Source organism: Perca fluviatilis, chromosome 1 (assembly GCF_010015445.1).
Source record: "Perca fluviatilis chromosome 1, GENO_Pfluv_1.0, whole genome shotgun sequence".
Lineage (NCBI taxonomy): Eukaryota > Metazoa > Chordata > Actinopteri > Perciformes > Percidae > Perca > Perca fluviatilis.
The window spans coordinates 40,348,980-40,637,337 of record NC_053112.1 but is presented as its reverse complement, the minus strand read 5'-3'; the positions used below and the strand labels follow the sequence as shown (position 1 = coordinate 40,637,337).

Below are 288,358 nucleotides of genomic sequence, written 5' to 3'. Positions count from 1 at the left end.
TAATCCTCCTTTCTTGTACACCCCTCTTAATCCACTAACCTTGCACTTGCGTGTTTACATGATGTACATACAAGTATCTTGTTTCCTGGTGAATTAATAAGTTGTTTTCAATGTCCACTGTTAAAGTTAAAGGAACCTCGACTCTCCAAAGCACACACACTATTGCTACTATAATGCAGGTCCTGAGGTAGCCTATTATCTCACTGTTCTTTCAGCAGAGCACGGAGTATTTATCAGTCTCAGTTTCACTTCACACCCACACACTTTCACACTGGCTCACTTGTCTTTTTTTTCTGGTTATGCTGTGTGTAGATGTGTGCCTGTGTCTATTCATACCTACATAGCGACAATATTGTTTTATTACCAGGAGGGCGAGGAGCCTAATTTCCCTTGAACAAGGTCATATCCTGTCTAGCGAGAAACGGGAAACAAAGGCTATGCTCGTCAGGAGGAGACCTGGATCCCACTGCTGCAAATCAAGGATGTCATGCCTCCTAAGTAGAGCTGGTCCCCTTCCTCTCTTTAGCACTCACGAGTGTACACATGCTTAAATGCATAACGCAAGCCAGGTCGAGGTTTCTAACTCACAGCCATGCTGTTTTGCCTCGCAGTGACAGATAAATCCGAGCTGTGGTTTTTGTGCGTCTTGTGTGCACGCACCGCCCACAGCACCTGTCAATCACCCCTGTCGTTTTTGAATGAGCTTCACTGGGAGATGAGGGCCTATTTGATTTGATCGCTGAGGGGAAGCATACGGCCTGTATCACTGTATCACACACACACACACACACAGAGGGAAGAGACAGTTGCTATTCCTGCAATATGTCAGATCCTCTTGAATGCACACACACCGGCAGCATGCATAAAGAGCAACAAAGGCCCAGGCAGACACAAAGACACAGACACATGCACACACGTGCAGGAACTTGGCACAGTTCCTGGATCTATTCTATCACAGCGATGCTCCAGTCCGTAAAAATGAACACCTTCTATCCTCATCATTTAGGCAGAGAGAAAGAGACAGATCAACCAGAAGAAGAGAAACCTATGATAGCTACCAGCTGAAAGCCTGAGAATGGCTGAGCATGTGAGCAGGGTAGAGCGAGAAAGGGGAAGGACAGTGTGAGAAATAGAGAGAGATTGACAGACGGAGAGATTGTGTGTGGTCAGAGGGCTGGGGGCTTGTATCCTGCTGTAGAGAAAGTGCAGACAGAGTGTGGGGTAGCTTGGCCTGCTAACCTTGGAGTGCTAGTAATTGGCACTTAGCATTAAGCAGCCCCTCTCCCTCTGGGATAAGAGGGAGGCTCATGGAGGAAAGAAAGCTGTAAGCTTTGAGAGACTAAAAAGAGTTCATCACGCATGCAAATATTAGCTCCAGAGAACTGTATCGCAAAAAACACAAATAGTCAGTATGTTAATATGTTTGACATGATTTAATGAACACATAACTCATTTAGATTTAAACAATCACAAACCAGCAAAATGTGTTCAAAACAGAGTTAAAGGTTAGCACACTGTTGGATGTCTTACTGCCCGGCCTTTGCCTCTATTGAAAGGTTTGGAAAATCTAATTTTCTACATTTTGAGCCTCACAAAGCTTGGTTACACTTATGATTTCAGTGTGTATTGCAAAGCGAAACTGCATGCACTTGGCTGTGGAAAGAGTAGAGCCACCTTCAAAAAGGGCTGTTAATCATGTCAGTCCCACTTGGGTGCAGATTTAGCCCGCTTTGATACACCGCACTGGGCAGTAATATTTACTGTTCTTTCGGGCAGGGCCGGGTACTCGTGTTATACCAGTATTTGGAACAGATAATATCCAATACTGTCTGTGGACCAGTATCTGTCATGGGAAAACCACACTGCATGTGCAACAGACACATACAGGCACAACTAATGCTATTAAAATGGGAACGCTGTAGACCGAATTACTGTGACGTCGCGCTGACACAAAAATCACTTCCAGATAGACAACTGGCCGTTGATTTGAATTGCGGAGATATGTGAAATTAGCAAACTTGTTTATTTCTGTTGTCATATTCAGCTGCAACTGTAACGTTTAAAGATATATTGTTAAAGACGGAGGTCCCACCTATCTGGCATCTCTGCTGTGCTTACTTTTTGTACTGTGTTGCCTTGCTAGCATCTTTGAAAAATAAAATCTAACGTTACGAACTGCAGCATCTCACCACCAGTCGGACTGACGGGTAGTTTGAGTGGAGTCATTTTCTTTAGTCTGTGGCCCAACAGGTAAAGGTCTCCAATCAAACATTAATAACACTGCAATCAAACATTAATAACACTGTTCTGACATTTGAAAGCATCAAACACCCATTGTAGATGAATGAGATGAGAGTATATCCAGTTGTTAATCGCCCCTGTTTGCTAAGTGCCGTTAAACTGTGTGTATGGGTTGCGGGAGTTTCCTACCCAGAAGTTATTGTTAACTAACATTGTGATTGGGGGAGCTGTAAAAACAGGATTGTCGAATTATCACCTTATAAAGTTGTTACTTGATCAATGTAAACTACATACAATATTCACTGTCCTTTTAGCTCTATTTTGGTTGTCCTATTTCCGTCAGAAGACCGTCTCCTGAGGGGAATGTCTGGATGTTTAGCAACTAGAAGCTCCAGTGTGTTCAGATGCCTGTTGCTAACTTTGCCTGTCAGCTAATTGGTGCTACGCAGGTGGCGTACAGTGGGTTTATCAGAGTGTTTTCTTTATTGAAAACAGCCGACTGCTGCAGAAGTGATGAGCATTCTATTTGGATTTGTCACTACAGGCGACATCTTTTGAATTTCAAATAGTCATTTGATCAAAATATCAACATAAGTGCAGCTTTAACACAGATGAATTATGTTGTTAGAGTTCAAACACCACAGCTCTCATGAGGTTTAGACACTGTCTGTTAAAACACTCTTGATTTAATACATTATAGTATATGTTAAGATATAATAAATACTGTTTACCTTACCTCAATGTATATGAATCCCTGGGAGACTGACTACTGTTGCTTTTCTCTTCGATCAGGTAATTGATAAGATATCAAATAACATAGGCACTTTTTATACCAGAAAGATATGTTGGACAAACAGAGGGAGAGAGAGAGAGAGATCATATAATTAATTCAATCATTCATTCATTCAATCAGACTTATTTTTAAATGGAACTAGGAGCACTTGTGTTGAAGAGGAGGCTGAGTGGGAAGTTGTACCTGTACCAGTTGATTTATGCTCCAACACACACTTATGCCTCATTTCCACTGCATGGTTTGGCTCAGTTTGACTCTACTCGACTCACTTTTGGTACCAGGTGATATTCTCAATTTCAGATAGTACCTCTTCAATGTAGGGAGGATTCTTAGCTGATTGTTATACAGTGGGGCTCGAAAGTTTGGGCACCCCAGGTAAAAATTTGTATTAATGTGCATAAAGAAGCCAAGAAAAGATAGAAAAATCTCCAAAAGGCATCAAATGACAGATTAGACATTCTTATAATATGTCAAAAAAGTTAGATTTTATTTCCATCATTTACACTTTCAAAATAAAAGAAAACAAAAAAATGGCGTCTACAAAAGTTTGGGCACCCTGCAGAGTTAATAGCATGCACCGCCCCCTTTGGAAAGCTGAGACCTGACAGTGTCATGGATTGTTCTCAATCATCGTCTGGAAAGACCAGGTGATGTCAATCTCAAAGGTTTTAAACGCCCAGGCCCATCTGACCTTGCCCCAACAATCAGCACCATGGGTTCTTCTAAGCAGTTGTCTAGAAAACTGAAACTGAAAATAGTTGACGCTCACAAAGCAGGAGAAGGCTATAAGAAGATATCAAAGCATTTTCAGATGCCAATATCCTCTGTTCGGAACGTAATTAAGAAATGGCAGTCATCAGGAACAGTGGAAGTTAAAGCAAGATCTGGAAGACCAAGAAAAATATCAGACAGAACAGCTCGCAGGATTGTGAGAAAAGCAAGTCAAAACTCACGTTTGACTGCACGATCCACCCAGAAAGATCTGGCAGACACTGGAGTTGTGGTACACCATTCCACTATAAAGAGATACTTGTACAAATATGGTCTTCATGGAAGAGTCATCAGAAGAAAACCTCTTCTACGTCCTCACCACAAAAATCAGCGTTTGAAGTTTGCAAATGAACATATAGACAAGCCTGATGCATTGTGGACCGATGAGGTAAAAATATAACTTTTTGGCTGGAATGAGCAAAAGTACATTTGGAGAAGAAAGGGCACAGAATTTAATGAAAAGAACCTCTATCCAACTGTTAAGCATGGGGGTGGATCAATCATGCTTTGGGGTTGTATTGCAGCCAGAGGCACAGGGAACATTTCACGAGTAGAATGAAAAATTCAATAAAATTTCAGCAAATTTTGGACGCTACCTTGATGTCATCTGTAAAAAAGCTGAAGTTAAAGAGAGGATGGCTTCTACAAATGGATAAGGATCCTAAACACACCTCAAAATCCACGGTGGATTACATCAAGAGGCGTAAACTGAAGGTTTTGCCATGGCCTTCACAATCTCCTGACCTCAACATAATTGAAAATCTATGGATAGACCTTAAAAGAGCAGTGCGTGACAGACAGCCCAGAAATCTCAAAGAACTGGAACACTTTTGTAAGGAAGAATGGGCGAAGATACCTCAAACAAGAATTGAAAGACTCTTGGCTGGCTACAAAAGGTGTTTACAAGCTGTGATACTTGCCACAGGGGGCAGTACAAGGCAGGGCTGGACTGGGACAAAAACTCGGCCCTGGCTTTTTTGGCCCAGGTGGCCCACACCCACCGTGATTGGTCAGACACATTCCCTGCAGACAGTCCTCTTAAAATATGCGTGCATTCTATGATATGAGTGGCCTAGTGTTCAGCGTTCATGTGATCGTTTTGGATCCTTCAAGAGGGGTCTCAAGACTAATCTGTTGATCTTACACTTAAATAATTAATTCATTCTTAGAGTTATGATTTGTATATTTATGGTATTTTTATAATTTTTTATTATTGATATTTGATATTGTATTGGCATTATTGTTATTATTACTATTTTGCTTAATATTGGCTTAGAAACTTTAAAAACAGTTTAGTGTTAATTTTAACTATTGTAAGATTCATATTTTGTCGCTTTGGACATACGTGTCTGCTAAATACTATAACCATAACTATAACCCTTCCCAAAAGCTACAGTAAAGCTGAGAGTAGTATATGCCCTGGAAAAGAGCACCAATACAAGATAAGCTAATTAAGCCATTCAAGGAACACTGATGCTTGTATCATCGCAGATTTTATAGATCACACAGACTCTTCAGCTACCCAACAGGCTAACCGCTAGCATTTTCAATGTAAGCTTAAACAGTTAGGTTACCTGACAGCCACTAACTTTAATGTTACAGCCAAACTGCTTGTTGTCGTTATGACGTGACACGCACGCGCGCACACACACGCACGAATGAACACACACACACACACACAGTCTCCCTCCCTTCTTGAGAGTCCCAGTTAATTTGCCTACTCCTTACCACATCGTCAACTACTCTCTCTTCCATCTTTTCCTCACTCGCTCCCATGGCCCTGTCATGGTCGCTCTCCTCCTCCTCGGCTTCTTCCCTGTCATGATGCTGTTTCTGCAGCCACCTCTCCTCCTCCTCTACTTCAGGTAATGCTGATGTTGAAGCAGCTACTACAGCCCCAAACATGTCCGAAAGATTTTGAGAAATCCGCCTGTAGATTCTTAATATTTTTCTCCTGTAATTATCTCTTCACCTCCCTTGCGCTTTGGTGGTCGTTTGTCCATTTTAACGTGGATGCTAAACTTCCAGCATAACTATTACAGCTCGTGTCTCAGGGCCGGGAGGCGTGGCCATAGTGGGATTCGTAAATTTGCGGCCCGGAGTAGGGAAGGAGGTTCCTGGATTTGATTGGGTCAGGCCAGTGCCAATAAAGAAAATTAACCAATGGGCCGCAGTACGTTCTTTATGGGCCGGCCCGGCCAAAAAATTTAAAAAAGGCGTATTTATATCGGCGATTCGGCCCAAAAGCCCGTCGGCCCACCGGGAAAATGCAGATGGCCAGTCCATCCCTGTCCCCATCCCTGTCATTTGATGCCTTTTGGAGATTTTTCCATCTTTTCTTGGCTTCTTTATGCACATTAATACAATTTTTTTCCTGGGGTGCCCAAACTTTCGAGCCCCACTGTAGTGACTCAACTTAACTCAATCTTCTAATATTGACTCAGCTCCCTTGGAACCTCGACCGAGGTGGTAACCAAAAAAAGTACCAGTGTCGTACATACAGTGGAAATTATTTTCATGACGTTCAGACATGTTTGTCCAGAACTTTGATTAAAACATCTGTAAGTTATTTCTTTCTCTGATCCTGATTTTGTGAAAAAAAATCAAATAATTGAATTTAGTTTTCATTCTCCTTTTTCCACCAGTTATTTTTTCCTTTAAAAACAAACAAAAAAAACTTACTAATTATAAAAATTACCTAATGACTGGTCCAGCCTCCAGAATGGCATACTATTATTATTATTTTCTCACTGAAATATATATATATATATATATATATATATATATATATATATATATATATACACACACACAGAGATTTGGGTGGGGTTTTGATTGATATAGCTCCAAGAGAACAAGTAATTCGTTCAATTATAAAGATAATCTCATAATTTTGCATTTATATTGCAGGTAATAATTTTTTTTTTTCAATTTTGCCTGAACTTAATATGTAAAAACTGTCTTTGGTATTCTGAATGGCTAATATACATTAAACAATATTTTTTTATGTAGAAATCCTAAATAGATTCAGTATTTTGGTCTATAGAGCGGTAGTTACGATAAGACACATGAGAAAAACATCCAACTGTAATTTATTAATACATTTATTTATGTCTGTAGATTTTATCTCAACTATAAGACCACATTTCCCATCAACACCGCTCCTTCCTGTTTAGCGTTTGTTTTCTTCCTGTCAACCGGCCAGCATGGAGTTAGTTCAGACGATGAGCGGAGTAGTTGGAGAGCCTCGCTAGCTTCAATGAGTTTCTGTTGATAAAGACTATAATGACTTCACCAGAACTGCTGATGGACTTCTCGCAATTTTCATTGCGCTAACGTTATGGAAATTACATTTACGATAGTAATGCAGAGACTTTGCTGCTGAAGTAGGAATCCTTTCTGGAAGTTACTTTACCTCATCAAGACATGGATTATTAAGTTTTAATTTGCTTTACGGAAAGGAAAATCGTGTAAAGATGAGGTAAGATGACAACAATAGATGTTAATATATGATGACTGACAGCAGGATTCAACATGGCTAATGTTTGGGGAGCTAACGTTAGGTGGTGTGCCGTTAGTGCGACTGGTCGGTTAGGGCTCCGTGTTGCTGGATGTGGCTAATGATGATTTGTGTAACGTAACTTTACTCTATGTGTAACGTTACATTTTAACGTACCGTTAGCTTGCTGGATATGTCTTGAGATATTATAAAATGAGATTGAGGAGTAAAGAAGAGTACTTGTCGTTAACTTTAATTTAACTGAAAACTTAACACAGATTTAGTTAAATCAGCCGCATAGCAGTCAATTAACGACGTGTTAAAACAACTGTTATAACGTTAACGTTACTAAATGTCTTATTTGAGGTCAAAAATCAATCAACTAAAACACTGTTTGCTGTTCATAAATGCTGTTAAGAGCTAGCTAGCAATCACCACTAACTGACATTTCAGCCGGTCTGTTAACAGTTGCTAGGTAACGTAACTAGCTAGCTAGCTAGTTCACCAACTTTTCTATATTTATAGTTGAAAAAAAGAAGAGAAAAATACTCCATCTACTCCTACTGACATGTGGAAAGTGATGGCAGCCTCCTGGGTCTCTTTCGTCCTCCTGGTAAAGCAGTTAGGTGCTGCACAGCTGATAACCATACTTGCTGCCATAGGGGACAATTGTAAACAGTACCCTAGTAAGATGGCCGACAGTTATGCCATAAGTTATGACGTCATGTTATATCTATTGTTCTATATCTATGTGTTTAACCCATATCTCTCTCTCTCTCTTGGAATTATGCAGTGATGTACAGTATATAGACTATACTACACTCTATTTTTACTTGTACTATTGTATTGTATTGCGTTACTGCCATACTACTTAAACATCACATTGCACAAACTGTTTACTGACTCTATATTTTACCTATATTTTTTAGTAGACTCTTTACTGCATTTTGTGTGTTTATATTTGGCGTATTTAATGTGTAACTTTATGTTGTCTCGCACGTTTATGCTTTGTCTTGGCCAGGTCATTGTTGCAAATGAGAATTTGTTCTCAATCGGCTTACCTGGTTAAATAAAAAAAATAAAGCTAAAGTTACACTGCAGCAAGTCACACGTTCGTCTATTTTTCATGGTAACTTCATGCGTTGTGTACGACTTTGTACGAATTTGCAGCATGTTTTAGTATGCCTGTATACATTGTCAAATTTGTGAATGTGATTCTCCATTTACTTGTGTTTTCTCCGGTTGCATTCATAGTCTTGTTGAGCTCTCGCAGCCGATGTATTAGTCATTAACTGGGATGTATTTCAACCCCTGACTATTTGAGTCTGCGAAGAAAGCTGTGCCACCACATCACACCAATACATTATTTCTTCAAGAGTATGGCTGTGATCAATTCAAAAATAAATAAATAAATAAACCTATCTCAGCTTGGGCTTTAGACTTAATTTCTTTTAACAGAAAGCCTGCATTACAAACTGGACATGTGGTGTTTGAAAGAGATAAAAAATCACAAGTCTGCATTTCCTCGGTCTGTTCTGCTGCATTTTACATCAAAGTAGACTTTGTTCCATCATTATGAAACCCTAATAATGCTATTGTGGCAAAATGTGATGGTTTAATTGGACTGTGCGGGAGATGGGTTGAACACTTTATGCTCTGGCTGTGGCTGATTGGTTAAGCACATTTGGGGAGGACCAAACTTCAACAGGTAGGCAATGCTATGTTTTTTCACAATAAACCTCCACCTCATTCATTGCTGCATGTTTACGTTCTGTTTTCTTGTCTCCTTTCGTTTCTTGACTGATATCACAGTATTGTTATTCTTGCCTGCACAAAACATCCTCTCAAGTGATATTATAGTACACTAGTTGCGGTAATCATTTCTGTGCTATTTCTGTGGTACAATAGGAAGCAGTACATGCAAAGTGGTTTAATCCTCAGGGGAAGATCTTTTACCTTTGCACTGGTGAAATAGTAACTGACACATCAGCACATATGCACACACAAGACCCAAGAGTGTTTTTGCGTTTGTCTCCTTTTTTTCTCTCTCACAGAGATCTAATTATTCTCCTGTGGAAACAGGTGCTATTCTTAGTTTTTATGAATATTGCTGAAAAGCTGAAAATCCAACCTCTACACATACAATTAACACATTGACATAACACACAGTTACGTTGTGAATTCAAAAGGCAAGCTCAAAAAGCTAAATTATATAATTTCAAACCTTCTAATAATTTAATGCCACTCGAAATAAAGATTTCAATTATTTTTCTATAAAATTAAATATTCACTTTCTTAAAGTCCTGGTCAAGCAAATACAAATATGTGTTCTGAGTCTGTCATAACACATGGAACTGTTATTAACCACCCAGCCAATTCTGGACTATTTAAACAAAGTGAAAACTCTGCAGTCTTGTGGCCTCCTCTAACAAAGGGAAGGCCTAAATGCGGAGACACAGCCAGGGCAGCCAAAAGGCGCAAAAAACTCCAGACGTTGCACACCTACAGAATGCAAATAGTAAAAAATAAAATAAAATTGGGCACCATTAACACTATCAAAAACAGAAAATGTCATGAAAATATTGTATTATAAATTAGATTATCATGCCTGAGCAAAAAATGCCATTATGTTCGTGGCATTTTTGTATCAGTCTATTGCCACAATTTCTTCTTTAATTTTTTTTTAATTCAAGGACTCTACTGGGAAAAGTCAAAAATGGTAATATTTTCTCTACTCCTTTTTTTTCAAAATGTCATCTGTTTGGCCAAATTCGTAGCTTATGGCATCCACAACAATCGGTCTGTCACATCACAAAGGCACATTGTCAGTAAAATCCTGTTTTCTCTGTGACTGGACCCCTTCTGCGTAATCAAGCCCACAGATCATTACCATGTGCGCCATATTACACTCCTGCCAAAGCCCAATTAAGGTAGGATTACCTATGCATGGCCAATTTTATCCTCATTTTGGAAGTGGGGTCCATTTCCATAAGCAGCTCACAGTTAATTTGGGCTTGAATCTAACATGTACCTGTATTTGTTTTTGCCATCGGTGCTGGCACTGGTAGCGCAGTCTGCATATTTAGAGTTTAAAATCCCATGCTCTATTTATGACCAGTTGAATCTTTCTCTTACTGAGACAGCTATTAGCTCAAAAAACTTCCCTCCCATTGCAGTCTCAGTGCAGGCACATAATTGATTCCCATTAATTGCAGGTGCTGCTGCAACTGCATAAATACTGTCCTCATCAGGAAATGTATATCTGTATGATAGACAGTGAGGGCTAAATTAGGATTTTAAGAAGATGAAGACCTCTGTGCAAAACTCAGTAAAATAGTTAACAACTGGCATTGCTTTGTGAAACGTGCTTACAGTATGCACGCACACACACACACACACACACACACACACACACACACACACACACACACACACACACACACACACACACACACACACACACACACACACACACACACACACACACGCACAAATGCATTCACACAGCACCACTCCAGGGACTTAATTATTGCCACATATAAGCAGAGGGAAGCTCCCTTATATCATTAACATAGTTTCATTTTCCTTTTAATATTCAAGAAAATCTTATTAAAAGGGAAAAAAACCCTCTTTTTCTGAAAACAGAGAGGAGATCTTGATTAAATAAAAAATATCTTTGCTCCTTGCCTGTCAGAGTGGAAGAGTGAGAGAGATGTGTTGTAATGATGAGGCCGACAGGTTCGGCCTTTGGAGAAAAGAGATTGATCAATATTAACAACACTCGCCTCACCATCCACCCTGACCTCCTATTCTTCTACGACACCCTTGTTTTATTCCCACTTTTAAATTCATGCAACTGGACATTGATATAAAGTGTTCTTATGCTCTCACAACTAATGCAGCCAGAGATCTGAAGAGATCCTTTAAACTTCCTTTGCCTCACGACTGAACCACATTGACAGGCTTCACCACAGGAAGATGCTTTTTCTTATGTATCCAAAGACAGCTGAATACGTAATGAAATCACGTCCTTCTGTTATACATTAATCTTGTGATGTGCACGTTTGATGTCTCAATTTTCAGCAACATGAAACGGCTACACCAACTAGAGCACAAAACTCTGCAGGAAACAGTGTGTTATGCATTGCTTATTATGAGTTGTTTATGAAATCACATCTCTTGTTGTATAAGGCGTGTTATTTACATCAAATAGCATGCTAAATGACAGTGACCATTTTAAACCCCACAACTAATTCTTAAATATTTTTTAAAATGTTAAATATACAGTAGTATACAGTATATCATTTATATGATATACTGATATGATATCATATATTGCACACGCACGCACGCACGCACGCACGCACGCACGCACACACACGCACGTTGTCATTTAAAAAAGAAAAGTAGTTAATGAGAAGTTGAAAAAAGCTGTATTGTGTACTGTAATTTTGCATTGCATGTTCACAGAGATAACCTGCTAACCAACAGACAAACAAACACATTTTTGTTATCTTTTAATAATCTTTGTTAGTATGAATGATTGGCTTATTTAACTATTACATTGTGTAGGTACTATCCTAGTTGTGAGGCAACAGAAGTAGTTCAGGCCAGTGATTTCAACCTACTGGAGGGGTCCAATGACAACATGACAACATCATGTCAAAAAATGTTGACTTTCATAACTATGGGGGCTGTTAAACTCTTTGTAATAAAAAAAAATCTGAATGAGAAATCAATTTGTGATGAGGGGTGATAAGAAAACATTGCTTCATTTTAAGGGGTCACATGCCTGTTGCAGATATTGATATCCCGCTACACACATTCACACACCGATGGACACTTCAACATGGGACCGCAGGGCCAGGTATCAAACCACCGAACTACTGATTGGTAGACGACTGCTCTGGGCCACCTGAGCCACAGCCTCCCCTGTTTAGAGCTAATTAGCAAATGTTAGCATGCAAACACACTAAACTAAGATGGTGAACATTGTACCTGCTTAACATAGGCATGTTAGCATTGACATTGTTACATAATAGTGTTAGCACTGTGCCTATTTACAGCCTCACAGAGCTGCGTTACAATTTACTTTTAGTCTGTAGTCTTTTAGTATATGTGTCCATAAACATGCTGGTAAATGCATATAGTGAAATAGGGAAGGATTTATGTTGTTTAGTGCATGGCACTGCAGACTGCCATTGTGGGCTGCCAGGTTGTCATAAATTGCTTTCACTCATTCATGAAAGCCTGTTGGACGGTTGGTGCTTGTCCAAAAGCATGCTTATTGGTGCTTACTGGCCACCAGTAGGGTGCCAGTAAGTGCCTCTTCTATAATGTGGTTCCATGCAAGTTGAAATGAAGTTCAGTCAACCTAGGATGGTAGGGCCATACTTTTACATGCAAATGAAAAAAATGGGAACGCACATACAATGCAAAATATGTCACAAATAAACACACCAATGCGGCTTTGGTGGCAGGGTAAAGTGGCTGGTAAAACAAAAGCTGCACAGCCATAACCACTGCAGGCCTGTAACCAAAACATGAACAACCCAAATGGAAAGTTTATTTGCTGAAGTGTCGGGTCACGTACACAGAGTGGTGGCACTACCTGCTTTCAATTTTCTAACAATTTGTGCTGACTACAAGAGCATAGATTGCAGAGAGCAGCCAATTCTGATGTTGGGTAGTTACAGTATGAGACGGTGTCCGTTCAAAAAGGGACTGTTCGGGACGGGCTGATTGTCTGGCCTCTAGTATTGCTGCTTGCAGCTTTGTCGAGAACCAAAACTGCACACTCGACACTGTGCTTCCTTGGGTCCTGAGCAATACACCTGCCATGACATGACAAGTCACAGCTACTGACGGTCAGAAACACTGGTGAAATAGCCTACACTCTGTTTCACGGGAAAAAACACCAAGAGCAGACTGTACCATTAGGCAAGACAGGCAACTGCCTGGGGAGTGAGGTAAAAGGGCCCCAAACAGATATAGATTTATTATGATGTTGAGATGTTAACAATATTGAATATGTTACTATTCTAACTCATTGTACCCCAGAACTAACTTCAAAAAATCCAAACTATCCCTTTAAAATCTAAAGAAACATTTCAGACGTATCTCCTGTTATGTGTTGTTTCCTGATGATACCATTTTTTTTTGCTCTGGTGATGATCTGAAGCAGCTTTCGGATACAGTGGAGAGCTGACAATCTTAAAACGATGGTTTTATATTAATAAGTTCTCTTTAAATTGAAATAAAACTAAGTTCATGATATTTGGAAATGAAAAGAAAACAATTATGTAAAGTAAGTAAATATCATGATAGAACATGTGGAAATAGAAAGACTGTATAAAAGCAAATTCTTAGGAGTTATTATAGACCACAAATTATGTTGCAAACCACATATCAAACAAGTGAAAACTAAAATATCAATGTCCATTGCGATATTACATAAAACATTACATGTGCTCAATTCAAATTCATTACATATATTGTACTGTTACTTAATATTGCCATACATTACGTATTGTGTGTAAATATGGGGAAACACGTACAAAACAATTACTAACCCTATTTTTATATTACAAAAGAGAGCCATAAGCAGAATACCATGAACCAACAAATGGATTATTTATAAACTCACACATACGTAAATTTAGAGTCTTCGAGACAATGCAAATAATGTATAAAGTCAAAACTAGAATGGTTCCAGAGTCTATCCAGAAGCAGTTTCAGATTAGAGAGAGCAAGTATGAACTAAGGGGAATGTGCATGTTCACAAAGATAAAGATCAGTGGAATCTTTTAGATGAGGAAATGAAAACGCTACAAAGATTAAAAAAATATATACTATATATACTATAAAAGGGAGGCATGTATGGCAGTGTTTATATTTGGTTATTTTTTGTTTAAAATAGAATGTAAAAAGGGTAGGTGTAATAAGCAAATGCTTCAACCTACACCTTTTCGCTCAGTATAGATAAGAAACGAGTTCAGATGATACTGTATGAATTAAGGTGACACTTTGTTTTTTTACCATTTATCATTGATGTGATGTGTATCTATGTGGTCGAAATAAAGTAAACTAAAAGACTTTTTTCCTACTTTCATAGATTGATAAATACTAACAATACATTTAAAAAAAAACACAAAAAAGTGCCATTTTAGTTCAATCAGTTCTCCCCACCTAGTGATATTTCTATTATGAGTTGAGTTGTTGTAGCCTCCTGTTGAGTTGAGTAGTTCCAAGATTTTGAATCTGATGTGTATCTGAAGGATTTATTGGCTGAGCCCTTCCTATCACATAGAGAAATCTGACGCAAATAATAAGGTTGTGAATTATTTTTTTCTTCCTTTCTTTCTGCTTCCAAATGGGAGTTCCACTGCAGTGTTGTACAAACCTTTTATAAGAAATAAATACTGAACTTTTTACGAGTTTTTATGACTTGAATAGCTCTATTTGGGAATAATAAATCATTCTCGAATTACTGGGATGAACAATGGTCGGGAGACATTGTGATACTGTTGTGTTAATCAGGTGCTTTATTTCTTCTTTGCAGCAAAAAGAAAAGAAAAACAAACTACTGTAGCGTCACTATATATGGAGAAGCATGCACAGTGTCTGTGCCATCTGCGGCTTACGGTACTTCTCTACACACACATGGGAGAGCCTCACTTCCCATAAAAAACCCCGCCAGACTACGTCACATACACACGTTGCCCACGTGGACGCCTGTCTTAAAGGGGAAGGGTTGGCCAGTAACATTAGTAATGGAAAATGAGAGCTGTGCAAGATTTCCTTTTGTATCAAGCAGCAAAAAAGTTGTAGCGTTTACATCGCACGTCCTGCAATGTGAATGTGGCACATGCGCGCATCGCGATGCCGATGCTGAAACGATATATCGTGCAGCCGGTGCTTTGTCGAAGAATATATTGACTTCTATGTTATTTTGCTGTGTTGAGAATAGGAATAGGTACATCAGTGTGTCCAAATGTCCCTGAAGTGGACAGCTAGAAAGATGTCCTAAAGCTTTTCTCATTAGCTCCCACATTTCCTCCTATCTGATAGGTGTGTGTGTGTGTGTGTGTGTGTGTGTGTGTGTGTGTGTGTGTGTGTGTGTGTGTGTGTGTTGAGAGTGAGAGAGATTCCTTCTCCCTCACTGGTGGCTATTGATTGAGTCTTTGGGGCTGAGAAACAAGATATCACACAGCAACCAATCTCAGTTTGGATTATGTCATATCTATCTCTCTTTCTGGCTTTTCCCTCCACTACACCTCTACTCTGGATTCCCTTCACTCAAGTGGACAGATCTTCAAGGTGGAAAGAAACTCACCAGACATCCCTAGATATCGAACTCCCCCGTGAATCTCCACAAATCATTTTTAGAGGTTGCCAATTATACAGCTAAAACTTCCAAGGACTTTTTACAAGTCTAAGGTAAATTTAAATTCAGCTATAGCGAACATAGCTCTGCAACATCTATCCAACAAAGGAAAGAATCTCTGTCTGTTGGTCCGTCTTACGGTCTGTCTATCTGACCATGCGCAAAAGAACAAAAGAATGTCACACACAACACACCATAAGTCGACATGGAGTCCACTGTGTGCTTCAACATACTTTTGTTTTAATAAAAAGCAGTTCAGGTTTGTTCCTTTTTTCAAGCAACCTTTATTGAAATCAGATTTTTGAACAGGGTTCGTCGGCACATTCAGGTTAGTCTATATCCACGACGTTCCACATACGGGATTGCTCTGGTGCCGCAGGAAATTCCGCCGGATGCATGTATTTTCGCCGATGTCCGTTTCCTTCTGCTTTCTTTGTGTTGGCGTTCTAAACTCCGGTGGATTTGTAAGGACTATGGTTAACTGCTCCTCAGATCTCTCCAGGGTAAATCCAGACATCAAGCTAAACTATCTGTCCTGTCTGAGTTTTCTGTTGCACAACTCTTTTACAGCAGCTCCGTGCGGAGCTTAGCACCGCCCCAGACGATTGTGATTGGTTTAAAGAAATGCCAATAAACCAGAGCACGTTTTTCGCCCATCACAGAATGCTGTGTGGACTAGCCAGACCCTCCTCCGCTCCGCAGCATGTGGTTGGTCTGGCAAAGCGAGACTACATTCAGGGTGACAAAGACGTTCACGTAAAGTAAACAAGCCACGTTAGCCCTCCAAGCTAATGCATTCTAACTACTGTAGCCGAGGGTAATACAATAGAAACACGAAGGCTCTGTATTCTGAACCAGCATGAACAAAGACGACCAAAAAACTTGTAAACTCCCATATTGAAGACTAGCTTTACTTCTTCTGTTTCTACCCTTCACAATAAAAGCCAAACTTGAATTCACTCTGGCTAAAAGGCAAATCAATAAAATAGCTTACACAATGCTAACAACATTTTTGCAGACACTAGATATCAAACAAAAGCCAGAGGCTGTATCGTAGTTGCTGTAAGCTGTAAATTCATCGCTGCAAAGCAGAAGGCAAAAGAAAATGTTATGTCGGAATCCACTTTTTACAGTTAGCTGCTGCCATCTCACTCTGACTCAACCTGGGCCCGGATCTGCAGCCTGTTTAATGAATGTATAGTAAGAGCTGCCTATACCCCATCACTGACGTTTTAACTCTCAACATACTTTTCGCATGTGAGTATAATATTACAACAGACATGAAAAATTCAAACCAATTTGTTAAGGAATCTATGTGGTTCTTCATTTTAAAACACTGCTTGACATCTGGCTCATATTAGTGTGCGAGAGAAAATGAATAACCCATGGAGATGGCAGGGTTCTAATTTGAACATGGGATCTATATCTGTATATGCATGTGCGTGCATGACTGGTTTCATCCTGATTTGGCATTGTGGTAGTACATATGTACCAGGCTCGGGGCCCTGAGTCCGTCTCCCATTTCACTCTTGAATTTTTAATTTTAAGTTTAAGTTTTAAGTTTTTTTTTTAATTTAAGTTTGGGAAAATGAGCCCTGTAATGACACTTTGACCCACACTGCTGCCTCTGCATCTTCAAGGAAACTTGCAGTTAATGCAGCTACTCTTAATTGCATGAAAAATACTAGCTTTGGTTGAATGCCAATTAGTAGCATCTGTCAGCTTCAAAAATAAAAAGAGGTCTGGCAATCAGTGGTTTCACATATTCACAACACACGAGACAGAACTGGGCAGGTTTTCTGAGAGCTGCCACTTAAAGCGAAAGGAAACAGGACTTTTTAATTAAACAGGTTTATTGTGTCCATTGTATATCAAGAATACTCTTAAATTACTGTTTTATATTCATCATGGTACAAAAAACTATATTTTTCATTCTGATGTTCATTGACAACATTTACAAGTTGGCTCAGCCTCAAACCCACAGAGCACTTGTGGGATGCAGTCAGGGGAGTTGTGGCTGTGGCAGTGGGGTGTGGTGCATCTGTCTGGGCTGGCATGCAGCTGTATAGCTGGCATGCTGCTGCAGTCGCAGCTGCAGGTAATTGGGTCGTCAGTACTAATGTCTATTTATCTCTCCTGCAGTGAAACTGGCGTGGCTCCCTGCTGCTGTCTTCATGCACTGGCAGAACATTCTCTGGACCATACAACTTCATGGCACACCATTCACAGTTAGCCTCAGTATATGCAGGACAGCAACAATCTCCAGGTGTAAATTCTGGACTGCATACATGTGCCTTCTAATGACCATCTGTCTGTCTTTTGACTAGCCTGCCTACTTGCCTCACCCCACTGATAATTCGCTTGCCTGGTCTGCCAGCCATTGCTGACTACCCAGACCACGTACAGACCACTTTTGATTGTACCTCCTGAGTCAGCTTTTTGGTACCAGATCTGTGGGCTCCAGAGTTACGGACAAGAGACTGTGATGAGAGAGAGAATAGCGTATTATGTTCAAAAGGTTTAGTCCAACTGAAATTAAACTGCATGTTTTTCTGCTACAGCATACAGATCTGCTTCATGATCAACACGTCCTGTCCTTTTTTGTTTTGGTTTTGGTGTTCTCTATCACATCGTCCATATAGCAGTTAGTTTCGTGGTCTTGCATTGCAAGCTCTATCTCCACAGCGCTGTGGAGTAAGGTCTGGCTCCTCAACACATACATTGCAGGATAGGAGAAAAAAAACGTTCTGGGTTGTTTGCATTTCCTTAAACCAATCTAAATCGTCCTGGGCGCAGCTAAGCTCTGAACGCGGCGAAGGTGGTTCTGTAAAATGGTCTCGGGAAGGAACTTGTTTTGGTGAAACATTTGCACCCCCGATAAAGTTAAATGCCACGTAAACTATTAAATAAATTAACTGTTCACACAATACAGTAACGTGAACTATTTAGATTAGCTGGATACATGGTTAAAGGTAGATTGCCCTTACCAGTGTATCGCCATGTGTACTTCGTCCATAGCAAATGACCAATCAGTCCCAAAATATCCCAGTTTGATTGTTAATGCCGTAACGTTAAACATATTCTTTGTAAATCTTTACAATCATTCCCCAAAAGAACCAAGCAAGCCTGCCTTTGTTGCACGAGCCACATTTTCTTAAAAACTTGCCATTTTCAGCGTGTAGCTTGCTAGCTCGAAGTTTGTTGTTTCCCGAAACAGAGTTTTGCGAGGCGAGGGACATCCGGGAGGGACTATATAGCAGTCAACTGCAGTTGCATTAAGTAAATTGTCATCATTTTATTAATGGCTTTCATTGTCTCTGACAACACAATACATAAAGAGCAGACTTTAAATCACAATGCCTTGAAGCTTATGTCTCCTTTGCATTTACTAGCATGGACATGTCTTTTGGCACCTCAGCTTTCTCAATTGGCTGCTAACCTATGGTCTATGGGGAAAATGCTCTTGGGGCCATAGAGGATCTTTTATGTTGCGTCGGCTGGAAAAACTGGCCAAGCAGAGCCACCACACTGGGAAAGAAGATGCATTTTGCTGGAGGACGTGTGGAAAAAATGTGAGTCGAAGCTAAAAAACGGTCTCATGGTAAGATTGTTAGTAACATGAGGGAGGCGTACAGTAATTTATACATGTAGAGAAGCGACAGTAACACTAATAATTAGAATAGACAAATGCAATGTTTGGCTGTACATAACTGTTTACCATGGATGTGTTCACTGTTGCCAGGCAGCCTGCTTCCCTTTACTTCCAATCTCTACATATTCTCTACTATTCCTTGCTTATTCAAATTATTTTGTTCGTACGACCCCCAACGTTTCAGAAAATACTGCAACGATCAATGCGATGAGCAACATCTACGGAGGCCCTAATGCACTATTGCGTGAGTATGAACAGAGCTTAAGTCAGTCAGTCAGTTCATCGGTTAAATACTAAACCAAACACAGAGAGGAAGTAGAGGAGGCACAGCCTGGCCTTCAGGTCCTCTTAAGGATGAATAGAGTTGGAGCTTTTGTCTCCATTGGTACAACCGCATTCACACATCTACACACTTGAATCTATACATAGCAGAGCAAGAGTACACACAAAGTGTCAGTGGCAATACAAAATTACAAAAAGACACTGAATAATGTGAAATGTGTAAAAAAAAGAAAGAAAAGGGACTTAGCGCCACCTGTGACGATTGTGATTGGTTTAAAGAAATGCCAATGAACCAGAGAGCACGTTTTTCTCCCATACCGGAATGCTGTGTGGACTAGTCAGACCCTCCTCTGCAGGGCTGTGGAGGAAGGTCTGGCAGACTACTCTTACATACTACGTCATCTTACAGCGAGCTGCTGCTATTCCCGGTGCGTTCCATACAGACGGTAAAGGGTGTGGGGTGAGTTGGGAAAGAAAACGGGTTGCCTTTAGAAATGCTTACCCTGTCTCCATGGATGCATTAACCAACAACAGGAGCTAAATGAATACTGTAGCTCAGGTTAAAAAAAATGTCATGCTCTAGCACGTCCATCTCCCGTTTTTCAAAGACAGGCTGTGGTGGTATAGTGCAATGACTGCCGGTCTCCTTCACCCTCGTATTTTCTCCTTTGGCCTGTCAAATTATACTCTCACTACCCTTTAACCACTCTTTTTCTCTCTGAATTCCCCCTCAGTTCTGTCACTTGGGCAAACTCCTGCCACATTTAGTCAATTTTCCAAATTTAAAAACTCTATCTCATTATCACGGTTGACAACTTAATAAAACACCCCGGTGTGCCTTTGCCTTTCCATAACAATCAACATGATTTAGCCTCCTGTTGTTTAATGAAGAAAACACATTAAATTGACTTTTAAGTCAGACTGTCTGATCATGTGTAAGAGTGGTGTGATGAGAGTGGTTCTTTTAAGGCGCTTTAATGGCTACAACAATATAAGCTCATAGAAATCCAAATGTTTTCCTCTCACCTATTCTTCCAGAATTTACAGGAACCTTAAGTGCTGCTATATGTAACTTTAATGTTTCTGAAACTGTCTAATGTTCCATCTGATGATCATAAATGGTCCGTGTACTTTTTTGTTCATTCGATTTTCATTTCATGCAGGTATTAAAAAACAAAAGACGAATATGTAATCCTAATTAAAATAGCTCAGATTAATGTCAATTTGAATAAATAACAACAAAATATGTGCAGACAAATTTCATAATATTAGGTATAAAGTTCATGATTCAACCAGGTTAAATAAGATTAAAATGAATATCCAAGTTTTAGTAGTAATGCATCCTATTAGTTTGTCATGTTAAAAGGTGTCCTGGTACTTCAAGATACTGCCGTTGTATCAGCCAATCAGAATGTCTGTAGCTCTTCCTGTTGCAGGAAGAACTGCAGTGCATGAGATGAACGCTAGGAGAAAGACGTTACTGAGCCAGTGAGCGAAACAAGAGTAGCAAACAGTGTTTTAACCTCTCATATTTTATTTTCTGAAGTGTTTTACGTTACATTCTGTCTACACAGGTAGACTGTGGTTTATTTTGCTGTTATTTAGCAAGTTGACCAAAAGTTAGAAGTGTGAATGTTCGAATGCTTGAAGCCACGTTATACGCTGCAAGCAGACGGTAAAGATGGCGAGCCTCCCGTGAGAAGATCTTCGACCGACGATCACATTGAATCTGTGTGGTTCACCTGCATGCTGTACAAGGACAGGCTTAATTAGCCTTCCATCAAGTCATTTAGGAATGGCATGAATGTAAAGGATGCTCATTAATATAAAATAGTTGCGCACGATATTTAACAATCAGTCTTTGCTCATTGTTCTACTGTTATGTTGCTTTTTAAAAGGTCAAACAGCCCTTACCTTTAGAATGTGTCTGACAGATGGCGGTGGCAGCATTTATGCATTCATGAAACGCCTGATTACCATTATCCATAAGGTGAAATTATTCTTTTGACATATTTTTGACGTGCGCATGTCTTCTGTTCTGAGTGCTTTGACAGAGTGTAGCCTATTGCATTGGGCAGGTGATTCTGACCCAGCTGACATTTCACTGTAATATATAAAAGTCTTGATATGACATCAAATTCTTTAACAATGAGAACATCTTTGCTCATCAAAGCATCCAACCTTCTTTGTCATTTTGTACATTTCATAAATCTTCTATGGCAGTTACAGGGACAATGAGCAAAGGCAAAGTCATTTTACCTTGACTGTGATGTGTCCTAGCAAAAATGCGAATATTGTATGTGTAGCATGAGGAGACAATGTTCAGCAGTGCAACAAATGTAGTATTATTACTGAAAATCAAACAGAATTCTTTACACAGCAGTGCTTTATTCGACTGTGTTACTGGGCAACCTGATCTCACAGATTTCCGTGAAATGAACACCCCTTAACTCAAAATCTGTGGCAGTTTTACGGAATTGCCGAAAATTCCGTGATGGCCCCATGGAAGAATTCCGTGAAATGAACACGGCCCCTTAAGTTAAGGAAAAGGTTGTGGCGGGACAACGGGATGGTTGGATTTAGGGAAACAACAACGGACGGTTGAGTTTAGGAAAACAATAACGGGACACGGGACAACAATGGGACGGTTGACTTTAGGAAAAGAAGAATAGGACAGTTGAGTTTAGTTAAAGAAGAACGGGACGGTTGCATTTAGTAAAAAAATTGGTTTAGGAAATGTAACACGTGAGACACAAGCTCCGGTCTCCTGGGTGAAAGTCCTGTGTTTTCCACCCCAACCAACCTCCCTACACTGATTTTCGGCCTTTCATACTTCTCGCTACCGTAGTCGCTCTTAATGCTACGTCATCTTCTCACTGACTTTACTTTGGCATTGTTGAATTTTCACACATTCCGTGCCACCACCACCACGTAATTCGCTGTTAACAGTTCGTGATCATTTCACTGAATTCTGTGAGACCAGGCTGTACTGGGGTGAGTATTGTGATTACAGTAACTTGTAATGTGTTATCTCCAAAAGTCAGTAGTAGTAGTTGTATTTATTATGATTTTGTAAAATGTTTTCAATGACAAAAATAAGGATTATCAACCAGATGACAAAACAATAAGTTTTATACTTTCAGCAACTAAAAGAAATATCCACCATCAATGCAGTTCCAGACAATTGCATGTATTTGAGAAAATTAACTGATCACCAAACAATTTGTCTATTGGTAATTTTTCACCAAAGGCTGCTTATTAAATAATTAATTCATTTTGCTGGGAGCCTATAATAGGCCTAAAATAGGCAATTCCTGAAGCTCTGTGAGCTTACATATTTGTATGTATGTGCTTAATTGCATGTTTATACGTCTCTCAGGAGGAAACAGGGGGAAGCAAAGGAGGAAGAATATATAAAGGACAACATCTGGTGCATCACATCTGCCCTAGGCCTGCTCACCATAGGGAATCATTAGAGAACTCACATAGACACAAACACGTCATTGACAGAGTCCTTCATCCAACTAATAAAGGAAGGAATCTCTGTCTGTGAGTGAGTGAGTGAGTGAGTGAGTGAGTGAGTGAGTGAGTCCATCCGGCAGTCTGTCGTTTTGCAAATGTGGTGACCAATGCATGCATGATAGACATCACAGCAGGTGTGCGCGAAAAACGTCACATAGCACGCTGTTGTAGGGCCACTGAAGTCAGCAGTAAGCCGCCTGCAACGGGCTACCAGTATATGTCTGAGAATTAATACCTCCTCTGTGCAGATGTTGGATATAACAACGTTACAAACAAACTCGCACAAGCGTATATCCTACAGGTTGCGACTCAAATTGTGTAAGTTTGTCGTACTAACTTAAAACACTAATAACTTTACCTTTCCTAATTCAATCGATGTTTTAAACATGCCAACCTTATGTAACTATTTTACCTTAAAATAACTTTATAACCAGCAGTGGTCAAAGCAAGCGACTAATACGCCTGTTTGGAAATTAATAATACTGTAACAAGACTCACCACCGCCGGGATTTCTCTCTGCACACACTTCCAACATAAATACATAGCCTCACCGTGTCGCCCGGCCTTTCTGGTGCACGTAGCCCATGTCTCCAAAGATCCCGACACAGTTTGACAAACAGTTCAATAGTCAATCAAGTACAACAGTCAGTGTGTCTGTCTGTCTCTGGTGTGTGCCAGACATCCCAGGTTCCAGCTCACTACTGCATTTGAAGGGAGAGTATAATTAGTCAATGCACCAGCTGTCTCAATCAACTCACCTGGCACTGCTCTCATGGGCCATCCCCCAAACCTCTCTCCCCTGCCGCTGATGCAAACCATGCCCACATCCACAAATAGGCTACCTCCGCTGAGGACTCGGAATAACTGCAAAGCTGCATTCATAATCATTCAGCCAGGGGTTAAAGGAACAAGCCGACTTATTGGGACTTTAGCTTATTCACCGTATCCCCCAGAGTTAGATAAGTCCATACATACCCTTCTCATCTCTGTGCGTGTCGTAACTCTGTCTGACGCACCTACCGTATAACCTAGCTTACCCCAGATCCCGGAGGTAGCCGGATCCATCTAGCCTACTGCTCCCAATAAGTGACAAAATAACACCAAAATGTTCCTATTTACATGTTGTGATATGTATAGTCACAGCGTGTACAAATAACAAGGTCACATGAGACACAGCCATCTTCTAACCGTATACATACTGGGAACTATATTCTCAGAAGGCGAAGCACTGCTACTTGGGCGGAGTGATTTGCTCCGCCCAAGTGGTGAGGAGCAGAGAGTAACAACGGTGCTTTTCAGGTGTTGCGCTAATCACTCCCCCCAAGTAGCAGTGCTTCGTGAATACAGTTCCCAGTTTGTATACAGTTAGAAGATGGCTGTGTCTCATGTGACCTTGTTATTTGTACACGCTGATATATATATATATATATATATATATATATATATATATATATATATATATATATATATATATATTTTAAATAGGAAAATGTTGGTGTTATTTTGTCACTTATTGGGAGCAGTAGGCTGGATGGAGCTGGTTACCTCCAGGATCTGAGCTAAGCTAGGCTAGCGATGGCTGCGTCAGACAGAGTTACAACACGCACGGAAATGAAAAGGGTATGAATGGACTTATCTAGCTCTGGGGGATACAGTGAAAAAGCTAAAGTCCCAATAAGTCGGTGTGTTCCTTTAAAGCGGACCGGAAAGAGCCGGAACCTTTGATTAATAAGGAAATTAATCTAATCATACATCAGTGTTTCATTTGCGCACTGCCATTTGTCCTTGAATAAGGCAAATGTCTATGCTTAGGTCACATGTCTGTTATTACAGTAGGATAGTTAGGTGTCTGTGCTTAGGTCATATGTCTGTTATTACAGTAGGAAAGTTGAGTGTCTTTGCTTAGGTAATATGTCTGTTATTACATTGGGACAGTTGAGTGTCTATGCTTAGGTCATATGTCTGTTATTACAGTAGGACAGTTGAGTGTCTTTGCTTAGGTAATATGTCTGTTATTACATTGGGACAGTTGAGTGTCTATGCTTAGGTCATATGTCTGTTATTACAGTAGGACAGTTGAGTGTCTTTGCTTAGGTCATATGTCTGTTATTACAGTAGGATAGTCGAGTGTCCATGCTTAGGTCACATGTCTGTTATTACAGTAGGACAGTTGAATGTCTATGCTTAGGTCACGTCTGTTATTACAGTAGGATAGTCGAGTGTCCGTGCTTAGGTCACATGTCTGTTATTACAATAGGATAGTCAAGTGTCCATGCTTAGGTCACATGTCTGTTATTACAATAGGATAGTCGAGTGTCCATGCTTAGGTCACATGTCTGTTATTACAGTACCGTAATCACCTGTGTTTTTCATCAGATAATAAAATCATATGTGAAATTAGTTTAAAAAATTATTGGTTTTGGTAAGGCTAGATTAACTGAAATGCTCAATATAACCTGACAAGACATTTCAATCAGGAGAGACTTGTTTGCAGATATGCAAAAGGTTTAATGTACAACAGCATTTAGTGTACAATGTTTTGGAGATTGAACTCCATCGTTATTAATACATTTAATATATTAATAAATTTAATGTAGGGGTAAGGAACCAAGATGTAACCCCCCGATGGAATCCAGACACCGGTGGTGGCGGAGAAAGCCGGAAACTAGACCGAGAAGGCATCGGGGCGACAGCCAGAGAAACCCCTAGGACGGGAGGCGGAAGGGGAGGAGGAGGGACGACGTCTTCCTGAAATGACAGCTGATAGCACAGGGAGAGAAGAAGCTTTTAAAACAGTGATGTAACTCTGTGATTGGCCTATGGAATCCTTGGCCGATCCTGATTGGATTATCAGAAGGTGAACGCCTCCAGCCCTGATTCGCTTAGGAGGGACTGATTACTTGTTAGGTCTTCCTGAAAGAATTTGCGCTGAGCTACATTTCAATCAGGAGAGACTTGTTTGCAGATATGCAAAAGGTTTAATGTACAACAGCATGTAGTGTACAATGTTTTGGAGATTGAACTCCATCGTTATTAATACATTTAATATATTAATAAATTTAATGTAGGGGTAGGGAACCAAGATGTAACCCCCAAAACATGACTGAAATTGGAACATGAAGGAAATGAAACACGAAAATTAAAAAGATTCTTTAATTTATAAATTATGTTGCTTACCTCCGGGTGGCACGGATCTGAAACAGAAAGCAAATGCAGTGATCCGTACCCGAAACAGCATGCGAAATACTGCCCGTATTTCGTCATCGGCGACTCAGCCAGCATAGGCCTACTCGGCATTCCTGCCGGTGCGGCGACTCAGGCCGGCAAACACAGCATCTCCGCCAGTACGGCAACTTGGCTGGAACATAGAATGAAACGTAGCTTTCGTATTGTTTTTACTTAAATCTATTTATGAACAAAATGTTTCCGTCGAAGTGACGGCTAAACTAAAGAATTACACCACCACCGGTTATATGCTGTTACGGCGACTTGGCCGGTTAACATGAAGAAACGAGGCATTTCCGCCGTTTGTGGCAATGTAGCCATGAACATTACCCATCTTCTTGTATTACGTATAGTTCTATATGAACGGGATTGCCCCGTGAATGCGAGACACGCCACCCGTGGCCCAAATGAAAACACCGCCACAGGTTATACATTTTACCGGATTACGGCTTTAAGGATTGTTGATTGGTGAGGACAATGTTGACGTCGGGACGAATGTAAGAAGAGTAAGCCTAAGAAGTCCACCGACCCAGCCTTTGCAGCGAGGTCCGAGCCATCTTTTGTTTGGCCACTGTGGTAGCGCCCCAATCGTGAATGAATGCCCCTAATAATGCTGCGGTGAAATGCCAGATTTGAGGAGACTCCAGATGTTGCCTAAACCTTTAGACAAGGGACTAAAGGTTTAGGAATAATGAACAGAGGCGCGAGGGAGTTAAGAGGCCTTACTGTAGATAATTCAACCTGAAATTAAAGTGTACATAAGCCTACTAAAATGTCTTTGGAGCTTAGACTCCATTATTATAAAATAATTTTGAAAGGGTGAGGAAGCCAAGACAATCCCCCAAACACGTTACAAGAATTAGTGACAGAAGAAAGAAAATATATATACTTACCTAGCTGCAATAATGATCTGTAATTAGAAAAGCAAAAGAAATCAGCCAGTGACATACTACCCGTATTTCGGTTATCGGCAACTCAGGCCAGCATCGGCAGCTCGAGCCGGGATCGGCAACTCAGGCCGGCATCGGCAACTCAGGCCGGGATACACGGCATCTCCGCCGGTACGGCAACTCAGGCCGGGATAACACGGCATCTCCATCTGAAAATAGAAAACAAATGCAGTAATCCGTCCCCACAACAGCATGAGAAATACTTCCAGCAACTAAATCTTGGTCTCTCCACCATACGCTGCTCAGGCCAGCAAACGCAACCAAAATAAAATCCCAACCATTGATCAGCCTCTGCACGTCGCACTGCATCCTGCCCAGTATAATGAACATAGAAAATGCCATAAGAACGAAATACTCCATAGTGTAGTGATAAACCCCCAAAAACGAGAGCGAACCAATTCCCAGCGAACACAAGCTAAAGAAAATCCCAGCCATTTTAACATCCTCTGCACGTCGTCCGGCGCAGGCGATCTGCCCAGCATAATCTTCAAATGAATGGAGAACATAAAATAGAAAATGCCATATGAACGAAATGCTCCGTATTGTAGGGATGAAATCCCCGGAAAAACAAGAGTGAACTAAGTCCCGTAGGTAGACCGGTGCGCACAGCCGGCAAGCAAAGGCAAATAAAACACGGCAACTCAGGCCGGAGGCATTTAAAGCCAAAATAGAGAGACGAGTCAAACCTCGACATCTCAGGCCGGTTGCATAATAGGAAGCAAGTAATGACATCATAGCACACGTCACAATCGTCAGGACGGACCTGAGATACCCAGATAAGCTGCAAGAAGAGCAGCCTCCATCTGAACATATGACCCGATAGCTAAGAGGAAACGTGAGCTTTGATGAGACTACTTAAATGATAGCTACCCAATTTAGACCGGGAACCCTCGGGAGTATAAGGTGAGAGGAAGCTAGCATGCCTGAGCGATCAGTAGTTATCTAAGATAAGAAACAGAGTGCGTCTGTGGGCAACCAACATAGGCCTGAGGAGTCAGCTGCATTCAATGTCAGAGAGACATCACCCAACGCTCCGTGCTGTGATGACAACATGGAAAATGCGTTCTAGAGGACGTCGATATGATGAGGTCCGGAAGCGCAGCAATTACGAGAAACCCCATACCGGGCCTCGGCAAACCATGCTGAGGTCGCGTGCCCATGATTGAGACAACGCACGTGATAGCTGCATGACCAACCACAGAGTTCAGCCATGACTGAAACAAAATACCAGACATAGTGCAGAGAACGCTGGCATTGATAACACTCCATAAATTGCGATGAATAGGTGCACTCGCCACATGCCAGCTGCTGGCGTCAGCAAATCCCACCAGGCAAACATGTCACCACCTCATCACTGGGTGCCAGATAGACAGGTAGCATCACAACTGCACTAAGTGCAACCACGCCAAAGGTGAATCCACACAGTCAACAAGCAGTTGGACGTACGAAAACCCAACCTGTATATGCGTGAATGACTTGCAATTCTTGCATGCTATCCTATTATTATGGCATGCATTCATACGCATGAATATTGCATCCTGAAATTCATTTGACACATACCTACGTCCCTCTAATGTATCATACTTCATAAGATAATACCATGACGGTTCAATAGAACGCGAGGCGATTTACACCCATTAGCTATATCCATCATTACGGCTAGCTACATGAGCTCGCAGCTCGCGGCGTGCGCAGTCCCGTTATGCATTATGCATGTTCATCATGCCAAATTAATTAATTCTGGATGTGATTCTTGTAAATGTTAAAAATGTGACGTCGTAGACAAGGACCTTTTCAGTGGTCGGGCTGGTAAGTTGAAACACCTCGAAACAAATTATCCGCTGAAATAGAGACATTACTGTCGCCATGCAATGTCTATGTGAAAAGTCTGTCTGGGCCATGGGGTGCAGTACCAGCGTTAGCCGCCACGCCCATGGTGCTGATAAACCGCAAATGCGCACGGGAATTAAAACAACAGCTGAATGCATGAGCATAAAATAGCAAACGTAGAAAAAATAGAAGCAGCCACCCTACTAGCACTTGAAGAGCTATAACGTGCTGCCCTATGAGCACGCCTACACCTGGTGCAGGTAGTAAAAGGAAAACGAAGCCCCCGGCTGACTTATTACAGCAGTTATGTTAGGGAACCCCCCCGACACGGCGCAAACCGCGGCTCAATCCGGTGATTAGACTGCACCCGGAACTCTAGCCGCAGCGACCCGGACCGCGTTCCTGGTGGCGGCACCATGAATAAACATCAACTCAGCCCGTTGAGACAACTTAGCTTTGAAGGGTTGAATGTTACAGCTGATGCGAACCCGCCGGTCCCCCTGCTGCGATGGAACCGACTTAAGTCGCGTTCAACACTGATAGCTGAGCGTCGGGCGGCATTAGGCCAGCTGCGCGGTCCTAGCAGTGCCGGGCGGCGAGGCATCGCTTGGGAGAAGGTATGCTGCCAGGTTGCTCCCGGTTGATCCGGCATGAATTCCCTAGTGCAGCGGAAAAGCCGCTAGACAGGAGCAAGACGAAAGAGAGAGATGTCCTCCAGGATAGACATCAGCAGCTATCAACCGAGACGCGCCGTGAAAGGTGAAGCAAAATGACGTCTTCCTGAAATGACAGCTGATAGCACAGGGAGAGAAGCAGCTTTTAAAACAGTGATGTAACGCTGTGATTGGCCTATGGGATCCTTGGCCGATCCTGATTGGATTATCAGAAGGTGAACGCCTCCAGCCCTGATTCGCTTAGGAGGGACTGATTACTTGTTAGGTCTTCCTGAAAGAATTTGCGCTGAGCTACATTTGACCCTGTCATGGTTTTGGGTTTGAGTTTCTGTTGGTTTTGAGGTTCTGTTCTTGTTTCCTGTTATTGTTGTGTATTTGTTCTGTTTTCTGTTGTAGCCAGTTTTTCCTCCCTTGTCTCATCTAGCTGTAGTTCCTGTCTTGTTTTCCCGTGTGGCTGTATGTTCTGTTTCCTGTTTTATTTTGACGGTCTGGGTTTCTGTCTTGTCTTGTCTGATGTACTTCCTGTGTTTTCCCTCCCTTGTGATTTCCCTAATATGTTTCACCTGTTTCCCTGCCTTGTGGCCACCTGTCCCTTGTTAGTCCTAGTTATCCTGTGTATTTAGTTTCTGTTTTCTTGGTGTTTTGTGGGATTATTATGTTACGTTTCTGTTGCTGGTTGGTGTGGCTTTGTTCCTGTCGGTCCGCCCTGTGTCAGTTTGTGTCTAGCTCTGTGCTTCCTAGATTTCCCTGTTCTTTTTGTTCTACCTTGTTTGGTTTGGATTCCTTTTGCCATTTCTACACTGGATTAGTTTTTGCCTGCTCATCTCAGGACTCCGTTTGTTGTTAAGTATTTTTGTTTTGTTGGTCTAATAAATCCACTACTCGAACTTACTCCTGCCTGCCTGCATGCTCTCTGCATTTGGGTCCAACATCCAGTGCCGTTCCCTGACAGACCCAGGAAAAAGACTAAATAATAAAATAATCTACATAGTCATCAATTAAAATATTTTGAGTTGTCGGTGTTAGTATTTGCATTTGTAGAAGAAGTACTCCAAAAAATGTTTTTCTCAAGTAAAATGATTAACTATTAATAGTAGGCTACAACTATTAATATCACATATTACAAGTCCTCTATTCAAATGTTTACTTCAAGGGAAGAGTGAAAGAGAGGTATTATCAGCATAAGGTACCTACATTTACTTAACGTCTGTTCAAGGTGAAGCTATTTCAATTGTGATGTTTTGTGAGTAAAATCTGAATCTGCAATGTAACCAGTAACATTTCTCTGTCAGGTATGTGTAGTAGCACACTTTTTCCCTCTGAAGTAGAAGTACACAGTACGCCAGTAGTGTTTGTAGTAGTTGGGTTATTAAGTGCTTTGGGGGCTTTCTCTAAGTTATTTCGGGGTACCGTGCTTCTGGAGATACTGCAAACAGCAATACCACAGGCCAACCAATCAGCCTGCTCTAAACAGGCACTTTTGAACGGGCTCTGCACTAGTAAGATATAAGATGGTAAACTGGATAGATGGATGGATGGACTGCTGAATGACAAATTCCAAACACTCACACACAAAGACTAATATCATGCAGGCCTGCTGAGAGTGATGTGTTGCGTTGCACATTTCAATGCAGCCACGAGCTACGATCACTATCAACCAAGCTGGCTTTGATGTACAAGCTCTCATTCCCAGAGACTCTGTCTCTGCTTTGTCTCACAGTAATCTAGATGACTACCATTCCATGAGACTGATGGGACATGGTTGTGTGTTTGTGTGTATGCTGAGCATTTTCTGTTACTGCACGATCCTCTCTGTGTGCAGTTACGTGTGTTTGCGTGAATGTGTTTGTACGTTGAGCGGAGATAGTGGCTCATTTAGTGGTGTTATTGCCCGGCTGCACAATGAGGCTGGAGTTTTGGCAACATCAAAGGCTCGAGACTAGAGGCTGGAAAAGTCTTTTCATCACCGCTTATCATTGTTTTACATAATTGCTTCATCACGGTGGGGGGGGGGACTGAAGCAACATATACGTATCCCTGATAAATGGCATTGTGCGTCCCTGCTATTCTTTATCAGACAAACATATGTATTAACCTGCTGCACAATTGTAGACACGCAGTCCTTTAGCAAGCGTCAACACAACTAGTGGCCATTTCAAAGCAGCCAGCCTCACCACATAATTACAGATGAATCAGATAAAGTCAATCTCGTCCTGCACCAAATTCACACACAGCAATTATGCAAAAGGCACACAGACAAAACAGTCTGATAGCAAAGCCCACAACAATAACGCAAAAACATATTACGCAAGTCTAGGTCTAATAACGTATGCTATACCTCATTATTGTCTAGGTCATTTAAGTGTACACACATATACAAAGGAAGTGCATTGAAATACTAAGACAATAATAGTTTAGCAGTACGGTATGACATGAGCAATATCAATATAATAAATATAACAATATAAAGCCGCTCAACTAACATACCATAAACAGACAAAAAATGAATAAGAAAAGTTTATGCAGTTGAAACAGACTGCAGCGGTCAGGTGTCTGTAATGTCTCGTCAGACTTGCACCAAAAGACCAAAACTGACTATACGATACCTGCCAACCACCAAATGGCAGACAGATAAAGGTAGCCACTAGCTAGTGAACATAGGAAAGCATACATAGGATAGCATATTGCAGCTACAGTAAAGAGTTGCATATTTCCCTTTGACGTTGGTGGAGAATAAAAAAGATCTAAAAGGAAACAAATTGACTTACAGTACATATGCTGGGTGGACACAAACACAATTCCAATGTCAATGTTGCTCAGTATCTGCTAGATGTTTAGACAGGCAACTGTTTGCTAATAATTTTGCCATATTAACTTAAAAAAGTGATAATATGTCAGTGTTTGGTTTACATTGCACCCAGGTGGCTGGGTATATTGGGTCTTATTTCTGTAGTTTTGGCCAGCCATTCTATCAGTAATCCCAGCCTGTAGAATTATCTGACAGCCTATTCTTTTGCAATGCCACCTTGATACCATGCCTTGGCAATTAATTTAATAATGTCATAACAATAGGAATTGTGGCAGATAGCTACAAAAACCTTTGCAAACTTGTACTACTATTGCTTTCATGGGTCTCTGGTCTCTTTTTGGAAGGCTTTAGCTGAGTGTCTCCACTTATTTCAAAACACTAAACACTGACTCCCACAGTAGAGACACACAAGTCCAATAATGTATACACTGATGTCAAATATTGAGCTCGGAGATATTCACGACCTAATGTATGCTTTGACGTGGGGAAGTTGAGCGTTAAGAAAAAGTTTTTCACAAGGTTATAGCAAGGAAATAATTTCTTCTTGGCATATTTTATTCTTTTTCATGTACAGTGACCCCCTGCAGTTCCTCCTTGATTCCAAAAATGCCTCTGACTATTCCAGTCTGCTTCTCTTGTACATAACATTCCATTGCACCATGGAAAAATGCCACGCTGGGGAAAAAAACAACCAAAAGGTGTTAATAAGCTGAACACATTTCCAGGTTCATTATGCTTTCTATTAAAGGTCCAATGTGTAGGAATTTCTCCCATCTAGCGTTGAGATCATATATCATAATTAACTCTCTCGCACCACACAGTTCAAAGTAGGTATTACAGCTACGGTAGCCTTCACGCTTCAAAAAGCTGGTCTCTTGCTCTTTTCAATATCCTTTTTCTGGGTGAAGAAGAAGACTCTTGTTCCTGAAATTTGGATTTTGAATACGTGTGGTCCTCCATGTTTCCTTCTTCAGACTTCCCGGGGCCGGGAAGCTACGATACCCATAGCAGCACCTGGGAGTTTATCATGTGACGAAAAGGTGGAGCAGTATGTCCTGTATGTTCCTTACCGGCTAATGTACTTCAAGATAGCGCATGAATACGGAACGTCTACCCTAGTTCATGCGAATACAAATGTAAAATTTCAAGCCGATAGGAATACTTGGAATTGATGGTGGAGGTAAATATTCATGAAAAAGGACAAGTTTGTGAACGGGAAACACAGATTTTGATAAAGAACAACTAAACACATTACACACTGGGCCTTTTAAGAGACTTCACATTTATAATTTTGAACTGAGAAACGCAAGGCAGCCTTTCTTCTAGAACACAATTGCAGAAACAATAATAATAATGTCTTATTTGCTATTAGCATGACACAATTTGATCCTATAAACCTAACCCTGGAGGAAATAGGGCCACATCTGAAATCTTCCTCCTGCTGCCTCCATATCGTGCCTACAGGCTTTTCTAAAATGTTTTTAACTGCATGGCATCAGCCAATGCCATTGCAAATAGTCAACAGTTCTCTACTCTCAGGCTATTTCCCACAGGCCCTGAAAACTGCACTTAATAAAGCTGGGCTAGGCAGTTTATTTTTGCCGTCGCAAACTAGACTTCTTTATCTCGTCTTGCCTCTGTTTTCAGCCTTTAGAAAACCTGTGACGGGAGACTTTGGTCAATCACAGGTCATTTCAGCTGAGAGAGAGCGTTCCTATTGGCTGTTCTGTGCATGCTGCAGGAAGAGGTCTCACTCTACTTCAAATTATGAAATTTTTTTTTTTGCTTCATACCCACTGCAGCTTTAAGACACGCTTAAAAAAAGAACAATCTAGACAACTCACTAATACAGGCCCACATCAAACCTTCCATTCTCCTCCCCCAAGACCAAGAAAAAAAAATCACTCACCATTTGCTATAATATACATTTTTCTTTACTTCATTCACTTCTTTGTCCTGATTGAAATTATTACAAGTCAGTACTTTCAATCGCTAACATTGAAGACCACCAACCAGTCCAGAGATCTTGGTGTAATCATGGACTCAGACCTACATTTTAACATCCACATTAAAACAATTATAAACTCCGCCTACCATTACCTTGAGAATAAATCAAGACTTGAAGGACTAATGTCTCAGTAGGATTTAGAAAAACTTCTCCACGTCTATATCTTCAGTAGGCTCGACTATTCTAATTCTGTCTTTCAATCAGACAGCTGCGGCTAATTCAGAGCACTGCTGTTGGAGCCCTCACTGAGACCAGGAAAGTGGATCACGTCACTCCAGTTCGTAGATCTTTACACTGGCTTCCTCCATGTAAAAAAAATTTAAAATCTTTTGTTTATAAAGCACTGAATGTTAGGGGGCCATAATACATTTCCGATAAGTTGCTTCATTATGAACCAGACAGGTCTGTTTACTGTTCCCAGCAGCCCGCCCTGTGTCTTTTTTTCGTGCCCAAGTTAAAATCATGTCCAAAGGCCCTTTTGGGCCCTCCCTTGACCCAGGGCCCGGGACAATTGACCCTGGTGTACCCCAGGTGTCATGGTCCCCAGGGTCAAAACTAAAGATCGAAAAGCAGCATCGAAATGTATTCATATCTTGCACTGCACTGTAACTGCACTTTGTTGTTTAATTTGATTAAGTTGTTATTTCATATTTTATTGTATTTTAGCTTTTTTTGTGCTATTTAATATATTTTTAAATTTTTTTAAATCCAATGCATGTCTTTTTGAATTGACTTATTTCTTGTCTTAATGCCTTTGTCTCTTGTAAAGCACTTTCAATTGCCTTGTTGTTGAAAGCTGTTACACAAAATAAAATTTGCCTTGCCTTGATACGCACCGCAGGTCTCTGTGCCGCCACAACCTAATCTGGGGGATCTGTTAATAACATTCAGTTTTAATCATTTGGTATTAATGATGAACTGTTAATGTCCCAGTGCTATTTTTTTCTAATTGAATTATGTTAGTCAAATCTGTTTTGGTTGCGCTGTAAAAAACTACAATGTAATTGCTCCCTTCCTTGTGGTGGTCCAGCCTCCTCTGTGGTTGACAGATGCCTTTCATGGATGTCTCAGCAGTGACTGCTGCTACGCTGTCATCTTTAGATGACACTGCAGTGGAACTCTGCCCCCCTCCTTTGGCACTGATGTCTCTTTTGTGTGCTGCAATCCTTTTTTTGTTATCACTTTCAGGCCGAGCTATTTTTCCTTCACCTTCTCCACGGTTGATATTATGTATGCCAGCGGTTGGTTTGGCAGTACCTCAACCTCAGTAAGGTTATCTGTAATTTATCTCTCACTTGTTCAATTTTTTCCCCATAACAAGTCTATGCCTATCTTTAAAGACATATATAGTGAGTGAGAGATTTTGTCTGCCCAGTAATACTTGAACACTTCACTCTTTGTGTGGCTTTTGGTGGATTTTTATTTCACATCTGAGGCTTAATGCTAGACTGGATGATCTGGAGGAACAGGCGAAGGCATGAGGGTAAAAATATCAGGGTAAGCCCATCAGTAGTCTTGCATTGCCTAGGGTGACCAGATGTCCCGGTTTGACCGGGACAGTCACGATTTTCAGTTGCGTGTCCCGAGTGCCGATAAAAGCCTGTTTACACCAACCACTATGAAATTGTCCCGGTTGTCAGCGATTACATAGCCATAACCCATGTAGAAAGACTAATATAGCGTCCAGCGTATGATTTTAACAATGTGTGTGTGTGTGTGTCAGTCAATCGTAGCGGTCTGTGTCTGCATAATCTGTGCAGCCACACCTGTGTGTGTGTTGTTGGTTATAATAACACTGGTAACACTTTACGGTAAGGGTACATGAATTATCATGGATTCATGCATGAAATTGACGTATGTATTATTATGCATTGTGTAATTAATTATTTATATTATAGATATGTGGGCACGTCATTATGATTTATTAAGCATGATCATGATTATTTATTTTTCTGCAAAAAAATGTGGTCATCATTGCGCAAATTCATGTACCCTTACCGTAAAGTGTTACCATAACTTTAGTTCAAGCCTGTGGCAGCAGTTCCAAATAATTCGTTTAGTGCCATGCAATGAAAAATATTTCAGTTCAGTGGGTGCATTTTCCAAAAGAATGCTTTAATTCTGAAAAATAAAGTTGGTCCCACACGAAACTCACTCAATGTCTTTTAATATTATTTTTTAGACATGTAGGCTACATACCAAAAAAATTCATGAATATTAACTGAGATACCCCATAATGTTGTGAGCAGTAGGCCTACGTTTTTTTTTGCTGTTGGCAAAATTATGTCTAATCTGTCTGTGTCTATGTCTGATCTGGGCTGGCACACGTTCAGGTTAAAAAGCGTGTATGTGCACGAGCACCAAGTGTCCCGGTTTTAGTTCCGGGAAATCTGGTCACCCTAGCATTTGTTGTTTGCATTCCTTTAACAGAGTGTCTATTTGCACCCCCGGTACGAATAGCCTAGGCCATTCAGCTGAGCTAGTCACACCCTGTGACGTAACAACAAAAACACGTTCTCGTGCACCGAAATCATGGCCGACGTTCATCTTCCTTGACAGCAGAAACTGGCGTATTAGGAATGTTTTGTCTCTGAAGTTTATAACAATTGAATTTCTAGCGGAAAACGGATAGTACAGTTGCGTTTTCTGTCTTCAGTGAAAGCATACAACCGTCCGTTTGTTAGTTAGTACCTATTTTTTGTATACAGTATGGTTACCTAGCAACTGAGGCTTAAAGACACCAAGTGGTCAATGGTTGTACTACATTCCATAAGGACTGCTAGATGAGTGGTTAGAACAGTGAGCTATGGCACAGGAGCCTGGGGTTTGATTCCCTGGTGAAGAGATCCTTTTTCTTTCAATTTGGATTGGATCATTTGCATGCCATTGCGCAAGTCAGGGCCCGCCCCCCCAGGGTCGAGAACCACGCGAGCGTATGTATCAACGTCTCTTTCGATGTCGCACAATGTCGCACGGATCGCTACAGGAAATCCTACCTATCACAGGCAATTCAACTTTTTAACACTTCATCACTGAGTGTGAGATAAGACTCAAATACATCACAACTGCAGTGAATGCACCTTGCACAACCTTGCACAATAGGTTTATCTACATCCTATCATTACTAGTGAAACAATTGTACATTTTTGCTCCCCAACTTGCACATTAAGTCTATCTATATCTATTGAAACAGTTGTACATTTTATTTCCAAATTATATATATTTTAGATATTGCTCGTGTAGTATTCAATTATTATTTCATGTATATTGTTTCCTATTATTTAATGTATACTCTGTATGTGTGCTGTGTGTCTGATATTTTGCTGCTGCAACACCGTTATTTCCCATAATTTGGGATCTATAAAAATCTATCTATCTATCTATCTATCTATCTATCTATCTATCTATCTATCTATCTATCTATCTATCTATCTATCTATCTAGCTCTCTGAAGTGTGCGAAATATTGGACACTGCAACGATTTTATTTAGGCCACAGAGCAATATTCCAAAAAGGTGTAATACATGAGTAGTATGGATAACTGTGTTTAAATATAGGGTAGCCTACGCCAGGGTACAAATATCATCCACTTTTAATTTATACAATGGTACGAATAGCATACATTGATAATCTTACCCTGTAACAACAAAGGCGTTGCGCATGCCCAGAAAATTGGCGGACCGACGCTTTCATCCAAAGTGACATACAGATAAAAACACCAATTTACGTAAAATTATTATTACTTAAGTAAAGAATAGATGTGAATACAAATAAATATGTTAATACGAAATAAACCCTCTGTTGCTGCGGCAAGTGAGACTGTGACAAACAGCAATCATGAAAAAAAGATTGATCTTATGATATTTCTGTAGGTATGAAACTGTCTGCATCAGTCATTAAAAGAACATTGAGGATTCTGGAAGGTGTTGCTCCTAATAGAACCTGTGAACACCCAGACCAATATGAAAGGAGCTAGGTAAGGGGTTAGCTCAGTGGACTGATGTGTTGAAGAACCACCGGGTACGTCTCTGTCAGAGGCATTCTGGCTTCGGTTTTGGAGAGGCTATTTCAAATTCTTTGCATCCCGAAGTGCGCACGATTTCCACATTTTCCCAGTAGTTTTTTTTGTTTGTTTTTTTAAATTACATTGTGTGATCAATATGCTAGGGTAAATGCACAGGGGTGCAAATAGCATACATTGATATTTGTACCAGACGGGGTATTAAAAGAACACACTGCTGTGTGCACCGGGGTACGAATAGCATTCACTTCTAATTGTACCAGGGGTGCAAATAGCCTCACCCTTTCTTTAAACCAATCACAATCGTCTTGGGCGGTGCTACGCTCTGGACGCAGCGACGGAAGGAACATGTTTTGGTGGAACATTTGCAAAAGACAATCCCACATACAATATTATATGAAGTCAACTGTACACACAATACAGTAACGTGAGCTATTTCAACCCGTTCTCACTCCCAACTCAAAAAACACTGACGCTTGGTCAGTGGTTCTCAGCGTCAGATACCGACACAAAAATCATCCTTTAGCGTCTGCATTGAATGCAGCGGGCATAGCAACAGCTTGACCGCGGCGCTGTAAGATGACATAATGGGAAACCCGTCTATTTTTCTTCTTTTAAAGGCAGTCACTTTAATTCGTCAGTAAAAAACACAGTTGCAATTTACAATGTAATGATTCATTTAAGCCATAAAGTAGCAGTGAGCCAGCATGTACAATACCAGGGCCATAACTCTGAAGTGCAGCCATAATAGTATTAGGTACACCTGGTCTGCATATACAGTATATATTTAAATAATACCAACTGAGTATGAACAATTCTTGCACACCGATTTAAAAATTGTTTGCAAAGACTTGTCTCAGAAATCTTTTTTTTTTTTTAATTGAATGAAATTCAGGAATCTGTTTCTTTAACAATCCAAGGACGCAGTTGGCAATGTTACTATTATGTCAAGTAGGTGATGAGTAGGAGCTATGATAACTAATATCATTAGATATAAAAAAAAAAAATGGCCTAGATAATTTGTTTTATTGCACCACTCTGTAAGAGCCTGTGCCTCTTTGTTCAGATGGTGAATATTTCATTTTGGAATAAAAACTGTACAACATGATGCCCACCATGTGTGACAGCCCCCTGCCTCCCAGTGGGAACACCATGAGGTCGTTTAAGAATCTGTTTTCAGAACACACTATTGCAATATTAGTTTGATCAGTAAAACAATTGGTGTTATTGGCGTACCTGTGAAAATCCAGTTTATTGTTGTTATAATGTATCATGTCCAATTTAGTTCCACTAATAGCATCCTTGAAAAAGATAAGGGGTCCTGCACGGTGCAATTATGATGAGAGCAGAGCGTATTGCATTTGATGTTTATTTCACAGAAAAGCATAAAAGCATTCTATTTGACTATTCTCCAATGTAAACTAAAACCCTGCAGAAAGATAAACAGAGCTTGCACTTCAAAAAGATAGCGGTGGCAGAAAATGTCTGTGTATTCTCATATTCCTTTAGAAACAATAAACACCGTCTTTTAACTTTCAAACTCTCCACGGTGGCTAGGCACCGACACACTCAGCTTGGGTGAGGCAAGGATCTTTGAAGGAGAGCGAGAGGAAGCGAAAGAGACAGTCTCTGAAAATAAACATTTCTCCTGAGATGCAGTGTTTTTGTGTATGTATCATTTTGATGACATCAATTCTTTTTGACTCTATATGTGTGTGTGCTTGTGTGTGTGTGTGTGTGTGTGTGTTTCCTACAGTGCACTATTCACCGGCTATTAAATTAAAATTTAAACCTTCTTGAAGTGCACGCCTGTATTTGTTTATATTTATTTACTTCAGTTTATCTATGTAATATTAGACTTTTATGTTTCACACAATAGAAAGAAAAAAAACAAAACATACTCAGTTTACTTCAGCTTAACAGTGTGAATAGTTATATCGCTTCAAGGACAGACTGGGAGTAAAAGAAAATGGCCCCAGGCTCTTGAACTCATACGGTTCCACCTGTTCAAAGATGCACCATCACTCAATCATGCCATGAAACGCTAAACATAAACAACTCCTTGAAGTATTGCAAGGGGATTGCATGAAAGAAAGTTAGAACCAAACATTCGCCATTATACATTTTAAGGGTACAACATTCTGAAGATTTTTTTTTTTAAAGAGATATGTGCTCAATAGCAGTAACATGTAGTTCAGCAGTTTGAATTATTGAAGCCCTCATCGACTATTTTCTCTAACTTCAAATAGATCATAATGCATTTAAAAACAGGGACTACGCAAAGACAACTATTCGTAGCCAATAGTGGACTGGCCATCCGGATAATTCCCAGTCGACTGCTTCACAATTGGGATGACCTAATTAAAAAAGCTACTTCTGTACATTGTTGTAGCAGTGGAAATGGAGCATGTAGTAATGTAGTAATAATGAATCTTTCAACAATACACATTGGATTCTAAATGATTGTGATTGATTTTGTGACTGATGTTACTGCTCCACTCTGCACCTATTTTCAACTGTTATAAAATATGCTTATTCGCTTTCTTGCCTAGAGTATGGTAAAAACAATTGATGTTAAGTATGGAGCTAGAGCCAGGAGGTGATTAGCTTAGCATAGCATGACGACGTGAAGCAGGGAGATACAGACAGCCTTAAAAATCTGCCTATATGTGCCTATATATACCTCTAAACACCTCCACAAATGTTAATTTGTGGGCTTTAAAAGTACATTTGTTTAATCAATATACTAACAAAAATCTAAAAATGCCCACTTGTGGTTTTAGAGGCATTGATTATGTAACTATTTCTTGAGGAAAAACACTTTATCCATCTGCCCAACTTCTGGGCAGCATCTATTCTGTTTTCATGGCAACTTCCTGGGGACAACAAGACCTCCAGGAAGTCACCGCTACCAGCTGGTTCGTCAAACAATAGTTAAAGCATGTAGCTCCTTGTGAGCATTAGATGCATCTGTAGGCATATTTTTGAACATTGGAAAGAGCCATTTTTCCAATCTTTTTTTTTTTTTAATATTATTTCAGGCCAATGAACATTTGATGAACATGTACAGCAGTACACGTAAAAATGCCAGATTGTAGCCCAGGGGCTAATTTCCATCTGTAGTCCATTAGGCAGGTTGAAGTTACAATAAAAAGCACAAAAGATATACAGTAGTAATATTTGCTATATAAAATAGGGAGAAACAGGAAGAAAGAAAAAGAAAAACAGGACAATTCATTATTAAGTGTTAAAACTGAGACACAATTCATTAGTATGCTCTACTGGGCTAATACAGTACAGCATACAGTTTGAGGTAGTTGCACGTTTGGTTAGTTCTAAGCCACACCTTTACTTGGCTCTTAAAGGTGGCCAGAGTGGGACATTCCCTTATATTTGGGGGTAGTGTGTTCCACAATGCACTGCCTTTAATAGATAGTGCATTATGGCTGAAGGAGGTTTTTCTAAAAGGAACCTCACAGTCCCTGTTTACAACAGCTCTGGTGATCCGAGTCTGTCTGTATTTAATAAACTCAGTGTGGGTTGCGCCAAGCCATGTAGTACTTTATAAATTGAGCATATTGAGGAAAATTTACAAAAATTATCAAAACTCAGTAAGTTATGTTTCTCTAAGATCTTGCAATCATGATAAGAGAAAGGTTTTGAGTGCCTTTTTGTACAGAAGCTCAATTGGTTTTAGGATAGGAGAACCCGACATAAACCAGCTGGTGATGCAGCAGTAAAGATGTGACAATATCACTGAGTGCAGAAACGTCAGAGTTAGACAGCACACACGGGGCACCTGCCGAACCACGCGTGTGCTCGGCTGCCATCTTTCTCCACTTACCAATTTATTTAAGGTAAAGGTACTTTATTGTCAAATACTGCCATTTACAGCGCCCAGGGACCAACTCCAGATCTGAACCAGTGCATTGATCAAGGGCACTGACTGGAGTACCTAGTACATGTTTTTTGATGATGGGGGGGAACCGAAGTATCCAGGGACATGGGGAAAACCTACAATCTGCACACAGAAAGGTCCTGGACAACCTGGATTCGAACCCAGAACCTTCTTGCTGTGAGGCCACAGTGCTAAACATTGGTCCACCATGCTGCCTACCTTCATCCTAAACTAAGCTAATTGCCTCCTGGCTCAAGCTCCATACTTGGTTACATAACGTTAAAGCATTTATGTGGTATCAATCCTCTCAAGCCAGAAAATGTATTGTGCAAATGTAAATGTAAAGTATTTCCCAAAATGTTTGACAATGCAAAAATGCAGAAAACCAAACAATGGAGTTGTAAACCAACATCACCAGACATCAAACCAACAACTGGCTGACTGTGATATGAATGGTTATTCATAATAAATAATAAGAAGAGCTAGATAGATAGATCTGATAAAGTCAAAAGGGAGTTGGGTGCGAAGCTGGGAAAAGTATGAATCGGGGCCAAGAGGCATAAGAGATATGTATGATATGAATGAGAGAGAACCTGTATTCATGATTCAGTTATATTAAAGGTCCAGTGTGTAATGTGTTTAGTTAGTTTAAAATCTGTTTTGCCCGTTCACAAACTGGTCCTTTTTCATGAATATTTACCACCACCATCAATTCCAAGTATTCCTTTTGGCTTGAAATTTTACATTTGCATTCGCATAAACTGGGGTAGACGCTCCATATTCATGCGCCATCTTGAAATCCGTTAGCCGGTAAGGGACATACAGGACATACTGCTCCACCTTTCATGTTTTCTCTGTCACATGATAAACTCACAGGTGCTGCTAATGCTGCTAATGGGTATCATAGCTTCCCGGCCCCGGCAAGTCTGAAGAAGGAAACATGGAGGACCACACGTATTCAAAATCCAAATTTCAGGAACAAGAGTCTTCTTCTTCTTCAGCCAGAAAAAGAAAAAGGATATTGAAAAGAGCAAGAGACCAGCTTTTTGATGCGTGAAGGCTACCGTAGCTGTAATACATACTTTGAACTGCGTGGTGCAAGAGAGTTGATTGCGATATATGATCTCAACGCTAGATGGGAGAAATTCCCACACATTGGACCTTCAAAGACTTGCCCATTGCACCAGGCAACACAGTAAACCTTGTTCCCTGGCAGAGAGTAAAGGTGGGAAAGTACACAACCTATTTTTACTGTGTTTCCAGGCACCTGACATATCTCTAGTGTCTGCCACTTTTTCAACTCTGAGGGCTTTGATGTACAAGGTCCGCCGAAAGTTTTGAGGTCTGCATGACACGCCATCAAAGCATGTTTTGTTGCTAAGCACTGGCTGCCACCGCCTGTGCCGTTCTTTGCCTGTCCTTGACAGCATGCAGGTGTAAAAACAGAGGGAGAGACACACTTAAAGATACGCATGAACATCACACAGCTTGGAAAGGGAAAATGTTGGCCCAACTGTAAGAAAGAGTGAGGGGCATGGACAGAGAGAGATACATGCTGTGTCCGGAATGAGTCACTATGCACTGTAAGGCCTCCTGCACACTGGCTGCGTGGCGTGAGCGTGTCAGGTTCGTGGCGTGTCCGTTTTTATTTCAGCTCCCATGTTGACAGGTTAGAGCTTGCACACTGCCTGCGTGACAGCCACGTCTCAGGCGCGGAAAATGCGTGCATGCTAGAAATAGGACTGACGTGCAAGCGTGTTGGAAGCGTTTCCAGGCAAAATCGAATACAAAAAGATGTTTATATGTCATTTTGACACAAATACATATTAATAAATTACATTTTGTTGTTTGAAAGTCTGTAGGTTTTGACATAAATGCAGATATAAATGTAATTTAAAAAAATTATAATAAATAATAATCGATTTTCAAATATTGCACCTGTTAATACAGAACAAAATATTCTGTAGCCTACTTTGCCGTCAATACTGCCGATGTTGTCGATGCTGTAATCAAATCAGTATATATTTATGTTTAACATTTCATTTTATCAATGGGAAACATATATGTGTACAGACAAGGCTAGCAGCAGCAGCGCCGCGTCAGACACGTTTCTGGTGTGCAAAGACAGAAAAACGCCACGCAGCCGCCACTCAGCTGACACGCAACAGAAACGCTCACGCCACGCAGGAGGCCTAATTCAAATTTGTGGAATACATTTTAGGGCACTTATTGTTTTAATATGTAGTGAATATTAATGCTCACTACAATATTAAAACCATACCACAATGCATTGCGAATTTCTGTCACCTAGCAAACAACAATTAACGTAAATCCATGAATATTAATACAGCTCGGGAAATTAATCGATTTGTAGGTAAAGGGATGTCAAATAGCTAAATATGTGTTAGCTGGCTCTTGCTGGATTGTTGTTTTGGAAGAATAAGGTAACGCTGCCATAGAAACAATAGTGTAGGTTTAATTTTGTAACATAACTATTGGTGCAGAGAAAATGACAATGTGTGGGAGAGTATTTTTTCATTCTGCCGATGATGATCACTATATAGTCCTCTACGTAGAAGTCCCCGATATAGTGAGTAGGTAATAGTGAGCGAGTGAATAATTCCGGACACAGGCCCTGCATTTCACTTCCCTTAAATTGCGTCCCCGGCTCCTTCACTTGCCTCCCTTCCGTCTCAGTCCGTCCCGCTGAGGAAGCATGGGGGAGACGCGATGAAATCACGCGAGGAGAGAGGAAACGAGGAAATGTGTTTTTAGAGGGATGAGACGTCCTGTCCTCTGAAGCTTCATGTGAATATGTCGGCTGTACGGGCGGAGTTGGCGACGGCTTTCGGCTGCACGACTTCCAGGAAGGCCGCTCTCGTGTGTCCTCGCTCGTAGCTCCTCGGAGATCCTTCCTCGCCCCTCCATCCTCGCTCCTCGGAGCAGGAATAAGACCTTTAGGACGGCCTTCACGAAGGAGGGCCAGAACAGCTTCCGGTTCAGCCGAGGACCTATCAAATAAGAGAAGTGAGATGCAGCCAGGGTCAGTCAAGATGAGGAGAGGATCAAGTGCAGTGGACATCACTAACCTTAGCAATGGGACGTCTCAAGCGTCTCCTCTGTCACAAGCTGAAGGACAGAAGGCGTGAGAGACCGGCGATGATGAAAAGAGAGATGCATTTTGAGTAAACGGGCATGATAGAACAACAAAACAAGTTACCGAGGGCGAACATGAGCCTTTCAACGCGAGTGTCTCTTTAATGTCACGTAAAGCATGTTGTACTTACTCAGGTGGGCTAAGCTGCCCCTCAGTGGCACCTTACATCACCTTTCCCCACAACCACCTACACCTTAAATCTGCTTTTCATCATCTCCTCAAGCAGCGATGTGTCCCTGGCATGAAACAAAAAAAAAGAGAACGCATGCTGGTCGAGAGGACATTTATTACTCAGTACACTCCCTATCTGATAGTCAGTCTTTGTAACCATAGCAACAGGTGGCTGACTAAGAACCGTGCTTTTGTAAAAGCTTGCACTGGCTTGGCAAGAGGATGGCAGGATGATTTGATTTCCATAGAGGTAGTGCGATGTTAAGACTACACTCTCTAGTACAAAGTCCTCCTTTAATGTTGGAGAGATGTCATATTACCTCAAATGTAAAAAAAAAACTGGATTTGCAACAGTAGAAAAAATCTTGAAAGTGAGGTTTAATTTACATTGATTCAACGTGGATATCAATATCAGTCCTTCTGTTTATTTTTCCCCCACTCCACGCACACTTCATCTGTCCAATTAATTAGATTTCCATGAACAAAACCCACTGTAAGAGCAGGTCCTTTTTTAAATTTTTTTAAAAGCACATTACAAAACTGTCATGAATATTGGGCTGCTGAGCTATGACCCCCCAATCTATATCAACGGCATTTCATTTCCGGGATTGTTCAGGTGCTGCTGGAAATTCCGCCAGATGTCTCTAATTTTCGGTGGGATGTACTAAACTCCGGTGGATTTGTGAGGACTATGGTTAACTGCTCCTCAGATCTCTGCAGGGTAAATCCACTAGCTGTCCAATCAGAGTTTTCTGTTGCATGACTAAAACAACTTTTGAACAAGCACATGTTCCACCAAAACAAGTTCCTTCCCAAGGCTATTTTGCAGAGGCACTAAGTGCTCCCTCCAGCGCTTAGCGCTGTCCATAATAATAATCACAAAACCCTGCGCGCCAGATTTGGTCTAAACGCAGCCTAAGACTGAGATTAAAACATTGTGAAATCAGGCTTTCAGCTCAATTTTCTTCAACTCTAAAAACAAGCCTGTTTTTGTTTTAGAATTTATTTTCAATTCTGGCTCCTGATCACTTGTCCTAAAAATTGTAATATCATGAAGGAATTCAAGGCATTGATACAGGTCATGTAAACAGCATATTCCGGTTGGATATTCCGAATAAGGCCTTTTTTCCGAACATAGCATTTTCCGATTAAGATATGTGGGATATTCAGGTTCAGGTTCAGGTTCAGGTTCATTTATTTGTACCCGTAGGTAAATTAAGTTCCAGAGAGCAAGTTCAGGCTATTTCTCAAACATATAAACAACAAACACCATACACACAGAACAAAACACTAAAATCACACTAAGACAATTTCCCCTTTATTGTTTTATTGCTATTCATAAAATTAATCACTACTGGGACAAAGCTATTTTTATATTGTTTTGTTGTACACCGCAGTACTCTAAGCCGTCGATTGGACGGCAGATACTGGAACTCATAATACAGCGGATGAAGCTGGTCACTCAAGATTGAAATACCCATACGCTGTACCTGCATAGCATACAGCGAAGCTGGGTTCAGTAGTGGTTCCCCAATCAACCTACTGGACCATTTCACAATCTGGTTAATAGAGTTCCGGCTCTTTAAAGTTAAGTTCCCGTACCAAGACACCAGAGAAAAAGAGAGTATGGATTCAATAAAAGCATGATAAAACATACTCAACAATGTTTTCTCAATTTGAAATTTGCACAGTTTCCTTAAAAAGAACAGACGTTGATTGCCCCTTTTTACACACCGTTTCACAGTTGGCTTCAAAACTCAGCTTTCCGGTATTATTCGGGTTTTAGTGGCATTCTTTGGACAAGTACACAGCACATTCGGAATATGCGTCTCAATCAGGGTTTTTACCGTAGTTTCCACCCAGTTTACGGCCTCTTGCCTGTCTACGGCTTACAGAGAGCTCTGTGCATTTCTATGGTTGCTGTACACAAACCAACCAGCCAACAGTTTGCAAGGCTGCAGACCCGATAAGAAGGAGAAACACAGCTACTTTTAGACGTGATCAAAGACTTGGATATCAACAGGTTTTTGGATATGCGCACACATCGCTACGCTGACCTTTTCAAGAAGCTGGTTGAAGGAATGAAAGAGAGGCGCTGTGTTCGCACGGTCCAACAAGTCCGCCGCCGCTGGAAAACTTTGAAAAATTGTATTTTGCACGGCTACATGTAAACGGGAATATTAGTGTAATATTCGCTTTCATTAGCCATGTAAACACCTCAGTCGGAGTCAGTGTTGATCAGACAAGAAAAAAGTTAAGATGAGACGGTTTGTTCTGATCACTATAAAGTGGACTACGCTGGGGTCCACAGCAGGATCCATAAACACTATCTGGCAAATGCTCAGCAGGTAGATATTCACCATCACACACACACATACACACACACACACACTGAGATGTGTCCTGAGCACATGAATAGGGGTCCTTTCTGCTGAGTAACAGGGGAGGTGGTGGCCACCCCACTGCCTCATTGATTTATCCAACAGCCTGCTCCTGTTTAAAGCCCAGCTGTCTCTGTCAACACAGACACACACACACACACACACACACACACACACACACACACACAGACACACACAGACACACTAATGTTCTCCCATACACATGCTGCCATTCGCTGATATTCTGCCAACTGCTGCTTCTGTCACTCTACCCCATCGCTGCTGAGTTTGGCCTTGCACCAGAGGTGCAGCGAGCGTCTGTGTGAGTGTGTGTGTGTGTGTGTGTGTGCATGTGTGTGTGTGTGTGTGTGTGTGTGTGTGTTTGTGGGGATAAGAATATCTGCCGGGCATCATCTCTACTTCACGCTGACTCTGTTTATTATGGTCACACAAACACACACAGGCTCTACTGACCCATCATCTCTGCTGATGGTTGTGTCGATGGCTCCAATCTGGGGTGAACCTGACCGTTCAAATCTGTGCGCTGCCAACATTTCACTGCTGGGACATTTTTCTCTCACGTTGTCAGTCGTGGATAAAGGTCTTCTTTAGTTGCTAAGTGTTTTTTTTTTTCATGTAGATGTGGCCTCAGTTTGGTTTTCAGAGATGTGTAAAAAGACCTAAGCAGCTGCAGAATCACCAGGCTTGCATTCACTAAGAAATCAACAAATATTATGAAATATTATCATGTTAAATAAGGAGGCCTTTGGTAACAGTAACCCACAGGAACATATCCCTCTTCCATATTTAGATGCCAGGTTAGTCCTAATCGCGTTATGAGGATGTGAGATCGCCAAGGTTGCTCAGTTCTACATTCTCCCTTGCCTTTCATTCGTTCTGCCACCTTTTTTTCTTTCTTTCTTTCTTTCTTTCTTTCTTTCTGCACCTCTACCCCGTCACACAGATTATGCTGTTCTCCCTCTATCCTCAGCGGAGATGCAGGAATCACACACTAAGCTTTGAACATGAAAGGCAAGGCAGAAAAACAACAACAAGGACAACAGATCACTGCATGTGTCTAAGTGTGTTTGTGTGTTTCTGCGTGCAAAGGAATCTTGCCTCTAACATGTGCATGAATGCATATTTAAGATGTCATTTGGATGTGTAAGTGTGTTTGTGAGGGCTTTCATGTTTGCTTTTGCATTTACCTGCGTGTTCCTGCATGTCTACGCTCCTGTAGATATGAAAGCTTTGATGTGTAGGCAACCTTTTTAACATGTTCACAGACAGCCATTTACCAGTATATCTGCAGTCTTGTACGACAGTAAAGTCTTGTTGTCAGGTCATTAAAACTTTTGGTTCTGCTCGGCATGAGTCTCAGTCCAAATCGCAAACAAACTTATTTTGTATAAAATGTGCCCCAGTCATGTCCCTTAATATTTCACAACCAGAAGTTTGAATTAAGTCCAAAGAGTTTGATTTGTTCTCAGTGTATAGTGAAAACATTAAGCTCAGAACTTTAATGTATTCTGCTCAGGGCCCTTGCCTACTCAAGCAGACCTAACCGAAGATAAAGCGCTGTGTGAATATGATTTAAGGGTATGCTGGAAGTACAATGCTCACCATATAATTTAGACAGTTCTGGCGCACAAAAGAGCAACCCAGCAAGACGTTTGACAGAATAAAGCTTGCCATCAAATGACACTCAGTGGGCTGTCAGTTAAAATGAGCCGCTGGATGAAAGAGAAAGGCAGATAAAGAATGCTGTGCACACAGCAAGTGCAGGTAAAACAGTATTTCTTCTGCATACTTACGCAATCAGATTTGAGAAAGCCATAAGCCATCAGTGTGAGACCAAACTTGTGTGTTTGGTCACAGATAGACGTGCTTAAGACCGAACGTCCTGAGCTGGCATACAATAAACTCAGTTTGAACTCAAATACCTGCATCCACTCTCCATTTGACCACACAATAGCTTGCCAGTTGACAGTGGAACAGCATTATCTCTTGGGTAGCTGTGTTTGCGTTGCAGTTGCCAAAATGTAACATCAGCACCGTATTTGTGTCTGCCCTTCTATTGACCCCCATTTAAAAGGAACAAAACTATGTTGTTTATTGTATCCTTTTCAGCGTGGACATATTTTTTTTACTGACAGTTGAAGTGAAAAATCGATCAACCCCTGGTTTCAGTGAGCCCTGGTTAATGATATATATCGTCAGCTCTGTCTCTTTCATTCTGAGCCTCCCTTTCTCCCTATAGAAAGATTTTCTCTCTCATTTTCCCCTCTCTCTTTTTCTCTCTCTCTCAGAAATTGCTTTTTTCTTCTGTAAAGCAGAATAAAACCTGCTCTTGTGTGACTTGGCAATGATGCCTCGGCGGGAAGAAAAGAGAGTAAGGGGAAATATGGATTTATTGGTATTGGGGCGCGTCCTGCTGTCATCTCAGGACACGTTGTTGTCATCAAGTGTAATGTATTACAGTGTTCAGGCGAGGCCAGTTTTAGTTTTACATGTAGCATCAATCACGGGGACTGTCGTTCAGCTTTTAACACATTCACACACAAGAGGCACACAGGCACACCCACACAATCTCACACACACGCTTTTACACACAAATGCTGCTTTTAGGCAAAAAAATGACCGCTGCAAACAACCATCCATCAGGACTGCAAAATAAAAACAGAGGCGACACTGAGCTGATATGTATAAAAACCTGCAATATCTGCAATCCCCCTGAGTACACAGACAATCAGCAATCACAGGAAACAATGCTCATGCTCTGTCTGCAGCTGAGCTTTACAGGAAGTCTGTCCCGCTTGTTTTACTGAGCTTTTAGGTCCCACACTGGATGTTTTAGGGCAGGCATACTCGTGCTGGTTTATTATACAACTTTGATTGGCTAAGAGACACAGGGCTAGATTTATCAAGCCGTTTGCGCCTGTTTCCAGGCGCTAATTGGTCGCAAAGACGGACGTAACCGATACGGCATATTTACAAACAGGGCGCACTTGGGTAAAATCGCAGATTGTCTGCCACATGAGCGAGAAGAGACAAGTTGCGCTTTCAATATGCGTTCGTGGGAGGGTTGTGGGGAAAGTGGGAGTTCCACCCAAAAAGGTGGGAGGATAAGCGCAAAGTGGACCTAATTATATATTCCGTGGTATTTACAAAGACTGTCAGTAAGAGCGCGCCTCTATTCTGCGGGGGAAATTCTCCGCCTCTTTAAAGCAGGTCTAAACCAGCTGCAATCGAGTTTCCTCGTAGACCTTTCTGCCGCTGGTGAAATGGCAACAGTAATTTGAGCAAGACGAAGACATAGGCGAGGCTGAAAATATTTTTAAACACAAGAATCACACTTTGTCAGTGAACACAACATCATTTAGCGTTACAGATCAAGCAGCCGTGCAATATTAGAGTTACTGGAAGAAATCAAAGATGAAATTGAATCTCCCACTCAGCGTTCACATCCCATTCCACCAGTTGTTAAACTCCTCGCTAAATTACAAATATTGGCATCAGGATCATTTCAAACAGTCATAGCATCAGCAGTGGGAATATCGCAGTCTGCACTCAGCCATATCATAGCACCAGTACCGCTTTGCTACAGCGCAATTTACGATATAGTGGGCGGAGAAAGACGCTGATTGCCTGATGGGTGTCAGGTCTGATAAATACTACGCAAAATGTGGAAGCATAGCGTGCGCTATTACCGAACTCGCATAAACAGACGCAGCGCAAACTGCGCTAGTGTTAGTAAATCAGGACCACACTGTGCTGTTGATAGTACTTCTCTTTTAGTTTTGGCGTAACCATCTTCAGCACGTTTACCCTGTTTGTGCAACCAACCACACAATCTGCTTAGGATTGACATTTTCTTCATTGTTTGTTCATGGATGCATACACAAAATAAATTGACATTAAAGTGGTTAACCTATTTCAACAGCAACAATTTTTCATATTTGCACAAACTGTCTATATACTATATACCGACTACTACATCCCTAAACCCGTTCCTCTGCCTCCTACTGGTGTTCCTAATGGCATAAGGAAAAGTCTCTAATGCAGTCTCTAACGTCATGTCAATGACTGCTAAACCCTTTTTTTCACTTAGTATCCATCTCATGTGCTACTGTGAATCCTCACAGCCCGGTCTCATGAAAGTTCGTGTAAATGTGACGTTATTTGAATCTATTGATACGTGTTCACGGAGACGTTTCTGTCGTTTTTTACGTGGTGGACAACACGAAAATGTGAACTAATGTATTTCAATGGGAAGCATATTTCATGGCCACAGCACGAAATTGTAGGGAGTAATATAAAAAGCCGAAAATCCGCGTAGGGAGGTTGGTCGGGGTGGTGGATGGGTCAAACAACACAGGACTTTCACCCGGGCAAGCGGGGATCGCGTCCCGTTTGCGGTGCTTTGTTTCCCGGGGATGGCGTCCCTGCGTGTGGCGTTTTGTCCCGCGTGTTACTGTGGCGCGTCTCCCGGTGTTTAAGGCGCCCTTTCTCCGGCGTTATAGCGCCCTTCTCCGGCGTTTAAGGCTCCTTTCCCCGGCGCTTGCCCCGCGTTAAGGCGCCCTTTCCCCGTAAGTTTTTCCTAAAACCCAACCTCCGCCATCCCGTTATTGTGGGGCGTCCCCAGCGGGCCGCCTCGCGGGCCGTCTCGCGGGCGCCTCCCGGCTTATGGAGCGTCCTTTTCAGCCGTCTTAAATAACGTGACAGTTACACGTAAAAAATAACGTGACAGTTACACGTAAAAAACGAGAAAAACGTCTCCGTGAACACGTATCAATAGATTAAGAATAACGTGGACATTTACACGAACTGCCGTGAGACCGGGTTGGGATATAGCAGTTTCAACAAATATGACAAAAAGTTCTTTTTACCTTTACACACAAAAACAGACTCACATAAGAGACTATGCAAGCAACTCTAAGTGTGCAGTTTTAATGTATAAATGGAATTTGAATTCTAACAATTATAATGATATTGCAGCTAATGTGCATATTTTTCATAAGGGGCTAAACATTTTTGGACATATTTGTAGGATATGGGTCTGTGAGTACTTAGGTTCTCTCGATACTCAACAGCTCTCTGCAATCTGGTTGTGTCCCTTCGTATTTTAAACATGCAGTTGTTCAGCCACTACTGAACCAAACTGGATCCATCAATTCCTGCAAATTATAAGCCCATTTCCAAGATGCCTTTTATTTCCAAAATGTTAGGAAAAGTTATTGCCAAACAGCTGACTGATGTCTTGAATACACATAACATTTTAGACAAATTTCAATCTGGCTTCCGTCAGAAAAACTCAACAGAAACCACTTTTCTTAGAGTGTCCAACGATTTATTAATGTCCTCTGACATGGGTGAATGCTCGGTTTTGGTGCTGCTGGGCCTTAGCGCAGCTTTTGATACAGTGAATCAGAACATCTTGCTTGAAAGACTTAAGCACTGGGTTGGTATCTCAGGGAGTGCCCTGGATTGGATCACCTCTTATCGTTCAGGTTTTTCTGTCTCACTTGGTCCCTATTGTTCATAAACTGCTGCCCTTTCCTGTGGGGTGCCTCAGGGTTCTGTGTTAGGTCAGATTTCATTTGCATTGTATATGCTTCCCCTGGGACATATAATTAGCCGATTTGGTGATATCTTTTATCACTTTTATGCAGATGACATCCAGCTGTATGTCTCTTTTAACTTGGAAGAGACTGACAAAGTGTTGGAAATGCTTAAATGTTTAACTTCCATCAAGGACTGGCTGGCAAACAACTTCCTACAGCTTAATGGAGATAAGACCGAAGTCCTTATTGTTGCTCCGGACACTACAGATTCCAAGGTTGTTCAGCTTTTGGAGTCCCTTTCTTCTTCTGTACAGTCCAAACTGAGAAATCTTGGTGTTATATTTGATCATAACATGTACAGTATTTTGATCAACATATCAAATCACTGACCCGCACATGTTTCTTTCAAATAAGAAACATTGCCAAACTTAGAGCTGTTGTTTCGCATTCTGAGCTTGAGATGATCATTCATGCTTTTATATCATCCTTACTGCAACTCCATTTTCATCTGTCTCAGCAAGTTGTCCCAGGAGCGGATGTAAACATACACACCATGTGGCATCGCCACGTGGTGTGTATGTTTACATCTGCTGTATACAGCTTAGACATACGCGTGGATAGCTCAAAATGCGTACAGATAACACGCCATTTGGCTTTAGGAAAGTGGCGTGTACGCAAAGTCATGATGCCATGTTGTATGTTTTTAAAAATACCTGTGTACATGTGGACTAGGCCTGAGAGGCATTACTAGGAGATCGGCTGTCAATTTCTGTGGTGTGCTACTGACTGGAGCACGTCATAGCCCTGTTTAGCCTACAAACATTTATCAAAGACATTGTTTCTCCAGTGCTGGTACCATTAGCAATTTAAGTCACTTTACAACATTCAACACTTGGGAGGACCCATAATGCTGTTAAGTTTGTATTTTACGAGGAAAGTGGACGCTAGTTAGCTTAGCTTTCTAACATTAGCAATGATTCCCAGTATACCTTTTTGTTTAGAGTTGTCTGCATCTCCAGCATGGGTCTAGCTAGCATTAGCTGATGTCATAAACCAACAGCAACAGCTAGTCCTGTATTCTCCGTACATTACTGGGTGATTGGAATCACAACACGCTCAAATCACAGATGGTACAAAGCAAACAGCTGAAATGGTGGCATCCCAGCTGGTTACCTGCTTGTGTGGCTTCTTCTTCTTCTTTAGGGTTTTAGGGCAGTTGGTATACGGGACGGGAGACCCGAGGTAGCGTTTGATTCGCGTGCATTTTATTAGAAGTCCATTTGAGTTTGGCTGATTGTGATAAATAGATTGTGATACATTTTAAATATAAAGTGCACTAACTAGGTTAAAGCGTTTGATTCGCGTGCAGTATTAGAGGATCGATTTGAACTCTACCGGGTGTAGAACCAGTGAATACATTTTAAATAGAAAGACCGGGAGACAGCAGCAGAGAATTAGTCTCTGTGAAGGCACGGAGGAAACATTAAGACTTTTTTAAAGCCAGTGTTAACAGCTGTGAAGGATAGGACTTGGTAATGCTGATCTCGCGGCGACGGCGGAGATAAAGCGCCATTTGAAGATTCTTCAGTTTTCTTCTCGTGACCCATAGTATGGAAATAGGAAAATCAATTTAATAATAGGCATAGTCGAATTGTGTGAAAACACTTAGGAATTGTAAAGAGAGGCCTACTGTAAATACATTTTAAATAAGAATTGTGGTGTTGGAATTTGAGTCTGCGGCAGCGACTCGCGCAGTGTGTTTTGAAACTGTAAATAAGATGTGTTTAAATTGTGTGGTGATAACTTAATTGTAAATAAGATTGGTTTGTGGACGTGTTGAGGTTACAGACGCAGTATGGTTGTGGATTAATGGTGGATAAAGAAGCCTGCTAAAACGTTGAATATTTAAAATGCTTGGTTTTGTTTGACACGAACAAAAAATGTAATTTTGTTCATGTTTAGTGTTGTTCTATAGGGACAGAAATGGAGAATACCTTACAGTTTTAGTCTTGTTTAACTTTAAATCAATTTTTTCTGTCCAAATACATTACGTTTCAATTATCTTCCAACAAACTTTTACTGTCTCCTGTGTTAATGAAGGACTTTCTAGGAGAAAATGGGGGTTTTCACACCTCATTTTAACACAAGCAGACAGATTGCATGTAAATTTACTCAGAGTCTGTGAATTAATTTTTGTTGCTCAATGTTTCAGGTAGTTGAGATGAGTGCATTTATTTTTGAAGATAAGTGCATTTTATTTTGAATCATCTCATCTGTTATTTTTCATTTTATTTTTGGTTTTTATTCCCTAGGTTGTAAATATTTTGTTAAAAAAAGAGGGGGATTTGTAGAAGTTTCTGTGCTGGCCACACAGAATACTACACAGATCTTCTTCTCAGGGTATTTAAATGTGGCACAAAAGAATGACACGTGACTGACATTTATTTGCTCAAAAAATAGCAATTAAAAGATCAATTCTTTTAATCAATTCCCCATTCCCCCCATTCCCTCCATTGAGAAAGAAAATTGTGGAGTTTTTATTTTTTGTGTTTTTGTAATTGATGATCTATATGTATGTTTACAATGGAGTCAAGACTTTTTGGGATCATTTATTGTGTTATGGACTAAAGCTTTATGCCCATTGTCTTAAGGACTTTGGAAAACACAGATGACAAAGGAAGCATTTCTCCTCCATGAGAAATGAATGGACAAATCAAGGACAAACTGTCGCATTTTAAATATTTAAGTTTTCACACCTAGACATTGCCCAACAATGAAAACAATAATATGACTTTTCGCAAGGCAGTGTGTTGGCATGTCACAGCCATTTTATTCACAGGTGAAAGCAGCCTCCAGATTCCTACTGATGAAGTCATTCAGCCTGATGACTACATCTGATCAAAGAGATCAAGGAATCCAGGACAGATTCATACAAGGTGCTGCTGGACACCAGTGGGAAAGACACATCACAAGGATCCATGTTCACACTTCAACTTCAGTCCAGCAGAGTGTCAAGGGGAGCCCGGGTTCAGACGCCGACGGAGAGAACCAGCGATGCTGACTTCTGCTGACTTCCTGCGGTGGTTTCCTGACAGAGCAAGGAGACTGGATCCCATTCCCTGACCCTGGGCCTGCTGACACACCAAAAAAGCTAAGGATGGCTTTTTCCTACAGGCTGGAGCAGGCAGCACACACAGCCGGTCCACCTTCATGTTTCAGAAACAGGAGGGATAAGGAGGGAGAGACCAGTGATGACATCCACAGGTGTCAGACATGGTTTACCAACTCCAACAAGGGGAGCGAGGAGAATTGGGTCAGCGGTAAATCCACAAGGAGACCCTGGGCTCCCCTCTGATCTGTCACTTCCCATTCAACTGTTAAAGGACCAGAATTTCAGCCAATTCTTCGGACAGAAAGGATGAGGGCATTTTTTACAGCAGCTGCAGCCAAGCTGGCGCGCAAATGTGACGTCATGGGAGCACCAAAGCCTGCTAGGGTTTTTGGTGACGTTGCCGCCTGGCGCTGGGTGCATGAGAATGAACCAGCAGCGATCTGAGATTTTGTGCAAATTTTCAGATTGGACAATATTGAACAAGGAACTTTCAAAATCTGGATTTCAGACTTTTATCACAAGTCTGCATCTTTCACTACAGAAAGGACATTGATGAAGACTGTTTCTTTGTGCTCACTCCATCTGAACTGACAGTATATATTGAAGTGTGTATCAGTTTTTAACTCTTTTGTGATTAAGATCACAAAGATCAAACCTTATGCATTTTTTCTTGAGCCAGATAAAAGATCTTTTCACATAGATAACACCATTTTCCCAGATTTACTATTGAATACATTTTAACCCATCTGATTGCATTACAGATTTGAGACCAGTTATTACTTGTGCAGTATTTGAAGTGCAGTGTGGAAAGTTGAATTTGGTTTTGTTTTCTTTGATTTCTAAGATGTTTTCCCTTCCATTATTTTTACCTGGTCAACAACTTTTAATATCTTCTGATTTAATTACATGTTAGAGAAATAACCTTTTTGATACAAGATGAGGAGTCAGATGATGAGGTCAGAGAAGGACATGAATTTCTTTTATAAATTATGATTTAGTTCTTACAACTTTGCTAATGTCTACATTTTTGTTCAGTAACTTTTATAGTGATATTCACACCTTTTTAAGGTGTGAAAGGGTGGACTGTTGAAGATAAAAAAGTTAAAACCATGCTTATGTTTTATTACAATATACTTTTAGGTAAAAAATATAACTTAAAAATGTAAACTGTTGTGTGACTGAGTGAAGGAATGTTTCAATACTGATTAAGCCTAATCAGCGTTTGTCTGGCTCACACCTTCTCAAGCTTCTAAAGAATTAATTAGGTCATGGCTGTTATTTAGCATGAATGTAGATGCTCTAGAAGACTTATTGTTTAAACAACTTTTGGGGAGCCACTCCCTGCGGGGCCAGACTTGATTAGAACAAAGGAAATGCAAACTCTGTAAACTTGAACAGAATCGGCACTACCATGTTAAACGACCTTTGTCTGTGACCTGGAGTAAACCTGAAATCAGAGTTGTGTCTTTAACCTGGGACAGTTTCCATTCAAGGAAACACCCACAATTCCAAAGGAATATAATTCAGAACCTGAGAATGTCTCAGGACTGATTGATGCAATTCTTGAAGAGGAGGCATGTCATTTCAGACCGCTGTTTTACAGTGTATTTGTTTTGTCATGTTTCAGGACTGATTGATGTAATTCCTGAAGAGGAGGCATGTCATTTCAGACCGCTGTTTTACAGTGTATCATTTGTTTTTGTCATGTCGTTTTCATCGTGTTGTTTTATTAAACCTTTTGCTTAACTTTCAATTCGACCCCAGCCTCTCCTTCCTCCTCAGAAATCAAACGATCACGTCTTTTTAGAGATTTCTTAACACTGCCTCCTACTGGTATTAACCGTCAGCTATTCTATCCCATTAATTTCTGTAACCCCTACAAACATGGCCCTTCTTTCTTCTATATAATTCCTGCATAAAATCAGGACATGCTCCACTGTCTCCTTTTCTGCCTGTGTGGTTGCTGAAACTGAGGTGAAATGACAAACAATTGTTAACACCCGCCCAGACACATTGCACCAATCAAATTACAGTACCGGCAACTTCAGTCTTTTACAAAGATTCATAACACAGAGTGCACTTATGTAAGGGTTGCTGCCACTGCATAAGAATAAATACAACTTAAACTTCCTCTATATGGTATTAAAATATTGGCCTAGTCTACCTCGACGAGGATTCATTTAGGGGATAGTTCTGGTTTCGCCAGAAGATCGGCTGGATGTCCATCACCTTCCACTTTCTTTATGTTGGCATTCTAAACTCCGGTCAATTTATGAGGACTATGGTTAACTGCTCCTCAGCTCTCTGCAGGGTTAATCCAGAGCTAAACTATCTCACAAATCTGAGTTTTCTCTTGCATGACGAAAACAACTTTTCAATGAGCATGTTTCACCAAAACAAGTTCCTTCCCGAGGCTATTTTGCAGAGACACCGTTATTTCCAAGACGATTGTGATTGATTTAAAGAATGCCAATAAACCAGAGCATGTTTTTCTCCCATCCCAGAATGTTGTCTGGACTAGCTAGACCTTCCTCCGCAGCGCTGTGGAGGAAGATCTGTCAATGTGAGACTAATATTGGCCTAATGAGGATGAAAGACAAAATTAAGTTTAATTCAGTTATTCATTTTGTCGGTAATATGTATTTGATTACCAGTCTGTTCCTCAGGTAGGCTATACAAGTTGTGGGGATCAAGTGAGACAATGTTAAGTTAATTTTAAAGAACATAAATATTAAAGGATATACACTTTACAATATAATTTGTTTTTATACAAGTAAAAGGATTGTCATGCAATTTAAGTTGGGGTGAAACTCATACTGTATCTTGACATAAGCCAAATATGTGACCAAAGCGTTTTTCTCAGGTACAGAAGGGATTGACAGGTGTACCCCAACTGTAGCCAATTATTTTACAGCACTGTGGTACATGAACCGCTTTGTCATCACCTCTGGGAGTTCAGAAAACAAGACAGGTTTGACTCCACGCAGTGATTAGTTCAGTGTTATTTGGTCCGAATAAAAATCTGCAGTTTTTGGAATGTTTAATGATTGCCTAAAACTGACAAACTCACAAAGAGGTATCAGTTCTTTTTCATGGCATACTTAATTAATGAACACCCTTCAACCACTAATTCCACATTAGTGATTCCTCAAGATGAAATGAAACAGAAAGAACATCACCTCTTCATCATTCTGAATGTAGATAATCTGAGTCTGTAAAGGAGTTTTGAGAATGTGCCAGTTTTTCAAATGCTAGACTCACTTTGGAATAAATGTCACGATACAATAGAATGTAATGAATTCGATAAAGTCAGAGAAGTGAAATATCTTACTACTTATCAAGCACCACCAGCATCACAACAAGCAATTATTTTCACAGTTTCATTAAAATGTCTCCCACTTCCACACCAACAGTGTCTTTATAAAAATGTGCCTTTTCTTTTTAACATATGGTTTCAGTAACACATTGACATTTATACAAAGGCTTTGCGACTTTGCGTCATGTAGTCTACTTTGAACCATGCTATGAAGCAAGGCAACAGATAGAGAAGTAGCAGGTTAAAAACTACAAAGAACATGTTCCATTAAGAAGACACCACTCATTCAGTGCAAATAATTCTGGCTTTATATTTTTAAAACTATTCCCTCTCTACTGGACTTTTCTTGTCTTTTGAGAAAAAAGACTTTTATCTTGTTCGCTCAAAAGAAATCCATGAATGTTTCAAATACATCAACAAAAAAGTCCAGGCTACCGGTGCAGTTTGCTTTTGTAACAAATTTTGATTAATGCACTCTAGTCACGTTATGAATGAATGGGATATATTGATGCAAGGTGATAGTTATATAAAAGTTATTGACAACCAAACTGAATGTAAAGTAGGCTCCTGCCATTAACACTGAATTGTCATCTAATTCTAGATTGTATATTGAACTATCAACAATTCATGCACATTCACAATTCATGCACATTCATTTATTGCATCTTCTATACTGAGGCTGACACAGAAGAAGGGAGTTACGTTAGCTTGATGACAATACAGCTTCAAATTTCAAACTGACAGAGACAGGCAATATCATGTAATACATTTTGAGTATATCATCTGTTTGCATCCCAGTGTCTAGACATGCTAGTCTGGCTATCACCAGACCAAGCTCAACATTAGTCTGGGGAGTCTGCTCTGTATTTTCTACTGCACAAGAGGCGTGATCAACGGGCATAGTTCAAATGTCTCTCTACGCAATTGGATAGTCCTTCAACCAATCAGACCAACGATCTGGGTGACGTAGCAGCGACAGCGGCATCAACGGATTGCTGCGCTTCGGTGCCCGCCATGTTGAATGTAAACAAAAAGCTGCTTGTTCGCTTCTCTAAAGAGTCTAAGGACTGAATGTTTTCAGATTTTTCATCTTGCACTCCTGTAGCCACATAACATACTGTAAAAGTGAAGTTCTGAGGGGTTAACATCCTTCCTACCACTATAGTAAACACCCAAAAATGACCAGTATACAGTTAGTGTGCACACTATTAGTAACATAAAGCAAGATAAAACTGTTTCTTGTAACAATTCCTCCAACTCATACGATCACTTAAGTTGCTTGTTCCTACCCTCTAAAACGACCCAAATGAGCATTTTACTACAACACCGGTGGCAGGACATCAACACTTTTAAACATGTGGTTAACGTTGTGAAATGGTCGCAGTTTGGTTGGGTTTAGGGGTCTAGGGTTAGGCAACTAAACTACTTGGTAAGGTGTAAGAAAAGATCATGGTTTGGCTTACATCATTTTCTTTGTTATGTAACTTCAGTTACATACTATGTTAAAAGTTAAACAAAGTCAATGTTGACTTGTGGTTACACATGGGACACGACAGCGGTCTCCTGGGTGAAAGTCCTGTGTTTATTTGACTTTGTCGCTCTTTAAACTACACCACCTGACTTACTCCTTTGCTCCGTCAAAATTACTACAGCCACTAGAGGTCGCTGCCACAATAAACGTAAATATGGGTCGTAATAAGCTGCTTGTAAAAACAACCTCTGGGGTTGTTTATTTGGGGAGGAGGGTCTTGTTTATTGTTAACTCGGTGCAGGCATTTGGCGTATTTTAGCAATTGACTGTCAAAGTCAAGCTACTATTGTGGCAATGAAGATAGAATCACCAGTAGAAAAAACTGTAACAAAAAAGTGCTAGACACAAAAGGCAAAACGTAAAAAAAAGAAGTAAAATTACAAGAGCAGCTGATGACCTCTTTAAAATGTAAGTGATCATTGGTATTCCATTTTATTTCTTTGATTTACAGAATGTTTAAAGCCTATGAGTGGGAGGAAGGCTGGCCATTAGCCATTGCAGCAACAAATACAGACATTGCATTACTTTAAGTGACCGCTCAGATGCAATTCTATACTGAGATAAGCACGACCCCATTTACAGTGGTTGAACTTTAGAGAGTCAAAACCTTTTATGTAAAACACAAACGCCCATTGCAACTGCAGACATATAGTATGCACGGATAATGATCAAGCATCAAGCAAGTCTCAATTTCACTGGGCAAACGTGATGAATCCAAGCTTTTATTTAAGATACAACCCTGTCTAGTTGTTACTGATACCAGCAGAGAAAAACTATTTAGGCCAGTATCTTGATAAGTCACCAAAATTGCAGACCTTTAGCTATGTTACACTGGTTGACTAATGGAGTTGATTAATTAACAGTCACGTAATGTGAAATAAATGACCTGCTTCCTTGCACACGTTTGAGTCTTGGTGTTGAGTTGATTTCATGTCACACATGCTGTGGAAATGTTTGTTTCTCTCTGCATTTTGTAGGCACTAATAGGGCTGAGTTGTGTGATTGACAGGTGGTAGACATGCATTCTCAGAGTTATCCAGATGCCTTGCAGTGTGTGTCTGCCTGCACCACACACATTGGATTGATTGTTAATATATTAAGAGTACCTTAATTTTGTGTCTTCTTTCTGCATGGAAAACACATTATTTTACCGTGAATAGATATGCATACCATACATAAATAGCGAAATTACGTTCTAGTGTATTTCAGTGTTATTCAAGTGCAATAAGGGCAAAGTAATAATTTATTTATTTATTTCACTTATTATTTCAGAATGTGTTGTTGGCTGTGGTTTGTTTTGCTCAGGCTGTTTTATTTTGTTGAGTTTCCCTGTCTTTAAACCCACTGTAACCACAGACATGTGAAAATAATGGACGAAGTTTCCAGGCCTGAAAAGTGAAGCCAATGCGGAGTTGCCTTAAACCAATATTCTATCTAATTTCCAGCAGGGGGCGACTCTGCTGGTTGTAAAAAAACATCTTTTCTATAAAGGTCTATGGGGAAATGACCCTATTTCTAGATGTATTACCTCAGTAAACATTTGTATAATGAGTTTATAGCCCCAATCACTACTTTTAAGTCTTCTTCAATACAGCATGATGTTCATTTTGTAAATTATGGTCCCATTTATTTTAAAATAGACAAAAAAGCAGGGGATGCTTTAGGGGTGTGGCTAGACGCTGACTTGCCAGTCATGATAGAGGCTTAGCAATGCTAACCATGGCACTGTGTACATTTAAATCGCTATGAACTTGTTTTGGGGTGTTTTCATCTTTGACCCTCTCACTCTGTGTTTTTTACTTCATCAAAGTTAATTGGAATATTTTGGTCACCTAAAAATGTCTTGTTCAGCATTATGCTAACCAAGCTAGCTAGCTACTGCTAGCTTTAGCTGCTAACTTAAGGGAAAGTTATCAGATTTTCTGTACTGGTGTACATACATATGAATGGGGGCAGTAGCCGCAGGTCCACATTTACCCTCTGTTAAATGGATACTGGATGACTCGCTTCAGAAGGCTTCAAAATCAGCAGCTTTCCCTCTTTAATGTTTAGCTTAGCACAATGTCTTTGCAACCATAAACAACACTGGCTTGGCTGCGTCATCTTCCCAGGCTCCACACTACCATCAAATATTGGCCCGTATCGCCAACGCTTCAAAACGACAGTCTCCCAACGGAGTCAGCCCTATGTTCCCACAGCCCAATGGTCCCACAGCCCTATGTTCCCACATTCCAAAGAATATTTTTCCACTGAAAATTAGGCCCTATGTTCCCACATTTCTAAGATTGTTTTCCAAATTAGGCCCTATATTAGGGTTACATTCCTTCTGTAGTCCATTGATACTGGATAATAGGTTTGGTGTAATTGGCTACCAAATTGGGAGAAAGGGAGATCAAATCTGATACAAATTCATGAAAAAGGAAATGTGGGAACATAGGGCCTAATTTTGGAAAAAAAACAACGGGTAACGTCACTGATGCCATGTCCCGTCTATGACTGTAACATATGTTATGTTAGTCCCTGTGATTGTATCCCTCAGGTTGCTGTGGGCGAAAGGGGTGTAGTGGTGTTCAACTGGATGCTCTGAGTGTGTTTATTATTTTACAATAAAACCTAGTTAGGCGAACCTATGAACAGCAGGTTACAGCACTGATCAGGAGCAGCACTCTTTAATCCTGGTAGCCGCTGTCTACGTTTGGAACCGCACGCTCTCACCCACAGCAATGGTAAAACATCCAGCTCCTGCGGGATTTGTGTTGGGTCTTACAGGACCAGCGGGATCCCAATTCCAATGCAGTGTTCTAGTATGGTGCTGGTCCTTCCTCACAGAGCACCATTGTTTTCACTATTAATTAAACTGGACCACAAATTGGAGTTGTTTAACATCCTCATTACACCTTATTTTAAAATCAAATGTACAGAAACAGCACTGCACACTAAGAACTCAGCATTTCTGTCTCGCATGTTGCAGGTATGTGTACTATGTGCCTACCAGCAACACTAACAATGGCTTTCTTTCTGACTTTTGTTGATGTTGATATACAATTCATATTCAGGCTGAACTAGCTGTCAACACTTTGAGAGGATGTTCATGACATGAATGCAGGGTTTGATCATCTGGGAACTTTTAGGAAGATTTCACATTCAAGGTACTGCAGTCTGGGTTTTCAAACACATTTCCTCGAGCTGTTTTCCCTTTCAACAGTCAACTACTTTAGTGTCCTCATTGTCTCCTATTAAGTTCCCCAAAGGAACCTTTGTATCATTTTGCTTTCTTTAACTATATCAAATGAAAAGCAGAACGCACCACCAGTGGTTTTAATTTCTGGTAAATAATAAAATAATTCTCATTTAAGCAGAATTCACCACCTTTTCAATAGTCTGCCCTTGTACATCAGTTTGTCAGCACTAATCTTAGAAAAGATGATGGTCAATTATTCTGGCCAATTTTAGAGTCTCTATTATGCTATAATACAAAAAGGTTGAAGATAGGGCAGAACTTTAAAGGAGGAACACTACCTTCAGTCTCTAGATTTCCCATCTGTTCTTTTACTACTGTGTCTTACGCATAATTTCCTCCAATTTCTGATTTTGTGTTGTCTGGTCTCCCAAACCAGGCAATCTGGCGATGTCATCTTAATTAAATGACAACTGGGCCAATCTTCAGCAGAGCCTTCATTTTTTTAAATGTTTCTCAACAGTATCAGAAAAACTAGTAGGCACAGAACATGAAAGGACATGTTCTTTTTTTCTTTCTTGAAAACCTGTATGCAATTATGCAACAGCTTTTACAAAATTATTCACAATCATCACATTCCTGATGATAATAATGGAGTCAGGGACATCACGAAAAAACTAAGATAGTCTCTACCCACATGAAAATGGCTTCATATTGGGATACAATGTAAGTAACACTTTATTTATTTAGCACTTTTCAAAATAAGGTTTGCTTGACAGTTACATAAAAACGATAAAAAGTCAAAGATGGAAAAAATTGTGTAAGAATAAAAAGAAATCAAGGCAAGGAAGCAAAATGCTTTTGAGAATAAATAGGTCTTGAGATGAGATTTAAAACACTCAACCCAGCTTGCTGACCTGACCACAATTGGGACACTGTTTAAACATTTCAGGACAGCAAAAGCTTAGTCACCACAAATCTTTGAGAAAGAGAGAGGCTTCGTGGCCCGTTAAGGGATCAGCAACTAATATGGTGGAGCCAAACTTTGGAACGCCTGAAAAGTAGGTTGAAGGATTCTAAATTGAATCCTAAATTTAATAGGAAGCCAATGTGTTGAAGCCAGGACTGATGTAATATAGAACACTGTGGTGTTATAAGCCATTTTCTCATATGAACTCCAGACAATATCCGTCAAATCAGGTCTGAAAATTCCAGAGTTTCCCTTTATCACATGTAGCACACAACGGGAGATTGTCCGTGTCAGACGCCTTCTCACTTACTGGAAGTGTTGGTTTAGGCGATGCATGGCGCCGACTGGAGTGTGCAGGAGGCAGGACATGACCCAAATTACATTAGCCGGTTTGTAATTTGGTCATAAAAAACTGAAACTCTTGCTTTTCCGTGAATTTGTCTGATGATTTCGGCATTGGCCCTTATCATCAGAAGTTCCCAAATCTCGTCACCTCTCCATTTAGACATTTTCATTGGCATCTTCGTGTAAATGACCCTTTAGAGCTGAAGATCTTTGCCCAAACCCGACAGGACTTTGTTGTAAATAGTGAGGGGTTTGAAGAGCTGGTGCAATAACTAATTAATGTTGGGGCTGCGTATGGGATGGTTTCCGTAAACTCTGTTATTCCCTGCCATGTGACAATTGTGAAGAGGTGCACTGACATGGTAGAAGAGGGAAGTTTAGTGCAGAAACTTAAGACAGACAACGCAATGACTACAGACATGTGGACAGAGGATTATCGGAAAATTAGTTATTTGACAATTACATGCCATTTCATAAGTGAGGATATGGAACTGGTGAATAAAATCCTGACAACTACAATGTTCCCTTTGGAAGAGGCAAAGACAGGAGAAAATATCAGACGGGAGATACTGAAACTACTGGTGACAAAGTTTGGCCTTGACGCTTCCTCTCTCAGCAAAATTGTATGGGTGATCGATGAGGGGGCAAACATTACCAGAGATTGGACTGCATTAGGGCTTTGACTTTTGTCCAAAAATCATATTCAAAGTTTGTTTGTTTATTCATTTTAATATGTGAATATATTTGAATATTTATTAATAATATTTTGACCATTAAATGCCTTCCGTAAGACCTATAATGGTAAGTTGTAGATGTTCTGACCACCAGAGGGCAGTGTATCTGTTAATGTCAATAGGCAGGCAATGATGTTTTCAGAAGAAAAACACACTGCCACGACTGTTTTTTTAATTAAAAGTCAGAGCCTGGATTAAACACAAACAGTATGCTATTTCGACACAAAGTTCGGAGCTCTCACCATAGCCTACGTAAGTGGTCTGATGTTTATACTTGTGCGCTGGTGTGTGCATCGAGCCGGCGCGTGTGTGTGTGTGTGTGGGGAGTGTGTGTAGAGTGAGAGAGTGACAGTGATTACCGGTAGCTTCAGAGTGAGTAGCGACTCTAGAGTCATAGTGAGAAGAACAAAGTGTCTCCCCTGTTCTTTCGGACCACGGTGGGAAATCTGGAGCAGGAAAAGTTAACCCTCTTCTTGATTTCACGTTGTTTATGGAGAAGGAGAACCAGGAAATGAGTCGAGGGAAATGCAAGCCACGGCCGAGCGACATGCGTCGCCGCGACTTGTAGTTACATTTTGAAATGCGTGAAAAAGCCTCGGAATCTGAATTGAAAACAAAGTAATAATAATATACAAACACATATAATGATATACAAAAAATAATGCCCATAATAGATTTGAATATCAAAATTCTTTTAAATATTCGAATTAGATTCGAATAAAGAAGTTGAAAGCCGAGTTATCCAAAGCCGACGGTGCTCTGGACATAGAAGATACCATTTGTGCTGCTAAATCATTAGTGAGGTGCGTTAAACAGTCAGAGTTGGCTGCGCAACTGTCAACAACATTGCTGCAAATGGGAGACACTCGGTTCAGTGCGGTGTACCTCACACAGAATTCTATAGAGGCCATTTATCACGAGCTCCATGAAAAGCTGGAGGCATGAGGGGAGAGCGCGCGCATTGAAAAAGTAGCACCGGACACACTTTTTGATAGACTTTCTGAAGCCGTTCTATGAAGCACAGCGGGAACTTGAGGGAGACAAGTATCCAAAACTTAATAGTGTGTGTCTCTGGTGTGAGAAACTGAAACGCCACTGTCAGCCCAATGCCCTGGACTCCCCTCAGCAAGCTGACGTGCGTAAATGGCACGGAGACTGGCTCACGCGTAAAGTGATAATACAGGACCTCCTCAAGATCGCAACATTCCTCTAGCCAAAATTTAACCAGCTGAGAATGTTCTCACACTCAGACAGGAATGCTGTAGATGCTCATGCCCTCTTCTCTTCTAACGCTCTTCTGCAAGCCATGGCTGCAGGTGCACCAGATGTAGAGATTCGAGACCCAGATCTCTCTGGAGTCAAACCCACTCCTCCGGCAAAAAGGGCGAATTTTGCGGAGTGGGAAAATGTAAGGCAAGCTGACGGGGAAGAGGACGAGGTCACTCGCTACATTGAAACGGCTGTCATGGAAAATGAAATGGATGTTCTTGGCTGGTGGAAGACCAAGAAACCATCCTACCCAAAACTTGCAAAATTAGCCAGATCAGCATCCCGGCCAGTAGCAGCAGCAGCAGTGAAAGGGCGTGCAGTGCTGCTGGATGCACCATCAGTGAGCTGAAGCCATCTACAGTGGATTCAATGCTTTTCCTCCACAAAAACATGTAGCCTAATCTTGGTGAGTAAAGGCTTTTCAAATATATAATAATATATATATAATATATATAACTAAATATTAATTGAGTCTTAAATGCATAATGTAGACAGAGTATATAGGCTAACAGGTTTGGGCTTTTAAAAAGCTGTCAATCAAAATTTACTTGTCAGGTTCGGGCCGAATTCTGTCGGGCTTGGGCCTTGTCGGGCCTAACTTTTAAGGCCCGATTAAAGCTCTATGACCCTTCTTCTTTACCCTCAGATGTTTGTATTATTTCAGTTTCACTTCAGCCGCATGATAGAAACCTCACCAACACGCCCACTCAATCGCTGGGAGTTCTCCGGACAATGAACTGCTCTATTCACACATGGGCTCAATCACACATTACGCAGACTTTGTACTAGGGAGCTGGTCCAACTGATTCGGACATTTACGTTGAGCTGTTGCAATGAGCTAATGTTTGTGCTCAAAGATTCATCAAAAAAAAAATTACCCCATGCTAGAAGCAATGAGCAACAAGAACTACATTTTTTTTTAAATTATAGAGAACTATGACACATCCACACACTGATCTTTTATTAGATAATGATATAACATATCCAAATTGGGTCCCCTCGGTATCACAAATACATAAAGCTGGACACCATTGGCATTACGGCTGTGTATTGGCAAGAATCTGGCGATACGATACGAATCACGATACATGGGTCACGATTCAATATATTGCAATATATTGCGATACTGTGATATATTGGGATTTTTTTTAAGTATAATAAAAAAAAAAATTATATTTAAAGAAAGACATGATGTTCATGAAAGTCAAAGAAGTTTACTTTAGGTAAACAATTCAGTTACACAGAAAATCAAACTGCCAGTTTGGGATTGTGGTTCACAGTTTTCTTAGTGAGCAAATGTTTATATGCTAAAGTAGGTCAAAGTTCAGCGATAGCTACATTGTTAGCTACTAGCAAAAAGTCAGGCACTGTTAGGCACTGTTGGGCACTGCTAGGCACTGTTATGCACTGTCAGGCACTGCTAGGCACTGTTAGGCAAGGACACTAGTGGTGTGTCTCAGCATAGCCATCTAGCAGTAAGGGGGTTTAAACACAACATAAACTTGAACAACTGTCTTACATGAATATTTGTGAATGTTTTTTAAAAATTGATATTGCCTTTTTGAAAATCGATACAGTATTATCAATCTATTAATTGCTAAATCCTGAATAACAAAATCCAGTGGTGAATATACTGTAAATAAAACCCGAGATATTCTTCGTTGTGTGGAGAATGGAATTTAAGTAAAAAAACTTGTTGTTTGCTGCCATTGCTGGGATATTTCTCTGTGTTCTTCTGTGTTAACAGTAGAACAAGAAATAAGGTCAGTCCCCTCTGCCTTTTAAGACTGTGACAAACTGCAGCAGCAATAAGAAACTGGAAACACGTTGAAGCTCACTGCCTGGGATGACCGTATGTGTGGGTGACCATTAGTCTTAAACGCTGTCCTTGTCAGGGGTGTTTGACGATAAATTTAAGTGGTTTGATTTGTATTTTAAATGCTCTAATCGATAATTTGTTAAGGATGTTTTTTCATCTGACTTTGCCCTTTAGCTCACCTGAAAACGGTGTGAAGTGCCATGGAGGTGAGCTGTTTATTGGCAATTGTCTTCTCTGGCATTAGTCCTGGAACTAATTGGACTAAATAAATACACTGTGGACTAATTTGATTCAATTGTGTTCGGTGTCCGTCAATATGTCCGCTCTTCAATTACTTCCCTGACTAAATTCCTCTTGTTGGCTTGGTGTCTCTCCCCTTAGGTCAACTGACTGATGGAGACGGGCGGAAAAGGTTGTCTTTAAAATGAAGCAAAATGAGGTGGAATCAGGCAGTCCTTGCACGAAGCGGCCAAAATGGAAACACACTCAATCTCTCTTACAGACAGACAAACACCCAGACACTTACACACAAACACACACACACACACACACACACACACACACACACACACACACACACACACACACACACACACACACACACACACACACACACACACACACACACACACACACACACACACACACACACACAAATACATGTGCACAAACACTCAGTCATGCAGAAATTGACTCCAATTAGCTGGCCGCTAGTTTCTCTCCTTCCCTCATCAGTGCAGGAGTGAGAGCCTCATCATTAAGAGAGCATGCTTAATGACGGACAGCCTAACCCTTTCTGATGCAGGCACTCTTTGATATTCCAGAGGTAATCCTGCACACCTTCCCTGTGCCTGCCCCATCACACAGTATTTGCCTTTTCTCCTTGTTCTTTCATTCCTCATTATTCTGAATACGTGTTGGCTTTATATATGGACATGCAACTCAGACGAAATAAAAAGTATTCCTGCTCCTATTTGATAACGCGGCACATATTTTTTATGAAATATTTTATTTTCTCAGAGTAGGCAGCTTTATTTTGCTGGGCTTTATTGTCAGGAAATACAATGACAAGATAAGCAAAATAAATTGGAACATGAACTTTATATACTGGAGCTTACCACCAACCTGTGAACACGCCACATTCCTAGACTTTTGAAATCAATTGTAATAAATGGGTAAAAATAATCTCTGCAATTTTGTATCTTTTCTTTTCATGAAGTAAAATAATAATAAAAACTTCCTGTCTTGTATGTATGTATATATATATATATATATATATATATATATATATATATAATATATATATATATATAAATATATATATAGTTTATATAATATCCAGCCCTGTCTCCTAAAAAGTAAGTTCCCATGCAACTAAACTGTATTCTCAATGATGTTTTGAGGGAAACGTATTTTGTCCCAGATTACATTTGTTTTTGATGTATCACAAATGTGTTTCTAATCAAAGTCAGCATAGGGAGGAGGTAGGGGTGGATGGATGGGTCAAACAAACACAGGACTTTCACCCAGGAGGCCGTTAACATTGACTTATTTTAACCAAGTGTGTAAGTTAACTTATGGAACGTACTTAATTCACATCCTGTAGCCTACACAGCGTACTTAACATCGTACATAAATTAAGTTACGTAACAAACGTTGCGGCTACTTATTTAAACCCAAACCACCATCTTTTTTCCTAAACCTAACCAAGCAGTTTTGTTTCAGTTCACAAAGTTAACCACATGTTTAAAACTGCGACCGTTTCACAATGTGTCACTGGTGAGAGAATGTCTTGAAACAAAAGTAATCCGATCCAATGAAATATTTCAACCCAAGTTCCCTCGAGTGATGGGTGAAGTTTGTGCGTAAGTAACGCAGCACAAAGCAAATTTATATGACGGGTGTGAAAACAAAGCTAAGCTCATTCACAACTATTCAATTTATTCAAATGTTATTTTCATCTTTTTCTTCTTCCTTTCAGGAGCGACACATGATTGGGCCCTGCTAAGCTTTAATAGTGACAGAGAGCTTTACTTTTCAAAAGCCTGAGGTAGCCTGAGGTATGCGCAGAGATGGCGCAATCCCACATCCAAATACACACACAAATGTGAGTACACAGAAACACACACCAACCCATGGAGCACTGGTTCCACTTGACCTGTTATTGTGCCATTTTCCAGCCTGTGTGACGACTGTTCAATGGAATACTCCTCTGCAATTTCCTCCTCTTTTTATACATCATATAATTAGGGTCCAATTATTGTTAATACCTTTGGGCAGAAAGCCTTTGTTACCAAGGTCAGCATGGTCTGACAAAGCTGCCCTGCCCTCATCTTACTCACAGCACCATCCAGTTAATTATGTTCAACATGCACACATGCACACCCCTTTCTTTCTCCCATTGTCTCTCTGTTTCTCTCCCTACCTCTCTGTCTCTCTTATGCACACACATAAACACACACACCGAAATCCGTGGACATTTTAAAGGTTGTTTCCTACACACTCTCAAGGTTGATCATTTTGACAAAAGAGAGTTTGTGGTACGTATAGCATGGCCATGGATTATTAACTGAAAAGTGCCGTCTCAGTGGGCTTTAAGGAGGTCAAGTTAAGTGTGAGAAGCAGCTACACATGAGGATGCCGCCGTCTTACGGCTATTTACTGCTAATAAATTGATTCTGCCGATGTCCGCCTGCTGATGAATGTGCTGTGAAAGTGACTTTCTCTCATGTTTCGCTCAATCAGGTTGCACTTCAAACAAAAAGAAAGGATGTTATCTGCAGAGACAATCATTGAAACAGATCGTCGTGGTGGTGGCTTTCTATGGCTTTATCATAGACCTAAATAATAAACAATGAATGATAAGAAATCAAGGAATCTTCCTTTGCTTTGGAAGACGGTGATTAAACCAAGGAGGATCAAAAAAGGTGTCATGCAAAGCACTGCCTTACTCTGACTATGAAATATTAATAAAAGAAGTTTGTCAAAGTTTGCACAAGTGGAGGAACTGGTCCTCATTCTTAATTGCATGTTGAAAAGAAAGACTTTTCCCACTGAAGTTCTGCCGGTCTACCTCTTTCTGGAAAAGGGATCTACAGTAAGTAAAAGTAAATGAACGAATTGCAATCTAACCTGTCTTAGCTCTGCCTTATCCTCTCACCCTTAATGTTGCTGTACAGGCAGCCCTGCCGGTAAACGTTAATGCTCTTGTAGCTCGAATATCAATTTTAACCTATAAACTAATTTTCAGTAGGATTAGCAAAGTAATGACCTACCCCTCTGAACTCAGAGTGCCCCATTTCAGTCTACGGCCACTGATTCACTGAGCTGCTTAATGTGGCTGCAACACCATTTTCTGTTTCTATTTGAATTGCGGATTGCAGCTTTCAACAGAGGCCACTAAGACCTAGAGAGTGAGTGGCAGCGAGAATGATTAACACAGCTATGGAGATGATGATGGAGACTTACACATGGATACACACAGGCTCCCTGCTATGGATCAAGACTTGATATGCTCAGAAGTTCTTAAGGGATTTACATCCCATAATTGTAACTGCAGAAATGAGTTAGCATCGTAGGTGACAGCAGTGTTGGTAGATTCACAGAAAACAAAGTAAAGAGATGTACCTTTTGTCAGTGGGACTGTAGCAGTTTTCCAAAAAAAAACTCATGCAGCCATAGTGACCTTGTATTCTCACAGCAGACATTGTTCTTAATGTGTTAATAATTCCAGGGTATAAGGCTGCAGTTAAAGTAACATTTTATCATTATTAAGTCCCAAAACCAACAGTAAATTTATCTCACTAACAGGTTTTGTCTGTCGCCACAGCCTGATGCAGTAGCTTATGCCTCTGTGCTATAGAACGCTGTTAAGAACACATTAAAGAGTCATACTGTTGCATTCTAGTGACCCGTTCCTTCATTACAATGAAGACTGCAAGTGTAGTTCATATTTAAAAATAACACTGTAAGGACTTAACTACACTTCCTGTGTCCATTCTAATGAATGATACTGCTCTTTATGTCTATGCAACACTTTATGGATGATAGTGGAGGTCCATGGTGCACAGACGCTATATAAGGCTTTGGCTACATAGATAATACTTGTTAGTAAATTCATTGTTGGTTTTGCTAATATATACACACAATAACAACAGCCTTAAAGGGATATTATTTTTTGACGTTGGGTTGTATCAGGTAAGTGTATTACCTACAGTAGATGGTGGTCCCAGTTTGGAGAAGCAGGCAGGAGTACTGACACGTAAGCATATGTAACAGGTACAAATAGTTGCTGGCCCTTTAAGAGTGGAGCTGAGGTGAACGTGCAGGAGGGGGGTGCTCGAGCAGAGTCAGTGTGTGTGTGTGACGGACGAGCGGCTAGGGCAGAAGAGTAACGGTGTGGAGCTACACTGCGGCGCCTAAAGTCGTACTAAAAAAGTCGTACTTAAAAGGTCACAGTGGTTATATAACGTGTCCTAAAGTCCGTAAAGCGGCTACGTTTTGGCTTCCCGTTTACTTCGACCGTGTGAGCGACGAAACCAGGCTTTAGTGAACAAAAGTGAGTGTTAGCTTTAGCTTCTAACGGAGCTGCAGAGCGGTGTACAGACACAGACTAGCTACACGGAGGAAGACGGCTGGAAGAGCATTCAAGTGTGAGTCTAGTGCTGGCGTTCATATCGTTTAGGTGGCTAGAAGTGCTAAAGTTAGTTTTACAAGAGTTTTGTTTAGTAAGAACTAGTTTGAACTTCGTGGGGATCGAGGAGTGCCGGACTGGAACGTTAACACCACCCCTCCCCGCTCTGTGTGTGAACTGCGTGGGAAGACGCGATTTCAAGTTTGTAGCTGTGGGCCATCCTGCATGCAGAGGGAAACGGCGGCTTTTCCTCCGCTGGTGCGACTAATTCCTTGGGACGTTTACCCTGCCAGCCATCAAACAACCTTCGGGTGCGATCTCTGCTGTTCGTGGGTAATATCTGCACCACACTTTGCTATACACACTCACAACACAAGATACTGTGCGCAGTCGGAGCCGAACTGTGAACTGGACTAACTGACGCCGCGCTTTGTGCACTCACCCATACCCACACCAGCGCTCAGTGAACTAAACTGAACTAGACTGTACAGTGGCGCTTGGTAGTTAACACGGGTGCATATACGACATATACACAGCCCTTATATTGCTGAAGATTAAGGGAAAAGACAGAAACTGTCGGCTCATTCATACTGTCAACACCCACACTGGAAAGGAACGTTTTTTGTGTTTAACCACTGTTGAATTTAACAATGACCATGGTTTCATGTTATATGCCTGTCCTGAGGTAATCATATTTTTGAGGAGAGTTTTGGCCTGTGTAAAAGGTTAACTTTGTGGCCTTAAGTAGCCTGAACATAGTCACTGAATGCAACAGCATGCTTGTTTCATATTATGTATGTTATCTTTACATGAAAAGGGTTGTGTTCATTAATGGTTGTTAACTGTGAACCCAGACAGTAAACAAAGGTGTTTATTTCTAAGGGAATACGAGGTACTTTATTTCATGTTTCATCACCCTATATATATATATATATTTATATATATATAACTTAGCTGGGGGTAGGGGCGTACCGCGTTTAAAGCTAAGTTGTTGTAGGGGGTTTTGCCAGCTTTTCCCATATACACTGCATACACTTCAGAGGGCCACCATATAAGAAGCCCTTACTATGGCTGTGCCACTCTAACGTGGCAACCTCTTTATTTGGCCTCCATAGTATTTGTGGGTTTCTCGCTCGCCCCCAGCTAAATGTGTTACCCCTACGGCGGCAATCACTCCCCCGTTGGCGCACGAACAGGATAGAATAAGCAAAACTTTCTTTATGCCAGAAGCCATGACAGAATTAGAGCAACTTAGGAAACAGTTTGAGGAGATGCAGAAAGGTTCAATGACCAAGCCCAGGCACTGATGCAAGCCAGAAGCGAGCAAAGAGAAGCTCTGGCCTTAGCTAAATCGGTCATAGACCAGCAGAAAGAAAAGCCCCCTGCTGCTACGGTGTATATCCCCAGAGATATCGAAAATTTCAGATTTCACTGGTAAGCCAGGTGATGTGGATGTTGAGGAATGGATCTCATCGGTGAAGTCGACCCTTCAAGTCAAGAAGATCCCCGTAGAAGATCAAGCAGAGTTCATCAAGCAGCATCTTAAAGAGGAAGCTAAACTCACAGTCAAGTATGTGGCAGAAGACAGAGGTAAGGATGCAGCGGGCATATTTGAAGCACTGCGTAAGACTTATGGTGACCAAGCCCCTATAGGCACCCGGCTCAAAGAATTCTATGACCGCAAGCAGATGCCTGGAGAGACCATACGTTCCTACGCTTATGACATCCAAGAGAGACTAATGCGGATTCAGCGAGAGATGCTAAGCGGCCCCAGATGCAGATGGAATGCTGAAAGAACAGCTTGCTCTTGGGCTCAAAGATGACATTTTGAGGAGAGAAATCAAGAGAAGATTAAAGCAAAGGAGGAGAGCCTTACCTCGCTGAGCTAATGCAAGATGCCATTTCATGGTCTGAGGAGGAAGAGGTCCAGGCTTCTGATGTGGCGAAGGTACCCGCGCAAAGGCACTGTTAATGCTACCAGGGCGACCCGATGAAGCTACCTCACAGTTGACAATGGAGGCGCCAGCTGAAGCAATAAAAGAGAGCCATCCGCCAAGATGAACTGTTCCAGATGATGGGTCGCAGGCAGTAGCAGGATACAAGGGCAGGACGGGAAGGAAAGAAGCCCGCCATTGAAGAACCAAGAGGGGAGTTTATCTGCTACACGTGTAATGAGCCTGGGCACACGAAAGACGCTGTCCTCTGAACAGGGGAGCTATAGGCATGACCCGCCCGTTCAGAGGTGGTGAGCTGTCTGCGCCTGTGGAAACAACAACCCAGTACGGGCGGAGCCACCCAAGTCCAGATGCCCCTGTAGTTAAGAGTCACCTGGCAATGCAGTTCAATAACACTCCGGAGCCCTGAATGAAAGTGCCTTTGGAAACTGCTTGGCGCGCTGAAGTGAAGATAGCAGGCATTAAGACGGACTGCTTTTGGACACTGGGTCGGAGGTGACCACAATCCGGGGAGTTTACTTTCGAGAACATTTTGGAGAGGTCACTTTGTCCTCAGCCAACTCGGGTTCAGCTTCACCGCTGCAAACGGTCTCGAAATTCCCCTCCTTGGATGCCTGGAGGCTGAAGTGGAGTGCGATGGGGAGAAGACCGTTGGCAGGAAAATTGTATCTTTGTCCTCAAAGAGGACAACCCAGACGTGGAAGAGATGAAAAGGGCCTCCCTGGTATCCTGGGGATGAATGTGCTGGGTGAACTGAAAGACCTTTTGTGCGGCCAGACGCGGAGTGAAGAAGATGAATAAGTATCGGGGAACTGAGGCCAAAGTTCAGAGAGTGCTGGCGAACATCAGAAAGGGGAAGCAAGGATTCTCGGACAGAGTGACCGAATGGCTATGTGAAAGTGGCTGGAAGCGAGATAGTCACCATTCCCCCTTCAGTGAACGTATCCTCGAAGGTCGCTTGGAGTGCCCTCGAAAACAAGCTGTCAAAGTGTTAGTGGAGGCCACTTCGGGGTGAGCTTGCCAAAGAGCCTCCTAGTTGCTAACGTGGCTTGCTAAAACCACTAGTGGTCGGGTGCCCATCCGGTGCTGAATTCCAGTGAGAAGCCAGTGAGACTGAAACCAAGGTCACGGGTTGCGGTGGGGCGTATAAGCCACAGCAGGTTCTGCCAAAGGAACTCATAGAGTTTGAAGAGAAAGGGAGAGCTGCATGTGACGGCTATTGAAACGGCTTACCCAGGCTGAAGGGGTGAAACAGAGCAGCTACCTGTCCCAGTTCAAGTTAGCCTTGAAGGGCTCTCTCCCATCCAGTGCCATAAGCTGAGAGATTTATTGGCCAAGTATCGGGATGTATTCTCAAAAAGCGACTCAGATTTTGGGTACACCACTTCTGCTACCCACAGTATACCAACAGGAGATGCCCCCCCCATTAAGCAGAGGCACCGCGGGTTCCACCTCAGGTTTTCCAGCAGTTTAAGAAACACATCCAAGATCTGGTCTCTCAAGGAGTTCTTAAAGAGAGTTGTAGCCCCTGGGCCTCACCTGCCGTGATTGTACTGAGAAGAAGATGGCAGTGTGAGATTTTGTTGTGACTATCGGAGGCTAAACCAGGTGACATGCAAAGACGCCTTCCCACTGCCCCGTGTTGACGAATCGCCGACGCATTAGGGAGGGCACAGCTGTTTCAACCCTGGACTTAACCTCTGGCTATTTCCAAGTGGCCATGGACGATGCAGACCGGGCTAAAACAGCAGTCACCACCATTTGGTCTGTTTGAGTGGTCGAGAATGCCATTTGGGCTATGCAACGCCTCCGCCACGTTCCCAACGAATAATGGGCGTGGTGCTCGGGATCTCACGTTTGAAGTGCTACTCATCTACTTGGACGATGTCATAGTCTTTTCCAGTGACTTCGCTACCCATTGTGAGAGACTTGAACTCGTGTTCCAGAGGCTGAGGCAGCACGGCCTAAAACTTAAGCCCAGCAAGTGCCACCTCCTGAGGGAGGTGAAGTTTCGGCCACATAATATCCGCCCAAGGCATCCGGGTGGATCAGGAGAAGGTGCGAGCTTTGGAGACGTGGACACCCCCTAAGTCAGTGAGAGAAGTGAGGCAGGTTCTGGGGTTCATGAGTTACTACAGAAGGTTTGTTCCCAGGTTTGCCCACCTAGCTCGCCCTCTCCATGCTCTGGTCGGCAAGGGGGTAAAGCTGGTCCTGCAGAGCCGTTCAGATGGAGTGATGATTGTCAACATGCTTTTGAAGAGCTGAAGCGTAGCCTGATGAACCCACCGGTTCTTGCTTACCCTGACTTTAGCTTACCCTTCATCCTTACCACTGATGGAAGTCTCCAGGGCCTGGGAGCTGTTTTAAGCCAAAAGCAGGGAGGAGTCGAGTATGTCATTGCCTTCGCCAGTCGGGGTCTGCGTGGGGCTGAAAAGAACGACAAGAACTACAGCGCGTTCAAGTTAGAGCTGCTTGCTCTTAAATGGGCAATGACCGAAAAATTTAAGGAATATTTAATGTATTCCAAGTTCACAGTCGTATCCGATCACAACCCGCTGCGGTACCTGGGTTCTGCCAACCTAGGAGCAGTAGAGCAACGCTGGGTAGCCCAGCTTGCAGAGTACAACTTTGAAGTCTGTTACAGGCCTGGGCGTCAAAATACGAACGCTGATATCTTGTCAAGAATCCCGGCGACCACAGAGCCAGATGAGGAAGATTCAGGGAAAGACTTCATATGCATGGGATCGGATGAGGTGCGTGCCTGTCTCTGCCGGGGCCCAAGAGAAGACCGGTTATTCAAGATGGAAAAGGCTACACAGAATGTCATAAAGGGAACTGTGAGTGGCTACAGCTGGCCAGAGATAGAACTGGAGCAGAAGCGGGATCCCGACATCCAGCCTGTCTACTCAGCTGTGTGTAACCACAGAAAGCCCACTCTGTCGGAAATGAGGAACATGGGCCCAAAAATGAGCCGACTCGCCAAACAGTTTGAGCGAATGAGCATTCAGAAGGGAGTCCTTTTTCGGTCGGTCAATAATCCAAGAGACGGGGAAGAAATTCGGCAGTTAATTGTCCCAGAGAGTCTGCAGCGTCGAGTGTTTGAAAGTCAGCATGAACACAGTGGTCATTTCGCAGAACAGAGTACCCTTGAACTCATGAGGCGGAGTTATTACTGGCCGACTATGACCAAAGATGTACAGGCTTGGATTAAAGAATGCAAACGCTGTACTCTGGCGAAAGACGTATTTCCCAAGATCAAGGCCCCCATGACCTGTACCAACATTATGGCGCCCCTCAAGTTGTGGCAATGGACTACACCCTGCTTGAGCGATCCAATGGGGGATGCGAACGGGCCTTGTCCTTACCGATATGTTCACTCGGTTTACAGTTGCTGTGCCGACCAAGAATCAAACTGGCGTACACCACCGCCCAAGACCCCTCATAAAACACTGGTTTGTCCATTATGGATGCCCAGCACGTCTGCATTCCGATCAAGGGCGCTGCTTTGAGGCTAATGTGATAAAAGAGCTGTGCAAGATCTACAGAATAGGAAAGAGCCGCACCAGCCCTACCATCCTCAGGGCAACGCCCAGTGTAAAGGTTCAATAGAACCATGCATGAAATGCTGAGGACTTTGCCTGCTGAAAAGAAAAGAGGTGGAACGAACACCTTCCTGAACTCGCCATGGCTTACAACAGCCGCATCCACTTCTACGGGTTACTCCCCTTTCTATCTGATGTTCGCCAGGGATCCCAGGCTGCCGATGGACATCTTAGGGGAAAGGACCTAGAAGACGAAGAAGTGGATAATCTTGATGACTGGGTAAAGACTCACCCGCGAAGTTCAAAACAGCAGTGGAGATTGCTAATGCTGCGGTGCAGGATGTGTCCAGAAGAAGGAAAAGGGCCTACGACCGCGAAGCTGCTGGGGCCCTAATGAGAGCTGGAGATCGTGTTCTCTTACGCAATCACCTCCATCGGGGCAGAAATAAGATTGGAGACAAAGGGGGAGCCATTTCCCTACATTGTTGTCAAACAGAACCACGAGGACATCCCTGTTTACACCATCCGCCCTCGAGAAAGGAGGCCCCTCAAAAGTTGTTCACAGAAACCAACTCAGGCTCTGTACCTTCCTGTCACCACCACGTCCCTTAGGCAGGCACCAGTCCAGGAAAGACACTGACCCGGACACTGACACAGACTGTCCCAACATCATTTGCATCCCTGCCACTACACCCACGCCCAACACAAACGGAGACATGGGGAATAGAGAGGTAGTGGAGGAGCACTTAAGTGATGAGGGTCGGGTTGATGGGGGGTCCATAGGGGAAACTTTTAGGCTCATGCATGAAGAGCAGGGAACTACAGGCGGGTCAGATGCAGAGAGTGAAAGTGAAAGTGTGTTTGAACCTAGACGGTCTCAAAGACAGACCAGGGGTACACTTCCCTGTAGATTCAGGAGTGATTATGTTTTGAAGTAAGGTGTGCAACTGCGAATGTTTCATGCTTACATTGATGCATGTTGATGTATTAGAGTATTAAGCAGTGATGTGTTATAATGCAGAGTTTCTATTATTGTCCACTTTTCTGTGGCATCTTCCTGTATGTGTTAAGACCTTACATGTGGGTACTGTTATATGGACTAACATGTTGTACTTTCCTTTGTCCTGTTTCAGAGATCGCACACATCGTTTGGTGGTTGGATGGCATGGCAGGGTTTCGCAGGGGGGAATGTAACAGGTACAAATAGTTGCTGGCCCTTTAAGAGTGGAGCTGAGGTGAACGTGCAGGAGGGGGGTGCTCGAGCAGAGTCAGTGTGTGTGTGTGACGGACGAGCGGCTAGGGCAGAAGAGTAACGGTGTGGAGCTACACTGGCGGGCTAAAGTCGTTACTAAAAAGTCGTACTTAAAAGGTCACAGTGGTTAAATAACGTGTCCTAAAGTCCGTAAAGCGGCTACGTTTTGGCTTCCCGTTTACTCGCCCGTGTGCGGCAAAAACCAGGCTTTAGTGAACAAAAGTGAGTGTTAGCTTTAGCCTCAACGGAGCTGCAGAGCGGTGTACAGACACAGACTAGCTACACGGAGGGACGGCTGGAAGAGCATTCAAGTGTGAGTCTAGTGCTGGCGTTCATATCGTTTAGGTGGCTAGAAGTGCTAAAGTTAGTTTTACAAGAGTTTTGTTTAGTAAGAACTAGTTTGAACCTGCGGGGATCGAGTGTCCGGACTGAACGTTAACACCACCCCCCCCCCGCTCTCTGTGTGTGAACTCTGTGTGGGAAGACGCGGATTTCAAGTTTGTAGCTGTGGGGCATCCTGCATGCAGAGGGAAACGGGCGTTTTTCCTGCGCGCGACTAATTCCTTGGGACGTTTACCCTGCCAGCCATCAAACAACCTTCGGTGCGATCTCTGCTGTTCGGTGGTAATATCTGCACCACACTTTGCTATACACACTCACAACACAAGATACCGTACGAATCGGATCGGAACTGTGAGAATGGACTAACTGACGCTGGCGCTTTGTGCACTCACCCATACACCACACCAGCCTAGTGAACTAAACTGAACTAGACTGTACAGTGGCGCGCTGGTAGTAACACGGGTGCATATACACGACATATACACACGCCTTTATATTGCTGAAGATTAAGGAAAAGACAGAAACTGTCGGCTCATTCATACTGTCAACACCCACACTGGAAAGGAACGTTTTTTGTGTTTAACCACTGTTGAATTTAACAATGACCATGGTTTCATGTTATATGCCTGTCCTGAGGTAATCATATTTTTGAGGAGAGTTTTGGCCTGTGTAAAAGGTTAACTTTGTGGCCTTAAGTAGCCTGAACATAGTCACTGAATGCAACAGCATGCTTGTTTCATATTATGTATGTTATCTTTACATGAAAAGGGTTGTGTTCATTAATGGTTGTTAACTGTGAACCCAGACAGTAAACAAAGGTGTTTATTTCTAAGGGAATACGAGGTACTTTATTTCATGTTTCATCACCCTATATATAATATATATTTATATATATATAACTTAGCTGGGGGTAGGGCGCGCGCCCCGTTTAGCTAGGTTTTACGTAAAGTCGGAGTGTTGGGCTCACCCAGCTTTTCCTATATACACTGCATACACTTCAGAGGGCCACCATATAATCTGAAGCCCACTTTACTCTACCTAAGAAGCTGATGCTAGTCCAGGCTGCTAAACGGTGGACAACCTGCTCATTTATTTGGACACTGAGGCCATAGGTATTGGGTGTGGGGGACCTAGATCCTGTCTCGCCCCAGTCCTTCCCAGACTAAGTACTGTGTTACCCCCTAGCAGGCGGGTAATCACTCCGAACCGTCACACATAGACAGTTAAATAAATGGACAATGTGACGCCGTAGAGTTCCACGGAGACCAGTGAAATCTATTAGAAGCACTTTTCCGGTGAGTGCTGAGCGTTACTGTGCAGCCTCTAACTGAGAGAGACGACGTAGATGTGACGTGAGCAACCTGTCTGAAAGTTGTAAGTCTGCTGGTAGCTGTGCCAAGAGAAATCTCAATCATTCCCAATCTTGCAGAGACGGAAAGCGTAGGTATATGTTAGGAGAAAACATGGGCACAGGCTAATTATTGCTAACTAAAATGCTAGTTAACATTAGTAATTAAACTTAAACAGCTAATGTAAGACAAAACGGCCTGCGAGCTTCTCCTGTACTGAATCAGAATCAGAATCAGAAAAGCTTTGTTGCCAAGTATGTTTACACACACAAGGGATGTGTCTTGGTATCGTATGTGCAAGTCACATTAAAAGCAACATGCACAAACACACCGAAGTTGCCATAGCGGCGCCATCTCAACTCTCTCCTAACTCTAAAAAGATACAGCATGACATGAGGAGAGGAGAGGAAACAAAAAAGCGGCTCTCAGACTATCCTCATAAAGATAAGAACATGTGTGGGAACAGGAAAAACACCTCAGCACATAAGCACACAACAGTACATTTGCACTGCTGCACATAACATAACATAACACAATACAACATAACATAAATGTACAGTTGCACATTTAGCGGCGACGGGCGTGGGACTGGGGGTACTGTACAGTAATTCCTCTACTATGCAACAGTAAGTCGCATGGTTATGACACAATCGTTAGCCTATTTTTACAAAAACGTCTGCTATGGAGCCATAACGTGAGATACAAGGTAATGGAGCCTTTTATACATTGCCGTGTTTCTTTAGAAATAAACAATGGACAAATAGAGTCTTTAAACGCTTCAGATGTAAAGTTATTCAAAGTTGCACCAAGATGAATGACAGTCAATGGGATGCTAACAGCGGGTGATGACTTGTTAGCAACAAAATGGCTCCATAGGAGGTATGCTTTGTGGAGGCTGGCTTACCCCCCTGCACTTAAGCTAAGCAATGTATAAAGTTGCGTTCAATAGGCGAATCTATTAGAAAAGTCACAATTCTGGCCACTTTTGAGGGCTGGATGAACTGAAAGGTATTTATAAGATGTATACATTTGATAAATGTACCAGTTTAAAGTGCAGGCAAAGGTATCGGATGATTTTGCTAAACAACAAATACATCCACCCAGTTTTCATTAACTGGCTTTCTTGACCTTAGAAATAACTAAATAATAACTAAAAAAGTCTTTAACTCAAAATAACCCTTACTTATTTAGGTCCACATATAAGCTTATTCAAGAGCATTCATCTCTTCTCATTTGCTATTGCCCTGGGGTCATCAACCTTTCATGCTGTTCTCACGTAACATTCGTACAAAAAGGTAAAATTCCTAGTTCTGGAATTCGTAAGCATTCAACATATTTTTTGCTGTACAAACCACAGTGACTGCTGCTGTAAGAACGCTGTAGCCCACGCAGGGAGGTCTAAACATATCTTTATCACCTTAGAGTGCTCATATTATGCTAATTTTCAGGTCCATAACTGTATTTAGAGGTTGCACCAGAATAGGTTTATGTGGTTTAATTTTCAAAAAACACCATATTGCTGCAGCTCCTCTTTTCACCCTGTGTGTTCAGCTCTCTGTTTTAGCTAAAGATTGAGGCATCTCACTTCTGTACCAACTTTGTTGGGAGTCGCACATGCACAGTAGCTAGGTAAGGACTACTAGCCAGTCAGAAGCAGAGTATGAGGGCGTGCCATGTTAGCAGCTAGGCGAGCATTATAACGTGTGTTACAAAGTGATGCACATTTGTTTCTGAAGTAAAGGCTGGACTACAATAGAGCTGTTTGGAGCAGTTTGTGAACAGTGTTTTCTCTGGAAGATGGTAAGTCTCTTTGGGGTGGACTTTGGGCTTTTTCACTTTGTAAACCTATAACGTGCACAAAAAAGACATATAACACAGTAAAGGAAATGGAAAAGCCAAAAAGCATAATATGAGCACGTTAACCCCCGAAACTACTGGCAGCTTGCGGTGCCCTGTACCCGGCTCAAAGTCACCTTTTACTGGGTAAACTGAACTCCCAACTGCTGCTACATTTTTCAACCACTGGTCATCCTGAATTTTGTGCAAATGATTTGGGCCCTGCTTTAGTGTCTATATGTGTTGCCCTGAGGAGCAAGCCTTGCATCCAAACACAGTTTTCGTCGTCAGACTGGCATTGTCCATCCAATCAGAGCTTCCCACAGGAGAGCAAACATGACAATGATTAAGAAACTGAGGGACAACAAACAGCAAGTAAGTTTTCTCCTACAGCACTTACTGAGGAAAACGAACAAAAGCCACATAGAGCCACTATGCACCTAGCTACGGCTTCCCGATGTCCCGTATGTTTTATTTTTTGTACTCACAACCAAATGCCAGCACTTGTGACTGTGTGTTTATCTTTCTGAAGTTGAGGCCCTCCCAAATGTTGATGTTAATAGTTGTTTTCAGAGGCTGAATGTCCCCCTCGGTGAATGTTATCTGTTTCTCTGGCTCGTTCTCTCTCCACTGGCGCAGTGCAGATTAGTTAGCTTCTACCAGTTGGTACAGTCTGGGGCTCCAAACGTTCACTTAATGAATTGGCAGTCATCTCTCTGTGTGTGTGTGTGTGTGTGTGTGTGTGTGTTTGTGTGTGTGTGTGTGTGTGTATATGTGTGTGTGTGTGTATGTGTATGTGTGTGTGTGGGTGTGGGTGTGTGTGTGTGAGGGACACAGAGAGAGAGAGAGAGAGAGCAAGAGCGAGGGAGGCCAGTGAGATGCTAAATTAATAGCAGTCATCTTTACATGCTTCCCTCTGGTAGCTAAGCCTGCTAATGAACAGACTTGGACGCCTGCGGTTAGTATAACACACACACACACACACACACACACACACACACAAAATGTTAAAAAAAATGCCTGTGGATTTGATCATGACACCAAGCACACAGGCGCACACACACACACACACACACACACACACACACACACACACCACACAAAAAGCTGCAACACAAATGCAACTCCTTGACATGCAGTGGCTAAAACAGTGTGCAGGGCAGCCTTTAGGTCTGTGTGGTTTGTTTCACCAATCTATCCTTATTTATCTCGCTTCATTTTTTCTGGCTTGAAGCTTAAAATGGAGCCACTACACACAATAACAAACCCACATCCTCATACACACTCATACACAGGGATTGCTAGGAGCATGAAGCAAGCACGACAGGTTCCGTGGTGGTGATCAGGTGGAGGACAACTTCACACATTCCCCTTCGCACACAATTTTGCCAGCACACAAACACGCAGCTCAACACACACCTACACAAATGCACAAGCAGTTGCAAAGTGTTAAGATAGGGTTAGGGGATGCCTCTGGGGTGCTACAGTTTCTGCAGAGGAGCGAAGGGACCCCCCAGCTGCTGCTTGCCATTCCTCGCTGTCATCCCAACGGGGCGAGTGTGTGCGCCTGTGAGTGTCTGTCTGTGTGTAGAGGCAAGATTGCAGAGCTTTCACGGTGGGGCGAAGCGAGCCAAGTTTGTGTGTATGTATGTGTGTCGTCCCATTGGGTGAGACTCAAGCCAACTCCAGGAAATGGATTGGCATGGACGGCATCACCAGGGATTCTGGGGTGAAGATGAAAGAGTTCTTTCACACACAAAACTGTCTCTCTCTCTCTCTCTCTCTCTCTCTCTCTCTCTCTCTCTCTCTCTCTCTCTGTCTCTCTCCTCCCCCTTCTCCCCTCCCTCTCTCTCTCTTTCTGCACTCTTTAGCTCTGCCACTTAGGATTCACTAACACATGTTCACATGCAAACACAAGCCCAGGATATGCACAACCACACCCCCATGCGATCACATTCACACAAACATGGACAAACCTAAAAAATATCAAATATTGCACACCCTTCAACTCAGAAAAAAAAAACAGATTCTTAAAAGGCCCAATAGTATGCTCATTCTGAGGCTCATACACTACTTGTATTTTGGGGTAGTACTAGAACATGAGAACATGGTTGCATGCTTTCATTTGAAAATAAAACGAAAATTCTGCCGGATGTCACTCTTTTCGGCTGGATGTCCGTTTCCTTCCGCTTTCTTTGTGTTGGCATTTAAATAATTAAAAGATTTATGAGGACTATGGTTAACTGCTCCTCAGATCTCTGCAGGGTAAATCCAGACAGCTAGCTAGACTATCTGTCCAATCTGAGTTTTCTGTTGCACGACTAAAACTACTTTTTAATGAGCACGTTTCAACAAAACAAGTTCCTTCCCTTAGGCTATTTTGCTGAGGCACTGTTATTTTGTCCGGCACTTAGCGCCGACCAAGACGATTGTGATTGGTGTAAAGAAATGCCAATAAACCAGAGCACATTTTTCTCCCATCCCGGAATTGTGTGGACTAACCAGACCTTCCTCTGCAGCGCTGTGGAGGAAGGTGTGGCAATGCAAGACTAATATTGGCCTAATGAGTACAAAAGACAAAATTCAGTTAAACTCAGTTATTCATTTTGTCAGTAAAATGTACTTGTCAAAACCAGTCTGTTCCTAAGGTAGGATAAACAAGTAGTGGGGACCAAGTGACGGCGGATTTCCACCAACTGCGGAACGGCTGCAGATTGGCTCCGCTGCGTGTCGGCTCCGTGCTCCACCATCAGTCAATACCCACCAGGTCCGTATTTGTTGCGGAATGGCTACGGCCATGACTGACAGCTGAAGTCACTAGGACCCACGAGATCTCGCGAATTCACGTATGATCGCGCGATATAACAGGATGTAGTTTCTATAAACAGAACCACAAAACCAACAACAGTTTGTTTCCATTCCGACTTCAGGCCTGTCTCCGCTCATTATGACGTTCGCCGGAGCTGGGACGGAGTCGGAATGCAGCCATTCTGCAGTCAGTGAAAATACACACTATTGACTTTAATGGAAAGCTATTGACTCCGCCGCTGTTCCGGAGCGGATCCGCAGCCGTTCCGCAGTTGGTGGAAATTGGGGGTGAGACAATGTGAAGTTAATTTTAAAGAACATAAATATTAAAGGAGAAAACCATGTATTTTGTTTTTCTACAAGTAAAAGGAAAGTCATGCAATTTAAGTTGGGGTGAGACAGCTAGCTAGACTATCTGTCCAATCTGAGTTTTCTGTTGCACGATTGAAACAACTTTTGAACGTACACATGTTCCACCAAAACAACTTCCATCCTGAGGCTATTTTGCAGAGGCACCAAGTTGGCAACACTGGTTTTTATACAATACTTTAACAGTATTTATATAGCACCTATATTTACCTGCTTTATAATCAAAAAGGTCATGGACATCTAATTTTTTTTCAATACAGGACCTTTAATTGATAGCTGTTTCCCTCTGCTTTCAGTATTAGGCTGAGATAGCCTTACCACGTCCTTACTCTGTTTCTGTTCTCAATCTGGAGACATGACAGGACATCAAGCTTCTCATCCAACTCTCAGTAAGAAAGCAAATGTCCCCAAATGTAACTATTCAGTATGTAACTCAGTGTCATTATGTATGCATGCATGAGCAACTACTGTATATTTGTATGCTATAGTTTCAGGAACCTTTGACACACATGACAGAATTCCACTGTTTGCAGCAGCACCTGTTCTGTTCTTGTCCCAGACTAGACGTTGCAATAATGGGATTGGAATTCCATAAAATGTAGATGCTAGGGAACATGCAATTAAGATTTATGTATGGAGCTGGTGCAATCTAAAAAGAATCCTGATGGGAAAGGTATGTTTGTGAATGTTTATCTACTACAAAAAGCAGGTGTGAGTGTTTGGGTAAAGGGGGGGCACACTAGTCAACATCATTTGATGTAGTTTTATTAATTTTTTTGCTACTCAAAATTACATGTTTTGATATAGCTGGATAGAGCTGTTTGCATATCAGATACCGGGAAACATGCTGGGTGCGACAATCATGAGATTTGTGTGTGGGCGTGTGCATGTGTGTTTGAGTGTGTCTGGAAGTTGATATGCATATGTAGTGCTTTCTCCATGATTGACATGTAAAAAAGCCACTGATTATCTTTTAGATAATTACTGCTGTTGAGTGGGGGATTTTTAGTTCTTTGATTGTGCGACAGCACTGAAGAAGAATTGAACTGTTGTGTGATTTTCTTCCTCTTTCCTTCATTCAATGTTTTCATTTCACCAATCTTAAAATTATTTCTGGAAAACACGTCTGTGAAAAACACTTCTGTGAAAACCTTCAATTTTACTCACAACATGCAACAGACACTTCATACTGCAAGGTTATACAAACATTGGACAAAAAGCAGTATGCAAATGAAAAACGTAGGAGTCAAAAATAACAGACGGTGAGGCAATAACTTCCAACTATGTTCGGCATTTGAAGTTGCACAAAGGTTTGGGTCAGTTATTGAAAAAGTAAACACGTCTTGTCTTGTTCTTTAAGTCAGTATTGACTTATTCAAAATTTTACCCGGTCCACTATCTTTACCAGAGTGCTTTGAGTTGCCATAACCAAAATGCAGAATATTACGAATGATATTGTAGGGTAAACAAATGCAACGTATTGTCAGTGAATGTATTTCGGGTACGTTCAATGTAAATATTTAGCAGCTTTATAGATGTATTTGCTGTTGGAAATTAGTAGTACATACATTATATTTTTGGAATTGATAACTAATACAGTTGCCCAACAAATGCCAAATATCTCTGGTCTAACCATGAGGTTAACATTTTTGTTTTTAGTAAGATGTCTTGACAAATGTTGGATGGAAAGCCATGGAATTTGGTACAGATATCCATGGTGCTTGGAGGATGAAATCTGCCATCTTTGGTGATTGCCTTACTTTTCATCTAGAGTGGAATTATCTCCACATCTACTCTACTGGATTGGCACAAATGGTATGCAGCTGTGCTTTGTGTTTAGTGCTAATTAACAACTGTTAGCACCCTGACATGCTAAAAAAAGGCAAACATTGAATCTGCTAAACATCAGCATGTCCACTGCTCCTATAACTTACTAGGATGGGTTAAATGCAGTAATTAGGGGTCCAAACCTGAGGGGTGGGAGAACCGCGTTCACACAGCCTGCTACAGCTTAACAAGGACCTCGGACAAAAAAATGTCCACCACTAGGTGGCGCTATATCAGAGATACTACTATACTATACTATACTATACTACATATACTGATATCCCCGCGTTCCCTGAATTCAGCTGAATCTCGTGATATAGGCCACGCCCATTCCTGCCTAAACTTTTATGCATGAACAATATATCGAAAAGCTACTTTGTTGAACTCCTCCTAGACCGTGCGACCGATCTGCACGAAACTTGGTACGTAGCATCTCCAGACCAACCTGACAAAAAATTATCAAAAGAAAGTTTATAGGGTAAAAATTGCATATATTACGCAAACAACAAATTTGTGTAGCTAGCTATGAAAACACCAACGTTGACATATCTCGACCAAAATAAATGCTATTAACACAAAACTTTCTTGTTTGCTATGACCCTCTGGAGGTCCCCCACACAATTTATGAAAATTGGCCACTAGGGGGCGCTACAAGTACAAAAGTTAAAAACGTTTATATTTCATTAACGGCTCATCTGATTTTTACGAAATTTGGAGGGTAACATCTAGGGCCACTCGTGAGGCCACCCCTACAGTGGGGTACTGATTGGTCAAAGTGGGCGTGGCCTAGGGGACCCAACTTTGGATTCACCACTTACACTAATGTTAGCAACTTTAAATGTACAGGGTAGATGCGTCGTGGACCTCACCTACCCAAAATTACACATGTGGACCACTAGGTGGCGCTATAATGATGTCAAACGTGTTTTTGTCTATAACTCCCACATTACACATTGCACACTTTTTCAAACTCTTCCTAAGCCGTGCAACCGATCTGCACGTAACTTGTTACCTACCATCTCTGGATGCTCTGTACCAAATTTGGCGAAGATCCGCCATTAGGTGGTGCTATAATCAACGTTTATGTGTTTTGGCCAATAACTCAATGCATGTAAATGGGACACTTGCGATTGCAATTTCTCTCGCGTAGTAATTGCTATCGACATGAAACTTGTGATGCTTGTTTGGCATGCCACTCTGAGGCTCTGTACCAAATTTGGTGAAGGTCGGCCATTAGGGGGCGCAATTGTCAACGTAGACGAGTTTTGGCCCTTTTACTAAATCAATGTTAATGGGATATTTTCAATGACAATGTACCACAGACCTTGCAGCTCACACTTTTCAATATTTCCTGACGTTTGCCTCCCCACATTACAATTTGGGTTCTGCTTTCGCATGCTCCCCGGGTCGTCGGGGCTGACTCATGTCGGGGGCTACTCGCACCGAGGAGACTTGGACCCCATCATAACTGCTTGCCAATTGTATGTGACAAATAAAGAATAAAGTTGATTTTTTTCCGTTAGCATTGTTAATGTGAGCCTGTTATTGTGCTGATGTTAGCATTTAGCACACAGACACAAAAAAACACACACACAAACAAAAACAGGCACTCATAGACACATACCTACAACACACACAGTCCATCTCTCGGGGCCAGGCTGGCAGAGGCAAACGCGAGTGCAGATGGCTTGTTTGGGGCCTGTGGCATAAAGTGGTGAGAGATGCAACGGTTAGCGGGCAAGCCAGTGGAGCATCTGTGTTTGTGTGTGTGTGCAATGTGCATGTGTGTGTGTGTGTGTGTGTGTGTAAGTGGGGGGTGAGCCTACAATGCATAGGATATCTATAATAGTGTGTGTTTTACAGACTCACACAAGATGAAGAAAACATACACATACATAACACAACCACACCATTTTCAAATCAGAAGAGAGAAAGGAAGATGGCGACATAATCATGTGGGTGGCTTTGCCACACAAGACTCAAGATGGCAGGGAAAGCCATGAGAGTAGTAGCGATTTAGGTGTGCTTTAGTCCGTCTATTTCGTCGAGCAGGTCCTCCAAGTGGACCAAAAACAGGCCGTTATGTGTGAGGGGTTTACTCCATGTATTTGTGTCTTCTATTAAGAAGAATTATGTGTATCATATGATGTTCATGGTGTCCAAAGCATGGATATATTATAAGACCTGGATACAACATGAATGGCCCTGTTCATTCCTATGAGAGTTGCTCAGTGGCACATCCGCCAAAAACAAATTCTAAGTTTTTGGGTTTACTACAGAAACCCAAAAGAAAAAAAAGATCTGACTAGAAAGAGTCATAACCGACTTTGTTTGCAGTGTGAGTTTTCCTGGCAGCAGTTTCAGTGGTGTAGTGGTCCCTGGAGAAGTGGGTATACTCTCAGTTTTCACGTATTTTTTTGTTTTTTTAAGTAGTCCAGAAAAAAGCCCTGTTTTAGAAACAGTGACATGTAAGACTATGATTTAGTTTACCCAAAAATCTGTCATTTCTACTTGCTCACTATTATAAAATGATCATGACTTGATTAGGAGCAGTTTGTAGTTAATACTGGTCACACAAGCAGCCTGGATGAATGTAAAATGTATCTATCATGAGGCAAACATGGTGTTTCGATTATTTTTTGCACATTTATTTAAATAAAATACTTCAAATCTGAAGTTGACAATGCATCCTTGTTCATATTTCATCTTAAATAAAACACACAAATCATTCTCTTCCAAACATCAAAACCAATCAGATAAACTTAAAAGTGCACTGTCATAAAATTGAATTTGGTTTTCAATTGCTGAACACTATTTATATAGAATACTTCGTTAGATATATATAAATATCGCTACAAATATTGAATATCATCATTTTTTGAATTAATGCTTTGTTTTGAACATGTTCATTTACCGGTAAATCATTCAACAAAATAATATGTTACAACAATATTTAGTTAACAATTAACAAAAATATATGCATTAACAAAACATCAACAGTGATATACTCTCTCAACCCAGCACTGGGTTTCTGACCTTTGCCCATACTACAGTATATTCCAGACAAATTTGCTTTCTGCAGGAGCTTTCACACTGCACTGTCTAGAACGCACAGAAGAGGCAGCACGATGGCTCTTCAACCAGGTCCTTGTATATTTTCTAGGATCAAACTTGGAAGTTGGTGGGCCGTTGATATTAATCATCATCAAGTTTGATATGTTTGAGATCAGAAGGACAGCCCTCTTGTCTGAGCTTATATTGTTCATAAGGCTACATACAACATACACCATTCAGTTCCTGCAGCTCAATGAGGCTCTCATGGTCAGAAAAGGGTCGGTTCTTTTTGGCCAGATGGTAGGCTGTTCGAAACACAGCTTCAGTTTCCTTCATGTAGGACTCAGTCATAGTCTCCACTGCATTCTCAATGGCAGCTTCTTTCTGTTGCTCTGCCACCTTCACAGCCTGAGTGTGGGCCTTGGACAACGCATGTTTCCTCACCTTATTTCTCAAGACTGACAAACTTGTTGTTCTACTTCCCTGGCCAGACACTTGAATTTCAAAGTTCATCCATTCTCTTGAGAGCGATACACCTTGCTCCTTGTCGATCCCAATGGAGTTCATACTGCTACAGACCAGACATCCTGCGAAGCATAAGCAAACAATGTAACTACTCCTGTATCCACAGCTGTACGTGTGTATGGTCCTTTACACACACACACACACACACACACACACACACACACACACACACACACACACACACACACACACACACACACACACACACACACACACACACAAAAAGTTATCTGTTTCAGAAGTTACCCAAACTAGCAATCTACCTAAACTTACCCAATTTTTTGTTTTTGGATCCCAACCAGGGGTTCTTGGATTTGAAGTCTTCTGTTTGTTTAGCACTCCACAGGTCTGGCCAGTCATTATTGATGTCTACAGAAACAACAAAAATAATTATGCATCTCCCTGTCTCTCTCTCACACTCACACACACACACACACACACACACACACACACACACACACACACACACACACACACACACACACACACACACACACACACACACACACAACTGTGATCACAATAGTCGTCAGCAAGACATGGGTCCCCCTCTTTACATTAACAATCTGCATAACCAAGTGGAAATATTTTCAGCAAGTAAAACTGAAGCATACAGGAGATTAGTGAGTGAAATAACAAAAAAAAAACAAATTTAACACAAAATGTACAAAATGTTATATAACAGTAGCATTGTAAAAAAAAAAACATGGATACAGACAAAACAAATAGAACGGCAATAAAATAAATAACATCACACAGAAATTCATATACTTTTACAAGCTAAATCAACATTCAAAATGAGGCTTAATCTGTCAAAATCACCTTTTGTTACAGTGTAAGGCTTCACTTTTCATTAAACTGGAGATGCAATTTACTGCCTGTATGTTCTGACCTGGTGGTGGTAGACTGGGTCCTTGTCTATGCTCACACTGACTTGCCTGGCTAGCTCCCGGTTGAGAGCTGCCAGGGCTGCTGGTTTCAGGGGTGGGGTCTGCCTGGGCCTGATCTGGGCCTGATTTGTGCCTCTTTACAAAAAAGTCAGCAATATCTCCCTTCCTTTTCATTGTTATCTGTCCCTATACAAAATAAGACAGTCTGATTAGTCCTCAATATTGTTTTAGGCTGAATCTTAAACTATTTGTCCCCATTCTTGTGTTTTAACTTACTTAAAAATCAACTACCAGCCTAGCTACTATCAAATTAAACTAGATCATATAGGTTAGTTAGGGCTAAGTAACTTGGCTAATGTTATAATTTAGGGCTAAGTAACTTGGCTAACGTTATAATTTAGACCTTTACAATAATAAACAAGCTTCATAGACATTGAGATAATCAGTTTCATCAGTCTGGTATGAAATTCTTATAAACTGGGTTGATTAAACACTTACTGAAAACCAACAATGCCCCGGTTTCCCCACATTATCCCAAACTACGTTGCTAGCTTCACATAACATTAGCCGACTCGCACTAACTATTGGTGGCAAAATCTCTTCTCCTCTAAATGTGCAGTCATATTGCCACTGGCAATTTGCCAGTAGTTTAAAATAATGATTAATTTGGAAACCACCTTAAAACTTACCTGAGAATTATGTCTTCCATCAACTGGGGTGGCACACCGCCGCTTGGGTTGTTTCTTCAGCTGTTGTTTGTTCTGCTGCCGTTATCGTAGTCAAGTGGCACCGGCACCTGAGGTATTTTTTTTTTTTTTTTCCACTGGCACCTGAGGTATTAGCGATATTTTCCTCGGCATGACCCGCCCTACTCTGCCTCTGATTGGCTCATCAGTCCTCATGCCTAAAGTTAACCAATCTCATCAGTGAAAGCAGCGAGTACCAGCCAATTAGAGGCAGAGGAGGGTGGGTCATGGCTTCACTATCCTTGAGGAAAAAATGGGCAATCTGGCTCACAGATATTACTGACTGGTGCGCATCAGGGGGGGTTTAGAAGTGGGTATACGCAATGCTGACTGAAAAATAAGTAAGTATACGCCGTATACCAGCGTATACCCTGGACTACAACACTGAGCAGTTTTACAGATATCTCTTTTACAACTGCCTATAGGAAAAATGCTTAGCAGAGACATTTTTCGTTGCAATACTGCCAGTGGCCAAAATCAGCGGAAAGGCTGAGCACTGTTCGTGGGGGCCTGGTCCACAGGCATAAATCCAGCCATGGCAAGAAATTGGAGATTTTCTGTTGGGCCAGTTCAAGTATGGAGTCAACAGCAGCATGCAGAGAAAAGAAAATCTCCCTACGATGCATTGTTAAGATTATTAGATCTTATAGGTCCATCCTAAGTTTTAATGCCCTGTGATACATATTGAATCTCAGCAATAATCAACAAATTAATGAAAAAAATACCATTATATTTTAAATCCCAACGTAGTCAAATGGTTACAAATTACAAATCTTGTGTGAATGAGAGTAGATTGCCTGTAAGATCTACCGTGAAGCCACTGAGGAATCACAGTTTGTCTGACCACATGTGATTGTGATTGTGATGTACTTTAGTAGTTAACTGCTCTCTGCAACTGACACCCATGAGACTGCTCTCTGCTGCTGACATTCTTACTATTTACCTGCTTGACCTTGTTCAGCAAAATCAACAACTAGTTTCATGATTACAGTAGTCTTGAGACTTGTTGTAGCTGTAGTAGCTGAGGAGGACTCCTTACAGGGAGAAACTCTAGCAAACAGTATGAAGTGCATTCAATATCTCAGTCCTCACAGAAAATTGCAGCACGACTCAAACTATGTTTAATGGCAGCTGGTTGGGAAAAGCATATCACAGATAAACAATGTCAGATGCTATTGAAATATGCCGTAGGTGTTATTTTGCCCAAATAATACCTTGTGGGGGCATAGGAAATGATTATCTGATTAAAACAGCTGTTTGTGTAGGCAGCATGCTTTCCATAAATCCAAGATGGACCTGTCATGCCACATGGTAATTATACTAATATTAATGAATAATAACGAAGAACATTTTAGAGGAAATTCCTGAAAAGCTGGCTTCCTGCATTCTGGGGTACTGCATGGTTGTATTGCAAAACAGATAGACACAAGATAAAAGTCTCAGACAGATGTGGGCGGTGTTCTAGAAATGCTGTAGAGTGACAGTTCTATCATCTGTTATGCCCCCCAAGTGAGTGAACCACAATAATGTGAGAATGGTATATCTTAAAGGTGCTGTAGGTAGGATTGTGATGATCCAGGACTTAGCCAAAAAATGTGGACATCGACAACTTCTCGGTCCCTCCCCTCTTTCCGCTAAAGCCCAAAACTGTCTCCCAAGCCCCTCCCCCCACAAGGGAGAATGAATGAGTGTGCATGAGCAGTGATTGACACGCAGTTAGACACCCCTTCCCCCCGGCCCGGATTGGTGCATCTGAACAGGGAGCGGTGGATTTCTGCAAATTGCACTACAGGCTGGAGGTGGTGCCAGAGGAGCCAGATTTTTTTTTAAATTACCTGCTTCATGTAGTTCTACTGGAACATAGGGTCAGTTTCAGCAAATATGATAGAAAGTTAGTTTTATAAGTCTTACCTACTGCACCTTTAAGTATTTTTTTTCTCTTGTAGCGAGCATATATCATTATTTATCAAACTTCGCTTCTCCACTGCACGATTATGAGATCAGGGGTGAAGACAAACATTTTACCAACTGCTCTTTCTAAGTGATTAAACATCGTTCACTCATATTCAGGAGGAGGAGGAGGAGAGAACAGACCTCCAGGAACAGCACTCAGTCTTTCTGCCAATTGTTTTCCAGTGGTATTGCAACGAAAATCCCCCTGTGACTCAGAAAGGATTTTCCCCATAGGCCACCATTGTAAAAGAGACGTCTGAAAAAACTGCTGCCAGGACAACTTGAACTGCAAACAAGGTCGGTTATGGCTCTTTCTATTCTGTTCTATTTCTATACTGCGCATATTCAGTGGGTCGCCCATAACGGAACAAAACCCGGAAGCTTTTTTGGCATATGCGCCACTGAGCAACTCTCATAGGAATGAAAGTGGCTCAGCCTCTAATGCTGTATCAAGGTCTTATAAAACATCCGTGGGTAAGCCTGGGTACCGAGTTCAATACTTTTTAAGCACAGACCGAAATCGCTTCTAAAGTATTGAGTATCGAAAAATGCCTCGTCATTCAGTACCCAATTTCAATACCTAAGGAGTAAATCTCATCAGCGTCGTTGAGCCAATGAGCATGTAGCATGCTTCTACCTAGATCTTAAAATGTTTGTGATTGGCTGTCTAACGTAACACACCATAGAGACAGGCAGGAACAATTCTACGTAACGCACAGAGACGGGGCTCACTTAGTAGATTTGGGCCAAAATGTGCATTGTTGTAATTTATTTTTGTTTTGTAAAATTTGTATCGAAAAATGTTCAATTTTTGATACTGGTTTAGGAAACGGTATCGCAGGCACAGTATTGGTATCAGTACCAAATATTTTTGAACAATACCCAGCCTGATCCATGGGAAAGACATGTGAAGGGAAGATAAAGTTATTGGTACCTGTTACAATCAAGCTCGGGAGTGAACGACAAGCTAACGTGCTGACGGATTTTGGCATTTTTGTGTTTTAAGCTGAGCTTTACCAGAGCCAGAGATATTTGGTTAAAACAGATCGGTGATGCTGTTTTTGCCCTGTCTGTTTCACTCTGCCTTTTAAGCCTTTTAAAAGCAACATTGCTTGTCAGCTTTGGCAAGCAGTTATGCAGTTTATTTCAATGAAAACTCAACTCCTGGCATTTGCTGTGTTCTTCGCCAATGTTTTGGAAGAAGGAAAGAATAGTGAAGCACAGGCGAATGTGCTTCAAAAGTGACATTTTCTTTTTAAATTAATTACCTGCGTGCACCGCCCCAAAGCCGTCTACCTAGGGGAAACACTGCTTTCTGTGCTTTCTGACCAGATGTTCCACTCTGTATAACCCACGGCTGAATAATCCAGTCCCTCCTCCACTACCCATATTGCCGTGCTCACCTCTGCACCCAGGAGGGATCAATACACCTTCTTTTAATTTAATCACTTCTAAATAACGTTCAACACAGCACCATTATCTAATGATTTCATCTAACGCAGAATGTTCACCATTTGTTATCCGCATGACATAATAGGGGCTTAGAAGAGCTTTACACCTGCTAATCTAAAGTAGCATGTAACTGTGTGTTCTGGCTGCATTTAGCCACATTTAACCACTTATGATATGCTCACGTACATCTGTAGCAACTGCTTCAAAACAAATTATGTAATTACTGAAAAATCATAGTGCATGGTTTATAAGAACAAAACCGCCTACTATGATTATGGTGGTGAATATTCTTTGTTGGCTAAAGTTATTAGACAGTAGAGTGGATCTGTGCCTGCACATACAGTATATTGCCAGGTCAAACTCCCCTACGTTAAACCAATGAATAAACCATATCCTAAAACTAGAAATCATATGCAAATAATAAGTGAAGAAAGGAATATCTTGTGGTGTTTTAATTCAATTCAATTCAATTTCAATTCAATTCAATTTCAATTCAATTCAATTCAATTTTTTTTATTTATAGTATCAAATCATAACATAAGTTATCTCGAGACACTTTACAGATAGAGTAGGTCTAGACCACACTCTATAATTTACAAAGCCCCAACAATTCCAACAATTCCAGTAATTCCCTCAAGAGCAAGTAGCCAGTGCAATAGGAAGGGAAACTCCCTCTTGGGAAGAAACCTCGGACAGACCCAGGCTCTTGGTAGGCGGTGTCTGACGCGTTGGGGGTGCGATAGTGGCGATAGTAGTCACATTAATAATGGAACAGTGACTGGATGTGAGCGGAAGCTGCAGGGTTCAGCAGGCACGTAGCATGACATTGCAGGGCATCGCTGAGCTCAGCAGGGAGTGCGAAGGACCACGGCGACAGCTGCAACCAGGGTCTTGGTGCCAACGTTCTCCAAGGAAATACGCTGGGGGAAAAAAGAGACTCGGGAGTAAACTCCCCAGAAGCTAGGATTAGTAACAAGCATTTCTGGGACGGGCTGCACACAAATAGTAATAGTAATAGTAACAGTAATAGAAACAGTAATAGAAAGGGAGAGGAGAGAGCAGCTCAGTGTGTCAAAGGAAGGAAGTCCCCCGGCAGTCTAGGACTATAACAGCGTAAACATAACAGGTAACTAAGAGAGACAGGTCATAAGGAGAGGTAGCTTTTTCGGGCTTAGAACTCTCCCCCGCCGGATCTGGCTTGGCTGGCCTGCCTCCCCTACTTTGTTATGTATTATTAATCTAACAATTATGAAGAGAAGCAGTTGGGCCAGTTAGGTGAACACTGCAACTCCCTACTCCTTAACTATAAGCTTTATCAAATGGGAGAGTTTTAAGTTCATTCTTGAATGAGGTGACAGTTTCTGCCCCCGAACCCAGATCGGGGCTCGTTCCATAGGAGAGGAGCCTGATAACTGAAGGCTCTAGCTCCCATTCTACTTTTAGAGACTCTAGGTACCACCAGTAACTCTGCATTCTGGGAGCGCAGTGTTCTAGTGGGACAATAGGGTATTAGGAGCTCTTCTAGATATGATGGTGCTAGACCATTTAGAGCTTTGTAGGTCAAGAGAAGGACTTTAAACTCAATCCTGGATTCAACAGGAAGCCAATGCAGAGAAGCTAATACAGGAGAAATATGATCTCTTTTCTTAGTTCTTGTGAGAACACGCGCTGCAGCATTCTGGATCAGCTGGAGAGTCTTAAGAGACTTATTTGAGCAACCTGACAGTAGGGAATTACAATAGTCCAGCCTGGAAGTAACAAATGCATGGACTAGTTTTTCAGCGTCGTTTTGAGACAGGATATTCCTAATTTTGGCAATGTTACGAAGATGAAAAAAGGCTGTTCTTGAGGTTTGTTTTAGATGGTTTAACATCAGAAAATTATAGGTCATCCAGGATTTTATATCCTTAATGCACTCTTGAAATTTTGCTAGCTGACTGGTTTCGTCTGGTTTGATTGACAAGTATAATTGGGTGTCATCCGCATAACAGTGAAAGTTAATTGAGTGTTTTCTAATAATATTGCCTAGAGGAAGCATATATAAGGAGAATAGAATTGGTCCAAGCACTGAGCCTTGAGGAACCCCATGGCTAACTTTAGCGTACTTGGAGGATTTATCATTAACATTCACAAATTGAGATCGATCAGAGAAATAGGACCTAAACCAACTCAGAGCAATTCCTTTAATGCCAACCAAGTGTTCCAATCTCTGTAACAGGATTGAATGGTCAATTGTGTCAAATGCAGCACTAAGATCTAGTAAAAACAACTCTAAATCTAATTATATTTAAAAAAAAAGCTCTGTATCTTTGCAGCTATAGCAGAGATACTCGCACTCCAAACATTGCTATGTGTGTCTATTTGTAAGTGTGGCTCGGTGTTTGCATGTGTGAACAATAACAGCAAAAACAGAAAACTATCCACAAAGCAGCAGGCGTATATTTGACGTAATTTTCATCGACACATGGGCTCACACTCAAACTGCACGCGCACGGTACAAGCAGAGGAGTTTGATGTGGTGTGCACCAACATGCAAACGCAGACAAACCCACACACTCACACGCACACACACAAGTGTAGTGAGTGACAGTGCCAGCTCGTGACATTTCTGAGCATGCCATAGGGACGAGTGGTTGAGGGTTGGCGGAGGGCTAAGTGTCTGTCTGTAGGCCTAAGATAACGGCTGTCACCTCCCCGGGCCCTCTCGTCCACAGACACACACACGCACACACACACACAAATACACAAAAACTCACACTCTCCACTTTTTTTTCTCACACCAGTCCAAAATTAAACCATCCATCTGCTGTGACAGTAAATGCTAGTCAGCCGACCATTCAGCAGAGCTCGATATCAATACAGTCCCTCAGTCTCTGTCTCTCTGTTGCACTCTATTGTTGCGTCGTGGAGACGGGAATGGCTTTAACAGTCGGTAGAACTACACAGCCTGTGAATAGAGCTGGCTTATGGCTGTGTTTATGCATTGTGCTGCTCCCCTGTCTTTCAGCCCGAGATCTTTAAAAGTGCTGTGATTATGGCGAGAGCTGATGAAGCATTGTTTTCAGGCAATCAACTTTGGCACATGCGGTGTGTGTGGACTGTCTTTCCTGTGAGCATTCGCAGCGTACCTCTATTATGTCGATGGCTCATTGTGCCACGATGTGCGCAGGTGTGTGTGTGCGTGCGTAGTAACATTTGAGTCGAAACAAGTGGGGGCTAGATAAAGTAGGAGACGTGCAGAGGTCTTTTCACAGAGACAGCAGACACACAACAGCCACCTTTCACTAACGTACTAACCCCTTTTCTTTCTCAGGTAATCACTTTTTCGCATTCAAGCATGAGCAAGAGAGAGAGAGAGAGAGAGAGAGAGAGAGGGATGGAGAGTGAGGGCGAGAGAGAGAATGAACCATTGAAAGAATAATACCAATTTCTGGGCTCCATTGATTTCGACAAATGGTTACACATCATGGCGCGGATGGCACAATAGGGACAATTTCCAACAGAATAAATGCAGAGCAGTTTTGTTTTACATCTGCTGGGGAAATAAAGTATGTGTGTGTGTGTGTGTGTGTGTGTGTCTCTGTGTGTATGTGTGTGAAGTGTAGGTGTGTGCATTATGTGTCTAAATACAGCGTCTGAGTCCAAAAAGAACAGTGACACCTCCTAATCAGCAAAAACAGTGCATCTCTCTTCCTCTCTTTTAGTGGGCATGTGTGTGTGTGTGTGTGTGTGTGTGTGTGTGTGTGTGTGTGTGTGTTATTGTGTGTGCCTGCCTTTGCATTACCAAGCAGTTCCATTTGTCAGTGATTGTAATTAGGGGGGGAGAGGGGGTCAGGAGCAAAGCAACCCAGAAACAATCAGACTCTCATTTGTGTGTCTTGTGTGTGTGTGTGTGTGTGTGTGTGTGTGTGTTTATTCATGTGTATGTGTTTGTGCGTGTGAGATTGTATGCATGCTAACACATGTGTTGACATCCAGTAGGAATCCATTTTTAAGCCAAGGCCACTCTACCTCTCTCAATTTGTCTCCCTAGCCGCAATCAGCGATCACTCCGCAGGCACGTTCTTTTTCCCACCATCCCTCCTTATTAATCCACGTCCCGTCCGTCCTTATCTTTCATCCCTCTTCTCCTCCCCATTTCATTTTGACTTCCTTAGCTCTATGAATACAGGGCTGTCTAAGAACTCTCAGGTGGTTCAAGTCCATTACTTTGGGAGATAGAAAAACACTGCTGAGGTGTTCTGATTGAGGCCTATAAAAATTCATAAGCTGTGGAATAAGGCTAGAGATAAAAAAAAAAAAAAAAAATGCAGCTGTGCGGATGAAGGGAGGAGTGGTGTATATGGGTGTTCATGTGTGGATGTGTGTGAATTTGTCAAGTGTTTATGAAGAAAGACGGGAGGCGAGTAAAGAGAGCGAGAGTGATAAATGCTTGGTGATCCCATGAGCCTTTTAGCTCTTTAAATTACCTCCATGCTTTTCTCCTCCTGGTATTTTCCTCCTTCCCTTCAGTTTAATAATACGTTGCATGTATCCTCACACCCTGCTTAAGTCTATTGTCCATATTTTCCCTTATTTTCCACCCCACCTCCACGCACACATTACACACTGAACTACTTTCTGTAGGCAGCTATCTTCTTTTCTTTAGCGAGTTGCTGCTGATAAAACAGAATATTCCCTACTGGTTTTTTATGGTTGTGAAGGCACTTACTGAAGATTATCAGACGCTGACACACGCATTTGCACGTACACGTACACGTACACACACACACACACACACACACACACACACACACACACACACACACACACACACAACACCTGCTACTTTCGGTTTCTCCCTGCCTCTTCTTAAAACACACAAACACACGCATGGAGTACATTAAGAGTGGTGGATCGATAAGGGGCAGAGGTCAATAGAGAACGCGCTCTGACTGGAAAAACTCTGATTTCACTGGGAGATAGAGACCGGCTCAGTGCTACCCTATCTCCTTTACCTCTCTTCGTTCTTCTTCCTCTTCCTTTTTCTCCCCCTCCTCTACAGTAGACTTATCCCTCAGCTCAGCCGCCTGGGAAAGATATTCACAAAGGCTGTAAAGAAAGAAGGAATGAAAGCGGGGAGAGAGAATGCCTTCGTTTAGCTGGCAAAAGCAAGTCAAAACAACAAAATACCAGCCTAGTTAGAGGGAGCACACCTGTTCTTTTACCATACAAGATGACAATATGACTGCATGGTTACATACTGTAACCCTAACTCTGTGAACACAGGTGGACTCCTCTAACAGGTTTGTTAAGCCATGGTTGCTTTTATTGATGAAATGAAAACTTGCCTTACAGCACAGCTATCAGAGTGAGCCTGGTGAATTATGTAAGGGCTGTCATTATAAAAAGAGTAGCAATGAGCAAAGGGCGGTTTCACACCAGTAGTTCGGTAGACTCGGTGTGATTCGGAGGTTAAGTTGCAACATTTTTGTTAGAAAATGTCTATATGTGCAATCAACTGGCTGTTTGCTGTAACAGTTACAGTTACTTCCTGCTGCCTGACACAGCCTGTTCTCATGAACCATACTTTCAAAAAGCTATGAAAAGATAAGCACAGTAATTTCTAGTTAGTTTTTTTTGCTTTGCGCACCACATTGACTGCTGCTGTATAAGAAAGTGGCTGGCCACTTAGGGAGGTGGTTGGGGTGATGGGTGGGCATTAACACACAGGACTTTCAAGCCAGGGAGTGGAGTTCGTGTCCCAGGGAAAACAAAAGACTTTCACCCAGGAAATGCGTGTTTCTTGGGAGTGTTTTAATACAAACCACAATCTTTTTTCCTAAACTTAACTAGTTGTTTTGCTCACTTTTTGCAAATTGTCATTTGGTTCGGTTCGCTTTCACACTGCACTTTGTCAAACGTGGCAAACATAGTGAACAAATGTCACATAGTGGAAACGGGCGCTGTCTATTGCAGTGTTTCCTTTAGGAATTTTTTTAGCAGTGGGGGCAGGTCCGAACACCCCCCCCCCCCCATGAAATGGAACTGACACAAACAAATATATTTATTCACCTCTATTCACACACACAATGAGGCATATTTTCAGTTGTGATTGAACTGTATTTTTTGAGTTACTATATAGGCCAACTTTGATCTCAAGCATTCTGTAGCAAATAACAATAAACCCACTATTAATTACATTATCTTAATGCAGTGTAACTACTTCAGCATGTAAATAATGCACCTAAAATACAAACGTTTTCTGACATGCACTCTAACAATGCAGCCCTATTTCTATTTCTGATACCGTGGGGGGCAGAAATGTTGCCATGGGGGGCCGCCACGGTCAAATCAACATAGAGGAAACACTGCTATTGGACATAATATCAGAGTGAAACTTGCCGACACTTCTGGTCTCAGAAATAATGAAGCAACGCAGAATTTATAACGTCTTGGCTTTTCTGGTTCTGCTTTAAAGAGAACCGAGTGAAGGAGAGGCCCTGATGAGAGAGAGAGAGAGAGAGAGAGAGAGAGAGAGAGAGAGAGATGATGTGTTGACAAGCAATGTATGGTCATAATAGGTTATGGATGTGGAAGTTATCATCCCTTATATAAGTTTGTAAATTGTGTGTAAGTTTGAAATTGCAGGCCAGTAAATGCTCTGTTTTTGGTTCATTTCCTGTATTTGGGTCGGATTGCTTTGCTATCTGAAGTTAACCGAACTCTGGTTCACTTGGAACTCTTAGTTTTCAAGGGGACCAGAGTTTGGTTGTTTGGTCCACACCAGAGTTTGAATGAGCTTTCACACCACCCCAAATGAACTGCTATCCAGGGTTTGGTTAAAACGAAGCAAACAGCTCAGCTGTGAAAGCAATGTTAGATACTGTCAACTAAAGCAGCCACACTATGATAGTTGGTTTAGTCTATGGTGCCGATATAAGTGTGTGTAAATAACAGTGACAACTACTGTAAAACGAATTTACGTATGATGGGATTGCATATACACAGGCGGTGGAGACTATGACATTATTTACTGTAAACATACACTTAGCAAAGATTGCACAGAAAGCAGGGAGTGAGATTAATAAACTATACAGCAGAGTCAGAGCCGACAAGTGGATGCCAGTATTTAGCTGGAACGCTGTAGTGGCAAGCGACAACAATAGAACATGAACAACAGTAGCTGTAGTTGTTGCAATGTGAGCTGTAAAGCTGCAATGATGGAAATTAAATCTTTCAGCACTAACCGTGTCCTGTTTCCTCTTTCCGAACCCAATCCAGGCCCCTATCGTGGCCCAGGCATACCAGGTTGGGGGCCAGGCTGGGATCCATGGACATCCAATGGTAATTGACTATTTTCCAATTTATTTTAGATTGACTCAAGAGCAAAGCTTTGAAGGAAACTATTCCTATTTTTGTATTGATTCTGACTAATAGGTGATGCTAACTTTGGACTTGGCAACTCTGTTTAGACTGTCAAGAAAGCTGGGCAAACAGCTTGAGCATCCTAAAGCTTTTCAAATAAAACATTTAAAATGCTTGTGTCTGAGTCCAACTGAAAGCACGCACAGGAATTAGCCCCCTGGATTAGGTTTTGTAAATAATTGCACATAGACCTTCTGGGATAACTTGCCAGTGCAGGCAGTTGGTTTGGTGGTTAGCGGGAAGGTTGCTAAAGTTTATTCAATACTACTACTACTACAATAGCTAATCCAGGACGCTAAAATTCTGTTTACTTTCGATCTGGTTTAGAGACTTGTCCCCTCAATGTTTGAGTCCACGTTTCCTGAATCTCCACAATGGAGTTGGAGTGCAAAGTTGGACAATACCAAAGGACACAATTATGACCCAGGTTGACAAATTTTATAATGTTAACAAAAAATTGCGTTGCATTATTTAGTTTTTAATTGGATTATAAACTGTTATGGAATTAAATCATTTGTTGGTCAGAGTTTACCGTGAGCCACTTCACTCACTGTAGATCTTCTGTTTTGCTTGTGCTCAGCTACGAAGTTTTCATGTCGTGAATTAGAACAGTGGTTACCAATGTGGGATCCTTGAGATTGTTCCGGGGGGTCTCCAGCAAAAAGGGGAACTATTTATTTTCACTATAATTCCATACATTAGTATAACACAATGACAGAATGTATGACTATTAAGGTCATTTAAGACATCTAAAAGCAAAGATCCTATCAGATGGGGGACCATGGGACAAAATCTTATCAAATGGGGGTCTGTCGTCTAATGTGTGTAAGTTAAGGAGTCCTTGATATGAAAACGTTTGGGAACCACTTAATTAGAACACGTCTATATGTGCAATCAACTGGCTGTTTGCTGTAACAGCCATATCTCAGTCTTCCTGCTGCCTGACACAGCCTGTTCTCATGAACCATACTTTCGAAAAGCTATGAAAAGATAAGCACAGTAATTTGTATGATTTCCAGTTTGTTTTTTTGCTTTGCGCACTACATTGACTGCTGCTGTATAAGAAAGTGGCTGGCCACTTAGGGAGGTGGTTTGGGTGACACGCAGGACTTTCAATCCAGGCAGTGGAGTTCGTGTCTCGGGGTAAACAAAAGACTTTCACCCAGGAAATGCGTGTTTCTTGGGAGTGTTTTAATACAAACCACAATCTTTTTCCTAAACTTAACTAGGTTTTTTGCTCACTTTTTCTTGCCTAAATTTAACCGTAATATCTGCCGGAATGACCGGCAGGTCGCGGTGCTCTGTGCCCTGCTCACAGTCACCTATTCTCGGGTAAATGAACCACCAACAACGACCGGCAGCTCACGGTGCTCTGTGCCCTGCTCACAGTCACCTATTCTCGGGTAAATGAACCACCAACAACGACCGGCAGCTCACGGTGCTCTGTACCCGGCTCACAGTCACCTATTCTCAGGTAACTGAACCAACAACTACCGCTGATCTGACGGAGCACCATGCGGAGCACCGCAGCCGGTGTCATGGAGCTCTTTAGCGGCTAAACACATCTACTAACTGCCGCTGATATGACGAGCTGTGACAGAGGTCTGTAGCCGCGTCACGGCGCTCTGTAGCGGCTTAAACAGCTAGCTACTGCCGCTCTGTTGCACGGAGCTCTGTAGCCGATGTCACGTGACCATAGTTTTTGTATGACATCATACGTTTTAGTGTGCGTAACCTTTCGTACGATATCATACGAAGGCGTTCATGAGAATGTGTTGCCTGACATTATGCAGACGCCGTCGTTTTTATTGACCACCACGTTACAGAAACCCCCCTCTTTTGATACTCCTTTTCTGTCTCCATCCCTTCCTCCTTCTCTGTCACCTCCTTCTTTGTCCCTCTACAGCATTGGGATCACGCCATCTGGATTTGACACACACATTTGTTTAGTCTCCATTGTGCTAAGTGGATTCATGCGGAATAAAGATTGCCTGTAATATATCGAAAGGGAGTGGGATGTGCAGGGGGAGGTAGGGCGAGAGAAAGGCAGAGGAAGAGGAACTGAAGAAGCAGAGAGATTGATGATTGATCCAGATAGACCGCACTAAAGCAGTGACAATAAGAGAGTGAAATAGAGAGTAAGGAGAGAGAGAGAGAGATGACAAAACATATGCTGCTCTGTCTACACCATCAATCTAAAGTTGTGAGCTCACCTGGAAATTCTCAAGCATTAGCGTGCTTGTGTCGGTGTGTGTGTGTGTGTGTCTGTGTGCGTGTGTGCGTGTGTGTGTGTGTGTGTGTGTTTGTGTGTGAGAGAGAGTGACTGGCTATGACTATGATGAGTTTCCTCACAACCAATATACATATTCAGAGAAAGCGCACCACTCCATCATCTCTTTTTTTTTTTCCTGTGTTCCTCAGATCAGTGCCTGAGCTGGCGTTGATGTGTGACGCCCGTGTGCACAAGTGTGTCTTTTTGACTGTTTTTGTGTATGTATGCATGCAATGGAACCACAGCACCTACAGAATCAATAACGCAAACATGCAATCATGAATGCCGTCAGAAATGGAAAAGAAAAAAAAGAAAAACAAAACACAAGTGGTGCAGGATTTACTGTAGCTCCATCACTGGGATGGATGTGATGATATACACAATCACCACAATGTAAATCACCTTCAACCAAATCTGGCACCCTATGATCCGCCACAGTCATTTCACACAAAACGTACTGGGGCTGCATTTAGGTTCAGCAAACTTCAAGGAGAACAGTGAGGGCAAAACAACATCACCGATTTGTTTTAACCCAATATTCTCTGTCTAGCTCAGCTAAAAACACGGGATCTTCAGCGCGTTACCGTGTCGTTCACTATTGATAAACTTCACCTGTTCAACTGGCTTTACCGGTTTAGATAGTAGGCGACTGTCCGGCTATTATCACAGACATGTGAACCAACTACAGACACTTGCCTTGCGAATGCACTCACAACAGTGCACTGCTGGGAATGAATAGTGGAAACAATGGAATGGATATTACGCCTCATTTTAAACAAACAGGAAAAACTGACGTATGAAACTGAGAGATTCATTTATTTAATCAAAGGTGCAGGAACGCCGTTCTGGATCGTTCCGGCCCACATTAACCCCTGCCTTCATCCCACGAAGGATCGCTAGAGAAGACTCTCAAAGTGACATTAGAAGAGAGGACATAGTTAAAGAAATTCTGGTTACACTTTACTTGAAGGTATCTACATAAAAGTGACATGACACTGTCATGAACGTGTCATAAACATTATAAACAATTCATAAATGTTTATGACATAACGCTACTTGTGTCTTTCGGTTATTGTCATGACAAGTTATGGTTATGGTTATGGTTAGTGTTAGGGTTAGTGTTCATGTGTCATGACAGTATCACGTGTTCATGACAGTCATGTCACTCTTATGTAGATACCTTCAAGTAAAATTGTTACCGAAAGTCCAAACAAAAAGTAGTAAATGTACAAATTGAATGGTTAAGTTTTTTTTTCTTCCAATAAATACAAATGATATTTTCCAAGCTAAATATGCTTGTTTATGTAGTAAGGGGCTTTGCACTATATTTTACAGTCAATACACTATGTTCCCCAGAACAGTACATTATCCAAACACTATTCTTCAATGCACGGCACATTTAATTTGGAGATAACATACCCCATTGACTTTGTGCAGCCGTGTCAGAGAAGAAAAAAAAATCCCCCCCTTTAACACCCATTTGTCTTTCTGTGTCTCTATGTAGAAGCCAATGAGCCCTAATATGTTAAACCAATAATGATGAAGAACGAAAAGAAAACAGTCTTAAATCAAACTGCTGTAGTGAGCTAAAAACCTTCCTTTTGATCAAAATCCATAATAATGGTCGATTAAAAATGACTCAGCTAGTTATGTTTTCATTATAGAAAAGAGACGAAGGGGAGAGAAAAAAAGTGAGGGGTAAACGAAGGAGAATAAGAAGGAAATCTATCATAATTAAGCGACAGCATAAAGAATGGAAATGTGTGTCTTTTTATAGATGACTACTAATTGAGGAGAGAGCACAGAGCCGATTCTGCTGCATATTAGCTTTTAATTATGCCTAAACGAAAGCAAAACACACATACATAAGTAAATGCACGTGCGCGCGCACACACACGCACACACACAGAGAAAGGCTCTGGCTCGAGCTTTTACTCACATTCCACACTCTTGTTCACACATACTTTGTTCAAGGTTTTCAGTCCCTAGGCGGCCTCATAGTTTTTAGTGTGAGCCCGTCCCTGGCGAGATCATTACTTTACTTTGGAGACTTGCACGCTCAGAATCTTAACCAGCTCATTATTGAGTATACCAATGTTTAATAGCATAATTATTACATATTTCATACCGCTTGCTGATGGAAAATTTATCTGAAGTGTGCTGCAATTTTATATGCTTGAGGGTCCACTCTTGATGCAAGCTGACGTTTGTCAGCTTCTATTATATATTTGGGCCTAACACGTCAAACTGCATCTGCTGAGAAGAACACCATCAACACCAGATAGAGATTAATTAATTCATGTGACAAGATGGTACAGCAGCATCTGCTGAGGAAGACAGTGATCGGCAGCAAAGGGGTTTCATGATTTCAATTTAACAACTGGACTGACTGATGATTTCAGTTGTTCATGCCTGTGAACATTCACCAAGACAGCTAGAAGAAAAAGACAAGGTTGTGGTCAAGAATCCAAAAAAAGTGCATTTTCACTGAAGGGAGGACATGTCAAGATGGAAAAATCCCAGTTTACAGCTGACCCATGTCTTGGCTGGTTTTACCAAGGGCACTCATCATTCACTTCATCTGCATATAAAGTATTTCCTTATCTAGCGGACGGCAGCCAGTGAACCGCGACCTGCCCTGAGGTATATGATGTACACAAAGGCACGGACTTCTTCTCTCTCTCTTTCTTTATCACTTCCATTCTCTCTCTCTCTCTCTCTCTCTCTCTCTCTCTCTCTCTCTCTCTCTCTCTCTCTCTCTCTCGAGTTATTGTCAACCATCAGACGCCCCTCTGCCTGGATTAGCAGTCTGTTATGAGAGCCCAGAAGGCTATAATGGCGGTTAAAATGATATGCAGCTAGCATGCCACCTAACTGGGCCGCATTCGTTCAACATTGCTCACTAAATCCAGGCTAGGTGACATTAGCCGGCTAAAATGATTTTGTCAGTAAGCTCAACTCGGTTCCTGAAATGCAACTGGACAATTGATTTGTCCAGATCATATATTGGATAATAGCACACTTTTATATATATATATATATATATATATATTAGCGTAGCCATGAGCAGCACTCATATAATCGGTCACATGGTAATCACATAGTTGCACTCTTATGATTGGCTGGAATAGCGCTATGACTACACAGCGATGGTTAATTTGAGACTGGCAAATATCTGTAAAATATGCACACAAAAGAAGAAAAAAAATACATTGATGAAATAAAATAAAAAACAAAATAATATTTTTATTTATTTTGCCTATCTATACAGTTGTCAGTGTATCCATGCGTATATATGTGTTCATATATATTCCATCTAAAGGGACATCCTGGTTGAATAAAGGTTGAATAAAATATAAGTTAAAACAAGTTTTATGATCTCATGTAAAAAATGGCTTATAATTTAATTAAAATTGATTAAATCCAAGTGTATAGAATTCATGCATCTAATGGAGCTCAGCGTAAGTTCTTTCAGGAAGACTTCAAATGTCCTTTTTTCATCACTCCTATATGATCAGCTGTTCCATGGCATTCACTTGTCAATGAATCAGATTCAGCTGTTTCATTGTTAGTTAAACCAATCAGATTCAGCCAGGTATCACAAGCCAATCACAGCATGACATCCTGTTTGAAATCTGCTTTCTCCTCTGCGGTTGTCAGTTGTCGTTTCTGGACTAGAGTGCGTCCCGCCTCCTCCCCTTCAACCACCGGTCGTCTCACCCACGTACACCGGGTGTCGTCAGTTACTTGGCACTCTCGATTGGTCCCTGTGCACCTTCATCACCACCACCAGTGTCTGGACTCCATCGGGGGATACGTTTGGGTTTCACTACACCTTTTATAACATATGGATTCGATGGAGTCTAATCTCCAGAGACTTTACACATTTCGTATTTTGTCTGTACAATAAATATGTTCATATCTGCAAGGAAGTCTCTCCTGATTGAAATACATTTATTACATATTCCATTTCCAAATGACAAAACAGAAACCAACTTTTAGTTTTGTCTTAGTTTATCATGTTTCGTCGTAGTAGCCCAAACTGTATTAGGATTGGTTGAATGTTGGCAACATCATCCCACCCACCTAATTCTTTGCATTTGGATCACAGCTTGGGTCTTTAACTTTAAAGAACAAGGTGGTGGATTGGGATGCAAATTAAAACTATATCTTTAAAACCAAAGGCTTATTTTGGGTATGTTATTGAAATGAATAAGAATGCATGTGGTAGTAAAATTGATACAAGTCACACTGTCAGTTTATTTACAATATATAATGATGCCAGTTTTCGTTTGGACATGGAATTAGCGCCCCCGACGTGATGATGAACGCACAATGGTAGCAGCATTTAAACACTTCCAAGGCCATGCCTTAATAAAGGACTGAATACAATTGTTCTCTCTCGGTCTCTCCACTTGACTGTTCAAAGGTAGCATTCACTGTTAAAACCCATCTCCAGCCCAGTAGTACTAAATCAACTCTGCGGGTGTGTCATGTTTTCAATTTAAAAATGCATGTGCTCCACCCACACTACCATCCGTCCTCACACACACGCACACACACACACACACACACACACACACACACACACACACACACACACACACACACACACACACACACACCATAGCTATTACTGATGCTTAGAGTGGAAGCATCCTTTTCAATAATACACTTACATTTGGTAGAGGGACCATAATTTACAGCCCATACATAAAAAATTGTCAGGTACCCAAATTAATCCTTAGTGCTCTCTGCTTCCATTCGGCCCAGTCCATTAATCATGCTACTGATAAACACAGGCATAATCTGATTGTGTAATAAGGTGCTAGTATGCACTGAATAGCACATGCATGTAAAATCACCCACACGAAACTGCACGCTTACACGTGCTCGTATACACATAATACTTGACCCCCTTGTGCAGACACGATGAACAGCAATGGACAGAACAATTGTGGCATTCATAGCTGTTCAAGCACACTGCTGAAAATGAACACAAAAGGTTAAGTCAACGACCTTCTGGAAGATCCACCAATGTATCAATAGAATGTTGTTTCAATAATGAACCTCCTACACACAACAGTGAATGGAGGGCTGACAGAGCAGGCGGTTTTTAGCAGAGTGACTCTCCATGCTATGTTATAGAGCAAGGTTGGAGCATGAAAGCCATAAAATCTGTAGCATTTCAAATAGCAAAGTTTCGTAGCAAAATGAATTCACCTCAATCAATCGTTACGATCAGTTGGTTTCAGGTTCGCAAAATGAATCTGAGCTGGGACAGACTAGCGCTTGCGTGTTTCCAGTTAGCTAGCATGTGCCAACAATTGGTGCTAATTTAGCAACTTTCCCTCTAGATTTGGCGACATTTAAGACCCATTAGCGATTTATTTTTATTTAAAATAAGTTTTGCCTGACTTAATTTCTGGGATTTTAAAGAGGAGTCAGAGCTGGGTTTGAAAGATGTTTTTGCCATACAAGTGTACTTGTTCTTAAATATGAAAGAAAAAGGATGTGGGGAAGGCATTTGGTCAGTTTTATACCTAAAATAGATATTATGAAATTTCCAATTCTCACAGATTAACTAAAGAACAGATTGTGCATCATCCCCCATGATCCAGACTCACTATTTGTCTGATTATAATGCCAAATGTCTTTAATCAGGAAGATGTGACTGTCTTTCTAATCAGTTTTTTCTTTAATCTGTTTATTATTTTCCTTGACAGGGAACCAAGTGTGTGTGTGTGTGTGTTCTTGTGCGTGCATGAAGTGTAGGGGAATGGGAGCTGATGAAGTTATCACTGCCACAGACTTGCAGCAAAGGAGTGATGAGGAGGCACAGAAAACAGGCAAAGTGGTAATAAACCATCAAAATGATTCATTTTATGTATTTATCTATTTATTTAACTATACTTGCAATGGTTAGAATTATCACTGGGCCATCTGTAATAAACCAGGGGTCAACAGGGTAAGTGTTAGGTTAGGTTTAGTCTGGATCAATGAAAGTACATTTTCAGGATAAAGCTGGATGTCCGCTTTCAGTGTGATGCCTTTCTTAAAATTCCTTCGCTATGGGAAACACCAACGCATTTTGAGCTACACTATGAAAATGGCAAGTTTTTGAAGAACATTCCGATCGTGCAATAAGGCATGCCTTCTTGGTTCTTTTTGGGAATGATTGTAAATATTGACAAAGAATATGTTTACGTAGGGCTCGGCGATATGGAGAAAATCAGATCTCACGATATTCTTGACCGAATACCTCGATATCGATATTGTGGCGATATTCTAGGGTTTAGATAAATAATCATCAATAATGTGGACATAATGTCTAAGTGAGGAAAAGGCAAATGATAGAACAGCTAGAACAGTCTGGTAAGTTCAGAAAAGTACATCACTTTACTGTAATGCAGCCTTTCAAACAAGTAAAAGACACCACTTATGCCATATTACAATATCCAAAATCTAAGACGATATCTAGTCTCATATCACGATATCGATAGAATATCGATATATTGTCTAGCCCTATGTTTACTGCATGTTTCTGCACTACAATGGTACAGTTACCACACTGCACATAGCAGTACATATTGTACATATCTGTCTATATGGTTCACTGAATAACCATATTTATTCTGTTTTTCTTATAATAATACACTGCATATATCTATATTATTCTGACTACTATTATAATGTTACTGCTACTACATTGCACATATCTGTACATGTTGTAACATACATTGTTCATATTACATAGCCACACAATATTCAGTCCCTCCAGAAAAACGTGATCGCATAATTCAATGCATAATCACCCAAAGTCCGCATATTTATGCGGGGCACGCATTTTTTCAAATATGCCGCATTTTTGCCACATAAATTGCAGATTTCCGCGCAAAATATGCGGGGCTTGCATGATTTCATAATTGGGACAGACGGACACATTTTCACACATTTTCGTTGCAAAAAAGTTGAAAAATGTTGGGTTTACTTTTAGCCATTTTCCCCTGTTGCCATGGGAACGTTATGAAGTGACGTAATTACGCGACGTGAACATCATCGAAAAGCAGGGTGTTGGGGAATCACTTTTTTTCTTTTTTTCATCAAACCGCAGTTTTTGCAAGTTCCTGCTGTTTTTGCAAGTTCCCGCAATTTTTGCAAGTTCCCACAATTTCATTGCATAAAATTACATAAATATCCCGCATATTTCATCGTTTTTTTTTTAAGAAAATGTGCCGCATAATCAAGGATTTTTGCCCGCAACAATCACAAAAAAAAACTCTGCATTTTTCTGGAAGGACAGTATATTACTCTAAACCACCTTCTGTAAACCAACTGTACACTACTGTCTACACTGCACTATATTTCTTGTCCTGTCTATACTTGTTTATCACATTGCACTTTTCTGCTCTTTTTGCACTTCTGGTTGGACGCAAACTGCATTTCGTTGTCTTTGTTCATCATCACAATAAAGTTGAATCTAATCTAATGTAATTTACAATCCAACTGGGACGTTTTGGGACCGATTGGTGGGATTTTCTATGGACAAAGTACACACGGCGATACACTGGTTAGAGCAAATGAGGTTTAACCATGTATCCAGCTAATTGAAATAGCTCACGTTAATGTATTGTGTGAACAGTTAACTTCATTTAATATTCTATGTGGCGTTTTATTTAGTGTGGTGCAAATGTTCCACCAAAACACGTTCCTTCCCAAGACTATTTTATTATCGTCTCTGTGTCCGGAGTTTAGCACTACTTCAAGACAATTGTGATTGGTTTAAAGGAATGCAAAGAGCGTTTTTTTCTCCTATCCTAGAATGTATATGTTGTGTAGCCAGACCTTACTTCACAGTGCTGTGGAGATAGGTCTGGCTGCGAGACTAGGTTGGGTTTGCATCCATTTAGAAAGCCATGCACTTACTTTGTGTGATTGAGTTATGAACCAAATAAACTACATAAAAACAGTGTTCATAAATGAATGAGTTTTTGGCTTTGATGGTCTAGGTCAAAATACACAAGTTATCACGGTAGCAATCATTAAAATCTCTCAGAGGAATGGATTCATGTTAGCCTTGATGTCTTGATGTGAGGAGAAACATAAGAAGGAAGCAAGGCAGAGGTGGAGAGGAGGAAGAAATGATGAAATTATTGAAAGTAATGACGAAGTGAGGGCGCAAAGGAGCAGGGCCGGAGTAGCCGAGATGGCAAAAAAAAGAGAGGTAGATAAAGAGGAGGATTAGATATAAAACCTGTGATAAGAATATCAACTGAGATTAAGCCAGGAAGAGGAGTTAAGGAAAGGTAAGAATCAGCCACCTGGAAAAGTTCTGACAAGTGGATGAGAGAATAAGGCTGAGAATAATGAGAAGGTGTAAGTGGAAACGAAAAAGCAGACCGGCTTAGGGAAGAGGTGCTTTGGTTATTTCTGTGTCACCCTGTAATGGGATTTTTCACTGGAACCACTGAGACCAGGCCAGACGAGCACCTATTTCACATGATGAGATTTCACATGGCTGCAATCCCCACTGGAGCAGGTTCTTTCTTCATTCGTTTGATTTTGGCTTTGATAGAAAGAAAAAAAGGTGATTTCTCCCCCGCTCAGTAGGGGAGTTAAGTGGATGATTAAAGTTGAATTCTGTGGAGAATAGGAAGATAAGAAGGCATTGAGACACATGCGCCAAGGTAATATTGGACTTTATTTATTTGATGATTCATTTATCAACTCCACTTGGTGCTATATAGTGTTGTGTTCTTGAGTGTGTGTGTGTGAGTAAGAGAGGCACAGGTAAATAGTGCATAGAAACAGAAAGTGTGTGTGTGTGTGTGTGTGTGTGTGTGTGTGTACAGTACATCAGTAAAGGCTGCATTAAACTGAGTGTCAGGAGAGCGCATTTCCATGCAAACCAACTGATTTATCAATCCAAGCATCTAAATAGAAAGTGACTTTGAGAGTGCATGTCGCAGGTTACACAAACACATTTCCTAAACAAATTTGACATTGCTGTTCTATCTTCAATACTAAAATTCACACCCTCCCCTTCCTGTGTCTCCCTATCCTCTGCTCACAAACACAGACACCTACACACCCGACTTTAAGTCTCTCACTTCAAGAATCAACCTATTCCCTCCCCCCCCTCTCTTACTGCAATAAAAATTGCCTCATGTTTTTCCAGTGCCTCGGCCAAACATTAAGAGTATGAGTTGTCATTATGTTTGATCGCATCAGTATTTTATGTCTAATTGAATTGCTTTGGTGATGTGACACCGCTAAAGAGTCTGCACCTTCACTACTTCAGTGTACATTATGTTGTCTCTTCACCTTCCCAGGATCGCCACTAGATCAGGCCGGAGTATGCTGAGACAGTACATACAAATTGTTTTCTTTCTTTTTTAAATTAAGAGACAATGCAGAGATATATGATCTTTGTACATCTTGTAATAGTTATCCAATGATGTCTTCTGAAAGCTGGTCCTCATGCTTGTTTTCAGGTACTCACAGAGCACTTTAACAAAGCTACAGGTTTGTAGTGTGTGGAATACACCTATTTAATGTCATGATAATGATTTACTTAATCAGACTTAATGAGAGTCTGTTTAGAGTAATGGAAAGGGCATAATAAGGCATCTTGCTACAATGATAAAAAAACAGTAGAAAATTGTGAACCTTTAGTATTTAGTGATGCTTGACTGCAATTGCTAAGCCAGCCCTGCATTACATCTCCCCCACCTTTATGTGAGAGGGATGCCAAGCTACATACACCACTAGGGGATCAATTAAACCTCTCTCTTCTACTCATACACCTCTTCAAATCAGGAGGGGAGGATTTCAAACGGTGTACCCCCTTTCTCCCCCTCTCCTAACCCAATTAAGACCATCTTCAAAAGAGTGTGTTAACACCTTCAGCGGGGGTAAAGACGTAGCTTCTCTCCTGAACCGTGGTATGGTCTTCCATGCTTCTTATTCCAGCCACTGAGGGGGGAGTCTTACAATATAGGGAAATGAGGCTGAAGGGAATGCGAGCAAAGCCATAGTTCTGAGAGAGAAGGCTGGTGAGCTCTGCTTCTGTATTTGGGTTTGTGTTTCAGTAATGTCACAAAAAATCATGGACAGCCTCTGCAGGAGTCCCATCAGGCATAATTTTAAAAAAGAGTTTGGAAATGTTGCTGTTGTGGCTGGAACTTATGGAGAATGTCCTTAATAAAATGGTTTTTGTATTGTTTTTTAAATTTGTCATTCGGATATTTTTTCATATATACTGTATATATATTCACAGTGAAAATCCAAATGGACAATTACATTTTCTGAGGATGTTTTGCATGACTACAAGCGTGTGACAGACATGTGACAAGTGCCATTTTTCAGCGTATAGTCCAAAAAAAAATTTTCAGCTCCAACACTCAAATCCTACCAGATCTGAACAATGAAGGTTTTGTTCGGTTCAATAGTTACGACTCCCACGCAGTTTCACAGGGCTCCTGTCTAATGCTCACATGCTCACATGAAGTTTACAATAAGAACGATTACCAGAGTTACAACTTGCAGGCATTACATGCCATCAAACTGAAGCTAGAGACAATATACACACTGAATAATAGTCACCATTGTTGGTATCTATCATATTATGTTGTTCAATGGCAAATGGGGATCAATAATGTTATTGAAGTTAACTGAATGTTGCTGGTTGTGATTTGGAAATTAGCAAATTAGCATTAAGCAGTTACCTTGAATGGAGTTCTTTTGCTGACAAAAGCTACCATTGTTTACATTTTGTATTATTAATACATTATAATAATTATTAAGTATTAATGCCATGTCAAAGATATCGGAGAGTTCCGAAAATTAAGATTTCCAGTCATGGTCATTGACATGAACTGCAGGGGAGAACTGTTAAATACTGCAATTTTCATGAAGTAAGAAATTTCTTTTAATTGTGTTGAAATAACAAGATGCTCAAATTTGAGTGGTGGGGAAGTTGTCCTTTAACTCAGTATCATTTATCGTTTTTCAGAAAGATTAATGAGAAAAACCCTTGATGAAAAATAGTAGTTACAAGAAGTAACTCCTGTTCTATGAGTATGTGCTTAGCTGAGGCTAGTCTAACAGAAGCTAGCTTGTAAACGTGGCAGGATTTCTGCTGTCTTTCTCATCCCATGTCACAGATACAGACAAAGATTGGATTTGAATACAACCGTTGACATTGACTGTCAGGTCCCACAGTAAGGTTTCAAGCACATTTTAGCACTCTAACTCTGGCTGCTGTTCAAAGCAGCATGCTAGCTAGCTAAAGCGCTAGAAAGAAAAAAGACTACTGGGTAAATCCTGCTCCCAATTATTGTTGTTTGTGTACAGTCAGCAAGATAATAGTATTTTGTCCATTGTTGTATGGTTGATTAGAGTAGCTAAAGTTACATTAGCTACTAGTGGCAGCTAGTTAGCACAGCGAGCCCTCCCTTTAAATTTTATTTTATTTTATTTTACACAAGCCAATACACAAAACAAGACGAGTGAAGGAAAACTAGTAAGATGACAGAACAAAGTACTAAATATATATATCGACTGAAGTTTTACATCAAAATAACTGCAAGTACTCTGTTAATAATTCCTGACTTTAGATTTAAAACCTCTGAAAGCATAATAGACACACTCAAACCTACTCACTGCCACATCCACTCCTTTCACAGTAGTTTTCTTCAGGACATATGAGTATTGAAGCCCTGCAGGTACACCTTGTGCCAAAATAATTAAAATGTCACTAGTTTTCTATTGAGTTTAATCTTTGAAATAAAGCTTTGGAATTATATAAAGTTTACATTCAGATCATTTTTTTCTTGCTTAACTCGGCTCCCTCTCACCACTACCTTTGTGAGTGTAAAAGAAAACTCGGAGGCAAATTCTCAAAGGGCCATGTAAATTACTTGTGCGGTCGATGTGTGCAATGGGCCATTCACATACAAGATTTATACCTTTGGTAGTCTTAATTATGTCTGCCTTTTATTTGCTCTGTAAAGCAAGAAGCACAGAAGCCTGTAACAAGCCTACTATAATAAATCTGCAGGATGGGATTGGTGGGTTTAGACCTTGCCAGTTGCCTTCTCTATCCTTTGCCTTTCTTTCACTCTCACCTCTTCATTTCTTCACTCTTGTACAATTTCTCTCTTTATCAGCGTTTAATACAGCTTTCTTGAAAAGTGTAGATCTCCGAATGCAAATGAACAGACTCCATAGGAGTAAATGTCATTCTTATATGAGGCTCCTTTTTCAACTATAAAGGTCAATATTGTATTTTAATAACGGCAAAACAACGAATTATCCGTGCATTTATATGGAACTAAGCTTTAGGAGCTTTCCATCTTTACTCTCCTCCCTGTTACGGTGCATTCGGAGATCGACTCTTTTTGACCGGCAAGATGGCGGATAGCGGAAACAACAACTGCTAAAGTGAGTTGTTCAAAACCTCAGTGCCCCTAGCACTCCCATTCAAAAGGCTATTTGACCTAAAACGAGAATACGGTTAATCTTAAAAATTGTGTTTCCGTCCTAATTATGCTTTTAAACGAATGTTTGACTCGGGTACATTCATAAAAAGACCCTAGGTTGCATTTTGGCGAGAGTTACGCTTCATCATCACCTTTCCTTGACTCCCATTCCGCGATGTGAATTGAATATATGGTTGAAGTAGTTTATTTGGAAAATGTGTTGGTTGTATGTCATTGAAGCTAACATGGTTGGTTGACTTCAGTTAGCTCCACCAGTTTGGGGTATTTTGAAAAGTTTTTTTTATTTTTTTCAGTTTCAAGTCTTTCTCTGGTGCCAGAAATCTAGTAAAGGGTCTGTAAGGAAAGAAAAGTGGACAGTTTGAGTCAGAATCCCGCTTATGGTTGAATTATGTGGACTAAACCTTTAACTCTGCGTCTTTATTGAGTCGTTGGGACATCATAAGATCAGACTGGTAAAAAGTTATGCTGTGATCTTTAATTACCTTTCATCACACCATAAATATTGCCACATCCCCTCTACCTCCCCCTATGTCTGGCAGCAAACTAAGCACGTAAAGTGGAACTGGCCATTTTAAAATAGAAAAGGTCACTAAAAGCCTGCTCAGATTGACAGAATGATAACTCAACACACGATAACCTGTCACTCTCAGTGAGATGTGGGTTTGACATTTACATCTTCAACATTAAACTCTCACCGGTGCACAGAGGTGATAGATGAGATTGTTTTAAAGAAAAAATCTTCATCTGTGCCAAAGGTGAGGTTTACTGTAGCCAAAATGATGTTTCTTCTGTAAAAACTCTTAACAGCTTAAATGATTAGTCGATTGAGAAAATAAAAAAAATAATTGACAGTTTTCTAATCAATTTCATTCATTGAATCTGTGTTAGGCACTTCATTTTTTGGCGTTGTTGGGCAAAATAAATCCATAATAATCATTCAGCATATTGTAATTCAAGGGGTCTGAGAAAAAACGACTTCTGCACCTCCTCTTTGCTCTGTATTCAGGCTTCAGACAATCGAGATTAAGGCTTCAGACAATCTAGCCGAGAAGGGAAGGACTTTGATCAATCACAGGTCATTTCAGAGAGAGAGTGTATCCTACTGGCTGTTCTGTGCATGAGGGCAAAGGGAGAGCTGATGAAAGATTATTTTAAGCTTGGATATTCTACCATTCTACCCATTGCAGCTTTAAATGTAAATGTACTGTATTTATATAGTGCTTTTCTAGACTTAACAACTACTCAAAGCGCTTTAACATAGTACAGGAACCATTCACCATTCACACACATTCACAAGCTGAGGCCAAGGTTGCCGTACAAGGTGCCACCTGCTCATCAGATAAACACTCACACACATTTACACTCCGATGCACAGACCAAGGACACAGGGCCAGGGATCAAACCACCAACCTTCCGATTGGCAGGCGACCACTCTACCACTGAGCCACAGCCGCCCTTTAGGGGGCTTTCACACCTACCTCTTTTGGTCCAGATTTTTCAGTTTGATCCAAACCAAAATAACAGGTGTGAAACCTCACTGGACCACGGTCCGGACCAAATAGCCGAAATTTGGTCCGACCAAAAGAGGTAGTCTCGGTCCTGATCAAACTGAACCATGGTCTGGTTTGTTTAGTGTGAAAGATTTTTTGGGACGGTTCAGACTTTCGGACCAAATACATGAACTTCTGGCAGGCTATCGTTGTGTAATAGGAGAAGCGTAGCTCTTTTAAGGATTATTTCAGTGCTCAGCGTGTACATGAGAGAGTGACGGTGAACGCGCTCAGAGCAGACAGCTGTCGGCTATCAGAGCAGAGAATACGTTAGTAGTTTACTTGTTAAGTGGTCTTAAATGTAGGCTACAGTATAGGTTTCAGTTTGTCTCTGAATAAATGCTGCAGCTCCTCAAAACCCAAGTAAAGTTCCCGTGTCTTGCTTCTCAGCAACGCAACGAAACAAAAAGCAGCGCTGTAGCAGGAGTCAGTTGGAAAAAAAACTGACGATTTTTGTCAACTGCAGCCTTAAAAGACAAGCAACCATCCTGTAACATAGTAGGGAGTCCATGTGTGGCCTTTGGGATCAGAGTCATTCATAATTTGCCTCCATCTCTTCAGAACATTATAATGCTTGCTGATAGTGGCCATTCACCTCCAAGCATACATTAAAGCTTTTAAATATATCTCATTACTTTTTTAACACCTAATTTCCAGCAATAAATGCCACCCATATATGCCTGGACATGAATGATGAGAGTTAACCTCTTACCCCGGCCATAAAAATCAGTTTAAGCAAATTGGCTGCTAATAGTGTAAAATCAGTACTGATGTGTTAATATGCTGTGGAGCCATATTGCCTTATTTTTTTTTGTAAAGCGACTATGCATTCAGTCCTGTCTTCTTTGTTGAAGATCCCCTGTCTCCCTTTTTCTCAGCCGGAAAAAAAGAGATGGCCCATTACTACACAGTTACACTAACAATAGTTGCAAGAGAATTGTGGCCTTCTATGTTTGAGTAATTACCAAAACACAAAAGCTGCAATTTCCAAGAAGTGGATTCGGAGAGCTCCTCACATGAATGAGCACATGAATAAAAATGAAGTTGTCTTCATGAGTGACCTCTGCCAGGAGGAAAGAGAGAGAGGTAGAGGTTGGCTGGGGGAGTGATAGAGAAATGAAACAAGATGGAATAAAAGCTGAGGTTGGTGCACAGTTCTTTAAAGGGTCAGGACATAATTACTTACAGCAATGCCTGCTCAACGGGTGGGCACAGAAATGCATTTAGCAGTGCTTAAAATTTTAATTTAGCTATCAAAGGGCACTTTTCCTTTTTTTTTTTCCTCTACTCTCCTATCTTTATCCCTCTCATTTGCTTTTGCTCCACATTAACAGCCTACATTTTGATCAAAATACAAAAGCACTGAAATTCCCATTAGGCCTTTTTATTATTATAACAGGGAGTGTTATTTCAAGGAGAAAGAGCACATCAAAAGAGAAAGCACTACAGCACGTTGGTTTTTATCTTTATGTTAATCAAATCGGCTCCCTGTGTATTTTATTCACTGGCTTTTCTTTGATTAAACACTGTCCCCTCTCAAATTCACTAAGCTGTTTACAGCCGCTTGTGATTCATGCTCCTGAACAGCTCAAAGAGGCAACATGTTTGAATGCTTTTAAAAAAAAAAGAAAAAAGGGTTGAATATCTGTAAACCATTAGCAGGACGAGTATATGTAAGAGAAAGGGCAGTTTAAGAAAAGAGAGTTTGAGACGGAGAATAAAACTAAGATATCAACCCACTGGTGTAAACGTGAAGTCAAGTGTCAAGACTGAATCAAGTAGCATGCACTTAATTCAAATTAATTTGAAGGGAACCCATATGGGAAACCACTTTGTAGAATTAATGTTGTTCTTCTATGTGTGGTGTCTCCACTGCCTCACTTAAATGACACAGTTACAAAGCCTGTGAGGTGTCATGGAGGAAAAAAAAAAAGAGTAATTTGTGCACACAATTTAATCATTCCTGCGTTTGAATGAATAATTCCTGCTCTCAATTTAACATAATTTATCACCGTCACGCCATTAGCGTTGTCTTTCTTGTACCCCACACACTCTCACTGTGGATCACTTGAATTTAACACGGTTTTATTTTGCCGTACCAATCGGACGGTGTTTCATGAATGTCTTCTTCGCTGTCTTACTGCGGCCAAATGTGTTGCTGCCCTTTACAAGAGGGGAGGATATGTATAGTATGATATTATAGAAATTAAAGATGCAGTAGGTAAGACTTATAAAACTAACTTTCTGTCATATTTGCTGAAATTGACCCTATGTTCCAGTAGAACTACATGAAGCAGGTCATTTATAAAAAAAAAATAAAAATAAATCCAGCTCCTCTGGCTCCACCTACAGCCTGTAGTGCAATTTGCAAAAATCCACCGCTCCCTGTTCAGATGCACCAATCAGGGCCAGGGGGGAGGGGGGTGTCCAACTGCGTGTCAATCACTGCTCATGCACATGCATTTGTTCTCCCTTGTGGGGGGAGGGGCTAGGAGACCGTTTGGGCTTTAGAAGGGAGGGACTGAGAAATTGTCAATGTTCAAATTCTTAAAGTCCTGGATCTTCACAATCCTACCTGCAGCACCTTTAACTACTTTGTGTGCATGATTTAATAAGTTGTGCAGGCTAATCTGTTATTAACATGACTGGTCAATCCTTTAACATGATATATGATTTAGTAGTTTAGTCTTTCAAGTATTGCTTTAATCACATTTGTATTCTCACAAAAACCTGCGATGGTTCTGCTTTTCTTTCACACAAACAAACTGCAGGAGTGGACTGACAGCCAAATGTTCAAGCGATTGTTTTGAGATAGGAATTGAGATGTTTCCTCCTGCACTTTATGCCTCAGCAGTATAGTCCAATTGCACCTGACTGCAGTACGCAGATCGAGGAGTGGCTCAATGTGGGTGGAGCTAAACGTTTGACTCCGCCCACTTGCCAAATAGCAATTGGCAGAGCCATTTCTCTATCACTCTGGCAATTGGTCTGAGGGGAAAACACAGGACATTCAAACTGACCGGAGATCTTTTCCCGCGTGTGAAGTTTGCTTTTCCCGTTGTTGTTTTTCTTAACCCAACCGTCCGTTCTTGGCGTGCCCCAGAGACATGGGCTCGTTTCCCGCGAATTATGTTTGCTTTCCCCGTTATCCTTTTCCTTAACCCAGCGGCGGAGTGGAACCAAAATATCTACCGGGAAACTTTGTAGACCACCGGCCGGCAGGCAGTGTCCGTCTGCGGGCAGGTAGCGTCCGTCTGCGGGCAGGCAGCCGGCAGGCAGAATCCGTCCGCGGGCAGCCAGCGTCCGTCCGCGGGCAGCCAGCGTCCGTCTCAGCCAGCCGCGTCCACCCCCTTTCGCGGGCAGCCAGCCGGCAGCCAGCGTCCGTTCGCGGGCAGCCAGCGTCCGTTCGCGGGCAGCCAGCGTCCGTTCGCGGGTAGCCAGCCGGCAGGTTAGTCCATCCAGACTTTCCCGATTGCCACTCCGCCTCTGCCTCAACAACCGTCAGTTGTTGTCTGGCGTTCTCCAGAGATCAGGGCTCATTTCCCGGGAGTCATGTTTGCTTTCCCCGTTCTTCTTTTCCTAAACCTAACCCACGTTCTTTTTTCCTTTTTACAATTCAAATATCATTATTTATTATAATCTATATATTATATTATAAAGGTGTTGCATTGACGTTTGAGAATGTGCTGCCTGATGTCCGCCACCAGATGGCGCGCCCACGGAGTCAAACGTTTAGCTCCGCCCACATTTGGCCCAACCCCGATCTGCGTACTGCAGTCAGGTGCAATTGACTCGTATAGTCAGGGAACGGAAGTGCTCAGCGGGCAGCATCAGCTACAGAGGAGGGTAATAAACAGAGATGGGAAGTAACAAAGTACAAATACTTTGTTACTGTACTCAAGTAGATTTTTCTGATATTTTTACTTTACTATTTATTTTTGTGGTGACTTTTTACTTTTACTCCTTACATTTTAACACGAATATCTTTAGTTTATACTCCTTACATTTTAGAAAATGTGCTCGTTACTTTAGTTTTGTACAACAGGTCGTCTATCAGGAGTGATTGTGAGTGCATGTCGGAAAATAGCGCGGACACGCGTCTCACACCGCGCGCCACACAGAGAAAAAAGTGAGAGAAAAGAAAAAGAGACTAGCTGTCCGGAGGATAATCAGTTGAAATCGTGTGTGTGCGTCCTTGAGAACTGTAAGTCGTATAACTTATGTTGTCAGTAAATGTAAGCCTGTTGTTGTATTGGTCTATAGTTATGGCAAACTTAAAGTAAGTTAGCTAGTGATTTGGTTGTTTGTGTTAACCTGTTAGCTAGGTTGCACGTTGCTTGATCTTAATAAAGCATCAAAAGAGAGAAGTTGTCTCCGTCCGTGTTTCAACAGACACACCTGGGGCGAAGTTGGAAACCAGAATCAGCTTTAAATCCAGTCCTAATCTAGTCCTCATTAACAAGTTTCAAATAATTTCACTGGAGTTACCGTTATTATTTTTCGCGTCATCAATACCGAAAATACCGAGATGTTTAGGCATCAAGAATGACTCCTGGCGAATGTGCTGCGTAACTCTTAAAATATGGGGAACTTCTTAATTTATGTCTGTTTAGTAGGCCTAATTCATATTTAATCCTTTATTTTCTTTCCAGAAGCCATATTTGAGCGCGCACACACACACACACACACACACACACACACACACACACACACACACACACACACACACACACACACACACACACACACACACACACACACACACGTAGATTCCTTTAAATGTTAAGGGGAAGAATAAAAAAGAGAAACTGGATCTGTGAATTCTCACAGAATCACAACTGAATTCATATATTGCTACTCAGTCAGAATGTTATTAACCTGGAGTCCCAGTCTCTGTCACAATAACCATTCAGTACTGTATATGTGATGTTTTAGGCCTATTGGCAGACATCCATTTAAAATGTAGGCAATGGCATATAAGAGCCTGTTCTCCCCACTGAAGTTTCTCAGCTACCACTCTAGTAACATTTGTGTGGTCCAGGCAGCTTTGCATAAAAAATGGTTGTCATTCGCAAGGCTACTTTTACTTTTATACTTTAAGTAAATTTCCAAGCCTGTACTTTGTTACTTTTACTTGAGTAAAGAAGTTAAATCAGTACTTCTACTTTTACCAGAGTATTTTTTAACAGAAGTATCTGTACTTCTACTTGAGTACAAGAAGTGAGTACTTTTGCCATCTCTGGTAATAAATGCTTCGTGCAGCAGTCATGGCTGACTGATCTCACTCTTGCGATGTCAGTGTTGCGTGTGAGTGACGTTAAGGACAATTTGAACTTTTTTGTGGTTCTGGAGATTGAGGTACTGAGATTGCATTTGTTATGATTATGTAACTGGCTATAAGCATGAGGGTGATAGAGTATTCTGAGTGGTATTGTGTAATGACTTAGTTTATGCGTGTCAGTCCACACATTACCATTGAGCAAGCGGGATACTGGAGGACACAAGGTTTCATTTAGCTGCCAGGATATCTGAGTGGGTCTCTGTAAAATGTCAAAGTCCACAGGTTAAGACACACAGACGGATGAATGTCAGCTCTGTCACATCCAGAGATGTCACATCCAGAAGGTGTAAAAAGAGTGTGAGGGTGTAAAGAAGCTCGTCCAGGCTGTGCTCATGAACTGTTTGTACATATACTGTACCTATGAAAAGGAATGCAATTTAATTCTTATTTATTCCACATATTTATTACTGTTAGCCCCACATTGATGAATTTATGTCCGGACCAAGTAGTATAAGAGGAATGGAGGAGGTCAGGGTGGTGGATGGGTCCTAAAACACAGGACTTTCACACAGGGGACCAGTGTTTGCGTCCTGGAAGTACTTATGAGAACAGGTGTTTGTGTCCCAGAAGTGCTTATGGGGACCGGCATTTGTGTCCCGGAAGTACTAATGGGGACCAGTGTTTGTGTCCCGGAACTATTTAAAAGGGCCGGCGTTTGTGTCCCGGAAGGACTTGTGGGGACCGGCGTTTATATACCAGAAGTACTTATAGGGGCCGGTGTTTGTATACCAAAAGGACTTATAGGGGCCGGTCTTTGTGTCCCAGAAGTACTTATTTTAACCCAAACCACAAACCTTTTTGTAATCTTAACCAGTGGTTTTGGTGCCTTAATTTAACTGTGACGACCGTCACTTAACGGCGACCGGTCGTCGATTTACTGTCAACTTTAGGTGCCTAAATTTAACTGACACCTAACAGTGACAGGTCGTCATTTCACACTGTTAAAGGTCGGTTGACATGGTGCTTTTTGGATGCTTTTATATAGACCTTAGTGTTCCCCTAATATTGTATCTGAAGTCTCTTTTATATAGACCTTAGTGGTCCCCTAATACTGTATCTGAAGTCTCTTTTATATAGGCCTTAGTGGTCTCCTAATACTGTATCTGAAGTCTCTTTTATATAGACCTTAGTGGTCCCCTAATACTGTATCTGAAGTCTCTTTTATATAGACCTTAGTGGTCCCCTAATACTGTATCTGAAGTCTCTTTTATATAGACCTTAGTGGTCCCCTAATACTGTATCTGAAGTCTCTTTTATATAGACCTTAGTGGTGTGGCCTTGACCAATTGCCATGCTTCGCTTGTTTGCAAGCCATGATGTCTCTCTCTCTCTCATGGGTGGGCCAAATTCTCTGGACGGGCAAAGCAGAGAAAGGGGAGGTAACCTTGCTCCTTATGACCTCATAAGGAGAAGATTCCAGATCGGCCCATCTGAGCTTTCATTTTCTCAAAGGCAGAGCAGGATACCCAGGGCTCGGTTTACACCTATCACCATTTCTAGCCACTGGGGGACCATAGGCAGGCTGGGGGAATGCATATTAATGTTAAAAAAACTCATAAAGTGAATTTTTCACACCATGGGACCTTTGAATTATACATCATATTTCATAAGATATATGAACCGTTGTGCTTAAGTTTTTTGTAATTTCGCAAGATATGCAAACCGTTGCATGAGTTCTCGTAAAATATCATCATGAAGAGAATGCGTTGTGGTTGTTCATCCTACTTCAATGAATTAAGGCACAAATGTTCGATGCCGTATCAGGGCCATTGTAGGTAAAAAATAATAATTAGCTGGAGATGGATGAGGTGGGTAATGTTTAGAGAAAAGAAAATTCACAAGATTAAAGTCATAAATTTACAAAATAAACTTGAATATTCTGAGATTATAATGTCACAGATTTGCAAGGAAAAAACTATATCTTTTTTGGTCAAGGAACCACACCGCTTCATTTTGCAAGGTTGAATGAACCTCATTAACTCATTGAGCAATAATGAAAATACTTTTTTTGCCCAGAATGACCATATTATCATAAGCATCCAGACTTGCCGTGTCATGTCGTGGATTGGTCTTATTCAGAATAAAAAAACATACTGATTTAGATGAGGTGATATATTTTGTGCATCAGGAACTAAATTTATGACATATAATCACAGAGAATATATAAAAAAAAACATTTATTTTTTTCTTAGAATATTGCCGCCTATGTAATGCTATTGTTTTTACTTACAATAGCCTAAATACACTGCCGATCAAATGACTGCATTGTTACAGACAAATATATTATTTTTTATTGCAAAACTGCAGCTGGTTTGAATTAAAATATGATGCACTGCTTCCTGTGCCGGTTCATTTAACCGTGTTTGTATTTCATGTGGATATTCAGCTTGTCATTCCTATAATTACTCTACAGTTTCCTTAATTAAGCATACAGCGTCCAGACTGAGACTGAGCATTGTAATTTCAATCTATTTTCAGACCAAAAGTGCTCTAGTTTAATTTAGATTTCCAAACATTGGTTTATTTTACTTTTGTTTTGTTCAGCCTGGGCTTGATCAAGGCAATCTGCTTCCACAGGGGATGTGCTAGAAAATGGAATATGGCCTGCCTGTCTGAGCACAGCCTTGGAGATCAAGTAAAAGATTGAGCTGTCAATAGTCCACTACCTGGAGAGTACACCTGCTGCACATAAACACACACATGAACACAGCTGGACGCATTTGCAGAAATACACATCCATTTATTCTTTGGCATATACGGACATATCTCAATGTACTAACATAAGAGGCATGGACACTAAGCACACATGCTTGAATGCAGATGGATATGCAGGCACGCGCACACACACACACACACACACACACACACACACACACACACACACACACATGCAATGTTAAAAATACAGCTGTCACCCACACCTGTTTCTGTTGCCCTCACTACATGTGTCAGCGTCATCAAATTGTAAGAGCTTTGCATAAACCCCACACACACACACACACACAGGGTTCTCCAGGGCTGCAGTGTCTGGCGGGTGTCCAGTGCTGGAGTGGTTCTGCTCTGGAGAACGGCAGGCCCTGTCTACGGCCCATCAATCAAAACCCTCGTGGCTACGCTTCCTCTCTCTCCTCCTCCACCATCCCTCTTTCCCATCGCTCCGTGTCTCCCTCTCCCTGCTCTCATCCTCTCTATTTCTCCGATAGATCCACCACTCTGTGTACCAAATTTCTCATGCACCACCTCACCTTTGTTAATCTCCCTGCTCTCCTCTCTCCACTCTCTCTTTGAATCTTAAACTCCCATCTCTCCACCGTGCTATTCTTCCCCTCTGCATATTTAAGCGGTTCTATACTCGTAGATACTCAACCAGCTCTGCCCTACACCTCTACTTCCCGTTCCCGTCTCACCCCAAAGGCTCAGACATTCCTAAACACACTCTCTCTCTCTTTCTCTCTCTCTCCACCAGCCTGTGTTTTTGCCTCCCTCTGTCTCTTCCTCTCGCTCTCCTGATTGATGCAAGCAGACGGCCTCTATCAGTGTTTTATACATAATCCAAATAAGATATGCTTGTGCCTGCATTTCTGAAAGTCCTAGCCAGTCCCTGACACGATGTGCTGACAGAGGATTCACAATATGCGAAGACGCACGCACGCACACACACACACACACACACACACACACACACACACACACACACACACACACACACACACACACACACACAATTGTGCATATATGATTGTGTATATGCACGTGCAAACACTTGCGCTCTCATTCAGAGACCCACACAAAAAAACACACATCGCCAAAGGATTATTTCTAAAAGTTATGGCAGACAAGACAAAACGCTGTGTGTGGTTATGTAAGGTAATATATTAATTTGTATGTGCGCATGTGCCGGTGTGCCTGATGTGTGTATTTATGAGACACTGAGACAGAATGTGCATTTAAATGGCTGTGTTAAGTAATGCTGACCCATCTCTTTCTTCTCTTCGTGTCCCGTCCATACCAAAGCAGCAGAGCAGGATGCATGTAAAGCTTTATGGAGACACATAACAATTGTAATGCTCCTATCTGTTCCTTCCCGTCAGGCAAATGCCCCAATGAAAGAATACAAGAAGGATTCCAATCACTAAAATGAATGCTAATTGAACTAATCAAGTGTTTCTGTAATATTTGAATATTTGTCTAGCCATCCGGACACCTGAATGTTCCAACCCCATCAATCTTTGTGCACATTATTGCATATCTTTTTATCATCATATTGCCATAAATTATTATACCTATGCTGTAATATAACTCTTAGTCTTATGGAACTAAATTCATGCCCTTCCGGGCCCTATAGTTTGTGAGCCCAGAGGAACACTTCAACCTTAGAGGTATAGGCCTTTGGAGTGGCTGATATAGATAGACACATTGAATATAGTATATGTATTTTCATATTGCAATATTGATAAATACTATATTTTCTGGAAAAACTTCGAGCTTGCAAGCTTTACGCTATGTTTACAGCATTTACTATCAAACTGGAACGTTTTGGGTGGGGATTGCTATGTATGAAGTACACACAGCGATACACTGGTAAGAGCAAATTACATTTAACCATGTATCCAGCTAATTTAAATAGCTTGTTACTGTACACTTAACTTCATTTCTATTGTGGGGTACAAATGTTCCACCAAAACAAGTCCTTCTTCCAAGACCATTATACAGAACCAGCGATGCTGCGTCCGGAGCTTAGCGCCGCCCAAGAAGATTATGATTGGTGTAAAGAAATGCAAACAACCCAGAACATTTTTTTTTCCTATCCCAGAATGTATTTGTTGAGGAGCCAGACCTTACTCCACAGCGCTGTGGAGATAGGTCTTGCAATGTGTTTCTAGGCAAGGCAAGGATAGGACCTTTCAAACATAGAAACAAAACAAAGTACTTAAGGGTGGGAAATATACACCTGACAAATCAAGGCAGCTGATCACATTGATGCAAAAGTCACACTACAAAACTAAATGCTCTTATAACTCTTATAATGTTACCACACTGCACATAGCTGTACATACTGTACATATCTGTCTATATGGTTCATACAGAATAGAGTTCGGATCGGGCCGAATTTTTCTGTCCGAGGCCGGCCCGCGTCCGACAGAGCCGTGACCGAACCCGGCCCGAGCCCGACAGGTATTAAGAAATTTGTGTCCGAGCCCGACACAGTTAAAATCTCATTTTTTTCCTCATACTAATGACACATGTAGGCTACGTTTGTTTGTGTGGAAAGCTTTTATTAAGCAACTGTAGGAAGGCATTCGGAAATGTCAACAGATGAGCGCACACGGGGCAACAAGCGCACGTTAATAAGCTGTTGCCTTATCGCGCTGATGTGACCGAGCCCAACCCGACCCCGACCATAATTTCTAAATATCTGTCCGAACCCGGCCCGGCCCGTCGGGACCCGTCGGCCTCGGGTCGGGTATCCATGCCTTAATACAGAATATCCATATTTATTCTGTTTTTCATATTATGTATTCTGTTAATACACTGCATATATCTATATTGATCTTACTACTATTATAATGCCACTGCTACTACATTGCACATATCTGTACATGTTGTTCATACATTGTTCATATTACAAAGCCATATTTATTCTGCTCCTATAAGCACCACCTGTCTATACTTGTATATCACATTGCACTTTTCTGCTTTTTTGCACTTCTGGTTGGACGCAAACTGCATTTCGTTTTCTTTGTACTTATACTCTGCACAATGACAATAAAGTTGAATCTAATCTAATCTAAAGCCCCTTGCATCGCTTAACATTAAATAAGCCTCCTGTTCACTATTGTTTTCCGCAATAGTCACTACGGCAATCTCACTAGTAACATTTCGTAACATTTTCAACACGGCCCAAGTGTGAACTGAATGCTGTTGGAGTAACGTAAAGGCTGCAGCAGTACAAGGTGAATTGTGCAAAGAAAGAAATGCACGTCTCACACTGGCCTCTAACATCACTGTAATAAATGTATAATCATCATCTCTTATGCACTGTGAAAGAGCCAATATTTAATTGGCGAGGGGGGGTCCTCAGACAACAGTAATACCAACATCAGTCTCTCCCTATATTTTTTAATTGTTTCCATGCAAACTGTTGCATGAATAAATACATATCTTGCAAAACGTTTCACATACAGCAGCATGTGAGCAAATAGGAACTTAACGGGAGGCCAAAAATTAACTAGCCTTGCCAGTATATTATATTATAAAACAGGCAGCAAAATGGGATCTCTCATAACAATAATGATGAAATTGATGCCGAACTGATCAAGTGGATGTAGTGGCGAGCATCCCTCATGCTTACAATGGCCATTAATTAAGGCTTCAATGGCAAAGTTTTACTCTTCATTAGTGATGCAGCCTGTGAGAGAACAGAAAAAATGTATTCTTCCTCCTAATCATAACATCCTTAACTCACTGCTGCTATCTCTCTCACTCTGCTCTCTCTCACACAACGGGTGCCAAACATCACAAAAGCTTCATGTCTGAATAAAGCCGTAAGGAACATTAAAGGTCCCATGGCATGAACATTTCACTTTATGAGGTTTTTTAAAATTAATGTGAGATCCCCCAGCCTGCCTATGGTCCCCCAGTTGCTAGAAATGGTGATAGGTGTAAACCGAGCTCTGGGTATCCTGCTCTGCCTTTGAGAAAATGAAAGCTCAGATGGGCCGATCTGGAATCTTCTCCTTATGAGGTCATAAGGAGCAAGGTTACCTCCCCTTTCTCTGATTTGCCCTCCCAGAGAATTTAGCCCACCCATGAGAGAGAGAGACATCATGGCTTTCAAACGAGCTAAGTGGCAGTTGGTCAAGGCCACGCCCACACCCTCCACTTTGTGTGTGGCTGTAATTCTGCACCAATAAAAGAGACTTCAGATACAGTATTAGGGGACCACTAAGGTCTATATAAAAGAGACTTCAGATACAGTATTAGGGGACCACTAAGGCCTATATAAAAGAGACTTCAGATACAGTATTAGGGGACCACTAAGGTCTATATAAAAGAGACTTCAGATACAGTATTAGGGGACCACTAAGGCCTATATAAAAGAGACTTCAGATATAGTATTAGGGGACCACTAAGGTCTATATAAAAGAGACTTCAGATACAGTATTAGGGGACCACTAAGGTCTATATAAAAGAGACTTCAGATACAGTATTAGGGGACCACTAGTGAGCGTATTGTGTCACTTCCGGTGTTCCCGTGTTACAAACGCTAGTTTGCTGCTCCGGCAAAAACTTACTGAACTCTGCTTCACTGTTTAAATTAGCAGCTATTTGCCTGGATTGCATTTGAATTACAATTGTTTTACTCAAGCACTTATACTTAGCTTCACTTACAGCGACTGACTCGCTGAATTTACAATTGTTAAAACACTGTTAGCTACTTTAGCTTAGCCATTAGCAATGGCTAATTCCTCTCCCTCTCCTGCTCTCTCTTGCTCTGTGTGTCAAATGTTTAGCTATTCCCCTGCCTCCTTTAGTGATAACGATACATGTAATAAATGTAGTATATTCGCTGTTTTGGAGGCAAGGCTTGGTGAATTTGAGTCACGGCTCGCCACCATGGAATCAGAATCGTATGCTTCCGTAGCTAGCCGGCACCATGTAGTTAATGCGGGCCAACATACTGTAGCTTCTGTAGCTTCTGCTAGCTGTCCCCGGCAGACCCCGAGCAGCCGGGGCGAGTGGGTGACTGTCCGAGGGCGTAAAGCGTTAGATCTAGACCAGGGGAGTGCACATGATGACGGTCGATCTAAACCGAAGCGTCTTCGCCTCTCTAACAGTTTCTTCCTACTCAGCGATACACCCGGTGAGAAGCCAGTTCTGGTTATTGGGAGCTCTATACTGCGATATGTGAAGCCAGCGGCCCCGGCGGCTACAGTAGGCCTACCTACGGTCATATGTGCCCCCCCGGGCTGGAGCGGGCAATATAGAAACCCATCTAAAGCTGCTGGCAAAAAGAACCGTAAATACAGTAAGATCATACTTCACGTAGGTGGTAATGGTCGTAAATCGGAGATCACTAAAATGAATGTTGAGTCACTTTGTGCATGCACGCAAAGACAATGTCGGACTCAGTAGTTTTCTCTGGACCCCTGCCAAACCTGACCAATGATGAAATGTACAGCCGTACGTCATCCTTCCACCGCTGGTTGTCGGGTGGTGCCCAGCTAATGATGTGGGCTATGTGAATAACTGGAGGGCGTTCTGGGGAAAGCCTGGTCTGATTGAGAGAGACGGCATTCATCCCACCTGGGGACGGTGCCGCTCTCATATCAAAAAATCTGAAACGAGTTTATCAGACATAAACCATGACAACCCAAGTTTGATATTAGTAATCAGAGGTGCAGTGCTACCGGCCCTCTGTGCTTCCGTTGCGGACGGGTCGCCCACTCATAGTCTAATAAGCCGGTGTCTGCCCTCCCCGGCTCAGATCGGTTAAATCAAAGGTAAACAAAAGATGCGCTATACTTAACAACCTAATTGGAATTAAAACTACTGCAATAGAACAAAATAGGAAAATTAGATGTGGACTATTAAATATTAGATCTCTGTCTTCTAAAGCAGTACTGGTAAACGAGTTGATATCAGACAATAAAATTGATTTATTTTGTCTTACTGAAACCTGGCTGGGCCATGAAGACTATGTTAGTCTAAATGAAGCCACTCCTCCCAGCCATATTAATACTCAAATTCCTAGAGGCTCAGGCCGAGGAGGGGGAGTTGCAGCCATCTTTGATGCAAGCCTGCTAATTACTCCTAAACCTAAATTACATTATAACTCATTTGAAAGTCTTGTTCTTAATCTTCAACATCCAAAATGGAAAAAAAAATTACAGGCAATTATATTCGTTGTTATTTACAGGGCTCCAGGTCCGTATTCTGAATTTTTATCTGAATTCTCAGAGTTTTTATCATGTTTAGTCCTTAAATCAGACCAAGTACTTCTTGTAGGTGATTTTAATATCCATGTGGACGTTGACAATGACAGCCTTAGTACTGCTTTCAACTCATTACTGGATTCAATCGGTTTCAGTCAGAGTGTGCACAAGGCGACGCACTGTTTTAACCACACCCTCGACCTTGTGCTGGCATATGGTATTGAAATTGAGGATTTAATAATATTTTCGCAGAATTCGGTATTATCAGATCATTCTTTAATCACTTTCAAATTCTTACTACCTGATTATATTAAATTAGATAAAAGCTCCTACACCAGATGCTTATCTGACAGTGCTATAGCTAAATTTAAAGAAGATATTCCAACAGCATTCGACTCTATGTCATGCCTTAACATAACAGAGGACCTGTATGTTAACCTCAGTCCCTCTCAAATTGATGCATTTGTAGACGGTGTTACGACATGCTTACGGACGACCTTAGACTCACGCGCTCCCTGAAAAAGAAGATGATGAAGCAAAGGAAACTAGCACCTTGGTATAACTCCCAAACTGCAGAATTAAAACAAATCTCGCGAAACCTCGAATGTAAGTGGCGTTCCACCAAGGTGGAAGAATCTCGTTTGGATTGGCAAGAAAGTCTCAAAACCTATAGGAAGGCCCTAAGAAAGGCCAGATCAGACTATTACTCATCACTAATAGAAGAAAACAAGAACAACCCAGGTTTTTTCTTTTTCAGCACTGTCGCCAGGCTGACAGATAGCCACAGCTCTACTGAGCCATCTATTCCTCTAGCTCTGAGTAGTGATGACTTCATGAGCTTCTTCAATGATAAAATTACAACAATTAGAGATAAAATTCATCACCTTTTACACTCAACTTCTAACGGTTCACCTTTAAACGCCCAGAGTCGTTAGAAATAAAGACTAGTCTCGACATATACTTAGACTGCTTTTATCCTATAGATCTTCAACAATTATTGTTAAAGATATCCTCAGCTAAGCCATCTACCTGTCTCTTGGACCCCATCCCAACGAGACTACTCAAAGAAGCATTACCTGTGGTTAACACCTCATTACTAGATATGATCAATATGTCTCTATTAACAGGTTATGTACCACAGTCATTTAAAGTAGCTGTGATAAAACCTCTTCTGAAAAAACCCACCCTGGATCCTGAGGTCTTAGCAAACTATAGACCTATATCTAACCTTCCTTTTCTATCCAAGATCCTTGAGAAGGTGGTTGCTAATCAGTTATGTGATTTTCTACATAGCAACAGTTTATTTGATGACTTTCAATCAGGATTTAGAAAGAATCATAGCACAGAGACGGCACTGGTGAAAATTACTAACGACCTTTTAACTGCTGCAGACAAAGGTCTTGTCTCCATTCTTGTTTTACTAGATCTTAGTGCTGCATTTGACACAATTGACCATTCAATCCTGTTACAGAGATTGGAACACTTGGTTGGCATTAAAGGAATTGCTCTGAGTTGGTTTAGGTCCTATTTCTCTGATCGATCTCAATTTGTGAATGTTAATGATAAATCCTCCGAATGCAGCTAAAGTTAGCCATGGGGTTCCTCAAGGCTCAGTGCTTGGACCAATTCTATTCTCCTTATATATGCTTCCTCTAGGCAATATTATTAGAAAACACTCAATTAACTTTCATTGTTATGCGGATGACACCCAATTATACTTGTCAATCAAACCAGACGAAACCAGTCAGCTAGCAAAATTTCAAGGGTGCATTAAGGATATAAAATCCTGGATGACCTATAATTTTCTGATGTTAAACCCTAACAAAACTGAAGTTATTGTGCTGGGCCCTAAACACCTCCGAACTTCATTATCTAGAGATATAGCTACTCTGGATGGTGTTGCCCTGGCCTCCAGCACCACTGTTAGAAATTTAAGAGTTATCTTTGATCAGGATATATCCTTTAATGCCAATCTAAAACAAACCTCAAGAACAGCCTTTTTTCATCTTCGTAACATTGCCAAAATTAGGAATATCCTGTCTCAAAACGACGCTGAAAAACTAGTCCATGCATTTGTTACTTCCAGGGTGGACTATTGTAATTCCCTACTGTCAGGTTGCTCAAATAAGTCTCTTAAGACTCTCCAGCTGATCCAGAATGCTGCAGCGTGTTCTCACAAGAACTAAGAAAAGAGATCATATTTCTCCTGTATTAGCTTCTCTGCATTGGCTTCCTGTTGAATCCAGGATTGAGTTTAAAGTCCTTCTCTTGACCTACAAAGCTCTAAATGGTCTAGCACCATCATATCTAGAAGAGCTCCTAATACCCTATTGTCCTACTAGAGCACTGCGCTCCCAGAATGCAGAGTTACTGGTGGTACCTAGAGTCTCTAAAAGTAGAATGGGAGCTAGAGCCTTCAGTTATCAGGCTCCTCTCCTATGGAACCAGCTCCGATCTGGGTTGGGGGCAGAAACTGTCACCTCATTCAAGAATGAACTTAAAACTCTCCTATTTGATAAAGCTTATAGTTAGGGGTGAGGAGTTGCAGTGTTCACCTAACTGGCCCAACTGCTTCTCTTCATAATTGTTAGATTAATAATACATAACAAAGTAGGGGAGGCAGGCCAGCCAAGCCAGATCCGGCAGGGGAGAGTTCTAAACCCAAAAAAGCTACCTCTCCTTATGACCTGTCTCTCTTAGTTACCTGTTATAGTTACGCTGTTATAGTCCTAGACTGCCGGGGGACTTCCTTCCTTTGACACACTGAGCTGCTCTCTCCTCTCCCTTTCTATTACTGTTTCTATTACTGTTACTATTACTATTACTATTTGTGTGCAGCCCGTCCCAGAAATGCTTGTTACTAATCCTAGCTTCTGGGGAGTTTACTCCCCGAGTCCTTTTTCTTTTTTTCCCCAGCGTATTTCCTTGGAGAGAACGTTGGCACCAAGACCCTGGTTGCAGCTGTCGCCGTGGTCCTGCTGCACTCCCTGCTGAGCTCAGCGATGCCCTGCAATGTCATGCTGCGTCCTGCTGAACCCTGCAGCTTCCCGCCTACATCCAGTCACTGTTCCATTATTAATGTGACTACTATCGCCACTGTTCATCACACCCCCAACCGGCTCGTCAGACACCGCCTACCAAGAGCCTGGGTCTGTTTGAGGTTTCTTCCCAAGAGGGAGTTTTTCCTCGCCACTGTCGCACTGCTTGCTCTTGAGGGAATTACTGGAATTGTTGGAATTGTTGGGGCTTTGTAAATTATAGAGTGTGGTCTAGACCTACTCTATCTGTAAAGTGTCTCGAGATAACTTATGTTATGATTTGATACTATAAATAAAATTGAATTGAATTGAATTAAGGTCTATATAAAAGAGACTTCAGATACAGTATTAGGGGACCACTAAGGTCTATATAAAAGAGACTTCAGATATAGTATTAGGGGACCACTAAGGTCTATATAAAAGAGACTTCAGATACAGTATTAGGGGACCACTAAGGTCTATATAAAAGAGACTTCAGATACAGTATTAGGGGACCACTAAGGTCTATATAAAAGAGACTTCAGATACAGTATTAGGGGACCACTAAGGCCTATATAAAAGAGACTTCAGATACAGTATTAGGGGACCACTAAGGTCTATATAAAAGAGACTTCAGATACAGTATTAGGGGACCACTAGGGCCTATATAAAAGCATCCAAACAGCACCATGTCATGGGACCTTTAAGGTAAAAGACAAAAAGCCATTACTTTTTTTAAGGTAGAGCAAGCCAGCAATGTAACATATTCTAAAAAGGGCTTTAAACCCAATATTGCCATGAAGCAGTCCTGCTAATTAATTTGCAACATTGCAGCCTAATTCAACCACAGATACACTTCTTTAGATTTACTGTTTAAATTGGCAATTTTTCTATTTAGCCTAATCACATATTTCTGCAAAAAAAATGAGAACACTGGAAACATGCTTGTGAGCTTTACCAATTGCCGCCCTTTGAAATCTCAGCCTTAACAAACCAAATCAAACAATTAGTTCCCTCTTTTATATCCCTTTTGTTGTAAAATAAAATCCGCTCCAGGGTCAATGAGCTGTTGCCTGATTTAGCAATGGGGAGGCCCGTGTTTCTCTTCCTTGTTTTAAGTGATTAGTGAGGCGAACGAGAGTATGAAGAAATATTATTCAGTGTTTTGTTCACCCCCCCAGCGTTAATACAATGCATTCCAGCAGGTCCAATGTCTTCAATTATGTTTTAGTTGAAAATATTTCATTGGTAGTTTATTGTTGAACTGCACTTTCAATGCTTTCATATCTCAAAGCAGTTGCAATCAGGGCTTTAAATTAAGTTTTTTTTTATCACCAGCCAACATGGCTAGTAGATTTTTAAAGTTACCAGCCAATCAGATTTTCCACGAGCCACGTTTGTTTAGTTTTTTTCCTAACTAACTTTACTTTAACTTCAGCTCCTTTGGTTTGTTTCTCGCCATTCCGTTCATTTTCTCCATTTCAGCATAGCTCGCAATCGATACCACACACGCTAGGCACGTGGCCAAGGCTTGTACGACACGTCAGGAAATGGTGTTCATGGGAAATGTAAGATTAGTACTACAAGCAGTGTTGCCAGACACTTTGCCAAACCACCCAAATTTCTTGCCGGAAAACAGACCAATCTGGCAACAATGAGTCAAACTGCCGAGTCAAACAGACACAGTGTTATTTGATTCATTCATTACCGGCCAAAGTTAATTTTTACCCACATTTGGCGGGTTGGCGGCTGTCAATTTAAAGCCCTGGTTGCAATCATTTAAAGGAAACACAGCACTGCCTTGGGGATTATAGTCCAGAGCTTGTCTTGCTATGTTTCTCTGATCCTTCCTAAGTGTATGACTGATAGTCCCCATCCCCACAAATCGAGATCTTCCAGTTGCTCAAAAGGGTTCCACTGTAGTCCTGTCCTTTGACCATCCACTGACATTTTCATTGTCCAGTCGATGGCGATGAGGAAGAGGACTAATAGCACTTCATATATTGTGGACTCGGGAGAGACAGACAGATGGATTAAAAGACCACTGTAATATCTCCAATCAAAAATCCAATATCTCACAGCAGTTTGCTACAGGAAAGAGGACAATCAATTAAAGTCATTTTAAATCTCTCTGTCACACACACACACACACACACACACACACACACACACACACACACACACACACACACACACACACACACACACACACATGCACACAGCTCTGTTGTCTGTTATCAGTGCATACAGAGCCTGATTTGATTTAGAAAACACCTAAGGTGGATATAACTTCTACACGTAGTGTGGGGAAAATTAACCTGGTCCTTTGAACTCTAAAATAGCAGTAGTTCCAGCAATAACACATGAAGAGTCAGTGTCTATGTTTAAGGCAAGACTGGGGGTGGGTGGGGAGGATGGAAATTCTTGGATGCAGGACATTGAAGGCTTGTGGCATGACTTTAAAAGTAGAGTGCAACCTTGTTTTACACACACACACACACACACACACACACACAGACACACACACACACACACACACACACACACACACACATACACATACACACACAGACAGACACACACACAAACACACACACACACACACACACACACACACACACACACACACACACACTGGTTCATAACAGACACCACATTCACAGAGAGAGCTCATTTATCACCGTGGCCTGCTCTCAAGATTCAAGCATCACACAACTTTGCCACTGTTAACTCCCACGTCTGCAGCAGGTCTAACCCAACATGTCTGATTATGTTGGCCTAACCCAACATAATCTGAACAGACTCCAATTAGTCCAGAATGCTGCTGCAAGACTCCTCTCTGGCACCAAAAAGTATGACCACATAACTCCCGTTTTAGCTGAGCTTCATTGGTTACCAGTGAAATTCAGAATCGATTTTAAAGTTTTACTTTTTGTTTTTAAAAAAGCACTCCATGGTCAGCCAGCCCCCGTATATTTCCCGATCTCCTGTCTACTTACTCTGCTACCAGGGCACTCAGGTCCACAACCCAACAACTCCTCGCATCCCCCGGACAGCGTAAAACCAAAGGGGACCGAGCCTTCTCTGTAGTAGCCCCCAAACTCTGGAATTCCCTCCCACCCCATATCAAATCATGTAATACAATTGCTAGTTTTAAATCAAATCTGAAGACGCATTTTTACTCTCTTGCTTTTAACTCTCCTTGATTCCTGTTTTTTTTTTTTTTTTTACAAACATTGTTCCTTTGTTATTTTATTCTATGTTGCATTGTTAATTCTTTCTTTGCCTATTTGTATTCATGGTGCCTCGCACATGCGATTATGTATTTTTAAGGCATATTGTCTCTGCCTTCCCTGTTTTACCTGTAAAGCACTTTGGGTCAACAGTTGTTCGTTTAAATGTGCTATACAAATAAATTGACTTGACTTGACTTGACAGGTCATCTTTTTTTCTAAATAGAGCACAGATAAATACACAGTGTTTTCTGTCTGTGTGTTATTGGCCAGAAAATTTCGGAGGGGTCAGATTAGTGACGTGCGGTTTACGCACGAGGAAAGGACCCCTGTTTTCTGCCCCACCATCGGCATGTTAAATTTTGCAAGTTTATGAGTTGACAAGGATCACCGGAATGCTACATTCAATGTGCTGACAAGCGTACAATGGATTTTGGGATTTTGTGGGCTGCAAAAGATCTTTTTTTTTTTTTAAATGAGACAGAGGAGAAGTCTAGAAATGGAGAATTTGGAGGATCCAGCCCGTGAATCTAAACGCAGCAGGGCTACCACTTTTTATTACATTTTTCAGCGAATGTTCAAGCATGGGAAGAAATAAATAAATCTGTAATGATCAGTTTAAATTCAAAATTCACTGTGTGTAAGCACAAAATGGTGTTCCTTGTACTCCACCCGGGGCCGTTCGTCGGCGGATTTATGGTTAGACAACAAAAAAATATATGTAACAGACATGTTTAGACATTTTAATGCAGAAACATGACATATTATATCTTAAAATTAACGTATATAGCCTAGCCTTAAACTACTTTGTAGAATTACCATGAGGTGTGATTCTATCCACGTTTTTATGCTTTTTTCCATTTGCATGTAAAAAAAAAAGAGAACTTTGGTGAAAATGCTGCAAATTAGAAAAATCAAAATGTAGTAAAAGGTTTTTACGCTTGGCTGAGGAGGATAAGTTGGTGTATAGATAAAAGCTAAATTTGACAACGTTTAATGGAAATAAATCATGATGTACATGAAGCATGTGACAACGTTCCCTGAAGCTGCCGCTCAGCTGAAGAGATAAAAGAAGCAGCCGATATAAACATCAGATCTGTTTGGAGCGATGAGGAGACTGTAACGTTCCTCAAATTAATACATGAAACAAACAGGAATGCCATATTTATATCATGTTTTCTACTTTTCGTATTTGTTAAAACCTCACCTGGTTGTGCTGTCTTAGTCGCAATGGCATAATAGCACTTGAATTAGCCCCATCTCCTGCTTATTTTGATGAACCTACTAATAATTGTGTAAAGGTAGTGGAGGGAAAATGTTCTTTTGCCATTTTCAAAAAATCTGTTACAATTTGGGCTACATTTGGATTTAAACCTGGCTATTGTTCCATTAATTTGCATTGCCTACATTGCCTCATTTTGGTGACAAGCTAACGTTACTGTAAGGGAGTTTGCATTTTGTGTGTTTCATAGTGAAGAAAACAATAGTCTAGTGTACTAAGGGCAACAGGGCATGCACTGGGACTATGTTCACATGCACAAAACATTCCTGTTTTTTATACTATTCCCACTAAAATGTGCTAATAATAATGAATATTCCTCTAATATTTCAGTCAATTATTTCCACTTTGACCTAGTTGCTGCTGACCTTTTGAAAGCCCAACCAATGAGGCAACAGCATGTCGTTACCTAGCAATGGGAAACAGCTTCCTTGCCACCCTTGATGAGGAATTCCTGTGCTGCACTTTGCTCTCTGCACTTTGCTCTGCGTCCTACCCAGCAGTGCGCAGAGAGCAAATCGCTTATCATATGTAGGCAGCTTAAGTAGGTTAAGATATTTGACTAAACTGTAAACAGTAGATTTGCAGGTTAATGTAATGCATTATGCTGGTTAACAATTACAAGACAACCTGACCAAATACAGTGTGTGTAGAATAACAATCACAGGGAGTTCCTTTGGTTCAGCAAACTTTAATTAAAAATAAATTAATAAAGTATTGTTTGCCACGTCTTTTAAATAACACAATCCTCAGTAGAAACTGCTCTGACGTCTCCCGGTACCCTGAACTTCGAAAGGGGCAATTTAATCCAATTGACTGAGTTCCAGAGGGGAATCTTTCATTTCTCAGGTCAGTGGCGTAGTAATGTAGGTGAGGCTAAAGCCTGCTAGGCTCCTGTCAATATGCCTGTCTAGTCCAGTTTTACCATTCAGGAAGCCCTTGACTTGAACACATATTGACAGGAGAATCTCCAATAGTGCGTCTGACCCCAGAGCGAGTGTGAGAGGCCGCTAACCACGTCATTAAACCCACATTATCTGTAACGAAACCTATTAGTAGCCATTAGCGGGAGGAAATGACCCTGACCATATCATTGTAGTTTTACTTCTTCTTTACTGGAAGAAGCCAATGAAGAAAAATAGATTACGATCAGCTTGAATTACACCAACTAGGCCTGGAACACAGGGGGATTTGAGATAAGTATTGACACACACACACACACACACACACACACACACACACACACACACACACACACACACACACACACACACACACACACACACACACAGATGCACATGCATAAACAAACACACAGATATACACTGCTCCCTTGGGGATAACTTAGATGCAATAAATCCAGCCTCTAAATAGATAGTGCTGCAACATGTGTGGCTTCTTAGATCAGTGCTGATATGATTATGCAGGCTCAGGACCATAGATATGGAGTAGATACATTGTCCTGCTGTAAACACACACACCAGGCTAAACTGTGTGTGCCGCAGCTCCCTCGGACTCTGCTGACATCAGCGCTTTCCTCCACTTCCTGTGTATTAATGAAGAACTGTGTCCTCAGATTACCTGGGTCCTTTGGCCAACCCGTTCTCACCACCTATGTTGGTGATAGACGGGCCAAATCAACCAATCATATCAAACTCTTGCCGAAACCAGTTGGGAGAAGAGCAAAAACATCTTTTCCTCCGAGAAAAGCCTCCAGTGCCGTTTTTTGCTCTTCTTTCAATGAAGGAATACTTTCTAATTCGGATAAATCTTGCACCATAGCTATGCTCATCTCATCCGTGGAAGCTGCCATGTTGTTTAGACTGAACAGTCGCTTCTTGTTGTGTCACACCTAAACCCGCCTCAAAACCAACGCTGATTGGTCGGTCGTTTGGTGAACGGCTCCAAATTTTCTCTATCTCAAGATGTCAGACTGATCTGTGAGAAGAATACTGGAGCTCGCGAGATCAGGACGGTCTCACAAGGCTAGTTGGTTGGGGTGGTGGATGGGTCAAACAACACAGGACTTTCACCCAGGAGACCGGGGATCATGTCCCGCGTGTCACGTTTCCTAAACCCAACTGTCCCGTTCTTCTTTCCCTAAACCCAACTCTCCTGTTCTTCTTTTACTGAACCCAACTGTCCTGTTCTTCTTTTACTAAACCCAACTGTCCCGTTCTTGTTTTATTAAACCCAACTGTCCCGTTCTTCTTTTACTTAACTCAACTGTCCCGTTCTTCTTTTACTTAACTCAACTGTCCCGTTCTTCTTTTACTTAACTCAACTGTCCCGTTCTTCTTTTATTAAACCCAACTGTCCCATTCTTCTTTTATTAAACCCAACTGTCCCGTTCTTCTTTTATTAAACCCAACTGTCCCATTCTTCTTTTATTAAACCCAACTGTCCTGTTCTTCTTTTACTTAACCCAACTGTCCCGTTCTTCTTTTCCTAAACCCAACTGTCCTGTTCTTTTTTTACTTAACCCAACTGTCCCGTTCTTCTTTTCCTAAATCCGACCCACGACCTTTTTCTATGTCGAAAGTCCTGACCAAGATTTAGAGAAAGCGCGTTTATACACTCACCTAAAGGATTATTAGGAACACCTGTTAAATTTCACGTTAATGCGATTATCTGATCAACCAATCACATGGCAGCTGCTTCAATGCATTTAGGTGTGTGTTCCAGGTCTAGACAATCTCCTGAACCCAAACTGAATGTCAGAATGGGAAAGAAAGGTGATCTAAGCAACTTTGGCATGGTTGTTGGTGCTAAAAATAGGAAAATGAGGCTACAATTTGCACGAGCGCACGGAAATTGGACAGTTGAAGACTGGAAAAATGTAGCCTGGTCTGATGAGTCTCGATTTCTGTTGAGACATTCAGATGGTAGAGTCAGAATTTGACGTAAACAGAATGAGAACATGGATCCGTCATGCCTGGTTACCACTGAACAGGCTGGTGGTGGTGGTGGTGTAATGGTGTGGGGAATCCCTTTCGCCTTCAGAACAGCCTTCATTCTTTGTGTCATTGATTCAACAAGGTGCTGGAAGCATTCTTTAGAAATGTTGGCCCATATTGATAGGATAGGGTCAAACACGGTATTAGTATGGTGTTCCTAATAATCCTTTAGGTGAGTGTATATGACGCTAAAGGAGACTTTTAGCGTCAATAACAACGCCAAAGGCACCTGACCAAGCGTCCGTATTTTACGCGATGGGAGTGAGAATGTGTTGCTTTGGCAGCCCTTACTCAGCCAGGGATACATATGCACACACACACACACATACAGTATTCACCTAATAGACAATAATGCATACATGTCAACATGCATTCATGCACAGTTGTGTGCAACCAAAAATCTACCTAAGTACATCTTAAAATAAGTAAATACACATAACAATTGTGGACATGAAAGAAGACATATATGCACAACACTTCAGTGCATGATGTCATGCCTCACAACTGATCAATAGCTCTACACCATTTTCAGCCCTAATGTCCTTCAAGAATGAGCGCCTGGTTGGCTAGACAAGTAAATCAATACCATTGGAGGGGAAAAAGGAGTGTGTGTGTGTGTGTGTGGTGTGTGTGTGTGTGTGTGTGTGTGTGTGTGTGTGTGTGTGTGTTTGTGTGTGTATGTTTGTGAGAGGGTGCCTAAATATACTTAAGTGTATGTTTGTGAATGAGTCAATCCAACAAATCATCTGATCTGAGCCACACAGGGGCAATTCCAGGATTTTGGACTTAGAAATATAGGAAATATCTGATAGGATAGAACAACACAATGTCATTCTGCTAAATAAAACATCACATTCATTATTCATTTCACTTGTTTTCATTTTAAACAAATTGTATATCCGAAAACAATACACATTTTCTATAGGCTTAGTCTCTGCCACTTTTATAAAAAACTATTCCAGTGCTGTTTGCATGGTATCAGAATTTTGGATAGTCCATATGGAAACATTAATTGGTCATGTGACAAGAGCTGGGAAGATTGGTAGAACAGGCAGCCCAGTGACAGTACTTTTGGGGCTGATCCCCTTCTAGCCCAGCCCCTGGAGCCACATAGTGGAACCCAAACATAACCCAAGAGTTATGTTTCAATGTTAACAAGTGAGGCGACAACAAAAAAATAGGACACAGAATCTGAATCTCACTCAACCAGATCAGATGGCTCAGTCCCACTTTGGACTGCACACCCAGGGCTTTCCTGGAAGAGTCAATCAGCGTGAATCGCACTTGAGCAGAGCTGTTCATTGCAGTCACAGCAAGAATTCAGTTCATGAAAATCCTGTAGTGGGTTTATTCCATATTAATGGTTTAACACTCAACCATTACTGCTGTTGTACCATTTTTTTTGTATGACAATTTCTTTGTAATTTGTTGAATAATTTAAGCTATTACATGCACAGAAATGAAAGCAATGAAATATATAGTGGCTTGTTCATTTCACAAATCATCCACAAAGCAGCAGCATAACAAACAACATCTAACAAATAAGCCTGAATTGGAAGCCAGAGTAAGAGGGAGAAAGGAAATGGGATTCCTGTTTGAACATGTCCTGACTGCTGCATTGCATGCAGACAGTAATGAAGTGGCACCAGTACCTCTGATATTGGTTTGAGTGTGTCTGTAAAATAAAACAGTAATATAACACTGAATTATGCTAATACTGATGATCACCCCAAACACCCCTGGATTCTAGGACAGGCTACACTTCCAGCTCTCCAGCTCTTTTTAGTTTTAAAAACAATTAAGTATAATGGCATTAATGTATCATTACAGTTTGGAACGGACTGGGAATGAAAGCCCTCAAAACACCCAACAATTTAAAATGAACTCATTTGGCAATTTGCATACGAAAAATCAAGAAACAAAAATCACTTATGACTTATTTGATCAAATCCTATATTATCCTATATTATTGAAACACACATGTCAAACCCTGAGCATAAAACAGAAGAGCACTACAGTTAGCTTAAAAACTTAAACCTGAACTAATTCATTTTTTTCAGGTCACTTGGGAGCAGCGCAAAAAGCTGTTAACTGACAACATCAATCCCAATCCTGGAAGGTGCTGTTTGGGGCAAAAAACACCGATAAACGCAGGAGTGGTGCATTCTTCAAGCTCAGCCCTGATGACTCCCCTCTCTAAAGCATGGAACATGGAACATTGTCTTCATTAAACAGCTGTTATTGCTGCCCAAATTAAAATGTACATGTGTTCAAGACTGACTTTTTATATTCAATAGCATAACTCAATAAAATAGCTTACAACAAATTTTTTCGCCGGCACTACATATATTGACATTTATTTATTGAAGAGGAATAACCCCTTGAGATGAACCATCTCGTTTTCGAGGGGGTCCTCTAGTTTAGGTACAGAAATTGACATTGACCTTACATTGGCAGTCAAACAGAAAAAAAAACCAGTAAAAAACAACTTACTTTAAAATAATAGTAAGTGCAAAAATATATAATACATAACTCATACAAACAAGACATTCACTCATACAAGACTCCCCAAAGGTTGCTCACTCATCCCTCAACAAAGTACACAACACATGAACTATGTGAAATATAAAATATATATGTACCAAAACACACATCTAGACACCAGTAAACACATATGCACACATAAATGTAAGGAATTAATGCACCATGCTTAAAATAGGTTCCATTTAGTCCCGTTTAAGGGTATCAACTCTATCAGTGGTAACCACAGCAGAGCAGTAGTGAAGTAGTGGCCACCAATAATGCTCCAGCATCTGTCCTGACCTATACACTCATGACCGATGTTTACATCAATGAGCATCTAACTAAAATGAATGCAGATATTGCAAGAAAGGCAAGGTTCTTGAAGAAACAAGGAAAGATTCAAGCTACCTGGTCCTCTAATTGCAAGGTGTTTGTTAAATTGAATGGCCCACCAGAGCAGGCGAGAGTTATGTGTATCAGAAGCATTGAGCAGCTCGACAAGTTTGGAGGTGCCTAGTTCAGGTTCCTACGGGTTGGTTCATGTAGCTTTTATATTGTTTTGTTTTGTTTTTCCATTGTTAAAGCTTTAGGTTTTTGTTATGTCTATTAATATGACTAGTCTTAATTTTTCCAATTGTACTGACAATGACCAGAGTGCGCCTGATTTTGAACAGTACATTGATCCAGAAAATAACTTTTATGTTAACATAAATAATAACTGCAGCTATTACACAGAGCAACAGTTCAATAATAATATTAAAACTGATTATGGCATATCTATCATTCATTTTAACAGCAGAAGTCTGTATTCAAACTTCCAGAAAATAAAGGAATATTTAGGACAGTTCAAGAAACCCTTTAATATTATAGCTATTTCAGAAACATGGATTAATGCCGTTAGGGGCGTGGATTTTGAGTTACAGGGATATGAATTTAAGTATGTGAATAGAGTAAACTGTTGTGGAGGAGGGGTGGCGCTCTTTATTGATAAAGGCCTAATTTACAAGGTTGTTGAAAACATGACCGTAGTCAAGGATGACATAATGGAGTGTATTGCAATTGAATTATGTATGAAAAAAATGAAGAATGTCATAGTAAGTTGTGTATATAGGAAACCAGGATCCAATGTTGAAATATTCACAGAAATAATGGAAAAAATGTTTAATAAAGTAAAGCATAAAGTTAATTATATATGTGGGGATTTCAACATTGACCTACTAAATCCCAATAAACACAAATCGACGGAAGGGTTTATTGAAACATTGTATAGTTTGAGTCTTTTTCCAACAATCACAAAACCAACCAGAATAACATGTAATGGTGCCACTCTGATTGATAACATTTTTACAAATAATATGGAAATTAATTCTTTAAGTGGAATATTAATTAATGATATAAGTGACCACCTACCAATCTTTGTGACTCATGACTGTAATTTTATTAGGAAAATTGAGTGTAATGAGACTATATTTAAGAGATTAAGGACTGAAGAAACTATTTCTGCATTTAGAATGGAGTTAATAAAGTATAATTGGAAGGAAGTAATGAAGGAAGCTGACCCTAACGAGGCATATGAACTATTCTTAGATATATTTATAACTTTATATAATAATAACTGTCCAATAAAACAATACTGTAATAAAAGGAAACATTCTGAAACACCCTGGATGTCTAAAGGAATTCAAAATGCCTGTAAAAAAAAGAATACCCTTTATAGGAATTTTCATAAAATATAGAACGAAAGAATCTGAGTTAAAATATAAGAAATATAAAAATAAATTAACTACCATAATGAGGATATGTAAGAAGGATTATTATAACAAATTACTAGATAATAACAAAGATAATGTTAAAGGAACATGGAAAACATTAAATGCAATTATTACTAAAGGACTTAATAAAATTAATTATCCGGAAAACTTTAACGAGAATGATAAGACGTGGTCAAATATGAATGAAGTGGTTGACAGATTCAACAATTACTTTGTTAATGTGGGTCCTAATTTGGCCAAAGACATAAATTACACAGGGACGAATTATTTTGTGATGGACCATGTGGACAATAACCCATATTCATTGTTTTTGGGAACTGTAGAAGGCAGGGAAATTATAGAGATTGTAAATAAATGTAATAATAAAACTTCCAAAGATTGTGATGACATTGATATGTCTATATTAAAAAAAGTAATAGACGGGATTGTTGACCCATTATCATATATATATAATCTATCATTTAAAACAGGAGTATTTCCTGATAAGATGAAAGTAGCTAAAGTAATCCCATTGCATAAATCTGGTGACTCACATATTTTCAATAATTATAGACCAATATCTCTGCTTTCACAGTTCTCAAAAATACTTGAAAAACTATTTGTCAAAAGGCTAGATAACTTCATTGATAAAAACAATTTACTAATTGATAGTCAGTATGGATTCCGATCTGGTAGATCAACGTCTATGGCACTTATTGAGTTAGTTGAAAGATTATCAAATTGTATTGAAAATAAAAACTATGCAGTGGGGGTTTTCATAGATTTAAAAAAAGCTTTTGATACTGTTGATCACGAAATCATGTTAAAAAAATTGGAAAGGTATGGCATCAGAGGTTTGGCCTATAACTGGATAAAAAACTATATTGAAAACAGGAGTCAGTTTGTTCAAATGGGTAATCACCGGTCAACCAGTCTTAATATTTCCTGTGGAGTTCCATAGGGGTCAGTTTTGGGCCCCAAATTGTTTATCCTTTACTTAAATGATATCTGTAAATCATCACGTACTAAAATTTACTATTTTTGCAGATGACACAAATATTTTTGGTTGTGGGGATAACTTGCAGCAGACGATGGAAATGGTCACTAATGAAATGAATAAATTAAAACTATGGTTTGATTCAAATAAGTTATCTTTAAACTTGAACAAAACTAAATTCATGATATTCGGAAATCGTACTATAAATAGAGATGTTACAATGGTAATTGATAATGAAATAATTGAAAGAGTCTACGAAAATAAATTTCTGGGTGTTGTTCTTGACCATAAACTCTGCTGGAAGCCACACATTAAATATTTGTGCTCAAAATGGCCAGGAGTATTGGTATATTGAGTAAAACTAGATACATTTTGAACAAAAACACTACATACTCTGTACTGCACCCTTATTGTACCATATATGTTATATTGTGTGGAAGTGTGGGGAAATACTTATAAAAGCAATTTGAAAAAAATGTGTGCATTACAAAAAAGAGCAATTAGGATAATTAATCACATTGGGTATTATGAACACACTAATCATTGGTTCTTTAATTCACATTTGCTGAAATTTATGGACATTGTTACATTTAAAACTGCTCAATTTATGTTTAAAGTTAAAGAAAAAAATTTACCGTTTAACATATGTGCAATGTTTAATGAAATAAATGGGGTATATCATCTAAGAGGTCATTGTATGTTTAAGCAACTACTTGTGCGAACTATTGTTAAAAGCATGTGTGTTTCAGTTTGTGGGGTGACCTTATGGAATGGACTGAACAATGATATTAAACAGAGCCATAATATCATTCAGTTCAAAAATAGATTAAAGACATCATTACTTGATCAATACAGAAAAGAATAAACTGAAACAGAGGATTGTAATTTGTAATTTAATGGTACTGTTGTATATTATTGTATTGTTGTAAATTACTGTAAGACTGAAAGATTATATGCTATATTTGCATATCTATTTTACTTTGTATAATATAATTTTGGGAAATAAGGGGCAGGTCCAAATAAGCTATTTGCTTCTGCCTGCTCCTTCTCGAACGAATCGTTTTTATATTTTTTCTTTTTTTGTTGTTGTTTTGTTAGATTTTGATTGTTTGTGTTTTATCTTGTGTTTTTTATGTTTTGCAACATTGTTGATTGTTCGAGATAAACAAATAAACTAAACTAAACTAAACTAAAACCAGCACATAGATCTCAAAAAAAAAAAGAAAAAAAAGAAAAATAATAATTAATAACAATTGCATGTATTCTGAAGATATTGAGCTAGGGCATTTTTTAAACATTGGAAAGGAATTCAAAGAACAAATTGAAATTGGAAGATTATTCCACTCATAAGGTGCTTTATGTTGAAATTCATATCTTCCTATTTCTTTATTGATTCGAGGAATGAGAAAATAAATTTGGTTATTGTTTCGCAAGTTATAAAATGAACTAAATAAGATTAGATATTGTTTAAATAAGAAGGATAGTCCATATAAATACATTTAAAAATAAATTGTAACCAATGAAAACGCATTTTATCTGGTAGGGTCAGCCAGGACAGTTGATGGTACATTTCACAATGGTGTGTTCTGTAGGGGCAGCGGAGAATAAATCTACACAGGCTATTGTAGGCAGTGTTAAGAGACTGAAGGCAGGAGGCTGTAGTATTTTGATATACGATATTGGCATAATCCAAAATTGGCAATAAAAGTTGAGAAACAATTCTTTTTCTGACAGGAAAATTAAAACAGTTAATTAATTGGTATACAATTCTAAGTGAGCAGTTGAGCTTACTAGTTATATTATGTACATGAGTGCTAAAAGAAAGATCAGAGTCAAGCCAAAGGCCAAGATACTTGACCTGCCTAGTAGGTTTTATGGGAGTTTGATCAAGAAATTTAATTTTTTGTGAATTTTCAAATAAAAGATTCAGCTTTTTTTGAAAAAGCATTGCATATGATTTTTATTTATTAAGTAGAAGCTTGTTGGACAATAGCCACCGCTGGACAGAATCAAAACCATTTTGTAGTGTAGTGCTGATGTCATAAATATTAGGTTTGGAACAATAGATGACCGTGTCATCAGCATAAAGTTGGATATTGCATTCAGTGCAGCTACGCGGAAGATCATTAATAAATATCGAAAAAAGTAAAGGCCCGAGAGAGAAACCTTGAGGAATTCCTCTGTCAATGCCAGTGAAATTAGAAATGCTGCCCCCAAAGGACACACACTGACGACGATTGTGTAAATAAGAATTGAACCAAAGCAAAGAAGAAGTAGACAGACCAACAGAGTACAATTTGTCTAAGAGTAGATAATGATCAACTAAGTCAAATGCTTTAGTAAGATCTAAAAATAATGCACCTGTAGACATACGATTATCAAAAGTCGAAAACACATCATTAGTAAATTTTAGAAGTGCTGTAGCATATCAAACAAAAGCCAGACACTTTATCGTATTACGTTTCTGTGAGCTGTAAATTCACCACTTCTAAGCAGAAGGCAGAAGATAAGGTTGTCTCTGAGCCTGACCGGTCAAAGCCTCTCTCCCTCTGGGCAGCTGCCTCTGTCTCACTCAGAACCACCCTAAGTCCGGTTCTAAGATGTCTCCTTATGACCTGTCTCTCTTAGTTACCTGTTATAGTTACGCTGTTATAGTCCTAGACTGCCGGGGGACTTCCTTCCTTTGACACACTGAGCTGCTCTCTCCTCTCCCTTTCTATTACTGTTTCTATTACTGTTACTATTACTATTACTATTTGTGTGCAGCCCGTCCCAGAAATGCTTGTTACTAATCCTAGCTTCTGGGGAGTTTACTCCCCGGAGTCCTTATGCTTTTTTTTCCCCCAGCGTATTTCCTTGGAGAACGTTGGCACCAAGACCCTGGTTTGCAGCTGTCGCCGTGGTCCTGCTGCACTCCCTGCTGAGCTCAGCGATGCCCTGCAATGTCATGCTGCGTCCTGCTGAACCCTGCAGCTTCCCGCTACATCCAGTCACTGTTCCATTATTAATGTGACTACTATCGCCACTGTTCATCACACCCCCAACCGGCTCGTCAGACACCGCCTACCAAGAGCCTGGGTCTGTCCGAGGTTTCTTCCCAAGAGGGAGTTTTTCCTCGCCACTGTCGCACTGCTTGCTCTTGAGGGAATTACTGGAATTGTTGGAATTGTTGGGGCTTTGTAAATTATAGAGTGTGGTCTAGACCTACTCTATCTGTAAAGTGTCTCGAGATAACTTATGTTATGATTTGATACTATAAATAAAATTGAATTGAATTGAATTGAATTGTACTAGAGATGTTCCAATACCGATACCAGTATCGGTATCGGCTCCGATACTGCCTAAAACGCTGCTATCGGTATCGGGAGGTACTGGAGTTTATGCACCGATCCGATACCACGTAATAAAGCCCTAAAGAAAGTCTACATTATCTACGTTATTTATGATCTTTTCCGTTATAACTGACAGTTGGAGAATAACTGACAAACTGGAGAATAAAAGAAAGTTCTGTGGCATTCAATGTTTGTGCTTGTTCATATTTCACAAAGAGTTTAACCTGAGCCAGATATATATAATCAGATATTGTGGTATTTCTTTTCTTTTTTAATTTCTTTTCTTTTTAGTATATGTTATGAAATGTTTTAATATTGTCTGATTAAATGTTGTTTTGGACCCCACGAAGACTACCTGGTCATCTAGGCGTCAGCTAATGGGGATCCTTATAATAAAAAAAAAAAAAAATAAAAAAAAAAAACCCCGCCGTGAATGCGAGGAGCCCTTACTCTGACTATCAAAAGCAAAACAAAAAAGCGACCGCTACCTTTACTTGTCACCCTTTCTCTAACTCGGACTGTTGGTATTGGCAGTGGCAGAAGAAGAAGGCCTACTCAAAACCTTTTTTTATAAGTAAAATTATTAATACCGCACAGTACAAGTCCTGTGTTCAAATGTTTACTTCAAGTGAAGAGTGTAAGAGAGGCATTGTCACCACAATATACTTCAATTTACTTAACATCTGTTTAAGGAGGCGCTTTCAACTCTGATATAATGCAGGATAGTTTAATGAACAATAATGCACAAAAAGTACACAGGAAGTCAGCACTATACAGTTGAGTTGCATATTTGTTAAGTGCTTGGGGTGCTTGGGTGCTTCTGCAAGTTATTTTGGGGTGCAATGAGTTAGAATAGTTAGAATATTGGGCGCCCGGATATCTCAGTTAGTGGTGCGGGCGCCCATGTGTAGAGGATTCGACCTGCGGCCCTTTGCTGCATGTCTCTCCCCTCTCTCTTCTCTTTCATGTCTTCAGCTATCCTGTCAAAATAGGGGCCTAAAATGCCCAAAAAATAATCTTAAAAAATATATATATATATCTTTCAGGTCTCGACATCATAATATCTATACTTGTTTGGGGCCCTTTCACCTCGGGCCCCAGGCAGTTTACTTCCTTGCCTAACAGTAAAGTCTGCTCTTTGTGGTGGTGAGTGTATTTTTTTATTTTATTTAACCAGGTAAGCCGATTCTCATTTGCAACGATGACCTGGCTGAGACAAAGCATAAACGTGCGAGACAACATAGAGTTACAAAGTAAATATGCAAAAAATAAACATGCAAAATACAGCAAAGAATCTACAAAAAATACAGATCAAATAAAGAGTATTTCACTGTTGACCGTGGGTACCCGTGATTTGGGTGTGTGATCCATGGCAGATTTATTGCTAAGGACCCAAGGAAGCGCAGTGTTGAGTGTGAAGTTGTTTGGATGAGTGGTTCTCGAGAAAGCTGCAAGTAGCAATAGCACAGGCCAAGCAATACTACTACTAGACTATACTATAATAACTGCACTAGTCCCTTTCACTTCTGGTTGCACATCCTCTTTCTTCCCTTTTCTTGGCACCTAAGAGGAAGCTGGGTTGAAATGCTTTCCGTGGACGATTTAAGGATGCTTGACAGGTTGGTATGACCCATTTCCAAGGGTCATACGACTGGCTGGTTGACAGGTTAAATCTCAGAGATTTAGGGCAAGGGAATGGACACTAATCAGGAGATGTAGTATTAATTCCACAGTTACTTTGGTTGGGGCAAATTGGTATTTTAAGTAGTTATTCCTAAAATGTTTTAAAATGTACATTTCAATCTATTTAAACCTGTTCTAGTTAGGTGGTTAATTGAATTTCAATATGATCAACACTTCAACTATCCAAGCAACAGAACTAAAACAGCTCAGTGCGCTTGTGTTTGCACTAAGACATGTTTTTATTGGACTGAAGTGGCGACCAAAATTGCAGTTCACCACAAAGAATCTGCCGACAACAGATACTGATAGCCTACACACACACACACACACACACACACACACACACACACACACACACACACACACACACACACACACACACACACACACACACACGCAGATATACAAATACTCCAGGGGCAACCCACCTCATTAGATATAGACAAACATTCAATTAGTCTGTGTAATAGGGAACATAATGCATGTCTGTGGTGGTAATGCTTTCATTCCTCCTTCCTAGTCAGCAGCACTAACAACTGGCTGAGGATTTATAAGGCAACTGGTGAATGATAATGCCTCTCTCTCTGTCCCTCCATGTCACCAAAAGTGCATTTGTCTTGTCCAAGCATTTTAAATTAGTGTTCATTTCCAGAGTCAATGGCTCTCTGCGGTTACAGCCACATGAGACTCAAGAATTATCTCACTTTTCTTTACAAATGTTAATCTTACTTGTTTGCTTTGCTAACAGAGTTGGGTTCAAGTGGCGGGCGCCGGCAGGCGGAGACATTTCCTGTATCTGTGTCACGTGGGCTCTGCCATGGCCACGCCTCTTTAGGAGACTAGCGGCAGGTCCTGAATGTATTAATTCCAATGGAAGAAGTGAACGTGAACACAGATTATGAGCGATTCTTTCACCCCACAGTCACCAAAGTCAATATTGGACCCAGTCGTCACAAGCCACATATCTCCTGAACATTCTGACACAAAAATGGCGATTTTCAGACAAATCTTTGTTTGAGACCTGTTTCTGTCTCAGGAACAAACTCTCGCCAGATCTGGCAACACAGATAAGCTAACGTCAGCTAACGTTTGTGAAGGCACTAACAAAACTTATTGCCTTAATGCTAATTATGTCTTTTAGCTGTGTAAATATCACATGTTAGCAAAAGGAAATATGAATAAATGATACAAATGTAACATTTCACACACACGTCACATTACGTTCACATTTTCAAAAAGCGTGTAATACGTAGTAATAGAGAATCATTGGTAATGTGCCCCATGTCTATGTGTAAAAGGTGCAGCAGGTAAGACTTATAAAACTAACTTTCTGTGGTAACACTTTACTTGAAGGTACCGACATAATCATGACATGACACTGTCATGAAGGTGTCATAAACGTTATAAAGAGTCATAAACGTTTATGACTTCTGTCATTAATTGTCATTCGGTTTTTGTCATGACAGGTTGACATTGTTTGGGTTGTCTTGAGAATGACAACTTGACATCAATCAAAGTGACATAACCAGAAGTTGTCTTTGTCATGACCACTTGGCATAATGTCATCCTGTTTAATATCAAGCTGTCTTAATAAGGACACTCCAAAGAAATTTAATGTCAAGTTGTTTCTTTCAGTCATATTTTCTGAAACTGACCATATGTACGTTTAATAAAAACTGAGAAGACTTGTGGAATATGTAGCATATAAATAATATGCACAATTTCAATCAAATCATCACTCTTCGACAAAAAAATTGGGATTTATTTGCACACCTGCACAGTGATTGTTTAAATCTAACATAAAACCTAGTATATTTATAACAATGAGGTGGAAATGTGGTGCGAGGCAAATAGCAATGCATTCATTTGGCTTTTACCTCCATAACGCGTATTCTAATAATAAAGATAATTACAATAGGGTTTTTGGATTCTAACGTAATGAAGACACTGATTATCTTATTGTGGAGAAAATCTCAAGGTACACATTAATTCACTCCATAGCTGGTGGCGCAGGGGTTGGTAACCAAGGGTTATAGTATGCAGACCTTGGTATTTGGCTGATTGAAATCATGTTTGTGTGTGTGCACATGTGGGTGTCTTGAAGCAATCATCTTTTATGCATAGTCTGTTTTGCACAGGACTTTAATCTAGCCGGAATTTCAGGTGTCTTCATCTTCACTGATGTTCCTTGTAAATAAATTTGACCTCAACATCAAAACCAGACGGAGTAATCCTTACCCCACTCACAGTCCTCTCTGTGTCTCCACTCTCTCTCTGTCTGTCATTCGCTGTTTCAACGATTGTTGAACGACCAGCAATTGTATAAAACTAGATAGCAAATATGCAAATATTTCTCCCTCTAACCTTGCATTACTCTTGACAGAAATAAACACTCTGAATCACGCGCACATGCAAACATGCACGTAGCTAAACACACATAAGACAGACCTTCTTGACAATGAATTGGCTCTCATTGTCAGTGATGTCTGTTTGCAAGCCCTCCACACAAGCAGAAGGGAGGAAAAAAGGAAATAAGCGTGTGGGAGAAAGAAGAAGAGGAGTGGGGAAATGATGAAGGACCAAAACAAATCAGGTCGAGGAAGGGCGAATTGAGAGAGAAAGATGTGATGCATAAATGGATCTGACGATGGATAAAAAAAAGTGTTTGTTCTTCTGAAAGTCAGACTGTCGAAAAACAAGGATGTGCTGTTTTTTATGTTTTGCTGGAGCGACCGGAAGCATGGTAATTAAATCATGTTGATAATCAGTGGGCTATTATGACTTAGACTTTGCTGAGAATTGAAAATCAAACAGTGACTACATTTACGTGCACAAAATATTCTGGTTTTTGCCTTTATTCTAAAAAAAATTACTAAGCGGTTTTACATGGCTAAATGAAAATTCTACTAATATTCCTATTTACATGCAGTTTAAACTAGGATTTCTTCAAAGTTGTCCACCGTTGGCGGACTTGTTCTATCGTGCGAACACAGCCTCCCTCTTACATTGCAGAATCATCTTAAATTAGACTACCTACCAACATTGATACAGTTTAAAATTAGGATAAAGGATTATTTGAGTACTAAATGCACATGTGCTGCTACTGAGCGCTGCTGGTGATTATGTGGAGATGATGTTAATTTGCCAAGTGTTTTCTTTTTCTGTTTTCTGTTGTCTGTTTTTGTTGTATATTTTAAATATGGAACTTTTGTACTGCTGTCTTGGCCAGGACTCCCTTGAAAAAGAGATTCTGAATCTCAATGGGATTTCTCCTGGTTAAATAAAGGTTAATACAAAAATAATAAAAACATTCCTTCAACCACCTTCTTGATAAGGTTGGTGTTATTTGGGATATTTGCACACATCTATAAACCTGCTGATATCCAAGTCTGTCAGAATGTTTAAAAGTAGGTGTGTTTTTCTCCTTCTGAGCAGAAATGTGGGCTTTTCTGTTTGGCATGCATCCCTACCTCAGCCTTGCAAACTGTTGGCTAGTTGGCTTGTGCAATGCACAGAGCTGACCGGAAAAAACAGGCAAGAGTCTGTGTGGCACAAACTGCAGTAAAAACTCTAATTGAGACACGTATTCCGAAGGCGCTGTATACATGTCCAAAGAATGCCCCTAAAACCCAATAACATCGCCATATCCCACGTTTTAATCAGAACATGCTTCATTCGGAATGAGGACTATTTCTGAATATTAAAAAAGAATATGCTGCACGACCTGTATCAAATTCTGAATATTGTCATATTCCGAATACTATTGGAATATAAGTGTGCATGTAAACTTAGTTGATGTGTGTACCCTATGTCAGGGCAGCTTTATAAATAAGTCAAAGCAATGTATATGCTTTTTAATGGTGTTCTCACATCTAGTTTCATTTTCAATTTTGAAAAGCAAAGTTTCATAAAGTTGCATTACATTTGTTCCCTAGAGAAAATTACAGAATCACAGCAGAGAAGACATTTGATCGAAAAACAGAAGCTTTTGTACATTTGATTGACGGGAAATCAAATCAGCACTGTTTCCCCTGTGTTTCCCCTCTTGTGTGTCTGTACAGTTGTCTGTTTGTTCCGGGTTTTCTGATGGAGCTAAACACCTGACTGTCATAGCCAATTGAATAAGGTAAAGTCCGCACAACAGCCTAATGCTTTGAATAAATACTTTAATAGTGCAAAATAAGGCACACAACATTTCGGCCCACAATTTGGCCTTCCTTAGGTGTGTCTTGCCAATCAAACTTCCTGCTTAGAGTGACGACTTTCCTAATGCTCGCCGCCAGATTAGTCCTATCTCAAGTGGATATTCCTATCTCAAGTGGATTCCAACCTCGCTCTCTGCTCCCACACCACTAACGATCCAAGTCTTGGCCATAGTTCAGCGACCTGCACCTACCTCTCACCATGTTCTTCATTTCTGGATTCAACTTCACTTTTTGTAAATAAAACATTTACCTTTAATTCTCTGTCTGGTATGTTCTGCAAAAACCATTCTAATGAATAGCACTTGTCCTTATCAATGACTTCCCAATTAGTAGAACAACTCATTTATCATTACTTATTGAAATAACATTACATTTATTTTACTAATCAGTTAATGCTAATTGTTACATGATTTACCTTTACTCAGTCAAAGGAGCCTCCGAGAACCAGTTCAGACTGAAGATTCGTGACTTGCAGTGCTCTGGTCTGCAACGTTCTGAAACCTGCCGGTTTACACCGATGCGACAGGAGGAGATGGTGTATCATCTCCATAGCAACGACTCTTCCAACTTCCAGGTTCTTTTGTAGCTGGATATATGATTTGTTGCATCTAAATATGAATGTGGATAACGTTAGTGATAGTGAGATGCGTGCTACAGTTGCATTTCTAGTGATGAGTCGGCTAAACAGCATTTTATTTCTCGGATTCACTGCTCTGTTCTAACTCTCCAGCTAGTATATATCAACGACATTTCATTTCCGGGATTGTATAGGCTGCCCGATGTCCCTCACCTTCCTTCCTTTGTGTTGGCATTTTAAACTCTGGTGGATTTATGAGAACTGTGGTTAACTGCTCCTCAGATCTCTGCAGGGTAAATCCAGACAGCTAGCTAGACTATCTGTCCAATCGGAGTTCTCTGTTGCACGACTAAAACAACCTTTGAATGTACACATGTTCCACCAAAACAAGTTCCTTGCCGAGCCTATTTTGCAGACGCTTAGCACCGCCTAAGACGATTGTGATTGGTTTAAAGAAATGCCAATAAAGCAGAGCACGTTTTTCTCCCATCCCGGAATGTCATGTGGACTAGCCAGACTGCCCTCCGCAGCGCTGTGGAGGAAGGTCTGGTTGACAGTTTGTAACATAGATAAGCTGAGTCGACACTGTCAGCTGGCTTGAGTCGAGCTTAGACGGGCCGGTTCAGACCGCTGCAACTTTTCCCTGCAGCGTTCTAAAACGGGGTTGCAAATCTTTGTTCTGAACTTAAGGTACTGACACACCGAGCATCATCATCATCACGTCGCCTGTGTCTTGACCAAAAAGTTGCGAGTGAACACACAGCAAAGACTACAGTCGACAGCCAACCAGCACATACATTCTGTGCCTGCATGAGACGAAAGAACTGTCCCTGCAATTCAACAAAACAGCGTTTGCTCAGATCAGCCAGCGGCCTTTGTTTTCTATTGTCTGCAGGTGGTAACAAAAACCAAAGGTTTTTGGTTGAATCTTCCTTGTAGTCTTAGTTTGTGTAATTGGGTGTGTAGTACAAAAGAATCAAGTTTAACAAGTTCTGCTGTGGTAGCTGTAAAGCGGAAAGAATGTGCAATTTGTTACAAACACGAGCACATTCTCTTAATCATTTGATGAGTCTCAAATGGGTCAACGCAGAAAGAGAACACTATTTTTATATTTTTTCACATCTTTCGGAGAAAAGAGAGGGACAGAAACCAGCGGAGAGAGATGAAGACACCCATGGTGAGAAAAGGCCGGACACCAGGAGAGAGAAAAAGAAACCCCAGGAGATAAAGACACACACACACACACACACACACACACACACACACACCAGGGAAGAGGAGGAGGAGAGCAGGGAAGGCATGGCATTTTAGATGTGGCCATGGATGCACATCCCAGCATGGTCAAAACGGAATATTTCTCAACTTTAATAATGCCACACGCTATGTCAGTGTCATGCGGATGAATAATGCTGCACCTGCAGGGAAGGATTTACTGTCTCAGTGAGCAGCTGTAACTTTAACTATTAAATGATCTGTGTGAATCAGCTTCTCATCATCATGTAACACAGACTACAGAGTAGAGTAAGGACCAGTATGTGAGTCTGTGGGAGGGGTTGACACAGAATGACAGACACAATAAGCAACTGGGGCCACAGGGTACTTTCAATTTAGAATATACACTCACCTAAAGGATTATTAAGAACACCACACTGATGCTGTGTTTGACCCTATCCTATCAATATGGGCCAACATTTCTAAAGAATGCTTCCAGCACCTTGTTGAATCAATGACACAAAGAATGAAGGCAGTTCTGAAGGCGAAAGGGATCCCCCACACCATTACACCACCACCACCAGCCTGCCCAGTGGTGACAAGGCATGACGGATCCACGCTCTCATTCTGTTTACGCCAAATTCTGACTCTACCATCTGAATGTCTCAACAGAAATCGAGACTCATCAGACCAGGCAACATTTTTCCAGTCTTCAACTGTCCAATTTTGGTGAGCTCGTGCAAATTGTAGCCTAAGTTTCCTATTTTTAGTGGAGATGAGTGGTACCCGGTGGGGTCTTCTGCTGGTGTAGCCCATCTGCCTCAAGGTTGTTCGTGTTGTGGCTTCACAAATGCTTTGCTGCATACCATGGTTGTAACAAGTGGTTATTTGAGTCAAAGGTGATCTTCTATCAGCTGGAATCAGTTGGCCAATTCTCCTCTGACCTCTAGCATCAACAAGGCATTTTCGCCCCCCAGGACTGCAGCATAGTGGATGTTTTTCCTTTTTCAGACCATTCTTTGTAAACCCTAGAAATGGTTGTGCGTGAAAATCCCAGTAACTGAGCAGATTGGGAAATACTCAGACCAGCTTGTCTGGCACCAACAACCATGCCACGCTCAAAGTTGCTTAGATCACCTTTCGTTACCATTCTGACATTCAGTTTGGGTTCAGGAGATTGTCTAGACCTGGACCACACCCCTAAATGCATTGAAGCAGTTGCCATGTGATTGGTTGTTTAGATAATTTCATTAACGTGAAATTTAACAGGTGTTCCTAATAATCCTTTAGGTGAGTGTATATTATAATATAAACGTCTGCAGAAAACAAAAAGATAAAGTGTGCTATCTAAGCTGATATTCTAATGTTAATAGAATTTCACTTGTACTGGAAGAAAATGTCGCTGAAGTGGCCGTGCTACAATCATCAATTCTTCGATTAATATTAATCTTTGTTTGAGTGATCTGATATTGATTAATAAAATCCCGAAATCAATCTTTTAATATATGCATTTTCACATAGGATGCATAAGGGCATCATTAACTCGGTAGGGGTGGGAATCACCAGAGGCCCTACGACACGAAATAATTATGATATTTATGTCACGATACGATATTATTTTTCCAACTTTGAATTATGTCCTAAAAGGAAAATATCACGCTGACGGTCACCCCTGCTGACCTAACCAACAACAACAAAAAAACTGAACTTCACAATCTTGTGTACTGAAAAAGCAATTGATTATAATTTTTTGTGGTACTGAAAAGCAATTTATATAATAAAAGATCGCTACTTGACGTCTGTGTATCGATACAGTATTGTTACGGGAAGTATCACAATACTATGCTGTATAGTATCACAATACTATGCTGTATTGTTACCCCCCCCCCCACCCCTAGGAAATGCGTGTTCGTGTCCCGGGAGTACTACTTAAGGGGAGCGTTGGTCAAACCACAATGTTTTTTTTTAAATCTAAATTGTTTATAAACCCTATTCGCATGGGATTAGTATAATCTGCGGACCTCGTGTGATTTAGAAATTACCCCCCTCCCCGACATCCGAGTTTCATGTGGCGCATTCGCACGGGATAAGCAAAGCCTGCTTTTACTCGAATTTAGTGACATATCTGTACCCAAGAGTTGGCTACCAGAATGCGTGCGGAGGATGGCCAGGGCCTTGGGTCGGGGTTCTGTAGAGGTTACTAGAGGCGCATACCCTACCCCGCCGCGGCGGCACCCACACGGCAGCACTGTCAGCCCTCAGACGAAGCTGCGAGGAGCGTGTCGACTCGGGGATGGAGATCTCCGGTCGGGCAGTGGTCCAGACTAGGTTGGTCATGAATGGCGGCGTCCGTAGCCCCCTTCAATCCCATATTTTCTTCGCGAGAGGGATAAAAAGGCACACAGGAAATAAAAACCTTGAAAAAATTATATACGACTACGCCAAATCTCAGACATGTCGATTCACATGGGACTAATATTACAGGCGTCGGTGTTCACCCAAATATGGTAGGTCATACAGCCCTACTGTATGTTTTTACTTTGAAAATTACAGACATGGCCGATTCGCACAACCTCTGTAATTATTACAAATGACTAGGGACTGTTCGGTATTTATGGAATGGACCACCAGAGGAAAATAGGGGAGGGTCATGTGTTTTTATTCTTTGTTGATGGGAGGGTCATCCAATTTTTTTTTAGTCTAGGGGGGAGGGTCACCCAACTTTTGTATTCATGAGAAGAGCAAAATTTCAAAGTGGCTTGTTTGGTGCATATTTATCCATGTAGTTCCATGTAGCTCTCTCAGTCTCGGCCCTTATCGCTAGCAGATGGGTCCCTCCCTGTTTAGTCAGCCAGACTTGTAGCTTTAGAGACCGTGGGATTTCCCAAACAGAATAAATCCTGCTCGCACATATAAACACATATAAACACAAAACAAAAAAGACATCTGCTGAAAAAATAATTTTATTCATTAGCATGATTGCCATATTGTTTAGTTAAGAAACATACACCGTACGAAAACGTAGCTGACCAGACGCAAGCTTTTATTTTGGAAAGCCGAAACTTGCGTCGCGGATAGCACCAGCCGGTAGCCGGGAAGGCATGGGACAGGGAGGTATATCCTTTCGGTCCCGGTGATTATTTGTGAAATTGTGCAAACGACAGCCTTTTCAAGGCATTTGAGAAGGAAGGAGTGGTAGCATGCAAGCTCCCAAATTGACGCTCGTCTGAGAAATGGAGTTTTGGATAATGTTCAGCTTCGGCAGCTTTACCTATGCTAAAATATACAATGACTGAGGAAGCCTAGTGACGAGTCCATAGCAACCAGTGTTGAATTACCCACTTGCTGAATGGTCTCAATGTTTTATTGTTTTATTTAATGTGAATACTAGTTTACTAGAGGAGTAACTTAGTATTTGAAGTAATGCAGGAAGTGAGCATTTAGTTTCCATGCTTATTGTGTTTCCACAACAACGTTAGTGAGTAAATCTACTGAAATGGCCACCACACCTTAACAGAGGAGTGTGATGCGTCAGATGAGAATGCAGAGGTTTAGTCACGTATGTCATGGCTGTAAAAAAACAATGGGAATCTGTACATCTTTGCCAAGCACAAATCAGTACAATACATTGTTGGGGAGGGTCATCCCTTTTCTCCCAATCATTTTGGAGGGTCATCCAAAATTTATTGCTGATGAAGGGAGGGTCAGGTCTATTTTGACTAAAGGTCCCAAAACTCCTCCGGTGGCCCCTTAAATAAATAACGAACAGTAGAGGTCACCAGGTAATACTAATCTTGTGCGGATAGGGCTTTAGTCATCATTTCAGATGCCTGCAAAACCATACTACCACTGGAAAATGAGATTAGCTTCAGCACACTGAAGGACAGAACGAGTCCTTGTATGGAAAGTAAGAGAACCTCTCAACTGCTCTTGCCACTGAATGAAGTAAACAAACAACCCGTCAGAACCGTACCACAACTATCTACCTTCCCTGTACAGTACAACAGCACTCAAAACTAATTCTTTACCCAGAAATCAGACTTTAAAAACACAGCTTACTGTATATTTTGCATGTAAAACTTTACTAACTAGTAACATAAGTTGTCAGATGTAGGGAAGTCAAAAGTAGAATATTACTCGCTGACAAACAGTGACATAAAAGTTTTATTGAAATGGCAAAAATGTCACTCTTGCATCTAGAAGAGTCAGTGTAACACTGAGAAACACAGAAAACATCAGAAATATTTCCATTTTTGCCAGACTGTTGAGGCAGATGGACTATAACTACATTCTCATTGTTGAAATGCTTGTCAGAGGGCCCACAGTAAGAGAATACATGGTATAATTTAATTATAATGATAATATTAATAATAATAATAATAATAATAATAATAATAATAATAATAATAATAATAGCATTTGTTTAAAAGTTTATTTTCAGGTAGAAGAAAGACACAAGAAAATATTTAGATGAGCAGAGGAGAAATGTTTGTTGTTGCATGTAGTTGACAGCGTATTGGTGTATATTTTTGCTCTAACTGATTTTATTTTGAATGTGTAGATGACATTAGTGTTTACAGTATGAGTATTAAACACTTACATACTTTATAGCATATGCTGCAGTGGTTATCACTCTCCTCAAAGCAAAACAGTCCTCCTCCAGGTGATCTGGAGTCCATCGACAGTCCAAACACATGCTGGTTTAGTGAAATTTAAATTGCTCCTAGATGTGAATGTTTTTGTCTATGTACTGTATGTATGTCAGCTCTGTGATAAAGTGGCAACCTACATGTACAATAGACTCCAGCCTGCCTATATGAAAAGTGGACAAAGGGAATGGATGGATAGATTATATGGTATGGAGCTCTGTTCACCAAACATTTGCAGTGTTACTTATACTGTATGTTTGTGTCTAAAAACAGGAGCTGATCGACAGTATGGGAGGGTGTCTATGTTCCGTCAGCCCTATGTTCCCTAAGCCCTGTGTTTCCTCAACCCTGCTGTCTGTTCCCTCAGCCCTGTGTTCCCTCAGCCCTATGTTCTCTCAGCCCTATGTTCCCTTAGCCTTGTGTTCTCTCAGCCCTGTGTACCAAACTGCGTCCATGGTGAGTTTTCTTTTGCTTTATGAACGTCACGTGCCTAACCGGAAGTGAAGTAACGTCAAATTTTAACCCAAACCAAGATCTAAAGATCTATTTCTAAACTTTACTAAGTAGTTTTTGTGCATAAACACAACCAAGTAGTTTTTGCGCCTAAAACCAAACCGTGACCATTTCACAACATTTAAGACATGTTTGAAGACCGCGACTTTCGTTCTCTGGTTTAGATATGATGTCGGATTTCCATCACCTTTAGGGGTGCTATTTTATGAGACGCTCCTGTGAGTCATGTATAGGATATGAACAAATGACAGATATCGTTGTATGTTTTGGAGGACTTGTTGGACTGCAGGTAAAGCGTTTTCTCTTGCTAAAAACAACATTGTTGCCTTTCCGTCTAACAGTACTTTGTCTGATAAGCTACTGTTCTTGTGGTAGCCTGACCTTAAATACCCTTGTGTATCCTTGATGTGGTAAAGATCTCAGCAGTCATTTCCACCGATAAACCCTATTATCAAATCCACCTATTATCAAATCCACCCATTCAGATAAGATACAGATCTCTGACAGATGCCGTTGTTGGTAATTACAGCTGAATTGATTGCTAAAGCACTGGGACGGATCAAGGCGGGATGGCAGCCCTGAACTTTTTGTCCTTCATCTGTTTCACATCCCCTCTTTAAAGCAGCACATATCAAAGAGTAGCGCGCCTGTGATTGAAACTGCTTATTAACCTTCTGCATTGTCATCACTACTGTATTAGCATTTTATACGCTTAAGTAATGCAGTGTGCGATTATCACCGGTGCACTGCTCAGACTGAAGTATGCTCCAAAAGCGCAGTGCAGCCCTTGATATAAACAGGCACATTTTTTATTTTACAATTAACACTTGAATTGATAAAGGCACTTGCAGATTACAAGTTAGTACAAAATGTAAACCTTACCATGGTGTTTTATTTTTGCCTCTGTTCATAAGATTTAATCAAACTCATTTTTTTCTTTTTACAAAATGAACCAAAACACTGACAAAGAGACAGATCTTGGGCAGATAATGAGACTAAATATGAAACAAACGATTAAAAGCTATAGTGCGTAGTTTCTGTCGCCACCCCATGAGGAATTCTAAGTAATGACAACAACACTGTTGGCGCGTCCACATGATACAAGCCTTCCGTGATCACGCAGTTGCTAGTAGCCAAGGAGGACACAAAAACGTGACGGACTCTTCAGAAGAGGTAATTATGTTTACTCGAGCTTCGTTTACTCGAGATTAGGTGACAACAAGATCAAACCCAAATATAGGACACGAACAAAAACACAGTGCATTTCCTAGCCTGCCATTTCAACCTTGGACACAATTTATAGACTTATACTGTATACCATTTGAGGGATGATAACTTTCATATACGTAAGTTATTATGACTTTTTTTTCCTTTTTTTCTGCCACATGGCATCGTTTTGTCATTGATTAAATGCCACTTTGCAACACAGTAATACAACAGAAACCTTATTTATTGATATTGATTGATTTCAATATTGATCGATCCAACACCAATCTTTTGTACCTTAAAATAATATTTCCAAAATTGTTTCAGTGGTTCCTTAACTCGTTCGAGTGAGACATAAGAATAATGGTAATGGTAACAGTAATGGACAATTCTGCTTCCAACCTGTAGGGGGACCGAAGAGGAAAAGTGCTTTGGTGCCTACTGTAAAGGTGCTGTTGACAAGTAGCTAATGCTAATGCTTGGTCTATAACGTTAGCTAATACTTGGTGGGTAACATGAGATTACGACATTGTTCAACACCCTCAGTTATTTTTAGTATGGGCTAACCCACGAATTCATCAGTAACGTTAACTGTATAGATAGACGACTAATCGAATGGTAATTTAGCCAGCTAGCGTCACTGTTTCAACGTTCGGACACCACTCACTGTTCTTGGCCATATTCGGACACTTCCGACCTGACGCACTTTCCGGTCCTTTCGTGGTGTTTTACGTTTCCGATCATCACCAAAAATTTTAGCAGAATTGATCTATACCCATCTAACAATCTACGTATGAATTTTCCTATATGTACATGGACATTTAGATGTTTAATTAGTATATGAAAGTTACTTTGATGAGGAAAAGAAGTAAGAACGCTCGGGCGATACTCGGGCGATGATCTTTTCCTCTAAAAAGTTTCTATTTTTACTGTACTGGAAATGAAGGAGCTTTTATTGCATAGTTCAGAGTTGTGGAAGCATGTAATTTTATTGTGAAGGACGGAAGTATGATCCGGTAGTTTTGACAGCTTTGATGGGACTTAATACCCCCGATAAACCAGCAAAGACCAGTGTTTACAGCGAGGAGATAGGGGTGTCCGGTTATGGCCAAGGGTATCGCACGGCTAATTCACCGGTGATATAGCCGGCTCTTGTAAAGTAAAAGCTAAAGTAAACAGTTAAAATGATATACTGTTAGAAAGGTAAGTAGTTACACTTTAGTTTTACACCATTAAATTAACTGAAAACATTAATCGATCATTTATATTTATATTTGAACAGATATTTTGATAGAACATTAGCCAATAAGTGTCCGAACGCAGACACAGTGACGCTAGCTAGTACACCCCTGTCTGCCTGCCTCACTCTGTTGGCGCTGCAAGGCTTCAGTTGGGATGAGAGCTGACATCAGCCCCGGCCCGGGGACACATCCACAGTCAGCCCCCAGCCAGCTAGCAGCCAGCCACTATCATTACAGCAATCCAAACCCGGTCAGCACTTAACTCCGGTGCTAAGGATGCTAATGGCAGTTTACTGAACCGTCGGGCACCCGAGTCAGAACAGCAGCCATTCGTAAACGTTACACCTCCGTTAGCGTTACCGGTGTACCATCGCTTTTAGCCATCTTTACAGTTAGCTAAATTTACCCGACAAAAGGGGGATAAGGCACCAAAACGACTAATACTAATAGTAATTTAGATATGTGGCAGAATTGGATCTGGACGGGAAGGATAACAACCAACGGGAGTTGGAATGGGTGTGTCGCGATTTCGGTTTCATATCGCATATCGTTACAGCCCTAGTATGTATGTATCTATAGGCCCTTTTTTTGGCTGCATTTCTTAGCATATATTATTATAACTCATTATATTTGGCATGTCATTACAATTAATTCCTGATTCAATAATTTTTCTTCTTTTGCATAATGCTAGCACACATTTTCCTACATTTGTAATTATCCCTGTTTTTCCTTTTTATACCTACCCCCCCTATGAAGCTAAGTCCTTTTCCACTTTGACCTAGTTACACATTTTCTCTAGTTTTATTCATTTACCTTCAAAGGAGAGCATCTGTTTAACCCATTTATCATTGACTTACTCACCACCACTACAGATAAATCCCCTCTTACTTTTTAAAACTGTGCCGCTTATTGCCTTCCCATACTGTAGTCACAGCAGATACATCACAAAGATAAATCTACGTGTCAGCAGAGGTCACTGTTCCAGATATGCATGAATTTTAAACCTGTCTCATTTCATTAATAATTAGTGCATACTGTAGCTTGGTGGCTGCTGTGTCCATTGGTGTGGTTGGTGCGGTTGTAGGTAAGAGAAGAAAGCATGTCTGTGTGCTAGCACTGGAACAATATCACGTCTAATGCCTCTAATTACATGCCAGGTGACACTGAAGTGTTTGTGAAATGTCTCTAAGACATGTCAAATAAACTGTAAATTAGTATAAGAGATGATGAATCACACTACATACAGATCGGTACAATGGCTCTGAGAGCTCATCCCACTGCAACTAAAGAAAACACATACAAATACACAAAACACAAGCAAATTAAGTAAACATCTATTTAACGACACATGCACAGCACATGAGAAAAACTGCAAATAGAGAAGAAACTAAATACAGAAACCAAGGTTATTATAGTTTTAGCATTTTTCATTAGTTTTCATTTTTATTTTGTTTTGACTTTTTGTTTTCAAATTCAGTTTAGTTTTAATTCGTTTTTAAAGTGGGTTTGCTAGTTTAGTTTAGTTTTTGTTTTTGAAAATGTTTAGTTTTCATTAGTTTTAGTCTTATTTGTAATATGGGTTATTTGTCGGGGCAAGATTAAAAAAGGTCACAAAAAGTATTGTGTAATAATAACTCAATAATAAAACATCATACCATTTTAGAAATATGTATTCAAAATGTATTCAACAAATAACACTAGTACATTTAATGTACATATGATGATGAGCACAAATATGTAAACAGTCTACAAAAGACTAGGGTGACTAGATTTCCCGGAACTAAAACCGGGACGCTTTGCGCGTGACCTTGGTGCTCGTGCACGTACATGTTTTGTGCCAGCCCAGGTCAGACATAGACACAGACAGATTAGACACAATTTGCCAACAGCACACGTAGGCCTACTGCTCACAACATAATGGGGTATCTCAGTTAATAATTTTCTTGGTATGTGTAGCATACATATCTAAGAAATAATATTAAAAGACATTGTGTGAGTTGGGGGTGACCAACTTTATTTTCCAGAATAAAAGCATTCTTTTGGAAAATGCACCTACTGAACTTGTGAAAAGGTATTTTTCATTGCATGGCACTAAACGAAATATTTGGAACTGCTAATGTCTATTATATTATAACTAAAGTTATGGTAACACTTTACGGGAAGGGTACATGAATTATGAATTAATGCATGAATTAATTCATGATTTGTGCATTACTTCATTCCTATATATCTTATGAATCATCAGGAATTGACAAGAGTTCAATAACCTGTTTTGCAAAAACAGATGAGTTTTACCAGTTTTAAGTAAACGCAACCTTTATTCACGTCTGTGTTGTTTTTCCGACAACAGCAGTGACCAAGTGCTAGCTAGTTTGTGTGTTTTAGCTCATAGCTTTAGCGGCAGACTGTTGTACGTCCCGCTGTTGGAATCCTCTACAAAACAGTCACACTTTTACACCGTTAAGCTGTCAGCATTTTAACCGTTGAACCGGGACAATTTCATAGTGGTTGGTGTAAACCGGGACATTTTAGCTTTTGTCGGGACAAGCAACTTAAAATCAGAACTGAACGAAAACTAAGGACATTTACTCGATCATTTTATTTTATTTTAATTAGTTTTGCAAACAGACATTACAGTTTTAGTTTAGTTATTTTTGTAATGCCTCGTTTTTATTTTTATTTCAGTTAATGACAATGTTTTTTCCCACCTAGTTTTTCGTTATTCCATTCGTTTTCGTTAACGATTATAACCTTGACAGAAACACACTGTAAATAGAGTTACAATGTATTTTTTAAATAGTTTTAACTATGGTTTTTATCTGCCTTGTTGAAGGATAATTTCTGTCACTGCTTTCGGACAAACAATGAAGTTATCCATCCATCAATAAATTACAAATTACTAGTAGATAAACTTAAGACAGTAATAGAGTACCGAGTCTCCTTTGGCTGTGTGTTAATGATTGACTACGGATTTGTTCATACATTTTCCTGTGTTGGTTTACTCTTGCAGTCTGAATATGGCACTATAATATTCACATTACCATCTTATTTATGTGTCGTATTCTGCATGTGTAAATTGTAAGATATGTGTGTACATTGTTCTTCAAAGAAACTCCGTAGTACTGTACAGTCTACCTCATTTCCATTTCCATGAGAAGACTCCAGGCTGTGAGCCTGTGAGCAGCTGACCCTGTGTTTACAACATTGTTGACGTAGCACAACAACCCAGACTTGTCAGAAACAACAAAGAACAACAAGCCTCAGTGGCAATTACAGTAACATTAGAGTGCCCAGAGACCATACTACCATGGCACAATCAAGGAGAAATTACATCAGAAACATTCCCATTTAATTGAGCGTGTGTGTCTGCAGTTGTGTCTACATTGGAATATTTCAACTCTGTGTTTTGTGTTCATGCGCGTCAGTATTAGAGTGTGTGTGTGTGTGTGTGGGTGCGTGTGGGTGTGTGTCTAGAGGCGTGTTTTAACAACCAGAGCAGAGAGAACCCTCCCTCCCACTAGCTCCTCTGTATTCCCTGGAGGGGCCTAATCAGACAAACAAGGCTTCTCTCACTGCTGGTCCGTACGCTTTGATTCCTCACTGAGTACCAAAAACATGCATTACACACACACACACACACACACACACACACACACAAATACACATGCATACATACTGAGATAGATGTACCTACATGCATGCAAACCCAGAGACGTGACTGCACATACCATTTGAGGCCTTTTCCACTGTGAGAACTCAACAACCTGTGACATGGAGCTTGCCGGTAAGCAATTTTTTAGAGGTTCCAGCTAATGCTTTGTGTTTCTTCTTGCCGCTGTGACCAGAACGTTTTGGATGTACATCATTGAACAGGTGACACCACTTTCAATGTTTGGCAACGCTAGGACAAACCTCATTATGGTTGGGGAGTGACGTTTCAGATTCAGTATGACCTCCTGAGCAGTGCAGAAATATAGTGTGCCTGAAGTGGATGGAGAACAGTGGAAACAGATTCAAAATATGCACTCTAAACTCTAACCCCCACGCAGTGGAGAATGACAGAACGGGATATGCTCGAATGCTGGAGAAGGTGTATATTTGCCACAAACAACACTGATCAATAGAGCAAAGGTAGTATTTCTACTACCACTATTCTCAGTTGCATGCTCTCAATCTTTCATACTCCATACTGTCCACACTGCTGGCAGTGGAGCGCTGTCAAAATGAAAGCAATAATAACGAGTTAATGCAAACTCCACATATTTTTTGATGTGTGATTAATGCACACACGTCTTGTGATTTGGGCCTCGGGCTGCTCCATAGTTTAGGAAATCAGGAAGCGATGCAGTACAGAAATCACAGTTTAATCCCAGTTACCTTGGGGTCTCAGCATGTTATTTTTGCACGCTTTGACTTGGAGAGGCATTTCGCCGACACGTGCGCTGAGCACTTTCTGCAAGTAGCCAGACAGTGGGACATTGAACACAAAGTAGGCACAGCACGCTGATCACTGATAGATAGGGGTGTGACGAGACACTCGGCTCACGAGACCATACGAGACACGAGATTGGGTTCACGAGAACGAGACAAGATTTTAACACTATTTTAAAGAAAACTTCAATTAAGAAATATGATTTATTTTTTTACTCAGAGAACCAAGGTTACAATGTAACTGTTGCAGCAGTAAACAAGAAAGTAGGCTGCTCTTGTATTGATTTATGACCATTGTAAGACGAGGGGAGAACATTTCTCTTTGTTTAATATTATTACAAGTAAAGATAGGTTTTGCTTTCTGCTTGCGACTCATTTAAATAAAGACAGAGAAGAAGAGCGATCTGCGTGAGTCAGCGCCACACTGAACTGCACACTGCAGTCCGTGTGTGTGTGTGTGTGTGTGTCAGGCAAGAGAGAGAGCGAGAGAGAGAGTGGCCGTACCCTCACGTTCTAACGCTGGGTTTTACAGGCAGCTTTTCACAACTGGAACTCCGCTACCGCTCTGCAAAAGTGAACTCAGTCAACTTTGGCGAACGGGCATGGGATCTTCTATGCTAATGTAGAGGTCCAACCCAGACTCATCTTCAAAGCCAGATGTAATAAAGACCAACCATGTTAGACTCCCTCTACTGGCTGCTTATGACCACGACGAAAAGTCTCGTCACACCTCTACTGATGCACTATGCAACATGTCCCACACCAAAGGCATGTGTCATATCCACTGCGCCATCCCCACCCGGCAAATTAATCGTCAGTTAACTATGGACAATCATGCGATAGTAGTATTTATACATCAGGGGGTGAGTGTGGGAAAGTGGCATCGCCTCATCCTTTTAGAGGGCGAAGTGTCACTGGTTAAGTCATAGATTTTTATAGAACTTTTAGCAGTCAAGAGGACAGAATTACTGATTTTCTCTGGAAAGAGCAAAGCTATTTTGTTCTAAAAAAACAATATAAAATGGAACCAGGATCAGCTCATAGTGTCATAGAGTTACTGTGAAAAAGTGGATTTAGTGTTAAGTTACTCTTCAAGTTATGGCTTATTAAGTTCCTGTAGTGGAAAAGGATTATACCACTCACCACTAGAGGTGAAAATTGAGGTGCTGGAAAGTAACTTTTGCTTCAGTGGGACTAAACAAAATGGATCGCTCTGAAAACAGAGGCTTTTATCTCTGTGATCTCACGTGCTGCCCTGCCGAGTCTACTTCCCTTCACCTCCCCTCTGTCTTCCTAACTCCCCCTCCTAAACTCTTTTCTCCTTGCCTCTCCTCGCCCTCCTTTCCTTATCTTGATTTTGTCTATCTACCATTCTGCCTCCCCTCTCACTTCCATTCAAATTCTTCCCCTTTCATCCATCACCATTGCCTCCCGCCTCACCCTTTACTGTTCCCAACCATCCCTTACACCCAGCCCTTGTTTGCCTGGCCACCCTCCCTTCCCCTTCCCAGCTCCCCCTCTGTCTCACCACGTCTCTCCCTCCTGCCTCGCTGCCCCCGAGCCCTCCTCTGCTCCTCTTCCTTCAGACAGAAAGCCAATTGGAGCTGTCCAAACAAATGAGCAGTGTCTGAGATCATTTAAACAGCCATAAATAACATCAAGAGAGGAGGCAGACGATGAGTGGAACCCACCGCAAAACGCACGCACGCATGCGCACACACTCACACACACACACGCACACACACACACACACACTCTTAAGTGGACCCTATTGCTAATTTGTCTGATAGAGTGTTAGGCAGAGATAAGAGGGGGAGGCAGGAATCTTACCAGCCTGAGATGCATTAGCTCGCCTTGTACTGTTTTCATCACTCAGGCTATGGGAGCACAGCTTATTGTTTGCTAATTTGCCTTTTGCAGCTATTGTTTGAAAAGCTGGGGAGGCTATCGCCAGAGGTAATGGGCGTGTGTGTGTGTGTGTGTGCGCGCGTGCACCTGAAATAGTGAGTTTAGAGTCTTGATAAAGTGATCATTCCACGTAATGAGGCTCTAAAAGAATGAATGGTGCCCTTTGTGTTGATTTAATGGCATGTTGCTTGGATCTCACTGCTCACTGGTCTAAAACCTACGAAAATGAAGCGCGCACGTCACACGCTGGAGAAGTGAGAGATTGAGTCGAGTTGGATCTTAATTCATTAAGCTTGTCCACGTCTTGAAGAAAAGAAGATGAATGGTGATTTTGTTCTGTCTGTCCCTGGCAAGCCCCCACTCTCGTGCTTTCTGACAGCTCTCTGCCAAGTAGGACATTAAATAATAAGCTTCCTCCTTCTCTCTGTCTGTCGGTCTGTCTGTCTGTCTGTCTGTCTGTCTGTCTGTCTTTCTCTTACTCTCACTTTTTCTTCCTCATGTCTATCTCTGAGTCTGTGTGTGTTTGTCTGACTGACTGACTGACTTACTTAGTATCTTTCTCTGTTATAAATATTTAGCCAGGAATGAAACACTGGCAGCTTTGTGTGGAGTTAAACATACGCCTGCACACGCACACACACATGCAATGTTTCTCTGCCAGTACCCTCTTAAATACTACAGAGCTGGCACTTGTTATAAGTCTCTGCACATCAGGCCAAATCCATTTTGGGAGTGCCAATTTCATTCTTGGGATGTTAAGCATCTACACCGCAAGGTCAAAACAACCCACAATGAAAGCCCATCTCGCTCTGTTGCAGAATTGGATGAAAATGAATGTTATTTCTTCTGTTGAAATAGCCATCATGTTTCACTGGCTCCCACACAGTGGGCTGGCATATGCTAATAAACGGGGTAAATATTCATACAGCATGACACCAGTGGTGCATAAAGTGGGAATTTTCAGTTAGTTTGGTGGTTTTGTGTCATGTTATCCTAGAAATTATATTTGTACAGATATCTGTGAGGGTTGTGTTGACATAGTCCTATGTATGTATGCTTATGCTGCTATGTTTGTGTGTGATATTCTAGTTGGCAATGTTTTAGTTTGCACATAGATGTCACACATATACAGTGCCAGAAGGTACAGTGGGTGTGGGGATGTGGGTGTTTTGTTTCATATATACCGGCTTTGAGCTCTCTGATTATGCTTATGATGTTGTGTGTGACAGGTCGCCTCTGGATGTGCTAGAGAGCGCAGAGGGGCCCTGGACACATGCATAGCATGTGTATTGTTGGGGGATCACGTTAGATTAAGGTGAACAGTATAAAATATACTGTTTGTAGGTATTGGCGATATGCCAGTGGAGTCTGCGTGTTCTGTCGTTGTCTGTGTGGGTTTTCTCCACAGTCCTCCTGAGTTTTATCCCATAGTCCAAAGAAGACTTTACAATCAACACTGCTCCCAGAAGATCGCACCAAAACTGACAACTCACTCATGTGCAATATCAATTTTAAACTTGATCTCGCATTGCCAGATCTATCTCCACTGCATTCGTCACTCATACATTCTGCGATAGGAGAAAAAAATACTCAGGGTTGTTTGCCAGTCACAATCGACTTGGGTGGAGTGATGCAGTTTTAGTGGAACATTTGCACCCGCAAAAGAAAACACCACATGCAATAATAAATGAAGTTAACTGTTTACACAATACAGTAACGTGAGCTATTTAAATTCACCTGATCAATGGTTAAACGTAATTTGCTCGCCGTGTGTACTTCGTCCATAGCAAAATCCGTCCCAAAACTTCCTATTTGGATAGTAAATGGCGTAAACATATTCTTTGTAAGTCTTTACAGTCATTCCCCGAAAGAACCAGGCAGGCGTGCCTTGTTGCACAATCCCCGTTTTCTTTAAAACATGCCATTTTCAGTGTGTAGCTTGGCAACACACAGAGAGCGGAAGGTGAGGGACATCAAGCGTGTGAGCCATGCATGGGATGTCAGGCAATTATCCTGGAAATGTACTCCCAATGTTCCAGACTAAAGTAAATATCAGTAACACTTTACGATAAGGTACACAAAAAAATAGGTAGTTAATGATTAGTTACTGTTTTTGAAAGGGTAGTTACCCTTTTTCAGAAGGGTAACGAATGGTTAGTTACCCTTTTTGAAAAGGGTAGTTACCCTTTTTCAGAAGAGTAACAAATGGTTAGTTACCCTTTTTCAGAAGGGTAACGAATGGTTAGTTACCCATGTTGAAAAGGGTAGTTACCCTTTTACAGAAGGGTAACGAATGGTTAGTTACCCTTTTTCAGAAGGGTAACGAATGGTTACTTACACTTTTTCAGAAGGGTAACGAACGGTTAGTTACCCTTTTTCAGAAGGGTAACGAATGATTAGTTACCCTTTTTGAAAAGGGTAGTTACCCTTTTCAGAAGGGTAATGAATGGTTACTTACCCTTTTTCAGAAGGGTAACGAATGGTTACTTACCCTAACGAATGGTTATTTACCCTTTTTCAGAAGGGTAACGAATGGTTACTTACCCTTTTTTAGAAGGGTAACGAATGGTTAGTTACCCTTTTTCAGAAGGGTAACGAATGATTAGTTACCCTTTTTGACAGGGGTAACTAACCATTTGTTAACCTTCTGAAAAAGGGTAACTACCCTTCTGAAAAAGGGTAACTAACCATTCGTTACCCTTCTGAAAAAGGGTAACTACCCTTTTCAAAAAGGGTAACTAACCATTCGTTACCCTTCTGAAGGCTACCTACCCTTCTGAAAAAGGGTAACTACCCTTTTCAAAAAGGGTCACTAACCAATCGTTACCCTTCTGAAAAAGGATAACTACCCTTTTGAAAAAGCGTAACTACCCTTTTCAAAAAGGGTAACTAACCATTCGTTACCCTTCTAAAAAAGGGTAAATACCCTTTTCAAAAATGGTAACTAATCATTCGTTACCCTTCTCAAAAAGGGTAATTACCCTTTTCAAAAAGGGTAACTAACCATTCGTTACCCTTCTGAAAAAGGGTAACTACCCTTTTCAAAAAGGGTAACTAACCATTCATTACCCTTCTGCTAGGCCCTGCTACACCCTGCTATGCTCTGCAGTGCCCTGCTACGCCCTGCTACATCCTGCTACGTCCTGCTACATCCTGCTACACCCTGCTACACTGTGCAGTGCCCTTCTACGTCCTGCTATGTCCTGCTATGTCCTGCAGTTTCTTTATTGTGACTATTATTGCCACTGTTCATCACACCCCCAACCGGCACCGTCAGACACCGCCTACCAAGAGCCTGGGTCTGTCCGAGGTTTCTTCCTAAAAGGGAGTTTTTCCTCGCCACTATCGCACTAAAATGCTTGCTCTTGGGTGAATTACTGGAATTGTTGGGTCTTTGTAAATTATAGCGTGTGGTCTAGACCTACTCTATTTACTATCTACTCTATCTACTGTTGTTTTTTCACAGTTTACTTACTTTTTACATATTTATTATATCTCTCATTTTTCCAGATTCCTCTTGGTATTGCACTATCCCTTTTGCTGCTGTAACACTGTGTAATAAAGGATTATCTCATTTTAGGTACACTGACAGCTCAAAATTGTTCGTAGTTGTGAATGTGAGCTTGAAGCATTGTCTTTTCACTAGCACTGTTACAATTGTTCCCAACATGGGGGTTGAAACCCTCACAAAAACATTTGCGAGACAATTAATGGGATTCTAAACTAAGGTCTCTTCTGACATTTCTCTAGTTTTTGCTCTTTTTGGGGGGAAATGTTGGATAGTTTTATATCAGGCCTCAAAATCTGTTCAAATTGAACATTCTGGGAAGGTACAATAACTCTCTCGCTAAACTGCTCATAACTCATAGACATATCAAACCAGTGACAAGGGGTGGCAAGAAGACAAAAAAGTTGGGAACTATAGGATGTTCCCTGCTTCTCACCCAATGAGGTAGGATGGCCTCCAGCTCCTTACAAACCTGACATGTATCAATATGGGATGAGAATACAATGTTAAATTATTCCCTAATGTGTCAATGCATGTAAAGTTGCATTATAACTTTGAAAAAAGTATTTTGTAGGTTGCTTGGGTGGCCTAGGGGCTAAGGCACCGACCAAGCATTTTGTTGCATGTCTTTTCCCCCATCTTTTGTCCTCTCTCTGCTGTCAGCTATCTAAAAAGGCATAAAAACATTTGCTTTCTGCAATTATCAATCAATCATGTTAAAGAAAACATGTTTTGTCTTTGTAACTTACTCTCTATACTTGTTATTTTCTTCAGAGGACCCTCAGTTGGTTGCTGGAACTCACAGGTCAAGAATAAACGTCTGGGGCACTGTGCTAAAGTATAGGCACTTGAAATGTTATTGTTTACATCCATAGGTTTATGGAAGGCAGCCAAGATGCTAGAATGCAATGGAGCATGAAAAGACCATTGTATGGCCTAGAAAATAATCAATCCATAGCAAACAAGCTGTCAAATAGAAATGGCAACGAGTGGATAGAACCACCTTTGATTTCCAGGTTCTCTGGTGTAATGGTAAAAGCTGTTTAGTGTAGTCATGTCTGATTGTCAGAGGTGGTTGTGTTTAGGTGAAGGTGGATTGGCCCTCACAGGGTTGTCGAGAACTCTAGAGCAAATATGAGTTTTAGGGCATCTGTCTGACATCTGTGCGTCAGAGAACACATTATTAACCCTTGTGTTGTCTTCACATCGACCATAAACTTGTCTTTCCGGGTCATAATTAAACAAACATTTTATAAAGCACTTTTTAAAAACCTTTTTGTCGCTTTTTTAGATACTTTTTTTTAAATTCATGGTCAATAAACCTAATTTATATGACATATTACCTAATTTTTGAGTTAAAAAAGCTGAAATTATGAATTATTTTGACTAATAGTTATGATCAGAGGGTATATGTCAAATTTGAGTCAGGATGCTGTTTTAAAACCATTTAAACATTTTTTTCAAATGCTATTAAATTGAATAAAACTCCCAAAATTAAATGAAAGCAATCATTAATTTCATCTGCAAATAATGTTGAACAACGTACATCCACATATCCATGTTATTTTGGGCAATAGGTTAAAAGAAACCTTGAAAAAATCTCAAATTTGACCCGAGGACAACACAAGGGTTAACATCTCTAGAGGTATTACTCTCTTGAGTCAGATAATTACACTGGTAGGGGTTGCTACTGCGGTAATTTAGTTGCCCATTGCCCAAACACGCCTTAAATACACAAAGATTGGTTTGGCAAGGGTTGGAATAAGGATCCTAGAGGACAATGGCAATTGTGATTCGCTATCAGACAACTTTCAACTGCCATCTACTGATCTTTTTGTATTCCATGCCGTAATCCTACGAGATTTAGAGGCTACCCTTTGAATTTTAATCCTTGGAGGGTGGAGGGGAGATGTGGAAGTAGCTGTGTCTTATCTAAAAAACACTTGAGGGTTGAGTAAAGTAGCCTTACACCAGGACTGGATGACAGAGAAGTACTCAGCCATAAAGAGAGACAACTACACAACCTGAGTTTCAGGGACTCAGTCTCACACTAGTTTCGCATTGCCAGACCTACCTCCACAGCGCTGCGGAGGAGGGTCTGGCTAGTCCACACAGCATTTCGGGATGGGAGAAAAACATGCTCTGGTTTATTGGAATTTCTTTAAACCAATCACAATCGTCGTGGGCGGTGCTAAGCGCCGGACGGAGCCGCTGCACAATAGCCTCTGGAAGGAACTTGTTTTGGTGGAACATGTGTACTTTCAAAGATTGTTTTAGTTGTGCAACAGCAAACTCAGATTGGACATAGAGTCTAGCTAGCTGTCTGGATTTACCCTGCAGAGATCTGAGGAGCAGTTAACCACAGTCCTCAGAAATCCACCGGAGGTTAGAATTACAACACCAAGAAAGCGGAAGGTAGGGGACAACGATCCCGAAAGTGGCAGGTCGTGGATATGACTAGTCTCGCACAAACTTAATTTTGTCCTTTAATTCCTTAGTAATGACACAGTTGGTAATACGATTTTGGATGGACTAACAATCATTTTGGGATTATCTGAGCGCAGTATGAAACCATTGATAATGATTAGGGTTTTGAGTATAAATCAAATGAACAGAGAGATTAAAGATGGCAGGGAACCAGTGAGGAGAAACAATAGATGGATGGGTCAGTAGGGACTAAAAAGAAAAGAGCAGGAGTGAGAAAAGAGATGGGTAGGCAAAGTGAAGAGGATTAAAACATCCCTCGACTCTTTGAAGCCTCAGGTCTTCAGCTACCTCTCCTGTTTGGCCCACTTCTCTCCTGTCTCCCCTACGGTCATCCAACTGTGCTCTCTGTGTATTGTTGGAACAGGGGAGCAACATGGAGAGAGGGAAGATGAGGGCCAACGCGATAGTTGCAATCATCTCCTCAGCTTCTAAGAAGCTTTCGGCCCCGAGGTTCTTAGTTCTCCATTCATTTTCCCTCTAATGGTGCCTTCCTCTTCGTCCTCGCTACCCCCTTTTCCTCTTCATCTCTGCCACCCTCAGTCCTTTTTTTTTCTCCATCTGTTTCTCATCTCTCGTTCTTGCATTCTCACTTCCTTTCAGCCATGCTTAGCCATTCTGCTTTCAGTTTCCCCTTCTTCTTGCTCCTCCTCCTCCCTCGCTTCTCCTTTCATTTCTGCATAGCCCTTGTCTGTTGCTTTCCCTTTTTCTCTTCGATCTCACCGCCTTTCTTCTCTATAGCCCATCCTCTTAATTCTCTCTCTCCCCGCGCTCATCATGGGGACAGCAAATCCCCCGCTGGTTGGAGCACAGAGCCGCGGAGCTCTTTGATCGTTCGCAGGGAACCGACATTCTGACTGCCATTCTGGACGGAGCTCTGTCTGGTGTCTGCTCGGTGGATGCTGAGGGAGGAGCACTCAGTTCTCACACACAGTCATTTTCCCTCTTGCCAGACACACACACACACACACACACACACACACACACACACACACACACACACACACACACGCATTCAGGCAACTGTTTTCCTGTGTGTAATAAAATTTCCTGAGGACCAAAAGTACTAGTTCACAATACAACCAAACCAATGTTAAAATGCCCTTCATTAGTTTCTTCCTCCACTCACAATCTCTCTCTCTCTTTTTTCCTCTGCCAGTCACTCTTCTTTATGGGGCCCTTTATCCATAATATGCTGTTTAATCTGGCGAAATGAGAAATTATCATCAAACAAGAAATATAGACTTATGAATACTGATTTAGCATGTGCCGCTCCCTTGCAATGACTTAAAATGTAATGAAATGATTTGGTCGTTTATAATGCATGAATGCAAGGCTTGTAATCAAACGAAATTGTGTTGTTCACTTGCAGGGGGAAATGAAATAATGATGATGTTCTTCAAAAATGAATGCTTTGTGGGATTTAAATTCAGCAAGAGTGAGTTAGGGGAACTAATCTCGTTGCATGTAATATGTGATTTAGTTTCATAACAGTGGGGAAATATATACATTTTGCCTGTAATGTAAGCGATTCAGCAGCACAATGGAGAAGAGAAACATTAAAGGTGAAATGTAACAAACATAACTGTTTATGACGCTTTGGCATTTTCGTTCGGTTGTTTGTTTTTCTTCTTTGGCATAGTCTCCAAAAGCTGCATTTATTTTGGTTTGTAAGACATTAAAAAGGCTTTCAGAAAATCAGAAAACAAACAGGCCTATCAAATGCCGTTTCATTTTTCTCCCTAATGTGAAAAGTAAGTCTTAAATATCAATAGATATTCCTCATGTTCTTCTTACGCTAATGGAACAGAGGTTATGTACAAAGGACAAAACAATCCCTCATCTTTGAGCAGTCTAAACTACCTTTTAATAACTGCTGTCAAAGGATCCGTCTGAAGAGACAAAATACACGTTAAATAAAGCACATTGCATCTGATATCATTATCACGTTTATTCACGACTCTGTGATATTTATTTGGGGATATGAAAATCCATTTGTATTTAACACTTCTCAGTTGTCAGACGTGGGGAAACAATATGAACGTGTAATAAAGGCTTCAATCCACTTAAATCCTCCTGCTTTTATTTGACATTCGGTTCAATACATTCATTATGACAGCATTTAACATGTGACAAAGCCCCCGGTGTCTAGAAACAGGAGCACTACGAAAACGCATCTGAGGAAAGCACACAAATACACACGCACGCACACACTACCCGTCGTTTGGTTAAGCCTGTGGAATTGATGTGCCCCTAAGCCTGTTTTTTCCACGCATTATGCCCCAAGGAGAGAGCTTCTGAATGGTGGTGGCTGCCACTCACTAGAGTATAAGCTCGGGATCAGACTGCAGAGGTAAACACAACACACATACACACACACACACACACACACACACACAAAAGCACACACACCTACAGGGCGAATGAGAGCAAAATTCGGGGCACAATTTCAAAGAGGAAACATTAAATACATTTTTGAGGGCAACACATTCTGTTTCACAGACGCACGTACACAATCATATTCATCCCCTCTCTCTCTTCTTCTCTCTCGCATGCACGCAGGCACACACACACACACACACACACACACACACACACACACACACACACACACACACACACAGGAACATAAACACTCACCTCTAAGCTAAGGGATGAAACCTGTACAGTGTGTCTCTGCCTCATGCTGGCTTAGCCACAGAGCTGAAGAACAGTGAGGGGATAGAAAGTGGAGATGAAGACATATGACAGAAAAGCTCTGTAAACAAGACACACACAAAGATGTATACTTACAAGCACACGCAGGCGCGCACACTCACACACACTCACACACACATACATGCAGGGGGCTGCTCCCGCCTGGGTCTACGTTCTGCTCTGCTACAGTTGGGTGTGGCGCTTTGTGTCAGACTGGCTGTCCCGTGCCATGTATATATGCCTCTCTCCTGTCCTGTGTTCAGCCCTACAGGGGCTGCTTGATGTCAGTTTACCGTGAAGCAGCGAAGGCTGGGTGAAGGGCTGACTAGGCCTCTCTGTGGGAGGCTTCGGCTTGTGTCTTAAGTTGCTGCTAAACCTTTTCAAACCTACAGTACCTACACTGCACCGCCGGCTGTGCTGGAAGAGGCGGCTAACTGCTGACTCTTGGGTGATCAACACTGTGTGTGTGGTGGGGCGTGGCAGATCTCCTTGTTTGTCGGTGGGTGTTAAGTGCTTGTGTCTTAGGCTTATAACATATTCTACATACTCGACACACAAAGTAATGCAAAGTGTAACAGACAGGAGAACACTTTCTGTGTGCTGCAACACTGCACACCTGCAACACGCTTCAGGTTTGTGCATTCAGTAAAAAACAAATGGCCCACAAATTAACTGTTTACAGCTGCAGTAAGCAGCTGTTTTCAGTAAAAAAAAGAAAGAAACTCTGATAAACCCATGGTTCAAACTGCCCATAGACAAAGTTAGCGACTAGCTGGTGAACATGGTGTAGCACATAGCAATCCAGATATTTTCCTCAGGAGTTGGTGAAGACCCAAAAAGAGCTACCAAAATAGCATGTTGCTGTGGACTGTAAGCATGGATGTATTATAAGAACTAGATACAGCATTTGAGGCGGAGCCCCATTCATTCCTATGGTTGCTCAGTGACGCGTAAAGCCTTCATGGAGTCAAAACCGCATATAAAATTACCCGGATGATCGCCGTTGCTTCCACACTTTGCATCCCATGAAGCAGGTGCACTAGAGACCTCGGCTGGCGATACCGGCTACTTGCAGCTAACTTTAGTCAGGCTATTCTAGCCTTTCCACATGTCCTGACAAATCCTGATAGCGAAACAAGTCATTTTGGGCACTGGTGGTGGGCGAAAAGGCCTGGTTCGCAATCGACTTTACAATTTATGGATGAGGTTGAGGTCTGGGCTTTGTGAAGGCCAGACAAGTTCTTCTACACCAAACTTGGAAAACCACTTCTTGATGTACCTCAGAGTGCACAGGGGCATTGTCATGTCGAAAGGAGCTTCTGTTGTCACAAAGTTGGAAACATACCATTACAGGCTAAAATATAACATGTAATAACATTGAACTTTCCTCGGTTCGTCTGTGCTGCACCCCTGTCACGCACACAACACACCCGCTGACTAGATGTTGCATCTCCGACGGCATTCAGGATCAATGTCAAGGCTGAATATACTGAAATACCCATGAAAGCACTACAGACTTTGATTCCTTTTCGATTATATGCAAAGGACATAGGAAACACCCTTTCCGTTGTTGCTGTTTCCAGTTAACGCTTCGATGGGGCCGTCTTGTTGCAGGGAAACAAGCCCAGGGCAAACACTGATTCAGTTATATCAATGAGTTGCAATGTTTTGGAAAATATGCACTGTGTGTTTAATATCGTAACTTAAATGTTGCTTAAATATATATATATATATACACACATATATATATATATATATATATATATATATATATATATATATATATATATATATATATATATACACACAGTACAGGCCAAAAGTTTGGGAAAAAAAAGTTTGCTTTTTTATTAATAAGGGAAACAATTCCACTAATTAACCCTGACAAGGCACACCTGTGAAGTGAAAACCATTTCAGGTGACTACCTCATGAAGCTCATTGAGAGAACACCAAGGGTGTGCATTGTCTCAAAAAAAGCAAAGGGTGGCTACTTTGAAGAATCTAAAATATAAGACATGTTTTCAGTTATTTCACACTTTTTTGTTAAGTACATAATTCCATATGTGTTCATTCATAGTTTTGATGCCTTCAGTGAGAATCTACAATGTAAATTGTCATGAAAATAAAGGAACACATTGAATGAGAAGGTGTGTCCAAACTTTTGGCCTGTACTGTATATATATTAGGGCTGTCAATCGCTGGAAGGTCTTTGAAACTCAACTTGCCATTCAAAAGACCTTTTACTTTCTCCATTCAAGCTCAGGTGCTTGTTTCTGCTCGCAACTCTCATTCATGGGTGTATTATGAGAACTGTAAGACCCGCTCCTGTTCCGCCATTTCCATATATCGGCCGGTCTGCAAGAATATTGTCAATATTAAAGGGGTGATAGAACCGAGTTTACCTTGTCATAGTTGAATTACAACATGTTCAGTGGGTAAAATAGGCATAGAACCTCAAAGTCCCATTGACACATCTTTCCTATGCAAATCTCACAATTTGAAACTGCTGCTGAAAATGGGCAAATCTCAACAAAGCTCATAGTTGACATCAACTCGGTGGCTGTACCTTATTTAGCTCTAGTCTGTACCTTTGTCACGCCCCAAAATTTACATACACCACTGATCTGAAGACAGCAGATCTCAGAAATGTTATACATTGTTCGTCTGCCACTTCATTACTGAGACTTTTTTATGCGAGAAATCAACTATGTAGAGCTCAAATATGGGTCGTTTTATGAAAATTGATGGCTAATTGCAAATTTGGTACGACCCCTGCCGGGGTTGCTGTCTCGCCGGTTGGCCTGCCTACCTTCACAGACCCGCTGTGAGCTGGCTGGAGCTCTATCAGGATCTCACACACAAGCTTAGCTGCGAGCTGCGCTGTGTACTTTAGAAAGAAGAAAGTTTGGAAGTTTTTCTAGGATATTGAAAATGACCCACGGTCGTAAATGCAGTGTTCCAGGCTGTTCAACGGAATACTGGCCCAGAGAATAGTGTTTAGAACGAGTAGATATCGGACAATGGAGTGGGACTTCTGGATCTAACGCAGCGGCGCAGAGAACGTGGGCTTCACTCTGCGCTAAATGTCCCCACGCTGAGACACTGAACTAGCTACAGGGTGAGTTGTGATTCCTTGTCTGGAAGTTGAGTTTTTTTTTTATGTACCAAGGGTAACGTTACAACAACACTAGTTGTAATGAAAGTCTTGAAACCTTGCATTGGTGTCTGTGTGTGTGACACACTGGAGGATGACTAAACTGTAACTAAACTGTGTCTCTGTTGCTTTGTACAGTAACATTAGTTAATGAGTTTATGTGTCGGGGCAAAAATGAAGTTTGAGCATGTCTATAGTTTGGAAGTCTACCTAGTCTAAAAGGGATTGTGTTGTGTGTGGGGGGAGACATGGGCACAGAGGGGAGCGGTGTGTGTGTATAAATGGACTGTTTTTATATAGCGCTTTCGACTACTCAAAGCACTTTTACATAGTACAGGAACCATTCGCCATTCACAAGGCTGCCGTACAAGGTGCCACCTGGTCATCTGATACACTCACACACATTTACACTCCGATGGCGTAGCATCAGGGGCAACTCGGGGTTCAGTTTCTTGCCCAAAGAACACTTCACCAGGGGCCTGCAGGGCCAGGGATCGACCTGCCAACCTTCCAATTGGCAGGCGACCGCTCTACCACTGAGCCACAGCCACCTGTGTGTGTCTGTGTGTGTGTGTGTGTGTGTGTGTGTGTGTGTGTGTGTGCAACCAATCAGCACACAGCACACAGCTCATCTAAATATTCATGAGCATACCATATAAGGCAGAAAACCTCTTCTTTCATATAGGGCTGTTTAACAGGGTTGCATTAGGGCGCATAGAACAGCCCACGGGCCATTTTCAGCCCAACCAATGTTACATACCCTATTAGGAGACCTTAAAGAACAGTGTGAAATACCCTATATAACCATTCTATCACCCCTTTAATTTAGTTTGCAGTGCAAAAAAGGTTGGGGATACCCAAGTTTCCTTGACTGGAAGTAAAAGGCCGATACACAAGGTACACAAAAGTATGGGGACCCGTTTCAATCTTCATATGATGGTTATGCATGATGACCTTAGTGCTGTGAACACAGGTGGGTCTAACCAGCTCCTACAGCACCAGTGCCAGCCGATGATTCACTTTTAACGTAGTGGATGAAGTGTGAATGCAATCTTTACATTGGGCCAGCTGCCACACAGCTGACTGGGCAAACCCCCGTTCGGCTGAGCACATACATGCAAATTTATAATGTGTGGGGCCGCAGGGATGAGCGGTCAAGCATAACAAATCCAGTTAGAGTGCGAAGCCTGTGTGAAAATACAACAAAGATTTGGGAATCAAGAAGTCTCCCCCTCTCTCTCACACACACACACACACACACACACACACACACACACACACACACACACACACACACACACACACACACACACACACACACACACACACACACACACACACACAAACAGAGCAGTGGGGATCTTCACTGACCATTACTCTTGGCAATGAGAGCTGAACAGAAAGTGCTTAGTAGAAAACAACAGGATACTTCCACTTCAACTCAAACAGCATCCATCAGCCATACAGTGTGTGTGTGTGTGTGTGTGTGTCTGTGTGTGTGTGTGTGTGTGCGCGCATGTATTTGTGTGAATGGACACTTGTGTTTGTCTTTTGTTGGCATTTCTGTGTGTGTGTTTGTGCATGTATGTGTTTGCGTGTGTGTGTGTGTGTGTGTGTGTGTGTGTTTTGCGAGAAAGGAAGAAAGAAAGAAAGAAAGAAAGAAAAAGAGATTTCTCTCCTGTCACTTCAGTAATGCTGGCCTAGGTTCTCCTATAATCCCTCTGACCTTCATGCTCAGTTTAAGCACACTTACAGTACATCACCCGAACCTTCATTACTTCCGTATGTGTGTGTGTGTGTGTGTGTGTGAGTGTATGAGAGGGAGACAATGAGAAAGAGAGATGTTGAGGATTGACTGTGAGAGACACACGTGCCTCTTGTACATCCGTCTAGCCTTGTGTTAGGACATCAGCAATTTTTCATTGATCTCTGAGGCCGTTTGTGTTTTCTTTCACATTTTCATGTCTATTTCTTCCCTTTATTTTTTTCTTGTATTATGTGCAAGTCTGTGTGCCGCATTTAGGTGTTTGAGTGTGATCCTGCACTCAAACTGAATTTGAGACCTTTTTAGTAAGGACATTTTTGCAAAGTCATGCCAGTATGACCAGTTCTCACTTCTTCAATTTAGACAATTAAGTCTGACTTTACGTGATAAGGTAAGAAAATCAGTAGGATTGCGGTACTGCGCCATTGTGAGAGCCAAGGGAGGTGTGGATGATACAGATGTCTCTTGGTCACTCCCTGGGGGAAAGATTCTGGGCATGACTGACTGAGTGCAGATTCTGGGACAGTGCCGGGACATGGTGGGGGGATTAGATCTCCCAGTGGGCCTCTGTGTACTTGAGGGTATAAAGAATAAAATACGTTGGGGGAACTTGTAGGGGAACATGATAGCTAGGCTGCTCTACTTGCTCAGCTGCTATCGCAACTTAAAGAATGGATTATGATTACTGATGCTTTACACATCAATTTAATGTTGCAGCTGGAAAATGGCTAATGGATAAGGTCCGTGTACTTTTTCGTTCATTCGATTATCATTTCATAAACAGACTTAAAAAACAAAAAACGAATGGTTATTTGATTTTCGTTTTAAAATACAACATTTGAAATTGAAATACAAGGCATTTTTTTCCTTTACATGGTCAAAAGGGGATGGGAGAAATTAAAAATATGCTGTGATTTTCATTTTCTATTTCATATAACAAAAAGACTTGTTTTTTCATATTCAGAGACCGGATTTGGTCAATTCCAAGGCAACAGCGCCAGCGTAGCCTACCAGTATTGCTTTCAGCCCAGGCTAAAATTACTTTGGAAACCTGTACTCTTGATAATGCTTGGGGGGAATTTTATTTCATAATGTCACATGTATTTATTACCCTCTCTCCCTGCCTGCCTCTGACTTTCTGTCTCCACCCACCGGAGACAACTTCGCCCGAAGAGAGTCGAACCAGCTGAGGAAATAGACTTTCAGTTCACGGCTGTAACGTTACCGTTACGCCACCGTTACCAATCCCAGCAAACTTTCTGTTGCTGCCGTTAAACTTGCTGATCATGGGGCTCAGACCTCCGGTGCTGGGTCTAATATTTTAATATTAGCTGCTGCAGCTAGCTAGCAGCTAGCTACCAGCCCTGTGACCTCGGTCCCCGCGGTTCGCTCTCCCCGGTGCTGACAGACTTTGGTCCGTCTGCAGAGCTGGCGTTACCCGCTCTACCTGAGCTGGGAATCTGCCGCGCTCATGATTTATTCATATTTTATTTTCTTTGCAGATAGTGATATGCTATGATGCACTGATGCCAGGCAGGCTAGTTGCTTTTAGTCGAAGTCTGTGAGATAACAAAACTTCCTTTCAATGAAGTCACATTAGTTTATACTTAGAGCTCTTTATCTAAAGATGTGAAGGTTGAGATGAAACACACTAGAAAATACTAAAGCTGACCTTGACATTGGCAGACTTATACTATCACTGCCAAAGATTTTATCAAAAGAGATCTTCTGTTCAGTTGAATATGGGCTTGAGACATTTTTGCCCAAGGCTTACTCATCTTTTGTCAAAAAAAGTCCAGCGTTATCCCTTCACACTCTACAGAATAGGGGCTGACAATAATTAATGCATGAAGTTTAATTGCATGAAGCCTGTTTTGGGTGTTGGTGATTTCACGGATGGCGATGAGGGTCTGCCACCCCAGATGGTTTGTTACACAGAACCATCTGAGAGGCCATCTTTGGAAACTGTTTGGAAAACAGCAGGCACTTTCAAAAAATACATCTGTCTACATACCTTAATCATGGCTGCAGCTGCCAGTAGCTTCTTACTGGACACTGATTGGTTGAACCGCTGGTTGTCATCTTGTCAGGCTTCATTACTTGAAGCCTGACAAGATGGATTTTTGTGTTATATGTGATTCCGTGATTCTTGAGTGATCTTTTGATATTGTGCGAAGCCAGCTGCCATGCAAGGTAAGTAACCTCCTCCCCTTAAAAAACAAGGAAAAAGAATGTCAGAAAGCAACAGAGCCATACGACTTGGCTCCACAAAGAGCCGTAATTCCCATGACTAAATCCCACTGACTAAATCCCAATGACTTTTGTGAACCCATGACTTTTCCCCTAGCACAACCATGAGGTTCCCCTGCCTTTTTTTGTGAAATGTCTTAGCAACTACTCTTCGGGTTGCTATGAAATTTGGTACACACATGTACATATGTAACCCTCAGGATGAATTGTAATAATTTTGGTTATCTCTTAACTCCATCAGTTCAATATTCCCATTTCAATCAGGAGAGACTCCGTTGCAGATATGCAACATTTACTACTAAGATATAACTACGTAGGTACAAACAATTATTTGGAGATTAGTCTCCATTGTAAAGGGGTATCTATACAAATCTAATGTGTAGGAAAACCAAACACATCCCCCAATGGAAACTAGACACTGGTGGTGGTGAGAAGAATCCAAAGACTGATCACAAGCCGCCAGCCGGGAGAAGACCGAGAACACGGCCGAAAAGGCCCGGAGGTGGAAGGGGAGGAGGCGGGTCGCACTCGTCTGAAAACACAACTGACAGAAGCAGGAGAGAGAACAGATTTAAAACAAGGTAGACTGCTGTGATTGGTTAGAACATAAGTGCCCGATTCTAATTGGTATACAGAACCGAAACACCCACTGCCCAGCTGATCAGTTGAAGAGAAGAGAGACAACGTAAGAGGAGTCTACCTGACTGAATTTACGCTGAGCTACATTTCAATCAGGAGAGACTCCGGTGCAGATATGCAACATTTACTACTAAGATATAACCACGTAGGTACAAACAATTATTTGGAGATTAGTCTCCATTGTAAAGGGGTATCTATACAAATCTAATGTGTATGAAAACCAAACACATCCCCCAAAACTGAAAAGAATTTAAGAGATTAAATGACATGAATAAACATACCGTAAAGCTGCAACAACTCTGTATGGTGATAGAGAACATGAATATGTTGAATCGTCAGTGAATAATTAGAGTAATAAACACTCAACCATACCAGGTAATACGTTACACAGTACGGAACAAGCACTAACTTATGCAGGTTAAAAACAGAATACATACCAGCAATTCGGGCTGGACACAAACCTCGCGATTTAGGCTGGAAAACAAAACTTCGGCGATTCAGGACGGTACAAACAAAAACATCGGCGATTCAGGCCGGTACAAACAACAACATCGGCAATTCAGGCCGGTACAAATAAAACATTGGCAATTCAGGCCAGTACAAACAACAACATCGGCGATTCAGGCTGGTACAAACAACAACATCGGCAATTCAGGCCGGTACAAACAAAACATTGGCGATTCAGCCAGTACAAACAAAAACATCGGCGATTCAGGCTGGTACAAACAACAACATCGGCGATTCAGGCCAGTACAAACAAAAACATCGGCGATTCAGGCCGGTACAAACGCAACATCGGCGAGTCAGGCCGGTATAAACAAAACATCGGCGATTCAGGCTGGCACAAACAAAAGATTTTACCAGCAATTCAGCTGGACGTGAATTTCCGGCAAACAGGCAGGAAAAACCACAGACCTCTGCAGTTACAACGGCACCTGTAATTATGAGGCAAAACACATATCAGCAAGTCAGGCTGAACATACACAAAACATAGGGAATTCAGACAGGGACCAACGAGAAGCAACATCAAATCTAACTTGATCAAACAGTAAAACAATACGTCAGAACCAAGTGAGAACACGCCCATCCATACACCACCACCAGTTCTATGCATGTTACCACCATCAAGTTTAAAAGATCTGGTTATTGAAGACATCTTCTACATCAGGTGAATAGATGAAGAGTACACAGAGGAAGCCCATCGTCCAAGTTGTTGTAGAGCAGTACTGGAGACCCCTTGACTCACACAGTAGTAGCAGCAGCCCCCATTCTAAAGGAATTACTAGAATAACACTTTGATGAATTGTTAGCTTTGAGGAGGACTAGTTCCCAACGCTGTTTAACCAACATCTATGCATAGGGAAAAGTCAGAAATAGAGGTGAGAGTGATTTAGTGCGTGGCCTTAATGACAAATATCCACTTATAAATTGAAATGGATAATACTATGAATCTGTAGGACCATGACAATAGAACACAGAATGAGGCGACGCACGCCAAGCAAATCATACTTACCAGAGTGGACACACTTACATACTTGTACTAAATACTTAACACTAAATAGAATGAAAGGGATTACCGAGTACCAAAACGCCAATTCTGTGAGAGAACACGGAATAAGGCGAAAGACACCTAAGCAAAATCATACTTACCAGAGTGGACACTTACATACTTAATACTTAAATACTTAAACTGACTCTGAAACGAGACAAAGCATCAACCGCAGAGATATATCATATCAGGGACGTATAGTAGCGAGGAGTATCCAAATTTTGAGTGACCGCTGGTCAGGTGATGCTCCTCATAAAAAGCATTATATTATTACATGAAGAGCGCCCTCCATAATTTTGTCACCGACCCTCTGATTTCACACAGGACAGAAAACTGCTTCCGGTCCCTAGACAGCCCCAGACGCTGCAAGCCATAGCAATGGGGCAATGCCATAAAGTACGATGAAATCAGCATGTGAGAAAAATGGGAAGCCAGTGGCCAGCGACCGCCGCCCTTGATAACAACCCCCAAACCCCGTGCAAGGGGCAACCACTGAATACAGAGAAACACACAGATATCCAGGTAAAAAGAACTGAACAGCAACACAGGATACCGGGCCCAGCTCACAGTATAGGAATAGAGTTCACTACCAACACGATACAGTAGGAGGTCAAGCAACCATAAGGTACAACAGCAGAGTCAGACAGGCTAGTCATGAGGACGTCCACACTGTCCACATGGGAACTAGGCAGCCAATGAACCAATTGCAGTCCTGACTGCATCCGCAGATCAGGGTTGGCAAAATGTGGGTGGAGCCAAACAATTGACACGGGAAAAGATCCCCATTTCAAGTTGTGAAGAGGGGAATCCACGAGTGCCGTCAGGTACTCCCTCCGCCGGGCACCAGTGCTGACTTGTGAGCCACAGCCGGTGTTAATACTGTTTTTTTTTTTGGTTTTTTTTAGTGGAAAGTTGAACAGGCTACATCACTCATCGCCAGTGTATATTGAATTAATTGTGACAATGCTTTACCTTTGCCGTGAAAGAGACAGGTACATTTAAACTAGTAGGCAGCTTCTTGTAGAATTTTAATAGTCAACCCAATGAAGAAATGCAAGTTTACTTTCAAACTCATACAGTGGAGTTCACAATCCACACCTGTATAAGATCGTTCAGGAAAAATAGAAACAGTGGACATAACTAAATGGGTCTGTAAAATTTTACAGTGTAGTTGACCAATGCCCACATGCACCAAAATCAAGAGATAAAACACAAACCATACACCAATACAATACAAACACGACCAACAGAAGAAAACAGGATATCAAAGGTCCCTGAAAACACCGCATAAAATATTCTATAATCCTAACCAGACAGGAACCCAGTGAGCATGCCCCAAACGGACGGCACCTGTTAGAGCCAGATACTACTATAAAATTGTATCCAACCAGCAACGAAGAACAGACATTGCAGAGCCTAACAAAACGCTGCTAAGAGATACAGATAGCAGCCGCAATACATAGACTAAAACAGCTAAGGTGAACTACTTAACTCATCACACATCACACGGTCACACCTAGTTTACACCATCTGTAGTCCACTGTGGAATACACAGATTACCAGCCGTCGTAGAGTCGATTACGCAAACCCACGAAATGCGAACCAATGCACACCTACCCAATCCAAACAACAAATCTTGAAACTTAATCTGAACATACAGAAACAGTTAGAGTGACACGCCACCGCAGTCAGCACACGATAGATGGCTGACCGAGCAGTCGAAAAGCATGCAACATAAAAGCAACGTCTGAAAATAAAAAACTGCATGCCCACCTGCCTAGGCCTACTAAATGAGCTCAGTCACCCTGAAACATGTAGTGACGTAAATAATGCCCGCCGACTGACTCAAATCATACCAATTGCTGCAAATACCCCCGAACACAACTGAACCAGAAGCTAGACAGCGCCATAAAACACAGGACCCGCAGCCCGACACGTGTTTACTCCGGGCGGCAACATAAAAGAACAACTTAACTTAGTGGGAGATGGTCCAGCTGAGACAAACGACCCTGGCCCACTGCCATGGAATCGCCCTCCGCCGACGGCCTTGTGCCGGCCGCAAAAACCCAGCATCGGGCCAGACGGAGCCAGACAGCACGGCGAGTAGACCAAGACCCCGTCCCCCAAACTGCAGGCGTGAGAGAGACGCGCTGGCAGCACAAAGCACGGGCAAGCCGCACCCGCAGGAGCCCAGGCGAACCACCCGAGCGGCAAAAACAGCCGAGCGATGGGAACAGCGCCAGAAAGAGGGACACACAGACACAGACCACCCGCCAACACCACGAGATAAAAGACAGCAACACGAGGAAGTGGACTGCACAGTCGCACTCGTCTGAAAACACAACTGACAGAAGCAGGAGAGAGAACAGATTTAAAACAAGGTAGACTGCTGTGATTGGTTAGAACATAAGTGCCCGATTCTAATTGGTATACAGAACCGAAACACCCACTGCCCAGCTGATCAGTTGAAGAGAAGAGAGACAACGTAAGAGGAGTCTACCTGACTGAATTTACGCTGAGCTACATTAGTCTCAGCTATACTTCATGTTTTTTTTGTTAATAAGAAAATGTTAGCATGCTAGTGAAAATGATGAATAGCATATGCATTAGCATTTTCATTGTGAGCATGTTATCACTTTGAAGTTAGCATTTACCTCATAGACCTGCTAACTTGGCTGTCGACTGTTGGCTGTTTTCTGTTCATTAATTAGGATTATTATGACTACTTTTGTGTTTCAATCGTGAAGAGATCCTTACATACCATGCTGTCCTGTGTGTGTCCTGTGCTATATAATACTTTGCACCAGTGTCATGGCACTCTTCACCAAATTGTCTGTGCAGCAATTAATGTAGAACAATAAAAGAACTGCTGTCATGTGCATGTGCGCATTCACTAACAGTATCTGAGAGAGTATGCTACAGTGCAGTAGTGGTAACTTAGGTATGGTGGGTATACTGCTGATTAAGTGGATATGTCTCACCACGGAACCAGTGATAATTAAGTTGATAGATTGGTAGTAGGTGCACACGTGCCTGTTGTTTGGTATGTGTGTGTGTGTGTGTGTGTGTGTTGTGTGTGGCTGCATCTGACTCCCTCACTAGGCTGTTTATTTGGATCCAGATATATTACAGGCTGTTTCTACCGGATTATTTGAGCTTTTAACAGATATCATTTAAATGTCCCCTGTGGATCCATTCATTACATAATACAAGGGACAGCCAGGGTGCTGTGCCTGCTGCGCATTACCTTCCTGAAGCATTGTTATGAGTTATCGCTAGCACACACCTTGAATAAAGTGATAAAGTGAGTGTTCAGCACAAACGACAGCACGTAAGGGTGCTTTATGAAGGGTGGAGACTAAACAGAAATTAAGAGAGGGACAGAAAGAGCAAATACTGTATTCCTGTCTGTCTCTCTGTCTGTCTGCAGGACCCCCCTTGTTAAAAGATGAAATGCCACACTCATTGTTTAATAGTATTGCTTGGCAGGGACCGGTGAGTGTGTGTGTGTGTGTGTGTGTGTGTGTGTGTGTGAGTGTGCAGTGTGTGTGTATGCGTTGTGGGTGGGGCTAGGGTCAGAGTTTCAACAATATTGCTGGCACAATATTAATTCTATTTTTCCATGGCACCACATCGCAATGTATACTGGACACTGTGTCTCTCTTTCTGTGTCTCTGTATCTGCTACCCAACTGATATCATACATTTTAGAGAATAAGGAGATAATTCAAAGCTAATACAAAGTTTGCCCTGTGACAGATGCAGTGCACGTCAGAGATGAGGGAGAGGAGTTGGATGAGGAGGGTGAGCTGTAGCTGTGTGTGTTTCTGTGTGTGTGTGTGTGTGTGTGTGTGTGTGTGTGTGTGTGTGTGTGTGTGTGTGTGTGTGTGACTGTGTGAAAGTTTTTGGGTGTTAGTCATCCCACAGTTACCCATGACCACGACAAGGACAAATGAAACGTAATTAACAATAATACACAAAGTTATCTTCAAACAATGTAACTGTGAGACATTAAAGAAACATTGTCTGTAATGGACAGTCATTTTGCACAAATGACTGATCGACTCTCACAGCTGGGTGTACATACAGAAGTTTATACTTGCATTGCTGATGTGTATGAATACAAATTAAGATATAGATAATACTTTTACTTTGCAAAATCAAGGATCTAAAATATCAAGTTTTCACACAGGATCATGGTTGTTATATCAAGTAAAACAAATAAGATACATCATATTTTTTCACAATGCCACGTTTTATATTTAGAAAGGTTCAAAGTCATGGCCACTTTGGGGCAAATAATAATAATATTAATAGCAAATAATTGTCTATTTCAAACAAGCAGCAACCCCCTGGCCTGAAATGTGAAGCCAATGCAAAGTGCCCTAAACCTGCAATCTTTGTAATGGCCTGCAGGGGACGACGCCACTGGTTGCAAAGAGAAGTCTGTTTGTATTAAAGTCTAAGATAAAATGTCCCTACTTTTCACTTGATTTATTACCTCAGTAAACCTCATTAGTTCCTTTGATATGCACAATACATAACCATGTTTTACTAACAGCAATTTAAGTTGTGCACATAAAAAGTCCCATTTTTCTGGCTCAGCCCTCCCTCTCCTTGTGTCCGTGTGGTCGGTATGTTTAGTTTCTCCACTGCTGTCATTGCTTCAGCTCTACTTTCACCGCACAGCGTGAGCGGCTCCAGTTTACTGTTATACTCTCAAAGGTGGAATACTCTGATCTTATCTCCGTCAACAGCTATCATCTTTTGAATGCTCCGGGATTTTTGTTATGATTACTGGAGGAGCAGTAAGAGAGAGTCGTGAACTTGAGTCGTGAGCATCTTAAGCTCTGGCCATTATGACCCGTTTCATGCTGTATGTGAAAACCCCATCCGTCTGCCATTCTCTGAGTTTGTGTAAAGTATCTGTGTCTCTGTGTGTGTGGGTTGGTGCTCAGTTGACATGCTGTGAGGTTGAGAAAGGAGATGAGTGACTTTGGTGGGTATATTCACTCTGCACCTGGTAGCTGAAAATCTGTTGAATTAAAATGATTAAACTGCATGCTTCCAGTGTTGACAGAATGTGAAAGTGAACAAAAACACTTCACTCTAGTGTGTTGTATCTGCCTTCAACCCCGATGATCTGGGTCAGGGATGGTGTGTTCAGACTGAATGGAAGTGGATTTTCACTGTTTTATTTGTGAAAATGAACTGCTGTAGCTTTTATTTTGCAGCATGTTGCCACCTTGGACTCATAAGGTTCCATCTGCGTTCTGAGTGGTTTTGAGATATTGAAATTTAATGTTTTTGCATTCCAAATACCATAAATGATAAGTGAAAATGACAGACCCCCGACATGTATTCTAAGTACAATATAAAAATCCTATCAAATTTATAAATGGGGTATTTTGGAAGAGGTCAAATGCAGATAGGACCTTCTAATCCTCAGAACTCACTTTCCGCTTGGAATTCTTGGAGTTCTGTCTTGCAAAACATGAAAAGAAGCAATGATTTTCAAGGAACATAACATAGCTAATGCTAGCCTCCTAGCTTAGTCTGGCAGCTAATGCTAACATACAAGAGCGCTTCAAATTATAGAGTGTGGTCTAGACCTACTCTATCTGTAAAGTGTCTCGAGATAACTTATGTTATGATTTGATACTATAAATAAAATTGAATTGAATTGAATTCAGCTCAAAACAAGTAAAAGGGATGGATCAGGCCGAAAATGTAACCTCCATCATAAGACATTGCCTGTGACTGGAACAAAGAAAATAGACAGCAACCCAAACCTATCCTTTAGTGCTTGCCTCCTAATTTTAGCATTAGCTGCCAGACTAACATTAGGAAGCTAGCGTTAGAATAGAGGAGAATATGTGAATGTGAATAACTCAATTTTGATAAAAAAAATAAAATGTCAGATAGAACTTTATAATTCCAAGGTGGAGGTGTTTCTTCACTACAAACATCCTGTCTGTTTGCATCCGTTTACATGTGTCCATTGACTCCATATGCAACCTAAACCCCTGAAATTTACTTTGCGATCAATCTGCACACACCTTGAGATTGATAATTTTCTAGCTCCAAAAATATTTGTCTCAATCTAACCGAATAAATCATACCCTACATTGGGGAGTAAGGCACTATGGGGAGTCAGAGATACGGAGTGTGTGTCTGTGTATAAGCAACAGTGCGGCAGCAGTGTGGTTTAGTTTTGTTCACAAGAGAAAAGGAAACATATCTGAAAATAAATGCACCACACTACAAAAGAGGGTTGTCGTTTCTTTTGTTGCAGCAAGCCGTAGCATGCCATTAGAGTCAAAGGATTTGCGCAGTGCTTAGCAACAGTGAGCTTGGGTAGTCTGACTGAGACTGAGCCAACCTTCCCCACGAACCATAACAAACAGTGTTCCAGCCAATAATAAGCTGGTTGAGCCATCACTGCAGTAGCGTTAGCACGTAGGCTACTTCCACAATGCATATTCATGACTCAACCAACTCCTTCTTGTCGGTTATTGGCTGGAACACTGTTTGTTATGGTTCGTGGGGCAGGTTGGCACAGTTTGTTTTTGATGACGTTTGTGGAGCCTGGGCTGTCTGCAGAGACCGCATTTTTTACAGTGTGTTCAGGGGACAGGCAGCTAGCGGATAGTGAGGAGATGTTTGCTGTATGTGACAAAAAATGTTGTAGCCTAAAAAGCGCGTGACATCACTTAGAGCCCCTCAGTGAACCACAGTGAGGTGTTGTGAACGCAACTCCGGTAGTCCAGCAAAACTCCTCCCTTAGCTCCTCCCCCTGCCCAGGTGCAGTATAAAAGCCCTCAGCTGGCCCAGTTTAGCCTTTTGCTGGTCCCTGGTGGTGGTTGCCTGCTGAAGGTGGTGAGTAGGGTCCCCATTTTTAGTCTTTCCTGGTGATTTAAAGTTGTCCCCCCAACTAACATGTGCCTTTTTGTGTTTTAGGTTCACCTGCTGCTGTTCTGCTTTACTTTGTTTTTTTTTTGTTAGGTTTGCCTTTTCTTTTCTTTAGTTTTCTTTAGTGTCTTTCTTTTGTCCCTTGCTTTTTTGATGAGGCCTGGGTGTCCTCAGGTGGGCGGCTAGGCACATTGTTGGAACCTCGCTCCCGTTGCATGCAAGTAGGCACTGGGACTCTTTTCGTGCATGTTTTGTTGTAGTGTTGCCCCCCAGACTAGGGAGACTGGGTATCCTGTCCAGCAGTCTGCCCCCACTGAAGCCCCAGCCCACTGATTGGAGTTTTATATGTATTTCATTGTAGTTTTTAGTATTGTTATAGTTGTCTTCTTTTAGATCATTTTTGTTAAAACATTTGTTCTGTTTTACCTACTGTCTCTGCCTCATCAGTTTCGAACCTGTGTCCTTATTAGAATTTGGTGTTCATATCCTGGGGTGCAAATCCCCAGATGGCGTTGTCTGTCCCTAAGTTTCCTCCCCTTACTTATCTTTAGTTCCCCCTACCAGTAATTATATTTAAAATATTCCACTCCTCGTCACATTAGCGTAGCAAAGGGCGAAGGGACATCTGTAAAAGTTGCAACAGTGGAGTGATCCTCTTCTAAATGAAAACTAATCGGAGTTCTTGCAGAGGACCAATGCACAAAAGACACTGAATGAGATGGTTAATCGAGAGTATCTACTGAGAACAGAAGAGGTGCACGTAGGTACAGTAGAGAGGACACTGTTGAAGGTTTTTGTTTTGAGGATTTTGCACAGTGCAGGTCTTACAGACATTTCTTAAAGAGATGTGTTTTTTCAGGCTGAATTGAGTCTTCTGATTGGCTCTCTGTGCCCCCTGTCATAATTTGGAGCGGTGTCTTGCGTTGGGCTCCACAATCCTGCTACATTAGAAACAAAAAAAATCTACAGTTTGTTGATTTAATATGCCAATTAGATTGTTTGATGTTCTAATGTGTGTTTTGCATGAACACTGCCATTTCAGAGTTAAGAGGGGGCCCCATAAAAAAAGTCAACTAGCAGATGCCACGGGATCCCTACTCTGGTTACTTTTACATTTTCTGTACATTTATGGCATTTGGCACAAACTCTTATCCAGTCTGAGTTACAACTCAGCATTTCTGAATACATTCAAGGGAGAGCAGACATTTAAAAGTGAATGACCATCCCAGTGATTATGTGACTATAAGGTGCTACAGGACCTCATTTAGAACTCACGCTGTAGAACAGATTTCCCGTTATCCTATTTTATATTATTCAACTATAGTTTGTACCTGAAAATGGAAATGCGTGGGCCATTCTGGAGATTAATGTTTCACCAACTGCTAAATGACTGCACTACATGCAGAGCTCCACCAAAAATATCACTTGGTCAGATTTTAATTTAGCCGCTAGACCTGTTGCATTACCGTTAATAAGAAAGCCAAAACATCTGAATTGCCCCCTGTTAATTGACTGCAGTATAGGTCATAAACCCAGCACCTCCATGTATGCGGCTACGCACAACCGGCGCAACGTCATAGAATGTCTCTGAACAGATTCACGCCCACTTTTAGGGGAAATCAATCCCGCGTTCCCCATAGACGACAACAGCGTAACGACAGAGGAAATGTAAATCGCTCCAAACTTTTACTGTAAACAAACCGTTTTGAATTAATAACTGTTTAATCCAGCTGCTAGCTAACGGTAGGCTAACGTTACCTGCTGCTAAGTGTAGTGTTGACTGGCCTCCTGTTCGGCAATGTTTCAGTTCCCTCTAACGTCCGTTTTCGGAGCATCAGAGAGAAGCGCAGGCATTTAAGTGGCACCTAAATAAGGCACTGAAATCCGCATTTGCTATTTGGTCCGGTACATAGCGGTCGTTAAGGTACCAGTGCCGTATTAGCACCGGGTCTCGGACCCCATTCAAAACGGCGATTTTCGTCGAAAAGCGACTAGTTTGCAGGTATGTACTACTCTTTGGCCGGCTCGCAAGGAAGTGCAAACAAGTGTGTGCAGCGTGCCTGTTCTTTTGTTTCTGGTCTAGCTAGATCTGGTGTGGTGTTGTAGTTTTTCTAACGTTACTAGTTGTTGCAACAGCATGTGAAAAAACTACAAAGTTTGCTGGGCCAAAAAGAACGTTAATCTTGCGATAAAAAACATTTACGCCGTTAATAACGCGTTAAACTGACAGCACTACTTTTCACTAATCTTGAGATGGACGACAACAACACCACCTGTAACCATGGTAACTATATATATATTATATTATATATTTTCAAAATCTTTAGAATCTGTAAAAACAATATGGATGAGAACAAAATAGACTAAATAATACTAAGAATGAACAGACCAAAACTTAATTAGAATGTCTTAAGTTTTTGCATACTTACAATCTAACTAAAATTGAATTAATACTAATAACACATTTTAACTAGGACTAAAACGAAATCAAAGTCAGATGGGTACCAACATTAACACTGCAACTGATTTACCACGATAGTAAATGTACATACTTCATTTCATTGTCCAAACACAGCAAGCGACCTCACCCTGCTTGTCTGTGACTGGCATCGTCACGTTATCATTACGCTAACCTGTGGCCCAAGTTGTATTTTGTCACGGCAGGGTAAGAACACAAGCGGACGCCCATTGTGGAGCTCGCAGCTCTGTCTGTCATGCACATCCTCTACAACATGACAGTGTTGCACCATGATTGCTGCACGGATGATGAAATCACAAATGCTGATTGGAAATAATTCAACCAAAAACCAATAAGGGGCTAGACAACCGGGCAACACAAAGTCCAACAACGAATGCCACCTCTGCAGAGAGTGACCTCTTGGCCTCAGTGTCTGTGCATGTCTCCAATCCTGTGCAACACAGTTCATAAGTGGACCCCAGAGGAAAACTGTCACATCACTTTACTGGAGATGACAACAGTGTGGCTGATCCTGCAGGACTTTGACTTACTGTGTAACATGCATGGATGTCCTGTAAGGAAAGGCGAACACACAAGTGGCATACATCGACTGGGTAGGCAGTGTGTGATCCACAACACAGGGTAAATGCTGTGGAGATACAATAGTGTAATACTGGGGCATATAAATAATGGGGCAGACATTAGGTCTAGGATTTGGCTATGGGAAGACTGTGAGACCAATATTGTTTCCCTTCAAGTATGTGGAAGTAGATCTCCCAATGAAAACACTATACTTTTTTTCCTTCCTTCCATGTGTCCTTGTGAATACTCGTTAAAGATGAAGTAGGTAAGACTTATAAAACTAACTTTCTGTCATATTTGCTGAAACTGACCCTATGTTCCAGTAGAACTACATGAAGCTGGTAATTTCGGTAAATCCGGCTCCTCTGGCACCACCTACAGCCTGTAGTAAGATATGCAAAACTCCACCGCTCCCTGTTCAGATGCACCAATCAGGGCCAAGGGGGGGGGGTGTCTAACTGCGTGTGAATCACTGCTCATGCACACACATTCATTCTCCCTTGTGGGGGGAGGGGTTTAGGATACTGTTTTGGGCTTTTTAGTATTATTTGGACTGAGAAGTTGTCGATGTTAAAATAATTTGGCTAAATTCTGGATCTTCACAATCCTACCTACGGCAAAGCCTTGTGAGAGTCAGATAGGTGGAATAAAGCCCATTTGTATTCAGATATGACTCAGCTACTGCAGATGCTACTATACCCAATCCCATCGCTTAAATATGGATTAAGATTGTAAAATTTGATTAAGGGCATACGTGTCTGAGCTGTGTGCATTGTAGAGCCCAGAGCACCTTGGCTCTACACCTGTTTCTGACTGATACAGGGTTGTGCCTGTGTTCATAGAACTGACCATGCATAACCTAAATATGCATTTGTATGTGCGCCTGTATCCCCCTGTGTCTATCTGCCTCTCTGTTTTCACTTTTCTTTGTTTGATTGTAAGTAAAAAACAGCTTGCAACCAATAAAGCATTGCCTGTCCCTCCTGGGCACCTCGGTGGCATTCTCCTATTTCAATACGAAATGATACATTAATCATTGGCTAGACTAAATTACATTTTTCCAGAAGAGTCCAACTTCACACACAGACACACATACAGACACACACACACGCAGAAATTCTCTCAAAATATTCCTCAGCCTGACATTTGAGGGGGGCTACGTACATACCTTCAAAGGATGAATTAAAAATAATCCACTCTTCACTCTGTATTGCCTCTCCTCCCTTAGTCTACTGTACTTTTCTGCTCCCCTAGGGATCTCAATGTACTGGTTTAAACCCATATAAATCTTGTAAATCCATTATGCAACATGCCATAGATCTCTAAAAACCCACGCTCATAATCCTAATCCCAGGTTGCGGATTAATTTAATCCGGTGTTTAGATCTAATCCACTAGTCTCCAGTGCAGCGGAAAAGACAGATCCATGTGTAATGATTGAAATCTCCCTAATCAAACTTTTTTTTTTTTTATTTTTCTCTTTTTACTTGGTAGTTTGTTAGCACACTTCTCTGTCACTCTATGTATTGGTCTCCACTCACTTTCGTCTCACTTTTACTCCATCCCCATAGGGAGTTTCCCATAGGGAAATATTCTGAGATGTAATTATGCAGTGTGCTTTTCATAATTTGAACATTTACACTCCATGGCGTCATCTCTCTTCTCAATCAACAAACACAAACGAATCAATTAAGACAGGATATCAACCATGTTTACTTTGCCACTTGACGGCAAACTTGGCTTGGGCGGTAAGACTCGCACTCCCTCCCTGCTCTGTCTTTCGCAAACAACCAAAGACAAAGTTGAGCGTGCCGAAAACCCACAACTTTGAAAGCATGTATGAAAACACATATACACACACAAAAAACATACATTACATGACTGCAGTGCATACACACACACGCACGCACAAACTAACATAAGGACACACAGACACAATTGTGTTACCACTAATTGCATCAGTTCCATCAAGCCATTCTCAGACAGCCACAAACACAAATCAAATTAGCACTTCACATCACTGTGTCCCTTGCTTCAGATACTCCAATTAGGCCATGGCTGAGGGACTATCTTTATGCACATACACATGCACAAGCAAACTTGTAGCTGGAATAGTCTGGGGTAGTCTGCGATGGCACGACTTTCAGAAGTTTCGCTTGATTTTTGGTATTGTGATTAGATAAACTATGTGTGTATGTGAGCAGCAGAAGATAAGGGAACAGAGTCAGAGATAGTCAGAGAGAAGGGAGGAAAGGCTGAGACGGGCCTTGAGAATGCGCTGATGGATTTTGTTGTCAGATTCACACATTTCAGATTTGGCTCATTATGTGACTCTGTCCCTGCAGGCTCCTGCACGCCTTTGCATTGATACATCTTTGAAACTTTCCCAGTGTTTTTATGAGAATTGTTTGTGCTTATTCTTGTTATTGTGTTTTTTGTGTGCATCCAGGGTGGTTATGATTTCATTAGTCTTGCTTTGCCAGACCCTCCTCCAAAGCTGGCTACTCTACATAGCATTTGGGGATGGTAGGAAAACATGCTCTGGTTTAATGGCATTTCTTTAAACCAATCAGAATCGTCTTGGGCGGTGCTAAACTCTGCACAGAGCCGCAGCAAAATAGTCGTGCGAGAGAAATCTCAGATTGGAATTTTACTCTAGCTAGCTGTCTCAATTTACCCTGCAGAGATCTGAGGAGCAGTTAACCATAGTCCTCATAAATCCACCGAATTTAAAGGTCCCATGACATGGTGCTCTTTGAATGCTTTAATATAGACCTTAGTGGTCCCCTAATACTGTATCTGAAGTCTCTTTTATATAGACCTTAGTGGTCCCCTAATACTGTATCTGAAGTCTCTTTTATATAGGCCTTAGTGGTCCCCTAATACTGTATCTGAAGTCTCTTTTATATAGACCTTAGTGGTCCCCTAACATTGTATCTGAAGTCTCTTTTATATAGGCCTTAGTGGTCCCCTAATACTGTATCTGAAGTCTCTTTTATATAGACCTTAGTGGTCCCCTAATACTGTATCTGAAGTCTCTTTTATATAGACCTTAGTGGTCCCCTAATACTGTATCTGAAGTCTCTTTTATATAGACCTTAGTGGTCCCCTAATACTGTATCTGAAGTCTCTTTTATATAGACCTTAGTGGTCCCCTAACATTGTATCTGAAGTCTCTTTTATATAGGCCTTAGTGGTCCCCTAATACTGTATCTGAAGTCTCTTTCTCGAAATTCAGCCTTGATGCAGAATTTCAGCTACTAGAGCCAGTCCCACAATGAGCTTTCCTTAGTATGTGCCATTTCTGTGTCTGTAGCTTTAAATGCTATTGAAGAAGAGAGGGGGCAAGGTGGAGAGTGGGGGCATGGTCTTGACCAACTGCCACTTTGCTCGTTTGAAAGCCATGATGTCTCTTTCTCATGGGTGGGCCAAATTCTCTGGGCGGGCAAAGCAGAGAAAGGGGAGGTAACCTTGCTCCTTATGACCTCATAAGGAGAAGATTCCAGATCGGCCCATCTGAGCTTTCATTTTCTCAAAGGCAGAGCAGGATACCCAGGGCTCGGTTTACACCTATCACCGTTTCTAGCCACTGCGGGACCATATGCAGTCTGGGGGAACGCATATTAATGTTAAAAAACCTCATAAAGTGAAGTAATATAAAGAGTGTGTTGGTTTTGGGTGGATGGATGGGTCCAAAAAACAGGACTTTCACACAGAACTTGAATTAACTAACGTAACATACCTAATTTACATGACAAACATTCACAACGTTAACTACGTGTTTAAAACTGCGACCATTACACAACGTGCACCTATCGCTGGGAGTCTCCAATGGCAATGTCGACAGTACATGCAAACAACTTTAGTCTTGTTTAGAGAGCCATTAAAACTGAACTTGCCATTCAAAAGACCCTTTTCTTTATTCACTTCGCTTCCTGATTTACCTGATACATTTTTTGGCTGTACGGTAATGATGCTGAATAAGCCCAAAAAAATTGCTTTGTACTCAGCAACATTTTGGTTGAAAAGTTGGCAGCCCTGTTACCAAACTACGGAGCGGCCCGAGTCCCAAAACACAAAACATACATGTTTATTTTCGCGGTCATTTTGACAGCTAATAAATAGTCTTCATAAATTAACCCCCACAAGTAAAGCTTGACTCAAATGACGTGAATATTGCGGTAACGCCATTCGGCCACTGTTTTTTTATCTGAGATTGCAATAGATACTATATAAAAGAAATATATCTAAAAGATTTTTTTTCATGATATATATTGTCCAATCATATAAGGGGCAACTGTGGCTCAGCAGGTAGAGCGGGTCATCCACTAATCATAAAAATTGTCAGTTTGATCTCCTGGTCCTCCAGTATTCATATTGAAGTCTCCTTGGGAAAGATACTGAACCTGAAATTACATTCAGTAAATGATTAGATTAGATGAGTAGATTGGCACCTTGCATGGCAGCCTCTGCCATCAGTGTATGAATGTGTTTGTGAAAGGGGTGAATTTGGCATGTACTGTAAAGCACTTTGAGTGGGCAGAAGACTAGTTGCCATTAAATGCAAGTCTATTTACCATTACCAAATCACATAATTGACCGTTTGCTAAACCACTCTCCCAAAAAGCAATTGTCCAATCATAGCTAGCAACCCGAACTAGGCATGGCAGGTTAGTCAAGCTTTTTACTTCTCTGCATGTTCTCCAATGGTATGTTGATGTATTTTTTGCACCCCACTGTACCAATGCCAAATGGTGCAAGACAGGCAAGAGAGGTGCTATGAATTTCAAGTTTGATGTCAATTAGCTACAAGAAGGGCGATCTGTTGATGTATGTTGTATTTAAGTGATAATTAAGTCACTGAAGAGGATCATGCCTATCATCAGCTCAAAGCCAATCATCAATAATGTGTGGAGTTGCTCCAGCATCCAAAGAGAAACGCATTTGGAGGTGTACAGAATTATAATAAGGCTGAATAATGTGTAATAATTTATACATTCTCTACATCAAAAAGACAGTTTTACCCTATAAATTAAGGAGCACAATGGAAGGACGATTTCTGCTTGTAAATAATGCAAACCAAAGTCATTATGTCTCTGTCTCAACTGGTGGTTGTTTCCTTCTTCGGTCTTTCCAAAAAAAAGGCAGTGATACAAACACCTGGGCGATATGCCAGAGAAAGACTAAATTAGGTCTAGTGCAATTCTATGGTTGTATATGGAAGCAAAGGACCATAAAAACTGAATCGTTTAATTCAGTGCAAGTCTTACTGTATCTCCATGCTCTCAGATGTATAAATGTGCACATTATGTATGACAGATTGTGTTTTTTTTGTTTGTTTTTTCATAATCTGAGAGCCAGTATTTCGACTAAGTGTCTTCCCTAAGTACAATACTTGAGATCACTCTAAGATCTGAGATGAAAGGCTTGCTGTAAAAGCATGATATTTTTCCGAGCCACTGACCTCACCGGTTCTGTCTGGTTTAAATTTTTAAAAGCAAAATCATTCAAACAGCACATCTATTGTTAAAATGTAGCCTGCTAAAAGAAGGACCTTTACTCACCTAACTCTTGTTAAGTGCATTAGAAATGTCCTCTGAATGTTAATGTGAACCTGTTTTCCTTGGTGTTTTCATTCAATGTCCAATAGTCCCCCTCTAGTAAATCACTGACCGGCACCTGTGCAGAGCAAAAAAGATGGGGGGGGGGCACTGTCTTAAAATCATGTTCATCAGGCTTAGTAATACTCAAACAATAGTTTCTTTAAAAGACGATGACGCTAAGGAAAAGTTGATTTGGAGTCTTCTATTTTAATCATTGAGATACAACGTGTGAAATGACTCAGTCTGTTATTCACTTATAACAAAAATAAAAAAGTGTGAGACAGATAGATTCTTCTCTTGTGCCATCAAGCCATTTGTCACGGCTCAAACTATTCCTCTTTTTTTCCACTGCACCAGAATGTTGCTCTGAATTTATTACACATAAATAAATGACTCTGTGTGTCTTCATGTGTCATACTGATGTCTGAAGTTCAATCGATAGCTGATGTGACTTTGTGCTCAGATGTAGACAAATATGAAGGGAGAAAGAAAAGGGAGAGAGACTAAGAGAAACCAACATTAGAGCCATTTCTATCTGAACTAAATGTACCTCTAAAGTCCACAGTCCGCTACATTTAGAGGAAGCTAGATGGCACACAGAGATAGAGAGAACGCCAGGCAGCAAAAAACAGAGCAAAATACAAGTCGAAGCCAAGATAAGTTAAGAGACAGATGGACAGTTGGACACAGAGAAATCCACAACCCGTGGAGAGACACAAAAATTGAATCCCCCTGATGAATAGCGAGGGAGTGAAAGCAAAAGGAGCAAGGTTGCCTGTGCTCAGAATACAGAAAAGTCCAGAGTGTGAATGAGACTCCCCGGTGGACAAGTGTGTGCATGTTTGTGTGCGTTTGTGGACGAGTCGGCATCTATGCATAACCATGAGTTTGTGAGTGTGTGTTTGAGAGGACCAGACCCTCGAGCTCAAGGTTTCCCTTTCGAGCAAAATCCAAACAGTCCATAGAGAGTGCCAAGCTGATTCAATCCAAGGATCCTTAGACTTTTGTAAAACTGCTGGACACCTGATGTCCTTCATCATGGCCAACACACTCCTACTCTGAATGGTAATAACTACATGTATGTGTGCGTGTTTATGTGCGCAAGCACATGGGATTCAATGCAGAGATGTGACATTAGTGAATATTTTTTTCACCCATTCTTACTCATCATCATAACTTTCTTCATATTTCTTGATTTCGTTGCAAGCAGGGCCAATTGTATGCATAGGCAAACTCGGGGGGGCAACAGCTGGAGTGGCACCAGAAGTCCACATTGATATGCAATGGAAACATTTCATTGTTAAATAAACACACTGCACTTCATTATACATGCACCCGGTGCTGTGGACACTGGGGGCTGATGCTTCTGGTCATAGCATTAATTGAACCTAGGGCTATGCAATATGGCCAACATCTCGATATAGGTCATTTCATATCTGGATAACGATATACATTATGTCACATCACACATTGATCAATTAATAAATAGTAGGGTTGTCAATTGATTAAATATTTAGTCGCGATTATTGGCATGATTGTCCATAGTTACCTCGCGATTAATCGCAAATTAATCAAAAATTTTTTTATCTGTTCTAAATGTACTTTAAAAGGGATATTTTTTAAAGTTGAGTGCCCTTTAAAGCAGAGCATTTCCTCATTTTATTATGAACTGTTGAACATAACGTGCAAGGATCAGGATGTAAAGCGTCGTCCAAATGACGTAAATGCAGTAACGCCATTCGGCTGATGCTTTTTTAATATTGCGATTGATACGATATAGACAAATATATATAAAATAGATTTTTTTGTATTGTTTTCATAATATACAGTATATATCTCTTCATATCATACAAGGGGCAACTGTGGCTCAGGAGGTAGAACTTATTATGTTAGCCCATGACACTGATACAACACGTGTCAATACAACATGTGCATCGGAATTTGAGCAACCTGCTTACTTACATTTCATTCGAGTATCATACATGTATAACCCTTGTGTTGTCCTTCGGGTCCCAGTGATCCACAAGATCAAGATTTGGGCCAATCAAGGATTTTTTGGGGGCATTATTATTGGTTCTCATGTCAGATGTTTACTCCAGTTAGGCAGCTATCAAATGCTCTGTTAAAGAAACAGTTTCAATTTTAATTTATAACATGACAGCAAGAAGGAGGACTACACCACCACAGTTCTTTAAAAACATCAATATATTAATGCTAGTGTTGGATAGAGTCAGTGGAAAGACCTTCCTATTGTGGACATTATACTAAATAGAATATAATAGTTTATTCACATTTGTACAGGTACAGGGCCGTACAAGAATATTGGAATTTTTGTGCGTTGCTCTTAGAGTAAGCTCTACAAAAATATTTAGGTAGAAATACAATACAAAAATTCAATAAAATATAAAGCACGAGAGCATTGAAAAAGAGAAAACAGTTGTGAGATAAATAAAGTTATAATTGCAAAAGTGCACCAGAAACAAGGTCAAGGTCAAGGAGTCTTTGGTATCCCCAAGGGGCAATTCGTTGTGCAGCAATAGAACGCAACATAAACAACACATAAGCCATACAGACAACAGACACTATCAAACGAGGACATAAATAAATACATACTACACAGAAGTCCACATCTCACATTGAATTATTAACAAAGCCTATAGCAGCAGTCTGTTTGTCCTGCATTTAGGCAGACAGAATCTGCGGCCAGACGGCAACAACATAAAGTAGCTGTCCGGGGGGGGGGGGAGGGGGGCTTATATCAGCCAGGACTGACTGGGCCTTCTTCAGGGTCCTTGTCTCATATAGCGATTTTAAGTCAGTCAGATAGTTCTGGGAAATTTTGCCACACACTTTAGTAATGTATTGCAGCCTGATAATAAATAAGATAAGAAAATAAGATAAGAAAATAACATCGCGGAGAGGACACAGCCCTAGGGAGGAACCGGTGGAGGAAAAGAGAACATTGAATAAGATGCTATTCACTCTTGAGTTGAGACCTGTCATTTAAAAAGTTCATCAGCCAACAGATAACAATAGGATCAATATTAAAATTACTCTTTAAGATCCCTGCCAAAATATGTGGTTGAATGCAATTAAAAATATTCAACCTGAAGAAAAATCTATAAAAAGCAGCCGCACAAAGCTCTTTGCACCCTCAAGATGGGTATAGATCAAGTTAAAAAGAGTACATGCTGCATCTTCCACTCCCCGTTTTGGTCTGTAGGCGAATTGAAACATACTGTATTGTTACAGCCTCCATTTAAAGAAGTTAAACCAAGGCTCAAAGGGGTTGGAGAAAGCAACATAGGAGGATGCCAGACACAAAGTTAACAATGAACCCACAAGATTCATTAAAGTATTCAAAAAATATTCTCAAAAGTAACAACCAAGGAGAAACAAAAAGGGACTGGAGATCCTGGCCAAAAACAACAAAAGATGGGAAGACGCTGGACCAACCTCACAATGGGCCGGCGCTCCCCGCGTTTCCCCCTAAAGTACCTAAAATGGATTAACTTATCCTAAAAAAATAAAAAATAAAAAAAAAAGATGGCTAACTGAACTACCAGTAACCTTCAGCGATGTGTGCGCATATCCAAAAACCTGTTGATATCCAAGTCTTTGATCATGTTTAAAAGTAGCTGTCTTTCTCCTTCTTATCGGGTCTGCAGCGTTGCAAACTGTTGGCTGGTTGGTTTGTGTACAGCAACCATAGAAACGCACAGAGCTGACCGTAAGCCTGTGGTAAAAACCCTGATTGAGACGCATATTCCGAATGTGCTGTATACATGTCCAAAGAATGCGTCTAAAACCCAAATAATACCGGAATATCCCACGTCTTAATCGGAAAATGCTATATTCAGAAATAAACCTTATTCGTAATATCCAACCGGAATATGCTGTTTACATGACCTGTATCAAAATCGGAATATTGTCATATTCAGAATAATAGTGTCCATGTAAACATACTCACTGTCAGTGTCATTTCAACGCTTCCCATTAATTTCTATGGGCGCAACCGTGCAATGCATTCTGGTAGCGTCGCGGGCACTTTGGAGAAGCGGGGCGTCGAGTTGCTCGCTCCTTATTTGCATAAAGTTTAATCCAGCCAACTTTATGCAAATGAGGAGCGGATGGCTCGGCTCGACGCCTCTCAAAAGCCGATGAAATCTTTTAAACTTTTTAATCTTTTAAACTGACCTTTGTCGACCTGAAATAAAGACAGATTCAGCAACTGCATGGCCTATTTCTCGCTTAAAATGTTTTCAGAAACACGTTTTGGTGAACTATTTTCGTAACATAAGTGATTGTATTCCGAACTCTGCTGTATCTAAATAGCTACACCATTTTATGTCCTGGCCAATCTAAAAATGTGGACACCAATAAGTGAACGTTTGATACTGATAAGAGCTGCAGGTAGTAGGCTACACAAAGTCATGATGAAAATGAAATGGGACTGTCCAAGATGTTGAGGAGTCAAAGACGCTGTATATGTCAAATACAGAAAATGTGAAAGTCCCAGGTATGTTAGCATACCCCAAACTTAATACTAGGACTTAACACGGACAATAGTGTGCATGTAAATGGACTAACTGACAGATTGTGTTGTTGTTGTTGTTGATGATGAAAGAGAGACGCTCACACGGAGACCATCTTTCCCCCAGTTTTCCCCATTTGTCTCCATTGTATTTTTTTTTTTTAACGTGGAACACAAAAGCGCTTTGCCGTTAATAATTCATGAAACAGACGTGAAATAGCTTGTACATCAACGGTGGGAATGGTTCTCTTTGAACTCGTTCAGTCCAGGCATTGTTTTTTTGTTTTTGTTTTTCTGCACCTCTTCTTCTGCTCCCACCTGTTTGTACAGTAACACATGCAGACACAGAGATCCAGAGCCTTGAGGCACTCCATCTACACACAGGAGACCAATTACAACAACATCAGGATGTGTGACCCTTAAAGAATTACTATAACCCAAAAGGAGGAGGCTGGGAATTCCAGACAAGGACATTGCATGCAGCTGCAAAATAGTTTTTGTCTCTTGCAATGGGTAAGCAAAGTTTCACTATACAGCTGCAAAATGTCTCGATAAGACTGTCATCTATGCACTCTTTTGCCTTCTTCCCTCTGTTTAGTTGTTACTCCCTCTCTTACTGTATCTCCCCCTCCTTCCTGCTCTCCCTGGAGGCCATGGTAGGAGTAGTTAAATAATGCACCCTACCATCCACAGTTTCAGGGTCAGTTATTTTTATGTTCCATTAACAATCCCTCAACTAGGGGAAGTGTAATCAGAGAGCAGAATCTTATTTGAGAACCGAGAGGCACCAATCATTCACTGATGGAATTGGAAGGAGGCCTTAGCGGCAGCAGTGGGGCAGGACAGCACTTTGAAGTGAGGCATTTGAAAAAAAAGTGCCTGCGATTGATTTCACGCAAACAGGTCTGGGAACTTCAAAAGGCTAAAGAAGGTTTTCCTGGGCTTTGAATTTACCACTCGTGCTAAAAAAAACAACCCAGAGAGATAAGACCAGGTTCAAGGTAGGACATTATGTTGCAGAGCAGAAAATGTGAGTCTTCAGATGGACAGGTAGCATTGACTAGGACAGGCAACTGGACAGAACAGTGATTGACAGTTGAAGTTTGGAAACATTTGGGAACTAAGATTAGGACAGTAATAGTATTAACTTTTCTAATCCTTCACAGACGTGCTACACTCAACGCATTCTCACTCCCAGCGCGTCAAAAAGCCACGCTTAGTGAAGTGCCTTTGGCGTTTGTTACTGATGTAAAAGTCTCCTTCAGCGTCGGGATTCTTGGCGTCACTTTTTGACGCTCTGGTTCGGTCTGATTTTGCGTCATATAAAAATGTACGTTTAACGGGCATGTGGCACAGGAACGGGACAGTTAGGTTAAGGGAATTGATTGAGTGACATGCGGGACAAAAACAGAACACAAACCTAGGTCTCCAGGCTGAAAGTCCTGTGTTGTTTGGGTCAAAAAATCTGCGCAAGGAGGTTGGTTGTGGTGGTAGAGGGGTCCTCTACCACCACAACCAACCTCCACCACAACCAACCTCCTTGCGCGGATTTTCGGATTCCGGTCTTTCATACTACTTGCTACCGTTGTCGCTCTCAATACTACGCCATCTTACAGTGCCGCGGTCAAGACTTAAAAAGGGTGATTTTTGTCTTGCTATCTGATGCTGAGAGCCAAGCTTCCCTATTTGACGACTTAGGAATGAGAACGGGTTGCTACACTAACCAAAATGTTGCAAACACAGAAATACACAGAATCAGACACAGGCTCGTCTAATACACGCACACAGGATTTTATTTGTGGCACCAATATGGGCTGTGCTGCAGGCCATTTCTTTAAGCCAGAGCTTTTCCCTGTTAGGTCCTGACTTTCCAGCCGCACCAAACAGCTTTCACTCCTGTGACAAGCCTGTCAATTAATCCAGCCAAAATGCAGTCAAAGAAAAAAAGTGGCCCATATCAACCAGGCCCCTGAAAGCTTGGATTATAACTTAAACCGGGGGATTTTACCCTTCCTTGTGATGGATTTCTTGCCAGCTCCACAGCCTGCCTTTTTGACAGCTAATTATTTCATTAAACATCTTTCGATGGCTCTTTTCATTTATCTTTCAATGACTTTAGCTGGTTTAAATCCCACTGACGCACAGACTCCTCTGTTTTCAGGCAGTCTGAGTGTAGAGCATTGTCAGAATATATTGGTCTTGTTTGATGGGTCTTTAGTTAAGGTTTAATCAGTCATCTAGCATTGATTTTGCTTTCTTGCTTTGGGGTGTTGGGGGGTACTGTTTGTGTGTTAAGCATTTGCAGTAGGTGATGTGTTTTTGAGTTTTATAAAGGCAAAGGAATCTCTCTCATATCTCTCTGTGACACCATCTTTGATGGTCTCACCACAGCTATGGCCTGAGGTGCTCCCTTAAACACTGTGTGCCAATGACTGTAAATGTTCCCAAACAAGTCTTCTAATCTTCGCCTTGACACGGGCAATTCAAGCTTTTCATAACCACTGGTACGAGTGGTTGTCATTGCTTGTATGTCAAGAATTTAAAGCCCCTCGCATTCCATCATATTGTGAGAAACTCTAAAGATTGTGCCGAGCTGAAATGTGTCTGGTGTCGCAGGGTTCAGAACTGTCCTACTCAAACAAAAACACCGTAATACAGAAAAGAATATCAGCCAAGAATCAGATAAATCAGCTTTTCATTATGAGCCTATTTATTCGATTCAGAATGTTACGTGTGAATAACATTTCATAAATAGTGATTGAATTACTGGTGTCACAGACTCCTCGTCTCGTAATAAAATTAACGACAAATTGTGTCTGGAAGCTAGAAAATGATGGAGAGGAGACAGTTGCTGGCCAATTAGTATTGCACTGCTGTCTGCCACCAATCAGGGCGACTAAATCTAAAAAGTAATACTTTCTGCATACTCGCAAGGGTCTGTGTGGCATAAATGGCTTTGGTGAGTGTGTACAGTTCTGAACGCACGCACCACCTTCACATTGGAAGTATCGAGTACATGTACGAACAAATCTGTAACACATAATCTTCAAACTATACAGGCTATAGTGAGCAAATCAGTAGATTATCAGCTTGTTTCTGAGTGAGCTTAAAGGTCCAATGTGTGGGAATTTCTCCCATCTAGCGTTGAGATCATATATCGCAATCAACTCTCTCGCACCACGCAGTTCTAAGTACGTATTACAGTTACGGTAGCCTCTTTTCAATATCCTTTTTCTTTTTCTGGGCAAAGAAGAAGACTTCTGTTCCTGAAATTTGGATTTTGAATACATGTGGTCCTCCATGTTTCCTTCTTCAAACTTGCCGGGGCTGGGAAGCGATGATACCCATTAGCAGCATTAGCAGCACCTACTTATACTTGGAATTGATGGTGGTGGTAAATATTCATGTCATGGAACAGTCTTCTTCTTCTTCTTCTGCGTGGTGCGAGAGAGTCGATTGCGATATATGATCTCAACGCTAGATGGGAGAAATTCCTACACATTGGACATTTAATGATTAAAAACATTTATAGTGATGTCTGCGCATGGCAACTAAAAAAAGCTGACATTAATTGCTGTCAGTGATGAGATGCAAACTCCGATCTGACGCATGGACTACATGCCCATCCACTAGGGTTTAATCCCAGGAAACGGAATTCCTGGGAATACACATTTCCAAAGAAAAACTGAAAAAAAACTATTTACGTTCTAGGCGTGAAACCAAAATAGGCTGATACTTACAAAATATACGTATCACTACAGAAGTTATTTATGTCCTCTCACGTGGATGCAATTCTCGGAGTCGGCAGGGATGCATAACTCAGCAGCCCAACGGTATCTTCCTTTTGGCCCACCAAATTCATCTATTGTAGGCTCTACTATCAAAGTAAGGTTAACACAAAACAACGTGTGGAAATCCTTCAAAAGATTGAACAATGAAGATGCAAAGAGGGCCTCGCACCGGCAGCCTTTGAACGCTAACAGAATATGGAATTTTCTCAATTTAATGGACTGTCTTTGAAAATGTCAAATTACTTGCTTTAACTAATTCCGTTTGTGTATACAATGAAACATTGACAAATATTACTTCCAGGAGACTGTTCTCAGCAGACAGATTACAGGCAATAAACTTGGCATTTCATATTCCTCGCAGCAATAGCAAAGTTCAAGCTTCATGCAAAGTTTATGCTATGTTTATTCTAATGTGGATTAACATAAATGGCTTTCCTTTGCCTTAATAATTATAATTACCATAAAATAATATATATAATACATATTTTTCCTTGTTGCATTAAGTGTTGATTGAAATATGACCAATGCATTTTGACTGTAGCTGAAGTTATACCTTAAAACCAAGTCAATGTATTATGATTCCCAAAATAGAGTGCTTCTGCTTCTGTGACAGAAAATGTTTCCTTTGCGGGAAAAATATGAATCCCTACCATCCACCACTCTTGACTTCTACGCCTTTATTTTCTGCCTCGCCACATAAAAGACTACTACTTCCTGAATTGCCACTGAACACTGACATTGGATGTAAATTGTGTGGTGCAGAATCTTCCAATATGAATTCCTCTGGATACTGGGCTGTATTTTTTTAACTGTAACAGTCAAAAGATTTAAATCTTTTTGACACATGTTACACTTGAACAAAACAGCTCTAGTTACACTGAGCTATTTTGCCCAAGACGTTTTGGCAGCCGGTGCATCTAAACCTGAAGTGTTTTTCCCACAAAATGCAATATTCTGACAGATTTCTCCAATCAGTCTGCAATTTCAACAGCATTTCACGCCGACCTTTGAAAGAAAGGAAGGATACGCAGGCAGCACAGATAAAACCTGTACTCTGCTACACTGCAGCAACAGTTGTTAGAGAGTCACTAGTGTTGTATTTTAGACAGAACTAAGCAATCTAAGACAACTTATTAACAACAAATGTGAAACCAGGATGATCGATGGCTTCCACAGGGACAGAGTTTCCTCCAGGAACCTGACATTTCAGCTCTAAACAAGGTATCACACACTTGCAGACTCTCTCTCACTCTCACACACACACACACACACACACACACACACACACACACACATACATCACGCTATCAATCCGTTTTGATTGTCTCTCTCCAACTAGTTTATTTGACTGGCCATCACTGTTTCTGGCTCCCTGTGTTGCATGTTTCTTTACAGAAGCGAGTGTCTCTTTTGCTTCATGTCTGGTTTCCCACTGGACCCTCTCTGCACTCCAATTAGGTTTGTCACTCAACTACTGTGGATGGGATTAAGGGAAAGACGAGGGAAGGGAGGGGAAGAGATAGAGAGGGAGGGAGGGAAAGAGATACTGTAAAAAGGGAGAGATACAAATTAGAGAGAGCGAGGTGGAGCAGCATTTAAAAACATAGGGAGATATCAAGGAGGTGCGTCAGGGCAATAGACAAGAAGAATGAGAGCAAAGGGAAAAGAGAGAGGGGAAATAACAGTGAATGCAAGCAAGGGGCTATGAGTGAACAGCTGGATTTGTCCTGGAGGACTTCTGAATAATGTGGGGCCATTAAAGCGGGAGTCATAAACTCACTGTCCTCTCTTCTCCTCGCCGCACCTCGCTGCCTATTTACCCTGTTTTATCCTTTTACTTTAATATTCCCATAACGTGCATACTGGATGCTCTTGCATATTCTCTACAGCGGATTTACAGCTAGTCAAACCACATATGGACAATAAGCTGTAATGTTATCTTATACCCCATCTATTATAATGCACAGTAAAAGTGACAAAGTGGTGAACGTTTCCGACGAAGATGTATGGTCTTGTTGGCTTTAGGCAGCCCTACGTACAGTAATATTGTATAAATATTTGATAGGTCAGATGTTGCGTGTATATTATGTTGATGGTGTTGTTGTTGCTGAGGCAAGGGAGCAATGGAAAAACAGCAGGAGGAGGGCGGGCACCGGTAGCAGTTAGACTGTTAAGAGTGCTGGCTGCTGAACTGGCGATGAACTTTGACCGGGTCATATTGCAAAGCTGCTGACTTTAGTAGAAAAAAATTCACACGTCAAAAACGAATACATTAAAGTGTGAGTAGGAATAGTCAAAGAAATCACAACAAAAGCCACAGCAGCTGCAGGAGCCAACTCACTGACATCGAAGACATTAGTCCAAGGAGAAACTGCTTATTTGTTGCTCTTTTCCCATCCTGCTTGTTCTTACTTTTTTTGTGACAGTTTTAGGCGTGAAAGGGGCTGCAGGTCGGAATTGAACCCACGGCCGCCGCAGCGAGGACTGAGCCTCTGTACATAGGGCACACGCTCCACCACGTGAACTACCCAGGTGCCCCAGAGAGCTAATATATTTTAAACTTAAATGTGTTGCATGGCATTTTAAAAACAGTAAACTTTATAACAAGTAAGGTTGATAAAAATCAAGACTATGATTCCAGAGCCTTGCTAGCGTCTCTGTGAGGCTTACACAGCGGTGCTTTGAGCCAAATGCCATCATCAGCATGCTAACATGCTCACAGTGTCAATGCTTTATGTATGTTGATTTTTAGAAGATGTAGTGTTTACCAGGGGGAAAACATACCCAAATATTGTACTCAAGTAAAAGTACTTAAATAACAGAAAATGTAGGGAGAGAGGTTAAAATCTCAGAGTAAACGTAGCTGTCTTACATTGTTAAAAGGGAAAGGGGAGGGTGGGGGATGATACAGTGCCTTGCGAAAGTATTCGGCCCCTTGAACTTTTCGACCTTTTGCCACATTTCAGGCCTCAAACATAAAGATATAAAACTGTAATTTTTGTGAAGAATCAACAACAAGTGGGACACAATCATGAAGTGGAACGAAATTTATTGGATATTTCAAACCTTTTAAACAAATAAAAACTGAAATATTGGGCGTGCAAAATTATTCAGCCCCCTTAAGTTAATACTTTGTAGCGCCACCTTTTGCTGCGATTACAGCTGTAAGTCGCCTTGGGGTATGTCTCTATCAGTTTTGCACATCAAGAGACTGACATTTTTGCCCATTCCTCCTTGCAAAACAGCTCAAGCTCAGTGAGGTTGGATGGAGAGCGTTTGTGAACAGCAGTTTTCAGTTCTTTCCACAGATTCTCGATTGGATTCAGGTCTGGACTTTGACTTGGCCATTCTAACACCTGGATATGTTTATTTGTGAACCATTCCATTGTAGATTTTGCTTTATGTTTTGGATCATTGTCTTGTTGGAAGACAAATCTCCGTCCCAGTCTCAGGTCTTTTGCAGACTCCATCAGGTTTTCTTCCAGAATGGTCCTGTATTTGGCTCCATCCATCTTCCCATCAATTTTAACCATCTTCCCTGTCCCTGCTGAAGAAAAGCAGGCCCAAACCATGATGCTGCCACCACCATGTTTGACAGTGGGGATGGTGTGTTCAGGGTGATGAGCTGTGTTGCTTTTACGCCAAACATAACGTTTTGCATTGTTGCCAAAAAGTTCGATTTTGGTTTCATCTGACCACAGCACCTTCTTCCACATGTTTGGTGTGTCTCCCAGGTGGCTTTTGGCAAACTTTAAACAACACTTTTTATGGATATCTTTAAGAAATGGCTTTCTTCTTGCCACTCTTCCATAAAGGCCAGATTTGTGCAGTATACGACTGATTGTTGTCCTATGGACAGAGTCTCCCACCTCAGCTGTAGATCTCTGCAGTTCATCCAGAGTGATCATGGGCCTCTTGGCTGCATCTCTGATCAGTCTTCTCATTGTATGAGCTGAAAGTTTAGAGGGACGGCCGGGTCTTCGTAGATTTGTAGTGGTCTGATACTCCTTCCATTTCAATATTATCGCTTGCACAGTGCTCCTTGGGATGTTTAAAGCTTGGGAAATCTTTTGTATCCAAACCGGCTTTAAACTTCTCCCACAACAGTATCTCGGACCTGCCTGGTGTGTTCCTTTTTTCTTCATGATGCTCTCTGCGCTTTACCGGACCTCTGAGACTATCACAGAGCAGGTGCATTTATACGGAGACTTGATTACACACAGCTGGATTCTATTTATCATCATTAGTCATTTAGGGTCAACATTGGATCATTCAGAGATCCTCACTGAACTTCTGGAGAGAGTTTGCTGCACTGAAAGTAAAGGGGCTGAATAATTTTGCACGCCCACTTTTTCAGTTTTTTATTTGTTAAAACAGTTTGAAATAGCCAATGAATTTCGTTCCACTTCATAATTGGGACCCACTTGTTGTTGATTCTTCACAAAAAATTACAGTTTTATATCTTTATGTTTGAGGCCTGAAATGTGGCAAAAGGTCGAAATATTCAAGGGGCCGAATACTTTCGCAAGGCACTGTATATGATACCACTGTTGAATTAAAGAAGTGGAAGTGGAACAACATTCCGTTATATTCCATTTCCATAGACGGGCACTTTCCAGCCCTTTCATACAACTCATCGTTAATTATAAATATACAACTGCCTTTCTCAGCGTAGCCTCACTAGAATTACCCAGAAAAGGGACAAAACTCTACAAAACAATGACCAGCAATAAATGAAAAAGAGCTAGGGACACCACGGCAGGTGCAACAAGCAATATAAAGCGATATACATTCAAAAATAAAGTGACGCTTTTAAAATCGACAGCAGAATAAACTATCAGCAAGGCAGGCGACATGGAGCTAAACAATATCAACACCACAGTGACTGCAGCCACAAACACAAATATTAAAGCAGAAGGAGAGACTGCACACTTTTTACACACCACGTAGCGCACACGCCTACGGGCCCAGATGGGGCTGAAGTTACGGACCCCTCCAAGCCCCTGACACTGGGCCAGTGAACATTTACAATAACGTTACTTATCTCTTCAGAGTGTCAGTTGAGTGCAGTCTCAACTCTCTGGAGCTCTGCCCTCCTGCGGCAGCTGACACACCAGCAGCAGCTGCTGGAGCTCCTTTCTTCTTTTCCATTCTCACAAAGTTTATCAGGAGGGAATTAGGTAACTTTAGTTTTTACTGTGTAACGGATGTGACTTGATAGTTTCAAAGTACGATAATTGTGATAAAAACTTAAAAAAATATTACCACTTGTATTACACAAATAAACTGTGTTCCAGTAATGAGAGTGAATGTAATATGTTTCTTCCAACCCTCGTATTTATTATGTTCACCATCTTAGTTTAGCGTGATAGAATGCTAACATTCGCTAAGTGGCAGTAAATACAATGTACAGCTGAGGCTGATGGGAAGGTGAGTAGTTTTGCAAGTATTTGGTCATAAACCAAAGTAATGGAAAGACTGCAATTTCTACCTGATGAGGGTGCAATGTAAAAAGTCAGGGGATCAGAGGTATCACTGTTCAACCTCTGGGGACCATGACTTGTTGAAATGTTTCAATAAAAACATAAATGTTAACCCCGTGGTAGCTGTAGACGAGAAAGTCAGAGGATTACTAAAGTAATTAGAATTTATACTCTGGGGACCATGAATATCTATACTACAACAACGTTTTATTTGGCGAGATATTTCACTCTGATACACCGATGTGTACCTCGTGGTGGAGCTAGAGGAAAGTCAAGTGATCACCAAAATGTGTACTATGATCAGTCCGTCCAGAAAAACGCGATTATGCAATTGCATAATCAGCCAAAGTCCGCATATTTATGCGGGGGCTGCATTTTTTCAAATACGCCGCACTTTCGCCGCATAAATTGCAGATTTCCGCACAAAATATGCGGGGCTTGCATGATTTCATAATTCCCGCATTTTTGTTGCAAAAAAGTCACATATATCTATATAGCAGAAAGTTGAAAGATGTTGCGTTTACTTCACACAAGAGCAGCCATTTTCCCCTGTTGCCATGGGAACGTTATGAAGTGACGTAATTACGTGACGTGAAGATCATCAAAAAGCAGGGTGTTGGGGGAATCAATTTTTTTTTCTCTTTTTCATCAAACCGCAGTTTTAGCAAGTTCCTGCAATTTTTGCAAGTTCCCGCAATTTCATCGCATAAAATTCACAATCACAAAAAAACTCAAACGCATTTTTCTGGAAGGACTGACTATGGATCCTCTGCCAACCATAAAGATTTAGACAAAATGTCATCCAAAAACCCATCCAGTTGTTGTTGAGAGATTCCAGTCCGGACCCCCACTGGTAGACCAGCCAACCAGAGACATGCCGCTAGCGTGGATGAAAAAGAAATGGAAATAAAGTGAGGTAGAGGAAACACCAGGAAAGAGTGTTAATCCCATAGAACAACAGGAGCCATGAGAACGCATTTTATTTCTTCAAATACTTCTTATTTTCACTTGCCCAGACAGCTCTACCACTCCATCACTTAAATTAAGAAATAGTTCAACAAGGCAAGGCTATGCAATAATTTGAAACTTTAAGAAATTTTGAGGCATGACCCATTTACTGTCTTCAGTGGTGACTTCAAGCTATGTTGTATATTTTATTTGAGTTTGTTTCGTGGTCTGCTTCATTGCCTGCAACCTGTTTCTGGGACAATGATTTACAAATCTCCCCCGAGAGACCATGAGGAGCCAAGACTAAACAGGCTTTTGTAATTTTTGATCTTGAGATGCCTGATATGGAGGTGAACAGGCAGCAGCTTGTTTTTGCTTGTTTGAAATGTTTCAATCACTGGTTTGTGATTTTCAAGAGAAACATCAAATGAACACAACAACAATGGAGATATCTAGCATTCATAATAGAGTTTATTAAGGATAATGTGTGTGGGATCCCATTTCAATTTTGATATTACATGCATGTTTCTATAGTCCCTTTCACACGTACACTGCAGCCCTGAACTTATCTACACATTGTGTGTGAGAACAAACGTTTGCTGTACGTGAGAACGCAAATGTCGAAATCAGTTGGGCCTGACATTTAAGATATTTCTTTTTCTGCCGGCTCCCTAGTACAAAGTCTGTGTAATGTCCAATTGCATCCAATGGTTAACAAGAAGGGTAATTTATACAAAAACGCCAACGAAAAAGACGACATTAAGACTGTTATAGGAGTTAAGACTGGGGCGCCTGCTCTGCACTGTGCTCTGGTCTGTAGCGTAATTTGGTGGAGGTGCTGAGTTACACAGAATGTATTATTAAAAACGCCAACGAAAATGTCTAACTGGAGAGACGTCGAGATTCGGGAACTTCTGTCCTTAAGGGCCGACGCCAAAATCATCAGACGAATTCAAAGAAAGGCAAGGTTCTTCGTTGTGTGGTGGAATTTCCAACTTACGAACTCATGCTATATAAGTTGAGACAGTGGTACCCCAGGTCTCATTCAGGTCAGCGTCCAACATAACCTCATAACCTTTCCAGGCAGAGGAGTAATTCAACTTTGCACCTCCATAGATTCAGGGAATCTAGGCAGCTGCATGATAAGGGAATGTTTTTGGAGGTCAGTGGGCCTGCCACACTTCTGCATACTTCCCAGAGAGAGAGATAGGCTGAACTAGGCTTTAGCCTCTGTGTTTTATGGCGCCTGCAATATCTTTGTTTACTTTCAAGGTTCAGCTAAACTTAACGCCTCCAGCATGAGTTAAAATACACCTTCAGAAAGACAGGAACTTTAGAAGTTGGGACAGCACCACACTGTACTGTGTAATCCTAAATTTTCCTTATTTTGGAATTCATTAAATGCTCCCTGCGTAATTCATCAAGGTCTCCCAAACCTTCTTCGCGTATGTGAAATGAGTTTGTGAAATTTTCCTTAACATGTTGGTTTTGAACAAATTACCAACCGGCTACATGACAGCGTTACTTCCTGCCTTCTGTACGCTCCACCCAGGTGCCACCTCTCGCCTGAATCAGACGGAGTATTTCCAGGAAGTGAGTGTGGTGGAATTTCCATCTTACAAACTCATGCTATTGAGACAGTTGTACCCCAATCTCATTCAAGTTAGTGTCCAACATAACCTCATTAACTTTTCAAGGCAGAGAAGCGCTTCAACTCTGTGCCTCCATAGAGGACGGGAGACAAACCAGCTGTATGATAACACAGTGCTGCCTCATCCTGCCAAGATCATGGAGGAAGTAAACACAAACACATTCTGTCTGTCTTAATACTCCTTCAGGAAGACAGGAACTTCAGATTGGACGTCATCCAGGACCACCCTGGATGACGTCCGGACCTGAGTCTCCAGACACTGTCCGGAGTTCACAGCATCATGTGCCAAAGTGCTGCGCGGGATGTGAGGTTAAAGGTCAACATCAACTAAAGGTGACAGAGCTTTTGAAATAGTTGCTCCTAGACTGTGGAATGCTTTGCCTCTTGTTTTAAGAATGGCTGCCTCTGCTGACATTTTTAAAAAGCAGCTAAAGACACATCTTTTTAGTCAGGCGTTTGTTTAACAACATTGTTGACTGTATTCCTAAGTATTTTATGCTTTTGTGTTTTAATATGACTTACTGTGATGTGTTGTGCTTTATATGATTATCGATATTTAAAAAAAATATATAATGTATTTATTTATTTGGCCTGTGAAGCACTTTGTGACTCTGTGAGAAGTGCTATATAAATAAACTTTACTTACTTACTTACTTACTAAGAAAGCTCCTTTAAGATAGAAAGTTGGTTCAGTTTTTCAGATCTGGTAAAAAAAAAAGAGTGATGAACAATTATCAAAAGTGACAACAAACATTTGTGCTTTTAACACAAATGCTGTAAATTCTCTGGATAAAGCCAAGGTGACTCTTTGTTGCACTGTTGGGTGGCTAACTACCTAACCATACATATAAGACTGCACCAAGCTGCGCACAAAGCAACATTCCAGAGAGGTTCAGCCCAGGAGAATTGAAGGCTAAAGTAATTCAATGAAGGCTGACGTAATTTCACCAAGGCACAACACTCTCAAGGCCACAAATAGAACTTTTTTTTTTTTTATTCTATTACTGATCTCTCACACATTTCTTTGATTTTGTGAAATCAAAGTCACATCACAATTAATGACTCTATTTGATGTCAGTAAAAGCAGAAAGACGACATTGAGGCTGTTATAAGAGTTAAGACTGGGGCCCCTGCTCTGCACTGTGCTCTGGTCTGTAGTGTAATTTGGTGGAGGTGCTGAGTTACACAGAATGTATTATAATTCCAGCTAAATTGTATTTATAAAAATCCATCAGTGCTGACTAAGACACCACAAGCACATAAATACGTAAAACAAAATAAAACAGTCGCGCAAGTGATCGTCAATAATATTTGAGGATCAGCCCAAACTGGCAAACAACTAGCATCACAACTATTTGTCACAGTAGTTTAATAATCCTTTTTTTATGTAGATAACAAAAATTCCCACTAAATTGAAAAGCCTGTTTAACCCTATTTAACCAATAGTGGATAAAATAAGATTGGGTGGGTTTATGCCCTACCACCTCCCTGCTCGTTCCCCTTTTGATTCTTTTGCTTCCCTCAAACGATCTTCAAAAGCCTCCACCTCTTCTCCACTGGAGGGTTTAGGTGTATTTGAGAGCATAGGTTCAGGTCCAGTAAATAGTTCTTTATCCAGGTTCTAATGCTGTAACCAAAGCGATTGCCTGCTTGAAAGATAGTCTGCCCCACTTTGAGGTGTATAAGGTACTCAGTATGCATAGGTGAAACTGTAAATGTGCTTATCTTGTGTGTGTGTGTGTGTGTGTGTGTGTGTGAGTGTGTGCGTGCATGTATCTTCTTTGTGTTTGTGTGTGCAGTTTAACAGATAAGATGTATCCTGAATAGGTTGAGTAATGGCATTAGGTTGTGAACAAATTCATGTGAGAACAGTGTGTTTGTGTGTGTGTGTGTGTGTGTGTGTGTGTGTGTGTGTGTGTGTGTGTGTGTATACAGTAGCAAGTCTCTCATACAAAGAAGTTCTATCCAAGGAGTTCACAGTAAGGGACGAGGAAGTACAGAAATGTGTGTGTGTGTGTGTGTGTGTGTGACAGAGATGAAGAGAGAGAGAAATAAAAAAGAAAGAGAGAGAGGGGGGACTACTCAGTGTGAAAAACAACCTTGGCTGAAACAGCATGAAGCTTTTAAACCACTCAGAATTCTATATCACGCCAAAGTATCCAAGGACAATCATGAATACCCTCCACCACACACACACACACACACACACACACACACACACACACACACACACACACACACACACCTTCCGCAGCATTCTGAAGCGAACTGCTTTGCCATTAAGTTCATACCTCCTCACAAAGTATACTAATCACTCCATTTGACACATGGCCTTTTCCCCTCGTTTAGCGCCACAACCCGATGACAACCTTCGCGCAGTCAAAAATCAACTTCAACATCAAGCCTCGCTAATGCAATGATCAATGGGGAGGGAAAAACAGAGGGTCAAAATGCTCGAGCTCATAAACTAAAAGGCCTCGCGAAAAGCAGGGGTTCGATCAAGCGGGCCTCACCAGAGACCTTGAACGAGTGGGGGCGGGTGGTAGGGGGTGGAAGTGTGAAAAATGTGAAGCAGAAAAGAAGAGTAGGGAAGGAAAAACACCGAGTCCAAGTGTGAGGAGGTGAGGCCGGTGTGTGGGAGGAGCAGAAGGGGGAGACACAAGGCTGGATGAGAGGAGGAGAGAGGGAGCGAAGGGCCCGGGGGAGAATCTCTTAGAAGAATATGATGTGATTTATGGGGGCCATTACACTGAAGGACAAACAAATGGGGGTTATTAGTGGCGTATCAACAGATGTGCATGCACATGCACACACATACGCAAACTGTCCACACACGCACATATATGTAGGCTGAATGGGAGACAGTAAATGCTGTTCAAAAGTCTATGTGTGATGAATGGGAATTGGGGATAAAGCACAGGAACTAAAGGCTCATTGCTTTAATGTGTGGTTTGTAAACAGGTCTTGTCGGTCTGGTACTCTATCACAAATGAAGTGTGTGCAACAAGTGGGCATGCAGCATCGGCGATTTTGTGGTAGTTTAAGTTGAGGCTGCAGTCGACGCACATTATACAAGTAGTGGGATTTGACAGCACCTGCGTGCGAGTGTGTGAACGTGCATGTGTTCGCGGGGAAAGTTAATAGCGTCGTCGTTTTTCGGTACAGAGGTGCATCACGGCGGAAAACTGACAGAAACTGACAGTGAGGCGGAAAAACAGAGATGTGCAAAAAAAGAAATGGGGGATAACAGAATATAGGTATACATACAAAATGGGAGGAAAGACAGAGGCGGACATACAAAGCAAAGAGAAAGGATGGGGGAGAGGGAGAGAGAGAGAGAGAGAGAGAGAGAGAGAGAGAGAGAGAGAGAACAAGAGGTGCCAGTTTGCAGATGAGAGGCTTGGAAACCAGAAGGCAATTTAAACAGGCTTGGCTCCCTCTCAGGCATGACAGACTGCTCATTCCCCATCCTTTCTCTCTCTCTCTCTCTCTCTCTCACACACACACACACACACACACACACACACACACGCGCACACACAGTCATTCATGCATGCTGGCATACAAAACTACTAAGAAAAATTAAACAACCAGAAACACTCGAGAAGCACAAGTGTGCAGGCAGTTGTCACAAAAAAGTACAAAAGTGTGCAGATGCATATGCAAAACGCTCAAGCTTTATGGGAGTGTGAACTATACAGCAACACAAATCCTTTCAATCCCCCAAAACTCTGCATATATAGCAAAAGGCGTGTGCTCAAGCAAAGAAACACACACATATTCTACTTAGATAACCACAACGCATGCACCCACATACATCACCTCAATAATTATCATTCCACAGCTTGACACTGGGAATCAGCTATTGTGCGACGGCAGACGTGCTAATGGTTATTAAAACAAATCTGCATTCAATGCACTCTCACTTTCTCAATTTAGGCAGCTTGCCCCTCACCACAGCCCCCGTAGATGATAACAGGAATTTAGTCTAACTCTACTGCTACACTGTCTTCTCCGGCAGCCAGAAATGAAAGAGATGGAATCTAACCTGTCCCTGTAGTTGCTCCAGTCAACTTTTGACTTTGACTGGCCAAAGACACTCTTTCATTTGCTGCACAGCTCACCTTGCTCCTTTGTGTTCTCTTTTCTCACAGCTGACTTCAATTTATATGGAGGGGGATTCATTTTCTCTGGAATTCAATTTCGTTGTGTCTGTCTGATGCTGTTAGTTCGTCTGTCTGTCCCGTGCCTGTCCTGTCTTATACTGTAGCATGGGTAGAATTAAAGTGACCACTTTACTAGAGAATTAGTCTATATTCTCAGACACATTTATGGAACTCCAAACTTAAAATAAAATAAATTGAGAAATACTTCAACACAGTACAGAAAATATTTGTCACATTTCAAAATGTTCTGCTCACTGAAGACATAATCGGTATAACTTTAAATGTTCATGTCTTTCACGCTTTTTCAAAATAAAAGCTCGTAGTATAGATAGTAACAGGAGCTTAGCGGGTGAATTTGGACTATGCAGGATTTTTACCTGGATTTACCTGATGAAGGTCTGAGACCGAAACGTTGTATTTTTCTACTAAATAAATTATTGCTTGCGTAATGGTCAGTGTGCGGGATTTTCTATAAAAAAAAAGAAGGATTTTCTAAATAAAAGCTACTAGAAGTAAATAAGAGACTACTGGGGAGTCCTGTAGTAGGCTGAATTTTCAAAATAAAAGCCCCAAAAGGTAACAGGACCATACAGCAGTTTTTTCTTATACACACACACAACTCAACTTCAATGCAGTTTAGCTTCCAGCTATTTATCAAACAATGCTGTTCAGTTCACAGCTGTACATGAAGCATTACAGTCCAGTTTCCAGCTGTTCTCTGCTGTGTAAAAGGAATAGAGTTCTTGGCAAAAATGTGATTAGGTAGTGAGTTTGGCCTTAATTTGATTGGAATTGAATTGAGTTTTAGAACTTAACCCTCTGAGGTCTAAGGGCATTTTTAGGTATGTTCTTGAATTCTCCTTTTTAGGATTTTTGCATACAACTGATCCCCATGTGTTTCAAAACAAACTCAGCTTTCTGTATAGTGACGCCCAAAATTGTACCAGAGCAATGAATAATTAGATGATTTGGCCTTAAAGTGGAAATATTTCTCAAATCTGTTGTGAAAAAATATTTTCCCTCAATTGTTTTGGTTCTTAAAATTCCTTAACAAAAGTCTTGGGTTAACAAAAGTAGCCTAATATATGAATAAAATAGTAAATCAATGTCTAAAATGAAATTTTGTAATATCGCTTTTTGAGTAGGGCTGTTGTCAAACATCGCTTGGACTCGCCGGTGCGTCTTTTGTCCTCAGAGTTTGTTAGATTTGGTTTTGGTCATTCTTTATTTGTTCTATTTGGTCTCACTTACTCAATATTGGCCATTTGTGAGTGTCATACACATGCCAGTATCCATATGCAGACTACTATTGCTATCACCAAGCTGGCAAGCATGTGGCATCCGCTGGAGAAATGATACACTGGCTGGTCAACCATTTTACGTGTCCATGCACAAATAAACTCCAGTGATTAGGCTTACATGGTGCAAGTGAATTTGAGCTGTGTGTGTGGGTGTGTGTGTGTGTGTGTTTGTGTGTGGGTGTGTGTGTGTGTTGTGTGTGTGTGTGTGTTTGGCCCTGAGTGAGTGAATTTGCAAGTGTTGCATATATGCAGTGCACTAACACAAGGTTAATGAAAACAGGTTCCAAATACATTCATCGAGATGGCTTGAGGATGGAATTATGGATTATGACTGCTTGGCTGGCTGACAACCACCTATTAACATGTCTGACACATTCTTGGACTGTCTGTCTACCTGCCTGGTTTGTTTCTCAGCACACTTTTTGTCAGTCTTCCCTTACTGCTGCCATGTAGCCAGTTTTTCCTCGGCTATAAAAGGTAATAATCAGGTAATAATAATAATAATCACTTTCCCCATCTCTTCACTTTATTCCAGCAATAGTGACTCACTTTCAGTTCTCTGATTGCATGTTTCATTTTCCTCGCCATCTAAGCCAATTATATTAAAATTTACATTAGTTCACTCTCTTTGTATAGGAATCCACAGGTAGTCTTAAAGCCCCATTTCTAGTGGTAAGCTTCTCAACTCAACTAATGCGCTTGCACTGAGAGCTTCTTTGTGACTGTTAAGTGTGTGTGTGTGTGTGTGTGTGTGTGTGTGTGTGTGTGTGTGTGTGTGTGTGTGTGTGTGTGTGTGTGTGTGTGTGTGTGTGTGTGTGAAAGAGAGTGGGGGTGTGTGTACATTCATACTGTAAGTAGCAGTGGTATACATGCAGGCTGTTTTCATGAACCATTCGTACACATGGCTACAAAAGGTAATGCGCTGTAATGCGTATGTATCCCACGTATGTTTGCTGTATGCACCACAGTGACTGCTGCTGTGTAAGAACACTGTGCACGGCGTAGGGTGGAGGTCGGGGTGGCTGGTTGGGTCATAAAACACAGCGCTTTCTAGACGGGGAGCGGAATTCGATTCCCGGGGAAAACAAAATACTTTCACCCAGGAGACGCATGTTCATGCCTCTGCAGTGTTTAAATCCAAAGCACAATCTTTTTCCTAAACTTAACTAGTCATTTTGGTGCCTACACTCTCGTCGCCGCATGACGCTTACTTTTTGTTGGCTAAACTCAACTGCCATGGCCCCTGCAACGTGACATCATGACTTCGCGTAAACATACACGCCACTTTCTAAAGCCAAGTGGCGTGTTATCTGTACGCGTTTTGAGCTATCCGCGTGTATGTCTACGCTGTATACAGCACTTAGCATTTTGAGCAGCTATCCGCGTGTATGTCTACATGTACGTATGACATGCCAATTCATGTGCCATTTTGGCATGTTATCAAGACGCAGACATAATCGCTTTGCGGACGGTTGGGTTTAGGGAAACACTAACGGGTTGGGTTTAGGAAAAGAAGAAAGCGACGGTTGGGTTTAGGAAACGTGAGAAACGTGACACGCGGAACCCGATCCCCGGTCTCCTTGGGTGAAAGTCCTGTGTTTGACCCATCCACCACCCCGACCAACTTCCCTACGTGGATTTTCGGGCTTTCATACTACTCACTACGGCGTCAATTCACACGCAATCGCAAGGTAATGTAAGTCAATGGAGGCCAAACGGCGTTGATAAACACGCTAAAAAGCCTGTATGCGTCACCCTAAAATGGCATACTTCTTGAGATCAGCCTGTACCCGCATCACTGTCACCTATTGGCGGCTGAACTGAACTACCAACTGCTGCTGACATGACCAACAGTTCACGGAGCTCTGTATCCGTCTAACAAGAGCTTTCAGTGACGTCTGATGTGCTGCCTCACTGTTCAACATACGACGGTGGTCCCTTTACCTCCACAACCTCCCCCCCCCACCACCACCACCACCACCACCAATGCAATCCTGTGAGCCACCCTCCAGTTGCCTGACAGTTGCCATGGTGACCATCACTACACCATGGAGACAGCAGTGGGGAGCTGACTGGGAGGGTGGAGAGGGGAAAGCAGCACTTAGGGATGAGAGAAACATGATGGCAGGTAGGAGAGAGGATGGTTGCTACAAAGAAAAGAGAGTGGAGGAAATGCTGAAGGAGATGTCACGGTGGCTGTGCAGGGGCAGCTTGGGGTGAGAGGAAGGAGGTGATGGAGGTGAGAGAGGCTCTGACACGCAGAAACACAGCCGCAGAGCCGCAGAGAACGAGAGACAAAATCAGACGGGGAGACTGTCAATGTGTGTTTCTTCATTACCGCAAAGTAGCACAACATAAAATATAAAATCCCCATTTCGAGGAGTTGCGTATATTTTCCACACGAGGGAAATGGACTTCAGATGTGAAAGTGTGTCCTTTGCGGTGAATACTAACCTTGAAAACTATTTCAGAAAAGCCATTATTCATCTAACCAGCCCCCGAGTTCAATTTAAAAAAAACGTAGTTCTCCGGCAAGCCAAACGCGGCACTACATCACAAGACAAACTCCGGAGAAAATATTGCATTAGCTTTATTTACCGTGTGCTCTTTCAGGAGACAATTACAATGTGGGGCGGGAGGGGCGAGGAGGAGGAGGAGGAGGAGGAGGAGGAGGAGGAAGAGGAGGAGGAGGAGTAAGAGCAGAGGAGAGTGGAATGGGAGAGTAGAATGCTGGTCGCTTTGGCACTTACTAAAAAGCTGCATTTAGCACAAGTAAATTATAGGGCCTATTTCTGTTGTGAGCCTGTTATGAATGCTCCAGCGTCTCTGCACCTCTTTTATGCCTGTGGCTGTGTGTGACTGCGTGTGTGCGTTTGTTGAGTGTAAAAGCAAGAGGAAATGTGCATTTGCTAAATATATGTATATGTGTGCATAGATATGCGTGTGCATCTTCTTCCCACAACCGCCCACAAATAAACCTCACACGCCAGAGGGCCAAACATCAAGGCGCTGTTGTTCCTTATTAGGAGTCCCAGTGGCTTTAACAGAATTAGCAGAAAGAAGCGAGCGGTGCCGCGCCCTCAGATGAGCGGATCTCAAAACTGATACCTGTCACGTATCAAAGCCTCAGCCTGCACGCCGTAGAGAATCAGATTTGTATATGCAAAGGGCAAACACATTAGCAGAAACACAAACCTGTCACTCGCATTTCCCAAGCATGCTCTGACAACTAGGGATGCAGAGAGAGAGAGAGAGAGAAGGGGAAATGCATTTACAGCAAACAAAAACCACTTTTTTTTTTTTCAAGGTTTTTGCTTTAAGATACTGAATCATACGAGTGCCGAAACACGAAATAGGACTCCTGTTCTATTTTATTTTATTTTTCATCGCTCTGGTGCAAGTTTGAAAGTTGTAACATTAAGACACTAAGGGCGCGAGGTAATGGAAGGAATAAATCTTAACTCGATGAGTCATATAAGGCTGCTTGCAGAGTCTAAGTACAGCACGCATTTGTCGGAGAGAGAGAGAGAGAGAGAAGGAGAGAGCAAGTAAGAGAGAGAGATAGCCTCACGCCGAGTCAGAGCATGATGACAAATATTTCAATCTGGATGGAATATGGCTTGCTGTTCCTTCCCAAACGCATAAACCGAATCATCTGTGTTCCACAATTTAGGAAGTAGGAATCAGAGCTGGGTTAGTATCTTCGTATCTTGCTTGGAGTAACAGATGAGTGGGGTTTGCCACATAGTAAGGAAGAATGTGTGCCAGATAGTAGCAACAGTCACAGCAAATAAACGCTGACATTTGAAGGTAATTCGAAGGTAGTTTGATTGGCAACTTTTTAAAAGATTGTTGTCGGATACAATTTCAACTGCTGCAATTATTTTAATGGGCACATTCAAAGTCCCTGAAAATGTGGTTACACATCTTTAGAATGTCTTTATAATATTAAAGGGATACTCCACGATTCTGCACATAAGGTTCAGTTTGACAGAAGGCGTACTACTCTACCCGTGAAAACACCCTGATGACGTCATCAGGGTGATCTCAGATTGGGTTTGAGATTTACAGTCTTTTAGCAGAACAGTTGTTACAGGCTGGGGGTGTAGGGTGTGAAAGAAGTGGGCGTAGGAGAGATAGAAAGGCCCTAATGAAATGCATTATTGCATTATAGTAAATGTAGTATCAGGTGTTTTTTGTATTTATTCAGAATAGCTCGACCTCTGCTGCTTCAGTTTTGTCCATTCTTTTTTAATATGTCTCTTGTGAGTCCCCTAACTTTATGAAAGTGCAATAATAAATTGCTAGACTATCCCTTCAATTTTTTCATTACTAGCCCATCAGTAGGAGCTCTACGCTCTGCGGACTGCTCCTAGTTTTTAGGATGGGTTAAATGCAGAAATTCCATTCAAATGTATATGAGTGCTGAGAAATGAGGAATTGTAATCTTAACGTGCAACAACTGAGGTTAAAGAAAATGTCCTGTATAACAGTTTAACAGTCAATAACTCTAATCTAAAATCACCGTGTGGCCTAGCAACATCAGCAGTCAACCCTAATATTGTCATCACATTTTGGTTCAAATGTTGCTCAATCCTGATTGGTGCACAGCTCTCTTCAAACCAGTTAGAGGAGAACAACGTTTCAAATCCAGAAATATCTCATATAAAACAAAAACAGTTCTAATTTGGGCACAAAACATTGTGTTCATGTGTAACCAGATTGCTTCACTAAAAAAGCTGATTAGGAAAATAAAAATAAAACGCTAAACAAACAGCACAATGCAATGTGCCTACCTTGCACACCAAACCCTAGTAGAACATCACAGTGTAAGAATGGTATATGTCCTAATACAGTGAAATGGGCATGTAACGGATTGGAATAAAAAAAAAATATGTTCATTTCCCATTATTAAGGTTGACATATAAACTAGAGGGTGATAGGAGAAGTCAGTCTGCAGCTGCCTCTGCAACAGCAATGGATGCAAGGGACTCCCATGATGCAAGGGGAGGTTGGATGTGGGGTGAACCATGCTGCGGGAAATGTTCCCTGCACCCCCAATGATAATTAGAAGTGGAACAAGGTTTTGCTAAGGCTATCGCTGACACAGGGGAAGAAAAAGAACCCGCTTTACAGCTGCACGCGCTGTCACAATTAGCTCAATTGACAGTTGTAGGTATATGCACGATGTCAAGTAGACAATGATGTTATCGACAAACAAAGGACATAATTTGACAGGTGGGAAATGTTGGTTCACACCCCGTGTGTTTTTCCTCGAGGAAGGATGTGTCATTGACAAGCCGCACTGATGCAACCTGGAGAAATAGGAGATGAAAAGCACACTTCCTGTGTGGCCTAATCAGGTTCCTGTTGCACCGGTGGCTACAGACACATCTCTGCTTAACCCTATTATTTCAGACACACACACAACAACAACAACAGAAATCCAAAAAGGAGATGAACAAATTGCGGTTTCCATTCCTTGTCCTTGACACCTCAAAAATAAAGTAAGGATATATTAAATGAAATTCATCACACTGAGCCCCTTTTTGAGAACGCAATGATGAAGCAATCCAAGTGAGGAGTGGTTTTAAAAAAGCACAGCTAATGCAGCAATCAGCTGTGGGTGATTTGTCAATTGCAAGCAATTCATGCTCCTGCTCTAGTGCAATGCCCTGCAGGTAAACAAGGGAAACAAATGAGAAACGTTCAAGTGCACTCTTCCTCTTCAACACGCACGCACACACACACATACACACACACAAACACACACGGACACACAGACACACAAAAACCTCCTCAGCTGTTGTTTTCAGCATGTTAATCAGGCTTTGGTTTGGTTATAGCCCTGAGGCGCTGTGTGATATAAACACAGATAGAATAAATATCTCATTTTAGTACCTTTAAATGACTAACTTTGTTGTTTTCCTCCCTGATGGCTCTGAGAAGAAAGTTTGTGATTAAGTATGTATGATGTTTAGCGTACAACAAGGCTATCTCTCAGACATCTTAAAAAAAAAAGAATGATACTGCACAATGTGCCGCTGTGAGTGCTAGCGACCTTTCTGTAAGAGGCCATCGGTGGTACATGGCTGGCATTTAAGAAGAGATCATTACGCCTCTGGTTTTTAATTGAAGCCTTTATCCCAGGTGTAATCAGGGCTAAATAAACAACGCAGGAATCATCCAAGACTCAATTAGGCCTATGGGGAGGGCTGTGTGAGGAGATGCTATGTGCTGCTCCTTCATAATCAGCTGAAACTAACACTTGATGAAAGAGTCTGATATCTCTACCTGTCTCTGCGACTAATTGTCTGTAATTAGTACAAGGCAGGGGTAACAGTGAAGGTTGATGTTATTATGGGAAATATCATTGGGTACAATATTCAGATTTCCTATTGTGTGGGCTTTAAAAAAAATCATCTCTGGAATGGCTTTAATTGCTGTCATTGCCATTTTCACATGGGACTATTATATGATACCATTAAAGCATACTGGGGATGTTTGAGAAGCAAGGCTTCATTAGGGGGATTTTGTCATCTTCTAATCAGTGTTGAAATGGAAGATCCACAGTAGTAGACAGGCGTTAATCTCCACACGATGCCAAAGACCTCGAAATGACTCCACACCTCTGTGGCCGAGAGATAAACAAAACGGAAGCAGAAAAGAAATGAAAGCAATACTCCTCTCTAGTTAATTAAGTGACGAAATAAGCCTGGAAATCCCCTAAATCGAATGACACAACAGGGGTTGCACACATACAGTGTACTCACCACTGCTGCTGCTGTGTAACGAACGGGCTTAATGCAACCACACATCTTTAATGAAATCATGTGAATTAATGTCTTAGATCTTTGCTTTTATGAATTTGCCTCCGGTGGCCAATGCACCGGGAAGTCAACGGAAATTATTCGGAAAGCAGTTGCTCTGTGGAACAAAGTCTGTGTGTGTCAGCACATGCCTACGAGGAAACAGGGAAGTAATAGGACAATGAGGGATGATGCACTTTTTCCTTGATATTGCAATACATTGTGTGTGTGTGTGTGTGTGTGTGTGTGTGTGTGTGTGTATATAGGTGTACTTTTCATATGGTAATACATCTATTTCTGCACAATTTAAATGCAAATTAGGCAATTACTGATCCGGTTACTATACTGTTTAATATGTGGAGCAGGTCTTTCTTTTACCGTATATATCTCTTGTCCTTATCTGGTGGGTCATGACGTGAAGTTGGTCACTGGTCTGTTTTGAGTTGATTGCAGGTGCATGTACAGGGTGCGATTTGTGAAAAAAACAGAGGGGGGGAGGTGGGTTGTGTTTTGTGATCATGCACAATAAAACATGCAAGAATTAAATCCCCCTTTCAATACCACCAAGGATATAGTGTCACTCGGCCAGGCGTGCCAAAACGCTTGTTTATGAACTTGAATATCCAATGGAAACAAAATTCTCAAAATGAAATAGCACAACGTGGGTTCACTTCGCGGAAAATACAAAATACTTTCACCCAGGAAACGCTCGACTGTTCACATTACAACGCTTCACTTAGTTTAAAATATTTCTACTTTAGGTGTATAATATATGGTCTATTGGTGAAGTAGCATTGATCACTTTGAGTTTATCGGCGTTTTAAGCCCCCGACGCATCCTTCCAGGCAGCGCTGCCTGGATGGCACTAGGATTAGGCAATGGTTATGGTTACGGTTATGTTTAGGGTTAAGGTTAGGGTTAGGTGCCTTGAAGTCAATGGTGGCAGCGCTGCCTGGAAGGAGATGTTGGGGGATTAAAACACCATCAAGCTCACTTTGAGGGGGGCATACATTTTGTTTCCATCAGGGATAAACGTAATTTAGCAGAGGCAGGCATATATAGACCAGAAAGGGGGAAATCCCATGCATCCCTCTTGGAAAATTGCGCCCTGTGAATGTATATTATATGAAAAAAACACTTACATTCAAGTGTATTGAATTTCTGATGTCTCAATTCTATATATTCTATATATTCTAATAACGTACTGCTGCAGCATGCAGCTGTCATGTCACTGTGCTGTCTAACTCCTGTTGGTATTCCTAACCCTAACCCTAACCAACACAGCTTACTGTGGAAGCGCCATGACATGCAGCTCTTCCCTTTCGCATATTGTGTCAATAAGAGGTTAGCATCTTAATCGCTCATTTCATTTCTTTTGAATTTTGTGTTGGCAGGCCTTTGCCATGGAAGCAATGTGTTAAATTTGTACTAATTTGCACTGTAATTCTTTTTTTAATGAATTGATTGGCTGTTCTCAGGGATCCTAAAGTTGTTTTCCACCAGGAGACAACCACACTGCAGGGAATCTGGTCCTCTTGTGGTGCGGACAGCATGGGAATTGAACAAAAGAGTGCCGTGATGCTAATGGCACAGTATTATTGAAGCCTGAATTTTCACCCCACATGTTTTAATATTTGGTAACTCCTTCTAATAAATGACGCTTTATAATATGATACAAGCCTTCTGTGATTGTGCACCACCCCCCACCCATCCTCCACACAGTTACTTATAACCAAGGAGGAAACGATTTAAAAAAACAAAACATGATGGACTCTTCAGAAGAGGTAATTATCTTCGCTAGATTTTCTGCGCAGGAAAGTCACCGGATGACACAATCTTCTGAACGTAGCCATACTGAGAAATCCAGAGAGAGTTGTGTGGCGCCGATAGTCTTAATTAGCTTTGTAGCAACTAATTTGGCAATGGCTTGAATGCAACAAACGTTTATTAACATAAATTAAAAAGTATACACTTAAAGGTGCTGTAGGTAGGATTGTGAAGATCCAGGACTTAGCCAAAAAATTTGAACATCGACTTCTCAGTCCCTCCCCCCCTTTCTGCTAAAGCCCAAAATGGTTTCCTAAGCCCCTCCCCCCACAAGAGAGAAATGAATGAGCAGTGATTGACACGCAGTTAGACACCCCCCGCCCCGGCATTGGTGCATCTGAACAGGGAGAGGTGGATTTTTTGCAAATCGCACTACAAGCTGTAGGTGGTGCCAGAGGAACCAGATTTTTTTTAATGACCTGCTTCATGTAGTTCTACTGGAACATAGGGTCAGTTTCAGCAAATATGACAGAATGTTAGTTTCATAAGTCTTACCTACTGCACCTTTAAGCTTTAATGATCCGACTAGAGATATTTTTCACAATCTGGCAATATAACTAAACTAATTATCATTATCATTTACAATTCATAAACACTTTATAAAGGATGACTAATAAATGACTTTTCATATATACAACATGAACAATAAATAATGATATTCTTTATTGATCAATGTATTTTATATTAAAAGAAAATAAACATAATCAGTCCTTTACTGTGATACAGTCCAGTAAATGTGCAGGAACAATCCACTATAAGCACATGAAATGTAAGAATAGTGAAGATAATGCAAAATGACTTCCAACCTCCATCCCCTGTTTCTCAGCACTTGCTCCATCTTGTTACCCATTGCAAATGCATTGAGAGGTAAGTGGATGTGGACTTGACTTTTTCGCAGTGAGAGAGTGAGAGTGACCGCAGGGATAAAAAAAATAAAAAAATGTCAGCGGCTCATCTGATACACTTCAACACGGCTCAGTCATGGACTCACCTACAACCCCACAGGGGTTACGCTAGCGTGCTCTTTGTTAGCTAAATGTCGGCGCTCCACCTGGCTCCTATCGTACACCGTCTGATACCCCCAGGCAGCACTCGGAGATACCGCCGAGGTCCAAAGGTTCAAACTCACTCTCTCGGGTCACTTTAGAGCCAGATGTAACATGCTGCACATCTGCCTGCACAAGTTGAGGTTGAGGAAGTGGCACCGGTCTGCTTTTCCCTTGAGGGCTAACCTATATTCTTACGATATGTGATTTATCAGGAGCACTGGTTTAAATAACACAATTCCTCAGCATGCCTTGCACCTCTACAAGTGAAAAAAAGCAAGGACTGGGAACATTTCGATTAAATATTTCCCTTTCAATGTTGTGACATTTAATGCAATATGTATGCAGTAGAATGCCAAATTAAACGATTAAAATTGCAAATCAAGTTGTCTTGTGAAAAAATAAAAAGGAAAAAATGAATTAGTTTGTTTATTTTGTGTTGAACTCCATGACCACAAGACCGTGAAAAGCTGCGGGGATTGATAACACCTGATTAAGTAGATAGCAAGCTGCACAACACCCCAGAGCATGCTTTGACAGTGTGCTTGGATTTCTTTTAATGATAATAATTTGTAATTAGAAAAAAAGCCACATTCACTCTGTTAGCTATTCAGTCAGTAGAGCTTCATAAATTGGTTTTTGCCAGACATTTGCTCAACATAATGGTCTAGTTTGGAATCCGGTTTTCAGACAGTCTTGACTCCTCTGAAACTGAGCAGCTGTGGAGTTTGTTTGCTCTATGAGGGTCTTTTATTCATGTTCGAGTTTAACCATTCAAGTGAGTAATAGAGGAAATCTGTGTTTTATTACTTGGTTGTTTATTTTTTAACATAATTCGGAACCTGGCTACTTCCTGACAAACACACCTAAATGCAGAGATATTCAACAGGGGGTCTGTGACCCCTAAGGGGTCCTCAGAGTAAATGCAGGGAGGCCGCCAAATTATGTCAAAAATGTTTCTCTTTTTTTAAATTACAATGTGTCTGAAAATATACATTAATATGAATGTATGAATAGTAAAGATAAATTGGCCTATTATCTATAACATTTAATGTACACCTTGAAGATACATTTACTATAGGTAAGGAAGCCATACAGCTGAGCTTAAGGATTCACTGTCACCTTCACGTTAAAACATGATGTATAACTATATTTTAGTTTTAGTTTTAGTTTAGTTTAGTTTATTTCAATCAATCACATAACATAAAAGTGTGTCACCTTAGTTCATGCAGTGTCATCTTAACTTGTTTATAATCAATACTGATCGAAAAGGAAAGTTGAAGCATTTGCTTATTACACCTACCCTTTTTACATTCTATTTTATTCTCTTTTTTTGTTGTTCTTAGGTCCCTCAGGATATTATGAATTTATATAAAATGTATTATCATTCATTTCTCTCTTTTACATACATATTATCACACATACTGTATGTGCAAAAATAAAAAATAAATTAAACAAATATATTATATTTGTTATTCATCCTACTTTTTGTATTTTTATCTTTGTAGCGTGTTACATATTTTCATTTCCTCATCTAAACGATTCCACATGTTTACTCCTTTTGCTGATATACATCTTTGTTTTACATTTGTTCTAATCTTTATCTTTGTGAACATGCACATTCCCCTTAGTTCATACTTGCTCTCTCTAATCTGAAACTGCTTCTGGATAGACTCTGGATCCATTCTAGTTTTGACTTTATACATTATTTGCATTGTCTCGAAGACTCTAAATTTACGTGTGTGTGAGTTTATAAATAATCTATTTGTTGGTTCAAGGTATTCTGCTCTGTTAATGAGTCTTATCAGGGACCAAGCAGTTAGGCATGAGGAGTCACAAGGAGATTTCAAAAAAAGGGGTTTTATTTTACCCACAAAATCATTACAACAAATAAAGATACATTTTGGGCCCTTGAAAAGAGGTCAAACAAACAAACTAAACTTAAGCTCTGAACATAACAAACTCAAAAATACAACTGACCTCCAATACAAGAAACAGCCATTAGTCAAAATTGCATAAATCTCTAATTTTCAAAAGTTATTGGTACTGCATTTTGGAAATATCTGCTTTTCCATGGATACATATCCAATTTAATTTGTAATGCCACCTCACCTTTGTAGTAATGGCCCTATGGCTCAGCAATAAAATCATTTTTCTTAGAAATGTTGGTGTCTTTCTTACATAGTGTTTCCCCTACTGTGATGGTCCAAAATCAGGTTAACATGCAGTTAGCACAGTGGGATAACGTTAAAAGGGTGCCAGGCCCACCTGAAGCTCTGATCCTAGAATCGCCCCTGATCAGGGTCATTTTATAATCCAATCACTATGGTAATTGTTTTGCACATTTAGGAAAACCTTGATGGGATTATTGACATCTTAATCACAGTGAGTTATTGAAAACATGTGTTGTATGTGTGGTAGATGATAGCTGCATTCAACTGAAAACTAATGAAGCCTCTAATGCACATCAAAGCAGTTTAGTACAGTTTTGGTCTGTGAGATGTGAAAAGCTAAATTACTCAGAATGAGCAAAGCTACTCCAAATGCAGACCAACCCTTACTTCATCCCCACAGAACACTAGCGTATGCTACGTTGTAATTGTTCTGCAGGAAAGCTGTGATTTCATGGAAAGTCCAAGGGCATCTCCTTACACATACTCTTTTAATGTTTTCAACACAATATGCCGGTCTCTACACCAGAGGGTACTTTGGCAACACAGCCATCCTGTGTACTTGAACCTACAACCTCTACAATTTGCCATCAGCTAAACACTGTGAAAGTAGCTGCGAGCCCTGAGGCCAGGTGTTTCACTAAAAGCCACTCAGTCTCTTTTTTAGCCATGAGCTATATTTCTAAAAAGGAAAAGAAAGCGCTTTGAGCCGGCTATCTGTAGGCAGCCATGGATTGGTTCCACAGGTACCACCACTGAAGATGAGTTAAAAAAAGACCTGAAGATAGGCCTGTGTTCAGCACAACCCCCCACCCTCCTCCCCCCTTCTAGGAGTATCAATAATTCAAAAGGACAAAGCGTCTGATACATGGGAGTAAAACGCAGCTTGCTTTCCCCACTCCTGTGTCAATATTTTGACAGCGATTGTGAAGAGAAGAAGGAATCCGAGGGGACTCTACCATGTAAAGTGTTCTTTCATGTTTTGCAAAAATGAGTGCTACCACTCCGTCTACATCCATGAAACGGAGAGTCAAGAGGAAGCCACTGTCTGTTTGGACTGAGTGACTAACTTAATGACTGAGCTTCATGCCGATGGCTTCTTCTTCTCTGCGGCTGCTCCTGCTTCCACTGTCTCACCATGGTTCTAACTTCTTGTGTCTTTCAGTGTTCACGTTTTCCTCTTCTTTCTTACACAGCCCCAGCTCAGACGGCAAAAAACATCGGAGGGAGGGTCACTGTGGTCATGAGGCGGAGAGAGGATAACACAGAGAGCTGCACATATGCAGGGGGTGAGAATAAAACAAATGGAGAGCAGTGTGTTACCAAAAGGTAATAAGGCCAAAAGAAAGGGAGCGACTGCAGGGAATATAACAAGATGATGCTATGCCGTGCTACTGCCAGCGCAGTCCTGATTTCAAACGAATGGCTTCTATCATCTTCAACAGTTTCCTGTTCTGTTAGTTTTTTTGGGGGGCATTTTGTACCAGTCAAAGCCTAGGAATATGTTCTTTTTGGTGTTGAAAAAAACCACACAGTTGCATCATCTAAAGCTGTTTTCATCAAGGTTTAAGGGTGGTAGTTAAAGCAGGTATAGTGCGAAGGCTGTCATCCACATTTGGGTTGCGCTATGCGAATAATCACTTAACTCTCCTCCCCACAGTATCCTTGTGCCGGGATGTACAAACGTGTACACACAAAGTGAGACGAGGGTGCAGGCCACAAACACTCCTTTAATTATGTTGTGAAGTTTTCTCCCAGATGCCCTAGTTATTCCGGGGAGCGGAATCTTTGGGGACAGACGACGGCTCCCTGAAGCGGGCGAAGGAGGATGGAAGACGTCCCTGGTGGCACCAGGGGAAGACCACGTCAGTGCTCTCGCGGGGGAGAGCAATTCAGGATCTTGTTTTTTTCTTTCTGTTCCCTCTCCAACGGATGAATAGGAAACAAGACAACATCTCAGAGCGGCTTTTGTCTTCCTGGGAACATAATGGTGCTGTATATAAACAAATTAAAACGTGGGGATACAGTCATCAGATGGGTTGCTAGTGCCTCACAAGCTGTCCTTTGTCTCCTTCTTTCTTTTCTTTTGAATTAATATGATGAAGAACCACCATTACAGCACATTTACAGAATTGCATTTATTTTGGTGAAAAAAAAGAAAGAGGTAAGAAATTGTCACATTCACCAATTTTCACGTATTTACAATGAACGAAATTCACAAATCCAGACGTGACTGTCACATCATGTTGACCGCCTTCCATTTAAGTCATGACCCACTTTGCTTTGGCAAGCCGTTTTATGTTCTGGCATCTACACTAGACACCAACTGTACCTTCTTTACTTTTGTTAGGTATGGCTCTGTGATCACATGGCATTGACAGATTGTTCAAGACTTAAAACACTGCGGTGAAATATTCTTTGTTTTCTTTTGGGGTCAGAGTTTTTGGAATTAAAGGATGAGTGTTTAGGATTTAAGGGGATCTATTGGCAGGAATTGAACATAATAACACCCCAACCCCTCCCCCCGACAGAAACTACAGCTTTAAGCTTGGAAGCTAAGTTATCCTTATCTTATCCTCATCCAGGAATTTATATTTTATATCATTAGACATAGCTTTTATGTTTCCACGATGACCATCCAAAATTCTGATATCATGGAACCAGCACTGGAATTGTTTTTTTTTAAAAGTGGCAGACTGAGCCTATAGAAAATGTGTATTGTATTCGGATATACAATTTGTTTAATGAAAACAAGTGAAATTAATAATGAATGTCATATTTTGTGTAATGTTTTATGTTTTATTTAGTAAAATTACATTCTGTTTGTTCTATTCTATCCAAAATTACCTATATCTCTAAGCAGATTTTCTAACCAGATGATACTTTCTTTTTTTTAAACAATCCTATTAAATAATTGTGATATCTTGTACTCATATGTTACATCTTCTGTATGAGTTGTTTGTGTGATTCCATCAGTCACTCATCTGACACTATCAGAACAGAGGAAGGTGTGTGTTAGTTCCCAGAAGAAGTCGTTCAACTCTATGAGAAAGCTTGTATTTCCTGTTTCTAATCAGCACATTCTCACTTTGACAAGCCCCGTCACCAGCTGTCACTGCTTTTTAACTTGTCAATAGAAGCATCTGACCATGCTCCCATTCCCACACCAGGTGCTTACAACCCTGTAAATTGGCAAAGCGCTCTGGCTGCCCTCCTTCGTGACACTGGATCATTTGCTTGATATTATGACTCATATCCAAATTAATTAACACACTGGGCCGCGACACACTCATCGGTCAAGTCTGCAGTTCTGCATCTAATAACTGTCATTTCTTCATTTCATTTATTTATTCTCCTTTATTTGCTTCCAGTCTCATCGGTTATTAAGCTGGCTGTAATTAATACAGTCCATGTGGACGGTGAGCTCCTCTGAGTTATAACTAACAACTCGTTACATTAGTAGGTACTCAACAAAGAGTCAAGGTACTTCATTATCATGTGTCGAGCAACAGTTAATCTTATACATAATTTATAGCCACAATTAAAGCCAAAGCTGGACTTATTAGTACAGTACATTAGTAGGGTATTTCTGCCTTTTTCACCTGTCAAAACAAAGCTTAGCAGGAGTTCATTCAGGACGATTTGCCTGCTTTCATTAGCCCCTTTCACAAATGCACTGCAACCCTGAATTCATCCAGACATTACCCGGAAGAGCTTGTGTACTGTACTTGTGTAACGTCCGATGGAGCCCATGTGTGCACAGGTCGTTTTTCCGAGAATTCACAGCGAGCGAGTGGGCGCATTAATGACGTTTCTAACATGCTGCTGGCGCAAACCAAACAAAGAACCAATGGTGAAGAAGGGTCCTTTACACAAAGAAGGCCACGAAAATGAAAGACGAGGAGACTCAAGACATTCTGTCGGTAAGGGCTGACGCCAAATTCCTCAGACATATTCAACGAACGGCAACAGACTCGGTACTTTATGACCAAATTACAAACCGCATACGTGACTGCGGTGGAATCCGTGTCATCTTCTGCCTCCTGCATGCTCTATCCAGATGCATGCCCCTTATTGGGACGCCACCCCCATTTCCAGTAAGTGAGAAAGCGTCTGGCACTGACAAAAAATCCTACTGTGCGCGGCGACAGTTTCGGTGTTCTGAACCCGGCCTCAGTCAGACCCAGAATCAGATGAGGAGTCTATTGATCCCCAAAATCAGCAACTGGCAGACGTATAACAATGGCGGGTGTAGTTAGCATCTTTTATTTGTTTATGTTGTTTAGTTAGCTTGTTAACTGACAGTGGCTGACAACTACGTCAGCCATTCCTGTTTTCGCTTTGACTGACAGTCAGCTCTACGCTGGAGGTTTCAGTTTTCTTTGCTGCAGCTTTTGCGTATTAGACAGCAGGGCTCTCAAGTGTCACGCATTGAGCGTGACAGTCACTCATTTCGGTCTTTTGTCACGCACTCCCGCCACACATTGTATTTCTCACGCAGAAAAACTATTTATAATAAATTGAATATGCCGCTGCGCCCAAAATGTCTCTGACCGGCGCTCTCACTATGGAACCGGCAGGAATCAAGCGCGTCTCCCTGGAGTTCTTAGTCGAGCCTGCCACTTATCAGCCAATCAAAAGAGAAAGGGGCTACACAATAGCCAATCAGAAAATAGCATTATTGTATCTGGGTAAGATTTAACGCAACAACCAATGGAAAAAAAGCAAAGAGCAGCGTCCACTTCCCTAAACGTTCGCTCATTCAGAGACCAGAGACCCAAACGGGGCTCTGTGTCTGTCAGGAGGTCTGAGATCTACCGTATCAGCAGAGCAATCACGTAATGCACAGCAGACTATGGTGCAGGTAGATTATTTCTTAGACTTTATTTTTCTCAAAATATCATGACTCCTCAAAAACTCAGATAACACAGATATATTTTGAATGTGCACAAAGTTTTGGACATGAGCAGAAATCTTGCTCAAACAAATCTGAAATATTATAGTCCAGGGGTTTATTAAATTAATTTTAATTAATTCATTAAAATGAATGAATTTATAATTGACGTGAATAATTGTCATATGCCCATTTAAGGAGTTTAGGCTACTTAACAAAAGATGGAAAAGAAAAGGGAAGAGTAAATGATGCTAGGCTGTGCAGTGTGCTGACTCAGATATAATTAGAAAAGCTGATCTACAGAAGAATAAATAGATGAAAACAATACAGAATGCCTGAGAGCCTTACTGCAATATATTCCATTATGTTTTTATATTTGGATTATAATCTATGTTTACCTTTTACATAAAGATTTCCAATAGTGGCCCAGATTGATTCCCTATTGGCACCTTTATCTGAGTTTGTTGACTGGTACATTAAGCCCTATGTGCATACATTACCGGCTTATATAAAAGATACCACTGACTTCATTAACAAGATTCCGAGTGTAACTGATTTACCTGATGAAGTCATTCTAGTCACACTAGATATTGCCAGTCTCTACACAAACATACCGCACGATCGTGGCCTGGAAGCTTTGGACGTTTATTTAAAAGACCGGGACAACACGATTATTCCACCCAATGAGTTTTTAATCGGTCTAACTGCTTTTGTGATGAAGAAAAACTATTTTATGTTTAATGGGGATTTTTATCTACAGGTGTCTGGTACAAGTATGGGATCCATTTGTGCTCCTAATTACGCAAATTTGTTTGTGGGTTTTTTTGAAAAAAACTTTGTCATGAATGTTGAAAAAAACACACATTTGTCCAGACTTCGAAAATGGTACAGATATATTGATGACATATTTTGTCTGTATCAAGGTACTACTGATGAACTATTCGACTTTATTGCTTTACTGAACAGCTTTGATGATAATTTGAAGTTCACGATAGACTACAGCCAGGAGAGGGTTCATTTTCTGGACATGTGGGTTTTTAAAAAGAATGGTTCACTGTCTACTACATTATATTGAAAAGAGACTGATAAAAACACCCTTCTTATGGAGAGTAGTTTTCATCCCACCCCACTAAAAAGAGGTTTACCAAAAAGCCAATTCTTTAGACTCAGAAGAATATGTGAGACTACTGAGGATTATATGGAAAAAGCAAATGAGATGAAAGACAGATTTGTACAGCGAGGCTATCCATTGGAATGGGTTGATAAAGCTTACAAAACAGCCCTGAATAAACCTCGGTCACACTTGCTAAAGAAAAACAAGAAAAAAGAAAAGCGTTTTTCTGTCACTTGTATCACCACTTACTCCCCTCTCTCACATACCATACGTCCTGTTTTTAAAAAACATTGGCATATTTTAAAATCGGATCCTGAACTTTCACATGTTATGAACGATTTGCCGCTCTTTGTATATAAACGTGAGAAGAATCTTAGAGATCTTCTAGTTCACGCTGATTTTGCGAGATACAAGCCAAGAAGAGCTTCGCAAAGATTATTAAGCCCATTACCTACTGGCAACTATCGTTGTGGAGGGTGTGCACAATGCAACAACACCTATAAGACACAGAACTTTCGCCATCCTCACAACAACAAGATTTTTCCAATTAAGAGTGTCATCACTTGTGCCTCAACTCATATAGTGTACATTTTGATGTGTCCGTGTGGTCTGGTGTATGTAGGTAAAACCACAAGGCAGTTAAAACAACGCATCAGCGAACATAAGAGTTCGATTCGAAACGACCGGGATTACCCCGGTTGCGTTACACTTCAATGATCATAAACATGACATCTCATCGCGGGGTTTTGTGGTATTGAACAAGTTAGTCTTCCAAAAAGAGGGGGGAAATCATGACTTGCTACTAAAAAGAGAGGGCATTTTGGATATTTACTTTGCAGACGCTATCGCCAAAAGGTTTAAATGATGAATTTAATCTCAACATTATGTTGGGCTAATTTGATATTGATATATATGTCCCTTTTTTACCTCCTTTTTTTACTAGTTATGATTAGTTTATCTTCAGAAAACTTCCTATTGTGGACTGTTACAATTTAATCTAATAGAGTCTAATTAGTGTGATGATCCACTCTTTGAATGGACTATGTCCTCTTTGATTAAGCGTAACAAATTAATGGGCTATGATATTGTACTGATCATCCATTATTTTCAAGTGTATTGAGTGGCACTTATATATATATTTTTTTCTGCCTTCAAAAATTTGTGGTGGGAGTGCCACTTTTGTGAATGGATGACGTCATTCAACAGCTGTACTCGATTGGTCCTAATTAGTCAACCAAACTATTATAGGCTATGGTTGAGGTGAATGTGTGAATTTACCTGATGAAGGTCTGAGACCGAAACGTTGTATTTTTCTAATAAACTATTGCTTGCGTAATGGTCAGTGTGCGGGATTTTCTCTCTACATAAAGATTTCCAGCATCAATTAATTCAGAAAAAGGTATAAATAGGTGCATACAAATTCACCAGAATGCAGTCACAAGTCACCATGCAGAAATTGTATAATTACTTTGTATTTGGTTGAATTGTCAGTGCCATGTGTCAAATCTTTTCTTGTGTAAATCTGAGCAATTATTAATAATAACATTAAAAAATACTAATAATAATATTATTAATGAAACACCCCTTTTTTTTTTTTTTGGGGGGGGGGGAGAGAGAGATGTCACTCTTGCCTGTCTTCAAAACTTGAGAGCCCTGAGACAGCGATTGGTTTATGCATTAGTGACGTACCTAATCAAGCTTGCCCGGGGTACGTTTGAATCTCAAATTTTTGGGGAAGTGCACAGATATCTCCCCTCTTCAGTAGAGGAGTGTGAAAACACATCTCTAGCGACAAACTTTGTGCAAATACATGACAATATAGTCCAGGTCGGAGACCTAAACCTAAGAAAAACACATTTTTGAGTGAAGGGGGTCTTTATGTACATTTTGACAGAAACATGAATGTGGTTGTCCAAATAATAAAATAAAAATAATAAAAACCGCTGTCTTACTGGTGAAAATGTACAGACTCCCAAAGTAAAATTGAAAAATATTAATGCAAGAGCAAACAATCACACCTCTGTGTAAATGTAGCATGTGTACGCCAGCGCTGCATACCAAATACGTCAGGATAAACAGATGGCACAGGAGTGCAAAGCTGAGATTTCACACTGGGTATAATTTACAGCTCCAGTGATACCTACCGTCATACAGCCAAAGCCCATAGTGCTGTGTGAACCCAACCGCACACCCATGAGAAGGGATACAAAAAAATTATATATATATATATATATATATATATCAATAATAAATTACATATTTATATTCAAAGCAAACATTTAACCACAGGATTTTTGTCTTTCAGGGATTTTGCTATGTTCCTATCATTCCGCCAAGCTTGTCAGAAAACGAGCACCTAAATTTCATTACGGAGCCTTCTTGTCGCATTTGCTGCCAACTCTGCCAAACATCCCGACTTCAAACAGCTTTCTCTCTTGCTAATGAGCAAAGCTCGCATCTGTTTTTGCCACCTTGTCTAAAATGCATTTCCCTTTCTCTGTCTTCCATCCCAACCCCTTCATCCCTCCACCCTTTTTTCGCAATTGAACCTCTGAAGTTGCTGGCACGCAAATCAAGCGCTAATCCATTTGAAGCTGACAGGGCGTCCTGATTACGGCGGTGGCTTTCTTCTTCAAACGTCCTATCACCATCATCTATTCAGGAACACATGTCGAGACATGAAAGAGCTCCCAGGTTCAACTAGCCGATCAATTGTTTGTCGGATGTGGCAACAAAGTGAGGGCAAATTGTCGTGCACACGCACCTGAGCCCGGGAGTTTAAGCCGTAGAGTTGCATGAAGGCACAGATTCAGACAGGCTCAAACAGGGCCAGAAGTCATCCAGCGCATGCACATGCACAATTGTTTTAATTTACTGTCAACTTTCTTGTTTAATTACCAATATTTAGATATTAAAATCTGCAAAATGAGACGGAAAGCCTTGTTTCTAGATATGAAAGGAGAAGAAGGTTGGAACACTTTCGTGGTTGAAGCATCTTTCTTCACAACTGCTAATGAAGCTGCAGCAAAAGTTCACTTCACTTCACCAAGGCAACCCGCCTCGCACGTGTCTAAGAGAGTTATGAAGCATGAGTATTTTTTTTTCAACCAAATTTCCATTTGAAAGTCTTTAATTACACCTTCCTTAACATAGAATCTCAAATCTCCCGAATAATGTGACAGTACTACAGGTTTATATTATGCCCATCATTTGTAATTATTTCTCCGTTCATGACTACGTTTTTTTTTTGTATATTTTCCTGTCAGTTTGGAATTGCAATTAGCTCCTAACCGCCGTTGCTATGGAGAAGAAGCCAGCCAGAGGCGTGAGTCAGGGCTGTAGCAAATTAGTTTTTCTCCCTTGTTGCACCTGGGAACAAAACACAGTGCTGTAGTCGCTTAACCCGTCTTCCTGTCTAACTGTCCCGCAATCTGAACGGAAACCGATTTAAACAGTGATTTATCAAGTTTTCACAAAACATAAGTTAGCTTTAGCTTGTCGTTAGCGACACAGACAACAGAATTGCAAGCCTAAGTGATTGGATATTTATTTTCATAATGATGGGAATCACATTTGACTTCTCACTTTAAAGAAGCATTGATCAGTTTCTGGCCATTTTGAGGCCAAACTCAATAAGAAGCTGACTATCACACACGTTTGACATATCATGGCCTTATAAAGTTGTTATCTTACGTTTTAGCAAACTCATTTACACATCCAACACACCTGTAGCAGTGTTTCTGGAGACCGTCCAATATTTACCCTCCTTGTAGCTCTTTCACTCTGTTTTTTTGTCTTGAGGAAAACATCTGGCTCTTTAGTCCACTAAAGCCCATTTCCTACTGGACGGGGACAAATAATTCTGCAGGAGTAACGGGTATTTATCGTCTCCAGCACCGACCAGCATGATGGAAACATGACACCCGGGTGGACACGCTAATTTTTACCCTTTTGTTGGCATGTTGTTATGCAATCTTAGCCACAAATTCCCTCCGTCTCCGTGCAGCAGCACTTGAACATCTCTCCAGATTAGGCGGCACAGAGTTTAAAAGAGAGACTAAATAAGAGATATAAAAAAACACCATAACATTTTCACTGGCCTTCATGCTGCAAAGATTCCTGAAAGTCATCTGTTGGCAATGGGAAAGGAGTGTATCGCCTATTTTTTTAGCTGCTTTACCTGCTGGTTAAAAGAACCTACATGTATGTGCTAATGTTGGTGTAAATCCAAACATACAAACATATCGAGTAGTGTAGCTTTAAGTTTTTATGTTGTAAGTTATTACACAGGTTTAGATCTCTGTCTTGGAGTGTTTCTGCTGTACCCAGCATTGTCAATGCAGGAATTAAACCTGGACACCTACTTCCACTGCACTAATAAACCATTGATCCAAATAGTGCAACTGTTTGACTTTCAGTGGCTACACATTCATTTCCCTCTTTTCAAAGCAGCCCTAATCTCCCTATATATATATATATATATATATATAAAGTCTGGGGTCACTTATAAATTTCCATTGCACTCCATTATAGACAGAATACCAGCTGAGATCAGTTTTTTTAACCAGGGCAGCAGTTTTCAGATGACATTTCTCAGTTAGCCTTTTAAAATGATATCAGATTAGTAAACAGAATGTGCCTTTGGAACATTGGATGAATGGTTGCTGGTTGCATTAAAGATCAGCCAAGAACCCTTTTTTTTCTGTAATGGAAATTTCTAAGTGACCCTAAACTTTTGACCGGTAGTGTGTGTATATATATATATATATATATATATATATGTTTAATGTTTAATAGTGTGGCATGTTTAAAGGTTTTGCCACAATGCCTTCTCAGGGGTCACAGCGCCATTTTCTCCCACATATTACCTCACCTGCACACCTGCACCATCACCTACTAATTTGATTTCAAATGCTAAGTGAGTTTAATTGCTTTGCTTAGTAGTAATTATTGCCCTGTAACTTTGTCACCATCCTTCCTCACCCCCTTCATCTCACACATTGCTCCCTGCTGTCTCATCTGTCTCCATCTCTCCCTGTGACTGACGGATCCTCTAATTCTATTTTCTCTTTCCTCCATTTCTCTGTTCCTTCCATGACTATGAGAAACAGGAAAGTAAAACCCCTACGAGATACTTCTCGCATTTTTTCTTTTCCTGTTCTAGCTGCTAAATCGAAGTCTGTCTTCCCCTAAACATCTCCCCGTCATACTCACTCCATCTCTTTCTCCGTCTCATCCTCTTTCTCTCACACTTTCCACCCTGCCATCTCACTTGTCTTTTCCCCCATTGCATGGCATCCCTCTTTTTCACCCCCTTTCTGCTTGTTTGGCTCTCCTCTGATCTGAATGCAAGCCGTTACAATCATTCAAAACACACTCCGACACGCGAGGAACACGCACAACATACACCAGCTCTCTGAAAGAGTCACTAGATACGAGATGAAACGGAGAAGAAAAGGGACGTTAGGGAAGAATAGAGACTATAGCTCCCACATACGTACAGTAGAGATGCTCAGCCCCCGGAGCTGCTGAGGGGGGTCATGCATCTCTGTTCTCTTCATAATTCAACAGCCTTATTAGTGTCGGTGTCTTTGTTTTTTTTCTTCTTCTTTTTTTAAAACCGTAAAGCAGGGGGATTACAGAATAGAGCAGAATACACGTGTTCACACAACACACAAGCACACACTTGAGCAAATGGCAATATGGGCATACAGTATACATGTGCGCAAAGACATTTATCCACACACAGAAAGGCACACACAACTACACACCCCACACCTACATACACTCAAACTCTTTATATGTTAATAAAGTCCCTCTAGACTGTCTTTGTTCTCCGAGCTGCTGCTTCATCCATCCCTTTCCCTTTCTTCCCCTGGAGTGTTTTATAGTCTACAAACACACCTATGGACTCACATACGAGTCACAATCAAGAGCACCATGAGAGTGTGCGTGTGTGTACATCTTGGAATGTCCATTTAATGTGATCGTAAGGACTGCATGTGGATACACATTGTTTGCACAACTTCACAAAAATATTACAACGTGATGACATTTCGAACACAACACTGCACTGTACATGATAACTTGCTCATTGAATCCCCCCCCCCCCAACCCCCCCACCAAGTGCACAACGGGACACATCATCAGAGCCGTTAGACTGAGCTTTTGTTAATTTATTTATTTCTTTTTCTCTACGAGGCATACAACTGGGATTCTCCTGTTAGCCGCCCCGAGTGGGAATCTGCGGGATAATAATCGTGTTGTGTGCCGTCTTTGATGCCACATAAAGAGCCCCAACAGGAAGTGGACCGAGCGAGCGCCTCACAGTCAAGGTTGAGCTATCTTAAAATAGAGTTCTCTTCTCATAAAGACTTGTGATGAAAATTGATTCTGAGAGATTGAGGAGATATGGATTTTAAATGGAGAAGGGATTGTGACGGCAACACACACACACACACACACACACACACACACACACACACACACACACACACACACACACACACACACACCGTGCTGTGGCCCACCAGTGCTCAGCCTATACTGTTGTTGTCTGCCTGCAGTAGTTAGCAGCGTCAACGAGAACAAAGACTCCGAGAGGTAAAAGAAATGGCAAAAAAAATAGAGAAAAATAATACTGGCCAACAGTTTTATTTACCAATCTTCCCCTGCCCCCTCCTCTTCCTCCTCTCATTTTTTCTCCCTTTCCAATCAAAGTTTCAGTGCGCAACAATAAGACTGCTTACTCTCTCAAAAGCTGTTTAAGTGAATTTCACTGGCTCACCGGGGAATCGCCCCACTGAGGCTTTTGAAGGCATTGAGGCAGGGAGAGAAAGTAATTACTTTTTTCCCTAAACAGAAGTGGGGCGCGGCATGGTGTGCGTATGTGAGTGTGTGTGTGTTTGTGTGTGTGTGTGTGTGGGTCTGCGTGTGTGTGTGTGAAAGACAAAATGAACTAGTTTGTGTGCATTTATGTTGGTGTGCACATGTGAATCTGTGTCATGTGTTTGTATGTGAGAGAGACAGACAGCAATGGAACAACAAGGTTCTCACACTCAAGTTGTAGTGTGTGTGTGTGTGTGTGTGTGTGTGTGTGTGTGTTTGTGTGTGTGTGTGTATGTGCGTGCGTAATTCAAAATGGTTCCTTTGCATTTCACAGCTGTGTAAGAGACCTGAAGAAGAAATATGTGTCCTTTTTTTACACTTTTTATTTGAAGGCAAAGATTTTATAATACCAGCTTGTGTGTTTACAGTTTCATATGTCTAATGATATATAATATAAATTCATGGATGAGGATAAGATAAGGATAAGCAGCCAAAATGAGCTTCCAAGATTAAAGCTATAGTGTGTAGTTTCTGTCTGCCCAATGAGGAATTCTAAGTAATGACAAGATACTGTCGGCAGCTTCCATGATCCACACGGAGGATTAAAAAACATGATGGACTCTTCAGAAGAGTTAACCCTCATGCCCTCCTTAAAAAAACTTACTCTAGACACCCTTCGAGGCAAAAATGTCCACGCACCAACAAAACTGTTATTAAATCATCATATATCAATATTTTTTTTGCTTCTTTTTTCATAAATCACTTAAACAACTTCTAACCTAATCCAAACTACCAAACATTCAATCATTTTCAGGATTTTAACCCTTTAAATGCCAGTTTATGTATTTGAAGTATTTCATTTTTTATTACAAAACACACAAAAAAATATTTTTTTTCCATATAATGAATAATATCTAGATGGGGCTTTGGTGGTGATTAGAGGCTTGGATATGTCAAAGATAAGCAACAAAATTAATTTGATTGCATTAGTATTTTTTACATACTTCCAGATACTCCCTTTGGACACCTTCGAGGCAAAAATGTACATGTCCAAAAAACTGATATTAAATCATCATATATCAATATTTTTTTCTGCTTTTTTTTCATAAATCACTTAAACAACTTGTAAATTGCTCAAAACTACCAAAAATTTAATAATTTTCTGGATTTTAACCCTTTAAATGCCAGTTTTAAATCTTTGAAGTAACAATTATTTATGAAAACAACAAACCCAACAAAACATTAATTATTTTCCATAAAATAAATCATAGGGGAATGGGGCTTTGGTGGTGATTAGAGGCTTGGATATGTCAAAGATAAGCAACAAAACTTATTTGATTGCATTAGTATTTTTTATGTAATTCCAGATACTCCCTTTGGACACCTTCGAGGCAAAAATGGCCCCATTGACTTCCATTATAACCACATGTTTTGATCTCACTGCCTTTACAGTATAAAACCATGCATTCTGTAATATCAGCATTTCATTTGGAAGAAAACTAGTCATATTTGACATTTTTACAGTATTTCACCAGATTCAACAATTTTGCCCTTGTAGGCCGATGCATGAAATTATAGTTATATTATGGAGCTGTGTGTGTGTGTGTGTGTGTGTGTGTGTGTGTGTTTGTGTGTGTGTGTGTGTGTGTGTGTGTGTGTGTGTGTGTGTGTGTGTGTGTGTGTGTGTTTGCGTAAACCTGTAAGCAAGCAATGATCACTTTAGGGCTGAAAAAAGGCATCTTTTGAAGGATGCATTTCATGTGTCTTTGAAGACGTGCTTGAATAAAAACATTGTCTCCTGCATGTGCTGTAAACTGGCGCTTATCATTTCAAATGGTTTGTGGGACATGGTGGCCCTGAAGACTGGTCTCCCACTATGGCCATCCCACAGGCTCCGGGTGGATTCCCCTTTGGACCGGTACACACCAGCCAGGTGTGAAGTCCCATGTATGTTTGACTCTCTTGAGCATCCACATCACTCCATCCTGAGATTGAACACCTCCCGTGTAGGTTTGTCATTTCCTGAATCAGCTGGATCAAGTCAAGAGTGAAGAAAAGGTGGAAAGAGGATGCCACATCATGGATTCTTGATATGGCATATCTCGTGGGCTCTGGCGCATTGTCGGTCGGTGCTTGAATGTTGCGCAGCGTCTCAGTATTAGATGGAGACCAGACTTGCCAATTCTTCACTGTCCATTCAATGTTAGGATGGACAGGATCTTCAGTGTCCTCTCCACTTTCAGAGGAAGGGTTAGAGGCACTCACAGAGTTGGAGGACTCCAGTGACCATTTTGTCAGACTCCAGAAACTTGTGTCACCTTCAGATGAGTCCTGCAGTTGGCTGGAAGATAAAGGCTCCTTCTCTTTGCTCCAGGTCTTTCTCCTTCTCTAGAGCCAGGTGCATCAACACACTAATAGTTGTTTTTGTTTACAACAAATGCAGGAGACAATGTTTTTAGTCAAGCACGTCTTCAAAGACACATGAAATGCATCCTTCAAAAGAAGCCCTTTTTTCACCCAGATTTACACAAACTCTCTCTCACACACAGACACGCATGCATGCACACACACACACACACACACACACACACACACACACACACACACACGGCTCCATAATATAACTGGCTAAAGTAAGGTGCGCTTTTTTCACCACTAAAAATCATTGTTTGTTTACAGATTTACACAAACTCTCTCCCACACACAGACATGCATACATACATGCATGCACACACACACACACACACACACACACACACGCATACATACACACACACACACACACACGCATACATACACGCACACACACACACACACCCAACCCACACACACACACCCACACTGTAACCCTTTGATGTAAATTTACAGCTAAAATCTCACAGTATCTTACTGTTTTAATGTTATACAGGATCATACTGTAAGTGGCAATGCATTCTGGGAGAAAATAATGATATTACAGCACCATCACCAGAATGTTGCAGATTATAGGGATTTACTGTTAATCGGCGCAGCTTCTCGCGGAAAAATAAAGAAAAAGCGGGAATTACACTTTGAATTTGAACATATTTATTTTTCTGACCAGTCTATTTTAAGACATGCAGCACATTCCACTGTTGCTACTCTTTCCAAATTATGCTTTAAGGGAAAAAAGTGTGATTAGCAGCTAATAATTAGTGAGAAAATATTTAGTATAACAGGACTATATCTTACAGCAAAGAGTGTGTCTATTATTTGTATGTGTATGGGTGTGGGAGGGGGGGGGGAAGAACTTTTTCTCACGGTGACTGGCTCGGACTCGGTCGGTGATGCGTATCATCATTCAGTCTCTGAAGGAAAACGCATGGACAGTAGCAGCTGCATCAAGAGGACGCGATTTTTCAACATTAATGTAAGTTTCAAAATCTTTTTATTTGCCTGCATGCCTTGAAATGTTATTAAGGATAGTTTTATCGATTTATTTGTTGTCAGATATGGCAGCAGATCACTCAGTAACATTAACGTTAAGCTAGCTAGCTAGTAAAGTTAAGCATCAGTTAATGTTGGCTAACGTTAGCTGACAGGTCACGGTCACTAACGTTACCACTAGCTAACACAATTAGTTATCGTTAGAAGATTTCCTCAAGGAGCCTAACGTTAGACTGTACAGACATTTTGGAGCGTGATCTTTAAAAATAAAACAAAAAAATCCTGAACACTGCTGAATCTCATATTATCTCTTTTTTTTCTTCTTAAACTAAAGTTACTGTAACCTTACAGACTTTTTTGTGTTCTCATATTTACTCCTAAAACTATAACTTTAGCTAGATAACGGACTTTTTGTGCAAAAGAAGAGAACGTTATAATATTGACGTGTCTCTATCTATTTTCGGACGGTTTCATTGTCAATTTTGTGGCTTCATCTTTGTAATTTTTTTATACTTTAGGCGGACTTTTTTTGCTAATGAACATTGTTTAGTCATATTTGCTTAGTTTTACTTCTAAAACTAGCTATAACTTTAGATTACAGACTTTTTTTGTGCAAACGAAGATATAATATTGATGTGTTATCTATTCTCAAACGGTTTTATTGTCAATTTTGTGGCTTCATATTTGTAATTTTTTTTCAAAAACACATTTGGCGGACTTTTTTTGTTAACGAACATTTGAAACTGTTCTATTGTAAACTCAGTGGCTTCATATTTGCTCCTTTTCCCATCTAAAACTAACTTTAGTTAACAGGCATTTTTTTCTTCTTTTTTTGTATTTGTTGGATAAAGCCACAATGCCTAATATTTTGTTTTATATTTCTAGTCACCAAAGTCTAATTCTACCATAGCCATACGGCAGGGTTACATTGGGCGGGGATCCGGGCTCAGCCGCGGCACATACCATCTAAATATGTCACATACAATTTGATGAAAGTGATGCTTTTGACAACATGATATTGCTGCCCAGAACTGCAGACAATTCACCACTGCGGGTCAACTACATAACGCCAACGTGTCTACGTTGGTAGGATTAACAGATAAAATGCCTTCTCCTTTTTTCTCAGCTGTTGCTACTGTCTCTTCATGTGGCACATTATGTTTGGCACATTGTATGGGTCACTTCTTATATCATAACAAGGTAATACAGTGTGTAATCATTAGTGATGACTGATTAACAGTAATGTAAATGCTAAATGCCCTAATACCTGTTGATACTACAACAATGCAGAGTATAGTATAGGCTCTTAAAGCCCATGTTGCAAGTTAACCACCACTGTTGATTAATAGGTACATATAGCACTCCTATATGTATATCATTGTTAAAAATGTCTCCAAATAGTGTTAAAGGCCAGTTTTTGTCAGGTTTTTTGGCGTTTTGGTATTAGTGTTTTTTTTCGCACCGTGATGACGCTCACGTTGGGGAGATGTGTATCAGCCTAGTACTGTAACTATGGGGACTGACTGGGATGAGGAAGAGGGTTTTTTGCTGTCCGTGAATAGCACCAAGTGAAAGTCAATGTTTTATTTATATCTAGTGACAGTGATCATGTCGTTAGTTCAGATAAGTACCGCTAAACTTATCTAGATCTAGAAAATACAAGGCATCATGCTAGCTATGTGCTAACTTGCCAGTCCCACCTGTGAAATCCCCCCGATGGTTGTAAACACATAGATATGATTGATATCATGATTAGATATCTCACGTTTTGATGGTAGCCTACTAGCTCCAGTAACAACATATTTGCCTGGTGTTTATTTATTACTTGGACGGGGATGCTGTTCAGCTTCTTACAAGTTTAGACAGCTAGCTAACGCTACACGCCGCTAACGTTTAGCGCAACAGCATTAGCCTAGCCGGCTAGGTAAATTTTACGACTGCCTTCGAGTTTCCTATATCTGCGTCCGCTTGTCAACATAAAGACTTGTAGCGTTAGTGCTCCTTTTGTACCATAACTTTATTGAATGAAACGTTAAACTTCGGCCCTACGAGATGGTTTTTGTTAGTTAGTTAGTTACCAAAGCTAACTGGCTATAGTTAGCTCGGAACGTATGCTAGCGGACATTAGCTAACGTTGCATAGCCAGCAAGCAGCTTCGGCGAGCTAACCTCGACAGCTAACACATCCATGTGTCTCCATTTCAAACATCGCTGCAGATTGACTGCTTTTAACAGCAGAGGTTGATTGTGGGCAACATACTGTCGCGGTTAGCTCCCCGAAACTACTGCCGATTGCCGAAGTTGCTGGCTGGCTACGCAACGTTAGCTAATCCCGCTAGCATACGTACAGGCTAACTATAGCCAGTTAGCTTTGTGTGTAATGTTACAAAAAAAACACCTATTTCGTAGGAGCGAAGCTTAATATTTCATTCAATAAAAGTATGATACAAAAGGAGCACTAACGCCACATGTCTTGTGTTGACAACGTGGACGCAGTCTAGGCAGCATTGTAATAACGGTATTTAACTAGCAGTCTAAGCTAACGCTGTTGCGCTAACGTTAGCAAACGTCGGCGTATCGTTAGCTAGCTGTTTAAACTTGTGAAAAGCCGAATAGCATCCCCGTCCAAGCTGCCTTTCACTTAATATTCACATAATAAAGACACATTGACTCGGTCGAGACCAAAAGCCATATTTTGTCAGATCAGTGGCAGCAACCATGACCGGGACAGTGAACCGAGACGGGGCTTTCGCATATCGTCTCCCCAACGTGACGTCATGCAATGCATTGTGGGGGAAAGACAAACCGCTGTAAAATAGTACCTACTTTTTCGTGTTATATTCTGTTTTGTGATACCTAACAACATCAAATACATGAATACCAGTTTAAATGTTTATTACCAACAAGCAATTACCACAAATTCGTTGGAAAATTAAACTTGCAACATGGGCTTTAACATTACAGTTTTGCACATATCATGTAAGACTCAATTTCTCGGCATACCCCCGGACCCTCCTAGGGAGAGCACCCTCACATAACAAATCACAATTTAACCCCTGGCCATACATATGAAGACATACAATCAAATTGTGTCTATATAAATAAATTCAGATCAAATTAATTTGAACAGTGAAATCATATTGTTGCCATTTCTATTAACTATTCATATTTTTTTCAGGTCCAGCTTTGCTCAGCGGTGGTTTGTGAGCGTGGAGGGCTAGGTTGTCAGTGAGGGAGTGTCCTTTGTGCTGGGGCTTGCTGGTCTAATGTCAACTTTCTACAACTTTAACCTGCAATACCAGGACTATGCTGCATGGTCGTTGGAGTTCATTCAGAGGTAGGAGATTTCCCACACATAATACACACCTGGATTGACTTTTTATTGATTAAGTTCTCCGAGATTAGAATTTCAGTAGCTAAAGCTGCTGATGTACTACAAGCATATACATTTACTAAAATGTAAAAAAATAATAAAAATACTTAGGGGTTTGACGTCATTTCGCGACACCAAATCTGGATCGGGTGAAACCAAACCAAAACTATAGGTCTGCTTGTGCACAGCTCATTTGGTGTACAATGTGCAGCACACAATAGGCTGTAAGTACCTATCGCCACGCCCACGCTGTAGCAGCGCACTCTGTACTAGAGATGCACCGATTGACCGGCTTGGTGACCTGCCGAATTGGGCGATTGTCGGTAACGGATCGGCCCGGTCGCGTGTTGAAGCGGCGTGTCCTATTCTCCGACTCGACATGCACTCTCACTCTCTTTGTTATTTATATATTATTGTATAGCCATTACTTGTTTTTCCTGCTAATAAATCACATATTTTTAGTTGAATATTGGATGTGAAAAGAAGGGTACGGTTCTAACATTTACTAACTTTAGATGTGTGTGGATTACCCACACCAGGAGTAATTATATAGTTCTATTTTATAGTGATCCATTATCTGTTCAAAACATGTTCTATAAAAGAAAAGATAGAAAATAAAATATTTGTGGTGCTTTAAAGTGGTTAGAATTAGTTTTTATCGGAATCGCCTAAAATTGGTATCGGCAGATCAAACTCAATGAAAAATCGGAATCGGCCTAGAAAGTTGTAATCGGTGCATCTCTAGTAACTACCTACCATTAAGCAGCATTGTTACATTTTGTGACATTTCAAAATAATAGAATGTTTTTTCTCATTCAAGTTTTCTAAAATAATACTGTAAAAACACAGCTCTAATGTTCATGAAATATTCTCCACAAATGCAGGAGGAAAAAAGTCTACTTAATAATTGTATTAGGCTTTAAAATATGTTTTCCAGAAATGACATACTTATGGAGATTTCTTAATTATTGGTAACTGTATTTATTTCCTTTGGAATGTGTACTTATACATTGGTATAAATATTATACTGTTTTTTAAACCTGTTTAGTAGCTGAATACTACTTGTATAAGAAAAACACAAATTAAGGTGTAGCTCCTTTAACACTGAAAGACTATATGTTCTCCAAAATTAACCGTTTCTTCAATAACCTATAGCATTTGTGTTACATTGTCATTTAGAATCTGCATGGGGATTAATCCTGAGAGAGGATCAAAGGCATACAGTGGACAGGCACCCAGCAGAAAAACTGGAAAGATGGTCCAGAAGAAACCATCAACAGTGAACCTGCATGTCTGCACCCTAATCAGGAAGCTCAACGACTTCAAGTGGGACTTTGTTTGATCTTCTCTCATAGCATTGTATTGTTTAGGTGCAGATACCATTTGTCAATTATCAATGAACAATATATGCCGATAAATACTGATCGATTTTGTGTTGTTTAGTTTAGTTATTGCAGCTGATAGAGCTGTATTATTGTATTGGCCAGTTTCCCTGTTTGCAGTGTATTGGGATCGTGACTGGCTATATAATGGTGTGTGACTCCATGGAGCTCAACAGGGACTTCACTTTTTTTTTACGGTGGTTCCAGAAGTGTTTCATTGACATTTCAAAAATTGGTCATATATAGGTTTAACCCTGGAACTGAGCCAACCAGCTACAAGATGAGTTACTAGTTTTGGTGATTATGAAACATTTGATTCAGCGCTACTAAAAACATTTTGAAAACAAGTTACAATACTGTGTAGAGAAACTATCATAGATGTTCAATGGTAGAGGCTCGCGCTCTAGCCGTTCACGGTTTTGTGGATACGGTAAACGGTTCTATGGTAACGAGTTGGGCCAATCAGAGACATTACTGTTACACTTAGGATTGTGGGTAGTGTAATTTCCCTCCATAAGATCACACATAAAACATGTTTTTCTTAATGCAAGTTTGATTTCATACGGACCTCTTGCTTTTACAACCTTGTAGCTCGGGGTCAGTCTGCCTCGGATGATTTAGATTGCTAATGATAGACACATTTTCTATTGTATGCAGACAAGTGCGTATGTTGGATGTCACGAACACGCCGCAAAACGGGTGTTAACTTTTTCTGCTACGGCATTGATACAGTTCACAAAACTGCAAACTGCTGTACCTTTCTTTAAACGTGCTGTATACTCACATGATATTTACTATACAGTATAAATAAAGAGTTAATTAGATTTTGAATCTTGCCTTTTTCATTGTTATTTAGGACTGATTATTTATTGCGTCTTCTCCTAAGGTAGAATTTAAAGCTGCAGAATTTCTTTTTCTGCATCAGTATTCTGAGATTTTTATAATAGTATTACTTTATGCTGCCAACACAAGTGTATAAATGTAAAACAAATTAAATAATACATTTATTTACAGTAAATAAAAAAAGACATGAACATAAAAGGATATTTTAGATTTACAGTGTAATATTGGCGAAGTAGCTGCCAGTAAAATACAGTAAATTAAAATAATACAGTAAGAAACTGTATGTCTATTTACAGTAAAATACCTTAAATTTAAAATACAGTATGCCTACTGTAAATAAACAGTAGTTTATTGGCGAAGCTGCTGCCAGTATATTACTGTAAATTCAAATACAGTTAGTAACTGTATACCTGTTTACAGTTAAGTACTGTAGTTTTAAAATACAGTATGCCTACTGTAAATAAACAGTAATTTACTGGCGAAGCTGCTGCCAGTATATTACTGTAAATTCATATAATACAGTACTTAACTGTATACCTGTTTACAGTTAAGTACTGTAGTTTTAAAATACAGTATGCTTACTGTAAATAAACAGTAGTTTACTGGCGAAGCTGCTGCCAGTATATTACTGTAAATTTACAGTAAAAGTTTTACAGTCCACCCACCCAAACACCTACATACAACAATATACATATATACACACACACAAACACATACATACATACATAACATACAACACAAACACACACAGCTCCATAATATAACTATAATTTCATGCATCGGCCGCCAAGGGCAAAATGGTTGAATCTGGTGAAATACTGTAAAAATGTCAAATATGACTAGTTTTCTGTCAAATGAAATGCTGACATTACAGAATGCATGGTTTTATACTGTAAAGGCAGTGAGATCAAAACATGTGGTTATAATTGAAGTCAATGGGGCGCTTTTTGCCTCGAAGGGGTGTCCAAAGGGAGTATCTGGAATTACATAAAAATACTAATGCAATCAAATCAGTTTTGTTGCTTATCTTTGACATATCCAAGCCTCTAATCACCACCAAAGCCCCATTACATATTATTCATTATATGGGAAAAAAATCATTTTTGTGTTTTTTCTTATAAAAAATGACATACTTCAAATACATAAACTGGTATTTAAAGGGTTAAAATCCTGAAAATGATTGAATGTTTGGTGGTTTTGATTAGGTAAGAAGTTGTTTAAGTGATTTAATGAACAAAAAAGCAGAAAAAATATTGATATATGATGATTTAATAACAGTTTTTGTGTGCGTGGACATTTTTGCCTCGAAGGTGTCCAGAGGGTACAAAATGAATCATTTAAGTATAAAAGACATGTAAGACTAAAAAAGACTGGATTTAAAAACTTTGACTGAAAAGAAGGATTCCTACAAAATTTCATGCCATAAGAAGTAACACAGAAAAAATGATCACGAAATGAAAAAAAAAACTTGAGAAAAATGTACAAAAATGACCGAAGAGGGCATGAGGGTTAAATATCTTTTCTTGATTTTCTGCGCTCAAAAGTTGCCGGACGACACCATTTTCTGACCATAGCCACACTCAGAAAATCCAGAGAGAGTTGTGTGGAGCTGATAGTCTTAATTACCTTTGTAGCAACTCATTTGGCAATGGCTTGAATGTAACGGACGTTCATTAATATCAACAAGTTACGCACTAAAGTGTTAAGCAGTTCACATATACACACAGAGTTCGGAATAGACTCACTGCTACATCACAGTGAAAGAAGCCAGATGAGGTGATCACCTACCTAGAAATAGTTTCTGCACCATGCCAAGGATGTCGCCTTTTGCCAGCTGCCCAATTGGCAGTGCACCTTTCCAATGTTTTTGCCCACATTCACAGTTAAGCCCAAGAGAATGAGATGACTGATACAAGTGGCCAAAATACTTCACAGGGTGGTTAGGTTCCAACTTAAAGATAGGGCAAGAAGCTCAAGCATCTAAAGGGAACTCAGATTAGAACTCCTGCTCCTTCTCGTCAAAAGGAGTCAATTGGGGGCGACTGGATAGCTCACCCAGTAGAGCGTGCGCGCCACGTACAAAGGCCCAGTCCTTGACGCAGCGGCTGCAGGTTCAACTCAGACCTGCGGCCCTTTGCTGCATGCCATTCCCCCTCTCTCTTCTGTTTCACAGCTTCAGCTGTCCTATATAATTTAGGCCTAAAATGCCAAAAAAAAATAAACATAAAAAAGGAGTAATTTGGGTTTCGGTGCTTCAGACCCAAAACCCCGTGAAGGTGTGACATATCCAATCTGGCCTGGGAACGTCTTTCCACTACGACCCGAATGCGGACAAGCGCTCCCAAATGGCTGGATAATAGTTTGGATAATGCAATGGTTTGGGAGTCTGATCAGAATGTCTTTAATGGATGCTTTAGGTCTTTTGCACTAGAAGGTGGCAGAGCAAAATTTCCCCATACTAAATACGTGGTTCTATGAGCTTGGTGAAAAGGAGACTTCTCCCAGGGTGCTAGTTGGTAAACTCCTGTAGCTGGTGAGCTATCCGCTAGTGTGTAAACAAAGCTAGTGCTAGTGAGTTGTTAACTGTGAGATTAGCTTGTTAGCTGGGTCACTTGGGGGCCAATAACTTCACACAGTTCATACTAAAAGACATTATTATGAGATTCCTGTCTTATATTTACCTGTAAACCTTCCTGTTTTGTTGAGCAGGTTGTACTACTACAGAAGTTAAATAAACGTGAATAAAATGATGCAACAGAGTAAATAAGCTACGATGTCTTCCTATTTTGGACTGTATGGCTCTCAGATCCCTCCAAAGTCAACAATGTCTACACGGCTTGCTATGGTCAAACACCACAAATTCACGTGCCAAACTTCATCATAGTCAAATGATATTCAGAGAAATGTGCACAGATTTACTTTGCATGCCAAGTGCCTGCTGAAATTGATTATACTAAGTTTTCCACCTCCCTAGGAACACCTCAGATATCTGAGGGAAGATCTGGACGACATGGCAGGTTTATGTTCCTTAGTTATTGATTTATCATTCAAACTTTTTCACACATGCGAGTTAAACTGCACTTTCATTAAGTTATACACTTCTACAAGTTCACTGAATGAGATTCAAAGAAATGTGCACAGATTTATTTTGCGTGCTGAGTGCATGCACTGCTGATTCCACCAAAATTAATTATACTAAATATTCCACCTCCCTAGGAACACCTCGGGATATCTGAGGGTAGATCTGGACAACATGGCGGGGGAAAAAGGACATCTGGGCTATTTTAATAAGCCTTCTGCCACCACGTTCCAGACATGGACAGAATACATAGATGGATGGATAGGTATACTACTAATGCTGCATTTTCCCCAAATGGTGATATATGTATGACTTACATGTACACCCATGTGCTCACGTTTGTGAAGCGCTTAAGACCCTTTACATTGAAATCAGGTCTTGTGTCATGTCATGAGCTGAGCCCCTTTACCAAAGCTGGGTTCTGGCTGTTCTTAGATCACTGTGGTTCTTATGTAAATCCATCTGACACCACCGCTGTCTCTGACATAGCCCTCATTTTCTCTGCATCTCAAAGCCACAGCTCTTGCACACACTTGTCATCTTGTCCAACATCCCTTTAATATTTCCTGTTCACTGTAAGTGGCCATCTTCCCCTGATTCATTTTCTTTTCTTTTAACTTTTACGTAGGCGATCTTGAGCAAGCATTCCACCTCAACCAGAAGAGTTCCTCTCCTAAGGTGTATTTCCATCCACCTGTTTTTATGCAAATTTTTTATTTGCCTGGGGAATTCAGCCAGCACAAACCCCATCACCAGGGGTCTGATCACAGACTGTTGCTGGATAGACCAGCACTAGTCTATATCCTTTGCATTCGACTTCCGGGATTGCTCCGGTGCTGCAGGAAAATTCTGCTGGATGCATGTATTTTCCATTTCCTTCCGCTTTCTTTGTGTTGGAATTTTAAATTTGGTGGATTTATGAAGACTTGTTGACTGCTCCTCAGATCTCTGCATCATAAATTGAGACAGCTAGCTAGACTATCTGTCCAATCTGAGTTTTCTCTTGCACGGCTATTTTGCAATGGCTCTGTGCAGAGTTTAGCACAGCCCAAGACGATTCTGATTGGTTTAAAGAAATGCCATTAAACAAGAGCACGTTTTCCTCCCATCCCTGAATGCTATGTGGAGTAGCCAGACCCTCCTTCACCGCGTTTTGGAGGAGGGTCAGCACCGATGCCAGCTACCAACCGCCAGCCTGTGGCCCCCTGCACTGGGGTTTGCGCTTAGCTGGCTGAATTTGATTTGCTACATCCGCTAAGTGAAGGTCTCTGGTGCTTCCGAGCTGCCGCCGTTTAGGGAGGGCCGCAGGGTGCACTAGCAAGCTAATTCTTGTTTCTTTTGTCGTCTGATAAACAGAGAGAAATCGAGAGCAGGGAAAGGGGGATGAAAAAAACAGAAATGTCTTTCCCCCACGTTTTCTACAAGGAACAAGAAAAAAATTGGAAAAAGAAAGTGGATGACCAATTTCTCCAGTTATGAAGCAACGACAGATGTTACATACATACTTTTCTCCCAGAGAAATAATTGACTAAGAGGCCACTATTATGTTATTGCTGGCTCCACTCTCTAATATGAAAGGCTGGTGCTTAGTATGCCAGAGGCTTTTGTTATTCAAGTATTCTGAACAAATTCCTCAAAAAGAAAACTGTTAAGACATGTGATAAGAAACCTTGTCAGGGAAGTCAGAGAATATTTTCCCAGGGACAGTTACCAGACTTGGTACTTTGTCCCCAGCTGGCACTGTCCTTGGATTTACACAAAGAAAAGAAACTTTAATTCCATCTCTTATGTAGGATATAGTTATTCATAATTCAAATTGAAAGTCCAAAGAGAAAACGAAGCGAGATCAAATAAAAAATATTATTTTACTAAGCTACTAGGATAAATCATGCCATAATTGAATGTAATGATAATTTGAAAATGTAAAGTGCAATGCAAAAAGTCAAATTTAAAATGCAAAGCTTAAATATAAATGCACATTTGACATTTTAAGATTCACCTTTTCCATTTGGATTGAACATTTGGCTTTTACATTTCAATTTAACATTTGGCTTTTCCATTTGGACTTGACAGATGTCAAAAGCGTATGTAAATGAGGAGACATCGTCCAAAGGCTGGTGGGAGGTTCTGAAATGAAAAGGGTGCAGAGGCACCTTATGAACAGCAGGGGGAGTTGACTGCTGGGAAGCACACTGAGTTGAGGAGCATCTGGCTGCAGCTTTGCTAGCAGGCTGGCTTGGCCTCTTGTTAACATTAGATGATAGAAACTGTAGTCGTCAGCTGGAAGTCTCAATAGAATCATGGATAAGTTTATTTCTTGAAATATGGCTCGTTTTCAGTTTGAACACATTGTCATCAATATTAACAAGGTTTAAAATGACATTTTTGAAATTTGGATATCTTTTCAAATCAGAAATCAAATGAACGGAAAAATACACAGGCCCAATTACAGTAACTACATGAAAACGTCACCGTTGTTGCATGAAATGTCATTTGTGTTTAGCCTACATCAGCAGTTTCTATCATCTAATGTGAAACAAGAGGCCAAGCCAGCCTGGTAGCGAAGCTGCAGCCAGATGCTCCTCACCTCAGGGTGCTTCCCAGCAGTCAGCTCCCCCTGCTGTCCATAAGGTGCCTCTGCACCCCTTTCGTTTCAGACCCTCCCACCAACCTTTGGGCCACGCCTCCTCATTTACATACACTTTTGACATCTGTCAAGTCCAAATGGAAAAGCCAAATCTTAAATCCAAATGGAAAAGCCAAATGTTAAAACGAAATGGAAAAGGTGAATCTTAAAATGTCAAAGGGCAATTGCCAAATTCAGTTTAAGCATTTATATTTAAGCTTTGCATTTGAAATTTGACTTTTTGCATTGCAATTTACATTTTCAAATTATCATTTTACATTTCAACTTTGCTTTTTCAATTTGATCTTGCTGCGTTTTCTCTTTGGACTTTCAATTTGAATTATGAATAAATATATCCTCCATGATCGCTCAGGATCACAATTATGGTTCGAAGAGAGGCTCCCAAATCTATTTTGCCTTTCTAATCTGGATAAACCCCTGAAAAAATGAATAGGCTACCTTGACTTAACTCTGGCATCATGAAGGATTTTAGTCTTGCCTGAGATTGGTATTTTACATTAACACATATCATTCTGTTTTTGACATCTGCCTATTACGGGAATATAATAAAAAATGTTAAGAGTACCACGGTACCTCGATTTAGATGAGAGGACTGATCATTTACATACATGTAAAAATGAATATAATTCAGAAGACAGCTGCACTCTACTGTAGTTGAAATGTGAGCTGTGGGATTACGGACCAATTATTTCTACAATCTGGATGATTGACTGAATCTGCAAATGAAATCAGACCTCACCTAGTGGTGGTAATGCCATCCAGGGAGGCCTAGTACTGACAATTAAAAAGGAACTGTTTCACTTGTGATGGATATCTGTTACGTATTTGTGAGGTGTTCCTAATACCTTACTTACTCTATTAACCTTTAAATTGGATTAAAATGACCATAATGATTTATCTGGGGAAATAAGGTTGTCAGAGCAGCAACATCAGGGGAAAAGACAAAATGAGGATAAGCACACAAATAGAATATCAATTTGGCAGTAACTAACGTAGAATTTGCACATTTAAACACATTTTTGGTGCTTGAGTAAATTGGACAAATAGAGGGGGGGGCAGCCAAGCTGGGATAAAGACTACTTTAAGTAGCAACAGTCAATGGTTCATGTGATTTATTCAACCACCTAATTTTCCTAGATCATACAGAGACTTCAAGAGACCACCTTAGACTCGGATAATTCTCAAGGATTTTTTTTCCAGCCACCTGCTGTTTGCCAATTCTGCTGGTTTTCTCGCTTCCACTAATGAGTGGAAGCACCTCTTGCCACCTTTATGATAGAGCTATCCATTGCTTTCTTATTTGTTTGTACTCCATCTTTCCTTAATTCACAACCTAAACCTCCTTGCCTTATCTTTCTAATTCATACTTCTCCCATCTACAACCTTATACTCATTCCATCTTTATCCTCCTAATGTTCTTTCCACATTTCAGCCGTCATTTCCCTAAGCTATTATTATTTCACCCAACCATCTTCCACTCTGGGCATACAAATCCACCTTATTCTACAGTAATTTACTTTTAGGATTTCATAAGATTGGGACATGAGGAGGCATTCAATAGTATTCTCTGGACACAACTACAGTACGTCAATACAAACTGGAAACTGTGACCACAGAGCATGATTTCTCACCAGTATCTAATGTGAAAAAGCTTAATATCAAAATACTTCATATTAAAATTGTAATTCATGTACAACAACTTCCTTACTTACTATCAATAAGCAGTAATTAGGATGAAAACTCTTAGTTAATGGCCTAGTATTTGTACAATATGGTCATGCAGAAAAAGGCATTAATAACTGCTTAATAATGAGCCAATATGCTACTAATATGCATGTTAATAAGAAACTATTTAATAGTAAATATGTGTACCTTAACATAAAGTGTTACCAAAAAGTTAACTAATGTAGTGAAGGAAGGATGTGAATGAAAGACAATGGTTAAATGGCTTTTAAAATATCTATTAAAATGTATATACAGTATATAAGACAGTCAATGCTCACCAAATAAAGACTTAGTGGATGTGCTGGAGCTCTATTGTACGTATATACTAGGAGAATGAATAGAGGCCCTGATAGAGAGTTTGCCTCTTTGAATGAAACTTGAATTGACTGAATAAATGTCACTGACCCAAGGTTCCCTTTATAAATGAATATTATGCGATTGGAGTGTGATTGTTCTCCTTATTTTCTCTAAGTAAACGTCTGTGAATGAGTTCAAATTTCGAGCACAGGTCCCAGGAGGTGAGGCGAAATGTGGTATTTTGTGTTCTATCAATGTCAAATCATGGCCTCTGGCACATTCAACAAATCCTTTAGATGGCATTATGAATGGTTACTCGCTCTGTTTGTGCACTGGCAAAATATTTCCCCTTTGAAAATAGTGTCATGTTCATATAGTAAGTATGTAAGTAATGTATAAGAGCCACACACTATTTCATATTGTACTAATAATTAGTATTAACGTCTTAATTACTCAGCAATAATTAGGTGTTAATTCATGACCTTAGAAAGAGTGGTTTGACTAAGGGTGCTTTCACACCTGCCTCGTTTAGTTCGATTGAATCACACTAGAGTTCGTTTGCCCTGCTGGTGCGGTTCGTTTGGGCAGGTGTAAATGCAGCAATCGCACTTGGGTGTGCACCAAAAGCGGACCAAACAAGCGTACCGAGACCTCCTTGATGAGGTGGTCTCGGTACGCTTTCATTCCAACTCTGGAGCGGTTCGTTTGTGGTGAGAGCGTTATCCGACCTCGAACTGCACCAACTATATAAACTCCGCAAGTCTGAGCTAATGTCTCCTGTAGTCAGGTGTGCTTAGCCGTCTGTGATGCGGCAGAGCAGCAAACTGTAGCAGCTTGCAGTGTTTCTCTCACAGAAATAGACAGCAGTCAAGCTCGCCGTCCCTCACTTGCATTTACGTGGTCAAACCAGCCGGAGTCCGGAGACAGACACCGGTAGAGCAGAGCAGACGTAGCAACATCGCTTGCGAAACAATGTCTAATTTTTCAAATGAGATGAGCTGGTTTGACCATTGAGATGCAAGAAATATCCACTAGTATATGACACATCTGACCATAACATAAGAGGAGTGAATGTTCTTGCGTGATTTGTAATGATGCATTTTGGTACCCTTGGGTTTTTCCAGGTCTGAAACGACACTGAACCAAGGAGAAATCGCTCCAAGTTTATAAACTCATCACTTTATCAACTTGATTCAGACCAAAGCAAATGAACTATAGGTATGAACACTCCCTAAATAATCCTAACTAAAGGTCCTCTGCACAGACACTGTTAAATCAACAAGGAGCATCCCACTGAGACTCCCTTATGTGGTGGGGTTTGTCAATGTCGCATTTACAGCTTGGAACGCTGCCCCTAATGCAGTGTTTACACTGCATTGCGTTTAACTGTGGTGTATTATTGGTTATTTTTTCTGTCTTTCCTCTCAGTTAGAACAACAGCTTTGCATATGTATGTTAATTTACAGCACTACCATTTTGCTCACAGAATTAATTTAACTCTTACCTTGGGCATGAAACAAATTGCACCCACAACCAGTACTACTTTCAATTTGAGATTATGCAAAATAATCTTTTACCAGAAGTCTAGCATGGCTAAACTAAATAATTCAGTATGGTAATCAAATTTAGATAGGCCAATTAGGTTCAAACCCAATGTACTCAAACTTAAATATCAAAACCAGACAAAGAAAATAAAAAATATAAAACAAAATTAACCAAAAACACATGTCAGAATGAAACAGGTTTTCGTTGAGATAACCAGGGGAATACTAAATCAGTCTTTGTTTGTTCAACCCTGTTTCATTCGTTTGAGTGCACTCAAGTTCCTACCACCACCCTTAGCAGGTAAAACTGTCCATCCTGGCTCCTCAGAGAATGGAGTAGATGACAGGAAAATCCTGTGAGTAGTGGAGATGATGACGGCGAAGATCCAGTGAGTGGTAAGAAGATGGTGATGATGAAGATGTAACCCAGGAGGCAGTATGACGACGGTGACTTGAGCAGCACTGTTCTGTCTCTAGTAGAGTCTCACCAAAAAAAAACAGCCTGCACAAAACGTGCAGACTAATCACTCAGTTGTCCATAGTAACGGTTCACTTGTGTTTCTCCTCAGGATACAAAATATTCTTACATACTACACATTTTAACCACATTTCACTTAAACATTTTAGCTTAAACTCAATGTTATTTGTCCATCTTAATTGACTAGCTTACCGAAAACATAGCAGTCACGTGTCTGTAGCTGAATTAACCAACAGCTAAGTTAACATTTTCCTACATGTACAATGACAACAATTTCAATATTAACCATACCCTTTTGTAGCTTCATCAGGTTAGTAGCTAATTCCGACTGGTTTTAAAACACAAATCAAGCAACAATTCTCATGGTAAACAACACAGATAGTGCTAATTTGCTGTTAGCTAGCAGCTAAGCTAACTCACCGGAATATTCAATTCACACGCTGTTAGGACGGGGTCGGCAGCTCCACGGCGTTGTATAACTTCTCTTTCACACTTTCAAGAAGATCTCCTTGTTTATCGTTGCTAGTTTTCTATTTTAATCAAAGTGGTTAGACCATTTCAACAACACAAGAGCTACGTGCTGGCGCTAGTATATAAACACTGGGTTTGAAATATTTTTTTTACTAAACCAGTATATGAAATCATTTAGTTGTTTTGTGTTATAAAATATCTGGTCATGCCAGGCGTAATTATTCCACAAATTTTTTAAACAATGCAATTACTCATTTCAGCCACCAGGGGGGCAGTGCTCCCCCTGCCCCACAGCAAACCCATGGGTCAGACCCATCTGGTAGGGAATGAGGGCTGAGACTAAGCGCTACATGAAAAAACAAGCAACTTTGAAATTTTGCTGTTTCTATGAACACAAAAGTTGGGTGACCCCCTCCCCCCCTAGACTAAAAAATGTTGGGTGACCCTCCCCTCAACAAAGAATAAAAAGACATGACCCTCCCCTATTTTCCTCCCGTGGACCATTCCATAAATAACGAACAGTCCCTTAGGTATGAAACAAGAAAAAAAAAAAATGCTCTCATCTGCTCCATTGTTTAATACAAGTAATTTGCAAACTAAAAGCTGTATGGCCTGTGGTTTGGGGTCAAGTGTTGCCCCCCTACATGCGAGTAACACAATTAAACACAAATTATCCTGCCTTCATACACAAACTACAACACCGAAAAGAGATACAAAAATGTATTTATTTAATGATTAAATAAGGCAGTGTCTCCAAACTTACCTCAATTATAAGTTGTCTCCTGCTAGTTGTCCTACAGCACTTACTTTAAAAAAATAAGTTAAATCAATACATATTTTTGTTGTATCTCTTTTCGGTGTTGTAGTTTGTAGACGGTCCCTAAGCACTCGTCTTACTGCAGGTAGTGGTAGCAGCAGACAGTAGAAGCCATCAGGCAAGTGTTATTTAAATAAACTCCTGGTGTAGTTACAAACTTTCCAATCCATCGTTTTATGAGTACATAACCTATTTGTACTACTGTAGAAGTTTGGTATCATTCCGGTCATTGTTAGTGGGGTAATTTACGAGATACACCTTTGGTTCCATTAGCGCCTGCACTAAGCCATTCGGCTGATAGCGCTAACTTGACCAATGTTAGACCAAGGGAAAAAAGCTTCTGGGAGGGTGTTTGGCTCGAGGTCATGGTGCAAAGGACCCTAGGGTGAAATTACTCCGAACCATCCCTTTAACAGGCTAGAAAAATGGCAAAATAGCACCATATCAACATATCTGGCAATGCTGTTGCTGTAACCTGACACATACTGTAGGTGTGTTAAAATAATTTGAAGCTACCGGGCAGTGAATGAATGGGCTTAAATCAACCCATTTGCTGCACCAATTTTCAGTAACGCATGCCATCAGAATTATGATCATGTAGAATTCAGATAGAAAATGGCTTTAGAGGGAAGATATTTCTTCTGACAGTGTAACCTAAGCGTGAAACCCACATGGTACACTGGGTTTGACTAGTTAAACTCAACTCAAACTGAGTGACACCCAGCCATGCCCCCTCCATTTAGCCACGCTCCTGCTAAGACCTGCCACTCCCTCGCTCTCTCCCTACTTGACAATCGCTCGCTTGGCTTCCCATCTCCTCTTTTTCATCCTGATCTCCGGCTACGAAGTTCCACTCCCACATGCTCTCTGCATGACAATATTCACACCCTCATCCTCCTCTGCAAACGATGACCTCTTTCCTCCTCATTTATCCCATCCCTCATTTCCCCTCTGCCCCATCCCCACAGCATACGGAGAGGCTAATGTTAATACTGCTGGTGAATCCGGAGGGCGAGAAACTGGAGACAGGCATCGAGACAAAGGCAGTGATAGACACGGGCACATGCATATGTATGAATACACACATATGCATAATCTCAGAATGGAAATGGTATGAATACACACACACACACACACACATAGCCTGCACACAAACACTAAGCCACTACAGAGCATGAGGTGCACACACATCTAAGGGAAGGGATAGAGAATGTCAGCGCTGACTTGTCTGCTCTGTCAGTCACAATTTCAGAGGAAATGTATGTCTGTGTGAGATTATGTTGGTGTGTGTGATTATGTGTTTCATCATGAATGGTGCACGCATGTGTGTGTGTGTGTGTGTGTGTGTGTGTGTGTGTGTGTGTGTGTGTGAGAGTTTAGGTTGTTTCGTTTCTGTGCCGGTGTGCATAGCAATGAGCCATCTCATCAGTTGACAGGGGAGCGAGAGTGGCATTAACAGCGTCTCTGCCCCGTGTTCTTAAATAACTGTGATTCACAGCAGCTTAGGTTCCCTTCTCATAAGATTGGAGAGAGATGGTCAGATTAATCTCCCCGTCTACAAAGGAGGAGGTATTTACACAGGGGATGAGCTTCAGATTTCAGCAAAGATGACTCATAAATGTATTTACCCAAATACAGTGTGATGGATTGGGCTGCTCTTGAGTGAGTTATGAGGTGATCTCCATGATAGGGGGAGGCAGTGAGAGAGATTTGAAACAAAGAAAGAAAGACTTGATGTTCTTTTATAAAGCATCTCAAAAAGAAAGAAAGAAATAAAGACTGCTGATGTTCTTCTATGAAACATCTAAGAAAGAAAGAAACAAATAAAAAGACTAACAAATTGATGCATATCATTCCCTGACACAATTAGCTGCATATGCTGCTTATTATGGGAATATTCCTACACTGTAATTATTTGGCAGCTACAGCCACCAGTTGTGTTATAAATAAGCCTCACCTCGACCACACATACGATATAATAATACACTGAAAGGGGCCATTGTGCTTCATGAGTACTTTCACTTTCCATAAATTCAAGTATTATAGTATGCTTCTAACAGTTTTTGTGGTATTACTGCTTAGGCTTCTAACTTCCCTGTGGCATTTCACTGTAAATTTGTAATTTAATTATTTTAAATCATATGTATTTATACCTCAAAAACACAGCTTCCCATATGTAAGCTGTGTCAGAGGTTTTAAACAGATTTGCCAAAAGTGCTTACGTTTCTACTCTATTTGATTTGCATCTCTTTGGATTTCAGTTATCCCACGCTCCACCAAGTTTTGCTTCCCTCACCACTGGGAACACAATCTCCCATATTTCAACATTTCATACAAATCATTTGATTCTTACTAGCTTTGATAGTGAGTGATCTCCAGTGATGAATCCAGCTCAGTGTAGTGTGACAGTATCACAGAAGCTCCTTCTACATAGAAGCGCTGCCTGGGCTTTCGTCGCACCACCAGTGGGAAACACTGTTTTGATGATATTTGCACATTTTCCACTGTTGCGTCCTTTGCATCCATTTGATTCTCACTGCCTCTGGGAATGCCAGCGACAGCCGTTTCAAATTCATTTTACACTGTATCATTACATATTTTACAGTCCGAAAAAACTGAGACTGAGCGTGATAAATAGTGAAGTGACAAGTATAGAGAATGTGACACATACAGTAATGTTAAGCAGCAGAGCTCCTTTTTTTCCACTTCTAATGACACACCAGGGCCAGCAACTGCATGTGATATCACAGTCAAGCTGTTATGAGGGCGGCAATTTTCCCGTGAAAAGATAAGATCTAGAAGCAGGTGTGTACTTAAGTGAAACACCCAGTACTTGCAAGAGTAGTTGCAATGTCTCTGCGCAAGTTCCCAAGTCCCGTATGAAAAATGTGATACAATAAAGAAACATTTGACAGAAAAACACCCTGATTCCTTGTCCTAATGCTTGAATTGTTAAGCATAATCCTAGTTCAAATCTTTAGTTTCCCACGTTCACACCTGCAATCGGTCACATTACATTCAATTTCATATAGCTGACATTTTCATCCAAACAATAAGTGCATTTAACCATGACGTTACAAACTCAGAAAAGCAAGAATCACATAGTACATTAGCTTCAAATAAGCCAAACTACAAAGGGCCCATGTACACAACTTTAGTTAACCAATACGCGCACATGTCCCCCACCGCTGTTGACCCTCCCACCTCCACAAACTTCAACATTAATTACCATTTAAAACAAATGTCAGAAGCACGCCTCCTCGTCTTTCCTCCTCAGAACCAGGTTCATTAAAGCATATCGCCCACTGCACTAATGCAGCCCAACTGCTGTGACATATGGCTAGCCCACCTATTCCAGCTGAGAGAATGAGTAAAAGAGAGGGACACATACCCACATCCAAATATGTGAGGTATTTGTAGAGATGTGTGTGTGTGTGTGTGTGTGTGTGTGTGTGTGTGTGTGTGTGTGTGTGTTTATGTTTGCATGTGAGTGAAGTACAGCCAATCTCTAATTACCTAGCAACTCATTAGTGCCCAGGTGCCAACTTGCTATTGGCAGAGGCTAACTCCATGCAGGCAGCCAGGGTGACATGTTAATGGTGTAATTGTGCTGACCCATGTACCCTGATGGTTGATAATTACCTGTTCCATGTATTTAGAATGTGAGGGATTAACATGAAAGGAGATGCTGAAAAAAAGGGGATAGGAAGAGTCCCAAGACCCTGTGGAGACCCTCCGGGACATTTAATGGCAACAACCAAATCAAAATAGAAAAGGAAAGCCTGGTGAGTGTGTGGCTAGGGTGGTGTGAATAATGTCAGAGATGAGGATTTCTCAACAGAGAGCTTGAGAGGCCTGCTGGGAGGCTATGCAAATGCTAGTTTCACTTCACATCCTATAGTAGGAATAAAAAGTAGTGATTGTGTTTTTTTGAATGTTGTTTTTTTTTTTTTTAAGTTTGTTGCTTGACAAATGGCAAATAAATTGATTAGGATAGGCTGAAGCTGACCAAGATGATGGTAGTTCTTTCCATCCACTGAATTTACTCTTGAGCTGTTGCTTGTATGGGAGCATATTGTGATAGTTCCCAGTCAGGATTACCTCTATGGCCTGTACAATAATGCTTAAGTGGAGGATCCCTATTCCAGACATTGTACTGGTTTGCTAAGTAACAATGATTAGGTATTATAATTCTAATTCTCTAGCAGGGCTTTATGGGTTTTAACTCTCAAGCTTGCAGATTCACACATTGGAAATTTGAATAATGCACACTAAGCCAGCCAACCCACGATAAGCCCCTACATTTGAGCCCCATATACGTAACTACAAATTAGGGCTGAAACTTGATAACCTGAACCTCCTGCTGTGTCGGTGACAATGCACACCCAAGGCACAGCCTACGGGCCATGGATAGGTCACTATGAACTATAATATATAGCAATGGTGACCAAACGTGCCATATCGAGCCAACCATCTGCAGGTTTCCATTCCAACCTAAAACTCACCCACTGTTTGGCATTCCTTTAAGTAGAGGGGAAGAACTCATTTGAGATCCACTGCTAAGGGGTCAGTCATAATGAAAGCGTACTTGTTGTGGTACATGCTTGGCCACAGCTGCTGTATTGTATGGCTCATAGTGATCCATTTGGCCATAGGGTGTGCTGTATGTCGTAATGGGTATGACTATGGACCTTATCGACAATTACTATGCTGCCATAGTGATGGATGCAGGTTACCTTGTGACCTTGGTGGGCAAACAACTAAAATTGCAGATCTCTGCAGACCCAATGAATCACTAATAATAGTAATAGCACCTTCTTGGTCCAGGCCTGTACTTCCCCAAGTCTCTTGAGAATGCTATGCATGAGCCTGGCTATGGGTGTGGCAGTCGGTCTCGCATAAGTAATGTAGTTTACCTTCCTTTTGCTCTCGCACCAGTTGCCTGTGATATTTTTTTCCTCAAAGGGTTTGTCAACGGTGGGACTGCTAGCATTTCTGTAAACCATGGCATAACTGCCTTGGAAGAATAGTTGGAAATGGAAGTACATACTGAAACCTGTTAGGGCAGGGTGCAACCAAAAAAATCATCCTCCCTAAAGTTGACTCGCTGTGTGTGGACAGGCTATGCAGGGCAGGGGACATAACACTCAGAGGAAGTTGTCCCTGAATCAAGTGGGATGGATCAGATGATGCCTGTTAATGTATGCCACCATGGCCATAAAATATGTTTACATCTGAGAAGTAGGGAGACACTTTCAGTAGTGTCTTTACGGTCGCAATCTCCAGTGAGTTGTTGTGGCGAGCCACAAATGTAGCCCATGTCCCACTTATTGTCGTCATCAGAAATAATGGATGAGGTTGTCCAGATAGGAAAGCACTCTGACCCCCTGGTGTTTCAATGGTTCCAGTGCCATGTCCACACACTTTGAGAACGTGTTGGGTGAGCTGGAATAGCTGAATGGTGGTCATTTGCATATGAAGACTAACACCTTGACGGTAAAACAAAGAATATGTTTGTTTATTGGTACCCTGAAACGTGACAGAAGGATATTTCGGGTCCATAGAAGTGAACTAGTGCCAGGCTAAACAAAAATATTTGACCCTCTCTGGGACCCACTGCCTTCATCTCAGAGAAAGAACAAAGGGAAAACATACAGTTCATGCCACTGTCTTCAGTTACATCCACAATTGTGTCACTGTCTTCACTTACATCCCCAGTGGAACCGGTCACTTCCTCACATCTTTTATGTGAGACGGGTCACCAAAGCTGCCAAGTGAGATGTCTCAGAATTCCAACAATCTCTGCTGCTAGGTTCAAAGCAACCTACAGATGGAAGTCTTACCTTCCCTTCAGCCGGACGGTTGGGGATGGGATAATGCCACAGAGTGCATCAGCGCTTATTCACAGCAACTCCCTAAATGATCAGTCAGCACCCTACAGACACCATCTGTCTAAAGCAGTAGTGGAGGTGAGGTTGTTCTGCTGCAACATTGATGTCAGGCTGTGGGAACACCTGCCGTGCGCCCCCCTTACAGGACTTGGTAGAAGACAGTTCTCCCCCAGGCCCCAGCCATGGGGAGGGCTGGCAGCTTCACCTGTGTCAGATACTTTCTAAGGAGGACTAAGAAGGCACAGCACAAAAAGAGTAGGAAACTAAATGTACAAAAAAGGATGGGCACAAGGTGAGAAGGCAACAAAGTAAATGCAAGAGTCAAACAAAAAGCAGATTCAGATGAGAAAGGAAATATGCTGGATTGCAAAAGTGAGATGGGAACGGTGATACATTAGATCTAAAGAAAAATACGTCTTGCTCTACATACAGTATGAGTCAGCCTCTATGTGCGATATGTGTGCTAGTGTATGTGTTTGTAGGCGAGTTATTCTCTGCGGTGTCTTTGACAGCCAGTCCAACAGGCCATAGAATCAGGATGCACCAGGTACTAGCAGGCTTTAACGGCTATAACCCCACTCCTTCTCTTCCAGTTCCAAGTGTAATAGAGAGTAGTGTTACAGCTGGCCAGGGGGTAACACCACTGCCTCAACACTCGTAAAGGAAACAAATGAGGACCATTCAATTCCCAGGCACACTCATTTCGGCCTTGATAAGTAGTGGTGGGATTCTGTTGGTGCTTTCTTGAGCAGCAGTTGGAAAAAGAGTAAGCATACAGTATACATGTACAGACATGTCGCTGTGTGCAAGGATTTTCTCATTCACATAACAGAACATATGTGCAGTTCCAATTTGTATGTTGAAAAAATGACTCGTGCAAAAAGCATATGTTTCATAGTAAATGACAGGAAATTCCCAACTTTTAAGTGCATTACTTCGAGTACATCTTTCTACATGTACATTGCAATTTCTGTTACACTTTCCATGTTTCACTCAGCAACAAAACTCCTCACTTGGTATTTTGGCATATAATGCACATTGTTTGTTTTAGACTCGTGCAATAAAGCCCATTGTTCCAGCAAATCCCTGCTTGATATTCCTGAATAACCTTGAATGCCTTGGCATTGAATGCACCACTTGGGGATCCAGGGACTCTCTTTGTCATTAGGAGCTGTTACACAGTAAATCTGGAAACTAGATTGCAGGGCAGTGAGCTGTGGCAGGGTTCAGGAAGGCAGCAGCAAAGGCGGGATTGACAGAATCGGCAGTTAAATCAAACAGACGAGGGGGAAATGCAAATATTTGACAGGGATTCAATTGGCGTTTGATCAGACTCAATAAGAGGTGTTATAAACCAAGTAAGGTTGGAGGAGTAAAAGGACGGGCTGCATCCCTCTGTATCACCACGGTGGCAAACAAATTTCAGGTTATTAGCAGATAATGCAGTGGTTGGTAGAGGAGAAAGGAGAGAATGAAGTAGATTATTCAGAGAAAATAAAGAGTGAGGGAGTAAGAAAATGAATATATGCAGATACTGAATACCAGTGGGAATGAGTGCTGTTGAGGAGACAGGAAGACAGGGAAGCAAGATGAACGCTGATTGGATCAAGGAGGGCTGAGGTGACAGTTTTGATGCAGACCCTAATCAGTTGATTTTGTTTTTATCTGACTTTGATTTTGACCCAACAGAAAGTAATGAGGGAAAATTGTCAACATTTATTTCAAAGATGAGCATGAAACAGTGTCACCAAAAGGTGAACTAAATTAGGGAGACAGGGACAAACTGTGAAAGAGAGATCACTGGAAAAGCGCCGTTCAATTTAACGTTGTGAAACTTTCATAATGAACATGTTTCTTGTTAGATTTGAGAAACAAAGGCAGTCTGATCAGAGTAGAGGCTTTCATGGCTGATGCCTCTGAACAATGAGCCCGAGATTGATTAGTTTCATCTGCTATTTCCAACTAGCGTTGTGCACAATGCAAAGAGGTAAACTGGTTCAAATTGATAAATAATGATAGTTATTTGGTAAAGGAAACATTAAAAAAAGAAATCTTTCAGCACTATAATGTAGCAGTGAACACAATCAGTTTTTGACGCCATCAAGCTCTTGTCATATGTCAATGGTGGTCATATGCACTTGGATAAAAGCACCTGTCCAAATGAATGTAATGTAATGTAAGTTTTGAAATAATTCTTTGCATGGCAAAAAGCTAGCTTGCACGTCCGCCAGAAAGAACTTCATGAGGTCCACCGAAGCATCCTTGGACCATAGCGGCCACTTTTAAGAACGCTTTCCTTTTTGGGGGAACGCTCATGCATGTAGGAAGTTATCAGCGTGGTTGCTGTGCTGCAGTGTGAAAGAAGCTTTGGACATTTGGGGTAATTTTTGGGCTCATTGAAATATTTTAGACTCTGAAATTTAATTACTTTACCTTTAGGCCAACAAAATAAATAGTGTTTGGAATTTCATTCCTGGCAGTGTGGGGATGGCTTTGAGTTAGACTTTAATTAAAACAAATTATGCATTTAATTGTTATTTGAATAAATAGAATATAAAAAATCTAAATTATGTTTTTAAATAATTAGGGCAATGGGGGTATTGGAGGAACTTGGACTCATGACTTCAGTGTGAACCAAATTCCTGGTTATGGCCCTGAATCTAATGTAATGTAATGATTCTGTGTTTTGAATTTGAATCCTGACAGTGTGGGGATGGATTGGTTTAGACCTTTTTTTATTTCCATATTTGGAAATAAAAATAAAATAAAGCACTGTCTAACTGCGTGTCAATCACTGCTCATGCACGTGCATTCATTCTCCCTTGTGGGGGGAGGGGCTTATGAGACCGTTTTGGGCTTCAGGAGAAAGGGGGGCGGGACTGAGAAGTTTTCAATGTTCAAAGTTTTGGCTAATACCCCGTTTATACTTAAATGGTTATTTAAAACAAACTGAGACATTTACCTTCGTTTGTGCCCTTCGTTTACACACAAACGGAGAATTCGCCTCTGAAAATTATTCTTTCTAAAAAACTCCAGCCAGAGTGGAGAATTTGGAAAACTTTGTTTGCACGTTTGCATGTAAACTGAGACAAACGGAGGTTTAGGCAGCCAAGGAAGTGAGGAAGAGAAGAGAGAGGAAGTGATTTGTTGCTGTTGGCTTGAGCTTCTCGTTACACTGCCACCTACAGGTTTGGCATGCTCTTGACGCCATATATACGCGGGTTCGTCTAAACGAACACTTTTCTGAAAACTGACAGCTGTGCACAATGTTATTTTTGTAAACGGAGAGGTTGAAATGTCCGTTTATGACGTAGCATAAGTCCTGGATCTTCACAATCCTACCCACAGCACCTTTAAAGTGTGTTTTCTCTCCCCCCCAATCCTACCGCCAAAACCAGAACACAACACACAGTGTGTATTTCCTGTTGTAAAGCAGAGGAGGCCTTATTGCTGTGTTTACAGGAAATCCTTGGATCTTAATTCCAAGCTACCACTGCCCCTACCATTATGCTACCAGTTTAATAGTAATCTCATGAAGGCATCGCAATCACAGATGAGAAAGATGAAAAATCTGTCTGTAATTGTTTCATGTTCTAATGTGTTGTCTTAAACTGTTGGTTAATATCTGTTTGTTTGTTTGTTTGTTTATGCGATTGAAAAGTATCCCCTGCATGTGAATGGGGCTCATATTGCAATATGATTACCTGCATCCTCATTTCTCTCTCTCTCTCTCTCTCTGAGAAGCACTCACAACCAATGCTGGCATGCCAGTACAATACAATTAGGTCTAGGTCCTAGTTCATACATCATAAGCAACACATGATGAGAACCCAACTAACAATCAGTGTATAATTGAGCTGCATGATTGAGAAGATTTGCTAAAAACAAAACTAGAATGAGTCTGGGCATGATTTAAATTGCAATCACGTTAATGGCTGGCTTGGCACTAATCATGATTGCTCTTTCTTCCACATCTGTTTATAACGTGCAGTTTCATCTAAAATAAATAGCCACATTTCTTTGAAGCGACAATGCGTGATCCAAATGTAAACAAAGGGGTCGGTTGATGGAGCCTGAAGGATGTTTAGGTTCACTATTTAAGAAAAGGCGAGAAATAAATGGAAGTAGTGCTTTTCTGTGCTTATGGGTGGGTTTGTGTCAGTCATGTGTGTAAGCACAGGAGTGAAACAGGCATTTATGTTCAATTATGAACAGTTGCTAAGCACAGCAATACTCAAATGTCCTACTGTATGTGAATATACCTGGAGTTGTTATTTTTATTTTTTGTGTTTTTATCAAAGAAATGCATAGCACCTTAAGTTATGTAGCTTCATTTGCGGCTTGGTGGTAGTGCTTGGCAATATGACAGTATATATCATCAAAACAATATAAAAATGTCTATTTTATATATCTTTCAAGTGGCCAAACTGGGTTACAGCATGTATTAACCCCATTTGGACAACGCTTTATGTTTTGATCCTTGTATGCTATGTTCATTTTGCATTAAAGTTCTTACTAAAATGAGAAAATACCAGACCATTCTCATCCAAAAAACAGCCAAATTGGTTGATTGTGTGATTGTGCAAGCAGCATATAACTACTAATATTTACTTTGTTGTTGGAGGAGGACCTCTAGTGGGCGTAGTAATTATCGCTGGAGCAAAGGAAGTACGGTAATGCTGACCTTACACCAAACGACTTTTCGAGCGGTTCTACCGTCACAGACTAATTTCCCATTTCGGAATAAAATCATGATAGTCTTGCTATAGTTGGGGCGCGCTCCCGTCGTCTCAGTTGTTAGGTGTAAGGTGTATTGTATTGTATTCTCTGGAAATTCAAAGACAGACTGTCATGGCGACTTCAGAATACGATCTCATGTT

The 288,358-nt window shown here is 41.0% G+C and overlaps 1 protein-coding gene and 2 long non-coding RNA genes across 3 annotated transcripts; 1 reads left to right on the top strand and 2 right to left on the bottom strand.

Moving 5' to 3' along the window:
• Positions 1 to 92,660: 92,660 nt before the first annotated feature.
• LOC120562209 (E3 SUMO-protein ligase KIAA1586-like) lies at positions 92,661 to 95,239 on the bottom strand. The gene is made up of 4 exons (XM_039805802.1): positions 95,180 to 95,239; positions 94,493 to 94,676; positions 93,874 to 93,969; positions 92,661 to 93,662 (listed from the first exon to the last, which is right to left on the bottom strand). Exons 2-4 carry the CDS (start codon positions 94,662 to 94,664, stop codon positions 93,292 to 93,294), a joined length of 639 nt encoding a protein of 212 aa, XP_039661736.1. The 5' UTR covers positions 94,665 to 94,676; positions 95,180 to 95,239; the 3' UTR covers positions 92,661 to 93,291.
• Positions 95,240 to 100,939: 5,700 nt separating this feature from the next.
• LOC120569426 lies at positions 100,940 to 206,604 on the bottom strand. The gene is made up of 3 exons (XR_005640875.1): positions 206,531 to 206,604; positions 192,988 to 193,183; positions 100,940 to 103,732 (listed from the first exon to the last, which is right to left on the bottom strand). It is a non-coding gene; the product is annotated as an uncharacterized LOC120569426 (long non-coding RNA).
• A 54,190-nt stretch (positions 206,605 to 260,794) lies between these two features.
• On the top strand, positions 260,795 to 265,863 carry LOC120573049. The gene is made up of 3 exons (XR_005641636.1): positions 260,795 to 260,915; positions 264,110 to 264,268; positions 265,484 to 265,863. It is a non-coding gene; the product is annotated as an uncharacterized LOC120573049 (long non-coding RNA).
• The last annotated feature ends 22,495 nt before the right edge of the window (positions 265,864 to 288,358 follow it).

Coding starts and splice junctions, on each gene's coding strand:
- LOC120562209 (XM_039805802.1), bottom strand. CDS start 94,664: ATGAAAAGGAAGGGAGATATTGCTGACTTTTTTGTAAAGAGGCACAAA. Junction 93,970..94,492: donor ACCCAGTCTACCACCACCAG/GTCAGAACATAC, acceptor TTGTTTCTGTAG/ACATCAATAATGACTGGCCA. Junction 93,663..93,873: donor ATCCAAAAACAAAAAATTGG/GTAAGTTTAGGT, acceptor TATGCTTCGCAG/GATGTCTGGTCTGTAGCAGT.